The following is a 244,519-nucleotide window of genomic DNA, read 5'->3' on the forward strand; positions in this document are numbered from 1 at the left end:
TTATAGTTAAGTGCCATAGGGGAAGCTAAGAGGAGACTTGAGCCAACCTGGGCCAGCTCAAAAGTTCTACGGTTTCTGCCTGTTCCAATGTTCACCCATCTACCTTGTCTGTGGGGAAATATCCGTTACAGGTAAGAAAAATTATCTAAGGGCCAGCTCCTCTGTTGCTGTAAATCACTGAAGACAATGGAGCTATGCTGAATTACACCATCTGAGGAACTGGCCCGTAAATCTTCAGGAAAGCAGGGAGCACCAGAAGGATTTTAGAAAAGGGAAAAGGAGTGTCTTAAAAGATTATTTAAAACTGATATGTGTGCTGAATGCCTCCTGCAGCCTGGTTTGGGGGGGGGCTTATCGCATATGAATCTGGGATTAACTCAATATTCATGAGAGCTTTGCTATTCTCCTTTAACACTTTCCAGCTCAGTATTAAATCCAGCAAGGATATCACACCAACTTTCAAGGTTTCTCCCCAAGCTTTGTATGTTTTCCAGCATGAGAACTTATGGGGCACATACCATGAGTAGGACATAAATCTGTTCCATCACTGTGGATGCACTGCAGTGTGTGAGGAAGGAATCTTCAGATGGCCTATCTACCTACCTCAGATGGTCCCCGTCTGATTTCATGGCTGTTTGACGAAGAGCACAGCACTGTGCTTGGAGAATGCCCATCTACAGTCATTCCAGTTGAGGCAAAAGCTCTAGACCATTAGAAACTTTCTGGTGGCTTCTTCTGATACCAAGTTTTGGGGCCATTTCTTACAGTGGGAAAAGCATATCACTGAAGCTCAAAATCAACTCAATCAGAAAGGGCAGTGTTGAAAATCTCTGCCACCCACTTCTCTCAGTAATTAGGAAGCCAGAAACTCTTCTCCCAAAAGAACAACAAAGAATTATCCCCATCATTCGAGCTCCTATACTCACCTCTTAATTCATTTTTAATGCCTGCAAGGATTTTGCCTCTCAGCCATCCTGGTTTTTGGCTTCGCAGACCCGATGAGAATGAACCATTAACTGAGTCTGATCAACTGTTAAGGGGGAAGGAAACAGAAAGTTACCCTGGAAAAGGTACAGATCAAATCTCTGAACATAAAAGGAAATTTCAAGCTAAAGAATGAAAAGTGGAATGACATGTTTCATGCCAGGTGTTGATAAAATATTTTGCAACACTGGCAAACTTAACAGCTATTATTTTTAAGTATAATCTTTATGACCTCAAAGGGGTGATAAGGTAGTTAGAGAAAATGTTTGTGAAAGGTTGTGCATTTTCCTAGTGAACTAAGATTTTCCCTCTCCCCTCCCATCCAAGGCTAACATTCAAAATGGAAGCTTGGCACTTGCACCCTGTGTCGGAACTTGGAAGCTGTTTGTTTAGCTTTCCCCGAGATATTAGCTAGGCAGCCTTGCAAAGCAGGGCAAGAAAGGAAGCCCTGTGGAGTGGCACAGACGTCTGAGAAGCCGAGGGTGCATAACTCAAACTGCTCAAGTTTATTAAAACAAAATAGGTCAGTGGAGTTGCCCAGAGGGTTACGTAAGGCGGAAAGCAGCACGCCACAGGAGAGAAGGGAGCCTGTTTAAAAGGCAAAGCCACTCCAGTTTGTTTATGGCCGGAGATAACTGACTTGTGGTGTGTCTCTCTTCTCCAACGCTGACAGAGTAAATCACGCTATTTATCTACAGAGCTGATGAGGATTTGGACTGGGCTATTGTTTTGTGAGCTGTGAATTAAAGCAAATGAGGTTTTAATAATTATTGTTATTAACATTATTCTATTGTGTTATTATAATTGCATTTGGTCCCTGTGAAGGAAGTGTCATGGCTTGCAAATCGTTTACTTGCAGGGAATCTTAAGGATTATAAAAAAAATATCCCTGATTCCTCTGAAAAGGGTGTGTTGTGAAGGGTGGGTTTAAAAGGGTTTGTAAGCACTGGACACGGCAGTGTGTGCTTGGGAGCAAGGGTTCAGAATGTCGCGGTGTAACAAAAAGTCTGTTTCAGGCAGCTGGCATTCTCCCTCAGACCTGGAGATTAGAGGAGAGGAGAATAAGGTATTTGGGGAAGCAGGAAATGCCCATTTGGCCTTCGAACAGGCCTGTGCTGTAGTAATTTAGCCTTCTGGCTGCCTGCATCTCCTCCTCGCTTTCTGCAGCTCCAAAGACACAGCCTCCAATTTTGAACAGCGTCGACTCATTCTGGGTGCCCAAACTTTTGGGTGCCAGCCTCAGGCGGCCTGATTTTCAGAAGTGCCGAGCACCTGTGCCAACTCTTGACTTCCAGTGCAGCTGTAAGTGCCTCTTCCCCTCTGAAAATCGGACCTTTGGCATCCAAATGGGGGTACCCAAAAAAAAAAGAGGCACCCAAAATTAGAGGCCATGCTTGAAAATGTGGATCCCTCCCAGGGTCCCTTTTCATGTGGCCTCCCTGGTAGCCCTCTCCTGGCTCCTGAGATAAACTGGATCCCATATTCCTGCAATCTCAGCCCACAACACTGAGAGATCCCCAGGAATAAGACATAACCCCCATGTCGCAAAGGAGACCATGCGATCGGAGGGGATCTGATACTGTGGAAGGACACCTGACATTCTTTATACATTTAAGACCTGTGTGATACATCAACCCTCTTTGTTCCTATTCAAAAAGTGAACGGCTGGTCCAAAGAACACTAGTTAAATCCAGCCTGGATGAATGGCTCCCCATCTATAGCAGATGAGCCAAACAGCCCATTTAGCATCTCACAGCACAGGTCCCTTTGCAGGAAATGCTTGGTGCGGTGATCGGGCCATTTACCCACTCGCCAGTTTGATGGAACTGTTTGCATTTTATACTGATGCGAACTTGCCTTTGAAAGCTGCCAAGGGAGGCTTAATCCTCCCCGCTGGTTCTTCACCAGCCCCAAACCCCGCGCCCCAGCAGGCCTGCACAGCTAAACAGGCACAGGGACTGCTTGCTTCAACTTTCCCGCTCTAAAGGGGTGTGTCCCTGCAAAGGTGAAATTGGGCAGGGGAGGGAGGTGAGCTCTCTGCCCAATTGCCATGGTGAGGACCCTGCTTTCACTCTCCCTTTCATGGGCACTTTCCCTTTCAGGCATTTCATGAGACAAGAAGGTGGAGCCAACAACCAGCAATGGCTATACTGACTTCAGTGGTCCTACACTGAATTACTCCAACTGAGGATCTGGCCTTACAGAACACATCCAATAGTGTCCTAGTCAAGCACTCAGCTCTTTCTGAAAGAAACCCACAGAAATGCAGCAACCCATCGGAGGATGGTCAACTGTCCAACAAACCCCCTCTTTGCACCCAAACTCTCTTCTTTAGGGCCATTCCCCTCCCCTGACAGGCCTGCCCCTGTCTTGCAGGGCCTTGCTGCTGTATGAAATGTATTTCGCTTTGGCACACAGACGCCTTTGCTCAGCTGGATCTGTTCTCTTATGGGGTCTCTCTTACTCTCGGGTGCCCCTGGAAATATGCCCTTTTTGCTGCTTTCTGCCAGGACTCATTAAAAGGGGCCAGTTGCATTTTGCTGTGCATGGAGGTAGCCATGTAAGGGGCTACAATGGAAAGGATTTTGCTGTTGCATGTGACCAGGAGCCTAAGCCCTGGGAGGGGAGAGGGCAGTTTGAGTGATATCCCCCACTGTGTTGAGCCTTTGAAACGCGGCATTTTCTAGCCCTTAAAGATTGCCAGATTCTCACAGGCTCCGAGAGGCAAAAAATTAAAGCAGGTCTGTGCTCTAGAGAGTAACTGATGTAATTACGCCTACTTGTTACAAGGCACAGCTTTTCCCACTGGGGGGAGGGGGTGGATTCTATCCAGGAGGTGTGTCCCTGATGACAAGCCATTTGGCCAATCACGGAGCGGAAAGATCATCACATTCATACCAAAAAGAAAAGAAACCGCCCTGGGGTATTTATACTGGGGATGGGGGTCAGAGAGGGAGAGTTGGCAAAGAGAGAGACTAGCAGCTTGCAACTTTGCTAACAAACTGCAGCTGAATCTAACAGGCCAGGTCCTTCCTGCTGCAAATCTTGCTTGCCTCTCCCACTTTCCTCATGCCATCGGAAACCTTTGTGAGCTGGAGTGAAAAGTTCAGCTGCTTTGACTGGCCCTTTCTGTCTCCCGCCTCCTAAGCGATCCCTACACCCCATACCCTGGGATCCTACCAAGGGCTGATCCAATCCACCCTTCGCCATCAGGGGCCTCCAGGAACCCAGAAGGGGAAACAGAGAGCGGGAGAGGCAGGCAGTCCCCCCCCACACAGGGCAGTCACCTGTTCTGAATAAGCATTGTTTGACATTTCTGTGTTCCGGTGACAGGGGCTGCCTCAGTGCTGACTGGGAGCCCCGCTGATTAATAATTACCCATGCAGTGCGCTCCAGCTGTGCCTACCACGGTGGGATCCGGGTTTGCTCTATCTATGTTAAACAGCCAGAGAAAGAGAAGGCAGGTTTACTTTTAACCAGGGGGCAAATGGTCAGAATTTAGAAATGCTGAAGAACCAAAAAGATGCAGGTTGAACTTTTTGTTCTTTCCCTTGGAGGAGAGAAGCAGTGGGGTCCAAGAGAGAGGGCACCGAGCCGGCACTCAGGAGACCTGGGCTCTGTCACTGGTCTGCTGGGTGAGCTTGGGAAAGGTTCAGCCTCTCTCTGAGCATCTGTATCTTCTCCTACCTTTAGTCTTGGCTCGTAAGCTCTTCAGCAGGACTGTCTCTTACCGTGTGTTTATATGGCGCAATGGAGCCCTGATTCCAGCAGGCGCTACTGTCACACAAAGAGTGCCTAATAATAAAAGTGCCCCTCACTGCACAAGGGGGACAAATAATAAGCCGGATTCTTCTCTCAGTTAGGAGAAAACCCCTGGCGTCAGTGGACTTACACCAGTGTAAAGCCACAGGAACCGAGAGGGGAAACAGGACCACGATGCCTAGCTCTATGGACCAATGTCAACTCCGGAAGATTCCCACTCCTCACCAAACTATAAGCCACCCCCCACACTAGAGCTCTGTCTGGGCAATTTTAGAAAAAACACCAGACGCCATCTGAGCCTTGTCAACACTAGGGCAGCTGCTAGTGCAGTGGAACTGGTGGGAGGGTGGGGAGGGGGGATAGTTTCCTAATGCACAAGCCAGCCTCAGAATGATAGGGGTTAGGAAGAAAAAAAACCCTGCATTCACTACTCCATACCTACCTACTGTGGTGTTCGTTACGCCTTCCTCTGAAGCACTTGGTGCTAGCCACCATCAGAGACAGGCTACAGAGCTAGATGGACCTCCGGGGTGATCCTATATGGTAGGAGTAGTCAATTATTTTTTGTCAAGGTCCAAATTTCTTGGTCAAAGTCCAGACTCCAGAGAAGAAAATAATAATAGAAAATAACAATAATGATAATAAGAAAAAAAAAGATCTCCAGGTCTGTTCAAAAGCGTCTGGCACTCCAGATTTGGCCCACGGTCTGCCTATTGACTACCCCTGCCATATGGCCATTCCTATGTTCCTAAAATTCCCTAGCATCGATATGGCCTGATGGAAAGGCCTGAGGTGTACATAGAGCCCTGGAGCCCAGCAGACTCAAGCTATCGTAGGTTAAATTATTTCTTTTCATTTTATGCAGAACCAGAAGGGTCACAGCTGTAAGAAGAAAGAATCCCTCAGCAGCAGAGAGCTGATGACAGGTACCAGTAGGATTCCAAAGCTTCAGATGCACATGACTGAGAAGATATTTAGATCAGAAAGGGGCTGATTTGACATGCAGGTACCCAAGACCCGCATTTGCTCAGAGGCCTTGGTCAGCTCAGCTAGGAGCAGGGAGGAGCAAACGGCACTGTTGGCTTTTTGCTTTGTTCCTGGGTGAAAGAGATGGATCCCACCCCCAGGGAAACCATCTGGCAAAGGATTCAAGGTGACATGATGAAAAATGATTTGCTTTCTGCCGTGAAGGTGGGAACTACTGGGGGTAAGAATCTTTCCCCTCTGTTGTGGTAGTGGGTGAACAGCAAGGACACACACACACACACACACACACACACACACACACACACGTCCTCATGCTGCTGCTGTCACTGAATCCAGGCTGGGACGGCTCAGAGAGGGGTCAGGGGCTCATCAGGAAGCAGTCAGTTCAGCCTCTTGCTCTTCTAATGTGACATTCACCCCTGTGCAGAGGGCCCACTCCAGGCCAATGCACCACTTAAGTTGGGATCTAAGTAGTGCATGGGCCTTACACTGGTCCTTTGTATGGAGGTGAATTTCACCCCAGTGGGTTTATCCCACTCACTCATTTCTGTTCTCTGTAAGGACGGGAACGCCCCAGCCCAAAGGCATGAGCAGCCCCACCAGGGTGTAATGGGAGTTCCCACCCAGCAGTGTATTGCCAAGGCAGAGAGTGTGAGTCTGACCTAATGCTGGGCTAACTCCACTGCCTTCAACACAGTTTTACTACCTGGAGCGGGAGCAGGCTAGATGACTCATGCAATGACTGACAGAAAACGGACTGGCCCAGATCCTCCGCTGGTGTAAATCAGCAGAGCTTCACTGATGTCAACTGAGGATGTGGCCCACCAACTTCAATGGAGCTGCGCCAACCTACATCAGCAGAGGCTCTGGCCCATAAGCTTTGCCCCGGATGTGACCGATACATTCTGCCCCTGGTGCTGAGCCAGGCAGGAGTCACAGGGTAAGGCCAACGGGGTTTTCTCCCTTCCAGGCTCAGCTACTTTTTCATGGCCCTTCTGCACAAAACTGTGCCTGGCTTTAACTTCCAGAGAGCAAAGGAAGTGGGTCCAAACCAAACCCCACCAAAAGGCCAGGCATGTGCTTTGATTTATTGTTTGTGGGGAGAGGGGCGTTTTATGTGCTTGTCTGTTTGGTTTGAATGAATCGCAAAGCAGGTGAAGGCTGTTGCATTTTTCCTGCTGGATGGCAGCTTTTCCTTGGTCATGGCCGGGTTACGTCTGGCCATGCAGCTCTGGGCCTCTGTGGAAGTGAGGGGGTGGGGGCCCTCACTCAAAGAGCTGCCCTGCCACCTGCTGGCAAGAGGGAGACAGCAGGCGACCTCAGTCAGGCTTAATTAAGAACTTCCTCTCTAGACACTCAAGAGATTTAACCCTTCTGAGGCTCTTTAGCCTTCTGGGACGTGCGTGTAGCAAGCACCTTCTTGTTTAAGGTGATGGGCGAGAACATTGGTGCTCTGCTCAGAAGACATCCAGAAGATACAGAAGGATGTGGCAGGCTTCTGCGATACCCCGCCCTGCAAAGCTTCCTATCCCACAGTACAACTTTGGGCCATGCAATGTCATCATTCACACACAAACCCTGAGCAAACAACACTTAAGGGAGAGATGTTTCCAGCTGAGCTGGGGCACGGGAGATTCAAGGAGGGTGTTCCAGGAGGCAGGCACTGCCGAGGGAACAGGGAACGGCTCTCGCTCTGACAGTGGTGAGATTGTGTGAAAGGAAACCAAAGAGAAAAGCGAGGAGGGAGCAGGGAGAGGAGGAGAGAGAGAGAAGGTCTGGGAAGTCAGCTGGAGCGCAGCCATGGAGGGGTTGAAGACCAAGAAGGGTGACTTTTAAATGGACAGTGGGGTGGAGACATCTGAGGATGGGGTGATGGGCAGGGCCGGCTCCGGGCACCAGCTTACCAAGCAGGTGCTTGGGGCGGCCACTTCAGAGAGGGGCGGCACGTCCAGCTGTTTGGCGGCAATTCGGCGGACGGTCCCTCACTACTGCTCAGAGTGAAGGACCTCACGTCGAATTGTCGCCGCAGATCGCGATCGCGGCTTTTTTTTGTTTGTTTGTTTGGCTGCTTGGGACGGCCAAAACCCCTGGAGCCGGCCCTGGTGATGGGGTGAGTTGCAGCATTCAGCATGTGTTGCAGGCTGGAGAATGGAGACTTTGACTATTTCAACTCCTTATTCAATGGAGTCCCAATGCCCTAGATCAGTGTTTCCCAAACTTGGGACGCCGCTTGTTTAGGGAAAGCCCCTGGCAGGCCGGGCCGGTTTGTTTACCTGCTGTGTCTGCAGGTTCAATGCTCCAGGCCAATGGGAGCTGCTGGAAGCGGTGGTCAGCATGTCCCTCGGCCCGCGCCGCTTCCAGCAGCTCCCATTGGCCTGGAGCGGCAAACCACAGCCAATGGGATCCGCGATCGGCCGGACCTGCGGAGGCGGCAGGTAAACAAACCAGCCCGGCCCGCCAGGGGCTTTCCCTAAACAAGCGGAGTCCCAAGTTTGGGAAACACTGCCCTAGATGAGTATTCCAGCCATGGTGGAGCTCAGGCAGGCGCATATGCAGGCACTGACACACACCCCTACCCCCCATCATGGCCTCTGAGTGCCTGGTCAAAGTGGCAAGGGTGAGGTTTGCAATTAAGGAGATGTGTGGAGGAAGTTGAGGGTCAAAGATCACACCAGGTGTACAAACAATGGGCCTGATCCTGGTCTCACACCAGTGTAACTCCCTCAACTTCAGTGGAACCAGGAGGAGGGAGAGGGAAATTGGGCCCAGTGGCTGCAGACAGCAGATCTAAGTAGTGGGAAACAGAGAGGGAGATCTGTTGGGGATACACTACTTGCTCAAGAGAAGTGAGACATTTAACTGCAGGAAGCTGGGAGAAAATCGTACGTTAGAGGAAGGCAAGAGCGTAATGGAGAAGCCAGCAGGTGAAAGAGATGAAAAGCAGAGTATCATCCGCATAAAAGCAATAGCTAAGGTTACAGCAGAGATCAGTGACAATGAAAGGGAAAGTAGAGAAGAGAACTGAGGGATGAGAACTGAATTTTGTGGGGTTCCACTGAAGCGTGGAGGGGTCTTGGTCCAGAGAAGGCCTCACTCTCCACGAGAAGGAGAGGGCGTTGTTACTGACGGGTAGATGAAACTCTCCCCTGTGCACGGTGCCAGCATGAGGCCTATATGTACCATTTTAAGCCCTCAGAGTTAAGAAGGGGATGGGCCTTGTGCTGTCCCATCTGCACGGGGCTGATGTTCACCCTGTAAGAAGAGAACCCTGGAAACTCCCATCTGTTTTGCATGAAGCGAAGCATGGCGTCCTTTACTCCCACCCCTATCGGTCCATTTCATCACCCAGTGTTGGCTGCCCTTGCCAGCTCTGATGGCATTCTAATTCTATGCATGGAAGGAGGCTGACTCAGAAGTACAACTGGCCCTGGCCCTGCCCCATATTCCCTGAGACAGAATGTACCAGTTGCCCTGCACGCCTTAGCCTAGGGAGCAAGCGTCCAGAATTTCTTCCTAAACCCGAGGCTTACTCATATGCTGTCAAGACAGTAAGCTGTCCCTCCCCTTTTCAGATGGAGAGTTTGTCATTAACTGCCCAACTTGTTGGTCTGCACAGCCGCCTCCTTGGTCCCCAACTAAAGGATACCACCATAAGAAGAAGGGGCACATAGGGCTTCACAAATGACAGGAACAGAGTATAAGCTAGATCTACAGGTGGTATAAATCTACACGGTTCCCATGATATCAATGGGCCAGACCCTCTGAGCAGCACCATTGACCAAAGTGGGCCATGTCCTCGGGATGGGGAGGGGGCAGTTTGCTGCCCTACATTTCCCTGTGAGCACATATATGGCCAGCTCTTCAGCTGGTATAAATTGGTACAGCTCCATTGAAATTAATAGGCCAGATCCTCAGCTGGTGTAAATCAGCACAACTCCATTGATAACAATGGAGCCATAAGAACATAACAACATAAGAATGACCACACTGGATCAGACCAAAGGTCCATCTAGCCCAGTATCCTGTCTTCAGACAGTGGCCAATGCCAGGTACTTCAGAGGGAATGAACAGAACAGGTAATCATCAAGTGATTCATCTCCTGTCACCCATTCCCAATTTCTGGCAAACTGAGGCTAGGGACACCATCCCAGCCCATTCTGACTAATAGCCATGGATGGACCTATCCTCCATGAATTTATCTAGTTGTTTTTTGACCCTGTTATAGTCTTGGCCTTCACAACATCCTCTGGCAAGGAGTTCCACAGCTTGAATGTGCTTTGTGTGAAGAAATACTTCCTTTTGTTTGTTTTAAACCTGCTGCCTATTAATTTCATTTGGTGGCCCCTAGTTCTTGTGTTATGAGAAGGAGTAAATAACACTTCCTTATTTACTTTCTCCACACCAGTCATGATTTTATAGACCTCTCTCATATCCCCCTTTAATCATCTCTTTTCCAAGATGAAAAGTCCCAGTCTTATTAATCTCTCCTCATATGGAAGCTGTTATATCTTTTTTGAGATGAGGCGACCAGATCTGCATGAAGTATTCAAGATATGGCTGTACCATGGATTTATATAGCGGCAATATGATATCTTCTGTCTTATTATCTATCCCTTTCCTAATGATTCCCAACATTCTGTTCGCATTTTTGACTGCTGCTGCACATTGAGTGGATGTTTTCAGAGAACTATCCACAATGACTCCAAGATCTCTTCCTTGAGTGGTAACAGCAAATTTAGACTCCATCATTTTATATGTATAGTTAGGATTATGTTTGCCAACGTGCCTTACTTTCTGTTTATCAACATTGAATTTCATCTGCCATTTTGTTGCCCAGTCACCCAGTTTTGTGAGATCCCTTTGTAACTCTTCGCAGTCTGCTTTGGACTTAACTAGCTTGAGCAGTTTTGTATCATCTGCAAATTTTGCCACCTCACTGTTTAACCCTTTTTCCAGATCATTTATGAATATGTTGAACAGTACTGGTCCCAGTACAGACCCATGGGGGCACCACTATTTACCTCGCTCCATTCTGAAAACTGACCATTTATTCCTACCCTTTGTTTTCTATCTTTTAACCAGTCACTGATCCATGAGAGGACCTTCCCTCTTATCCCATGACAGCTTACTTTGCTTAAGAGCCTTCGGTGAGGGACCTTGTGAAAGGCTTTTTGAAAATCTAAGTACACTATACCCACTGGATCACCCTTGTCCACTCCCTCAAATAATTCTAGTAGATTGGTGAGGCATGATTTCCCTTTATAAAAACCATGTTGACTCTTCCCCAACAAATCATGTTCATCTATGTGTCTGACAATTCTGTTCTTTACTATAGTTTCAACCAGTATACCTGTGCCAATTTATACCAGCTGAGGAGCTTGCCATATATGTGCTCATGGGGAAATGTAGGACAGCAAACTGCCCCCCTTTCCACAGCCAAACATAAGAAAGGTCATACTTGGTCAGACCAACGGTCCAGCTAGCCCAGTATAGAATCATAGAATATCTGGGTTGGAAGGGACCTCAGGAGATCATCTATAGTCTAACCCCTGCTCAAAGCAAGGCCAATCCCCAGACAGATTTTTGCTCTAGATCCCTAAGTGGCCCCCTCAAGGATTGAGCTCTCAACCCTGGGTTTAGCAGGTTAATGCTCAAACCACTGAGCTAGCCCTTCCCCCTGACATGCCTGCCAGGCCTCACTGTGGGGGTGAGGTACACTTAGGGTGGCCAAGTGCCTGGTTTTTGACCGGAAAATCCAGTTGAAAAGGGGACCTCACAGTGTCCAGTCAGATCTACTGACCAGACAGCAAAATTCCGGTTACCGTGGGCAGGGGAGGCAGGGAGGCATCAGGTCATCACCCATGCCAGCCCCTACTTAGTCAGGGCCGCCTCCTACCTGCGTCAGAGATCAAAGCAATCTAAAGGAAATGAACAGACAGGCCTCTCTCTCTCATACATACACAAACACACATACGTAGGCACCCGTTGGATACGTATGCACACGTGTGCACACAGGAAAGCCTATGTAGTTAGAGCAAAATATAAATAAATCCCTTGATGTGACTGCAATCTCCATGTGAACATTGACCTTTCAGAAAATCCCCAGCCAAGCCCCTCTGAGTCAGAGAAAATTTTGCGCCCCGCTGAGAACTGAGAAATTCAGGAAGAAGAGGATGGCAAACAAGTTGGAGGTGCACCCAGTAGGGACAAGATTACCCAGACCCTGAGAACAGGCAGAAGAGGGGAAAGTCTGCCAGGGCCTCTGATGGAAGCTGACTCTGCCCGCCCCTGCTCATCCCTTTCCCATGATTTTCTCTGGGAGGTGAGAAAAGTTGAAAATGCAGCGACTCCCGTGACAACCAGCAGAGTCAACTCCAAATCCAAACATAAGCCCTGCTTGCAAGTCAGAGCTCAGCCCTAAGTACTTCTCAGGTCTACCCAGCCTCCAGCCATTGTTCTTCCCCAGCCTGAGAAATCCAAACATTTACCATTTCTTCAGGCAGATGGGGTTGCTCTGCTGTAATCTCTGCTTAGTCTATTGGCATTTCTCTTGCACGCTTTTCCTTTAATGCCATGCTTCCTAGAGATCTCACCAACATACACACACATGCACTTTATCAGCCCAGGTGCCAACATGTTGATAACTCGCTCCTTGCCAACCTGCCCACCTGTGGATCACAGTCTTGTCTCCTCTCCTCTGGCCACAAAAGCAGGCACCTTGGTCTTCCTCTCTCAGATCAAGCACCACCACCGCCCTAGCCCTTGTCTGGCACATTAGAGAATGCTCTGGTAACATAGCCTATTTTTGTTCCATTCTTTCCCTTCTTCCTTCCTAATGACAGATGTGCCACAACCACATGATTCTCTTACAAATCCTCTGCCATTGTCTACCAGTCTGGGTTCCATTGTTTGACTCGCTGGACAGCATCAGAGCTGGCAGCTATTGCCCCAGGGCTGTGAGCTTTGCGTTGCTCAACTGTAGCTACCCACTTCTAGCCAGGGCACAGAGGGGCATCCAGAAATCTGGTTACTTTCTGCTCCTCCTCTTCCCCTGTATTTAACCATATTATCCCCAAGTCACGAGAGACACAAATTTCCCATCCTCTCTGCATGCCTCTGGGCCTCAGGCTGTATACCCTGGGCCGGATCATCAGCTGGTGTAAATCAACACAGCTCCATTGACTTCAAAGGCGCTATCCCATTTTACACCAGCGAAGGATCTAGCCCCATCTGCCTTCTAGAGACTGGCAGTGCTTCACTGAATAAGGCAGGTCTCCTGGGCCGCTAGACTCTGCGCCCTCCTTCGCCTTTTGATTAAATAAACTTGTGATGCTGGTAGGGGTGGGGGAAAGATGCCACTATAAACAAGTACGTACAGTTCACACGCTGCCCTCTATGCTAAGCCAGCTTCAGCCCACAAAGGTGCCCTGCCAAACTTGAGTGCGCTGGCAAGACAGGTTGGCAGAGCTGTTAGACTTCACACAGCCCTCCTGGGAATCAGCAAAGCCACCATGTTATGTAATCACAGGCAGGAAAGACGGCTTTTTGCCAGCCAAAAATGAGAGCAACGTGAAAAGAATGTGTTCTGGAACAGTGCTATTGTGGAGAGTGTACATGATGATGATGTTCGTCCCTCGTTATTGATGAAGCCCTCAACAACTCATTCTTTCGATGACCAGGCTCTGTGCGTCCGAAGATGACTGATCAGTCCGATTCGGGCGTGGAACGTCCTGTCACACGTCGGGCAGACATGTAATGGCACTGTCGATGATGTACAAGCAGCTCTGGACTTGCGCAGCTCACACTTTTTTTCAGCCTCAGCAATACGCCTCGCCTCAGAGGTATTACTGCCTCTGTGAACAAGGCTGTGCCATGCTGAACGGTTCAGTGCGAAGGTTTCCCATGTGGCGGTGTTGATCTCAAGGGACTTCAAAGAGGTCTTCAGCGTGTCCTTGAACTGCTTCTTTTGTCCTCCAAGGGAGCGCTTTCCCTGAGTGAGTTCTCCGTAGAAGAGCTGTTTAGGAATGCATTCATCTGACATTCTCACGACATGTCGAGCCCACCTGGTCTGGGCTCTCATCAGCAATGTGTGAACTGACGGCAGACTGGCTCTAGTAAGGACATCAGTATTGGGCACTTTGACCTGCCATCTGATTTTTAGAAGCTTTTGCAGACAGGAAATGTGGAAGTGATTGAGGCTTTGTGCATGACTCCGATAGACAGTCCACGTCTCACAGGCGTACAGCAGAGTTGGAAACACCACTGCTCGGTAGACCTTTAGTTTCGTTGGTAGGCTGATCCCTCGACGTTCCCAAACGTTGGAGCGCAATTGGCCAAATGCAGAGCTGGCTTTAGCAATTCTGCAGTTTACTTCATCATCAATTGACACTGCTCGGGAAAGGGTACTGCCCAGGTATGTGAAGTGGTCCACTGTCTGAAGTCTCTGTCCATTTACAGTGATGGACGGTTCTGAGTACGGAGCGTGGGGAGCTGGCTGGTGCATGACCTCAGTCTTCTTGATGTTAATTGTGAGACCGAAGTTGTTGCATGCAGTTGAAAACTTGTCCATACTGGCTTGCATTTCTGGCTCTGTACTAGCATTCAGAGCACAATCATCGGCAAAGAGAAAGTCTCGAAGTACAGTTTCCTTCACCTTGGTGATGGCACACAGTCGCCTCAGATTGAATAGTTTCCCGTCAGTTCTATATTTCAGGCCTACTCCTTCAGTGCAGTGTTGAAAGGCATCAGTCACAGTGGCAGAGAATATCATGCTGAACAAAGTGGGTGCTACAACACACCCTTGCTTGACGCCGTTGGTGACTGGGAAGGGGTCAGATGTTTCACCGTCATCCAGGAGACGAGCCATCATACTGTGATGAAATTGATGTACTATTCATATAAATCTGTCTGGACAGCCAAATTTCGACATGATCCTCCACAGGCCCTGGCGACTGACAGAGTCAAATGCTTTCGTGAGGTCCACAAAAGTTGTGTAGAGTTCACGATTCTGCTCTTGACATTTCTCCTGTAGCTGACGCACAGCGAAGATCATGTCAATAGTCCCACATCCCTTGCAGAAGCCACACTGTGATTCTGGCAGTAAGCCCTTCTCCAGGTGAGTGATCAATCGGTTCAACAGAACCCGTGCAAGAACTTTTCCCGCTGTAGAAAGCAGCAAGATTCCATGGTGATTGTCGCATACCTGGAGATTGCCCTTCCTCTTATAGAGGTGCAAGACGGAGGCATCTCTAAATTCTTGTGGAATGGTTCCCTGCTTCCAGAAGGACTGAAACAGCTCAGTGAGTTTCCATAGCAGCACGGGTCCACCAACTTTGTACACCTCTACTGGTATGGCATCTGACCCTGGGGCTTTGCCACTTGACAGCTGATCGATAGCTTTCTTCACTTCGTCCTCTTCTGGAGAAGCATCCATGGAGTCATTGATTGCAACCTGGGGCATCTTGTCAATGGCCTCATCATTGATGACTGAGGGGCCATTGAGAATTGCTTCAAAGTGTTCAGCCCATCTCTGGAGAATCTGCGTCTTCTCTGTAAGGAGCACAGTACCATCAGAGTTCAGGAGGGGAAAGTTCCCAGAGGACTGTGGACCATAGAGTGTGTTGAGGGCTTCATAAAACTGCTTATAGTCGTTCCTGTCCGCATATGCCTGTATTTCATCTGCTTTGGCGCTCAGCCACAAGTCCCGCATTTTGCGCAGTCGGTTCTGTACTGTTCTGCGAGCGTTGATAAAGACAGTCTTCTTTGCCGCTGAGGATGGATCGTTTTGATATGCACGATGCAGGCAGTGCTTCTCAGCAAGTAAGGCCTGGATTTCTGCATCATTTTCATCACACCAGTCTTGCCGCCTGCATGTGGAGGGCCCCAATACCTTCGATGCAGCTGTATGGACAGTGTTGCGGAATCGCTCCCAGTCTTTCTCAGCGTCATCCTCAATACGAAGATCAGCAAGCTCATTCTCTAGGTCTTCCGCTAGATTTTCAGTGATGCGGCTGTTCTTCAGGTTCAACACGTTGATCCTTTTGAGAGCCTTACAGCCTTGTGGTCGTCTCTTCGGCATGATACGGAGCTTCATTTTGGATACTATGAGCCTATGATCCGTCCAACAGTCAGCGCCACACATAGCTTTTGTAACCCTGACATCTTGTCTGTCCCTTCTCCTGATGATGACATAATCGATCAAATGCCAGTGCTTAGAACGGGAATGCATCCATGAAGTCCTGTTACGGGTAGGAAGGCGAAAGACCGTATTGCTGATCAGAAGGTCATGTGCTGCACAAGTTTTCAGCAGTAACAGGCCATTGCTGTTACACTTTCCCACTCCATTTTTCCCGATGACTCCTTCCCAGGCTGCGGCATCGCATCCGACTCTTGCGTTAAAATCGCCAAACAGAATCAGCTTGTCTGTGCGGTGCACTGGCGATAGCAGAGTATCTAGTTCTTCGTAGAATTTATCCTTCACATCCTCTGGGTTGGTCATTGTAGGAGCATATGCGCTGATCAAAGTAGCTTGTTTTCCTTTTTGAAGCAAAAGCTGCATTGCCATGAGCCGGTCATTCATACCCTTGGGGGAACTGGCAAGTTTCCGAACAAGATGATTCTTGATGGTGAAGCCAACTCCAGATTCGCGACACTCATCACTGCTGCGGCCACTCCAGAAGAATGTATAGCCACCGCCTGACTCGGACAGCTGTCCTTCATTAGCCAGGCGAGTTTCGCTAAGGGCTGCAATGTCAATGTTGTAGCGTGCGAGCTCTCTAGCGACAAGTGCTGTTCTTCTCTCCGGTCTGTCTGTCGTGATGTTGTCCAGTAACGTGCGCACATTCCATGTGCCAATAGTGATCGGTGTCACTCTAAGTTTTGTTTGTACATACAAGGACTCTGTATATATGGCTCAGGTGGTAGCTAGGGGATTTCTTATGATGGCTGCCCTTCTTTTCTGTTCCACCCACTTATATATCTTTTGCATAAGGTGGGAATCCTTTGTCCCTCTGGGTTCCCACCCCTCCTCCTCAATGGAAAAACACCAGGTTAAAGATGGATTCCAGTTCAGGTGACATGATTACATGTCAGTGTAAGACTTCATTACCCACTTGCCAGCACACACCTATACAGGAAGACTTACAGATAAAACAGAGCCATCTATACTCAATAGTCCTGGTTAATGGAAGCCATCAAGATTCCAAACCACCATTAATGGCCCACACTGCATAATTACAATAGGCCCTCAGAGTTATATTTCATATTTCTAGTTTCAGATACAAGAGTGATACATTTATACAAATAGGATGATCACACTCAGTAGATTATAAGCTTTGTAATGATACCTTACAAGAGACCTTTTGCATGAAGCATATTTTGGTTACATTATGATCACACTCATCAGCATACTTTCATAAAATCATATAGAGTGCAACGTCACACCCTTCTCCTGAACTTACTGCCAGAGACTTGGACACTGCCCATAGCGAAGGCAGTATACCTAAAATTCGGTTTTGGGCTCCCCTTTGGGACATTCCTGTGTCCCCCAGTAGGGAAAGAGACCCTGATCCAGCTGTGGGCTCACAGCTACCAGCTATGACAGATCTTTCACTGGCCAGCAAAATCCCCACCCCCACCCCTTTCACTCAGGTTGGGCTTGCTTCCAGCTACATTGCTCTGCCACTCACCCAGCGCAGAACAGCCTGTGCAGAACAGCAGTATCTTAAGGTCAATAACTCAAAGCCTCCTCATCTAACAGTGCCCGGTGTGAAGGGTCACTACCTACCCAGGAGCCACAGTCCCTTCTCCAGCTTTGCCTCCCATCTCCTGTGCATTCCCGGGACAGCCGGCAGCGTCCCCTCAAGGGGAAGGTTCAGATGGATCGCCACTTCCACACAGGTCATATACATGACCTTGTGCCAAAAATGACATTTATTGTCCTGTAAAATGTTAATTGGGCTCGCGATGGTCCTGGAGGCTGAAGGCTTGTCATTTCATGGCAGCGCTGAGATTTTAATGCCGGGGTGTGACACAGACGTAAGTGACAGGGCACGCATTCTCTCTCCTTCACACTGATCAAATGGAAGGCTTTGTTCTAGAATAATAGCGAAAGAAGTGCAGGCTTCCAAAAACTGACCCTGCTGTCTCTTCCCATGCAGATGTATAACCTTAGAAGTCTGTGGGATGTACCCACACTAGCTAGACATGCCTGCATGTGCACCCGTACATAGATACCTGCACCCGCAGTCATCAGGGCTGTTCCTGGGGTCACACGTACAATCACACACATTTAATTTGCACATGTACTTGCACTTCTGCACGCCTGATGCCAGTGCCTCAGCTCACCCACATTGATGGCAGCTGAGGATCTGGCCAGCCTAGTCCCACTCCTCTGCTCCCACAGTGATGCCCCTCCCCCCACATGCTGACACACACGCTCCCCTAGACAACACTCTTCTGCACATTCACAGGGATGCTGGTTCCCTGTGCGACATCTGGAGGAACTGGCCTAGCGGGCTGAAGGTTGGCTGGTCCGATTAGGGGGATTTAGACTAGGAAATGAAGTGGGAGTGGAGAGTTTGCTTCATGGGGAAGATAATCCTAAAGGTCAAATTGTAACAGAGGAAAAGGAGATGGAGCGATTTGCCAGGAAGTAGCAAATAACCTCTTAGATGCTAGGAGATGGACTGAACTAGCCCTGCAGAGCCGTGGTGGGGTCAATCGCACAGCTGGAACATTAGGATGTAATCTATTTAAAAGTGACAGAGAAGGGGGAAAGCAAGGGGTAGCACTCTGCAGTGAAGCCTTTGCACACTGTGACCCATGGAGTGAAATAACCAGCAGACCCCGAAGGACAGGACAAAAAGCAAAGTTTAATGGCTAAAGTTAGACACACATCATAAGGGGGGCGGGGGGAGCAGAATCAGAGTTAGCATCAGCTACAAAACGTGCAGAGCAGAAAAAAAGCAATCAATAAATTCCTGCCTAATCACATGCCATCAATGGCAAAGTCCCAGTACTTGGTAGTCATGGAGGATTTTAATTACAGTTCTCACGTGTCTGCTGGGAAACACACAAAACTGACCAGCCAGCAGGGGACTTTCTCCAATGGGTTCAATACCATTTTCTGATTCAAAGAGACCAAGTGGGTTGCTGGCTCAGGGAACCAGTAATGAGATATGAGCCTTTCACCTCAAGGTCACTTTCTAGTGACCCACAGTTCTTACCACCAGATCGTTGTTCACGGCCTGTGTGAAATGACAGGGGAAACGTGGACCGGTTCCTAGTGGACCAGCGCCTGTCGCACAGAACATACGTCCACAACCGGCACTAATTGGCCCCCTGCTTGACAGCCTCAGCAGAACCGCCAAGGAGTGAACGGGCCACCGAGGCTGAACTCCCCTTGAGGTGGTCTCTGTAAGTCAAAATTGTGATACACCTGCCCTGCCCCTGCCTGTGCTGAAGCTGTTTGGGGATCAACCATAGGGAGACATCAGCCCAGCAACTTGCACCACGACTAAAATCATTTACAAACCCAGGCACTCTTGGGAAGGCTTTCGAAGGAGAGCAGTTCCTTCCATCCACAGCGAGAAAGAGGATTAGGAAGGACTGTCCCCTTTAAGAAAAGAAGAAAAACCCCATTCAGAAGGCTCTCCCAGCTGACACACAATGGAATTCCACCTCCTTGCCTTGCACAGAAATGATAATTAGAGGTTCAGCAAACAGGAGAGAAAGAAAACTGCTCCTTGCCCTCCCCCGGTCGCATGACTTGTGTCACACGAGGGGAGGTGGCGGATGTGCTGTGCAGGGCCCAATTAGCTCTTTTAACCCTTTCCTTTCCCTCCCGGGGCTGCTCTTGGGGAGGCCCTTCCCCCACGCTGTGAGCAAGTTCAAGCTGTTTGCATTATTGGCTGGGCTGTCTCGCGCTGATGTTTCAATGTTGCACCTGTTTGTTCAAAGATCATATCTAGCCAGAGCTATTTGGATCCATCCCATCTACATTTCCCAGCAGTCGGCATCTCTTATAACCTTCCCGGCCGCAGCCTGGAGGTTTATCAAAGGTGGTGGCCATGTGCACATGGCATGCAGGTGAGGAAATACTGGGTGAAAACTGCTTCCTATGTAGCTGCTCTGTCCATTCTGCTTTACTGGATTTTTTCTCCTTCGGGGGCAATTCTTCTCTTCCCCATCTGCTTTTGCACACGCTGCCAAGTTCTCTCTGTAGACTGCAGAACAGACTTTACCAGGGACAGTTCATTTGCAAAGTCCAGCAGCATGGGGCTTTTCCAGCCCCAGAGCCCCACTGGCTATAGAAGGGATTGTGCAGCTCCATGTACCCACAATGCCTTGAGATCTTCACTTTGGTTTTCTTTTCCAGTGGAAGTAGGACCATTCAAAGCAAGAGCCACATGCTGTGGTCAGAGCTCTGCCTGAGCGTCTCAGCTGCTCTTCGCTACCAATTATTACACCTCTCTTGAATCCAGTGTTCCCTCTGACCCACAGGGAACCTGGCATGATGCCATTGCTTATAACCAAACACTATTGACATCAGAAATGCTGAATCCTGACACCAAGATTAGGGGAGATTTGGGGCATCTTAAATGAATTCCACAGCACTTCGCGCATTCTTTGGGACTGGGGAGTTGTGTGCATGTGGGGTTCGTTGTTGGCGTGTATTTTTCATGCATTTTTTAAAAGCCAGGACTGTGCACTGGGTCCTCAGTAAGTAGGGAGCTGGGTGAGCTGTGCTAATGCACCTCGATGCTTTGTTTGTTGGTGACTTCCACACATCATTTCATGCACCATTCTGCACTGCAAATGCCATCTAGATTGGTACAGCTCAGCCAATGTCCCTCATCCCTGACCTGCAGCCCCCCTGCTATCCCAGCCCTGGGCTCCCCACACACAGCTCTGCCAATGCCCCTCATCCCTGACCTGCAGTCCCCCTGCTATCCCAGCCCTGAGATCCCCACACACAGCTCTGCCCGTGCCCCTCATCCCTGACCTGCAGTCCCTCTGCTATCCCAGCCCTGCGCTCTCCAAACACAGCTCTACCCATGCCCGTCACCCCGACCTCTGTTACTTCAGTCAAATGCAAATTCAAACACTTTCCAAGCATGTCAAGTTTGCACAGTACACTGTACATATCTTCTGTGTCTTCTTCAGCAACAGGTCCGCTGTTGGCTCTCAACAAATACTAAGTAGTGATGACATCAATCTCTGCCTAGGCGAGGTGTCACAGCAGTAGCAGCGCCCATTAGTGTAGGGCATTTTCACACACCTGGCCATTTAGCATTATTATCCATTCGGGATTCCGAGGCAGGCTACCACGGTTGGAGATGCTATTTCTGCCTGACAGCAGCTCCTGAACCAGGATTCACCAGCGAGCCAAATTTCCTGGTGGCTTTTTGATTTGGTCACTAGAGGCAAAGACGAGCTAGCCCTGAAGCCAGGTGTCCATGTTTGCAAATCAAATAGTCCTTCTGCTTCCCCTCGCTCAGGCTCCCAATCTCAGCCACGCAGAGTTTGAGAAGGCAGAGCCCTTTGGTTCAGCTAGGAGAGTTCACAGATCAATGCCAGTGCAATTGTGATGTGAGCAACACTGTAGGGGTTGGTTTTGTGCAGCCTTCCTCTTTCCCCCTCCCCCCCCCCGCTGCTCCGTGCTGTCCTTTTAACAGGGCTGATGATATTCCTGCTCTCAGAAAGGTGGTACCAGAACTGCTCCATATCCAAAAAAGACCTGTGGCTTTAAGAGTCTGATCCAAAACCCACTAAACTCAATGGGGAATCTTCCCATTGACTTCAATGGACATTGGTTCACGTAAGGCATGAGCCAGAGTCCAGTGTGTAAGGGAAACATGGAGTAGGATGTGCGTCTCCCTTCCCATCAACTGTCAATCAAGCACAGGGAGCGAAAGGCTGGCCATGCTGAGCAATGCTGCAGGGAGCGGCTCCAGCCACAGTTGAGTTTTAATCCATTTACACTCATGTCGGTGTCTTCAGGAGAACTCCAGGGTCCCCAGTCCAGGCTGTGCCGTGTTTCCAAGCTGGAGTCAGGATTGGCAGGTGTCACACTGGGAGAACGGGTCTAACAGTGGAATCCAACAGCACAGGGCTGCTGCTGACTATGGTCAGAATGGGAGCCAGGTCCTTAGCCTGGGAAACTGTGTTTGTCAGACCCACCCAACACGGACACTGGGTCTGTGAGAAAGTACAGGTGCAAATCCTTCCAAGGCACACAGCTTGTACATGCTGAGCAGCTGTGTGGCCTTGTTGTTGGCCTCTGGTGACAAGAGGATCCCAAGAGGTGGTTGTGTCAAAGGGCCAGCAGATTCTATGGGATTCATGTCACTCAGTAAACCTTGGATTGACCAAATACACCCGACTTTAATGGTTTCTGACTCCAACTTGTACACGTTTCACAGGACGGTTACATTTGTACTTTATCAAATACACCGGGTATAGGAAAGGAAGGGACCATTCTCCCCACCCCCGCTCCCCCAGGCTGCCATTAAGTCTGTTTGCCTGTGATTCCTTCCAGCTGACAGAGCCAGTCTGTTAGCAGTTAAGTTAAACAGAGCTTGTCCTGTAATAACCCCGTTGAGGCTGCTAATTGGTACCAGCACCTAGTCGATGCCTTGTCCTAGCCTCTGGCTGGCAGTTAGCTGTGCAGAGCTCTAGCACTGAGAGTTCAGCTGTAGCCCCCGCTCCAGTCACCTAGCAAAGGGGCCCTTACCTCACTGTTGCCACTTCTGAGCCTCCTCTCACGTTTTACTCTGGAATAGGGACTTTTACATCAGAGCAGGCATGGGGGGATAAAAAACATTATTATAGAAAGCAACTGACCTCGTCCGTGTTCCCCCACTGCTCGAGTTAAAGACAGAAGTGTTTCTTTCTGCCTGAACTGGCCACAAAGTCATCATGAACCTCTCCTTATGACATCACAGTGCGTTGCCAAGTAAATGATGGTGACATCACAGCCTCACAGCAGCATATGGCTTCACTGCAGGGAGACACTACATTGCAGTTATACAGCGTTGTACATACATTAGCCCAATAAGAAAGGCTGTGAAGAGGGCTGCCTCTGCTGAAACACTGAGAGGACTGGAACTTTGAAATACACAGCACTCGTTCAGCATTGGGCATTATGACTTGTTAGGGACAGGCAAATAACCAAAAATAGGTCCCGGGGATATTCATCCAGTCCATTTGGGACGTGTTCATGTATCACACTGGCAAAGTAGATGTTGCAGCCCATTCTACACCACAGGATAAAAACCTAGTACTCCTACTAGAGTTATTCCTGTAGCTCAAGTAGCAGCACTGTCTCTTTTGATCCTGGGGTTCTGAGTTCAAACCTTGCTGATGACCCATCCAGGTGTGATTATATTTACCCTCTTTGCATTCATTCTCCAAAACCATTTGAGAAATTGAATTTACTGGCATAAATGTTGGCAGGACTCAAATTTCAGAATTGCATGTGCCAGCATTCACAGAAACTAATTTTTAAAAGTGCTCACACAACTATTCACTGCACAAGGGCTTGTTTGCTCACCCACTCAGGGAACAGAAACAAATACCACGGGACTTATATGACGAGTCACTGCACTAGCACGTGTGGAATTTCAAATATTTGCCATCGGTCAAGTGAAAAAATTTCAAAAAAGGTATTTATCACATAAACGAAATCAACAAACAAATTCAGGGAGATCACACCTACCTGTGAATATTCTGCAGACTGACAAAAGGGTCAGAATCTGTCTGACAAATTATCCATTGTTAAATATTTGCTCAACTCCAGTTATTATTGGTCTTTTGTTGCACATTTCCTAAGCGATTAACTAATTAATCAGTGTCATTATCCGTTTTACAGGTGGGAGAATGGGCTGGTGTTCAGAGGTGCTGAATATTGCTGCTCCCAGGGATATTACTGGAGTTGTGAGTGCTTAGAACCTCCAAGAATCAGGTCCCTTTAGGGTCTCAAGTTGGGCACTGAAAGCACCTAAAATTAGAGACCACTTATGAAAGTTTGGCTCTAAGGCCCAGATCCACAAAGGTACTTCAGCTCCTAACTTCCATTGAAATCAGTAGAAGTTAGGAGCCTAAATACCTTTGTGGATCTGGGCCTAAATGATTCGGTCAAAGTCACCCATAGACTCCAGAGCAAAACTTAGATTAGATCGCAGAAGTTCTTGGTGCCTGAGTTTGATCCTCTAGGCAACGCTGCTTCTCTCTGACGAGCCTGCTATTTGGTAAAGCTCCCCTGCAGCATGAAAGTCCTTCGGGAGGGCTCCCAAACAATAAAGAAATAACCTCTTTGGCATCCTTCACTGTACGCCTTCTGTGTACACGTAGGTCAGCGTTCTCCTGGTGAAGCCCTCAGACCCCCAAACATACACAGGAGCCTCAACCAGACCAGACGCAGGTGCCATTAACCCCTGGGTACTGAGTCCTAACATTCACTAACCACTCCTCACATAGGATCCACTTCAGAGGGATTGGGATAGGAGATCCACAAATCAACAGCAGACCATTCTCCCGGAGTCCACTGAGGCAGCGTGGCCCCGGAGGCCAAAGGGCAAGTGCATTCCACTGCCTGAGAAATGCACTATCCAATAGTCCCTCCACAGGGAAGTGGGCCACACCAACACACACAGCGTGGGAGAACAGGTATGGAATATAATTGCCCTGCTCCCAGGAAATATGTTTATGCAGCCACACTCTGGAGTCCTGGGCAGTAACAGAGAAGGGGTGCTGGGATCCCCGCTGGGACCCCATTACAAGAGGGGATTCTCTTTCTTTTGCTCTTTACAGAGTTACAACCTTGAAAGCCTTTTGCGGAGACAGTAAGGTCCTTTGAGCTTATTTACCAGATTCTCCTCCTCCTAGTTAGGAGCTGACCCAGCCTCCCAGGGCTTCTTTGCTTGTTTGTTATGGAGCTACCCATGGTTTGTACCACACAGCTAATTCCGCTTACAAACACACAGCTCCCTGTCCTGCACTGTAGCCTCTAAAACAGCCCATACAGTTCAAGCAATCATTCAGCCCAGACCTGAAAATCTCTGCACTTGCTTCCTCTGCGGGGATATTAATGAGCCCGGGGAACAGGGGAGACTGTTCAGAAGAGCAGAATTCACCCTGGTGGTGTTCTTAACCAAAATATCCTCCATCCTCAGCACTGCTATGTTTCAAGGTGGGGGCCTGGCTGCTCCCCTCCATCCCAGTGGTACCTGCATTTCCATGGCACTGCCCATAGAGAATCTGCAATGTGCTGTGGGATGAAAGAGGCTCTAGCAATGGAGATGGATTAGTGATTGTGATTATCTACCGTGATTTGTTAATTTGGGAGAGTACCATGAGGAGGGAACCTTCTTTAATCAGGGAAAAGGGTTTGTAACTGGCTGATCTTAGTTGAGATGCATCAGCCCCAGGAGGGAGATGGACTAAACCTGATGTCTATGACCTTAAGTGATTTGAGAACCTTACTAAGTGGTTGGAGAGGTGGGGGTGTGGATTTGCTCGCCCCACCCAGAAGGACCAGCTCCATTTAAAAGTGAGCAGATGCACTGGTAGCTGGAGAGAAAGAAATTGTGTGGGTTCTTCAGGCTGTGGAAAGTCTGGGTACTTAATAGTTGGGGGGTTGAAATGTGCCTGGGCTGGCAGTAGAGGTTAGGCAAGCTGAGCAGTGGCAGAAAGGATCTGAAAGCCAGATGGTTCTTGTTAGAGGTTAATTTCCTTGGTGTGAGGGATAAAAGAACAGGAGGGGCTGAAGTGGTTCCAAGTGTCTGAGGAGGGAAAAGCCCAGTGAAAAGTGCTTGGGGAGGGGAGAGAGCCACCAGCACTCCGCCTTTCAGTGTGGTCCTACAACTCAGCACGTCCTCCAGCCATCCCAACTCTTTCTGCATGACCCTGCAGCAGGGGAATAAGAGTAAATTCCAAGGTCTCTGCTGAGCTGAAGGCTGGGCTAGGTCTCTGCTCCAAGCACTGTGGCTAGGCCAGAGCAGGGCTGTTGTGGAGTTGGGAGAGGAAGGAGAGCCCTGGTTGGGTGAAAGGATGGGCCAGGAAATGGGTAAGGAGGGGTGCTGTCTGCAACACAGGATGGCAAACTGTACCCAGGTGTGGGCTGCTGGGTGATGTTGGCCCTGGATCCCCCAGACCACAGTGAGTCCCAGCATGGTGGTTATTTATCTGCCAGCAATGTGCCACGTCCCCCCATGGAGATGAGAAAGGGAGGGAGGCTGGGTTTGTCAGGAGTGGGGAGGGTGCGCTCTGGAGCCCCAGATGAGCAGATCACTGTAAGTCTAGTACATCCTCCTGTGCATGGGGAATCCTTAAGAGACAATGGCCTTGGCTACACTGGCGCTGTACAGCGCTGCAACTTGCTGCGCTCAGGGGTGTGAAAACGCCCCCCCCCCCCCCAGCGCAGCGAGTACAGCGCTGTAAAGCGCCAGTGTAATCAGCGCCTGCAGCGCTGCACGCTCGCCCGCAGCACTGCAAGCTACTCCCCTCAGAGAGGTGGAGTACATACAGAGCTCTCTCGCAGCGCTGGCGGCGCGACTACACTCGCGCTTCACTTGAAGTCCCAAGTGTAGCCAAGGCCAATGCTTCCTGGGCCAGGAGCTGAAAGAGCAGCTGGTATCCCTGGGCCACCTCTAGACAGTTTCTTTTATGTTAGTATTGGTGTAACAGCCCTGTTCCTCTTATGCACACTAGGGGCACATGAAGGGGGAAGGGGACACATGCTAACCACACCACTCCAGTCAGCTTTTCCATCTGCCACAGTAAGGGCCCCATGGTTGCCTCAGTCCTGCATTCAGCTGGGGTGTTGTCAGGAAGCCAGGAGTTTAGTCATGGTACTTTCCTAGGTTCCACCCACTAAATACCAAAAGGGGATTTTGCAGTTCATCCTATCACCTCTCTTCTGTCTGGTGCACTTTGATGAACAGTGAAACCGCTAACAATGGTGACCTTCCAGTGCCATCATTAGAGTCCAGAGTTAACATCTCATTGCAGTAAATAGAGGATAGTTCATGCTTCTTGGTGCTTTTGTTTCAAGCTGTTTGCAGACTCACTCCTTTTAGTGCCATCAGTTCGCATTTTTCAAGTTATAGCAACCATAAAGGGGGGGAGAGACTGAGGTTGCTTCTTTTATGGAAGCCTAGATTTTGGAGCACAAAATGACAGTCTCGAGGTGAAAATAACAGCTCACCAAGCCATAGCAAGCTGGCCAGGTTCCACCCCTACAGGAAGCAGTGGGAAGGGGGCTGTGAGCAGTGACAGGCCCTAAATCTGAGGTGTGTAGTGGCAGAAGAGCTGGGTGGCCATCAGAGAGGCCTGCGAGGGGAACAATGGGGTAGGGAGAAGCAATGAGTTTGGAACTGCCTCGGGCACCGCGTCTTAAGACCGGTCCTGTGAACTGGCAAACTTCCCCAGAGAGACCTGAACCAGACGCTGATCTGACCACTTGGCATCCAGAGGAACTTGAAGAGCGAGAGTCAGAAGGTGGTTCCAGGCCATTAACTTCTGCCAGAGGAAAGAATGGAACTCAATCCCCAAAATGCTGAGGCTGATGGACAAACCTCATTCATTCCTCTCTGAATTATTTAGAAGTATAAAAAGGGATGGGAAGGCATGGAAGAAGCAGGAAATAGCAATAAATACACACTCATGACATCCTGCATTCACAATAAAGCTGCTTGAATTATTCTTTGTGAACAGTTTAGCAAACTTAACTCCTTTTTCAAACCAGTTCTACCCATTTGCTATTTGTAATTACCTGGTGGGAAGTTTGTGAGGGGATTGTAGCCCACAGATTCCCACAGGTACTGTTCGTAGACAGATTATTGGAGGAATACCGCCTACCTAGGCATTTGTGGCTCTCATTGCTATAATATCAGCCTGCCTCCTTAGTATCCATGCACTTATCTTCACATACCCCTTAGCAGGACAGGAGAGGGTTATTATTCCCATTGTACTGATGGGGAACCTGAGGCATAGAGATTGTGACTGATCCAAGATCATGCAGTGAGTTTGTGCTAGAGCTGGGAATTGAACCCAGAGCTGTTGAATCCCAGGCCAGTGTCTGTAATCACAAAACCATCTTTCTGAATTTATTATTTGAGCTGTCACATGGTATTGTTTCTGTTCTCTGATTGGAGGCCCTAAACTACTTCCTCTAGTGAATGTTTCAATTAATGCATCTCAGCTACAGGACCCGTCTTCACTTTTGATGAACAAAACTTCTCCTGCACTAATGCTGATGGACAGAGAATGAGAGAGCTATGAAGGAGGCTCAACCAAAATTCAATTCCAAATTTGAGAAAATTACTATCCGTAGGGATGATTTGTATTACAGCAGTACCTGGAGGCCTCCACTGAGATTGGGGCCCCAGACTGTTATGTTCAGAACATAGATGTGGCAAGAGACAGTCCCTGCCAAGAGCTTACAACCTAGGCAAGATAGATACAAGTTGGGAGAAAGGTACTATTTTCCCTGTGTTACAGAGGGGGAGCTGAAGCACAGAGAGATTAATCAACTTGCCCAAGATCCCACAGTGAGTCTGACAGAACCAGGATTGGAACCAAAATCTCCTGGGTCCCAGTCCAGTGCCTGACCTACAAGCCCATCCTTCCTCATGTGAAAACATTTCCCCTCTGTTCATCAAGCTCTTAATTCACAGCAAACATACAGAGCAAAATAGAAGGCATTAGGGGAAGTGTTATATTCCCAGATACGCCCTTAACGGAGGTCCTGACAACATCCTACAAACCAGACCCAGCATTGCAAGTATATATGACAGAGTCACTTCAAATAGAGATTGCTCACGTTCACAATAGCAAAGATAAATGGTGCATCCTAAACCTGGAACCTAAACACATAAACTGACCTTTAATTAGTCATGTTTCCAACAAGGCGGAAAGACGGCTCTGAACTTACCTCTATCTTAATTGCATTGATAAGCTTTCCCTTTATAGAGCTATCAAGCTCAGCTCTGTGCTGCTGTATGTGCCCAGTTGCAAAGGAGCGATGCAGCAGGCTGGAACCCTTCACAGGCACTTGCTGGGTTGTTACTCACCACCTTCTGAATAGCATGCGCTGCGCTGCGCTGGGCAGGGTCTGGGGTAGCACAAAAACAATGAAACTCCATTCATATATATCGGCGAGAGAGCTGGTCTTTGCCTCTGACCAAACTCGGAGGTTGGGAGCAGAGGGGTTACAAAGAGAGTTTAGGGTGCAGCGGGAGGGGCATTAGAAAAGAAGCTGTGGTGAGTAAAGATCAGTTTCCCCCGGTCCAATGGGTGAAATTTCACCCCATTACTTAAAATAAACTCCTCCTGGTGCTTGTCGCACACCCATCGAAATCCAAGCCAAGCCTGAAGGCTCCATACCAGATATGAAGAGCTCCCCGCCCCTGCTTATGCTCCTGGCTCTGCCCTATGGGAGAGTGATTGCAGGCGATCCGATCCCATTGATATCAGCACTGATTGTCTGCCATCGCCTGCTCTAAAACGTGGAGCTGCAGGAAACCCCATGGCAGGGATGGTGGGTCTGAGAAACCCCTGAGAAGGATGAGCTGTGTAAAGGGTTACGCTGGCATTGGCATAGCTTCCATGGTATTCCTCCCAGTTCTCAGCCCCTCTGGCATTTCCACGGACTGAGCATCACCCTATGGAGCCCTAGCAAGGGATATAACACGGGGTGGGTCACTCTTGCGTAAGAAGCAAGACCCAGGATTTAGGCTTGCAATCATTTCCCCGCGTGCCGTGGCATAATGCCAGGGTGCAGCATTGCTCATGGCTGTGTTGGCCTGGATGTTGCAAGGCAATGGCTCTGCACAGTGACATCAGTTCTGCGGGTGAGATGCTAAAGAGAGAGTTTCACTACTGGCTTGTGTGGTCAGCGCATGCTGTGAGCAGGGCCGGCCCTGGCTTTCTGGCCGCCCCAAGCAAAAAAAAAAAAAAAAAAACCCTGCAGCACGTCCGGAGCCAGGGTGCAGGGGGACTCCCTGCCCTGCAGATGTGCCCCGGCTAGCAGGGGGAGGGGGAGGGAGTGGGGGGAGAGGGAGAAGCGGGGCGGCCAGGGCTTCAGCAGGGCGCTGCCACGCGGCCCCTCCCGCCATACCCCCAGCTGGGAGGGAAGGATGCGGGCTGCCCTGCCAGACTTGCTGCAGGGCGCTCCCGTCCTCCACACCGCTGCCCCCTACAGGGCGGCCGGAGCAGAACAACAACAACAACAACAACAAAAAAGCGGCCGTGCCACCCTAGGATTGGGCGGAATGCCACCTCCTACAAGCTGCTGCCCCAAGCACCAGCTTGCTCAGCTGGTGCCTGGAGCCGGCCCTGGCTGTGAGCTCCCCAAATCCAGTGCCAAAGCAGGATTGTCCCCAGGTTTAGTTCAGGAGGAATATGATGGGTCTCTGCGTCCTGTGTACGTATCTGGGCTTTGCGAGGTAATGTCCTATTATGCTCAGGTTCTTATATCACATGCATCACCATGATCGCTGAGTGCCCTTGAACCCAGGGCGGCCCTCTCCCAGCTCCCCTTTACTTCTCTGTTTGCGGCACACGTTGTGTCACATGACCGTCAATCATCTTCGCTACAATCAAGCTTTAAAGTCAATGGCATTGGAGCTGCAGTCACATGGCACATTCCTGTGCAGCACCTTGAGGCACAGCCAGACGGCAAGGGGCCCCCAGCTCCCAGCCAAGCCAAGGCGATCTGGAGCAAACAGGTCTCCAGCTTGTCCTTGGGACATCGAAGAGCCCTCAGGCCGCTCCTTCCTCCCTTTCTCTTCCAGCTCCTCAGCCACATACGGGAAGCAGCAGAAGAGCAGTTAAAAGCAGAAGTTCTACTCCCCCCTGTATGCTCAGGACCCCTGCTAGCCCAGGCTCAGTACATAATGGCAAGGGAGACCCTGTGGGCTGTAACTGAGTTATTCTATACTGATGAGAGTCAAAAGATTTGCAGTGAGAAACTACGGAGTCTGGTGCATTGGAAACGTGACCAGCACTGTGACCTACTTTAATGGTGAACGGAGGAAATTATTAAAGTCACAGATTTTGATTTATCTCGAAAATGTCACTTTCTTTGACAAAACCCTGCTAATGTTATGCTCACGGTTTTGGGGTTTTTTTTAACTTCTGCTTTGGAAAGATCTTTAGACCTTGAACTCGCCTCTTCTCATTCTGGGAGCCATCGACTGGAGCCTAAATATACAGGTGCTAATTGGTTGGAAAAAGAATCTGACTTCTGTCAATGAGATTTGCTGTAAGTACTTTCCAACTTGAGAAAAGTCTGCAGACTCAGGCCCCAAATGTGCAATTTCACTCATAATTCTGTTTCTAGGCTCTTATTCGGGACAACACTTAAGCTTAACTTTAATCATGTGCTTAAATCCTATTGATTTCAATGTGCGTAAGTGTTGTCCTGAATAAGAGTGCTTGAACTGAGTGCTTGAGTCCTGGACTGGGGCCTTCACCTGGCCAAAATCCATGCTTATTTTCACAAAATCTAATGAATTTCCTACAATTTTTCTGCACATTTTTTTGGATTTTCTTTTAGCTAGAGATTATTAGGTGCTTGGGGATAACATAGTCTCTCCTAGGCTCCACCAGCCCACCTTCATGGTGCAAGGTAGGAAAAACAGTCAGGTGATTAAATCCAGCTGCAGAAGGAAGATCTGATGTAGGTTCCAAAGCATGCAAGAGCCTTATTCTTGAGCTCAGGCTAGTCTAGGAGAGGAGAGTCAGGGTATGTCTACACTGCAGCTGGACACAAGCCTCTCAGCCCAGGTAGACAGTAAGGCTCACACTAGCTGGGTTCTAGCTAGGACCCTAAAAATAGTAGCTTTCAAGTCCACCTGCCTGCCTGGGTCTGAGCTCAGATGGTGAGACAAGTCTCCGCTGGAGCTGCAGAGTCCACACTGACATAACCTCAGTATTTGTAGGCAGTTCAGCGGGGAGAAATAATGTACTTATACTGCTTCAGAGGCCAATCCCACACTCCCTGAAGTCAATAGGAATATTTACTTTGACTTTAGTGGATTTGATCACTCCTTAAATGTCAAACACTATGTACTGATGCACAAACGCTATGTATTGATGCACAGTCGTGCACTGGCTTTTCATGAAATGTCTGTGCATGCTTCTCCCCCCAGCAAAAAGGACATAAATCCCTGCTCTCCCCTGTGTATTCTACTGTGGCACATGGGGGCCTGTTGGGCAGCTGGCATTTTCAGGTCTTCAGAGATCACCTGACCACAAACACAATCATAGCAGGTGACTATACAGTGGGGCTGAGCGCAGGTGGAGGTGACAGTAGCCTCTTTCTGGCTGTTACCTGAACAGACATCAGCATCTGTATTGCCATGATTTCTATCATATCTTTATTACAAGCCCTGTCTGAGCCCAGTTCTGCATCTCCACCATTGCATACAGTGGCCTGTTTTGCACTTTTAGGTTCTGCCATTCCAGATGTCCCACAATGAGTGCAACACCCCCTGATTGCTCCAGGCTGGAGTTTGGGGCTAATCCACTTTTGCCCTTTGTCCATCTGCATCTTCAAATCAGCCTTGTCAGAAGCAGTAACTCTTCTTTGCAGCTGGCGGCTATAAAAGGTGAACAGTGGGGCCCTCAAGGTTCTGTACTAGGTCCCGTGTTGTTTAATACATTCATTAGTGATCTGGAAAGGGGAGAGAGCAGTGAGATAGCAACATTTGTAGATGACACAAAATTATTTAGGACATTCGAGACCAGAGGAAGGTCAGAGGGATCTAACCACACTAGGTGAATGGGCAACATGACAACAGGTGAAATTCAATGGTGACAAGTGCAAAGTAACACGCATTGAAGGGAAAAACTTAAACTACGCAGACACCTTACAGCATTCTAAAGTCACAAAACTCCAACAAAAAAACTTCAAAACCAGACTCCAACGAGAAACTGCAGACCTGGAATTAATTTGCAAACTGGACACCATTAAATTAGGCTTGAATAAAGACTGGGAGTGGATGGGTCATTACACAAAGTAAAAACTATTTTCCCATGCTAATTTTTCCCCCTACTGTTACTCACACCTTCTTGTCAACTGTTGGAAATGGGCCATCCTGATTATCACCACAAAAGTTTTTTTTTCTCCTGCTAATAATAGCCCACCTTAATTGATTACTCTTGTTACAGTTGGTATGGCAACACCCATTTTTTCATGTTCTCTGTGTATATATATCTTCCTACTGTATTTTCCACTGCATACATCAGATGAAGTGGGTTTTAGCCCACAAAAGCTTATGCTCAAATAAATTTGTTAGTCTCTAAGGCCTGGTCTACACTACGAGTTTAGGTCGAATTTAGCAGCGTTAAATTGAATTAAGCCTGGACACGTCCACATGACGAAGCCCTTTTTTTCGACTTAAAAGGCCCTTTAAACCAGTTTCTTTACTCCACCTCCGACGAGGGGATTAGCGCTGAAATCGGCCTTTCCGGGTCGGATTTGGGGTAGTGTGGATGGAATTCGACGTTATTGGCCTCCGGGAGTTATCCCACAGTGCTTCATTGTGACCGCTCTGGACAGCACTCTCAACTCAGAGGTACTGACCAGGTAGACAGGAAAAGCCCCGCGAACTTTTGAATTTCATTTCCTGTTTGCCCAGCGTGGAGAGCACAGGTGACCACGCAGAGCTCATCAGCACAGGTAACCATGATGGAGTCCCAGGATCGCAAACGAGCTCCAGCATGGACCGAACGGGAGGTACGGGATCTGCTCGCTGTATGGGGAGATGAATCAGTGCTAGCTGAACTCCGTAGCAATAAACGAAATGGCAAAATATTAGAAAAAGTCTCAAAGGCCATGAAGAACAGAGGCCATAACAGGGACGCACAGCAGTGCCGCGTGAAAATTAAGGAGCTAAGGCAAGCCTACCACAAAGCCAGAGAGGCAAACGGAAGGTCCGGGGCAGAGCCGCAGACATGCTGCTTCTACGCAGAGCTGCATGCCATGCTAGGGGGTGCAGCCACCACTACCCCAACCCTGTGCTTTGACTCCATCAATGGAGAATCACGCAACAGGGAAGCGGGTTCAGGGTACAAGGAAGATGATGATGAAGACAGCTCACAGCAAGGAAGCAGAGAAACCGGTTTCCCCAACAGCCAGGATATGTTTATCACCCTGGACCTGGAACCAGTAACCCCCGAACTCACCCAAGGCATGCTCCCAGACCCTGAGGGTGCACAAGGGACCTCTGGTGAGTGTACCTTTGTAAATATTACACATGGTTTAAAAGCAAGCATGATTAATGATTAATTTGCCCTGGCAATCGCAGCCAGTACAGCTACTGGAAAAGTCTGTTAATGTGTATGGGGCTGGAGCGGAAATCCTCCAGGGACATGTCCAGAAAGCTCTCCTTCATGTACTCCCAAAGCCTTTGCAAAAGGTTTCTGGGGAAGGCTGCCTTATCCCGTCCGCCATGGTAGGACACTTTACCACGCCAGGCCAGTAGCACGTAGTCTGGAATCATTGCATAACAAAGCATGGCAGCGTATGGTCCCAGTGTTTGCTGGCATGCAGACAACATCCTTTCCTTATCTCTCTTTGTTATCCTCAGGAGAGTGATATCATTCACGGTCACCTGGTTGAAATGGGGTGATTTTATTAAGAGGACATTCACAGGTGCCTGTTCCTGCTCGGCTGAACAGAAATGTTCCTCGCTGTTAGCCACGCGGTGAGGGGGGGAGGGTAAAGTGATCATCCCAGAGAATTGGGTATGTGGGGGAGGGAGTAGTTGGGTTTGTGTTGCATGTTAACCCGGAAACCACAGCCCCTCCTTTTACATTGCAAACCCATTTTAAATGGCCAACCCAACAGGTGCTTGGTATGGGAAATGAGGGCGTTGCTGTTTGAAACCATTCCCACATGTTATGAAGGTTAAAAAAGCCAAAAGACTGTGGCTTACCATGGCTGCCTGCAAGCCAAATTCTGTTGCCTGGCACTATGTGAGTGATCTCTCACACCAAACCAGCAGGCCCTCAATATAAGAGGAAAACTGCGACCTTGTAACGAAAGCACATGTGCTGTGTAATGTGAACAGCAAAATTTAACGTGAAAGAGAGTGCCCATTGTTCTCTAAAATGTGTCTTTTTTACCACCTCTCCCTTCTCCTCCACCAGCTGCAAATGTTTCCCCCTCACAGAGGCTAGTGAAAGTTAGAAGGAGAAAACGGCGGACTCGGGATGATATGTTCTCGGAGCTCCTGATGTCCTCCCACGCTGACAGAGCACAGCAGAATGCGTAGAGGCAGTCAAGGTCAGAGTGCAGAAAAGCACAATATGAACGAGAGGAGAGATGGCAGGCTGAATCGCGGGCTGAAGAGAGCAAGTGGCGGGCTGAAGAGGATAGGTGGCATCAGCTTGCAGACAGAAGGCAAGAGTCGATGCTCCAGCTGCTGGAGCATCAAACTGATATGCTCCAGTGTATGGTTGAGCTGCAGGAAAGGCAGCAGGAGCAGAGACCGCCGCTACAGCCCCCGTATAACCAACAGCCCTCTTCCCCAACTTCCATAGCCTCCTCACCCAGACGCCCAAGAACGTGGGGGGGGGCCTCCAGCCACCCAGCCACTCCACCCCAGATGATTGCCCAAGCATCAGAAGGCTGGCCTTCAAAAAGAGTTAAAATTTTAAACTGCAGTGTGTCCTTGTCCTTTCCTCCTCCCCCACCCCTGCTGGGCTACCTTGGCAGTTATCCCCCTAGTTGTGTGATGAATTAATAAAGAATGCATGAATGTGAAGTAACAATGACTTTATTGCCTATGCAAGCGGTGCTCGAAGGGGGGAGGGGAGGGTGGTTAGGTTACAGGGAAGTAGAGTGAACTGGGGGGAGGAGGGGAGGGTTCATCAAGGAGAAACAAACTGAAGTTTCACACCGTATCCTGGCCAGTCACAAAACTGGTTTTCAAAGCTTCTCTGATGCGCACCGCGCCCTGCTGTACTCTTCTAACCGCCCTGGTGTCTGGCTGCACGTAATCAGCGGCCAGGCAATTTGTCTCAACCTCCCACCCCACCATAAATGTCTCCCCCTTACTCTCACAGATATTGTGGAGCGCACAGCAAGCAGCAATAACAATTGGAATATTGGTTTTGCTGAGGTCTATCCAAGTCAGTAAAGTGCGCCAGCGAGCTTTTAAACGTCCAAATGCACATTCTACCACCATTCTGCACTTGCTCAGCCTATAGTTAAACAGGTCCTGACTACTGTCCAGGCTGCCTGTGTATGGCTTCATGAGCGATGGCATTAAGGGGTAGGCTGGGTCCCCAAGGATAACTATAGGCATTTCAACATCCCCAACGGAAGAAAGTCCCTTCCTCCAGCTTTTGAAACAGACCAGAGTTCCTGAAGACGCAAGCATCATGTACCTTTCCCAGCCATCCCACGATGATGTTAGTGAAACGTCCCTTGTGATCCACCAGGGCTTGCAGCAGCACTGAAAAGTACCCCTTGCGGTTTATGTACTCGGTGGCTTGGTGCTCCGGTGACAAGATAGGGATATGGGTTCCGTCTATCGCCCCACCACAGTTTGGGAATCCCATTGCAGCAAAGCCATCCACTATGACCTGCACGTTTCCCAGAGTCACTACCCTTGATATCAGCAGGTCTTTGATTGCGTTGGCTACTTGGATCACAGCAGCCCCCACAGTAGATTTGCCCACTCCAAACTGATTCCCGACTGACTGGTAGCTGTCTGGCATTGCAAGCTTCCACAGGGCTATCACCACTCGCTTCTCAACTGTGAGGGCTGCTCTCATCCTGGTATTCTGGCGTTTCAGGGCAGGGGAAAGCAAGTCACAAAGTTCCATGAAAGTGCCCTTACGCATGTGAAAGTTTCACAGCCACTGGGAATCATCCCCCACCTGCAACACAATGCGGTCCCACCAATCTGTGCTTGTTTCCCGGGCCCAGAATCGGCGTTCCACGGCATGAATCTGCCCCAGTAACACCATGATTTGCACATTGCTGGGGCCCGTACTTAGTGAGAGGTCTATGTCCATGTCAATTTCTTCATCACTCTCGCCGCTGCGCTGCAATCGCCTCCTCGCCTGGTTTTGCTTTGGCATGTTCTGGCTCTGCATATACTCCAGGACAATGTGCGTGGTGTTCATAGCGCTCATAATTGCTGCGGTGATCTGAGCGGGCTCCATGATCCCAGTGCTATGGCGTCTGGGCTGAAAAAAGGCGCGAAACTATTGTCTGACGGAGGGAGGGAGGGGCGAATGACGACAAGGCTTACAGGGAATTAAAATCAACAAAGGTGGCTGTGCATCAGGGAGAAACACAAACAACTGTCACACAGAATGCCCCCCCCCCCAAAAGATTGAACTCAAAACCCTGGGTTTAGCAGGCCGTTGATTTCATGGAGGGAGGGGGAAGCAAATGAATACAGAACAAATCTGGTCCATCTATCTTTTACATCTTTAGGCTGGCAGCAGACGGTGCAGCATGACTGATAGCCATCGGCATCTTCTGGGTGCTTGGTAGAAGATGCTGCATTACAATTGCTAGCCATCATCATCAAGACGGTTCAATAGGACTGCCGGCAGGACTGAGTCTCCAGGAGACAAAACATGTCTGCCCAGGTGCCTCTGACCGAACTCACTGAAGAATACGACCACGATGGATACCAGTCGTAATACACCATCTACTGCCAAAAGGCAAGGAGCTGCTGCTGTATAGCAATGCAGCTCCATGTCTGCCAGATAGCCGATGACGGCTACCAGTCATACTGCACCATCTACTGCCAAAAGGCAATTGCTGATGCTGTGTAGCAATGCAGTACCACGTCTGCTGGCATTCAGATGACATATGGTGACGGTGAGCCGAGCTGAGCTGAGCGGGCTCCATGCTTGCCGTGGTACGCCATCTGCACAGGTAACCCCGGTAAAAAGGCGCGAATCGATTGTCTGCTGTTGCTTTGACAGAGGGGGAGGGGCCTGACGACATGTACCCAGAACCCCCCGTCACACTGTTTTTGCATCATCAGGCATTGGGATCTCAACCCAGAATTACAATGGGCGGCGGAGACTGCAGGAACTGTGGGATAGCTCCCCACAGTGCAACACTCCGGAAGTCGACACTAGCCTCGGTACTGTGGACGCGGTCCGCCAACTTAATGCACTTAGAGCATTTTATGTGGGGACACACACAATCGACTGTATAAAAACAATTTCTATAAAACCGGCTTCTATAAATTCGACCTAATTTCGTAGTGTAGACATACCTTAAGGTGCCACAAGTACTCCTCATTCTTTGAAATTAGCTGTATCAGCTCAGGAAACCAACCTGGGTCTCACTCCTGACAGCTCAAGGGAAACCTCTGTTCAATGTGCAACTGCGGTCAAAATAGCTAAATAGATGTTCACATGCATATGGAATGGGATGGGGTATAATACAATGAATATTATAATGCCATTCTATAAATCAGTGGTCCAGCCTCAACTAGAATACCGTGTGCAACATTGGTCACCCATTTCAGAAAGGTTAATGAATAACTAGAGTGGGGTTCAGAGATAGGCAAGAATGGCCAATGGTTTGGAAAAACTCACATGGGATGAGAGATTGAAAGGACAGGGCTTGTTTATCTTAGAAAGGAGACAAATAAAAGAGGACATTAAACCAACGTATGAATGGTCTAGAGACAGGTGATCCGGCACATCTGTTCTCTTTCTCTCACAACATAAGAACAAGGAGAAATTAAATTCAAAGGTGGAAAATTCAAAAGTGATACAAGGAAATGTGTTTTCACCTATTACACGATGGAACACGTTACCACAAGATGTTGAGGCCAAGAACTTGGCAAGATTCAAAAGGGGACTAGACCTTTATATAGGCATCGAGGATATCCAGGGTTATAAATAACGACAACAAAGTTTGGAAGAGCTATTACACCTCATGCTTCAGGGCTTAAATCCATCTCTGTGTTACAGATCAGGTGAGATCTAATGTGGAGGCAGATTATCCCACAGGTACCTACTGTGGAGTTTTGACACCTTCCTCTGAAGCATCTTGTATTGGCCACTGTTAGGGACAGGATACGGGACTGGAGGCCTTGGGTCTGATCCAATCTGGGCATTGCGATGTTCCTGTGTTATCATAAAGTGCCACCTCCTGAAGGGCTGATTCAAAGTGTCAGGAGCAGGATTGTCATCCTGCTTTCCTGCTCCTTGGTCAGTGGCAGAGTTGGGGAAGGATTGGGCCAGTGTTCTGGCCTTCTCTGAGATCATTTATTCCCTTTGTGCATTGCGCTGTGAACACAGTTCGGTGATGTGGCTGATAAGTAGACTTAGCACTTCCAAGTTGTTTTGCCTGGGGTGGCTCGGCATTAATCAGACCCAGAGCTTCTGAAGTTTACTGCCTGGCGCACTGTAACTACAGGTCATGGGGTGACTTGGCCTGTCCTGGCTAAGGATTGCAGAGCAGCCTGGCATGTCAGAGGATTACTTCCTAGTTCAGGACATTTGACGGCTGTAGGGTGACCTGGAACAATTGAGGATTATTGCCTGGCCCAGCATGTCTAAGGGCTGCAGGGTAATGTGACCTGATGTGGTTGATGATTGTAAAGAACTCTCTGTCTGGTTGAGGATTATTGACTAGTCCGCCAGTCTGAGGACTGCTGCACCAGAGCCAGCCAGCATTCTGTTTGTTAAACAAGCCCTGTTTTCCTGGCACAGTCTTTTCGTTACAGTTACATCCCAGCTACTGAGCGGTGGCTCAGAACTGTCACACCAGCAGAGAGGAAAATGTTGTTCATCACTCACCAAATGCCCAATTGACTATGTGTTTAACTTTTTAGGCAGGGCCAGCTCCAGGCACCAGCTTAACAAGCAGCTGCTTGGGGCGGCCAAGGGAGAGCGGCACCTGCGGCAATTCGGGGGCGGCAGGTCCCTCACTCCCTCTAGGAGCAAAGGACCTACCGCTGAACTGCCGCCGCCGATCGCGGCTTTTTTTTTTTTTTGCTTGGGGTGGCAGAAATGCTGGAGCCGGCCCTGTTTTTAGGCAATCGTTTTAAGTGCAAACAGATGTAACAATGGATTTTTATCTTCAGTGTCTCAGTATGGGGTGTTCCCCCGCCCCCCTTTAAACTTGCTAAAGCAACCTCTCTGCATGGTACAAAGTTTCTAGTCTAACCAACAGCAGCCCCATGAGACAGCGCAGCCTGGAGCCAGGTAATTTGGATGCACAAAAACCAACAGGACGTCAAGATCAAAATCTTAGACAAGTCAGGGAAATTAACTATTCAAACTCAGCGTGTCAGAGCACATAGCAAAGCCACAGGCTGTTATGCATTCAGGGAGATGGCCCCAAAACACAAGAGCATCTTCTCATGAAATTTCTTCACCTGGCTACTCTCAGCCTTCCTATCTGTGGACCTAAGATAGCCCCCATTACCATACCTAGCCTCACAGCACCCCTGGGAAGTAGGGCAGTGCTGTCACCCCCATTTTCAGATGGAGAGCTGAGATACAGAGAGACTAAGTGATTTACCTGAGGTCACAAATGACATCTGTGGCACAGCAGAGAATTGAACATTTCCGAGTCCCAGGCTAGCTTCCCTAATCACTGGACCATCTTTCTATGCCTTGTACTCCCCCATCTGTGGGGCATGATATGAAATCTGGGCAGTTTTCTGCAGTGTCTCCCTTATTCCTCAAGCAGTCCTAGTGATTTCATTGGCACTTTGAGAGGGTATACAAAGCCCACGCCAGCATGGAAGAGGTTAAGGAGTTGCTTTGGGCTAGAGTGGGACCTACACGCCTGCAAATCATGCCAGGACTGAAGGAGTCGAAGAAACTCAGATGGGGGCAAACCCAGGGAGGGAACAGGCTGTTGAGCTCACCGGTGGGATCCCAGGGAGAGGTCTGACAGCCAGCAAAGCCTGGGCCCCTGCAGAAAGGAGAACGCAGGCCCCCTGGGCTAAGAAGGGGAAAGAGACTGAGACGTGTACTGGAGACCCAGTGGGCTCTGGGGTGGCCTGATACTTGCAAGGCCCTGTGAAGTGAGAGATGGTGGTCTCTCCTCCCCAGAGAGTTCTTTGAATTTGCTTTAAAGGTAGAATTGGACAAATCCTCCTTTGAGATGTTTGGTATTGTTATACACAGGACAGAAAATCAGCCCGACTTTGCTCAGTGTGTTACTGCAGCATCTATCAGGGACTGCAGCAGCGTCCCAAAATGAGGCATGACCCTCCTCCTGTGCTTCTCTTAAAGTGACCTTGCGTGACATCAGATAAAACGCTACTGTGTATTATAACACACAAGTAAACAAAACAGACAGGGATCCTTTGCTATGTACAAGCTACAGGCCTATAGTATTGTTAAAATCACACTATCATTTAGAGGCCTCAGCTGAGCTTGGGGCCCAATTGTGCTAGACACTGTACAAACACGGGACTAGACAGTCCCCGCCATGAGGAGTTTAATCGAAATAGACAAGACAGCCGGAGGGCAGGAGAGGAAACAGAGGTGAAATGATTATTCGAGGTCACTCAATAGGTCAGCAATAGTAGACTATATGTTGCCTCCATGTTGACCTCAACAGCCAAATGACAGTGTTGTCTTAGAAACGCCAAACCTTCCTTCTATCCATAACCCATTCTTTTCAAGCAGATTTTATTAGGGGAATATATAGGCAGAAAATCTGAGATGCTTTGAATGTGATATGAGCTTAGAAAGACATTTCCTATGTTGTCTGTTTCATGCCCTCAGATGAGAAGAAGGCATTTAACAGGGTAGAATGCAATTATCTGTTTCAAACACCTTAAACCCTTTAATTTTGGCCCAAATTTAGGAATAAAACTATATCTTTATATAACAACACCACAGCTAAAAAATTCTAGCGCTGTTATTCTGTCAGTTGCCTTGCTTGCGACACCAGACAGGGCTGGCCACTTTCCTCTCTACCTTTTGGTCAGGCCTTTAGAGCCTTTCACCTTTGTTGGCAGAAATGGACTTGGCATAAAAAGTGTTCTAATGGATATGTGGACAGACACCTGTCAGGGATGGTCTGGATAATACTTAGTCCTGCCAGGAGTGTAGAGGACTGGACTAGAGACTTCTCCAGGTCCCGTCCAGCCCTATGATTCTATGAGGTGGTAGTGTTTTATGAAGAAGATCTGCTGCTATTCCTTGGGAATTCTCTAGATGCATCATAGAAACCTAAAAGCAACTATACAGGAGATCATGCTATATCAGGTTACAGAACAAACTGCAATAAAAGTAAAACATTGTCCCTTTCTAGACTTTGTCCTCATATTGAGCTAGTGGAAATTTACACTTGCTCTTTAAAATTGTGACGTACATTTGTTGTTACAAAGTCTTGGGATGAAATTCACCCCTGTTCGTGCAGAGGACCAGCAGGACGGCTGTGCATCACTGAAGTCCCACTTATTTCCTACATTTTTCCAAACTATAATTACCATAATCAAACAGGAAGGAACACAAAGTTGGTCTGTATCCACCCCAAAGCGTCTTTGCATGTGGGAGGAATATAACTTCAAAATATTGAATATTCTGATCTGGCACAGGGTATGACAGACACATGAGCTGTGGTAAAAGTGAAATGCCTCAATGAATCATTGAACAGTGCCTGGGGCTACCAATGGCTCAGCTACATCCACATCATTACCAGTCTGGAAAAAACAACCTGAAAATTATCCAGTCTATAAACATCATAATAAACCAGTTTGGCTCAGCTCTCCTACGATTAACAAAACACACCCTAAACTCCCTCTTCATTCTGAACCGTGTCAGCCTTATATACAGGTGGAAAGTAGAAGCATTCATTGGCCTCCTTAGTTATTAAGTATACACCAAATGGAGAATCTCGTTCAAAACAATAACTTGTTGGTCTTTCATCAATTACAAATCATATATCCTTTACCTAATCCTTGTAAGCTGAAACGTGATCTATGTACTTATATGGTCCCCATCAGCATAGTACACAAACCCTCACAAAAATTTGTTTTTATCCTCACAACACCCCAATCAGGCAGGGAAGTGTCATTATCCCCATTTTAGAGATGGGGAACTGAGGCACCGAGAGATGCAATGACTTGCTTACAGTCATGTAGGGAGCCAGAATCCGAACCCAGATCTCCTGAGTCCTTGGCTAGCGCCTTTATCATAGCGGTATGCTTCGTCCAATGAGACATCTGCTGAGTAGTGTGACTGCAGTACGGTCGATGAGGTGCTCAGCTGCGATCCGAAAAATTACTTGTCGTTCACATTTAATATGGGGATTTAGAATGGGCCTGTTCATTCCCAGTATGGACGATTTCAGGCTGTAATGGGACGGGGCCTTCAATCTGGCATTTTCAGGAAAGCATGGGGCTCTTTTTCATAGGTTCCTAGCTGTTAAGGCCAGAAGGGACCATTGTGGTCACCTAGCCTGGCTCCTGGCAGAACACAGGCCAGAGGGTTTTTTTAAAGTTACCCACTACATTAAATCTCATTAAATCCCACTGTTTCCGAGTGACATACACATGGCTGTAGAACCTCTTCCTCGTCTGCCTTCACCTGTAGAACCCCAAGCACACTCAGATCCCAGCCCAGGATGCGTTTGACTCAGCTGCAGCAAATGTGTCATATGCAAACCACTGCCACTCACTCCAGCAAACTTGACAGCTTCTCTTTTTTTTTTTAATGACACTGCGTGACTTTAGTGATCAATGGCTCCATGTCTAGTTGGCAGCCGGTTTCAAGCGGAGTGCCCCAAGGGTCGATCCTGGGGCCGGTTTTGTTTAATATCTTTATTAATGATCTGGAGGATGGTGTGGACTGCACTCTCAGCAAGTTTGCAGATGACACTAAACTAGGAGGCGTGGTAGATACACTAGAGGGTAAGGATCGGATACAGAGGGACCTAGACAAATTAGAGGATTGGGCCAAAAAATACCTGATGAGGTTCAACAAGGACAAGTGCAGAGTCCTGCACTTAGGAAGGAAGAATCCCATGCACTGCTACAGACTAGGGACCGAATGGCTAGGTAGCAGTTCTGCAGAAAAGGGGGCTACAGTGGACGAGAAGCTGGATATGAGTCAACAGTGTGCTCTCGTTGCCAAGAAGGCTAACGGCATTTTGGGCTGTATAAGTAGGGGCATTGCTAGCAGATCGAGGAACGTGATCGTTCCCCTTCGACATTGGTGAGGTCTCATCTGGAATACTGTGTCCAGTTTTGGTCCCCACACTACAAGAAGGATGTGGAAAAATTGGAAAGAGTCCAGCGGAGGGCAACAAAAATGATTAGGGGTCTGGAGCACATGACTTATGAGGAGAGGCTGAGGGAACTGGGATTGTTTAGTCTGCAGAAGAGAAGAATGAGGGGGGATTTGATACCAGCCTTCAATTACCTGAAGGGGGGTTCCAAAGAGGATGGAGCTCGGCTGTTCTCAGTGGTGGCAGATGACAGAACAAGGAGCAATGGTCTCAAGTTGCAGTGGGGGAGGTCCAGGTTGGATATTAGGAAAAACTATTTCACTAGGAGGGTGGTGAAACACTGGAATGCGTTACCTAGGGAGGTGGTGGAGTCTCCTTCCTTGGAGGTTTTTAAGGCCTGGCTTGACAAAGCCCTGGCTGGGATGATTTAGTTGGGAATTGGTCCTGCTTTGAGCAGGGGGTTGGACTGGATGACCTCCTGAGGTCCCTTCCAGCCCTGATATTCTATGATTCTATGATTCTCCAGCATCCGTGTGGCTCACCCCTGACTTGGGCCACCACCCCGGGTGGGTAGGGGGAAGTTCAGATGGAACTACCAGTCTTAGTCTTTTAAACATGGGCCAAGATCCTCAGCTGGAAAGTGACAGTTTCATTGAAGTCAATGGAGTTACTCTGATTTACACCACTGAGGACCTAAACCACTGTTCCTTAACTTGTTCCCAGCCTAGCGCGGCTGAAACCTTAAAAAAAGAATTCATGGAAACAAAGGAGGAGTTTTCCCTTGTCTCATCTGCAGTCTGTCTGCTTTCCCATTTTACCTTCTCATCTTCTTCTGCCATGTAGACAAGACTGTGACATCCCAGCCCCATGGCCTGTAGAACACTGATGTCAGCGACAGATGGGATCACAGAGTATCTAATATTTTCGATTAATATTTCTATTACAATTTTGACCATAAATACATGAATTACAAAGGAACAGAAGTTAGGGGGGCAATTTTGATACTCAACCATCTGACAGACTATAAATAGCACATAGAATAAATAGACAACTGTCAATTATGGGTTGCAGTTCCAGGCTTACCATGTAGACAACACCTGTTAATAGGCGACTCTTCCCAGTTTATTTATTTGTTTTAAAATAAAAACTGTTTACAGTGATAAACCCCAGGATGACAGATTTACTATTTTCTGTGAAAACGCTACCACGTAATGATCACTTGCAGGTGTTTTTTTAACCTACTGTACTGTACTTATGTTATTTCTTTCATGCCAGTGGTGAAGCAGCACTTTAGGGTATAGATACATGCCAAATGCATGCAGAGAAGTTACTTTTTCTTATAAAAGAGGCATAACTAAAGAAGGGATTTGATTGGCTGACAAAGCTCTGGACTATGTGGTTGCCTACTGGTCACTGGGATGGATCACAGCTCATTAGTCTAGTGTTGCTAAGAAATGTAACTAAAAATGTCATAAAAATCAGGGAAACAATCTGAGAAGAGGAGCTGAGGTTCCCATGTGGCCTCTTAGGAACATTCTCCTGGCAGGAGACGACCACTGGAAGAAATGCTCTTCGGGCGTTTCTGACTAAATGTGCTAGCTTTCAGATTTGCAAAACATACCCAAAACTTTACTACAAAAGAAAGAGGTTTGGGACATTTTGATCAGGAGGAAAAGTGAGATGCTTTTAAGCACGATGATGAAAATTTGAGGAAGACGAGCTGTGGTTTTTACCCTCAACAATGGAGGTGAACCCTTTGATCGTCAAGGGGACCTGGTAATGTGGCTTGTTGGACTCTCCTCTGCACTGGACAGCCTCAGTGGTCAGAAATGTGTGTTTCCTCTTCAGCGGGCTAAATGATTGTCCTTTTCTGTCAGATGTCAGCCTAGCCATGGCCATGCAGGCCTTTATCTCACACCTGCAAGCTAGGCTATTGCACCATGCTCTATGTGGGGCTACTTGAGAGCCACCTGGAAGTTGCTGATCGTGCTGAATATCTTCTCAGTAGGGTAGTTTGACATGGGCCCGTCACACCAAAGCTCCATGCATTGGCTGCCAATTCATTTCTAGGTGCAATTCAAAGTCTTGGTCAGTATCTTTAAATCACTGACTGGTCTAGGACTGTGAGAACCCCTCTCTCACTGCGGCCTGCCACAGCCTTTGTAGTCCACAGGGATGCTTTGGCTTTTGGTCCCCAGGTATGAATGTATATGGGTGAGCATTGGGGCATACTCCTTACCATGCTCTCAGCTCTGGAATTCTCAAGTCTGGCTACACATCTAGGACAAAATGCCTTGTTGGGTTCCTTCAAGTCCAGCATCCTGTCTCTAACAGTAGCCAAAGGCAGATGCTTCTGAGAAAGGGATAACCCTCCCTATAATGCTCCTAAGTGTGCAATACAATGTCAGTAGGGGACAATGCTTCCCACAGCTGGTGATCAGTTTATGCCCTGAAGTTGGAGGATTGTTAGACCTCCTCATTTTCATCCTTGCTAATGGAACCATGCATGCTGTTCTCATTCATATAACCATCAAATCCTGGTTTGGACCTGGCTATTATCCTGTGGCAGAGAGTTACACAGGTTAATTACATGCTACATTTTTTAGATTGTTTTTTCTCCATTTATTCTGATATTCATAGATTTTAAGGCCAAAAGGGACCATTAGATCATGTAATCTGACCTCCTGTATAGCACAGGTCATAGAATTTCCTCCAGTTACTCCTGTATTGATCCAACAACTTGCATTTGACTAAAGCATGTCTTCCAAAAAGACACCTAGTCTTGATATGAAGACTCCAAGAGATGGAGAATCCACTATATCCCTTGATCATTTCTGTCCTTAATGTTAACAATTTGTGCCTAGGGTGACCAGACAGCAAATATGAAAAATCGGGACGGGGCTGGGGGGTAATAGGAGCCTATATAAGAAAAAGACCCAAAAATCGGGACTGTCCCTGTAAAATCGGGACATCTGGTCACCCTAATTTGTGCCTTCATTTCTAATTTGTATTTGCCTGGCTTTAGCTTCCCACTATTGGGTCTTGTTATGACTTTGTCTATAGGTTAAAGAACCCAAACATACTGCCCTTTTATGTTCACTGAGTGTCCTTTTATCTTATTGCGATAGGGTAAATCAAGGGCCTGACTTGCCTTTTTACCATTCATTATTTTATACCCCACTGTCATGTCTCTTTTCCGCAGCAACTAGTCCTCATTTCTCTCAACTGTATTGAACGCTCAGATCCCTTTCCGTGTTTCCATTGCCTTTCTCAGACCTTTACTATTTCTGTTCTGTCCCTTAGGAGAGGAGGGGGCCAGACCCAAAAGCAGGATTACAAGAGAGGACGTGACTATCTGCTCATAGAATGGCCAATATAATATTGAGTACAGCCTAACATTTCATTTGTCTTTGTTTTTTTCACCACCCCCCTTCACTGAGCTGCCTTAGAGGACAACTTGGTTGTTTACCTTTATGGCTACAACTCGTTCTGAATGAGCAGTTTGTACATGAATTTTATTCTGTTCCTTTCAAGAGGCATTACTTCGCATCTATATATATTGAATTTCATCTTTTATCTGGTTACCCAATTTCCCTTCATTAGTGTATTTGAACCGAAATAATTTGGTATTGTATGTTCCCTCCTTCTTCCCCAGACAAAGGAATAGAACTGGCTGATTTCATTCCTACATTGACATTTTCTTAAAAACACAGTTTTAACAAAACGTAGCCTCCGTGGGAAAGCTTCCAGGATCCCCACATTCCTCCTCTGAGTTATTACATTTTTCATTCAGATATTAGCCCATCCTTCTCCCCAACCATTGCTGCAGTTTGATAATACATGTAAGCCCAGGAAGGAAAATTGATGGATGTCTACAGAGAGCAGTTATTCTGGAATAAGGTAGGGAAGTAGATTAAGCTAACCTGGAGAAAAGAACTCTTGCTCTGGAATAAGAGAGTGTCCACACAGGGAACTACTCCAGAATAGCTTTGCCGTCAATTTCTCAATGTAATCAAGCTCTTACTAGTAACTGATTCTACACAAACTTAAATCGATTAGCCTATTTTCATTGCCAAAGCTGAGAGAGACACAAAATCTAAGCAATCAGCATAAATAGCACATTCAAAACCAATAGAGGCCAGTTGAATGATCCTAAAGGAGTCCGCTGGAGTCACTGTGAGGCACAGATAAGACAATGTATTTTGTTTAATATAAAACCTTTAACTTGCCAGTGTCCCTTAAATAAATATATTGAACTCGACTGATTCCTTGGACATCCTACTGTTACCGTCTTGTCACACTGAGAACTGTCCATTTATTACTTCTCTTTGCTGCCTCTCTCCCAACTAACTTTTAATTCATAACCCAGAGTGAGATGTAACATTCTGGAATCCCTTTCACCCTGTGTGAGGGGCTTTATCAAAAGCCTTTTGAAAATCAAAATCCATTACAGCCATTGCTTCTCTTTTATTTGCTGCTTTGCGACCTCTTTCAAAGTATTCCACTGCTGTCCTCCCACCCACCCCCCATTCTGCTGATGCACCCCAATCCTGACCTGCAGCCCCCCCACTATCCAAGCCCTGAGCTCCCCACACACAGCTCTGCCCATGCCCCTCACTCCTGACCTGCAGCCCCCCCCCCCCCGCTATCCCAGCCCTGGACTCCCAACACACAGCTCTGCCAGTGCCCCTCACCAGCAACCCCCCTGCTATCCCAGCCCTGGGCTCCCCACACACAGCTCTGCCAGTGCCCCTCACCCCTGACCTGCAGCCCCCCTGCTATCCCAGCCCTGAGCTCCCCACACACAGCTCTGCCAGTGCCCCTCACCCCTGACCTGCAGCCCCCCTGCTATCCCAGCCCTCGGCTCCCCACACTCAGCTCTGCTGATGCCTTTCAGTCCCATGCTGCAGCCCTCCGGCTATCCCAGAGCTCTCCTCCTTTCTCTCTGTCCTTCATTCTCTCCCTTTCTCTCACCCTTCCCCGGCTCTAACAGTCCCTTTACATTCATCACATTAAAGAAAACATTTCATGGCCATCTCTTTTATCTCCTTCACTGAACAGTTAATCAGAAAAAATGCTTTCATGTTGCTAAATCAGGGCCAGTGGGCAAAGCCGGGCTGACAAAAGACATTTCCCTCTGTCATTAACCTGGCCTAAATAGTATTAATTACACAGGCTGCCCTTTGATTGTTGGAGTGTGGAAAGAATTGGGGCTAGTGGCAAGGCAGTAAAAATGCCAGGCTTCTCCCCCTCCATCTTCCACCCCAACCCCGAGATGATGCCTGTGTGCCTCACCTGTCTGGCCTTTAAGAGTCACTCACTTGTCCTCTTCCTCTTTTCCTGAACAGAAGTGTGAAGAGGGGAAGCAGGACCTGTGTTGTCGATTGTCAGCAGGGAGAGCACCCTGTGGATTCACCAGGACCTGCAGGGATAGGGACATCTTGGAGGAATGGTTGAGGGTAGGAGGTAAGCTCTCCCGAGCATAGGTGCTGGAACGAGGGGTGCTGCCTCACCCCCGGCTTGAAGTGGTTTCCATCCTATACAGGGTTTACGGTTTGGTTCAATGGTTCTCAGCACCCCCCACTATACAAATTGTTCCAGAGTCCCTGCTCTCGGGTGAGCTGCTGCTTCTAGCATCGAACCAGCCCAGCATGGGCCAGCTGAAGAAGTGAGTCCCTCGCCATGTCCCTTTGGTCCCGCCGTGTTTGGGAGACGACAGGCATGAGGGAAAGAACCCTTGCAAACCTGGACCCAGCAAAAGAAACATCAAGAGAGTAAGTATGAGTAAGCTGTTGGCTTCCCCTGATTGGCTGCGTGGATGAAGGGCATCCGCCCTTTCTAAAACCAAGGCATTGACAGTGGGTTTTTGAGTCTGAATACATTGTTACCCCCTTGCTACAGGTGTGGAGGGCCCTGAGGACAGTGGAGCCCTTCAGAGGTTTGACAGGGGAGGTGGGCTGGGGAGCCATGTGCAGTGAAATCCGGGAGGAGGGCAGGGCTCAGTGCGATCTGGCAAATTCACCACTCCATGATCCAGCATGAGAGACAGCGCGGTCCAGCCCGGGGCTGAGAATCAGGAGACCTGGGTTTTATTCACTGACCCCTCCCTCTGTTTCCCATCCCAGCCTTTGTCTGTCTCTTTAGACTGTAAGTCCTTCAGGGCAAGGACTGGCTTACTCTGTGTTCGCACCGTGCCTGGCACAGTGAGGCCCAGTTCTAAGCAATACTGTAATGCAAATAATACTCCTTCCCTCACTGAGCAGCCTCAGGGCCACTCCTCAGCCTGGGGGTGCAGCTTCCTCCATTGCAAACGTGATGCTCTCCCCTGTCCAGCTCTGAGGCAACATCTCCTGGTCTGGGGCAGGGGGTTAGGTTCATGTTGCACTGGCGACATTAGCAATTAACTGGTTAGTAATTTTGCAGAAATGTCTTTAACAAAACAACACAAACCCTCAGACACATGACTCATCCCCAGAGCTCTGAGCTGTGTGGATACAGACCCGGACACTGCTCGGCCGCCGAGTACCACTTCCAGCCGTCCCTGCTGAGCCACGGGTTGGTTGGGGCAACCACAGGAGGAATGTGCACAGAAGTCACTCTGCATTGCGGAGATGCTCCCCTGGGCTCGCAGCTGGGGGGGTCTGAGTCAGCGATGCTGCTGTTCTGGTTTAAGCTGGCTGAGGCTCCTGTCCGTGGTGACCCTGCGCCATGGGGATAAGCTCCATGCCCAAGCGGCTAGAGGGAAATGTGGTGTGAGGCCTGGAAGTGGTGGATACCTCAGAAATCATCCTGGGGCGGCCAGCTGGAACAGCTCTTTAATATTCACTTCCCATGCCAGCCATGTGCGCTCCCGGTATAGATCATGATCTGCTTCTCCTTTGGGGACTCGCATCTGGATAGAGCTGTTTTTCTGCAACACAAACCCAATCACTCCCAACTCTGCCTGGTGTCCACTCCCCGCAAGCCCTTTCTCTCCTACTGTGGCTTTGCCCATGTTGCCCCCCACCCCAGGCCTCACTCACTTTCCACTGAACGATCTTGCTTCATTTGACATTGCTTTGCACTACCACCTTGCTCTCTGGGGCACTGTGGTGCTGTCTCCAATATGGCCTCCGTTTGGAGACAGGTAGAGGCAGTTATTCTGACCCATAATGAACTTATCATACACTCACACGTTTATCCTGTATGTGCCAGGACGGGCCTGCTCTTCCCATGTCAGGACAATGAATTGGCTTTTCAGCTGGCGTAAATTGGCATAGCTCCATTGAAGTCAATTTATGTCTTCTAAGGACCTGTCCCAGTGTTCTAAAGACGATGGGCCAAATGAATCCCTGGTGTCACTCCATTCACCTCAGTGAAGGTGATACACCAAGGGTGAATGTGGCCCAGTATCTCTGTTAACCAAGGGCTTCTAAATTAATAGTCATTGAGTTCAGGGCCAGACCGGACCACCAGATCATCACTTCGATATTCAGAAAGACAGTAAGGCCACATGTGCTCCAAGCTGAGTTAGACCTAAGATTCTGCAGCAGCTTCATTTACATCTTTAGACAAAAATATTTATTGAATCCCATATGCAAGTAACTAATCCATTCAGGACAGTTGCCCCAGACTATGCTTTTTGATATTAAATTCAGTGTATTTTAAGTTATTCACACATTTGCAGTTTTCCATATGCCAGTGATTTTTGTATTGATAATCTGGAAGTTTGGGCAGCTGTCAGAGAGTTGGAGCATGTGGGGTTGCTTTGGGAGGCAGTTAGGGATTGTGGGATAAAAACACATTAGCTGAAAGATTCTGCTAAAATTACCAGCAAAGAAATAGTAAACAACTCTGACATTTGCATTGTCAACACTAGGTTTCAGGGTTAACATCTTATTGGGGTGAATGAGGACAGTACACACCTCTTGCCACTCTTGTTTCTGGCATTCTGCTGATTCAGAAAGATATGGCTGCATTTGTTAGTATCAGTTTCACACTTTTAAGGTTTTCTTCATAACCATGAGGGCTAGACACTTTTTTACAATGAAAACTTGGAACATAGGGAGATAGAGATGGCCAGACTGAATCAGCCATGGGGCCCATCTAGTCCAGTATCCTGTCTCCCACCGTGTCCAACAACAACTGCTTCAGAGAAAGATGCATGTAACCCCACAGCAGAATAATCTGCTCGCCAAGAAAGTCTCTCTCCAATCCTCATTAGTTAGAAGTTGTCTTATGCCTTGAAGCCAGGGGGTTTCTAGCCCTTCCAGAACTCCTGTTATTTTTTTAATGTGCTTGTTTTTAATCCCTCATATTGTAATTCTGAGTAATAAGATACTGGATTCTGGAGCATATTTCTGTGGCAAATCGTGGTTTCTGTGGCAAATTCCACGGGCAGCAAACTCGTAGGATAAATATTGCCTAGGCAGAGCAGATGATTGATTGAGAGTTGTGTGTGGTGATAGGCACGAGGTGCTAGTATTACAGATCATCATCAAGTTAACATCAGGGCATAGTTCCTAGTGGAGTTTCTGCATGTTCAGTGAGTGACACATTAGAATGGACTTTAGTCTCTCCTCTGCCCTGGGCACTACGCCAGGTGTCCTTGAAGTTCTCCATCAGTGCTCATGAGTGCCACATTTGGGATTTTGCTGCCACATGGTGGCATCCATTCTCTCCTGCTGGCCCCGGGGTTCCACCATTTGCTGTGGAGAGATTAATGAAGCTGGAAAGAGCCTTTCTCAGCTCAGGGTTTGGTTTATTGTTTGAGCTCTTGGTGACCCATTTCTGAGCTTTTAGGAGCTTTTCCAAGAACATTTTCCTGCACAAAAACATCAGTGATGCTGGCAAAAGCTTTGCGTTGTCAGATCCTTTACGGGCAACATTAAGGTTTTGTAAATAAAAGGGTTTTACAGAACCTAGTAGTAACAGAAACATTCTCACAAAATATTCTAGCCTTTGATTGCATTTAAGCCCTGCAGGGTTTGTAACCTGAATTCAGTGGCATCTCAGGATAGGCGAAGCAGGACGTGAAACTAACGCGTCTGTTTCAGTTGTCGAAGATGAGTGAAATGCAAAGAGCCAGCATTCACCGGAACTAGTGACCAGATTGTCAGATCCTTCCAGTGGGGATATGTATGGCTGAATATCGTTATTTAGCTAGTCCTGTCCCTCTGGGCCACAGGTGCTGTGATGTTTCCGCACCATGCTGAGGTGACAGACAGACTTGCATGGGTTCAGGCTGGGGTCAATGCAGCCCAAAGAAGCTGAATGAAGGGACACCAGATGTGAACTCAGAGTCAAACCAGCTGCTTCCCTTTGTCCTGTGCATGAGGCGCTCTCCAATGGCAAACTCATGGAGAGATGCTCCTTTGCCTAGTACACTTCCCTCTGAGCCCCCGGGGCCCGTCGCAGTACTGCGTGGGACACTGCAGGTGGCAGCATTGGTGAGCAGACATAGGTATCTGGGAAACAGCGTGAGCAGCAGAGGGATAAGTTGAGAGTAAGTTGGGGTAGCAGGTCCATCTGACTGCCCAGAGGGAAGTCTGAAAAGAGCCACTTGCTTTGCAAAGGATCCTGGGGGTTACTGACCAGAGGGAAACTCCCAAACTCTGAGGTCACTGACGTCTGAATTGATCAATGTCACACATCCAGGCTGCTCCTGCCCGTCCCATGCCAACAAATAGCCTGAGGGCTTCTCAATAGCAGCTCTCTGGACCCACTTGCTCCCCAAACCCTTCAAAGACAGTGAGTTCCATCAGCCCCTCTTCATGCTCCAGGGGTCTGGGCACACGGTACAATCTCCACCTCCCTCTTCTCCCACTGCCTCCCTGGCTGAAGGCAGTAAATCTAGTCCTGTCAGGACACCTGATGGCAGGGTCACTCTCCAAGCTCTGGCCTGGGGAGGCAGTCAGAACAAGGTGGGCATGGAGAGATCGAAAGGAGAGGGGAGAAGGTCGTAGCAAAGGGAGAAGACTGAGAGGTGTTACCTCCATGGAGGGAGAGGACAGGCCAAGGGGTACAAATAGGAGTCAGGGATGAAACTACTATGGGAAATGCGAGCTGAATATCAGGAAAGGCTCTGTGAGATGAGAGCCAGGAGATGGTGGGAACCCATCGCTTAGGGGTTTAAACCTGGTTGGTGCAAAGAACAGACTATAGAGAGCAATCCTCCACTGGCCCCCAGGAAGGGGAGTAGGCGGAACCGAATGGGGCTGCTCTGTCTTCAGTGTCTGTAGTTCTGTGACTCCCAGTGGTGCCTGGGGGCAGAGGGTAGCAGAGGAGGGAGCTGTGTGAAATAGGGGCCCAGGGCAGCAAAGAATCTAGTCTTTGGATGAAGTGCTTTGTCAAGCCAACCAACAACCTTGTAGGCACTAGATGGAGGCAGAAGGAAAGTATCAGAATCATCCGTGTCTAGTTGTTAAGTGTGTGGGCCTTGGAGGAGGAGTTGTGGGTTCTACACAGCCTGATGTGCCCGTGAGCTAGCTCCTTAGTCTGCCTCAGTTTCCCCATCTCTAACAGGACAATAATAATGATCTACCTGAGAGGCTCTGTCCTCTCTATTTCAGCCTCTTGTGTTAAAAAAGAGTGTTCTTTGATGCAGGAGCCAGGTCTCTGCAGCTCCCCAGCCCAATGGAGCCTGAGTCCAAATGGGGTAGCTCAGTGCTACGGTGACACAAGTAAAGCGTATTAGTAATAATAGCATTGGGAGGCGCTGGAGGGGTGCTAAGTATTATTATATCCTCAGCAGCAGAGAGGCTGTCACTGAACACATCAAAGAAGGTCTCTCTTTCATCTCTGTGCTCTGAGCAGACAACTCTGAGGAGTCTCTTCCAACAACAATAGAAAGAACTCTAATAGCCTTGCAGCATGGAGCCCTGCCAGCTCCTCCGAGCGGCTGGTTTGGTGACCATTAAAGAGGGCACCTTCTTCGCTTCCCCCCTAATTACCTTAGTTGGCTCCTGCACCTGGCAGCAGAACAGCAAATGCTCTCCAAGGATCGCTGCGTCAGAGCGACTGCACTTGCAGAAGGACCTCCTCCATCTCACCCCATCCCCTTGCTGCCCAGTCTTGCAGAGCATGAGTTGTTTTCCAGCCCTCAGAAGTGGCTTGGCATGGTGGGCCTGGATGGTGAGCACCCCAGCACATCTGTCCTGAACAAGAAGGGGCATGCATGTGCCAGGGCAGTGGTTCTCAACCAGGGGTACACAGAGATCTTCCTGGGGGTTACGTCATCTCATCTAGATATTTGCCTAGTTCTACAGCAGGCTACAGAAGAAGCACCAGCGAAGTCAGTACAAACTAAAATTTCATACAGGCAATGACTTGTTTATACTGCTCTATAGATTATACACTGAAATGTAAGTGCAATGTTTATATTCCAATTGATTTATTTTATAACGATGTGGGTAACAATGAGAAAGTAAGCCATTTTTCAGTCATAGTGTGCTGGGACACTTTTCTATTTTTATGTCTGATTCTGTAAACAAGTAGTTTTTAAATGAGGTGAAACTTGGGGGAACGCAAGACAAATCAGCCTCCTGCAAGGGGTCCAGTAGTCTGGAAAGGTTGAGAGCCACTGGGCCACTGAGGAGATAAGCATAGTTGCTATATATAGCACGGTGGGTGCGGTGGGTGTGAGTATACATGTGAAACCTGCACAGAAAATCCCATGGTACATTGCTCGATCTGTGCCCCTTGAGCAGGGACCCCAACACACACACGCACTTTCACTTAGAGATTTACTAGTAATCTAGCGCTAAGGGGCAGCCTCCTGCTGGGAAAGAGGTCTCAGTTCTTGTCTTTAGATCCCAAAGCACTTTACAAAGGGGGGAAGAAGGGGTGTCGGTCTCATCCCCATTTTACAGATGGGGATGCTGACACATGGCACGTCAGTAGCAGAGCCAGGACCAGAATCTAGTTCTCTTGGCTCACAGCCCAGTGCCCGGGCCACTGGCACATGCTGCCTCCCAGAACTAGCTAGCCTCCCGAGCTGGCTGCCCCTGGCAGAGGGAACATTGTGGCTCTCTGGGACATGCCAGTTTTCTATGGGTCTGACTTCTGTTTCCCGCAGGAAACCAGCTAGTGCTGTCCTCTTACACAATCAGTGCCCTTGTGCCACCCAGAGGGTGTGAAGCCACAAAGCTAGATGACGTCTTGTGCCCCACCTGGCTTCCTCCCCAGCTGTGCTTCTGCCCATTCCAAACCCTTGCCTCATAGAGCAGCAAAAGTTAGCGAGCATCTTTCTCCCTCCCTTGGGACCGGCCTGTGTGTCGGCAGCGAGAGTCACAGGAGCGATAGGGCCAGTCGGAAAGCTGGCAGAGTCACTGGAAGGCAAACACCGACTCCAACACAAACAAGAGTCCCATGGAGGGAGATGGGACATCTTTCCACCAGGGGTTATTTATAAACTGTTTATCAAAGGTTTGCTGCTCTTGGCATCAGGGGCAGCAGGCTATTTTTGGGCAGACGTTGCAGCTCTCTGCAGAGATGAGCTAGCACAGGCCTATCTCCTCTTCTCCCTTACACTATCCACCCTCCCTAGGTCTCTGATGCAGACCTTCCATGGGATTATTTTTGTCCATTTACACACATGCAAACACATGCTTTTGAAATAAAATCTCTGCAACCAGGCACATTCTTATAATTAATCCCAATCAGCAAACCTCCTTGTCCTTTTCCATCACCACTGATGACCCAGCTATTTCTGTGTTTACAGAGTCTTCCTCCCTCTTCCCCCCACACCCACCACCACTTTCTCCTGCTGGTGATGGAGACGCCCATCCTGAAGAGGGGAGGAAGTATCTTGTGGTTAAGGCACAGGACTGGGACTCTGGAGCTCTGTCTTCAATTCCTGTCTCTGCCACAGGCTTCCGTGGGATCTTGGGTAAATCCCATAGTCGCTCTGTGTCTCTCGGGGATATTGGCAGTTCCCCACTGCACCAGAGTATTGTGAAATTTCATTAAGGTATGTTTCTGAGGAGCCATACAAGGAGAGAGTTGGCGGAAGTGGGAGTTAATAAATGGCAAACTCTCTGAAAGCGGGAGATGGGCAATGGAGGAGAGACCTCCATGCTTACCAGGTTCCAATGAGCAGCAATGCGCGTTGACATTAGAAGCAACAGCCCCCTTTAAACACAGCTACTGAACAACCCCAGGCATCTCTACATGGGGCGTGTTTAATGTTCCCGTTTATGAAAGAAGACCATGCTGGGTACATAGGGCTGAAATCCAAGCTGAAGGAAAAGGTGGAAAGGTTTGCTTGGCCACTGGAGACTCTGAGACTCGAAGGAAGTCAGACCCGATAGAGACAAAAGGGACAGGGGTGGGACGTAGAGGCAGATGGAGGGATGTGGAATCAATGAAGATTGGAAACTATAAGAGGAGTAAAGGGGAAATGCATATGAAGCCATTTAGTTGCAGTATCAGTAACAGGAAGTCTGCCATTGGCAAGACAGAAGAGGATCAAACTCTGAAGGGAGGTCAATGGCCCAGCCAAAGACCAAGAGGCAGCCACCTAAAAAAGCCAAAGAGAAAGAAGGGGCAAGTGGTCCTCCACGACGACTCCATAGCTAGGTGCCTGGCTTACGAGGCCCATGACACAGATAAGGAAAATAGGATTATACATGCTGCCTTGCTGGGTGCCTGGACAAAGGGTGTCACCATAAGGTGGCCAGGTGTCCTGAGGAATGCTGGGGATTTCCTTCTGATTATCGACCACATGGGAACAAATGATACCTCTATATGAAGATTTGCTATATCTAAGCATGACCTCAGGGACCTGAGAAGAGAAATGAAGACTTGGCCACCACAGGAGAATCTCTTTCAATGTCCTACATGAGAGACCATAGGAGAAGGTTGATACTGGAGAGCAACTGATGGATTCACTGAAGGGTGCAGAGACTTTGAGTTCAGAGAGCATAAATATGCCTCTTACTCTCAGAAGTGATTGCTTTGAACTTGACAGTCTCCACTCATGCAAGAAGAGGTGCCAACCTCCTAGCTTCAAAACTGGCAGCGCTCACAAGGTGGGTATTATGGGGTATATCGACCCCTTAAGAATCAAGGGAGGCAGAAGACCCTGTTACAGGTATCGAATTGCATAAACGCCCAGAAAATGGCCTGGAAGCAGAAGTGAGGAGCGGTCCCAAGGATTTAGGAATTAGACTTGGGGGAAGCCCAGGACATTGTTCCTTTAAGGGCCTGGGATCAGGAGCCCTACAGCGTAGGCTGGCGCAGGGCTTCCCTCTCTTCCAGCCCATTGGGAGGAGCTCTCTGGAGGAGGGCAGTATATAGACTGTCTTCCTCCCTCGGAACAGGGGAGACACTGCAGTTGAAGGAAGCCAGGGCCAGAGGGCTGAGTTCCTCCAGAAAGGGCTGGGACTGGTGGCTTGAAGTGGAGCAGACTGACTGAGGAAGAGCTCTGGGTGTGGCAGAAGAACCAGAGGTAAGTATGAACTGTTGAATTATGATTATTGGCTTTATGTTGGGGACTCATTGAGCTTAATTTGGATTATTTTGTTAGGAAAGGCTCTGAGGACTGGGTGAACTGGGTAGGGGTGCTGTGAGCCACAACAGAGACTGTGTAGAGTGCTTAAGGGGCTGCAAAAGGGAGCTAACAGGGGCAGGGTGCCTGCAGAGCTACCCCTGGCCATGAAGGAGCACTCAGTGAGCAGTCACCCCAATACAACGGACTTCAAGCTATGCAGGAGGCTGGAATGTACTTCCAGCCAGCAAAATATAATGGAGGACAGAGCTTTCTGAAACAAAAGAATTATAGTCCCTACGTGCATGCAAAGATTATGGAGACAAGCAAGATGCACTCTGAACTATGGGTTGCAACTGTAATCTAGTGGAGTGACTCTTCTAATCATAATTGCAGTACCAATGGGTCCAGTCTACATGGGAAAGATAGTTGGAGAGGGGATAATGTGAGCCTGTGAGCTACAGTTCAACAATGAAGAATGTGCTGGTAATGTTCCTGGGTTAGGGATACAACGCATAAAACCAGAGGAGAAACAGGAGGGTGTGCCCACATTTGGGGTACAAACAGCCATGATCCAGTGCAGGCATTGTTTAAGCACACGCATGCACACACTTATTCTCCATTTATGCCCCTCTTGAGTCCTGACGCATCGGCCTTATGGTAGCTTTTTGCACTTTTACTCCTAGTGCAGAAAAAGCGACAGGAGAAAGCACTAAAATCCATCCCTGTGCCCTAAAAAACACTATCACGAAGACACAGCAGAGGAGAAGAATGCAAGGAACGAGCCACTTCCAGTGCAGACTTCCAGGGAGCTAGTACACGGACCTCAGGTTAGAAAACCGCTGCACTAGAAATGGAAAGAGAGGAGGCAGAACTAGAGACTCTGCGCTAGATGCGGCCATGGAAATGGGCCACATATCTGAAGTGAAACTGAAACATACAACAGCTTGGAAGGAGAGGCAAATACAAACACACGTAGATACGTATGATACAAATAATAACACTCACGGCACATCACTGGGGTCTGTGTAGGCCAGACTCCAGAACTGCGAAAGGGGCAGTCCCATTTATTAAAACTCACTATATTATTGGTGCCCCTAAGCATCCACCAAACCCCACAACCCCTAGCCCGTCTGCAATAGCCCAAGAAAAAAACTGCCTGGCCAGAAGGTTCACAAATCTGAGCCGTGGCAAACCAAGGGGGAAAATGGGCTCCAGAGCCTTCTGGGAGAACATCTTGGCAGCAGGCCCCTCAGGCTTTACAAGAGGACTCCAGCTAGAGCGCATCTGCTGATCTCAGGGTGGTACATCATGGGGAGAGAGGTGATCTCTCGGATAAGCGGGACCCAAACCATTTAGGATTTGATAGGTTACAAACCACACCTTAAATTCCACCCAGAAGTTTTTAGGGAGTTAGTCTGGATCCCAGAGCGCTGGCTGAAATATATGGAGATATACCTATCTCATAGAACTGGAAGGGACCCTGAAAGGTCATCAAGTCCAGCCCCCTGCCTTCACTAGCAGGACCAAGTACGGATTTTGCCCCAGATCCCTAAGTGGCCCTCTCAAGGATTGAGCTCCCAACCCTGGGTTTAAGTAGGCCAATGCTCAAACCACTGAGCTATCCCTCCCCCCAGTGCTTGGAAAGTGCTTCCAATGTGCAGATCTGCTTAATAAGCAGGCTGCAGAATTCTGCACTGGCTTCAGCTGCTGCAGGGTCCCAAGGTGCAGTGCATTCCAGTAAGGAAGCTGGGGGAATGGGATGGGGTATTTTGCATGTCTTGGGATAATTCCTGTGGGAATCATCCTAGGAGTTGACCTGTGGGGCAAAGTATTCTACCAGGCTGCAGTGGGGTTGGACCCCAGGCTGGCGATGAAAACCCCAGCTGCCTCTAAGGGAAAGCGTTTTCTATTAGTCAGTTAATGCTGCTTCGGCACTAGGATCTTGCACGTGGTTGAAATGTAGATTCCATCCTCTTCCCCTCTATAAACTAAAACAAAGATCCAGGCAGTGAGGAAGTGACCCCTTGGAGGCAATTCCAGAGTCGTGATGGCCAGGGCATCTCTCTCCAGACAGACAGACGGGTGACTCTTTCCCCCTTGCATCCTCTCTTTCTCTTGCCTTGAGCCGCGCATGAAATTGGAAAAAACCCCAAACTGCATGTGGACTGGCAGCCAGACAACAAGAGCGGGAGAAATGCCGGGACACTAACGGCTGCCAGGCCCTTCTGGGCTGTAGGGCATGTACGTGCGGCTAGCAGCGTACGAGCCAGCATGTGCCGGTGCTGAGTGACACACACGGCTCTGCTGGCAGGCTGAGCAAACGTCAGCTGAGGGTTCTGAATACAGTCCAGATCAGCTGGGAAGGAATAAAACAGAGGATGGTAACTGCTTAGCCCCTGCCCTCCCTTCACGGGGGCTGCACCTGGTTCCTATGGCTTGGTGCTTAAAAAACACAAGAGTAGCATGTGCCTTCCGGCACGTTAGCCTTCTCAGACAGCCCATCGACCAGCGCCTCTGGGTTAGCACCACAGACCCTGTGGTAGTTCACTGTGGGATCCAGGTGCCCACTCTTTTCCAAGCACTCTGGTCAAATTTTAATCTTGGGTTGGCCCAAGTTCTATTGAGCCGTGGCTCCAGCCACCAGCTAACCTGCGTCCCTGTGGCTTAAGGAAAAGAAATCATGACCTTTCAATCAAGGACACACGCCTACCACACTGACCTAATGGAGCCTCTCCTGTACAAATCATGCTATTGCCACTTGCGTTCTATTCATCCCAGCCCTTCTCAGCAGTTTGCAGGTCTAAGTGCCCTTGCAGAGTTAACAAAGTACTGAGACACCCCTCAGTTCTACCCTGCAGTCCAGGTCTGGCTGCCACCCTGCAAGGATCTTTGCTCTCACATTATCATTGCTAATTAAGGATGGGCAAAAGGGTTAGGATAAAAAGAACCAAACCCAGGCCAACAGCCCAAATCTCAAATTCAGTCCTCCCAAAACAACTTCACCTCAAATTTTAAACCCAATCTCCAAATCTGCTCCCCCCCCAGCCCATCTCACACCCAACCTCCAGCCTTGACCCCAAATCCTAGGCCAAAGATTTGTGCTTTTAAAAAAAATCATGGAGACTTGTTAAGAATTATCATACAATATTATGCACCTCTGCACTGTATTTCCTGTGCCGGCTGGAACCAGACCCCGCCCCCAGAATCTCATGAGAGATGCTCTTCTCATGAGGCTTCCAGCCCAATTTCTCCGAATGAAGGGGTTTGGAGAAACACCCTGACTTGCAGCTTCTTAAACGAGATGAACCGAAGCCGTGAGTCACCTCTCCGTAGTGTAACTGCTAAGGGCGTTCAGGTGACACTGCTGTGATAGGAAAGTTCCACCAGTTTCATACACTGGACCATGAACACGTAGTCACTTGGCTAACCAAACCCATGCTCCAAATGACTAAGGCACTGAAATGCTTGAGGGCGAGATTCAGAGAGCCTGCACAAACCCAAGGGGCTTAAGGGGGATTAAAGGGGCCAAAAGACTTGTTGTGGGCACTCGTCCGGGGCTGAACTTCACTCTGAATGAATAATAGCAGGTCAGGGGGTTAATTCCTTAGCTAGGTGTTGTATCTGTATGATAGCCTGGTACGGAACTGTCACATGGCTCCAAGATTCTGTGATGGCACCGTGAAAAATGGCACAGGCAGAGAGAGGCAGGTGTCACTTAGGGGCAGAGACAGCAGGTTTGGCACTTATAAAATGTATGCTTGTAAACGTCTCATTCGTTTCTCAGTTATTCACTGTAACAGAGCTTCTACTTCCAGGCCTCCAGCCACTAGGCAGCAAAACCATTAACAGCTATTAACTACGTGACACATTCCATCCACTAGCTATTGCATTTGGACAGCTTTTTCCATCTCCATGATGTTGCAGGACCTAGTAGGTCAGTTTTCTAGCTCTAGTTGCTGCGATCCAATGGTTCCAACGCTCTCAACAAACTTTACACTACAAATTATATACTGTACTGAGAGCTCTTCCGGCCACATTGAAATGCAGCCAAATCTGGAGTGGAACATGGGAGCTGTGTAACAGCACACAGCAGCACCACGGGGCCAAAAGTGAAGAATCTCTTACACAGGAGAAACGGAGGTGGCTAGAATTTAGTCAGGATGCCAGAATTAACCCCACATATATTGCACAAATGCTACAGGATCTTTAATGCAGCAAAGAAAGCAGGTTTGGCATCTCAGCTGAAATAAGGCCTCTCTAACTAGGATGAGTTCCCTAACACCATGGGGCGCTGGCTCAAGGTGACGAGCGTCCCCAATGAATCATGCATGCCATTTCTTCCTGCAGCACCTGCATCTTGACTGGAAGCCTCTCCTCCAAGCAATGACCAGGCCCAACCCCCTTTAGGTTTAAATCTTGCCTCAGAACGGAGGGAACATGAGTTTGGTGTCATCTGAGTCCTTATTTGGGCCCACCAGATACTGGCGTGATTGCCAGTGTGTCTGGTATCAGGGGTGCTGCAGGCCAGGCCTGAGTGACAGAGCTACAGCCTGGATGTGTGAATTCCTAGCAGGGTTTCATAGGGTCCAGACTGACCTTCTGCTTTATCTGACTGTACAGCCTGAGGATTAGCAGGATTGTTTTAACGTTAGTTTTAAGGGAGCCCATCCCTTTAAATAAGAAGAGAGAGCAGGGCCATGCACGTTCCTCTGCGCTCACTCCATCAGGTCCCAAGGACAGCAGCCCAGCCTGGGGCAGGGTCTAAGAGGCTATTGCCATCTCATCTATGAGTCATAGGGCCCCACGTGCAAATGGGGCTGTTCAGAGAGACTGAGTTCCATTGTGCACATCTTGGGAGAGGGGCCGGGTGAAGGTAAGGCATAAGGAAGCAGGCTGGGACACAGACAAGTTATGCTGGCTGCAGTTAATGGGCAACGCTTGCTGACAAATCTGGAGTCTGGGATTCCCCACGCTATCAGGCTGACAGCCATCTAAAAGCAGCCTGGATTCTCCCAAGCCTTGCGCCACTAGGGGAGGAGCAGAGAGTCAAATCCAACCAGGGCTTGCTTTTTGTATGCACTTGAAAATGAGGGAAGGGGGCTGCAAGCAGTACCTGGCTCTAGGCAGGGAGGTGCTGTGCAACATCCCCCGATGCAGTCCTGTCAATGCCTCCCAGCCCTGATCTGCAGCTCTCCCCCCCTCACCTCCCGCTATCCCAGCCCTGGGCTCCCCACACACAGCTCTACCAGGGCCCCTCACTCCTGACCTGCAGCCCCTGAATTGTGTAACGTGAATTAATTATACAGTGGTTTTATTATGTGCACTCACAGTGAGACCGAAGCTCTCGTCTTCCTTGGTGACGATGCCACATTAGAACCCAGCTTTTCAGAAGCAGTTGAATAACTCGTAAAAATCCTGAGCTCTAGAATGGCAGCAGTTTCCCCTCATGGCTTCATTACCAAAGGGGATGAGTGACACGGAGCCCAAGCACGTTCTTAAGCAACTTTTCCCATAAACATTGTTCTGAAGTATTAGACTGAGAAAAGCAAACCTGGCACCGAACTGAACCGTGACTCAGGCGGGTCGGGTCATGTCGGATGGGGTGGGTGGATCTCTCAGGAAACCAGAAATGGCAAACGGAGCCTCAGTCACTGGGTCTAATCTGACCCCAAGTTGGTGGCAACCAAAAGTTGTTCCCATCTGATGGCCATTGAATAACCTGTGTTGTGCTCCTAGTGGACAGGCATCCATGTCACAAAAACCCACTATGACCTTTGGCGCTAGCTGGCATCTTTGCAAGCAGTCTGCAGAGAAGCCAAGGGCTGAATAGGCTACAGAGCTTCCTCTTGGCCTCCAGGGGCGGTCCCTATAGGTTATGAGTCAGACCCTCAGATGGGGACAGCTCCATTGACTGTAAGGCTATGCCCATTTACACCAGTCAAGGATCTCAGATTGATGGAGCTCAGCAGAAGACAGCACGTGGGGGAAATTAGCCCCTTCCTTGCCATTCTGGGATAAACTGAGACCTTCCCTCCTCAGTGCTATGAGTCCAGCAGTTCACCGGGGACGTGGGGCCCTATTAAATAATGTCAGATCCTTTGAATCCCTGTAAATGTGTTAAGTGGTGGTACCATAAGGCACTGCCCGCAGCAACTCTGCTTACCATGGGTCTTCCCGGCCACATCTGCTCACTTTACAAACACAGTCACGTATTGCCAGCCAGCCAGCAGAGCTAATGTAGCTAGGGAAAAGCAACCTATTCCATTCTGCCTTTCCCATTGTCAACTGGCTACGCTCACAGTCTTTGTTAGGGAGCAAGAACACAGCTAGATTTCCAGAGACGAAGCTAAGTGGGCAAGGCTGTATGTGAGCAAACTCAGTAGGTACGTAAGTACAGACATCATCAAGAAGCTGAAGAACCCAGAGATAGAATCATAGAAATGTAGGGCTGGAAGGATCTTGAGACGTCATCATGTCCAGCCCCCTGCACTGAAGTAGGATCAAGTATACCTAGACCATCCCTGACAGGTATGTGTCTAACCTGTTCTTAAAAACCTCTGTGACAGACCCAGACCAGTGGGGTACAGGAGTCTGGTAGAGGGCAAATATACTGGTCACTGGATGAATAGTTTTCTGTTCCCTGAGTGACCAGAGCAGGGGCTGCACTAGAATAATCAGGAACCTGCTAGAACCAGTTAAGGCAGGCAGGCTAATTAGGACACCTGGAGCCAATTAAGAAGAAGCTTCTAGAATCAATTAAGGCAGGCTAATCAGGGCACCTGGGTTTTAAAAAGGAGCTCACTTCAGTTTGTAGTTGGTGTGTGAGGAGCTGGGAGCAAGAGGTGCAAGGAGCTCAGAGTGAGAGGGTGTGCTGCTGGAGGACTGAGGAGCACAAGCGTTATCAGAGACCAGGAGGAAGGTGTTTGGAGGAGGCCATGGGGAAGTAGCCCAGGGAGTTGTAGCTGTCATGCAGCAGTTACAGGAGGCACTATAGACAGCTGCAGTCCACAGGGCCCTGGGCTGGAACCCGGAGTAGAGGGCGGGCCTGGGTTCCCCCCAAACCTCCCAATTGACCTGGACTGTGGGTTCTTCCAGAGGGGAAGGTCTCTGGGCTGTTCCCCAACCCACATGGTGAATCTCTGAGGCAGGAAAATCTGCCAATAAGCGCAGGACCCACTAAGATAGAGGAGTCAAGTATTAGGGGGTAGCCGTGTTAGTCTGTATCTACAAAAACAACAAGGAGTCTGGTGGCACCTTAAAGACTAACAGATTTATTTGGGCATAAGCTTTCGTGAGTAAAAACCTCACTTCTTCGGATGCATAGAGTGAAAGTTACAGATGCAGGCATTATATACTGACACATGGAGAGCAGGGAGTTACTTCACAGGTGGAGAACCAGTGTTGACAGGGCCAATTCAATCAGGGTGGATGTAGTCCACTCCCAATAATAGATGAGGAGGTGTCAATTCCAGGAGAGGAAAAGCTGCTTCTGTAATGAGCCAGCCACTCCCAGTCCCTATTCAAGCCCAGATTAATGGTGTTGAATTTGCAAATGAATTTTAGTTCTGCTGTTTCTCTTTGAAGTCTGTTTCTGAAGTTTTTTTGTTCAATGATAGTGACTTTTAAATCTGTAATAGAATGACCAGGGAGATTGAAGTGTTCACTTACTGACTTATGTATGTTACCATTCCTGATGTCCGATTTGTGTCCATTTATTCTTTTGCGGAGGGACTGTCCGGTTTGGCCAATGTACATAGCAGAGGGGCATTGCTGGCACATGATGGCATATATAACATTAGTGGATGTGCAGGTGAATGAGCCCTTGATGGTGTGGCTGATGTGGTTGGGTCCTCTGATGCTGTTGCCAGAGTAGATATGGGGACAGAGTAGGCAACGAGGTTTGCTACAGGGATAGGTTCCTGGGTTGGTGTTTATGTGGTGTGGTCTGTAGTTGCTGGTGAGTATTAGCTTCAGGTTGGGGGGTTGTCTGTAAGCGAGGACTGGCCTGCCTCCCAAGGTCTGTGAGAGTGAGGGATCATTTTCCAGGATAGGTTGTAGATCATGGATAATGCGCTGGAGAGGTTTTAGCTGGGGGCTGTATGTGATGGCCAGTGATGTTCTGTTATTGTCCTTGTTGGGCCTGTCCTGTAGTAGGTGATTTCTGGGTACCCGTCTTGCTCTGTCAATCTGTTTCCTCACTTCCCCAGGTGGGTATTGTAGTTTTACGAATGCTTGATAAAGATCTTGTAGGTGTTTGTCTCTGTCTGAGGGGTTGGAGCAAATTCGGTTGTATCTTAGGGCTTGGCTGTAGACAATGGATCGTGTGATGTGTCTTGGATGGAAGCTGGAGGCACGTAGGTATGTATAGCGGTCAGTAGGTTTCCGGTATAGGGTGGTGTTTATGTGACCATCACTTATTTGTACTGTAGTGTCCAGGAAGTGGATCTCTTGTGTGGACTGGTCCAGGCTGAGGTTGATGGTGGGGTGGAAATTGTTGAAGTCCAGGTGGAATTCTTCAAGGGCCTCCTTTCCGTGGGTCCATATGATGAAGATGTCATCAATATAACGCAAGTAGAGGAGGGGCACTAGGGGACGAGAGCTGAGGAAGCGTTGTTCTAAGTCAGCCATAAAAATGTTGGCATACTGTGGGGCCATGCGGGTACCCATAGCAGTGCCACTGACTTGAAGGTATAAGTTGTCCCCAAATCTGAAGTGGTTGTGGGTAAGGACAAAGTCACAAAGCTCAGCCACCAGGCTTGCTGTGGCCTAATCAGGGATACTGTTCCTGACAGCTTGTAGTCCATCCTCATGTGGAATATTGGTATAAAGTGCTTCTACATCCATGGTGGCCAGGATGGTGTTTTCAGGAAGAACATCAATGCATTGTAGTTTCCTCAGGAAGTCGGTGGTGTCTCGAAGATAGCTGGGAGTGCTGGTAGCATAGGGTCTGAGGAGAGAGTCCAAATAGCCAGATAATCCTGCTGTCAGAGTGCCAATGCCTGAGATGATGGGGCGTCCAGGGTTTCCGGGTTTATGGCTCTTGGGTAGCAGATAGAATACCCCTGGTCGGGGTTCTGGGGGTGTGTCCATGTAGATTTGTTCCCGTACTGTAGCTGGGAATTTCTTGAGCAGATGGTGTAGTTTCTTTTGGTATTCCTCAGTGGGATCAGAGGATAGTGGTCTGTAGAATGTGGTCTTGGAGAGTTGCCTGGCAGCCTCCTGTTCATAATCTGACCTGTTCGTTATGACTACAGCACCTCCTTTGTCAGCCCCTTTGATGATAATGTCAGAAGATAGAGGAGGAACTTTGTCATACCTCCAATGATGGGGATTCCACAACCTCCACTAGAAGCCAATTTTAGAGTTTAGCTATCTTTATAGCTAGAAAGTTTCTCCTAATATCTAACCTACAGCTCCCTTGCTGCAGATTAAACCCATTAGTTCTTGTCCAGCCTTCAGTGGACATGGAGAATAATTGATCACTGTCCTCTTTATAACCGCTTTTAACTTATTCTCAGGTCCCCACTCGGTCATCTTTTCTCAAGACTAAACATGCCCAGTTTCTTTAACCTTTCCTCATAGGTCACGTTTTCTAAACCTTTTATCGTTTTTGTTGCTTTCCCTGGACTCTCTCCTTTATCCACCTCTCTCCTAAAGTGCAGCACCCAGAACTGGACACAGCATTCCAGCTGAGGCCTCACCAGTACCAAGTAGAGCGGGACAATTACCTTCTGTGTTTTACATACAATGCTCCTGTTAATACACCCCAGAATGTTATTAGCCTTTTTCGCAACGGCATCACATTGTAGACTCATTCAATGTGTAATCCACTGTAACCCTCAGATCCTTTCCAGCACTACTAGCACGTAGCCAGGTATTCCTCATTCTGTAGTTGTGCATTTGATTTTTTTCCTTCCTATCTTGATTGAGTTTCATCTTGTTGATTTTAGACCAATTCTCCAATTTGTCAAGGTCATTTTGAATTCTAAACCTGTCCTCCAAAGTGCTTGCAACCCCTCCCAGCTTGGTGCCATCCGCAGATTTTATAAGCCTACTCTCCACTCCATTATCCATGTCATTAATGAAAATATTGACTATTGCCAGAACCTGCTCTTCATCTCTGAGGTAGCTGCAGTCGTTCAGTTCTGCTTTGCAGCCATTTTAGCCAGTGGAAGGCAATTTTCATAGGAGCAAACACACAAAGTGGGGACCTTGCCAGGACACCAGAGGCCTGCTTCTCTCCTCACTTACACCAGTGTCAATCAAACGTAACTCAAATGAGATCAATGGTGTGACACCAGTTTTACACAAGTGGATGTGAGAGGAGAGTCAGGCCAAAGGGGTTTGCCAGCATCGCAGGAAACAAGAAGGGTTTGGTGCAAAAGCAATTGGGGTTGTCTGGTCCAACAAAAACGTGAGGGAAGATCCTCATCTGGTGTCAATTGTCATAGCCTCATTTGAGTCTGTGGTGCTACAACACTTGACATCAACTGGGAAGATGCCCCAGGATGACGTGGCTGGCCAGTGGGAGGCAGTGCTTTGCCGTGTTCAGTCTTGCTGTAGCGGGCTGCGGCATGGAAGCATTATAAGGACTGGTTTCCCTGTTGTGCTGTTGACTGCCTGTGTGGGATCCTCCCCAGGGGAATGAATAAGGGCCTGGTCTTTTATCTCCCCTCTTCCCTTCCCCTCCATTCACTCGCACAGGGAGGCCAAGCTCAGTGCATTGAACTTTGTCCTTATCTCCTCAGTTGTTTTGCTAGTAACTCCGGGGTGCTCCTGGAAGCTGCTCAGATGACATGGACACTCCTGATGCAGGAGTGCCCTGTGCAAAGGTGGGGATGACTGAGTCACACAGAGGGAACCTTTGTGCAGCTGGCATCTCTCTGCATGTTCTCTTTACCTTTCTAAATAAAACCGTGCTGACAGAACTGCCAACAGGAAAGGCAGCTTTTATTGGGTTGATGCAATGCATAGTGCTATCTGTCTGGATTGATTGTCAGCTGGGGTTTCCCCCATGCATGCTGGGCGTCATCTCATTCCCAGCAGCCGAGAGAGGGAGGTGAGACTGCTTTCTCCCCTCCAAACCTAGTTCCGGTTTATTTTTGTTTGTGTTACAGAGCACGTAGACGCCCCAGCTGAAACCAAGGCCCCATTGTGCCAGGTTCTGTACATACACATAGTGATAGCCCCTAGCCCAAAGAGCTTGCTGTCTGAACAGACAAAGGCCATAAATCAGGGATAAGGAGGAGTGTCTCCCCCCATGCCTATGATCCTTGTTAAATCAGCTAGGTCTGAGCAAATACCGTCCCATTGGTCCCACGCAAACATCACTTTGCCACTTGCCCACCGGCTGAAACATTGCCCAGCTGCACTGGGAAGGTGGGAAGCTCCTCCCGCCTGCTTTAGAAAATGAGTGGGGGTTGGTAGTGAGGAAGGGAGGGGCCAGAGGACTAAGAGAATGGGAGAGGCGCACAGGTGAGTAGAAAGAGAGGGAAAGACTGGGACAGAGAGGGGAAAGGATGAGCAAGTGAAACAGGGAAAGCAAAAATAGAGAGGTGAGAAAGGCTAAATGACAGAACAGAATGGACTGGAAGAGAGAGAGAGGTTTGGGGGAAGGGGGTGGGGGCGTTATAGTGTCAGCTTTCTGAAGCAGGGCTTCTCTCTTCCTGTGTCTATCCAGCCCCCAGCATATAGCCCTGAGGTGGCTGGGGCCTCGGAGCATGGCTGTAATATAAGATTAAATACAAAAAGACTGGGGGAGACAAGTGAAAACATTTTAAAATGGTGAAATTTTAGGGAGGGTTCCATGGGTGGAAAACATGGACAATGAAAAAAGAAGAAATCCAGGCACAGAAGGGAAAGCCAAGACACAATCAGATGCAACTCAAATGGGAAAAAGACAATGGACCAAACTATGGAGGGCAGCAGGCATGGTGGGAAACACCTTGGCACTGTTATACACCTCCAGTGGTACTACTGGAGTGCCTAGCACCACCGTAATTCATTCCGGAAACTCCACTCCGAAAACAGCACATTCCACAGTGAGTTCATTCATTCTTCACAGCTGGAAAGTCTGGCCCTGTCCACAAACTTATTTTCCATACGGCTAGCTGCTGACCATGGAAAATGTTGACCCCAAGGACCAAGTATTTTGGGTCCTGAGATCCTTGGTTTTAAGGTTGAGCGCCTCCCGGGTTTGTGCAACTATCCTGAGAGCTCTTTAGATCTTCTTTTTCATCATTGTAAAAATTACAGTCTTCCAATCAGGGAACAGACAAAATACCACAGGACTTGGGTGGCTAATTACCCATATACACTCCATATACACCTCTACCCCGATATAATGCGACCCAATATAACACGAATTCAGATATAACGCGGTTTCACCTATAACGCAGTAAGATTTTTTTGGCTCCCGAGGACAGCGTTATATGGGGGTAGAGGTGTATATAGCAAATAGCTGAAGCAACTAGTTCCTAAACAGCTGATTGGCTAAAACAAGTTTGCATGAAGTGCTCATTGGACAATTTTGAATCATGAGCAACTTCATAAAGGTCAAAGCCTGTTTCTGGATAACAGCCAAAGACACAAAAGGATTAAATAAATGCTTAATTTTCATATGTTTTCCCACCTGTGGCTAAAGGCAGTCACTCTTTTTATTTATTTATTTAGTCTTGCCCCGGTCCCCAAGAAATGGAATGGATGAGTCTCGGAGATGTTTTCTGTCTCTAAGAAGCTCTTATATGAACGTGGATTGAAACACACACTCAAAGTCATGGCTTTTGTCCCGAAACCATGGCCGTGCCAAACCACTGTCCTACTTCTGCGGTTTGTGAGTAAGAGATGATTCCCACTGACCCATGCTTAAGAGATGAGCTGTTCTGTATGCTTGGCGTCCTGCATTCCACTCTGGAGTATGGCCTGGCTTATGTTGGGTTTCACTTTTCCATAAGCATTCATCAGAAATCAGCTGAACGTGGGTGGTGATGATTGTCACTCCAAGCAGGTGTGGTGGCTGAACATTGGGATACTAGGCATGCTGCAGGTAAGTGTCCCTCATTATGGGGCTGTGTACGCCTGCTAGCTTTAATATAGTTAGCATGGGTAACTAGTAGTGCAGATGTGGCGTCATGGTTTAGCAGCCCAAGTATGTACCCTGGGTTCCTGGCAGGCTTGTACTCTGGCTGCTACCCCATGCTGCTGCGTCTCCACTACTGTTGTCACCTGAGCTAGCTAGCTAGATGAAAGGTAGCCTGGGCATGCCTGACCATGCTACACCCACACCTTCCCTTGCAGGGTAGACTTACCCCTAGAGTGGAGCACCAGCTGGGCAGAGTCTAGGTCACGTCCATGGCGTTTGGCGTCGCACACAATGTTTCTATGGGAGCAGTGCCGTGGCTGTGAGTCCCACAATAGCTGAGAGTTGCTCTAAGGAGGACGCACCTTGTTTGCCCGAGGCAGTGTTTACATGCATGGTGAAGATCACCATATACCCTCTCCTTGGCACGCCGGGGTGCTTAAACAAACAACCAGGCCTGCAGGCATCTCCCCTGTATTTCAGTGTGTAGTATGGACAGCAAGAAACCCGCACTCCTATCGCTCAGCGTAGCGGAGGGCTTCTGGAGCCACCCTGCCAGCTGTGGGACTCCCGCCCACCCCAGGCTTCAGAGCACAAGCTCCAGCCCGAGCCCCAGCGTCTACACAGCTATGTTTAGCAGGTGTGTAGACCTGGGCTCGGAGACTCGCTGCTGCCAGTTTCGGCTTGCCATGTGGACATACCCGAGTGACTGTGGCTGTGCAAAGAGATGACAGGAGGACAGGATTACCTAACTGGGAAGGGAAGCCCAGGAAAAACAGGAGGAAACCTGCAGGAAACCCAAATGTGCCCTCACCCACAGGGCCAGCTTTAGGCCAATTCAACCAATTCCCCTGAATCGGGCCCCGCCCTTAAGAGGACCCCGCACCCAAGCTCCGGTATGGCGTACCAGCAAGAGCTGGTGTGCTGTACCCAGGCGGCCCGGCTTCCCCAGGGGGCAATTTAAAGGGCCTGGGGCTCCCAGCAGGGGCTGAAGCCCCAGGCCCTTTAAATCGTCACCATAGCCCCACTGCTGGAGCCCTGGGGTAGGGCTGCGAGGCTCTGGGGGCTATTTAAAAAGTCCGGGGCTCCCGTTGCTTCTACCGCCCCGGCCCTTTAAATAGCTGCTGGAGCCCCGCCACTTCCCCAGGGCTCCTGCGGCTATTTAAAGGGCCGGGGCCCTTTAAATAGCTCCCGAGCCCTGGGCTGCTGCTGCTACCCCGGTGGGGGAGGGTACCCGCACCCTCTACCTGCACCAGCCCCGCACCCCCCGCCCTGCCCGCACCAGCCCCTGTCTCCAGCCACCCCCGCACCCTTTGCCCTGCCTGCAGCCAGACCCTACCTCCAGTCAGCCCCTGCCCTGCCTCCAGCCAGCTCCATGTTCACTGGTGCCCTGCAGTACCCAGGGGAGTAACCCTGCACACTTGCTTCAATGAGTGGGGCAAGGAGCAGCTGGGACCCACCCATGTGCACACCCTAGGGTGACCAGACAGCAAGTGTGAAAAATCGGGACGGGGTGGGGGTAATAGGATCCTATATAAGAAAAAGACCCCAAAATCGGGACTGTTCCTATAAAATCAGGACATCTGGTCACCCTAATACACCCCAGGGAGTGGTGGGGACCCACACATGTGAAATGGAGCTCATTTCTAGTTCAGGCCCATCTTTTTAGAAAAGAACTTTAGGTAGGGTTAACATACATCCTTATTTTCCCGGACATGTCAGGCTTTTTGGTTCTTAAATCGCCGCCCAGGAGGAATTTTTAAAATTTAAAAAATACGGACATATGGTAACCCCATTGGTACAAAAAATACATACTGTGGCACATCTCTTAAATCAGAACTTTTTATAGGGAATCGGTTGCTAAGAAATGAAAGGCTTTTTTTTACTTTTTTTTTTTTTTTTAAGTCATCCCTGCCGGGGCCCTGCTAAAAATGTTCGAATTGGGCCCCGCACTTCCTAAAGCCGGCCCTGCTCACCCACAAATATATATGGGGAACCCCCTCTCCATTAGTTCTTCCCTACCCCTTCTCTCTGGGATGCTGCTGCTTCCCTCCCCCTCTCTTTCAGTGCTGTGTTTTCCAGGGCAGATTTGTTTTCCCCGTGAGGTGATTAGGATTCGTTGTCGTTTGTGCTGTGCCCTGAGTGCACACAGGTGAACTGTACCTGTCCTGAAGCCCTGCCAGTGGGGAAGCCCAGGCAGGGCAAGCTGTGGGTGCCCAGACAGGCGTGGCTTACCCGCAGGCACCCGATGGAGAGGGAGGAGGCAGGGAGGCTGCTCCCAGCGGGTGGGGTGACGTGGAAGAAGTCACGGAGCCAGGAGTGGGAGAATGAGATTAAGGGTGAGGCAACCAGGACAGAAGCTTGGGAGGAACAAAGTTTCAGGAGGGCGTGTGGGAGAAGGTGAAGGTGGAGAATTTGGCCTGGAGGGTTGTTTCACGGTGCTCAGGAGGAGAGCAGCGCAAGGGAATGGGCAGCCAGCACGGAGGCTTTGGGGGAGGGGGAGATCTTCTCCAAGTGGCTGGAGAGCAAGGGTTGAAGGGTGCTTCCCCAGTACAGGGTAATAGGCATGCTAGGTTCCCACTCTGTGTGGAAGACCAGATCCAGCCTGGCCACTTGGGGGCCAGCACGTGCTCCCTCCCCCACCCCCACTCCCCTCCAGCTCTGCTGGGTTATCAGCAAATGGGCAGCTGAAATGGCTCCGCTGGTCTTTCAGTCTCCACAGTGATGGCACATAACCCATTCCCAGTGCCAGCTGTTTGAGCCCCAAGGTGGCTAGTTCTGTCACGGACACACAAAGGGCCCCACTCCAGACTGCTACTCCCTATTTGGTGGTCAGGGTCACTAATGCGCTGCCTGCCCCCTGTGAACCACAGGTAGGCGCTTACACTTAAAATAGGGTCTGTCATTATCAGGGCAAAGACGGCGAGAGAGGCCAGTTTCCACACCTGGCTGCACCATTAGGACGTGTGCCAGCCATCAATGAGTAACCATTATCCATGCCTTATATAAACATTGCTGCATGCGGGCAGACGTGATGGGAGGCACAGCCACAGCTCCTGCTCTTGTGGGAGCCCAGCGGAACCGCTCCTGGTTTCCTCTGGCCTCCTCTCAGCTGCATGTGGAGATTTGCATTGGCAGAGCTCAGCCAGGGAAGCTTGCCCACCCTCTCCCCTCACTCTGCCAGGGTCCGCCAGCACGCTCAGTCTTGCATATGTGAACGTTTGTCTCCCTTGAAAGGAGAATATTTTCAAAGGCATCGTTAAACAGCAGCATCTTAATTAGTGGTGGGCAAACGGCAACCGAGTTGGACTTTCAGCTAGGAAATGCATCCTGTACAGCTCTGCCAATCCACTTCACTCCTGCCCTACAGCACCCCAGCTAACTTCCCCAATAGCTCTGCAGCTGCAACCTAATCCTGATCTGTGGCAACCATTGCTATTCCTACCCTGGATTCATCACACACACACAGGGGCGGCTCTAGCTTTTTTGCCGCCCCAAGCACTGCCGAATCCACGGGACCGGCGGACCTCACGCAGGCATGCCGCCGAAGGCAGCCTGACTGCCGCCCTCGCAGGGACCGGCAGGGCGCCCCCCACGGCTTGCTGCCCCAGGCACGCACTTGGAGCGCTGGTGCCTGGAGCCGCCGCTGCACACACAGCTCTGCCTATGTCCCTCAATCTCGTCTTCTATCCCACCCGGTAGTTCCAGTTTAAGGCCGCCCCAATAGCTCTGCTGATGCCCCTTAATCCTGATATTACTGTTGCTACCGCTGTACACCCTGTATCGATTACTAAATAAAAAATTCCCTATAAAACCACAGAAAAGCAGAATATTTATGCTACATTCAGAAAGGGAATCGCCCAGTTAATGTAGCTTAGAAAGTGGGCTGAATTTGACAACAAATGCAGCCAAGTATCAAGCTTCTTATCAGCTAGAGTCCATTAGGTCTATTAATATTGATAGTCTCTCACCATCCAGTACAATCTCACTACAGTGCTTCAGCACTATTGCTTCCGGACTCTACTGTCCTAGCCCCATGATGCAGTACTATATGGACATCACACCAATAGTTAACTAGTTGCCTCTATCTGGCTGTGAATGGGAGCCTTGAGCAATTTCTCTCTGCAAGCTTCCAGGTTCTCTCTTATAGACAATTTGCTATAAAAATGAACCACATAAAGTCCCATGTGCAGCTGGGAAGTCTGTATCCTTCAGTTTGGCTGGTATAATGGAAAAGGAGGTTCTGGGACACCACGGGAGGCGCAGGTGCTTTAAGATGGCCATCCTCAGAGCAGTCTGGGATTCCTTGTCTGTCTCCTCCATTCACCAGACCTCTGCTCTGTGTTGGCCCTGGAGTATTGCTGGAGCATCCCCCCTTCATGCTCACTGAGGTGACTACCCAGGAGGTATCGGGGCAACGCCCATTGGGAAAACTCTGCAGCCACTGAGTCTCCTTGAAATTCAAGAAGTTCAGTTCATATGTAATAAAGAGGTTCCCTACAAATTGGAGCGAGTTAACCATCTCCATTCTCCCCACGCATCTGGGTAGGTAGCTGCTCTTCTTCCCCTGACCTTGTGTACCTTCTCCTCCTTTGAATAACCTCTTAAGCATTTTAATGGGTGTAGCTTCCACAGCGACACATTCTGGTGGCAGTGGGTACATGGTGGCTTGAAATGGGATATACGTGCCTAGCTGGACAGTGAAAGGGTTAAACTTCTTCACCAGGGCATGGGGGAGGAACCTGCCACGTCCCATGAAGACTGCCTGAGCTTCCAGGCACTGAAGGGAGGGGCCTTCATCTTGGGCTCATTAAGAGGCAGCCATAAAGAGGGTGGAGGCACTTTCTCCTGCATGATCAGGGGATTTACAACGGCCTGTCCTGAAGCCAAGGGAAGAAGTCTAGTGTTTGTTTACTCTTGTCGGTGAGGTGAGAAAGGGGAGCTTAAACGGCCCTGCCAAGGGGAAGCCATCCTGGAAATCTGACCCTGGCAAGAAGAAGCTTGTTTATTTGCTCCCCTGAGGCAAGGGAACCATCTGATTACCACCCTGAAGACTTTGGTTTGCCTTTCCCTCAGAGGACACAGGAGACTCCTTAGTGCATGGCCCTCCTTGGAGACCAGGGACAACTGTTTATTTGCCAGTTGTTCTCCACAGGCGACACTGTATTTCTTAACCTCTTCCTGAGGATCCCTTAATAATAACACTTGTTTACCAGCTGCTATGGATCTGTGCTCCTCGCTGGCTGGAAACAGGGCCCACTGTGCACATGAGGCAGAACTGACCGTGCCCTCTCATGGCTAAATAAAACCCAGTAGGCCAACCGAGGCCCTGATTCACTGCTGTCCGGCACCTCGTGGCATCATGTGAGCCAGTACAAAGCAGGTGTGCTACGCTCCCTTTCTTGTTTTCCACCCACTCTGCGCTGCTCTACGTTGCAACACAAGCTGCAGAGCAGTGGTGACTCAAGCCTAGGGTCTTGAGGACTCAGAGGGAGTTTTTGTATTTCCATTTGGGAAGGCCACTGAATTCCGTCTTTCAGGCTTTCCTTCCACGTTCTCCAGGCTGGTTCCTAACACCCCAGAAACCCCAAACACCTCCAAAGCCTGATTTGCACGCTGGCCTCCACTTGCACAGACACAAACAACTGACCATGTCCTGTTCGAGCACTGGCACTGGTGTGCAGGATTAATGGATTCCAGCATCTGCACACAGAAGGGAGAGAATATGCAGAACCACCCCCAAAGCCCACTGTTTGACATTAGAATGGGTGCACAACTTTATATGTGAAAACACCTATGCACACACTTTTCAAGTACTGACCCCGGCAATCATCGATGATTAGCAGGTGCACGGTCAGTGCTTCTGCACAAACAAGGTGTGTACAATTCTTTGAACAGCCAAAACTGTGCATGTGCAACAGGGGAATGCTTTTATAAGTCATCCTCTCTTCGTCCCTGGTGAGAGGTCACTGGTCTTCTGGGACTGCTAGCCCTGGCTCTGATATCAGTTACTGTTTTTACAGCAAGAGATTTCCCCCTGCTTGTGCCTCCAGAATAAAGCAGGTCACATTACTCCATCCTGTCCTCAATCACCTTATGGGCTGAGCTAATCCCAAAGGGTTGGGTGGTTCTTTGCGGTTGTTTAGTAGAAGTGTATTGAATGCACTGATAGCAGAGGAGTTAGTGAGAAGCCATTTTGTCCTTACCAGCTGGGAAATGCATTCCCTAGTCATCCTCCACTGACCAATGGAATTCCACGTGCCAAGGGACTCGCCAATTCCACGAAGCTCAGCTATGTCCCTCAGAACTCTATCGTGTTCCAAATGAGAACCGCTGAGTCACTCGATCTCTCAAACACAGGGGTCAGGTTGGAGCAAGGAGGGGGAGAAAAAAAGCAGAGGTCCTCCTCCAAGCTCCACCCACAAAATGGGCTCTGCCCAGGGAACTCATCGGAAAGGAGGTGCTATTTCCAATAGACGGGAGATGTTCAAAATACATTGGCATGTGCCCCTTAAATCCATTAGGCTCCTTGGCCTTCGCCCTGAGGAGGTCTTGAATATGCCCATGGGCTCTGCTAGACTCCTTGATTCCTTCTTGATTTAGGACAGAAACCAATAACAGTATCTCAAAAAATGCCACACATTTGTGACGCCAAAATGAGAGGTCACTCACAGTCAATTCTGTGGATCTACTCCCTCTCTTCTCTTATACACGAGGAAAGAAATCGTTAACAATGTTGACATTTAAATGATCGTGACTGAGCATTTCAGTTTAACCTCATGGTGAGATGAATGGGGCAGTTCACACCTCACAGAGTTATTATTCCAGGCTCTCTGCAGATTCATTCAGCTCTGCATCACTTAACTTGGTTCATATTTTTTCAGATTTCCTTCACAGACATATTGGTCTCCAGTTTTTCCCCTCGGATCTGCTCTGCACAGGGCTGGCTCTAGGTTTTTTGCCGCCCCAAGCAAAAAAAATGTTGGCTGCCCCCCACCCCAGCCCTGGGCTCTCCCCCCGACCCGCACCCCCTGCCGCCCCAGAGCTGGGCTCTCCCCCCCACCCTCTGCCGCCCCAACCCTGGGCTCTCCCCCCCACTGCACCCGCACTCCCTGCTGCCCCAGCCCTGGGCTTCCCCCCACCAGTGCTGACTCCGCCCGCTCCCCCCTCGCCTCCAGCCGGTCCAGCGCTGGCAGGGTCGGAGTAAGCAGCGGGGCTCCCTGGCCGTGCCTCAGCTCAGGGTCCCTCCAGCCAGGGCTCCCGCCTCCAGAACCAGCCGGGACCCAGGAGGGCAGAGCCGGAGGACCGCCTGGCAGAGGAGCCGGGGCAGGGCAGCCCCAGAGGGAGTGGAGCCCCGGAGAGCGGGACACGGGCCCTGCACAGCAGCACCCATGGCACCGGTCCCCACTATGGCCCTGCAGCTGCTGCTGGCCACCCTGCCGCAGTCCCTGGACAGCTCGGGCCACTTCGCCCAGCCCCCGCTGCGGTGCTGGGGGGCGGCCGCCCTGCGGCACCCACAGGCAGCTCCGTGCGCCCCGCGGGGCAGCCCCCAGCCCGAGTGTCCCGCGTTCGGAGCCCGCCCGGCCATAAGGTGTGGGCGCTGCTCCCTGACGCGAACCACAGCGGCCCCAGGGCGCCCCCCATGCAGGACGCGCTGCTGCTGCTGCCAGGGCTGGCTCTAGGCTTTTGCCGCCCCAAGCAAAAAAAAAGTCTGGCTGGAATGCTGCCCCTGAAAATGTGCCGCCCCAAGCACGTGCTTGGTTTGCTGGTGCCTGGAGCTGGCCCTGGCTCTGCACCATCACAATTGGAGCGCTTCTGATAAGGATTTTGGTAGAACCCCTCCCCCACCTTCCCAATTTAAAAAAAATGTCCCTGTGACTATAGGGTTCACTGATCCTGGAAAATCATTAAGGAACAGAAAAGGTCATTGGCCATCAGGCCCTTGAAAGCTTTATAAACATGTGCGGTCAGTCTCCATTCCACTCCACACCAGTTCTCTGTGTGCAACTCAGTGGCCAATTGTTGTGGTCTGAGCAATGATGGCTCACCCTCCAGAGAGGGCAGTTAAGTAAAAATTGCCAACACCTTACTTAGCAGTTCCTATAGTTTGTTGAGAAAAAAAACAAGGTATTTGCGGGGCTGATTTTCAATGGGGTCTCAGCCCAGCCTCTGCTGGCACACTTGCAATTTTCCATGGGCATATATTTGCTGGGCACTACAGCCCCAATCCAGCAAAGCATTGAAGCATTCAGCCCTGAGTTCAGTGGGACTCTTCATGCGCCTAAATGCTTTGCTGCCTCAGTGCACATGTGACAGCATTTTCACATGCAAATGTCATCACCTGCAGGCATAAATACTAGAGCGAGGCACCAAAGATTGCATGAGCATCAATAAAAGTCAGGATGTGAAACTCAGGCTGTCTCTGAAGAACTTTCTATAGAACTGTGGGACATATTTTAGGATCTCTTCTGGATTGGTTGGTTTGTTGAGTCCTGAGGAGACATGACACGCTTAGCTCTCAGTTTTTTCCTGAAGAACTCATATAAGATCTGATGAAGATGGGACCCTGGAGATTTCTGCAGCTGTTTTCCATGCTGTGTTTTCCTTGCCTTCAGGAAGGTTCCTGTTGCTAGTTACAGGGAGAAATATTTGCACCCTACCTACTATCCATCTTGTATTGGTGGTTTAATTTCAGCCATAAACACTGGCTTGATTTATCTTTATTCCGCACTTCTTATCTAAGACATAGTTTGTTTGGCATCTACCCATCATTAGGCTGGGACATTCAGGAAGCACTCTCTTCTGGCTCTCCTAGAGACATGTGATGTAATGACCATTCTCATGGTCATTAATAGGGAGTGAACCTGGGACCTCCAAAGCTAAGAGCCTCCACAACTCAAGCTAAAGCACTTCTTGTGTGGCATCTCTAGCAGACTCTCTCCCTTTGGATCAGGCACAGAGGGTAACACTCACTGAATAGCACTGATGACTGGAGGATAGCTAATATGACACCACTTTTTTAAAAAGGCTCCAGAGACTATCCTGGCAATTGCAGGCCAGTTAGCCTAACTTCAGTAGCAGGCAAATTGGTTGAAACTACAGTAAAAAACAGAATTATCAGGCACACAGATGAACACGATTTCTTGGGGAAGAATCAACATGGCTTTTGTAAGGGAAATCATGCCTCACCAAGCTATTAGAATTCTTAGAGGGGATCAACAAACATGAGGACAAAGGTGATCCGATGGATATAGTGTACCTGGACTTTCAGAAAGCCTTTGACAAGGTCCCTCACCAAAGGCTCTTAAGCAAAGTAAGCTGTCATAGGATAAGAGGGAAGGTCCTCTCAAGGATCAGTAACTGGTTAAAGGATAGGAAATAAAGGCTAAGAATAAATGGTCAGTTTTCTGAATGGAGAGAGGTAAATAGAGGGGTCCCTCAGGGATCTGTACTGGGACTAGTGCTGTTCAACATTGTGACGGGTTGGATCACAGAAACCCCCTTGGGAGCTGCCACCTAATGTACCAAGACTACCTCTATTCCTGTTTTCCCTGCCAGCTCAGGACTCCAGGACCCTGTCTTGCTGAGCCAGACAATCCCGTCTGCTCCAACACAGACCCAGGGTCTGAATAACTTGCCCCAAAGCTGCAAGTTTACCTGAAAACAGCTTACAGAAGTGTGCTTGTCTTTAGCACTCAGATGCCCAACTCCCAATGGGGTCTAAACCCAGATAAATCCGTTTTACCCTGCATAAAGCTTATGCAGGGCAAACTCATAAATTGTTCGCATTCTATAACACTAATAGAGAGATATGCACAGTTGTTTGCTCCCCCAGGTATTAATACATACTCTGTGTAAATTACTAAATAAAAAGTGATTTTATTAAATACAGACAGTAGGATTTACGTGGTTCCAAGTAGTAACAGACAGAACAAAGTAAGTCACCAAGTAAAATAAAATAAAATGCTCAAATCTATGTCTAATCAAACTAAATACAGATAAGTTCCTCACCAGTTCCAGAATGCTCCCTTTTACAGGCTAATCTCCTTTTAGCCTGGGTCCAGCAATCACTCACACCCCCTGTAATTACTGTCTTTTGTTCCAGTTCCCTTCAAGTATCCTGAGGGGGTGGAGAGGCTCCCTCCTTAGCCAGCTGAAGACAAAATGGAGGGGTATCCCACGGGTTTAAATAGACTCTCTCTTGTGGGTGGAGACCCCCCTCTTCCCTCCTATGCAAAGTCCAGCTCCAAGATGGAGTTCTGGAGTCACCTGGGCAAGTCACATGCCCCTGCATGACTCAGTCTTTACAGGCCGAAGCCATTGTCCACATGGTATCTTGCATGTCTCCAGGAAGACTTCTTATGTGGATTGGAGCATTCCAAGATGCATTGTTCCCCAAGTGTTTCCTGATCAGGTACTTAACCTGGTGAATTCCTTCCTAAAGAAGCTGACCAAATGCTTCACAAAGCTTACTTAGAAACCAAGCAAGCGTACAGCCCATATTCTTACCCTCAAGTAGAAAATGATATATATGTACAACTAGGATGAATAGATATAGTAGACCATAACCTTTACGGAGATAGGTTACATGGCACAGGCAGCACAAAACATATTCCAGTTATATCATACATACATTTATAAACACACCCCCATAAAGCCTTATGGGGTACACTGTCACAAACATATTCATAAATGACCTGGAAAAGGGGGTAAAGAGTGAGGTGGCGAAGTTTGCAGATGATACAAAATTATTCAAGATAGTTAAGTCCAAAGCAGACTGGAAAGAATTACAAAGGGATCTCACAAAACTGGGTGACTGGGTAACAAAACAGTGGATAAAATTCAATGTTGATAAAGGCAAAGTAGTGCACATTGGAAAACATAATCCCAACTGTACATACAAAATGATGGGGTCTAAAGTAACTGTTACCACTCATGCAAGAGATCTTGGAGGAGTCCTTGTGTATAGTTCTCTGAAAACATCCACTCAGTGTTAGGAACAATTATGAATGCAACAGATAATAAGACAGTAAATATAATGGCACTATATAAATCCATGGTATGCCCACACGTTGAATACTGCATGCAGTTCTGGTTTCCCCATCTCAAAAAAGATATATTAGAATTGGAAAAGGTATAAAGAAGGGCAACAAAAATAATTAATGGTATGCAACAGTGGAACTCATTGCCAGGGGATGTTGTGAAGGCCAAAACGATAAGAAGATTCTAAAAAGAATTAGATAAGTTCATGGAAGATATGTCCAACAATAGCTATTAGTCAAGATGGTCAGGGATGCAACCCATGCTCTGAATGTCCCTAAGCCTTTGACTGCCAGATGCTGGGACTGGACGACAGAGGATGGATCACTTGATAATTGCCCTGTTCTATTAATTGCCTTTGAAGCATCTGGCATTGGCCACTGTTGGATGACAGGGCTAGATGGATCATTGGTCTGATCCAGTATGGCAATTCTTATGTTCATATGTGAGTTATTTTGCCCAGTGACAGCTGGATGTTCATGTGCCACATTTTTTGCCAGTGTAGGCTGATGCACCCATATGAAGCACAGAGTAGAGTACACAGAATAGAAAATGCAGCAGGTAGGGTGGAACTAGTGTTGATTCTGCTTTCAAAGACATCCTTCTTACAGGCCTGCAAAGATCAGTTTGCTTACTGAAATCAGTTGTTCAAATCTGCAGACCTAAGGATGTGTGACTAAGAACTTCTTCCCAGATTATCCTTCATACAGTAAAAGTCCCCTCCGAAAATGAGGACTTTGAGGGAAAACCCTCTTCATGGCTAATCTGCCCTTGGAAGCTGTTCCAACATACAAAACAGACCTTTAATTAAATGGCAAGGGGAGATACATTTTCTAGCAACTGGCATTCCACACCATATAGCTTGCTCATACAGCAGAGATTTTTGTTGTCATCAGCAGTTGATAAATTAGGGAAATTTTACAATTGCACCACATAGCTTGACTCAAAAGGAACAGTGTTTCAAAGGAAAACCTACTATGTGCCATCAGTCACATACTCTTCCCAGCTGCACAATGATGTATTTCAGTTGCAAGATCATAGTGGATGACTTGGAAAATTCCGGAAATCTGACTGGATGGATAGGGACCATCTACACAGGCCAGATGCCAAGTATCAATGTGCAGATGGCCAATAGGCAGTTACTGGGGGGGGTGGGGGGCAAGCATTTACACTGGGAGAGGGACTGGGACAGAGAGAAACAATGCTGATGTGAGAAAAAGTTCCCTGATGGAGATTCTGCTAGCCAGACATCAAGCAGGATAGTTTGGGTGTCATCCCTTTACCAAGGTAGGAACAGGGCAGTTGTGTGCGGGCAGAGGGAAAGACAAGGAGGAAGAATGACCAGCAAGAGAGCTAAGACCTCTTTGGGGAGTTCACAACACTGGAGCCCCTTGGTGGAGCAGGGAAATTGTACTGGCACTGCCAAAGCTGTCGGTTGCCAGGGCTGTCAAGCCAGCACGTTTCACCAGCACTAATCTCTCTGACTCTTATTTATCTTTCCCACGTGGCCCGTGCAGACTTTTATGAGATTGCTCTCAGTCATGTGAGGGTTGGTTCTCCGAGGACACACATTATATTGTCTCTCTGTGGCACGTAGTTTCCTTCTTCAGTTTATTTGTTTGTTTCCCGTTCTGTTTCTCTGGTTGCTTAAGGAATTATTATGTGAATGCTTGGGCCTTATTCTCCCCATTCCCTGCACCTTGGGGAGACATGGTCGCCCATGCAAAGAGGGTGTGTCGGGCATGTTCAAGTCTGAGCATTTTATACTCACTAACTTTGCACAAGTGCCGATGACTCTATGAAGGGGAGGGCAGCCCTGACTCTTTAGTTGAGTGGCTTAAATGTTACTTACATGAGACAGAAATGACCTGGGAATGACCAGTGTCTGTGTCTAGTGACCAGGGCCAGCTCCAGGGTGCAATCTCAGCACAACTCCGGAGAGTTCAGAATAGAATTATTGCCTCCTGCAACAGCAAGAGATCCGTCAGTCCAGATATGCACTTGGCAGGGGAGGTGCAGAAATTTATACTGAGCAAAGGATTTGATGCCTGGCCTCCTCCAGAGGAGAAGCAAAGACAGGGCCGGTGGGTTAGTGAGCAATGTTCCAGAGAGGCTGTTATCTTCTCAAAGGTATTTGGAAACACTGTAGCTCAGCACTCACCACAGACAACCAGACCTTCGTCACCTCCAGTCGAGCAGTTCACTCCTTCTAAGGCTTCCCTTGATATCAGTGTGGAAGCATCATCATCTGCTCAACTGCCTTTTATTGTGCCAGCATATGTAGCTCCCTCCTGGGGCACCCCAATCCCCAAGAGTGGTGGAGCCCCTTATTCCCCCTCCTCAGTGTCGCAGCAACCTACCTTGGGACCCATGAGCCCTGGGTTCTTTGTGCTCAATACCTCCTCCTAGAGGCCAGGAGCATACACTACCAGATAACCCCTACAACCTCTAGAACATTACAATGTGTAAGTTCAGGAAATCAAGGACAAAGAGATAAGGTTAAGTAAATGTTTTATTCCAGGAAACGATAGGGATAAAATAAGGCAGGCGAAAAGGCAGAAGCCAGGAGCAAAAGTACAACTAAATAAGCATCTGGGATCACACATTAATGAGTGACTAGCCAATACCATAGCCACAACTGAACACTCCCTCCTGTAAGTACTCCAAAGCTCACAACAAGGAAATAATAACAGGAATTGTTGTTAGTATTAGTATAGGCGCTCTAGTCATGGACCAGGACCCCGTTGTGCTAGGCACTGTGACTTAGCTGATTGGTGAGGTCAAGGAGAAAGATGGTGCCCTTCACCAAGAAGCCAATCTCACTCCCTTCTGGATGGAGTGGGCCATCACTTGGCTTCCAGAGCAGTGGGCCCTCCCAGGCTCAGTCCTCACCGCTGCAGCTGAGCCTGGGGGCTCAGTCTCGTCTTTGTGGAGCTCGGGGCTCCAGGTTAGTCTCAAGCCCAGTGACCTGAGAGAAAAACAAGGTCTTCCCTTCTACTGCAGGGAGCGACTCCAGGGTGGCTTCTTCACCAGCAGCTGTAACCTGACACCCTGCAGCCAGCGCTCTCCCACAATCCCTGTCCCTGCTCAGGCTCAGCCCCAACCCACGTGTTGGATGGTCCCAGCCACATGCAGGCTTTCTGGAGGCTTCAGCTTGGTTGCCTGCCCATGTCAGACTCCTTCCCGGTATCTCCTCCTCCTTCCAGACATAGCACCTGTTCGGGCTCAGCTCATATCAGGGTGGTCCCATCCATGTGCAGGGTCTCTGAGCCTGCAGTCGGTTGCCCTGCCTGTCAGTGAGGGTCCTGATCTGACTCTGGCTTCCACAGGCAGTTTGTGCCTCTCCAGCACAGACAAGGTGGGCCGTCTCCGTGTCCCCTCCTCCCCCCAACCATTTTAATTGTTCTCTTTGGGCTGCCACCACTGAACCACTCTGAGAGCTTAAGAGGGAGGCTTAGAAAGATGTATTCTTGAGGTTACCTGGAGAGAGAGGATTATGGGTGTGAAGAGGGAAGCAAGCCTGGGGGTGATATGCCTTGAGTGCCATGAAGACGTGCTAAGTAACCATGTCAGAGCAAGAAGAGCTGTGATGTGAAATAGAGATTAAGAGCTGTCTGCAGGGTATATGCAGAGACAAGATGGGAGCCTTTGGAGAACCAGCCTCCCCGAGCAAGGAATCCAGCTCATACAGCGGAGGTACTAAGTGGCCTGGTCTGCATTTAAAAATTAAATCAACCTAGTCACATCACTCAGAGCTGTGAACAATTTCACCCTCTGAGCATCACAGCTAGGTTGGCATAACCCCTGGTTTGGATGCAGCTAGGTTAACGGAAGACACTTCCAACTCAAATACTTTATGAATAATCTCTGTTTGCTATGAAAGCTGTCCTGAGCTCAGACCTTCCGATACGTTCAATTAACTGATCTGGTTAAATAACTAAGATAAAAGCATATGTTTGGTAGAGGCAATGTTCGGCCATATACAAGGAACTCCATAAATCAGAATCCGAGTTGTTTCATACTGGCACACACTTTGAAGAGCAAACATACAATCAGGAGTGGGAACTAATTACCTTGGGTCATTTATCACCGCTCTCCCATGCAAACGAACACATGCTCACACCCTGTCTCAGTGCCATGCTGCACGTACAGTAGGAGCTCCCAAGCTAGGATCTGACTAAGAGTTGCTCAGGGTTTCTTCAGCCTTCTTGGTGCTGCTGCAGCACGCCCAATGCCTGCTGAGCCAGATCCTCTCCCCACCCCTGACCCCAAGCTGGCTGTGTGCCTGAGAGTGCGGCATGTGTGAGGTGCTGGGAGGTGAATCCCAGGAGTTTGCATCTCTGTGGCCAGGTGGCACATCACATTGTCGGTGCCAGCCTCTTCCAACTAGTCACGAATAGCAGGGGCTGAATGTTCCCTATGTCCACGGCTGACTGGGGCATTATTGCATCCCAACACACCAACTGAGACAGCACTGGGGAGAGCTGAGCAAGCTTCCAGGAGCAATGGGCCAGTAATGGAGAGCCAAGGCAGCCCTGGGAGAGTGTTGTAGACGTGCACTGGAGAAGCATGGCAGGGTCCATCACTGGGTATATCTACACTGCAGCTGGGACTGAGCCTCCCAGCCCAGGTAGACAGACACGCACTAGCTCTGCTTCAGCTAGCATGCTAAAAATAGCAACACAGACATTGCAGCACAGGCGGTGGCATGGGTTAGCCACGCAAGCACAAGCCTGCAGGACCCCCTGAGTCTGAACTTGGGTGGCTAGCTCATGCCGCTGCCTGTGCCCACCACCTGTGACACAACATTCTCACGGCTATTTCTGGAGCACTACCTCAAGCAGAGCTAGCTCATGTCCGTCTGCCCAGGATCCCAGGCAATTGTGCGGTATAGAGATAGCCTCAGACTATCTGGGGCAATCGCCAGGCACACACGAGAGCAGTGTATATAGGAGCTGAAAGTTTAACTGACTTATAATCTGTGACAGACATTGCATCCCCATGCAGTATCCTCAGGGATCCATTGTTTTAAATGACTGGCTTGTGTATGATTTGTGTTCTCCTCCATGGGGGAAGGCTGCCACCGCTCCTCCAGGAACTAACAGTGGGTGGGGATTAAGGCAAATCAGCCAGGTTGTAACCCCGCCCCAGAGGTAGGACTAGGTAAATACTAATTCAAACTGGATTCTCAACAGGCAAAGAAAGGGCTTTTGGATAAATGGCCTGAGTTTTAAATGATTCAGGATTGTCTTCCTGATTCAGCAAAGGGACAGGCCTTTCGGTCCAAGAGGGACCCCCAATCCTTGTGGAAGGGTTGGAAGGGCTTGACCTACAGAGCCCCGTAAGACTGATGGATGACCTGGGTAAGCTTTTAGCATGCCTGTTGGTTCTTTTGTTGTTGTAATGTATTTCTCGGTCATGATTTCACCTTAAGAATAAATGTGCTTGCTTAGCAGGAGCAGCGTGGTACCTTGTAACTGCAGGCAGTACACTGGTCACAGCCTTCGGAGAGAAAGCAAAGCACCAGCAACGGCCTGTTTAGGCAGTCAGGCTTGCTGGGGATAGTACAGCTTAAATTCAGACAGCTGTGAAGACTTACAACTCCCGGTCAGGTCACCACCCAAGAGGGGAGATGGCTCCATTGTAGACCACGGAGGGGGAACACAGGTACAGTTACTCTGAAATTGTGACATCTCCTATCAAAATCCATCCTGCGGTTTCAATTGATTGGGCACAGAGACTGGAATATCGATTGGGATGCTAAGCAAAACAACTCATTTAGTTAAATTAGCCACATGTGGGGTAAAGTGTAGCCTAGGTCTTTCTGCACACACAGCATCTCCTGCTACCTAGCTGAATTCACGGGGCAGCCACCCTAAGTTCAGGGTGGGCCCCTCATAAGCCCTCCCTCTGCTTCTGATGGGCTCAGTCTATGATCACCCCACATTAGCCTATGACACCATTGGTCACTGAGAGCTGATTCCATCAGGGTCATTCAGCTCAGTCCATTCCAGGCTGCTCGAGTAATGTATAATTCTGTGGCTGAATGCCTGAGCCTTTCAAGTTCTCAATGCTATAACATGCATGTTCTTTGTTCCTTTCTTTTGTGCCCATGCCAATGGGAGGCCTTGGCTGGAGCACAGAGTACCTTGATTCAGGGACGACGCTGAAAAAGCAGAAACAGAGGAAAATAGTGTTCTGTGATGCCTGTTGTCCCAAAGGATCCCCAAATACTTTGTGAACTATATAAACACAAGACTCACCTTGCCCACAACTGAAATGCAGCCACCACTAGGGCAGAACACAGCAGCTATTTAATAGCATGTGCCTAACCTACTACAGCTGTGTGGGACAGGAAATGAATAATGTATCCAATTGAAAATGCAGTGGGAATTTAGAGAGGCAGGATGAAAATAGCCATGTTGGAATTTGGCCAGGACTAGCACCTCTAAATCTTGCAAAAATGCCCTAAGATCTATGGTGACCTGACATGGTCAAGATGTCCCTTTTAGATCTAATTTAAAAGATAGCACTACCTGCAGCGTAGCACCACACTGGGGCATCAGTTCAGTATTGAGCCAAAGGGACGAATGCCCCTGAGGAATGCATACTTAATAACCAACACCACTACGACAGCAGACTGGGTTTTCCTCTGAGCTCTCCTGTCTATGGATTGGTCCCTGCGCTGACTATCTGTTTGCACTGTTTGCACTGTGAGATGTTTTGCGATCACATCATGAGCTGGGTCTGGGATAAGGATGCAAAAGGCTCAGAGGCTCCATCTCTGAGAGGTTGAAAGAATGAAGTTTCTGATCCTTAGGAAAGAGGTGGTGTGACTTCGGTACATAACATTCTGAAGTCCCAAAGAAGAGGGAAGACATGTAACTATTGCTGGGGAAAGCGGCTCAGGAATGAGAGAACACAGAGCTGGCAGAGGAGTGGGCACTGAGCGATGACACAACGCAAGGTCTACACACACACAGTAATTCATGTGCGGAATGAACTCCCAGTGACCAGGAAAGGATTCAACCGTGAGTCAGACAGGCACTTACACAGAGGAAGGAAACCACCCAGAAGACAAATGCCAGGCAGACAGTTGGAGAGAGCAAGCCAAACTGCACCACCTCCTCCTCTTCCAAAATGTTGCTTTGGCACTCAGGTAAGGTAGATTTCTAATAAAGCAACAGACCAAAGTGTCATGCTGGGTCACTTCACCTGTCCAACTGGGATCAATGGAAATAGGTGAGATCCAAAGCTCACGTACTATTTAAAATACAGTAGCAACAGACCTGTCCAGGGCCTCATGCGTGCCAAGTTTGTGTGTGTGCATGCACGCCCATGGATGCCTTATAAATGGAGGGGATGACATTCTGCAATGGCTCTGCAATCAGTAAACTGTATCCCATGAAAGCTTATGCTCAAATAAATTTGTTAGTCTCTAAGGTGCCACAAGTACTCCTGTTCTTTAAACTGACACTGTTATCCCAGCACTACCATGCACACAGATGGTTTTTGTCTGTGTAAACCACTGCTTGCCTCAAAACATCTGGCCACGTCTCCCCCTCCCAGTGCACTTACAATGTATGTGCATTAGCACTGTACGTTATAAATTAGTGACAGCCCAAGAGATGCAATTTAGTTCGGTACAGATAGTCAGCGCAGGGACCAGTCATGTGCTGGAGAAGTCTCACGTGTTAAAATTCTATCTAAAGGGGAGGTTGGGGTGATTCCCTTGACTTTGATGGAGTCTCTCTTTCTCACACACACACCCCTGGGTATTGCTAATGAGGACTTATTCTTGGGGTTTATTCATAACATTTTTCCAAACAGCAAATATATTGCCTTTGGAATGGATCAGCTCACACTCAATGTCAAAGAACTTCCCAAGGGGCAAGCCCCTCCAAGAGAGATCCATTTCAGATTACACAAGCTGGACACCTGGGCACACCAGTAATAAACTCTGTATTTCAGGAACAAACTCCATTGCTTTTCCTATCAGATTGTTCCCTGGGGCTGCTTCCTTGGTTCTGTGGAAGCATATCAATATTAAGGGAGAGCCTGAGGAATCAATTATTTTCTTTTCCCTTTATCACCCCTTTCTCTCTGCAGCACCCAGACCCCTGGGACGTGGGCTTTATCACATGCTAAAGGTGGAAATTACTGTTAGAGCTCCAGCCCCTTGTAAAGCTTTTCAGAGCACATGGTTTCTTCCTTTCAGTTGGATCACTGGGGGACTCTTTCAGGGATGGATCTGTTAATACTCTGCATTGATTCTGATGCTAAGCAGGTTACTAGAAACAAATCTATACCTGCAGGACCTGATGCTCAATGGGTCCTTAATATTTTTCTCCTTTTGAATATACTAAATTGCACCAAGAAAAAGAAATCCTCCCACACACCCCGGGAGATCTCTGAGGGGGCTACAAAGTCTTCAAATAACACAAGCTGATCCAGTACCAAGACAATCAATCTGCTCAGTGTATTCGTATGGCCCCAAAGTAGCCCGCTTCAGGGATTTGCCATGGGGTTCCCCCCTTCCTCGTTGCTGGGAAAACTTTATTTAAATGGACAAGGGAATGAACAGATTTCCCCATCTCCCCTTTGCCCTCCCCCCACCGTGAGCAAGCAAACGCCAGGGACCCAGCCTGCACGAGGAAGGGGCGCCTCTAGTGCCCATACAGAGCTGGATAGTGGCAGGTCTGCCCTGCCAGCTATGGGTCTGCCCCAAGCCTGGCCGCCCCATGCATTACCGCCCTTCAGCCCACCCCTCTGTGCCTGGCAGGCTCAGAGCTGCTGCCCCGGGCAGGTGGGGGGAGCGGCGGGGCGCTTCCCCCACATTGCAGACACGCAGCCCTGGGGGTCGGGGAAGATGAGCAGCCCCGGCTGCTGCACAGGCGGCGGCTCCCCCCTGCCCCTCTCGCGGCTCCCTCTGGCTCCGCTCCCCGCGGTGACGTCACCCCCGCCGGGCCCAGCTGGGCGCAATGGCCAGGAGGAAGCAGCTGCGCGCGCCAGGCAGGCCGGATGCGCACGGGGCCAGCGGCGCGGCGGCGGGCAAGAGAGGGGGGGCAAAGCCGCGCGCGCGCGCCGCTCCATGCTTCCCACGTGCTGCCGCCGCGCCGCGGAGGTGGGGACCTGCCGCCATGCGCTACGTGCAGAGCCGTCCGTCCGCACCGCCGCCCGCAGGGGAGAGAGGCGGTCTGTGCCCGCGGGCGGGGCTGCCGCAGGAGCATCTGCAGCCGCGGGGGCTCGCTGGGGGCCGGGCGAACGTAAGCGACACTTGCAGGGATCACTCGGCTCTGCTTTGCCCGCGCCCGCCCAGAAGGAAGGTTTCCAAGCGCTGTCTGTGGTCGGCTGCCTGCTGCTCCCGTCTCTGTGCTCCCCAGCAGGAGGCGGAAGGACGGGCTGCGGAGAAGCTCCTCCAGGCCTGCCTGCCCCAGCAAGAAGCGCTGGAGAGAAGAGCTCATTGTATCCCCCCTCTGTGTTTCCATCTCCCACACCCCGGCAGGCCGAGTGCTGGGGGACCCTGAATCCCCGGGGACTCTAGTTGGGAGCGGGTGGCAGGTCGTCAGTACAGGCTGGCTGCTATAGCGATGCAGAGGGAAAGGAGAGAGACTTTCCTCCCTAGCCCCTTCCTCAGTTTCCTGCCTGTCCTGGGGGCAGCATCCTGGGTCAGTAATTGCTGGCACCCGCTCCACCCCCCCAGGTGGCGGCTTCTCCGCCTCTTGCTCCTGACGCAGCTGCTGATGGTAGAGAAACTGGGGCTGCACCTGTAGTGACCAGCCAGTGCCACCCACCTACCCATCTCTGCTTGCTCATGACTGAGAGTCCCTCTCACTCTGCAGTAACCCATGAGTTTCAGGACCGTCTGTGCTGTAGTCTTAGATGGGAAAGGAGAGGAATGGAATATTCCCTTCTGCACTGCCAGAGGCTGAGAGATGCAGCCTGTCAGTTCAAGGAGCACCCCTGGGATCTCCTGTGTCATCAAAGCAGCCCCCAAGCTCCTGCCTCCTCTGAAAGTAAAGCAGGGGCTACAGTACCCAGCATGAGCTCAGTTTAAACCCAGCTGGGACTGCATAGCCTTATCCCATGAGATGCTGAGTGTTCTCCACACCCAGGTCCTCAGCACCTCATAGGAGGCTCTTTGCACCCTACAAGATCAGGCCTGCCATCTGTAGGCTCTTTCTAACTCTTCATTGTGCTCAAAATGTAGTGCAACCCCCACCCCACGCTGTGGCCATCACCTTGTGCTCTAAGAGATGCATCTCCACATGTGTGCACACTCACTCCCACACCAAGAGTGAGAAAGGAGGCAAAGGTCCCTGATTAGAAGATCTGACATAACAACCATCTCCCCCCACCAGCTGGGGAAAGTCCGTTAACGCCCTGTGGGGCAACCGGGGACAAGCTCATGAGAGAACTTTCCCCTTACTGCGTGCTACATGTCTCTTGCTATTAAAAGGTATTGCGTGGGGTCTCTATGGATGCATCTCTCACACACATCCCCCTCCCCAGAATCCCTGTCTGTAGGATGCATGGGAAGCACATGAGCTGAAATTCCACCATGATGAGACACTGGGATGCTAAGCATTTCTGCATCTGTAAGTCAGGACTGCCAGGGAGACTGGGAAAATAATTGTTCATAGCATATGTCTAGGCTGTAAAATGTAAGTCAGTCTGATTATGCTCCAGTGTGGTTAAATGCAGGCCTGGGACCCTATAAAGCTCATTTCTCATCCTATCTCCAGGCTCCCAGCTACTAAGGAAGTTATGTGTCTGTCAGCCACTGATTGGGAATCCATTGCACTGTCCCAATATGACCCAGGCCCTTGGGGCTTCACTCTACTCTTGCTTCCACTACTGTACAACAAGTGTGACTCCCTGGAAGTCAGTGGAGCGATACTAGTTCTAGCAAGAGCAGAACCAAGCCTGTGATTCTTCATGTTTGCTTGGAAGAGACAATGTTAGCAAGGGCCTTACAATTAATATTCAAAATGGCTCCTTTAAGAGGCAGGGGCTGCAATAGGGAATGGGCAGTGGGCAACTATTTTGCAGTGTTTGGGATCTCCATCATGTCCAGTGGCCATCCGCCCCAGGGAAACAAACCAGGGTGCAGTAAGCCCCATATCATTTCTGAGGGCTCATAATTCAGTAGAACCCCTTTTTCATTAGCCTGCCTCTTCCTCTGGCATCCTTTGCCATGGACAATGCATGCCAGGTCATTTAGCAGAGTCTTCTATGGAAAGGTAGCATTAGAGTCAGCAAAATTAATCTTTACTGCCCCGCCCTCTTCCCAGTTGGAGATGAGATGCCATCAAGCCCATAAGGATGGCTTTTAACTCAATGCATATACATACAAAAGTTCCATTGGGGAGCTCTCCACTGGACATCAGGTGATGCAAGGCTATGAAACAGTCTGCTACCAGGTTCTCCCCCTGCCTTTTACAATTACCAAATGAGAACAGAACTTACCTCCACTCCAGTCATCTCCAGCCACCCTCTTGCTGCACCAACTGCATAGCTTGCTGGCAACAAGCTTTGGCACAAAACTTCCCCTGGACACAGTTTCTGGAGTCAGACCTACTGCAGTGAAGGAGTCAGATGGGGACAGAAGAGTCAGATAGTGTGGCGTTATGATCACCACATTTAGATATTGTCAATTGGCTCCTAACAGGGAGTGTTGCTATCAAAGTCATCTCCAATCAGCCTCCCATTGTGAAGACTTATCTCTATCTAGGTATTTATAATGCACCACAAAACTGGTATCTACCTCACTTCTTTCCATATATCCTACCCCAGTTCAGCTCTAAGGACTGCACATTGTATTCAAGGGTTGACGCTGCCCTCTGAGAAGGGTCCATTCCGTGTATCTGCTGGCAAGCTTGCTCTCCCCACACTTTGTATCCCCAACCATGTAAGGGGACCAGAAGCAGCCCGGGATGTAGATGAAATAACCACAGTGCCATGAGATGGTGGCTGGTTCTCCTGGGTATCGGTCTGGAGCCTGGATAAGCAAAGCAAAGGATTTCCGACAAGGTCCTTCGTTCATCTTCCAGAGGGAAGGATGTCCTCGGCTAGTGGGTGGTGAAGAGAAGGTGAGGAGGATGGTGCAATCATTTGCTACAAAAGAGTAACACTCAACACAGACATCTCCTTCCACTAGGCATCTCTCTCTCTCTTTCTGCTGTTTTCTGACCTTCCCTTCCTCCTCCTCCCCTTGTCCAAGAACAAGAGTCTAAGAGCAAGAAGAGAAAAGCACAGCTGCAAATTGAATCAATCCTCTCCTGGCAGGAATGCCTGCACAGCTGAGAGCTGAGAGCGCTCTTTCCTAGACACAAATCGGTACCAAATGGAACAGATGGAAGAAGGCCAGTGTGGGCCGGAGAGTCACATACCCAGATCTTGATGAAGAGTTTAAGAACTAGAAGCATCAGCAGATGGTTAAGACTGGTGTGAGGCACTGCCTGCAGCTCCCCGGGCTGAACAGCCACCCAGCTTTATAAAGGAGAATGGGCAAACAGGCTAGGGTGAGGGTTAACTTTTGTCAGTGTGAAAGGGTAAGAGACTCCAATGTTCCCTGTCAGATCTCATGGGGGGCAGGACGGATGGTCTTTTTTTGTATTTACGGCATCAAGACACCTGAGTTTTTTTCCCCTGGCTCTGCCACAGATTCACTGTGAAACTTTATGCAAGTCATTGCCATCTCTTCGTGCCTCAGTTTGACCCTCCATAACATGGGAATAACGATACTGACCGAGATGATGAATTCATTCCTGTTTGTACAACAGTTTGAGACCCTCCAGTGAAAGGTGGTGTAAATGTGCAAAGCTGAGCTGGGCTTTGACAAGGCTGGTCAATTAAGACAATTGCTTTAGGCGAAAGAATGGTCCTGTGGCTTAAATCAATGGCTAAGGGCCCTGGAAATGTAGGTTCAGTTCCTAGACTTGCTTTGTGGTCCTGTGTAAATCACTTAGTTGTGCTTTGCTTCCCCAGCTGTAAAATGGAGAATGTGATGCTTCCTCAGTCTGCCTTGACAATATAAGATTTTCAGGGCAGGGACCATCTCTTGCTTTATGTTTGTACAGCACCTAGCACAAAGCGGGCCTTGATCCCAGCGCAGGCCACCGATGCTATTGTAATATTAATAGTGATTATCATTAGCATCAATTGTGTGAATGGCTGAGAGTTAGAGTGGTGCTGCAAAATCAAAAGAGGTACATGAAAAAAGAACAAGTAGTGCTATTTGTTGAACACCGACAATGTGCCCAGTGCTATTCAGACCATAGAGGCACACTCCCTGCCAATAGCTTACAATTTAAAGAGAAGTTGGTATTATTAAAATCACAGCTTGCCTAGCAAGAACTATGGCTCATTGGTCACTCTCTATTAGCCCCAAAATAGCAAGCAGCAGGGGCCTGTGATGACTAATTGAGCCTGCGAATGTATCTCCAGCACTCAATGGCTATTTATTTGTTTGTTTAACATTGCCAGTATTTCTGAGAAGTTCCGCACGATAGCACGGTTCTGAACATGCATTACGTCAATTAACAATACGTCAACATCTTATCAGCCTGGACACAGTGGGTAGGTTAGAGGGCGGTAACTGAGGTCTAGCCCATTCGTGATGAAATTCAAGACCTGGATTGGGCCAGATGCAGGATCAGCAGCCAGTGCAAGGAGCAGAGCATTGGCATGTTATGCTGTTGCCATTCTGCCCTATTTAAATGACAGCTCAGTGGCTTGTCACTAGTTGGAGTTTCCAGGTGGCCTTCGAAGTCAGCCCTAGTCCCAGCAAGCTGCAGTGATTCACCCAGGCGGTGGCCGAAGCCTGGATCTCCATAGTTAGGTCCCCACCCAAGAGGAAAGGGCAGTTGAAGATGAGGAAAAGGTATTAACAGACACAGACCCAGGTTAACCAATGTGCACTCGATACACTTGCACCAGGCCCACATCTCAGGGGAACCCCGACCTGGGTAAGTGGTGTTACAACCTGGTGCACAGTGTTGCAATGTCACTCAGGTTTGGCCCACTCATAAGGGGGAGTGGCCAGGCCGAATTTGAGTGAAGGTAGGGGGGCCCAATTTTCCATAGTGCAGGGGACCCCAAAATGATTTGGTCTGACACTGCTGCCTCCTGTGATTTCAGCAACCCTGGGGCTGTGCACCATCTGGACAAGAGGGGGACAGATGCATTCCAGTTGGGTTGAGTTCACCACTCCTTCCAAAATTTGCCAACCAGGCCTTCCAATCAACATCTCCTCTGTCTGAGTGAAATTGAGCCTGAGCGAGAGCCTTTGATCTGATCTACCATTGTGAGACATTGGGGAGCCACACTGTCCATGCTTGGCAAGGAGGGAATATGTAGCTGACTGATCTCTCTGTATTTATGGCATTGCCTTAAAGCAGGCAAAATTGCTCTTTGCCTGGAAATCCCACCCTGTCTCTCTGCATTTTCCAGATCCGCTTGAGTGGTTCCCCTCCTACTCTGGGCAATTTCATATTCTCTTGGTGCCATGCATCCCTTAGCATGATGGAACCCAGACACAATAGGAATTAGAGAGAAAAAGGCAGTGGAATTACTGTTTCATTAAGTTGTGAAAAATGGTTAGAAGCTATTGTAAGGATCTGAGCACTGGCACTGAACCACATGGGATAGGCTACCCTTGTTCCCCTGATCTCCATTGCAGCTGGTAAGCTGGGTGGGTGAGTGTGTTTCCAATTAATTACTTGAGATTCAGGGAAGGAGGGAAGCGAAGAAAGAAAGTGATGTGAAGACTTTTCTCCTTCTTATCTTCGGCAAAACATGACCACCACTTTACCAGCGGACACCATTAATAGCTTTTATAGGTTGGGCTGGCCCATCACTTCCCAATATCAGACATGGTCTCAGTTGCTTATAATTTTCCAGACTTTAACTGTTTGAGCAGAAATTTTCCAGGCGGGGTATCTGCCCGAGGCAGAATTTTTTTTGGAAAATTTCAGCCAAAACAGTTTAGCCATTTCTGAAAATAAGAAGGGCAGTTCTAGGGCGGGCAAGCAGACCTGAGCTGCCAACTTCAGGGTTTTTTTGCTCAGCCATTCAGGGAGGGCACCAAAAATATTTTCCATCCCAGCCAGCAAAATAGCTAGGGTCTCTCCTGAGACTGAGGGTAGGGAAAAATACATTTGTTTTACCCAGGTTAAAAAATTCTGGTGACCTTTTCTTTGAACAGCTCTGGTGCGCCCCCCCTCCCCCCCCCCTGTGCTTTGGAGCAGAGACTTGACATTTGGCAGGCGGGTCTTTGTGTCAGGGATGTGTAGAGAATTTGTCCGAATTTGGCCAAATTATAAATCCTTGAAAAATCACAGTTTGCACATGCTCAGTAAAGGCTTTTTTTAGCACCTAAATTCCCTGAAGATTCCCTCCACATTGGGCATGCTCCAGCCTGGGGTTGAGCAGGATTTCCCTGCAATTGCAGCTCTGGGCTGTGTTGGATCTGAGTCCGGGCACCTGGCCTGAGAGCAGGGAGATTGTGTCTCCTGTGCTTTCAGTGACCTCCTTGCTGGTCCCAGGAAGTGTGGAGAAGGAAGCTGGCTGATTCAAATGCCAATGGGACCAGAGCTGGAGCTGCAAGGGGAGGGAATAGACTGGGACGAGGAATCTGTGAGGGAGACTGGGACTGGAGGTTAGCAGGGAAGAGATAAGGAAAGGCACTAGGATTTGGGTTCAGGGGAGACTGGGACTGACTGGGCAAGGAGACTGGGAGCTGGGGTGAAACAGGGCAAGGGGACTGGGAGCCAGTAGATGGGGGAAGACGGAGATAAGATGAGGGTTTGGATTAGGGGAGACTGGGACTGGCCAGGCAAGGAGACAGTGACTAAGAACCAGTAGGGCAAGGGGAAGAGAGACAAATCTGATGAGGAGCCCAGGTACAGGGGGAGAACTGGGACTGGCTGGGCAAAGCTATTGGGTCAATGAGCCAGAGATGAACTGGGAGCCAGTGGGCATGGGAATGTGGGGGGGAGGAGAGGTAATGGAGGCCATGATAGGAAAGATACAAATCAGATGAGGAGCTGGGGGAGCAGGGAAATGGCAATTCCGTGCCTTATTCACTTCACACCCTCCAACTTCTGCATCCAACTAAGAAAGAGGGTCCTAAGCAACAGCTTCCTGCACTACCCAGTCCTGATCCATCCCCAGAGCAGGTCCAGCCAGTGCACTCAATGAGACAGGAGGGGTCCTGTGGAAAAAGTAGGTGATCATGTAATTAAAGGCTGTATCATAATGCATATACAGGGGGGTGATTTAAGATTGCCCAGACAACCTTCACTCTGGCATTCCTATTTTTGAGTACTTGACTTTGCAACTTTAATAATGTTTTCTGAATGTAGTTTTGTGTGTATGCATGTGTTTGTAATATAGATTAAGGGTCAGATCCCCAGCTGGTGTCTATCAGGGCAGCTCCATGGACTCCAGCTTAGCATAAGGCATATATGTATGTCCAAAGTTGTGTACAGACATGAACATATTCATCAGAAAGTAATCAAACAGTAAATCAAAGTATCACTGCCAAGCGAGGGGGGAGAAACCTTGCCAGATACAGTAAGACCAAACCCTTGAAATGTTTTTGAGCTTCAAAAGAGCTTGGTAGTTTTGTTTATTGGTGGGGAGATGGGAGGGAGGTCCTTATTTTCAGTGTGATGTCCTGGTTTTGCTTGGAAGCAGAAGCACTGAAATATCACCAGCTGTGAGGACTCCAGCCCCATTTCCAGGCTATTGAAGTGCAGAGGGTTTGGAGAAAGTTCAGACAAATATTTGAACCTTGTGAGTCTTTCTTTGCAGTAGCACCAAGAGTCTCCCTCATGATCCTGCCACTTTAGCTCTAGGCATCAATGAAAACAGTCTTTCAAGGAAGTTAGTTAGCCCTTTGTGGGGCTCATACTCTCTGCTGATGAGCAGCCAGCACCGCTAGGCTGGGCTCTACCTCCTACTTCCATTTTTTCCCCTGAGGCAACTTTTTTCCCCTTGTTTTCTGGAAATGACTCAAAGTCATTAAGTGGCAATACATCTCCACTTTTCAACACGAGCCACAAATGAAGCATGGCGCAAAGCTTTGCAGCATTTTTTTGGCAAAAATAACAAACCGTGAGAGCAGAAAGTTCACGGTCTAGTGCTGTCTGCCACACCAAGGCTAGTGACCCGTCTTTCAGCCAGTGCGCCAGAGTGTGACTCCTCTCCAAAGGAAATAAAAGACTCAGAACTGCAAAAAGAATGGGAACTGTGGATATGCTTATTTGTAGTACCTCAGTCAGCCACTAGATGTCTCTGTGCACAGCATTCCAGAGAGGGTATAGAGTAGACCCTGGCAAACAAAGCAGACAAAGCTGGAACTTGAATTGTGGGGAAGCTTTTCTTTTCTTTTCACCAGCTGTATTTATAACTATTTTCTTTATTAAATGCCACCTCTCTAGGTCAGGTCAAAAAATTTCCATTAAAACTGTTTTGCACCAGAAAATTAGATTTTTTTTATTAAATTACATTTTTCACGAACAGTATCTTTCTGTGGAAAATGTTGATATTTTGCTGAAAAACTGAATGCCTGAAAACAAAAATCACATTTCATCTGACAACCAAAATACCTTGAGTCCAAAATGCCACTGCGATACCACATAGGAGTTATGGTTCAGGGGCTTTGTGCTCCCATTCTCCTCTATGGTCTGGGCTCCCCAACTGGACTTTTTCATTTTCTATCATGTGCTGCAGTCAGGCAACAGCTGTCATCAGCAAGAGCAAGACCAAGGTGCATCATGGGAGACAGGGAGCCTGGCCTACACAGGAGAATCAGAGCCCAAAAAACCTGAACTACAACTCCCATGAGGCATCACAGAATCAAAATATTTAGGCTTCAATTTTTTGCCTAAAACCTGACATTTTCTGCAGGTGTAAAAAACCTGTTTTCTGATCAGCTCTACTCTTCTTTAGGAAGGACTGTGTGGAGAGCCATATATCATGGCAGAAACAAAAGGGGTGAGACAGGCAAGGTGCACATTCTCCCTCCATCTCCAAGTCACAGAGTAGAGTGTTCTAATGGTCACCTTAATGGGAGGGCAGCTGGATTCTGGCAATCCAAGAAAACAACAAAGCAGGAGTATTGGAGATGAGGAAGAGGTTCAACTCCCAGGGACAGGGCTTGGGTGCTGAGGGCGTTTTGACATGAGATACTACCAGATCACCACCAGCTTTGGCAGCACTGCACCAGGAAATAACCACTGGGCAAACCCAGGGATAGTCCCAAATACACAGGCAAAATGGCTTCTCACTGCCATGAATCAGTGGGCATGTTTCTGCTGGCAGTTCTCTCACCATTCTCCTCATCTCGGCATTTACAGAGTTGGCCGTGCCGAGTGGTGAGCTGGTTTCTGTTGTGGTACCTGCCAGAGACCATGCCGGGATAAGGTCATTAGTCTTGGTCTGTGCATAGAATAGCTAGGCCTCTCCTTATGACATCTGAGAGAAGTGTTAGGAGGAAAACTCTTCCCTTTCTAAACAGTATTGGCTGGACTGGCATTGCCCAACTCTGTGGATAGGAGAAGGATGCAGAACTGGTCTGGCTGGGGTAGTCCAGCTCTTTCCTTTCTGGCTATTACTGAATAAGAGAGGCTAGTCTAGGACCCCTGATGGGAAGTGACATGGGAGGGAGCAGGGAGCCTGGCTGTTATAATTCACTCTCCCTCATGCCCGCTGATTCATGGCAGTGAGAAGCCATTTTGGCTGTGTATTTGGACTATCCCTGGGTTTGCCCAGTGGTTATTTCCTGGTGCAGTGCTGCCAGGGCCGGCTCCAGCATTTCTGCCACCCCAAGCAGGGGATCTGTGCTGATTAAGGACAGTGCAACATGCAGCAGGCACACTGAGACGCACTGAATGGTTAGTTATTTGTTCTTCACCTGCAGGGTCTCTCCGGGGCCAAAGTAGACCAAGCGCCAAGGCTCCTTCCATCTTATTCTCTCCCCTCCTGGCTAGGGTGACCAGACAGCAAATGTGAAAAATCGGGAGAGGGGGTGGGGGGTAATAGGAGGCTATATAAGAAAAAGACCCAAAAATCGGGACTGTCCCAATAAAATCGGGACATCTGGTCACCCTACTCCTGGCAGAGCCTCACATCTTGGCTACATCATCCACCCAGAACCCACCACAGGATCCATCAGCATTTCTACTTCAGCTGCATGGATGGGTCAGTGCTGAGTTATGTGAGGCTCACCCTCTCCCTGGGGATGGACCACAGCACCTCTCCAGCCCCAGGCCCCACTCCCTGAGTGCCTGAGGAGTGAGAATCCTGTTGTCAGCGGCACAACAACTCACTATAAGGCGGGTTTTCCAGACCTTGAATCATTCTTGAATCACTCTTTTTTGAACTCTCTCCAATCTATCAACATCCCTATGGACACAGTATTCCAATAATGATCTCACTTGTACTGTATACGGTGGTAATACCACCTCCATACTCCTGCTTGATATTCCCCTGCTCCTCAACTTGCTTATTGTGTGAACTTGTTTGTGTCAAGAGGGTCTTGTGATTGAGGCACTGCACTGGCATTCAGAACACCTTCCCAGCTCTGCCGCTCACCTTGCTGTGTGACCTTAGGAAAGTCACTTAATCTCTCTGCATCCGAGTTCCCCAGCTGTAAAACAGAATAATAACCCTTCCTTTCACCTGCCCTGGAAGCTACTCCGGACAAGGATTGTCTCTTACAACATCGACCATAATGGGATCCTGGGTTTATCTAATATACAGTCATAGTGTAAGTAAAGTCACAGATATGACTCTAAAGCCCAGAAGGCGCAGACCTGGTGAGTGAAGGGGGCTGTTTTACCTAGTCACATTTCTGACCATGACTTCACTTAAGGCAAAAGGACACGCCTTAGTTTATGGTACCATCACTGTACAATTATCGTGGGTCATCGCTATAGCTTGGGTGAATTGTTCCATTTTTTTGCAGCTGTTAAAGCAGAGGAAGGCAGCTTAAGCCCACGGAAGGGAGTAAGCATGTGAAAAATGTTCCCTTTTTCAAAACTACCATTAGCCATTTGAAGTATTTGCTCTGAAACTCTATGCCAAGTCTCCGTCTGAGGCTCATTGCAAACACTTCAGCTACATAATCCCCTCCAGTCTGGGTTCCTAATGGAAATGCCAACAGACCCTTAAGCACAGTAGCATTGCTAGATTCTCCTATAATTAAATGGACACACAGAGAAAAAGGTATAAACAAGCACAATAAGTTAACACTGGGGGCTGTGATTGAAGGCATCTCCAGTGAAATCTGCTGCTTGATTGTGTGTCACTGTTCCATGAGTTGGAGAACAGGGTCTGACTGTAGGCATCTGTACCAGATGAGCTGCCATACTAGGCATGGTGTAATGAGAACTTCACAGTGCCATGAAGCAACTAGCCCAACCAAGGTCACACGGCAAAACAACAGCATCCCCTGACTCCCAAGCCTGTGCTCCTTCCATAGAAGGGAGGTCTGCATCCTGTCTAAGGACATTAGAAGGAAAAAAGCAAAGAATTGCTCCTTCAGAGTCTCACCCACCCTTGCTCTCCATCTGAGGGTGACCTTGTCCTCATTTCCAAGACAACCAGCTGAGATGTCACAAACAGAAGATTCTGACACAAGAGCGAGTAAGGGACAAGACACTGGTTTCTCTTGTCCCTCTTGTTCTTTATTGCGTTTAAAAAGATTCCTGTCCCAAGAGAATGCTCCCCAAGGCCTATGGAGTTCTTCAAGGGCAACAAAGCATCCCAAGATACCTCTCCAATATGGAGGTGTTGCTAAGCACCGCAGGAGATGCTGCAGGGCCCTGTTTTACCACCCATGTGGGTGAAGAGCTCTCCATATGAATTATCGTCACTCACAAATCCCTTGCTGCTTAATGTGTGTCTGCCAATCAACACTGGGCAGGGGTGAAGTAGGGCAGTTTTGACTGTTACGGTTGATTGATTGTTTCAGGAGGCAGTAGAGCTGGTGGCGAAGACACATACAAGGGAAATCCATCCACCAAGTGTTTCCATCACAGCCACCCCGGGCCCCAAGGGAAATGGTGTCATGTATAGTATCTCTAGGGAGCTCCAGGGCTATTACACGTAATCATTTCCTAGTGCATGCCAACTGTCATGGTAGCAACGCCCATCTAGACTTGGAACTTGGGCCAAGAAGTTCCCATGTTTGCTCAGGATGGCTGATGTTGCCTCATGATTTCTGAGGAAGTTACTTTATCCGGATTTCTTTCCCTTTTTGTCCAGTATTGTCTGTCTGTTTTTTCTAGGCTAGTTTTGATTTAGTTAGTTTTCTAACTTTGCACAAATGCCTAGGGTGCTTTAGAAAATAATACAGTAAATATTTGTTTCCACTAAGCCCATGACAAAAAGACAGCGAGGATACACGCAAGAGACGTGCTGTGTCTCACACAGACATGTGCAGGGCCAGCTCTGGCTTTTTGGCCGCCCCAAGCAAACAAACAAACAAAAAAACGGGGCAGCCAGAACAGCAAAGCAAAAAAAAAAAAACCTGCGGCGCAGCCGGAGCACGGGTGCAGGGGGACCAGCTGGAGGGGGAGAGAGTGGGTGGGAGAGAAAGAGAAGGGGGCGGACAGGGCTACAGCGGGGGCGCTGCCACACGGCCCCTCCTGCTGCGCTGCCGCCTGCCGCGAGGGCTCCGCTTCGGTCGGCAGGGAGGGAAGGAAGACGACTGCCCTGCAGGTCACTCCGGTCCTCCGCGCCACCGCCCCCTACAGGGCGGCCGGAGCGGAACAAAAAAAAAAAAAGCGTCCATGCCGCCCTAGGATTGGGCCGAATGCTGCCTCAAACAATCTGCCACCCCAAGCACCAGCTTGCTCAGCTGGTGCCTGGAGCCGGCCCTGGATATGTGTACACATAGAGACACACAAATACACACACAAACTAGTCACAGGTTAAGGCTAAAGCCCTGTTACTTTTCCATTAAAAAAAATCCTTTTTTTCACTAGGCTTACCAAAAATTAACCCCACCTGAAACAATTTTATATCTATATCGATCGATAGAGAGATAATTTCTTCGGACAATAATCAGCAGAATCAAATTTTGCACTCACAAAGAATTAATAAAAAGACCATTTCCAGCCTGCAACACAAAACCTGACCCCAGCCTGTGCTTTCATAGCTGAGTTAATAAGTCCCACGCTAAACAAATATGGAGGGAATTCAGAATGGAAATGTTAAGAGACGTAATTCCAGGGGATGTGAATGGCTAATTCTGTACATCCAAATAAAACAGAGGGGAAATATACTGAATGGAGCCATGTATAAGATCATATGAAATGTAAAAAGCCTTGTTGTTCAGCACGCACCCTGCCTCGTCAATCTCGAGTTCTGTTTAAACACCCATTCTTTTGGCTTGGCATCACCTCGCCTCTGTGGCTGACTCAAAAGAGGGATGAAATAATGACACAAAGATTTTTAAAAACTCAGCTCCAGCTGCAGCAGGGAGAAGCCTGAAGCGAAACGTGAGAGCGTGTGGCTCTTTGTTAAGGTTTTCTTGGCTATAGAATATGGTATATGAACCGCCTCATGTATCCTATTTGTCATAGGGAGTGATAGCTCTTAAGGTGGCTCCCTGGGTTCTCTCTTTTATTTTTTGGCTGTTGCATCGGGCAAACTTCCCTCCTGAAGGGACCCCGAGTTCCTGGTTATTCCCTGCTGGAGCACCCCAGCCTCTGAGGATTGGATCAGTCTCTCTGTAGATGGTGGGTGGTCCAGTCCTTTTTTCTTGTAACTGCCACTTTGCATCAGGAAGCTGAACTCAGCACTTCTTGTCGGAAGATGGTTCCAATTTATATAGGCCTCATGGAAATAAATACATACATTTTCTCATATGTCAGCTGTAATTTATACATGGCCTTCCTGACAAGGCAAAGCTGTGTGCCGAAGCTGGTCAGGAAGCATATTTGCCAGTTGCACACAGCAAGGATTGGTCAGTAATGGTTTTTTTTAAATATATATATAGGCACCACTACATGATTTGCTTCCCAGTTGATCCTGCCAACGGAGGAGGCAATCGTACAGAGCCAGTTGTAACAATTCCTTGGCTAAATCCACAAATTTTAGCTCCAAAGCACCAGTTGAGCTAGAGGGCGGCACCCATTAGCTAGGAACAGTGGCAGGCAGCTATACTCTGTGGATCAGCCGCAGACCCATTTGGCCGGTGGTGGTGATGGCAGATTTGGGGATGCAGACACATGGGACTGAGACCTGGCCAACTCTTTTCAGACCAAGGCCATGGAAGAGCCCTCAGCTGGGAACTGAGTCACTACGAACCTCAGCCAAATCTGAACCAGCAAATAGAAAGGGAAAAGCTCTTTATCCCATTCCTGAGCCACCTAGCCCCACGCCTCCCACACCAGCTCTCCTAATAATGTCCGAATGGGAAACATCCTAGTATCTCATTGCAACTGGCCATCCTAAATGTACATAGAGGGCTGGGAGCTCTGCCCTAGTTTGTGTGAGCATAATTAGCAATGGGCAAAGCCGGAGAGGAGGAGGAACTATTAGGAATGTTTCTGATGTACAGAAGGCCTTTCCACAAGCACCTCTGCTCCGTCCAGCTGCACCCTCCTCCCTTCTGGTGCCAGGTCTTCCCACACCAACCCAGCAGCTGCACTGGTTCCGTGAGCAGTACCCTAGAAAGGCAGTTAATACCATGGTGACCAGCGCCACGCAGCTGAGGAGCTATTAGCCATATTGTTTAATCTAAACGAATGCTCTGTAAACATGAGCACTAATTCCTTTCCCGTGGGCTGCACAGTTTCTCTTAGACGCTTTCACAGCCGCTGTGGCCTGTTGCCCTCATCTCTGTGCTCAGATCTTCTCCTACCCTTCTGGTCACCACGGCCATGACAGGGTCATCGCAACCTCCTGCAGAGGGTTTTCTCCCTGAGTGTAACCTCCCCCAGGATCCTCCGCCACCGAGGGCACACTGGGAATACACTACAGCCACATCCCCGTCCTCACAGACAGCCCTGAGTCACCATCTCCTCCACTCTTGTTACCAAATCCATGGCGTGGTTCTTAGCAGCCCACTTAGCATTAAACTCTGTGCCCAGTGAATGGGATGGGATGAAGCTGCCTTGTGCTGTGGGAACATTTTTACACGATGCTGCCACAACAACTTTTCCCCATAGCCTGTGATGAAGCCTCCGCCCCAGGATGCAGGTGCTGCAGCGAGGAGAGATGGGGGCCTCCATTCATTTGGTTTTCCTATTGGAATAAAAGTGCTTCCTCAGAACAATTAACCAAGGAGGGAGGCAGCACCAGAGAGCAAACCAACTGATCCTAGGGACACTGGAGTTTGTTCCTGTACTGGTGGCACAACCAGGCACGGTGGCATGCATCGGTAACCCAGCTACTTGGGAGGCGGAGGCTGGCGGATCGCTTGAGCTCTGGGGTTCTGGGCTGCTGTGCACTATGCCAATCGAGTGTCCGGTGCCACTGACAGCCTGGCCAGCGGGTGGCTGATGGAATGGCTAGAACAACATGAACAATGTGTTGTGATGGGCGCTCTCTCTGTGAGGGCTGATGGACTGATGGATCAAGGTGACCGGGGGCACAGCCCAGTGGCCAGCTTGTGCCATCTGAAATGGGGGTGGGTTAGGAGTGAAGACCATTCGGTGGGACTGTCCTCCAGAAAAATCTTAGAAAACACTTGGTCTATTCCAAAGACAAGACACTGGGGCTTTGGAAGTATTTGCCCAGAGATTAGTCCTCTCTGACAGGGAGGCTTTAGCAAAATCTGAGGGGTGAGTGAGGGGGACTCTATTAGAGGCGAGGGAATCACCCCAACCTCCCCATTCAGTGTGGTGACAGAGCAGATCACTGGGTGGAAGCCAAACTCCCTGATATTTTAGTTCAGCTCCTATTTCCCTGGAGGGGGTCATATCATCCTTAGAGGGGCCTGAAGTCACTGCCACAGTTCTTATCCAAGCACATCTCTGCTGCTGCGACATCATGAGACTGAATCACCTGTCTGTCCATAGAGATCCACTCCCTCAGCTGCCTCCCAGAATGCTGAATCCGTTTCATGACGCAGTGTGTCTGTGTCTGCCAAGGGACTTACAGTGCAATGAGAGGGCACACAAGGCAGCCATGTGATCCCGCACTGCTATTCCTAGGCTCTGGGGAAGCTGAAGGTTTTTGTCACATGAAACAAGAAGCACCCGATGGCAAAATTTAAGCCAGGTGAATCCAGCCGCAGTGACAGCCAACTCCTAATTAGTTCATTGCATTAGAAAGGCTGGGCGCTCATAATTATTACACTGGGTTGTCCTACGTGCAGGTCTGGGCATTCCATCCCTGTCATCTGCTACCCAAAATGGGGGCGGGTGGAGGAGATGCTAGGCGATGCCTGAAGGCCAACAAACTCAGGCTCTATGGGACCCTTTGGAAAACAAAGTCCAGTGTAGAGGGTCCTCTACTCAGAATGTCCTGCTTCCATGCTCTCCCACTGGTTTCGTTGGTCCTGGGCCTCTGAGTTTTTGAGGGGACGTAAAGTGGACAATTTGCACTCACCAAATTCATGACCTTTAGCAGATGATCAAGATTCCAATAACACGGCTAAGAAGCCCCGACTGATTTCCTTACCCCATGGCTTGGAAATGCTGCTGGCCATTCATCTGTCTCTTTTTCCTGTCACTTATGGCATAGCGTAGCATAGCACAGTATACATGAGCCATACAGGCCTCCTCAGTAGGCTCTGTTACCTACGGACACCCAGTTTGAGGTACAAGAGAACTGGGATGTTTGCAGCCTGAAGTATTTTTATGGCTTGACAAATGGGCAGAAATATTTTGGGCCCTCTCCCGCCAGTTTCTGCTCCCCTGGGTTTTATTATTATTCATTCATTTCTCAGAATTTTCTGAAGAGAGGCCAAAAGCTGTGGGCATATTTGAACAAAGCTACTGATCATTAGCATGGCCCTGCCAAATTCCCTGAGTGTCAGCACTACGCAGTGACCCTTTTCCCATAAACCCCGCCAGGCAGGGCCAGAGCCGCAGCATGCGTGCCATTCGACAGCTCAGAGTCACATCATGAGCATATTCCCTTCAGCACCGGCTGGCCCAGGTGGAACGGCATTGCAGGGAGCAGCGACATGTCTGGCAACGAGCTGTGTATTTTGGAGTCACTTTCCCAGTATTGGTGCCCGGAGCTGATCCATGGAGACCAAATAGCTTCAGCTCCTCCTCAGAATAGGGGCCAGCCACGTGTTTGGAAAGCACATAGCATATAAGGAGGCACTATCACAAATCAATCATAATAATCCTCCCAAATAACTGGTGCTTCCATTCTGAGAAGAGAGTAACACAAACTAGAGGTGGCAACGGCCCACTAGACCAGCCAGGATTGTTCCATGCGCTCTCCAGAACTTTGTATTATTTATGCACAGTAGCAGTGAAAAGCTCATTTTAACTTGCCAGTCAGGATTTCATTGCTGATAGGCCAGGCGAAGGTGTTAGCCAGACATGTGCCCCACCAGGCTGGTAGTGCAGTGCAATGAGGGCATTATCGAGGCAACTCCGGCACTATTGGGTCTTGTTCTGCTTTTCCTCTCTCATCCTTCAGGTATATGGCACATCACTGTTAAAAATAATGCCACTTTGCTTTGCTCAAGCACTGCTCTGACTGAAGGATCCCAAAGCATTTTAGAAACCAGACATAAAAATCACTAAAGTCACCCCTGAAGTGCAGCCACCTCTAGGGTGAGATGCAGCAGCTGCTTAACGCCCCAGGGTAACGCTCCACACCTGCTTCCGTTGAAACTTCAGTGGAATTTAGAGAGACAAGGTGGGTGAAGTGGTATCTTTTATTAGACTTATTTCGGTTGGTGAGAGACACAAGCTTTCAAGCTTACACAGAGCTCTTCTTCAGGTCTTCTTCAGGTGGAATTTAGGTCAGGCAGCTAGAATTACCCAGATTGGACTAAAACCAGAAGCCCAGAATAGTGTCCAAATTGTACTAAAGGTACAATGGGACCTTTAATTACCACAAATGGTCAGGGGCTGAGTTTTATGTTTCATCTGAGACAATTCCTTCCCCACCAACACCCATACTGGGCCATTGTGATGGGTCCTCACTCAGAGGCAATGGGCAGAATACCAGCTGAGGCACAAACACCACTTTCTGCGGCACACCACCACCCCTACTGCTACCATGCTGGGAAAGCGGTTCAGTGCTCAGAACAGGTGCTTTGGCTCCACTACAAAAATCACCTGCTGCTGACAGTTGGTGCAACCTAGCCACCACTTTTCATAGCACCCTGGGTTACTCCAAGGCAGTCTCCCATCTGTGCCCTTGACTCCGCCTCCTCGGCCTTGTCTCATGCTATCTGACATGATCCCAGCACAAGGTGATCTGGCTGCAGTCCAAGAATTAGAACAAAGGGTCTTATGGAAAATAAAAGGCTCTTCCTCCTGCAAAGAGTCTTGGTCTTGGGGGTCTTCTTGAAAGTCCCTCTCAGAGCCTCTTTGCCCCAGGACCTCCCAGACACAGCAAACGAAGCCTCATAAACTCAAACTGCCAACTCAGCCAACTGCCTCCTGAGAAACGTTATTAAAATCCCCCCCACACACACACATGACACCGTGAATCAAGTGGGGGAAAACCGGTGACTGTAGGTTTTCTTCCTGCCGGGAAAAGAGAGACTGATTCTGCCAGGACTGTGGGCCTGATCCAAACCACAGTGAAATCAATCCAAAGCTTCCCACTGACTTCAATGAGCTTTGAATCAGGCATAAAACCCCTTCCATAACTCACACAACCTTTTCTCTTGTGGGACTGCTAATGTTGAATTTAACACCCCCGTCCCACCCAAAATCCCATCAGTAACTGGAAGCCACTGTCACATATCTGCCCCATGTGATGACAGAATCTGGAATCTCCAAAGTTATTCCAAAGTGCTGAACTATTTATTCTGTGTCCCCAACTCCACCCACAGCAAAATGCTGGGAGTTTGTTCTCCTTTTTCTCTCCATTTTCAACCCAAAGGGTGATTTGTAAGTCCTGGGAGCTCCCCAACGGCAGCCAGGAGTAGGTTTCTGGGGGTTCTGATACAATCCGGGGGAAGCATAGAAGTGGGGGAGCAAACTAGGTGTTTTTACCTTCTTACATCAGAGGAAAATGGCAGCCATGCACACTGTGTCCCAAATCTCTTAAAATCTCACAAAAAAACACACACAATCAGACCTGACAGTCAAAGTAGCCCAGGCCCAAAACTCAGCTGGAAGGTCCACAGGGCAGAGACTGTCTTCTCCTCTAGGTTAGTATAGCACATTCAAAGCACTTGACAAAAGTGGTTCAACAGCCTGATCTCCAATTTTTGGAGGGGGAAACTGTGACTCCAACAGGCTAAGGGACTTGGGCCCAAAGTCAGGACTAGAACCCAGACGTTTTAGCTCCCTGCCCCCCTATTCTAACCACTGGGACATATGCACCTGGCAGAGCCTGGAATAGAACCCAGGAGTCCTAGCGTCAACCCCCCCTTGCTCTAACCACTAGGACACACGCCCCTGGACTAGACCCCAGGAGTCCTGGCTCCCAATCTGGCTCTCCCTGCAGCTCTACTCCCCTGCAGGGCAATTTGAGCCCTTTCTGCCCTTACCTGGGCAGCAGGGGGCAAAATCTGTGCCCAGCACCCGAGGCTGGGAACTGCGCTAGGGCACCTTAAAGCGGCGCTTGCCCCGTGCCCTGTCTCCCGCGCCGCTCGGAAGCAGCTGACTCGCTGGGCGGCCGCCAGGGCTGGTGACTGTTGGATCATTGAGCTGCAACGTGCAGCCTGACATGTAAACTGCGGGCCGGCCTATGCTAATGCGCGGGGGAGGGAAGAGCCGCGGGCTCCGCCAGCTCCCTCCCGCCTCCAGCGGCGTCTCCATTCATAAAATCGGGCGGCCACTGCCCCCTAGTTTGCAAACGCGAACTCGCCTCCCGGCCGGCCTCCTTCCGCGGGGAGGTTGCTTCCTCCACGCACAGGGACACCCCCTCCCCCCCACCTCCAGGGACCTGCCTGCTGCGGGGGTGCTATGCCACCCCACCAGACAATCAAACACCCTGCCCCCCCCAGCGCCCCTTCCCCCTGCCCTTCACCCCTCCACACACACACCCTTAGCGCTCCCCCTCTCCCTCCACCACACACACGCCCCCCCGGGCCCCAGCCTCCTCCTCTGGTTCCAGGTCTCCCAGGGCTGAGCTAGGCAGAGTCTTTGTCCCCTGCTTTGTGTTTGAGCTGCATAGTCTGGGGCTGCTTTCCAGTTCCTAGGAGCAGGGACCCAGACTCCCAATGACATCAGGGAGCCCCACTCCACGGCCAGGCACCAACCCTAGCCTGGGGTTTCATAGCCTTTCTCCCGGAATTGCCCTCCAAAAGTGACTCACTTCAGGCCAGCAGAAGCACTTGTTGGATGGGCCAGGTGACCTAGTACTGCCTTCCTTGGGGTGTTCACAAATCATGAGACTGGCTTAAAAATCATGAGAGTTTAAAAAACAAAAATTGGGATCTTCTTTCTTTGGCTTCTGGGCCTCCAGGGCACCCCAGCTTACGGTTTCAAGTGTTTCTCTGCAACCAGGTGGGCTAGACACTTTTTATTTTTAAGTGACAGCTGAGATTCTCCCCTATCACATGACTCCAGGAACTGGGCCTTTACAAAGAACACCAACCAGCAGGTGACTCGCAATAAAATTGTGAGAGCTGGCAACACTTCAGTTCTTTGCCTCCCAAGCCCCATGCAGCAGCCTGGCATGTTCCCCGTGCTCCATCGAATGCTACACACAGCCAAGGAGCATTTTTGCAGGGAAGGGTGGAGGGGGCAGATACAAACTCAGCACTTTTTCCACTGACAAGTGGACAATGGTGACAGTTCCAGGGCCCTTTCCCATCTCATCAGGCTCTCACTTTCTCTCTGGCATGGGGAAAACACACAGTTCTGTGCTCCCACGTTGGTATGCACCAGGGCAGATGCTCCTTTCCATGAGGCGCAGGAGACAGTGGCTTGTGGGCCATTTGGTTTGGAGCCCTTGCAGTCTTTTTGCAGTAAACTTGGTTCAGTTACAAGCCCCATCTCCCTGAGCTGACCAGGATGGGTAAAGTTAAAGACCTATCAGCATTGCAAAGCCAACAGCCCATCTCAATGGGTAGGAAGAAACAAACCAAAACCCCTTGATTCCTATCATCCAGCTGCTTCTCCATGGCAGCAGAGCAGTCCTCCCTCTTCTGTTTATTACCCCTTGGATTTCCAAGTTCTTCATTATAATACCCTCTCTCCGGATCATTGCCCCATGGAACGGAGCATGAAATTGAGGCACAGTGGAGGGGAGTTACTTGCCCAAGGTCATACAGCGATTCAATACCAGAATCAGGAATAGAGCCCAAGAGTTCCCAGGCCTGTGTTCAGAGCAGCAAGGTCTAGTGGTCTGAGCCAAGACGACAGAAGCTTATCAGCTCAGGCCTCTCCCTTCTTGCAAGTTGTCTGTTCCCTGGACCTCTTCCATGCCGGCTAGGTCCACTCAGCCAGCAGACCCACTATCATAGCAAAGCAGGAATTGGGGGTGGGTGGTAAATCTTAGCCAGCCTATGTGCTTGTGGAGCAGAACTCCTTGTGCATGCACACGCATGTCAGTGTGTGCATATGAGTGTCTGAAGCATGTGCAGGTCTGCGGTCTGCTGGTTAATAAAGCTGAATGGAACACACTGCCTGACTTTCTCCAGGGAACAGAAACCACCCACTTGCGAGTGCAGTGTGTGCAGAATGAGCTAACAGTAAATAGCTGGAGGATAGACAGCGTCTCTGTACGTGAGGCAGAGCACGGAGAGCTGCACCTGAGGTAGGCACGGGCGCTGCTCACTTCAGCATCATAATGGAGACATCATTTACTGATGCATCCGCGCCAGCCAGCCAGCTGTCCCTGTGCATCCGTGCCCCCCTCCACTTCCTCCAAGAGAATGCAATGCTAAAAGGGTCCCTAACACCCAGTGCTGGACACAAAGGAGATGGCAGGCAGAGAGCACAATGGGGCTTGTTTTAGAGGCTGTCTGATGCCAGGCTCTGTGGGCAAGGATATTCAATCTATTACACTTGCCTGCTAACCCGTTTTCCTGCTCTGTACTCACAGTTGCTTCCGCCCCCTTCACTGGCTTTCCCCTGAGGAAGAGCAGACTTGGCGCCAACACACCCGGCTGATTTTTTTCCGTCTGCATCACTGTGCTGAAACCTCTTTGTTCTCATGCCAGCCTGTTACTCAGAGAGGCTGAGGCCAAGCAGAACTCATTCCACATGTGTGACCCAGGCAGGACCCTAGCCTCGCAGCTGAGAAAGACCTAATAGGACTCATGTCACTTACCCACGGGATATCTGGTGCACTACGCATCCCTCCATCCGATCGAAAGGGGCACAGAAGCGCCCCACCCCATTCCCGCAGGAAGAGTTGTGTAGGCCCTACAGCAATACATACCCAAATAGTAGCCAATGAGGTGTCATTTCAAATGGCCCCACCTCAGGTCCACTTCCTTTCATTACACTAAAAAGAAGAACAGGAGTACTTGTGGCACCTTAGAGACTAACAAATTTATTAGAGCATAAGCTTTCGTGGACTACAGCCCACTTCTTCGGTTGCATCCGAAGAAGTGGGCTGTAGTCCACGAAAGCTTATGCTCTAATAAATTTGTTAGTCTCTAAGGTGCCACAAGTACTCCTGTTCTTCTTTTTGCGGATACAGACTAACACGGCTGCTACTCTGAAACCTTTCATTACACTGTGGTTCCTAAACACCTTCACTCCCCACCAGCCCTGCCGAGTGACACCAGATGTCGAGGCCCACGTGCACGCTGGGAATCCCGCACATGGAGAGCGCTGTCAAAGTGCTGCTTTTACTAGACACCTGTGGCTGCCCCATAGCTCTTGCCTTATAATAAAGGTCAGCAGCTGTCAGTGTGGAGCCGCGGTCCCAGGAAGATCACAGTGTCATGCAGCACTAGCACAGTAAAAGGAGGCTGCTGGCCATTCGCTTAGGCCAAGCACATTAAACATTAGAGGGAGGCTGGCCAGAATCAGGGCCCCGGGAGGGTAACTGGAGGCAGCAGAATTTTCCAATCCAAGACTGATCCTGGGGGACAGATCAATAGCTTCTGCTCCTCAAACCCGTCCCAGCCTCTCCCTTCCCTTCCCATTTCTGTCTCACCCACCCTCATCACTTCATCTCTGCCTCTTGCCTGTTTCAGTGCTGCCTCCACAAGGATCCCAGCCCCTGAGTGACACCGTGTGGCCATTGTCTGTTTTGCAGGCTTCTCTGCAGACACACACACTTCCCCTCCTTGCTGATGTTTCGAGGATTCCGCCCCCCTCCCCTGCTTTAATCTTTTTCCTGAAATATACCATTGATCCTGCATTGCTCCTCTGCTTCACTATCATCACAATAACTGGCTGCTGGGTCAGAACCCGAGTGGGACGGACAGTAAATAGTGAAGAATTCAGTTGATGGGAGAGGTCCATGCGTCCTCTGCCTGGTGCTTCTGCAAATCCTGTGAGCTGAGCTATGTCTGTTCTGTGATCCCACCCTGAGGCAGAGCCATCGCTTTCCAAGAGGTGCAGAACACAACCCACCATTCCCACACATGGTGCCCAGATGATCTCTCCAGCCTGGCCCCCAGGAAGTGACCCGTATCCCCCACAGAGCAGCGAATTTGGGCTCAAGTGTGGACAAAGTGAGCTGCAGGATATTACGTGGAGCTGACTGCCTTGAGGAAAGGAGGGAGGGACTTAGCCCACTGACTGCTTGGGGCAATGATCTCTGGAAGTTGCTCAGATGCCATGGTGATGGGCGTGGTATAAAAACCCAGATGGAGATAAGTCAGACAACAGGAAGAGTTGTCTGATCTCCAAGTGCTAGCACTGCCACTGTAAGAAGGGAGAATTGGGTATCAGCAGGGATACAATGGGGAAGGCCAGGAGGCCCAGCCCCCCCGCCCCCTTCAGCCCTGACCAGAGCCGGGGAGGTAATGGTAGAGCCCCTTCACTGCTGCTATGATGGATGGACACCTGAGTCAAATCCCAATGAGTGGTGTTGCAACCTGGCGCATGGGGTCACAATGCTACTCAAATTTGAAGCAGCTGGGCCCCCTCCTTAGTTAAATTCAGTTTGTGCTCCTGGGTATCAATTGGGGGCTAAACCTGCAGCCCAGAAGGAATCTGTCTTTGTGTGAGAAAGTTGGTGTTGGTCTCCAAGCCCAGACTGCACAGTGCCGACATATGAGCCAAGTCCCCGAATCGCACACCAGCACTGGAGACCTGAATCATCACAGAAGATGCCCAGAGCCTTCTGCACAGGGATTGAGTCAGAGTGGAGCCATCTGGGAGGCTGGGATGGGAAGGAGCAGGCCAGCCCTTCATGCAAACCGACTATTTGCACATTAGCAGAGCAAAACTAACACTCATGGGATGGAGCCACAAACTGGGCCTGAGCACAGAGCACGTGGCTGGCAGTCCTGCTGCCCATCAGCCAGGGAAAAAATAACACATGCAGCGTGTGTGTGTCCAGGCACTTCCTGCAGGTGCCAATGCATGACTGGAAGCAAAAGAATTTCAGTTAACGTTAACTGATGTCATGTTCTCTTACACACGCACAGTAAGCATGGGGCTGCATGCAGAGACTGCTGTGAGCACACAAGTAACGTGTGAGGCAAGTGTGAGCAAAAGTGCAGCGTTCACACACAGCCAATCGTGCTGCAAGCACTCTCCCTTGGAGATTTCTGCCAGTTATATAAGTTGGCCTTCTCCCTGGCACAAAGCTGAATTTCTACATCCTGAATCACTCATGCTGGGGCCTCGTCAGGTCCCTGCTCCCTGGTGAACTTTACCAGCCAGAGAGAACTCAGGCTGCATATGTCATATGTGTGGGACAGGAGGTGAGAGACAGAAAGCATGAAAAATGGGTCAGATTCTTATACTAAAGGGGGAGGCTGCAAGTCAGGGGTGAGGAGGGGGCACCAACAGAGCTGTGTGTGGGGAGCCCAGGGCTGGGATAGCAGGGGTGAGAGGGCACTGGCAGAGCTGGGGCAGGGGGCAAGGCTGGAATAGCAGGAGGCTGCAGGTCAGGAGTGAGCTACTTCTCTTGAAAGCATGGGACAGGAAGTTCTGAGAGGCTCTGTGCAACCTCCCCTTCCACAGCTCCGCACGCCCCTCACTCCTGATCTGCGCCCCCTTCTGTTCTGCTCCTGAGAAGAATCATCATTCCGCGGTGTGTGGTGGTCTTGTGCCATGAGCCAAAGTTCACTGGGGAGCAGAGAGAAACCCATCAGAGCCAGGACCATGTCACTTGTGATCTCTGAAACTTTCACCCCTGCTTTTCTGAGGCACCCGGCCAGAGATTGAATGGGGAAGACACTGACTTGCAATTCAAAGTGCTGAGTTGGGTGGCTGAGGATGTGCTAGGTGGAGCTTTTCAGCCATTCACAACAATGCAGGTATGGAACCCAAGTCTTCCCTCTGCTCAGCTCTGCAAGGTGCAATGGAGCCCAGAGGAGTCTCCAGTTGCTACTTCTGCTTATGATGGGGGTAAAGCGCCCTCTGCCAGCCAATCCCTAGCAATGCAAACACCAGCTCCAGGTTGGGACTGGGAGGCTGTTTCCAGTGAGACTTAAAGCAGCCAGAAAAACCCATCGCTTGGTGTCGAAACCCCTGTGGCAGGTTTACTGTGCCAAGTATGGCTGAGCACGGGTTGTTTAACTCAGAAACACTAGAGCAGGGGTGGCCAACCTGAGCCTGAGAAGGAGCTAGAATTGACCAATATACATTGCCAAAGAGCCACAGTAATACGTCAGCAGCCCCCCATCAACTCCACACACACACACCCCCGCTCCCAGTGCCTACCGCCCACCGGCAGCCCCGCCGATCAGCGCCTCCCCACACCTCCTGATCAGCTGTTCCGTGGCATGCAGGAGGCTCTGGGTGGGAGGGGGGAGGAGCAAGGACATGGCAGGCTCAGGGGAGGGGGCGGGAAGGGGTGGAGTGGGGGCAGGGCCTATGGCAAAGCCAGGGGTTTAGCAGTGAGCCCACCCCCGACACATTGGCCTGTAGCTCCAACCCCGGAGTCGGTGCCTATACAAGGAGCTGCATATTAACTTCTGAAGAGCCGCATGTGGCTCCAGAGCCACAGGTTGGCCACCCCTGCACTAGAGCAAGAAGGAAATTCAGCAGCAGCTGAGAGCACAGCTCCTTACCCTCCCGCAAGCATATGGACTATCCTCCCCTGTGATGCTCCTAAGGGGTACCCAGGATTGTGCGGCATCTCATCAGCACCTGCCCTTAGCCTGGGCTCTGCCTGCTGTGACAGCGCCCTGAAACCACCAGCTTCAGGCAGCACAAGCACCTTCCAGGCCTCCCCCGGCCTCGCTACCACTGCGCAGGTTAGCGAATGGCACACACCAACCCCTGAGCCTTCTCCGAGTGTTCCCCACAGCAGCCAGCCCCTTAGCCACTGAGCGCTCCCAGACTTACCAGGCCTGCTGTCCCAAAAGGAACAGTCCATGCCAGCTTGAAAGATTCAGCTCAGGTCCAAACACCACAGCACTGAGATATATTTATAGTGACAACATGAATGAGTTTATTATCAAAGAACAGAGATTCAAGTGATGGGGAAATGATGCTAGAAACAAATGGTTACATAGGAAACAAAATCATAACACACTTTCTAGAGACTAAACGTAACTAACAGGTTATCCTCCTGTCGAAAGGCATTTCTCTCGCCCAACATCCTCTGCAGTGTTTTCAACCACGGCTGGCTGAGACCCCACTTTCATGAATGCACGTGTACTGGCTGTTTATTTCCTAGGTGCAGGAACTGGAGCGTTTTCTTTGCCTTCTAGAAATACCCCCCAGAGTTGATTGCCATTGCTCCTAGCCAGGATAACCATCCCCCCCACCCACCCCTGCCTTTTTGTGGCTTGTTTTGTCCTGTGTGCTCCATTTCTGTTGGCTTCACATCTCTTTGTTACCATTTGCCCTATGCAAATGGGCATCTCTTGTGTTAGCTTACAATGCTTACATCTGACAGAGAGCGAGAGAGAGAGAGAATTTCTTATCTCCTGTCTGGACAAAAACCTGTTTTTCACCTTTGCTTGTGACTGATACCATGATACAGACTTTAAAACCATATTTTCAGTGTACATACTTATCTCCTTATGTAGTATCTGTACACACATCTCACAATGCTACTGATGACTAGGGTGACCCTGGCTTTCATTTGAGACCTCACATAACATTCTTTGGTATACCAGAATGTACACATCAGACCCATGAGATTTCTGTTAACTCTCCACACCCCTTTGTCACTTGCCATTATGAGGTTCCACCCTCAGAAACACTAGAGCTAGAAGGAAATTCAGCAGCAGCTGAGCATACAGCCCCCTGCCCTCCCCCAAACACATGGACAATCCTCCTGCAGTACCATCCATCTGCTTAGGAATCATCCAGGGTTTCTCCAAACACTCCCCTGGAGAGGAACTCCATAACTGCTCCCCTTGCCAGGGAGAACAACACTGAGTCAGGAATCACTGACCTATAAAGGAGTGCTCCTCTTCACAGAACTGCTTCCCACTGAGAGGAACGCTTCCCTTCCCCAGAAAAACTCACGGAAAGTTGCCCTTTTCCGCCCTTCAGAACACCATTGGGACCTTTTCATCCCCACTTGGGGGTGCTGTAACACGCACTTTGTGCCATCTAGGTCAATAGCTCTCATGCATGGAGCCCAGAGCCCCATTCCTGCAGGATGGCACCATTCTGCAACCAGAGCACCGGAGGGTTCTGGGACTGGGTGGCCCATGAAGGGAGCTGTTTCTTGCAAAGCAGTTCATGCTTCGTGAGCCATTCACCCCAGGAACATCAGAAGGCATTGACATCTGGGGATGGGATGAGACAGGAGAGGTCTTTGTCCTGGAATCCCCTCCTGAGACACGCCGGGGGACTCCAGACGCCTCTGAGCGCAGGGAGGTTTGTCTCCATTTACAAAGGTGCCCCCCCGGGGGGCTGACGATCCCCTCGGACACCCTTGCTCCTTTCACATGACTTCCCCCTTCTCTCTAAGGACGTCTACAAACTCTCTCCCACGAGGTTCCAAACATTCAGCTGCCACTGCGGTTACCTTCCAGGGCTGGGCCTGTTCTTGCCGCCCAGCACACCAGGTGTCCCTGGAGGGGTTGTAACTCTGCCATCCTGCTCAGGACTTTCTCAGATGCTCCCCGGAGCTCAGGCCTGTGCAGGGGCAATAACAATCACTACCACCAAGAATCCAGTGGGCCCTGGCTTCCCAGAGCCTTGGGCAGGGTTTGCCCCCATCTCTAGAAGTAATTAGTAAAGGTACTGGACAGTTTAAACAGCTTTCCCTGCTTGGAACTGGCTGGAGTTCAGAGAGATCTCAGATTGTTCAGCCCCAGTCTCTCTGTCCCAAGCCCGACAAGGGAGATCATGAGCCGTCCGAGCAGCACACGGTGGTGGGACCATTCAAATTAACTTATGTTGCAACCGGCTAGGGTGACCAGACAGCAAATGTGAAAAATCGGGACAGGGGTGGGGGGGTAATAGGAGCCTATATAAGAAAAAGACCCAAAAATCAGGACTGTCCCTATAAAATCGGGACATCTGGTCACCCTACAACCGGCAGTGTGGGGGCTTGTTTAGGGATGCTGGGGGAGAAGAAGGTGTTATATTTGTAACAATGTCTGAGGGAAAAAATGAACTCCCAGAGGGGTTGGACAACTGGATGGCACAGAGCCAGATTGCTAGGAAGCGTGTCCAAAAGTCTAAAGTCCAAGCTGGGAAAGCTACCAAATTGCGATTAGGGAACCATCTAATATTCTGATGTAGTTCCCCCAAAATCACGGCTATGGGACTCTTGTATAGAAAACCAGCAGGAACAAACCTCAAGAGCAGGAGAAACTTCTGTTTGTGTGGTGAAATTCACCCCTATGGCGAAGGGGCAACAGCAAGCCTATGCGCCATCTAAATGGAATGAACGATGAACGAGAGGAAAGTCAGACCAAAAGCTAAGGAGGTCCTACACCTGTGGGACATTCCTGCAAACCTGTGCTTTCGGCTCCAAATTTGTATAGGTTGTTCTTGTCTTCAGTTATTGATGGGGGTGGGCGAGGAGGAACAGAGTGAAAATGAACAAAGGAGAAGATAGGCTGAAGAGAAATGTCCTCACCGGAAGATGGAATTAGGCTGTAGAATTTTCTCCACAGAGATGAGGTGGGGAGCCCCAGGACATGGGAAACTTAAAACTGAACAGGACCAAACACTAGTGAATGTATGATAAGAACCAATTCTGCATTGGTCCCTAGGGTATAGGCTGGATGGGTCGCCGAATCCAATCTCAAATCACTGTGATTCTCCTATATCAACCTTGATTCCCTATGACAATTCGCGGGAAATCCCCCCTGAACACAGACACTGTCTGGCTTTGAATTGCCAGAAATGCCTTCACCTGTTCCCGGTGTCTCTGCTTCCACACCCGGAATCCCTATTTTCCACTCTCTGCGTTATCCATGAAGATCAGCAAGTTGGGTCAGTTTCACCCTCTCTGCATTGTGCAATTCCCACGGGTGCAAAGTGGGGAGAAAAGGCCATTACTGGTTTGAGTGAGTGGACAATTCTGATTTGGGAGCTCTTGCCCCACCCTTTTCATAGGCGTAAGTCCCCGTGGGCAGGGGAGAATTGGGTCCCATGGAGTCTTTGCACTATTGCCAGTCACCACTATTTCCGACACAGAAATAATTGGATAGATGAGAACCAGAAATCCACAGCCCTGGACGGAGACCAACATCTCATGCTACACAGGGCCACTGAAAAGCCAGCAGATGAGGACAGCTGCCTGGGCAAGCTCAGGAAAACCAGCAGTCTTAGGAGTGAAGCCTTTGGTGTCTCATTCCTAGTTTGATGAACAGCCCCCTAGTTGGGCTGGATTCAGACAGGTGCTGGTGGAGATTCCATTCCCCGTCCCTGTTCAAGGGAGCCAGCCATGTTAAACCATGGTGACTTTTCAGACAAGGTGGAGAGACGCCTGTGGAATGTTGGCAGCCAGAGGTTACTGGGCTGCACGGCCAATCACAATGAGCTGTATTTGCTGACCAGCGCCAGCAAGACTCGCTCCGCCTTGCGGGAACCAGAAGAACCCGAGACCAGGATTCAGCTGCTGGGACCGCATGCTAGGCAAGGAGGAAGTCTCCTGGCCACACGGGGATTCGCTGCAAATAGGCCAAGTCTGAAAGATCCCCGAGAGGAGCGCGGCCAGGAGATGGCATGGGGACGGCAGGAACAGAACAGCTAGGAAAGGGTAGGGAGAGGCTACGTGATCCTTCTCAGGCAGACCTGATCTTATTAATAAAAGCTGCTTCTTCCCAAGGCCTTGATAATCTCTCCCGCGGCAGATTATTTACAGCTGTGGAATTTAATACTCCAATGAACAAAGCTTCCCCAAGCACGCTGGAGAGAGTGGAGGCCAGACTGTTAACCCTTCTCAGCAGCACCTAAGGCTTTCAGCTCTGCTATGGTGCCTGTCGGTGCAGCTGTACCCCATTGCACCCTGGTCTCATCAGTGCTTGCTAACTAAGAGAAACACTCATTCGAACACCCACCTGGAGAGAAAATGTTTTACTTAAGCAGGCATTCCAATTAACAGGGCACAAGGGAAGAGCTTGTTCCCGGCTGGGGGCGGGGGTGGGGGGGTGTCATGTTCTTTACGCTCCAGGGAGCAGGATGGGTGAGTCTGTAGGGGGCACTCTCCCATCATGGCCCATGCTGCCCTCACTGCTCCAGCACCGTGCTAGGGGGCACCGCACTGCGAGGGGGCCTGTGAATCTGACAGCCCCCGTCAGGGCTGAGGGTGCTGGAACAGTTTGTATAGTGGGGGGTGCTGAGAGCCATGGAACCAAATTGCAAACCCTGAATAGGATGGAAACCGCTTCAAGCCAGGGGGTGCAGCAGCACTCCCAATATCCCTACTTCCAGCACCCATGCTCGGGGCTGAGGCACGCTGGCAGGGAATGGAGAAGGTGTTAACCAGGGGCCTGCACTGACCCCAGCCATTCTGGGGCAATGCTAGGGTTTATGTTGTGGGCGGCTTGCGGATGGCGTGTCCCAGGGCAGGTCGGCGGTGGTAGTGGGTGAGCGTGCATTGCTGCAGACTCAGGTGACTGAGGGAGAGGCGTGTTCGTGCAGAGCGGAGGTGCCTCAGGGACTGCTGGGGTCCCAGCCCCTCCCCTATCAACCTCCTCCTCAAGGGGCTGCAGTACCCAGTCCCTCTCTGCAGTATCCATGAGCTCCCATCTTCCTCCCCCTCTTCCCCAGGCCACTGGGTCCCAGCCCTCTCCCGCCCCCCACCCCCGCGCCCCCCACCAGGTGCGGCACTGAGCTCTAGCCTGGGTGGTATCACGACACAATATATGTATTGCTCATGGTATGAAGCATAAGGGGGGCAACTGCCCCTCCCCACCGCCCTACCTAAATGGCACTCCTGCTCATTCCACCCCAGAGGTGGCTGCATTTCAAGGGGGGGGGGGGAAGCAATTCCTGTCAATGCAGTCTGTGCTGTGCTTTGAGACAAAGGCACCATGAAAACGTGAGTTGCAATGATTAGTTCTGTATAAAGGCTCAGGGCAGGCTGTTCGGCTCTGGGCCAGGGCTGAGTTTCTCACGCAAGCCCCTGCTGACCTCAGAGAATCTAGCTCTGATAACACAGCAGGGCAGGCACCTGACATCACAGACACTTGGCCAACAGACTCAGCCTTCAGAAAGGGAACATTACTGGCCACAGCTAAATTGTCCAGCACAGGGCTCGCCCCCACACATTGGATATCAGGCTTCTCCAGTACAGGGAGTCATCACGCCCTGAGAACCCCCGCAGAGGACCTCTGAAGAGAACCTGAATCCAAGTTTGGGTAACAGGACAGGAGCAGGTGAGGTTATTAGCAACCAGCCTGCTAGGTGGATGGGGCACGCTGTTAGAATTCTCTAAAGACAATCACAGGCAGCAGGGCCCATAATAACCTGACACCAGAGTCCAATTAAAGCATAGATACAACCATTTGGGGCTCATTAGACAGCCAGTCTCACCCTCACACACACCCAGAAGAGAAGTGGCTCCTTTCCTGTCTGGCCCCCACCAAATGAAAGCAAGGCCTGGTCTACACTTAAAACATGGGGCGACATAGCAACGACACTCCGAAGTGTAAAAAATCCACCCGCCTGAGTGCCGTAACAATGCTGACCTACCCTGGCTACTGCCACTCTGGGAGGTGGAGGTCCTACAGCAACGGAAAAGCCCCTTCTGTTTCTGTAGTCTGCAGCTACACTACAAACTACACTATGCCAGCACAGCTACTGTGCCGGAGCTGTGTTGCTGAAATCCCTGTAGCATAGACCTAGCCTAAACCAAACAACTCTACATTTAAATTGCACAGGAGGGTCGGGGCTTGGATCGCCCAAGAACCAATACATTGACAGCAAACCCCCAAAGGAAAGAGTCCTTAACTCACCCCACTGTAGTTGGGGATTGCAGGGGATATGACCCTCTCTTCCATGCAGCAATACTATGGCACAGACAGGCAGTTCACGGCGACCTGCCAGAGGAGGACCCTATGTAAGCCACACACTTAACACTGTTAACGTCCCCACACCTTCATTAAACAGAGTGAAGGTGGCCTAGTGCTGCCTCATGCCCTCCCTGAACCTGGAGGGTCACTAAACTTAAACCTCTGAATACCAGGAAATAAAGAGTTAGCATCCCCTATACCACACCCAGTACAACCTTAACTCTGCCCCCTTTGAGCAATGGCCCTGTCAGATCATTGGATGGTATCCTTCCCCACTAAAGTGCCAGAGAGTAATGAGAGGCAGGGGGGAATTATCTCTTGTCTTGGATAGGATTAAGGTTAGTCTTAGCCAGCATGAGCTCGCTGAACTCAAACTACACTCCAGCACTCCACCTGCTCCCGACAAACCCCGGAAGACTTGACCAATGGTAACACTTGTTCGTCCTTCTCCCAAAGACTCCATCTAGAGAACTGGCTTCAGTCAGCCCTGACTCAGCCTTGTGGAGCACTGCGATACGTGCCCCCAGCCATCGTGAGGGATGGGTCAGGTTTGGTTTGTGCATAGCCAGCTCTGTGACCGGGGTGGTGGTGGGAAGAGACAGACAAAGGTAGGCTGGGTGTGGGATGTTACCTTAACTCAGTCTTGCCTGGTGTCACCACCCTCCCCGTTCTGGGAGAGCACCTGGCAATGCCAGGCAACCTTCCCTCTGTGTTGGGGACGTTTTGGGTCAGTGAATTTCCCTTTTTTTTTGAAGAGGTAGTGAGGGGGCCATGATTGAATGGCCTTGGGTGGGAGGGGATTCAGGGACTTCCTGGTCACACCCCATTGCCACTCCACTACCAGCTTTTCCCTCCTCCTGGCCCTACCATGTCCCTGCTAGGGATGGGGGGACAGAAGGCATAGGGGGAGAGAGAAGGTGGTAGCTGATGAGCTGTCAAGTAGCCATCTGGAGGCAGGAAGGAGGAGTGTTTCAAAGATCCCTTTCCCGTTAGTTGGTAGGGATGCATTATCCACTGCCTGCCCAATAGAGTCACATTTATGGCAGCTCCATTAGTCCTCCGTCTGCCACATGGACTCCCCGCCCCAGCAGTGGATTCAGCTAGGTGGAATTGCCTCCTCTTGCTGCAAAGTGAAGTGATTGGGTGTAAAGATGCTACTCAGACTGCAAATCGTCCTTTCATCAGACCTGCCAAGCCTCACTCAATGGGATTAAGCATCAGCCCATTTTTCAAGGCTCTTGCCAGTAAGGATTTTTCAATGAGACATTTCACATAGGGAGATTTGCTCCAGCTTGGGGCTTCCCGAGACACAACTGGCCTCAGCCTCTCCCACTGGGCCCAGGGAAACCATTTGTGACTGCCCCCCAAACCTAATCCCTGTGCCCTGCGATCACCACTATGGACAGCCACAGGCTTGGGATCCTGCAGAGGGGGAGCTAGCAGACACTTTGGGCCCCAGCCACTGCAGGGTGTGGGGAGCATTCTGGGCAAGAGGAGGTTCTTACCTCAGGTCTGGAACTCTGGGATCCAGGGTAGCCAGTACCATTCGTATAAGAGAAGTGCTCCTGTGGCCCTCCCCTCACCCTCCTGCTCCAGGCAGAAATCTAAGAGCACAAAGAAATTCAGTGCCCTACCATCAAAACCGTGTGTGTGTGGGGAGGGAGGGGGATCTTTTTGCAGGTTTCCCTCCAATCCACCCACTACTTTTCTCTCTTCGTCACCAGCTCATTTTCTCCCTCTCATTTCTATTTCCTCTCTTCCATACACCCACCTGTTCACCCCACCCTCACCTCTCCATCCTCCACAGCATTAAGCTGCTGCTTCTTCCCTGTCATTCCCGATTTCCCCCACCTTGCTCCTCCCCTGTCATTCTCGATTTCCCCCACCACATCTTTCTCCTGTGCCACCCCTCGTCTCTGTACTACAGACTATCCACAGCCACCTTGCTGCATGGTAGGTCCATATTGTTGTCCCGGTTCTGTCCATCCCACTGGCTCCGTTATTTTAGAGTGACCCTCGTTGTCGTATCTGACAGGGAAACAGCAGCACTGAGAGGCCCAAAACCACAGGGTTGCAATCTAGAAGCACTGAGAAATTCTGTGTCCTCCCAAAGCTGCGGAGGCGAGGGCAGAGGCAGGAGATCCTTGCCATCAGTCCTGTGCTCTCTCCACTCCAGCAGGCAGCCTGTCCTGCTCAGTAAAGCTGCTGGCTCAGTTAACAGCAGGGAAGCAGCTTGTGGCAACCCGAGTGCTCTCAGCAGTAGTCCCCGCTAGCCACCATTTGTGCAGGGGCTCCCCCATCGACTCCCCATCATCACGGTGGTGTCCGTGTTGTGTATTTATGCCCAGCTGTAGGGTGGGTGTGGGGGGAAACCAGGGAATCACCAGGAAAAGCTTTCAGCCTAGGGCTCGGTTACCATTTCACAGGCCCTCTGCAGTGAAAAAGGCCAGACTGTGCCTTATTTTCAATGGAAGCAGAGATTAGCTTTGACACTTAAGCCTCAAAATACTAGGAGAAGCCAGTGGCTACAGACTTCACAGGCCCAGAGCATGGCCCTGGCTTTGCCTGTGCCAGCACCTCTCAGCTACAGGGACATGGCACAGCCCAGCATGGGGAGGGGGTTAGAACAGGGGCACACAGATGCCCACACCATAGGAGGGATCCCTGAGCCACCGTGATTACAGCTACCCCGCCCTGTTCCTTAGGTGGGCCCAGGCTGAAGTGGGCTCTTGCCCAGCACATACTTCGCAGGTGGAACCTTTCCCCCTGGCTGGGACCAGGCCGGTTGGCCAGTGCAACCTAGCCCACAGCCCTCAAACTCACCAGAGCAAATTCCCCCAAGGCAGGGGAGGCCTCCCCGAATGAGGCCAAGCTGCCTCCCCACAGGCTGCCACTCCTTTGTCCTGCTGCGGTTGCCTGTGGCTTGGGAACGCGCTGACAGAGAGAGATTTCAGCTATTTCATGTCAATCAGGCTTAGAGATTGCACAGTCCCTGGAAGCTCATCTTCAGACTCCTGGGCTGCATTTTCATACCCCTGCCGCCCTCTAGTGGCCAAAAGAGGGTCTTTGTGCAGAGATCTGCTCTAACGTCACTAACCTGTACGTTCTGGTAAGGCTCTCCCTAATAGACAACGGGAGATGCACTATCTGGACACAGCTGGTAGAGATAAGGACAGCAACAGTCTCGCCTTTCAGTCTCTTGCTTTTGTGGTGCTGATGGTAGGGACTCAGGCTGGGCTTTGCTACATGATATCATAACAGGGTCTTACCTCATTCAGCATCAGACCCCCATCGCTGCCTCAGTTTCCCTGCTCTGGTCAATGCTCATGCTTCCCCCAGTGGTCCTCTGTCTCCTGGGCCTTCACTCTCCCACTCTTTGATGCACCAGTTCTCATGCTTCTTAGTGACTTAGCCCTCCAGCCACATCATAGAGTCCCTGCCCCCCCTCTGGGTGGGGGAGGAATTTAAATCCAACAAAACAGATGTCCAGCAACCTCACGCTGGGTCTTCCCATTTGATCCAGGTGCACCCTCAGACACATTAGGCTGTAGTTCCCTTCCTGGGCTCAGCCGGGTCACAGAATGGGGACTGCCTCCCACTCTTACTGGAAGTACCAGCCTTGACTCCTAAGCAAGGGTGAGTGTCACCTCCCTTCAGCATCCCTCAGCACTATCCTGTCCAGGCTACTTCCTTCTTCAGATACTCCTAGTCCCCTTGTAGCAGAACTCCAGGTCCTGGCTCTCTCTCTGCTCCCAGTCTCCTTGGGGTAAGGGAGCATAACCTGGGCCTTGGGAGAGACCTCCCCCACATCTTTCCTAGCCAAGCATCTCCTAGAAGTCTCTCCCCCTCTAGCCAAGCACGCTGTCTCTTCTAGGAACGTTTCACCCCACTGTGTCATCACATTATATCTGGGTACCTGAACCCCAAACCCACCACCAGAGCAGAGCCCCAACTCCCTTTAAAGGACCAGCCCACCCTATGACAGTAGTTCAATGTTTGGGCCTTTTAATCCTATGCAAGCTCCATATCCCAGCACATCATCTGATAACAAACCTTACATGGGCCACCCCGGTGCTCTGGCCTTTCACTATGAGAAAACAGGTTTATTTGGCAATCCACAGGCAAGCGGGACTTCAGACCGCCTCAGAGGCAGTACGCCCCACAACCATGGCTTGGGGTGCAAAGAGAACATCTATTACTAGTCACTAGGACTGGGGCACTGTTTGGTCTTCTTGTAACTCCGCCCCCCCCTCCCTTTGCACAGGCGCTCAGTGGCAGGGCTCCAGGAGTGACTGCTTGGGAGAGACAATGCGGAGAATGCCTTTGGGAAAATCAGGCTCCAAGCCAGCTTCACAGGACTGGGCAGGACTCCACCCACACTGGGCAGATTTTCTGTTTAGTATGTACATCACTTAGCTACTTAGGTACGAACATGAACAGGAGATGGAGGAAAGAGACAGAGCTGTATTTTTCTGATCCATCGTTCCATCAGATGACAGACATCTTAGCAGGGAAAGGATTTGAGAGACTGGTTGTAGGGGAGGAGGCAGGACTAAGCCATGAGCAGTGCAGATGCATAGTAGGAGAACTCTAGTTTGGACAGTTCTGTCTCTGGGGCCCCTGGTTGCATTTCCTACTGGGCGGCTGCTTGAGACAGGACACTAAAAAAGGCATGTCCCCAACAGGTGACTTTCCCCCCGAAGTATAACTAGTGGAGGATGCTTGTTGCAAAGTTAACAGGCAGCCCTGAACTAGACACAAGGCCTTGAATTCCCCACTGTGGTTATCTACTAAATTGTTGGTAGTCTCTGTCTCCATCTGAAGGACTCCCACTAGGCTCCCCTGCACATTGCAGAGGCAAACACGCGTAGAGAGAGCATAGGTGGCAAGAGAAGAACGTTGGAAGAAAAAGTGAAGATGGAGGAAGAAAATGTAAAACAAGAAGCCCATATTGCCGTGAATAAAAACCAGCAACAAAGGAGATAGAAATTTTGGACTGATCAAGGGAGGAGCCAGCAGAAAACAGGGGGAAGCAGCCTATCTCAATATATTAATTCTATAGCTATCCCAACCCACAGTCATTGGGGATCCTATAATTCACACTAGCATTGGACTTGTTGTGACATGTGCCTCTCCCAGCCATGAGCAGAAGAGAATTTTGTAGGACACAAAGAAATTACTTGATAACTTCTCTGCAAGCCACACAGTTCTTTTTCCCCCTGTACCAGTCCAGATGCAAGAACTGTTACCTGGCAAGAAATCACTACAAGTAAAGGGACTGGAGCCAAAGCACATAACACTAGGGCCACATTTATTTCTGGTGGGCCACTCTCCGGCAACTCATTCCTTGCTGGGACAAGACTGGTAAAAAACGGCAGTAGGTTCTATACAGGATATTAGCTTAGTTTCTGGCATGTCTGCTTACTAATCTCATCAGTAAAGGATTTAGTTCCACGTATTTATTTGCTTGCAAATAAAAATGTCTCTTCACTGTTTAATCCTAAATACATTCCATTGTCTTGTCCACTTCCCCCTCCCCACGGTAAAACGCTGGAGAGTTTTGAGACTCCCCTGTGAAATATTTAATATCCTAACAGCAGGGTCCACTTATCCCAAAAGAAATGCATAAGCCTGATGTTCAAAGGTTAAAAACTGGAGGATGTTTGCAAACTGTTAGAGACTCCAACCTTTTCTAAGATGATTGCAAGACCTGAGTGGTTGCTTATGCAAGAAACATATAATAAAATGGATGTTTAAATGATTTACAAAGTAATAACTTGTCTGTCCCAAGTTCCTGTCCATAGTGGATCTTATTCTCATAATCATGATGGTAAGGATGGACTCCTTGCAGAAGCCTAAAGCAGTGGCAAGGGACACACTTTGGAAACGTATTTTCCCCTTGCAAGTTCTGGACCCACTGAAAGCAATTTTCCAATGCACATGCCTCATTTCCCCCTACTTCAGTCTCCCTTTCAAACAGTATTTACATTAGCAGGAAGTCTGACTTCTCCATGTCTTCAGGAAGGATGGATAGGACAACTGAGCTGATGGGACTTGATAGGAAATACAGCTTCCTGGAGGTGAGGGTGGCTGTTGAGGTCAGAGAAAGGTTTCCTAAAGGTAGCATGGCAGAATATTTAGCAATACATATACTCATTCGGTGAGCTTTTACTTGAAAGGCTTTAGTCAGTAGCACACGGTTATGAGGAGCACTCAGACAGGTGTACTCGAAAGCACTTTAACTTTAATGATCTAGTGGCAAACTATACCATGGTGTGCTGATTTTTCTAAACCTTGGTTGGTTTAACTCAGGTCATTTTAACTGTAACTGCAGTGGCAGAAGCTGTACAGGAGCAGAGATTCAGCCCTGCAAGCCTGATGCTCCCTGAACCAGGTGGATTAGCAAGGTTCCTCTGATAAACATTCAACCCCTCAGTGCTGAAATCCTTCACAAACCAAGCAACAGAGGGTCCTGTGGCACCTTTGAGACTAACAGAAGTATTGGGAGCATAAGCTTTCGTGGGTAAGAACCTCACTTCTTCAGATGCAAGTAATGGAAATCTCTAGAGGCAGGTATATATCAGTGTGGAGATAACGAGGTTAGTTCATTTGCAAATTTGACACCATCAGATCAGGATTAAACAAAGACTGTGAATGGCTATCCAACTACAGAAACAGTTTCTCCTCCCTTGGTGTTCACACCTCAACTGCTAGCAGAGCACCTCGCCCTCCCTGATTGAACTAACCTCGTTATCTCCACACTGATATATACCTGCCTCTAGAGATTTCCATTACTTGCATCTGAAGAAGTGAGGTTCTTACCCACAAAAGCTTATGCTCCCAATACTTCTGTTAGTCTCAAAGGTGCCACAGGACCCTCTGTTGCTTTTTACAGATTCAGACTAACACGGCTACCCCTCTGATACTTCACAAACCAAGAATTCTATTTTTCCAGGTAGATCTTTGCTCAAAGTTCCTAAACGTAAGTATGCAGATTCTAACATATTTATGATCTGTGTAAGGATCTCCTGGGATTCTAAACAACTTTAAAACAGGAAAAAGTTTGTCTTAGAACCATTTGGCAGTAATCCTTTAAAGTTACTTCTGTAAATCAGTGACGACCACCACACAAGTTACACGCTGAACAATGCATTTTAGTTCATGGCTCGCTTTGAGTTGAGTAACATTTAATTTCAGGGAATGGAATCTGGGTTAAACAGGCAGCAGATCATTGTTCAAGTTTATTTTTCAAGAATGGCCTTCATACAAAGCATCAAATGCTTAGTAGTAAAACAAGACTTTGCAATGCACGGATGCAGTAAAATAGGATTGGGATAGAGACACATATGCAAGTTTCAGCTCATAATCACCTATGATGAAAAGCTAGTATTTTAAACAAATGCACCTTCTAGGTGCCTTTGGTTTTTACTACTACTGGGCAGCTGGACCTGCCTTTTGGTTTGGGTCAGTGGAATTCAGTAATTTTAGGTTACTTTTCCCTCTCCAACTTTAGCATATTTAACTTCAGTTGAGAGCATGAACAAACCTGCAACAAGCACAGCAAGTAACTGCTAAAGATGGCAAAGCTTGCCCCACCCCAACAAGAGAAGCAATGCTGAATGTCTGGACTGCCTCCACATATGGTTTATAAATAGGTAATTCAGATGAAAGAAGATGGCTTTCAGCGTTACAAAACCCCAGCTGCAAGACTCATTCAGGCGGTAGGGAGCCACTAGAGGGCACCAGGAGAGCAGAAATAGTGAATGCTTCAGTCTTCACTCCCTTTAAGTAGAATCTTGTGATTCTTTTTAGGAACCAATTGGGTCATTTCCTCTGCTCATGGCTAAAACAGATCAGTAGTATTGTTATAACAAATAAACACCCACTGCTACTCCTCTAGGTGGAGCATTTTAAAAGCGTTACAGATGTGACTTAACTCATGAGATTTTCATGTAGCCACCTCTTTTTCAAACCAGAGCCCTAACTGTATTGCATCAGTTTTATGCAATCTCCCCCAGTCCTTAGCCCGCACTTCCTAAGCCTTGATGCAACATCATAGGACAGGTGTTTGCTTCCCATGGTAGCAGATGCCTATGCCTCTCTGTGGAACATTTCAATGCTGCTTTTAGAATAACATTCACAGCAGCCGAGACTCCCTAAAACTATCCCATGTAGTTCTGGGCCCACACTCAACCAAAAAGGACTTTATTCAATGCCTACATGTTTGCAACTCCCTACATTATGGTGGAACGATAGCAAAAGCAGGTTCAGGCATCTAATCTAGCTGCATTTATCACAGTAAACAATCAGAAGTGGAGTTCCCATTGACCATAGAATCACAAAAATGTAGAACTGGAAGGGACCTTGAGAGGTCATCTAGTCCAGCCCTCTGCACTGAGGGGAACCAAGTATAACTAGACCATCACTGACAGGTGGTTGTCCAACCTGGTCTTAAAAACCTCCAACAACATGGATTCCACAACCTCCTGTGGAAGCCTACTCCAGAGCTTAACTGTCCTTAGAGTTAGAAAAGAGGCCTTTCCCTCTATCAAAGACACAACAGGACTTGCATAGAAAAATGACATTAATGTCCCCTCAAAGCAGGGAGGGGTTTGTTTGGAAGGAGATTGCTATCAAATGAGCTGGAGAAACTGCCCTCAGTTTAAGCTAGAGCCTTCTCTTCTGTTCGCCACAAGGCTGAGGACCTGGAAAGCAGAAAGTGTGGAGGTGCAAAAAGAAACTTGAAAGGATTTAAAGGGAAGTTTTCTGATAGTGAAGAGAACCAGAAAATGAAACTGACCAGTTATTTCCAAAGCCTTCCTCTGGCTCACACATACATTTCTTGTTCTTCCCTACAAGATCCTACTCACCTGAGTCCTGGCTTGCATCTCAGATCTTATCACTTTGCCTCATGCCCCCATTTGTTTCCTCTCCAGTTCTCACCTCTTCACCTTATTCTGGGGTGCCCACAAACATGGAGCAACTCTTCACTACCAATGTGAGCAGTCCCCTAACGTTGTCCTCACTACAACCCCTCCTGAAGATCTACTTTTTTCTGCAAGGTCCACAGAGACTAGCCCATCACTCAACTGCCCGTGGTACTCTAACATTTCATTTCAATCAGATACTTTTCTCTGGGTCTCCCCCCGTGTCTTATCTGGGTCATTTAGCCTTGCAAGATCTTGGGGGTAGGAACTGCACTTATGTGTGGTTACACATCAGAAAACACATTCTCAACACGTAAGTTGCCAGAACTGAAAAATGAAAAAGAGTAAAAAAAAAAAAAACAGCATAAATGGGCAAAGCAAGTTAGAGTTTTAACATATTACGTGTTAATGATCTTGGATCAGGTTACCACCACAGGCAGGGAAGGGTTCATCTAAAATAGTTTGCTTTGGCAAAACTATCTAAAAGGATGTGATGCAGTTAGAATATCAATCTAAAAAAAAAATACTCAAGTGTCTTAAAAATCTTTTATTCAGCTGTAGATTTTAATTCACAAGAAGACGACCAGTCTCCCGATGAACCTCAGTTCTCCTTGGAGCCTCTTCTAGGTTAAGTGGAACCATATGGAACACTTACTCTTTCAAAGATCATGCAGCAGGACAGCCTGAGACCTTTCATAGTCTTCACACTAAGTGCTGGGCAATGGCCAACACTTTAGAGAACCGTCCTTCGTGCTTCCGCAGGATCAAGGGTATTGGGGTTTTTATTCTAGTCCCGGTTGGGTTTCCATTGTCTTCGATGAGCACCACATTGTTGGAATCAAATCTAGGTGTCATGCAAGGGCCAGGCATCCTGTGACCTACAATTAAAGCCTTTTTCTTTTCTCCTTTGATAGCCAGGAGAATTTTATCCCCCACTTTACCAACTCCCGTCTTGTTATACACATGGATGCATTTGGGCGGCCGATGGTATGGTGTGTTCCCCAAGGCACTGTTGTCCACCACTCGCACGCGGGTCAGTTTCTGTATCGCACTGCATGCTCCAGTGATGCTGGCAAAAGAGAAGTAAGAATGCTAGATAGAGCTTCTCAAACAATCCTTGGGGATCAAGGGCAAAGCCCAGCACAGAATCAATCTGTTACACGAGCCAGCGATAAGGAATCAGTGAGAAATACATACCATACTTATGACACATCTACTGCGTGCAAAGTGTTCTTTGAAAGTCAGGTGCTACTTTGGGCTTCACATACAATTTGCTAAATGTAAACAAATTATTCATGCTAACAGGGAGTCAAAAGGGCCACTCTACTCTGAAATGTGCCTTTAAAACATGACCTTGTAGAGCATCCTGTTTATTGCACCCTTTAGAACCTCCAGATGCAACGCGTTCAGTTTACAAGTGAAAGGATTTGGGGGTTTTTATCAGTGCCACAAACAGCACCAGGGATCTGAGAATCAAGCTGGGCTCTTTGTTTCTTGCATGTTCTCATTAGTAATAAAGGTTCTGCAGAATAAATTCTCCCTTCAGTGACACCTGTGAAGTCCCACTGCCTTCCGCGAATGTGCACAGGTGTCACTTAGTAGAAAATTCTCTTCATGATTCAAAAGAAGGAACAGAGCGTGAGCTGGAGTCTCTTAGCTATATTGGCTCCACGGGACTAACAAGAATAAAAAGAAGTACAAATGTGTTTGTTAAATCAGCAGATCTGATTCTGAATACACTCAGGGCAGGCAGGGCAGATCTGTACAGTAAGGGGTCATTTTAAATGTTCACTTTTCAGAGTAGAACCTCACCTTAAAATACATTTGTTTTTTTTTTAATTAGTTTTTAAAATATCAAATTCGAAGTGGTTTATTGGCCCCATTCAAAGAAGACACCTGGCCAAAGTCTAGGAAAGCCTCTCACTGCTACAAACAAAGGCCCTGTTCAAATCCACTTGACCAGGCCCCTTAAGCCCTTACTGATCTGATTGCTGGTAGACATCAACCCAGAAGTTTGTTTCTGAATTACACAATGACCACTCAAATTACACAATGACCACTTCAGGATGAAAGGCCAGCATATCCACTCAGGTTCTTTCTAGTTTTATAGAGCATACACTATACAGTAACTAAATCACAACATCTAGATCCCTCGTTCCCTCTTGAAGATGGGGAGTACATGCACACAACTTTGCCCCCCTCCAGGCTCCCACAAACAGTGGCACACAAACTTCCTGGTTCATCAAGTGCAGCACACATTTGCGAAATGAGCATTTTAAAGAGTGCCAGGAGGCAGGGGTTTATGCCCCGGTGCTGCACAAACACCGAACAAGAAGCTAGTCCCCATATAATGGGTACAGCCTCATTGTTAGCACCACATGGCTCCAGAGCCTCTCAGTTTCCCAGTTATCTACCATCTACACCTTCTTTGCCACTATCTTTTTAAAAGTCTCGGGGACAAATTCTGACCACATTTACCCCAGTGTAAGTGGTAGTCAGTGGTCCTCATTCCGGATGTCCATATAAAAGTAGCCCATGGTACTAAAGAGGTGAGGTACTAAGCTCCTTTTATATGGAAATTGTCCTTATTTGCCTCAGATATTGAGCCCAGATACTACAGTGATGGGTGTGACCTAAATGACTAATAAGTGAGTCAATTTAAAACACTAATCCCCCCTGCAAACTAAGACTCTAATCAATCCTGCAATGAGACCTGTGTTGGTGGCTCCACATACCCACACAGAGCATATTGCAGGATCAAGGTCTTAAAGGCTAGTCAATGCATTGCAGTATGTGAAGTTAATGAATAAATACCTAGAGGCAGGGATAGGCACTTTAAATGAAAAGAAAACAACGTAAGGGACACTGTCAAGATACAACAAAAGAATTTTTTAAATTATTTTTGGTCTAAATACCAGACAATTAACACTAGAAGAATTCTAAGCATGTAACTGACTTTTCACCACATGGGGCATTTTGTTACCTTTTCTGCATTTCACTCAGCTGGCAACAGTAACAAAGCAGCTTTACCTTCTGCTCCCAAGCCCTGATCTTGCAATCAGACGGGCACAGGAAGATTCTGAGCCCTACTCAGCACACAGGCACAAGATCTGCTCACCGGATCAGGGCCATAGCCAATATCACATCTTGATTGTCAGGCAGCAGCATACGCTGTTGTGTTTGGATTGCTTAGGCAATTTTTTGAATGGCTTTTCATGGACTGTAATGACATTTTTTCTCTTACACTGGTTTTATGAAATTAGAATCATGACATTTTGTATTTGAGCTACTTAATGTCCCTTTAAATAGGAAAAACACTCAGTTTAAATAAAACAACAACAGGCTCGCGGTATTTGAAAAGTACCTGAAGTGCCGCTGCTCGACTGCTCTGTTTACTTGGGTTAACAGCAAGCCCAGTCGCCTATTCAAGAAAGCCATTGAGATTCTGGTAACAAGCCCTGCACGAGAAACAAGAGAATTATGGATTCTGGAAATTGGATAGTGCTGATTTCAGTTTTTTTAAAAAAGGTAAATCATAGGCTGGAATCTAAAAGACACATTTGGGATGTATAGTACATTGCACTGCTGGGCATACATTACTTGAGTGCTGACAGCATCCTCAGCATTGTACAAACCAGCGCAACCGTCCTTATTTGAATCTGACAGTCCAGTACAACTCACATATAATGCATAGGCAGTATGTTCAATATCACTGCAGTGCAGTTTTCTACTTAAGGGGAAATATATCATTTTAGTGCCTTTTCCCTCTTAATGCAAGCCATGTAATCGTTATTTTGGGAATTGAGGGCATGCCTGGAGAGAACATAGTCACTATGTAAGAGACTTTCTTCAACCATTAACAGCTACTAAAATTCTCTCTAAAAAAAGGCCCAAAAAAATTCTGATTCCTTTAACATGGGTTTCGATATAAAATCTGTGGGTCTGTGGATTGCAGGAGGCAAGTCACTACAGAACATGAAAGAAATGAAGTTCCAACGGGCAATGATGGTGTTCCAAATCTTAGCAAGCAGCGGGCATTCCTGAGCTTGTTTCTAGACTCCAATACTATTTCAGACAATATTTCCCACCTGCAGTGCCCACAGGAAATAATCGCCTGTAACGTAAGAAGTTCTTTCAGGAGCCACAGCTTTGAGTAGTATTGCTATTCTTAAGTTCTTGCAGCATTCCAACCTCATTATAGCCTTTTGTAAAGACTTGGGCAGGAATTTATCAGATACCAAAAATGTTATCAAAACTAGATTCCCTGACTTTCTCCCAGCCTATATTTTAGGTGCTTCTATTTCTTTGTATCTATGACCATACAGAATAACTGGACCCTTTCAAACAAGGCTCCCTTCTGCCTCTCTCCTTCCTGAAGTAATCCTTAAAATACAGTTGCCACTTGTCTTTTAGCCAGTTCTGATAACCTTGGGGCCACGTTCTGTATACTGGCACATTTTAAGGGCCGTCTGAAAAATTCTGCCGCAGCACTTCTGCACCAACACACGCAATATAGCATGTATTTTTAACTGTGCTGCAAGTGGCCTCACACATCACATGGGCAGGTTTTGAATAAGAGGCTTACCACATTGGAAGTGTGGTATTTTTTGTGGCAAAGAAAAAAACAAAACAAAACCTCAGGGGCGGAGGTAACCGAACCTGGCATAAAATAGCAATATTTCTTGAAAATCTGCCTGAGTTCCCCTCCACTATTCCTAAGGCAATCATCTTTACTACCCAAAAAGCTGTGTTTTCAAAGCAAGAGAGCTAACACATATTAGCTATCTCACTGTGAAATACTAGCAGAAACAAGACTCTGTAGGTTTTACTTTGATGTAGTCAGGCAAGCTCAACTATGGCAGGGAGATATAGTAACTTTGCCTAGCTACATGAAGGGGAAGACTACCTATGCCTTGACTCCATTAGGATTTTACAGCAAGATACCTCACCCTAAACACACACAACTTTCCTGGCAGTGGAGAGAGAGACTTTGTCCCTAGTTTTGCTAACACTCCTATATATGCTTAATTTTACAAATGGAAGCAAAACTAAGCACATACCTGAGTGTTTGCATGTTACTCTCACTACTTCCAGAGCCTGTGTCTAAGGCAAGCCATGGATCTTTCCAACAGAAGGCATCAATGAGAAATACTAGTACCTGTCTGCCCCTTTCCTGTACCATACTGTCTACTTAAACTCTAAATTTGCTATCCGTCAGCAACAACTATCCTTCCATACAAGAATGATGTCTGCCAAGGGGAAAAAAGTCATTGAGGAGACTTCAGATGACTGAAGAGTCCAATTAGTGCTCTACCGGTTTTTCCATATATATGGCAGGTGGTTGCTTGGAGACAGCACAACTGCTGGCCAGCATGCTGTACCCTTTCCTTCCTCCTCCGCCGTTTCTCGGCCTCTTAAGCAAGGCGATTCTCTTCAAAACAGGCTGAGGCTTGATGTATGATGCGATGCCATAGCAGTCTATTGGCAGCCAGCTCTTCCCAATTCGTGGGGTCAATGCCTCCCTTCTTAAGATATACTTTCAGGGTGTCCTTGTAGCGTTTCCTCTGTCCTCTGCAGGTCCTCTTACCATGACTGGTGTTAAGCAGGGCTGTGTTATTGCCCCAAAGCTTTTTTCCATCTATCTTGCCGTGATCTCGATTCTTATTCATGACCTTTCTTCTGGAATTGGGATTGAGTATTGCATGGACAGCCAGCTCTTCAGCCTGCGGAGTCTTCATCCTAAAACTAAGGTCACCAGGACTCTTATTACCAACCCACAGTATGCTGACGACCGTGCTAGCCTCGTGCACACTGAGGCTGATTTGCAATCCACCCTAGATCTTTTCTCAGGTGCCTATCATAGCCTGGGACTTTCCCTCAACATTGGGAAGACTAAGGTGCTCCACCAGCCTGCCCCAGCATAAATTGGCCCCCTTCTCCGACAAATTGTCATCGGTGGTGAGCTCCTGGAAAACACTGAGCATTTCACTGGTTATCCACTAGCTCATAAAAAGTCCTTGGATGTTTCTAACCCCGAATCCTCTGTGTGGCATGAGATTACACAGCCACTGACCCAAGACAGCCTCTGCCTGTTAAAGTGGATAGTGTTCAAGAACTATGTGTGATCAGTATTCCATCTTTATAGCAATGATGAGAAACTCTTCCATCCCCTCTTCCCCAACACATTCCGCTAGTCTTAACTTTCCCTTTGAGCTCAAATGCCCCCCCGTAATTCAGCTCATGCAGTGAAACACACTTTACACTTAAAACTGTATGAACTGTAAAGCAGATCTTCAATTTGTTTAACTAACATCAGCATTTCCAAACTTCCCAAGGAAATGAAAATGTAGACCACTGGCAGCAAGAGCCCAAAAGGTAAGCCGTTGTTTGGTCTACGGTACTGGGTGCCAGACACTCCCGAGTTTAGACCCAGCTCCAATATATTCTGGGTAGCCTTTAAGAAGTCATTTATCCTCTCTGCCTTAGTGTCTCCATCTTAACTCCAAGGGGCAGATTAATTTTTTACTGTCTGTATGGCGGTATGTGAATGCTAAGTATTAAAAGCCTGGTTTAATGCTGGTTTAGCAGTCATTATAAAGCACTAAAATCCATCCCACCAGTTGCAGCACAGAACACTTCAACATTCCAGAGAGCTGTTACCACATGCTGGCAAATCTTCAAAGTGGACCAGAGAGGAGGAGACAGTATTTGGCGCATTCTATTTGAGAAGTAACCGCAAACGTTACTTGTGAATAACAAATTAACTTAGTTTTCTTCTTAAGTTTGCTTTCCAGTGTCATTTCTGTCCATGTTTCGGTGCTTTGTGGTGTGTTTGTAAGAGGCTCTTCCCAGCCTCTCTCAAGCCTTATACAATGCAATCATTGTTCCTTTGGGCACTTCCAACGGCCACTCACCTGTAGTTGCTATTGCCCAATCAGCACATGAGGGTGCTTTATAATATCTGAGAAAGACAAGAGATTATTACTGTTTAATATTTAAATATTAACAGTCTTCTGATTGTTGACGCATTCATGCTAGTACAGAAGAGGCCAGTTTTCATGTAGGCTAACATTTGTACCATCTTCATCATGGCCACTGCCCAAAACTAAGACTCTAGATAGCCACCAAACCAAAAGCCAATTTCATACAGTATAGAGTTTATAGGACAAGAGGTGCTTCTAGTCACAGAAATGATCACGGCACTGCAACACAGCAACATGTCTAGCACACTTAAACGACAACTACATGTTAAAGCCGTCCTTTCTAATTTAGGTCACGCAGCTGCAGCTAAACTCTAGCAATTACTTTTATTTCATATTGAGAGGGTCCAACTCTGTAAATCCAAGACCTTGAAGCTCTTTTACCCATTTGCCCCCAACCTGACCAGGTATGCTGTAGACCCAAATGCAATTTTTGTTCAGAATAAGTTTTAGAAAGAAAAAGAAAAAAGTTAATCAAATATTCGCTCACCCGAGTGACCAAATCCTAGTCTACTGATTAAGTCTGAATGTGCAATAACCCACTGCAGTAAACATTCCATTCTCAAGTGTATTGCAGCATTCTCCCCACTTCAACAGGCCTTCAGCAGACATACACAAAGCTCAAATACAGCACAGGAAGAGGAACCGTTCATTGGTCACAAACCACTGAAGGCTATTTATGCACTGTACCATTTCCAAGTGCTGTATTAAAACTCCCAGCTTACCTTACCCCCTCTCCACTAGGGAATAAAGATGTGTTTTATTAATCTTGCAAATGTGTTTTCCAACAGAAGCAAATACACTGCAGTTCTGGAATATTCTACTCCACTGAACAGAAAGTGGCCAACCCAGAATATTTTATCTAACTCACATGGGCTGCCTCATTTAACTAATATGATCTGAGGATGTCTTACCACTAAAATAGCAGTGACCATGTGTGCTTACTCCCATAGGGAGCCAAACAATCCACAAGTTGCTGAGTACCTTCTTCAGGACTCAAACCACATGGGAAACAAGACTTGAGTCTTCAAATTCTCTTAATTTCATTTGTGAGTCTGCCAATAGGAAAGGTGGCTTTTTTTCCCCACTTTAGCGACAAGTTGCAAGACCACCTCCCCCCAACTCCATTTTGTGTGATAAAACCTTAATGCCCATTGCAGGGGTACTCTGTCTAGACAGTAACCATTATTATTACATACATTTCTATAGCTCAATTCAAGTGATAGAAGCACTCAGATACAGATTGGAAAGCACTCTGCAAAAGTGTTTCCTAATGGCACATTAGGTCACTATGGGATTCAAAGAAATTTTAAAACACAAGGACAGAACATCCACTTTTAAGGGACACAATGAGTTAACCACCTGCTTCCAAGACCCCTGGGAATGTCTGTAGTTTCACAGTCACATTTTCTTATTTATAACTTTTTTTCCCTGTCCCCTGTTGCTAGGTGAAAGGGCAAACACTGAAACCAACGCAGCACAAAATTGCTATTAAATGCACAAAACAGAAAAAACAGGGAAAAACATCTTTACTCACTCTCAAATGTAGTAATCTTATGTTAATAGTCAGTTTAGCAGGGTCTAGCCTGACTCTTCTTTCAAACTGAGACAGAAAAAAAAAGTCAAAGTCTGGGCACTAGGATGTACAGATTTGAAATGAGTTCTTCGTTCATCATTAAAATGAAGGCAATGAACTCAAGATGATATGCACAATGCAAATATCTGAACCTGCAGCAGCAGTGTATGGGTTTATTTATAGAATGTCTGCCAACGTGCTCTACAGGAGCTCAACCGATTCAGAGTTTTCTTCAGAAAGAAAGAGATGTGATTAAGAGCTTGTATGTGTTAAAAAACACAGGAGATATTCATTACAAAGGCATAATTGGTTTTACATTAATGACAGACTATAGAGGCCAAAACTCACACAGAGGGACTTAATTCTTCTAGAATTCAAGTTTTATGAATAGGACTGGTTATTAACCAGGGTATTTATTGGTTCAAGGCAATAATAGAAACTCATTATACCTTTTTGAGAAGGAACAATTCTACTTTTGCATAGTTTCCAAGTGAATCACAAGAATTCGGAATTGGTTGTCAGGATCATAATTAACCAGGAAAAAAAAAATATAAAGAAATAGTGTTCCAAATTGAGATTCAGGACTTTCTTTTTAGTGCTATAGATGCCTGAAAACCTGTTCATAGTAAATTTCCCCACTCAAATCTTTCGAGGTTGCAAACTAATCCAAACATTAACTTGCATAACTGGATTTTGCTTTCTAGTCCCCACAGTGTGCGCACATGCACATATATACACCTCAAATCTCAAAACAAACTTCTCTCTTTTAAAGATTAGTTTGGTCTAGTGGACAGGACAATAAACAGGAAGTCAGAAGACTGGGTCTATTCCCAGTTCTACCACTAACCTGTTATCCAACCATGGCTGTCTTCACAGCAACAACAACAACAAAAAGGGTGGAGGTGTTTACTCTGAGATAGCTAACTGAGTCAGCTGTCTCAATATAAAATCTTGGTGCAGACCAGGCTAGTTTTTACCCTAAAGTAACTAGTTGAGGTCAATCCCAGGTCAGGGCATAGGGCAGACCTCTACTGGCTACATCAAGGTAAAAGTTATCTGTGCATTGTCTCCACTGGGATTTTACTGAGAAATAGCTATCTTGATGTAAAACTGTCTTTGTCCAGTATCAGGGGGTAGCCGTGTTAGTCTGTATACACAGAAACAACAAGGAGACCAGTGGCACCTTAAAGACTAACAAATTTATTTGGGCATAAGATTTTGTAGGTAAAAAAACCACTTAAGATGGCCACATTGGGATGGCAAAACTGGATGGAGGGCCAGGTAGGGAAGGCTGTGTCTTCCCAAACAGCCTAGTCCCCGCCCCCTATCCGCCCCCCTCAGAACCCCCGACCCATCCAACAACCCCCCTGCTCCTTGTCCCCTAACTGCCCCTTCCAGGACCCCCGCTCCTAACTACCCCCTGGGACCGAACCCCCTATCCAACCCCCCTGCTCCCAGTCCCCTGACTGCCCTGACTCCATCCACACCTCTGCCCCCTGACAGGCACCCTGGGACCCCATGCCTATCCAACCCCCCATTCCCTGCCCCCTCCCACACCTCCACCCCATTCAACCACCCCTTGCTCCCTGTCCCCTGCCCCCCCACCCCCTTATACAACACTCCAGCCCCAGCCCACTTACCATGCCGAGCAGAGCAGCATGTCTAGCTGCTGCGCTGGCCGGAGCCACACACGCTGCCACTCTGCTTGACAGAAGCTACCCGTGAGGCAGCATGGCTCTGCGGGGGAGGGACAGCAGGGGAGGGGCCGGGGGCTAGTCTCCCCGGCCGGGCGCTCAGGAGCCAGGCAGGACAGTCCCGCGGGCTGTAGTTAGCCCACCTCTGCCTTAGACTCTTTGTGCTTGTCTTCACCAGACATTTACCACCTTGCATTAACTGCCTGTGGGTATGTCTTCACTGCAGTTGGCCCACGCATTTACATGGGTGCTGCCCAATCCCCTCCTAACAACATACAGAATCCTGCCTCCCAGAGTGTGGTGGTGCTTTCAATCCAGGCTAGCTGGCACAGCTGGAAGTATGAATAAGAATCTGGGTTCTGTTTTCATTCAGGCTAGTAGCTCAGCCACTTTGCAGGGAGGACTAACTCATTTGAGCGCTGACAGTCCTCTGATGCCTTCCCACAATTCCCTCCAAAGGGCAGACAAATTCTCCCACAACCCACTGGGACAGAATCAGACAGGCTCAGCATACTACAGCATAAAGAACCATGTGGCATGGGCCCAGAAGTCCTAGTGATACACCCAGGTGAGTGCAGCAGTAGGGAGGGCACAGTAACTTGGGTATGGCTTTGCACTGTGGTTGCTCACACCCAGGTTAAGCTAACCAGGGTGCTAATCAACTTAATTAACTCTGCATATCCCAAAGGTTGCAAGGAGGAGGAAGAAAAATTGTTCTTCTTAACTTGTGAGGCTAGGACAAGAAGCAATGGACTTAAATTGCAGCAAGAGTGGTTTAGGTTGGACGAGAAGCTGGATATGAGTCAGCAGTGTTCCCTCGTTGCCAAGAAGGCCAATGGCATATTGGGCTGTATTAGTAGGAGCATTGCCAGCAGATTGAGGGAAGTGATTATTCCCCTCTCTTCAGCACTGGTGAGGCCACACCTGGAGTATTGCATCCAGTTCTGGTCCCCCCCACTACAGAAGGGATGTGGACAAATTAGAGAGAGTCCAGTGGAGGGCAACGAAAATGATTAGGGGACTGGGGCACATGACTTATGAGGAGAGGCTGAAGGAACTGGGATTAATTAGTCTGCAGAAGAGAAGAGTGAGGGGGGATTTGATAGCACCCTTCAACTACCTGAAGGGGGGTCCTAAAGAGGATGGAGCTCAGCTGTTCTCAGTGGTGGCAGATGACAGAACAAGGAGCAATGGTCTCAAGTTGCAGTGTGGGAGGTCTAGGTTGGAAGTTAGGAAACACTATTTCACTAGGAGGGTGGTGAAGCACTGGAATAGGTTACCTAGGGAGTAGTGGAATCTCCATCCTTAGAAGTTTTTAAGGCCCGGCTTGACAAAGCCTTGGCTGGGATGATTTAGTTGGTGTTGGTCCTGCTTTGAGCGGGGGATTGCACTAGATGAGCTCCTGAGGTCTCCTCCAACCCTAATCTTCTATGATTAGGAAAAACTTCCTGTCAGGGTGGTTAAGCACAGGAATAAATTGCCTAGGGAGGTTGTGGAACCTCCATCATTGGCAATTTTTAAGAGTAGGTTAAACAAACACCTGTCAGGGATGGTCTAGACCCAGTCCTATGATTCTATGAATTACCTGAGGCCAGTGTTTCTCACCCTTTCAGGCTAGTTGCCCCTTATTGGGGGGGGGGGCGGGGTGTTTACAACCCTTATTATTAATTTACTATAAGAGTAAAAATGCATTGATGCTAAGAAGACTAAACATAAATAATGTTTGGGGAGGGAGGTATACTGGACCCTGAAAGATGTGCCAGGAGTGGGGGAACAAGATTTTCTTTGCATTAGACTGCAATCATATTTTCAATAATTTTCCCCATGGTCACACCAGTTGAGAAATGTTGCCCTTTGTTGATCCTTAAGAGTAGAGTTCCTAGCTTCTGTTTGCCAGAAGCTGGGAATGGGTGACCAGGGATGGATCACTTGATGATTCCCTCTTCTGTTCATTCCCTCTAAAACATCTGGCATTGGCCACTGTCAGAAGACAGGATACTCGGCTAGATGGACCCCTGGTCTGACCCAGTATGGCCGTTCTCAAGAACAAATTTTGTAAGTTATAATACTCATGTGGCGTATCGGAGCCAGCCTTCTGAAAGAGTCTGGCATAGACATACCCATTGTCTGACTCTTCTAGTTATACTGTAAGCTTACAGAGGCAGGGATTGTCTATTACTATGTCTGTACAATACTAAAATAATGGCCCCCGGTTTTGGTTGGGGACTGCAGGCACTAGTATAATACAAAAGAATTACCAGGATGGCCTCACCAAGCCCTATATAAACTTGAGTTAAGTGTCCCTTGAGCGCCAGAAAGGTTACAAGGACCGGCCATGCCAGGTGTAACAGAGAGGTTGCAGAGTTTAGTAGTTTACTTTTGTGAATGTACTCTTGAGACAGGAAAGAAAAACAGAGACGCTGTGCTTACAGGGACAGGCTACAAAACCATGCAGGGACAGTCAATAGGTGGACCGTAGGCCAAATCCCGACCACCAGACACTTTTGAACAGACCCTGAACTCTTTTCTTTTACTTATTTTTTTCCCTGGAGTATGGAAATTTGGACCCTGACAAAAAATAGTTGACTCCCCCGCTCTACAGCGACCCTGCAACTACAGTAAACAAGGATATAGGGCGGTGTGCAGAGGAAGATGCAGCAAGACTCTGGGGTGGCCTAGGCTGGGAAACTAGTAAGGTTTTAGGACATCTGGTGAGGACCATCTGCCCCTCGAAGCCCCCTGTTGTGCACCAAGCCGGCAGCACCCGGGTGTAGCAGCAGCCGCAGGCCATGGCCCACCTCAGGGCTGCCTACAGCTAGGCACGCCGGGCTGCCCCGGGCCACACGCGGCCGGGCAGCGCCCCCGACACCGCAGCGCCCCGCACTCGCTGGGTTCCTCGGCCCTGCCCGGCAGAGCGCCCCGCGGCGGGGTCCCGGCCGGGGCGCGCGGCTCTGGCTGCCCCGCATGGCGCAGGGAACGGGCCCCTCCCGGGGCCAGGCAGCGCCAAGCCCGCGGGGGAGACCCGGGCGGATCCGCCACCGCCGGGGCGGACAGAGGGCGCGGGCCCAAGGCCACTCGAGGAACCCAGGAGTCCGGGTCTCCACCCATCCACCCTCCCTCCGCGCATGGTGGGGGGCCAGCTCGCGCCCCGCTCCCCCAGTCACTCACAGGCCGCAAGCTCCCCACGCCCCGGCTCGATCCCCAGCACGCATGCGCAAAAGGGGAGCGAGGTGAACGATCCGATCGCCCGAGGGGGAGGGGGCGCATGCGCATCAGCCTCTGGAGAGCAGCACTGGAATAGCCCCTCCCACTACCACCTGTGCAGGGAGAGGCCACGCCCCCCTCGCTCCTTGTCTCCTCCTCCTCCTGTTCCTTGTTCTTCCAGCTGAGCCAGGCAGTGGCTGGAGACTTAGTTGGTGTGGGGCAGGGGTGCCTTCCGTGTGGGAGTGCGGTGCTGTCCTCCCTGCTTCGGAGGGGCCAGCTGGAGCCCTTGGGGAGTCCAGCAGAAGGAGTGGGGAGCCGGTCCGTGTCTGACACTGGGGTAAGTGAGCAGACTGGCATACATTGCATTGCAATGGCTCGTTCCCTCCGCCCCCCGCCTTTCTCCCCTTTGCAGCAGCAGCTACAAGGATCTGTCTCCAAGGCAGCCTGGAAATGTGAATGTCTCCCTCTGTGTGTGTGTGTATCTCTCCTGCCCGTGGGAACGGCTCTCTCCTTCCCCGCTCCAGTATCGGTTTCCAATAGATGTGTGGGTGTGTGTGTCGCTTAGCCTGCCTGCCTCTGGAACAATGGAAGCGGGATTGCTAGGGAGGTGGCTCCTGCAAATGCCCCATTTACCTCTTGTGTGATTTTCCCCCGCACACACATAGACACACACACACTCGCCTTTACGGAGCCCAGCAGGGGATACAGGGGTATCCAGGGCTGCCCGCTGACACATACTAGCCTCATCGCAATAAACACAATGACTCATTCACCATTTTTGTAGCGATTTTTTTTTCTTGTTTTACCTGGCCCAGCTCTGTCTCTCTGCAGTTCCCTGACTCTCCCCCAATGTCAGAAGCAAATCGCCAAGGAGGAAACGTTGTATTTTCATGCTATTGACGCTGGATGTTAGGATTGATCCAGGTTTCACTGTCAGGTTGTGTGTGTGTGTGTGTGAGAATCAAGATGGCAAGAGAAGGCTGAGTGCTTCTTTGTTGTTCTCCCCTTTTGGTGGGGTGGGGTGGGGTAGCGTGATGTGATGTTGGTTCATGGTGCTGCAGTCTCCTTCTCCCTGACAAAAGGTGTAGTTGAGGGGAGTTACTTCATGCTACAATCCCACTCCAGAGCGGCTCTTCTTTGTAGGTGGCTCTGCAGCAGCCCTTCAAACTGCAACACTATTCCTGGGAGAGAGGCCTGGAAGATCCAGGGCTTTGGAGGCAAAATCCACCATCATCCTCCTCAGTCAAAGTTGAATCCACCCTGCATCTTCAGGGAGCTAAAGAGCTTCCTTGCTTCTGTCCAGTAGCTCATTGTCTGTCAATCAGCCTGATCCTTTTAATGGTGCCGGACTGAAAAGGCTCTGAGGCAATATGAGTGCAGCTAACAAACAGCTGAGATCTCTGTCAGAGACCTGACTCAGAGGCACCAGAGATGCTTTCCTCTGTCTGGTTTGGACTCTATGGGGCAACTATTCTTCTCAGCCCAAGCAAGGGTGCAAGGAAATTATTGTACAGTTAAGCTAGATTACACCTGCTAAACCCTTTATCTGCTGCATACTGATCTCAGCTATTTACTTGCTTACTTCTTCTCCCCACCCCTTTTCTCTTCTCTCCTTTCACTAGTGCTTCACCACCACCACCTCCTCCTCACTTTCTTCCAGGGTGTGTTTCTCCTGCTGCTCTGCTATAAATAAAAAGTTGGCTTAAAAGCAAAGGAGGCAACCAGGAGAGCTGGGGTGTGAATCCTGAGCTGCTGCCATTCCTGTTTGTTGTGACTTGAGAATTGTGCATTTTAACCTCCCTCCTTCCATTAATGACAGCAACATTATCTAATTTTATTCCAAGTCATGGTGTGCTAATGCGGGTCATCATCTCATGGTGTTGACCTGCTCTCCCTGCCCCCCCTTCCCCCCCCAAGGAATGAATGAGCTAATGTTAAGCCATGTACACTACCAGATATGTGCACAGTATTATGTATTATTAAATGGCGTGGAGTTGAAACCCAGCTTTGTTCAGATTTGTCATTCTGGATGCAATTTATTCTTTTGACGTTGTAAACAAAATACTAACAAACTTGAATTTGTAGTGAGCAATTAAAAAAAGTGTTTAGGGGTCATCTCATGGTCCTTCTGGCCACATAGTATTGGAAAATGGCTTAATATTTTTAAAATGAAATTTTTGACGCTGGAGTATAACATAACCTACATGTGTATGGCCTTTTGAAAGATAAGGGGGAGGTGGGGAAGGGGGAGCTGTTGAAGACTGGGAGGGGCATGAATGGAGCATCCAAGAGCCTTGTGGGGCTCTTGGAACTTTGATGTGATTGACTGTCAGTTTTGGTACTGATGGCATTGGTTCTGAAGTTAGTGCCTTCTTAACAACAGTGTGTCTCTGTCCTACTAACAGGCTGAACTGTACAAGAAGTGTTGGGGCTTTGGCTTAAATTGCCTCTTTGATTTTATTGCCATCAACATTTAAAAATGTAAATCACATGGTATCCCCATTTATCTATGTACCGGTCCTTTCTGTGTGGAGATTCTAACGGTCAAGTATGTATTATTAACTAGTTCTCCAGCTCCATTAAAACAGAAAAATAATAAACATAACCTTGGCCTCAAAGAGCTTATAATTTAAGGCCCTCGTTCTAGTCAGATCCAAATGGGGATACCCTTGCACCTGCATGACTTGGGTTACAGTTTCAGGACTATATGTAGTGGGGTTAGACTGCATAAATATTTATGTATGTAATCAGTGGAACCTTACTTTTTTTAGTTGCAGAAATATTGTAACATAAGAAACCATATTCCTGATGAAAAGCTGATGCCTATAGCTATACCATAGGACCCCCCTCGATGATAAATTGCAAAAGTGACGGTCATAGCATCTCCATATCACTTGGAGGGACCAAACCCGGTTGTGACTAGAGGGAGTCTAATGATGTGATGATGTACCTATGCCCCTGACAGCTAGTAAAATGAAAAAGAGGCGTGTTGGACCATTTGTTGGTTGTGATAGTTGACATTTCCCTGCAGGAGGGCAAGGTGTCTGCTTCCCTTGAAGGAACAGCTGTTAGGCTTGGTCTCATTGGCTGGTGACCTCCTCCTAGTGACAGGCAAAAGGCCTGTACAATGCACTGTCCTTCCTGTCTCAGCACCCTGGACTTGGATGAAAGTGAGTGGGCTGAAGTTCAGCCCAGGTAGGACAGATCATGGTAGTGTGTCAGTAGTGTGGAGGTAGCTCTTGCCCCTTCACTGAGGGAGGTTTTCAATCTGTGGGTGCTTTTGGATCCCTGACTGACCACCCTGGCTGCAGAATGAAAGAACCTTTTTTCATTTATCTCTGGTAAGGCATCTGTCTCTCTGTTGAGTACTCACCACAGTTATAGCATCGTAGGACTGAAAGGGACCTTGAGAGGTCATCTAGTCTAGTCCCCTGTACTCATGGCAGGACTAAATATTATCTAGACCATCCATGACAGGTGATTGTCTAACCTGCTCTTAAAAAAATTCCAATGATAGAGATTCCACAACCTCCCTCAGCAATTTGTTTCAGTGCTTAATCACCCTGACAACTAGGAAGTTTTTCCTAATGTCCAACCTAAACCGCACTTGCTGCAACTTAAGCCCATTTCTTCTTGTCCTGTCCTTAGACGTTAAGGAGAACAATTTTTCTCCCTCCTCCTTGTAACAACCTTTTATGTACTTGAAAATTGTTATCATGTCCCCCCTCAATCTTCTCTTCTCCAGACTAAACAAACCCAATTTTTCAAGCTTCCCTCATAGGTCATGTTGTAGACCTTTAATCATTTTTGTTGCTCTTCCCTGGACTTTCTGCAGTTTGTCCACATCTTTCCTGAAATGTGGCGCCCAGACTGGACACAATACTCCAGTTGAGGCTGTGTCAGTGCAGAGTAGAGTGGAAGAATTACTTCTTGTGTCTTGCTTGCAACACTCCTGCTAATACATCCCAGAATGATACTTGCTTTTTTTGCAACAGTGTTACACTGTTGACTCCTATTTAGCTTGTGATCCACTATGACCCCCAGATCCCTTTCCGCAGTACTCCTCCTTAGGCAGTCATTCCCCATTTTGTATGTGTGCAACTGATTGTTCTTTCCTAAGTGGCGTACTTTGCATTTGTCCTTATTGAATTTCATTCTGTTTACTTCAAACCATTTCTTCAGTTTGTCCAGATCATTTTGAATTTTAATCCTATCCTCCAGAGCACTCCCAGCTTGGTATCATCCTCAGACTTTATAGGTGTACTCTCTATGCCATTATCTAAATCATTGATGAAGATGTTTAACAGAAACGGATCCAGAACTGATCCCTGTGGGACCCCCACTTGATATGCCCTTCCAGCTTGACTGTGAACCACTGGTTACTACTCTCTGGGAACGTTTTTCCAACCAGTCATGGAAGCTATAGTAGCTCCATCTGGGCTGTATTTCCCTAGTTTATTTATCCTTGCCTCTGACTTTCTGGATGGGACTGTTGTACTGTGCTGTGCATGGGGCTGGCCTTGAAAGGACCGGCTGGCACAGAATGTAGCTGTATTAGCCAGAGGGGACATTACACCAGTGGCTTCCTCTTCCATTCCAAGTGCAATTTGAGATGTTGATATTACTCTATAAAGCTTGTGTGTGGAATGGATCATGGCCCCCTAGGAGACCTGCCTCTCTTCCCCCAGTGCACCATTGTGAAGACTGACAGCCAACTTGGGAGTGAGCCAAGATTGGGGGCATGCAGGCAGATAGGAATGTCAGGCAGATATGTAGAGGTTAGGGGGAGGATAATAACACTTCTAGAGCCTCCAAGAGTCTTGAAGCACTTTGCAAGGTAGTTAAATATTATCCCTGTCTTGCAAGTGGGGAGACTGAGGCACAGGGGGTAAAGAACTTGCCCACAGTTGTACATCAAGACAGAGCCAGGGCTAGGACTCGCTCTGCTGTCCTTCAGTCCCCTTCTCCAACCACTAGGCCAGTGATACTCAGACTGAGGCTCGCGAGCGGCAAGTGGCTCTTTAATGTGTCTCCTGCGGCTCTTTGCAGCATGATATTAAAACATGGTGTGATTTAATTATTAACCAAACAGGATACTTTTACTATGTTATTAACCAACGGTAGTTGTTAAAATATTAATATGTGCTCAGTCATTTTGCTGTGAGAATAATATATATAACAAAAATATTTCCCGTCATACTATTTAAATACGAATATACAGTATTCTAGTAAATGAAACAATAAATTCACACCACCGTGACTCTTATGGGTAATATTGATTGCTAATTTGGCTCCTGACCCACTAAGGCCTGAGTAAAAACAACAAGGAGTCCGGTGGCACCTTAAAGACTAACAGATTTATTTGGGCATAAGCTTTCGTGGGTAAAAAAACCCACTTCTTCAGATGCACGGAGTGAGAATTACAAGATGCAGGCATTGGTATACTGACACATGAAGAGAAGGGAGTACCTCACAATTGGAGAACCAGTGTTCACAGGGCAATACAATCAGGGTGGATGTAGTTCACTCCCAACAATTGATGAGGAGGTGTCAACTCCAGGAGAGGACAAGCTGCTGTGTCACTGCACTAGACCCTGTTGCTTCTTCCTACCCAAAAGCGTGTCCACTGAGGGATGTAAATGCCACACAGAGAATCTGGGACAGGACTGTGGGCAGCCCAAGGTCCATTGCTGGTTACAGAGCTCCCAACTGAATGGAGGACAAGTTGTGAGGAATGCACTGGGGTCGCGTATGGGGAGGGGGGGGGGAAGAGGAGCTTAGGGTGCCCATTACACAGACCTGAAGCCCAACGCTGATATGTATGTCTGTGCCCGGGAAACACTGATCTAGATGTACAGTACATGCTGTACCAGGAACCCTTCCCCCCCACCTCTGCCTGTTCTGGTTCAGGGAGCAGTCTGTTCCACACCTTAATCTGGGGGGATGGTCATTGGCTGTTTGGAGGAATGTCCATTTCCAGTAGTAACTCATAGTGACCAAGTGGTTTGTGTTAGTTCTGGTCCCCTTTAGGACAATGTATCCTGACTTCTTCTGCAGATGCCTCACCCCATGACTGGAGAAAACCTTTGAGAATACATTGCAGGGATAAACCCCAACTTGTGACCTGTGGCTAGACTAGATGGGCTTTAATAGCTTTTTATCCTTCTCTAACGTTTCAGAATCCGTGCAGAGAGCAAGCCACTCAGCTAGTAAGTAACTCCAGGAGGACTCCATGCAAACCAGAAATAGCAAAGCATTAAGGCTATTACCTCTAATGACTGCAATTAGCTCGCGTCTTACCTAGAAAATGCCTTTTCCTCTGGAACCTTTTAACCTGAAGAATATTCTCTTGTCACTGAGGGAGGGAGTCTATTCTTCCTTAGCCATCCAGTTAGCACTGGTGGAAGTTATGTGGAAATGAGGCATTGAAGAGGGTAGGGGAGAGACTCCAGTGGGGGCTGGTGAGTAGACTGTGTAACACAATGTTCTGTGTTTTGTTGTTGTAATAAGTAACCTTGGAAAGAACTGAGACTACAGGATTTTCTGAGTATTTTGGCTGTTAGCTCTGTAGTCAGGAGATCTCTCCTGGGGCTTTGCATGCTGGTACCTCTTCCCTTTTGACACAATATTGCCAACCTCAATCATTTAAAAATCATGAATCGGGTACAAAAATCATGGAATTTTTTAAAAAGTTGGGTTCTGAGCCCTCATGGTGCCCTCAGTTTACGTTTTCCCAGCTTTTCTCTGCAGCCATGAGGCTAGACGACTTTTACAAAAAGAGAGAGCTGAGATTCCCCCCTTAACACTTGCCTCCAGGAGCTGGGGCTTTAAGAAAAACACCAAATATCGTGAAATTTGTGATTAAGCCCTAACATTGGCAGCACTGAGTTTTGTCCAGTGCTAATTATGCTTTCATGGAGCCAGGTTGAAGTGCCTCAGGCTGCGGGTAGCCTCATGGAATTCTCCCACAGACCATATTGCTACCTTCACCTTTAATATAGCCTGGGAAGAGTGCACATCCCAGCATGCAGTGCTCTGTCTTCATCCAAACAGTCCAGATGGCACATTGCATGCTGGGGCCCATACGGTATGTCTACATTGCAATGAAATTCACACCCACAGTTGGCCCTTTGACAGCTGACTTGGGCTCATGGGGCTCTGGGGCTGTAAAATGGCAGTGTGGACATTGAGGCTTGGGGCTGGAGGCTGGTCTCTGGAACCCTGCGAGGGGGAAGGATCCCAGAACCCAGCCTGAGCCCAAACATCTACACTGCAGTTTTATAGCCCCACAGCCTGAGCCCCGTGAGCTAGGGTTACCATATTTTGTGCCTCCAAATGGAGGACACTCCACGGGGCCCCGGCCCCGCCCCCCGCCCCAACTCCGCCCCTTCCCCAAAAGTCTCCGCCCCCTCCCCTGCTTCCCGCGAACATTTGATTCGCGGGAAGCCTGAAGCAGGTAAGGGGTGTGTGGGGGGAGGAGGCGCGGCCCAGGCTGGGTCGGCTCGGGCCCTGGGGTGCCGGCCCCGGCCGACCACCCCCGGCCCGCCCAGCACTGCCGGCCCCCAGGCCCCTGGCCGAGCACCCCCGGTCCGCCCAGCACCAACGGCCTCCGGCGTTCCAGCGCACCGCCCGGCACTGCCGGTCCCCAGCGGCACGGCGCACCCCCCGGCGGCCCAGCACCAACGGCCCCCGGCGCACCGCCCGGCACTGCCGGTCCCCGGCGGCCCGGCGCACCCCCCGGCCGCCCAGCACCGCCGGCCCCGGGCCAGCCCCCGGCCCAGCGGTGCCGGATTTTCCCGGACATGTTCGGCTTTTGGGGATTTCCCCCCCCGGATGGGGATTTGAGTCCCAAAAAGCCGGACATGTCCGGGAAAATCCGGACGTATGGTAACCCTACCGTGAGCCTTTAGCGTCTGTGGCACCTCCACGTTACGGCTAAAGACAACTGGGATCTGCTCTGTTGGATGTAACTATGTCCAGCCCTGGGGCTTCTGTTTATTTTCCAATCCCTGTTTAGTTACCAGCCTCCGTTTGAGAGCCCCTTCCCCCCACTGAATTAATTGCAAGCAAGCAGTGATTGCGGCTCCAAAAGCCAGTTTGCATATCAAAGGATCAGTGAGCTCTGGAATCTGATGCCTCCCCTCCCACAACATGGCTTGCTGGAGTTTGGGGTAAATCTGCCCCCAGCCTTTTCTGGTTAGCAGTCCTGGGAGAGCACAACCCCCTGAACTGCATCTGTGGCCTTTAATAAATGTATTGTCAAAGCCTATCCACTGTAGAGCTGCCTTCCAAAGCATGGGAACAAAACAGATGAGAGCAAATCTAAACACAAGCCCTTGGTGCGACCGACCCCTTTAAGCAGGAAGAGTCGCTCCCTGGGATCCTGCTGCAGCCCTTTCCCCTAACTCATCTGGAAGCTGTGTCATTTGAATGCTAGCCCTTCAAGGCCTTGCATATTCCTGCCTGTGAAGTGCCTTGGGCAACTTGGCATTAGACAAATAATCAATAAACTGGCTGGACAGAGGTCAGAATCTGCCCTACTTTTCCCTCTGGGCCTGTGTAACCTTGTTCTAGTTTCAGCCCAAGAGTTTGGATGTTTTGTTTTAAAATGTGTGCTAACCATGCAAGCCGGCATCTCTGTCCCTATGGTTACAAGCCAGCAAACACAGCCCTGGACCCCTGTGCTGTCCTGACAGCAATGAGGACACCCCTCACCTCCCCCAGCGCCAAGTTGTCCCAAACGATCCTGCTTGGCCCCATGCTCACAAGTAGACCCTATAACAAACTGGTCTGCAGCCAAGCCCATTTTGTGAAGGATGGTTTGTTATTTCCTTGTTTGCTCAGTACTGCATGGTGCATACAAATCCAGGCAGCGTCTGTCCTAAAAAGCTTTGCTAAGGAAGCAAACTCCAGTGTTGAGCTTCTAAAGGGAACTGGAAACTCTGATCAGGAGTGGGGAACTAAATGATGGGGAAATCCTTGGCCAGTTTCTGATCTAAAATTCGGTCAGGCTGTTCCCAGGAAGCTGTTAGAGCAGATGGCAGCTGGAATTTCTGGGGATGCCTAGGAGGAGGCAGGAGGCTGGTGCTCACAAAGTGTGCCATGCAGGAGGTCTCCTTGCCCTCGGCCCAGTCCTGTGATCTGCTGGCTGGCATAGCCAGGGCAAGGAGAGACAAGCACAAATAGGATCCGATTCTTGATGCATATTTTCTGCTCTGCATTTTACATAGGATCTGCTGACCACAGGAAGGAAACTGAAGGCCTGTGGAAAGCTGGAATTGAAAGGACAGGATTTCTACCCCTGAACTAGCTCTGCAGAGTCCCAGATGGACTCGGAGGCTGGGGGGCAGGGGCGGGATGGTGGCAGTTCTTAATGGTGCAACTGCACTTTCTCTGAAACTGAGCAGGTCTGGTCAGTACAGAGCTGAATCTCCTGCCTTCTGCTGTACCTGAAAGGCTTGTGGATGGGCTGGGCGGCAGGAGGAATGCATTTCAGTGCCGGGGCTGAATGGGCCCACCCGTCCCCACCTCAGTGGGTGGGGACCGTACATTCAGAGCTCTGATCTGAGACAATGGAGATACTGCAGCTCAGGGAATTGGACTGGTTGATGGTGTGGCTTCAAGAAAAGCTTCCCCTTTCAGGCTTGTGTACACTTGCAGAAAGGGGACCTGAAACTTCCCAGCAGTGCAGCGCTGAGCATGAGTAGAAGTGCAAATGCGGTATAGAGGGCTTTACTGGGGACAAGGTGCTAAAGTTACCCCATGGAAGCATCCTTTCCCCCCTCCCCCAAAAGAACAGGAGTTACTGAGTCAATTAAGCTTAGGATTGCCAGGTATTCATTCCGGTTGACAAGGGACCCTGGCGGCGCCGGTCGGGGCTGTTAAAAGTCTGGTCAGCACCACGGTGGGGGCCTGAGGCTAAGGCAGGCTCCCTGCCTGCCCTGGCTCCGCACTGCTCCCAGAATTGGCCATCAGGTCCCTTAGGTGCATGGGCTGCCAGGGAGGCTCCACACGCTGCCCCAGCTCCGCAGCTCCCATTGGTCATGGTTCGCGACCAATGGGAGCTGCAGGGGTGGTGCCTGCGGGCAGGAGGGCAGTGCACGGAGCCTCCCTGGCTGCCCATATAGCTAGGTGCTGCAGGGACCTGGGAGCCGCTTCCTGGGAGCTGCGGTAAGCACTGCCGGGACCCCGCACCCCACCCAACACCCTGCCTCAGCCCTGAGCCCTCTCCTGCACCCTGAGTCCCTCATCCCCGGCCCCACCCCAGAGCCCATACCCCCAGCCAGAGTCCTCACCCCCTGGGACCCCAACCCCCTGCCCCAGCCTGGAGCCCCCCTCTCAACTTGTTCTTGTCCCAGAGTTAGTCTGGGCATCAGCTACCTGTTTCAATGCAAATTAGCAGCAGGGAACCCATGACCCACAGTGTAAAGTGCAGAATTTTGTTCTCCATCCTGTAACATACCATGTTAATTCCTCTCTGCTCCATAATTCCTCTTTACATGCACCCCATCATACCGCCTCCCACAAACCTAGCAGGCGGTGCTTGAAGAGTTATTCCTGCTCTTCCCCAGATCCGCAGAGATACCCCTGCCTTCCTCCTCCCCCATTTCCCCCCACCAGCCTCTTACTCAGGTATGAATGAATTTAGAGGAGCCCCACTTGTGAGGTCTGTTCTGGGAAGTGCTAGTGTCACTACCTTAGGGGAAGGGGATGCTCTTCCTTGGGCATTGTGCATGGCCATGATCCCAAAGGCTTGTTGCATCAGCACCAGAGGACAGAGCTGCAGCCAGTGTTTATTTCTGAAAGCTCCAGGTACCAGAGCAGCTGCTCTATGATCATTCAGTACAATGATCTCAATCAAGTCTCTTCTTCCTACTCCCCTCCCCTCTAGTCCCCCCCTAGAGAAGTGACCTGTGTGGACCTCTCTGCTCCTGCATTGAACCCTTGGATAGCGAGATTCCTGTTCTCTGACTGTTCAACCTCAGTGCTACTGATCTGATCTCTCCCTGAAACAACCACCCTACCGAGGCTAGCCCCACATGCTCTCGTATTGGATGTGCTCTGTTGGTTGCGTTTCAGCCTCTTCTTTTCCCCCTGATTCTCTGTGATGTGTTCGCCAGTTGTGAGCCCCTCCTCTTCCCTGAAAGGAGTCTGCAGATGTGAGGATCTCCAGGGATCCTTTCTTGGAGGAGGAGGAACTGGGAACCTACAGACTCTTTATCAGCCACGGTTCTGGCTCCTGCTGAACAAAGCAGCCCTGCCATGATTGCAAGGGATCCGTGAATAGCTGCGTTCACCTGCCGTCCCAGTTGCAGGTTTGCTGGCTGTGCCAGCAGAGGGTGGAGTGTGACTCACAAGCACTGTGGCGGCACATGGTTGCCCGTCTGAGATGTGATTTCTGAAGACCATGTGTCCCAACATGCAAATCGGCCAGGCTGCTTGGATCAAGAGAGAGCACTGCATGCTGCACTCTGTAGTCTCTGATGACCAACTATGTGTTGAGAAGGAAGGCAGCTCCAATTTGCTCATCTCCTGCTGCAGCTCTAGGTTGGGTGAAGTTTGAAAACTCCAGTGCCAACAGAGGAGAGGATCATGTGCTGGTCCACCCTGAATTTACTAATTAAATAGAGATCTTTAGCAGTCACTGTCCCTGAATCACCCCAGCAGCCTCTCAAAGTCAGTGAGCAAAATCAGAACTCTGGGCTCACCACTGGACTCCCTTGCAGAGGGGAAACTCAGATGGCAACAGGCCGATGTTTATTGCACTGTGAAATAGTCACCAAGGTATTGTATTCACAGGCTGGGGCTAGAACCTGATGGAAACTCCCATGGAAATGTTACTATATCTGGCTTTGGCAATCCTCCTGCTACCATCTCAGGCTATTTCACCAAAGGTGCAGGTATTTTCAGATCCCAAAGGGCTCTGCTGCCTCTGCCCACAATATCTAGGCATCCCTTTATCTGAGACTGTCTCCTTCCATGCAAAACTGGTGGGCTATGGAGATACAAAGGTGAGCTGAAATTAGTGTAACTAATATCCCTTCCCCCCACACACACACACACGTGTGTAACTTATGCTTGTTGAGGAGCTTTTGGACTCCCTAAGACTATGGCCTCGGTGACACACAGACTTGCATTGGTTTAGTTAAACTGGTGCAATCCCCTGTGTGGACATTCTTATTTCAGATTAAGACTGGTTTATTTAGAGTTTGCTTAGTCCCAAAAAAGCCATTCTAAAACCAAAATGAGTGTGTCCACACAGGGGATTGCACTGCTTTAACTATATTGGTGTAAATTCACACCTTTAGGTGAAACAAGTGACTGGCTCGTGTAGACGAGCTCTAAGACCCACTTACTGACATGGAATTAACACACTGTCTGTGAGTCAAAGGGAAGTAAGCTGGTGAGACTCACATGCCAAGGGGCCAGGACTGAGTTACTTTCCTTTCTATACCCCTAACAGCTTTGTGTGTGTATGTATAAGACAATGAAGTCTGTGGGAACAAAGGCTGGGGGGAGGATTTGCTTCCCCATGCTGAGCCCTTCTGCATCAGGGCTGGTTGGTCCTGCACAGGAAGTGTCACCTCACCATCCAGAATGTAGCCTGGTTTCTGTAATCTGCTGGAAACCTCCCTGCTGGGTCCAATGTACTGGGGCACATGACTTAGCTCCTAGGCTAGAAGGCGGAGGGAGAATGTCCTGTAATGCCCCTCTCTGCTAGCCATTGAACTTCCTTGTTCTCACAGCAACACACAGCAGGAAGAGGGGGAAGTACTATTGGTCAGGAAGTCCCTCCAGCTCCAGCCAAGAGTCCCTCCTCTCTTCCTGAGGCAACTGCCTCACTGTCTGCTTCCCTCTCAGCCAAATTCCCTTGCCCATTGTTACTGTTGAGTCATCAGATGGGAGGTACAGGCATGGTGGCTCCTTCAATCCAGGCAGCTCTGCTCTCTGTCCATCCAGGATTGTTCTGCAATGTTCACTCCTTTTACACACACACACCTTCTCCATACCTCGCGGTGTATGCAGTCCTACCCACCTACATTCCAGCTCTCTAGGTTTCTGTAGTGTGCCCATCTCCATGGCATCTGTGAGAGCAGCCAACACAGGTCCCAGTACTGCACGTACCACCTTCCCAACACACACCAAGCTAGTCTTCTAGATCGCTAGTGAAGTCAGATGAAACCAAACTTAACGTGGATCCCTGCAACCCCCGCTAGACCACAATCCTCAATTCAGTATCTCGTCATTTATAGCTCCCCTTTGTTTAGGGTCCGGTTTGCAGTGTACGCAACAGAGTTCCTACTCAAGCCTGTTTGAATTAATATTGAGAGTGAAATCTGTTGAAATGCTGCCGCAAATGCTCTATTAAACTCCAGCTATATTACAGGTGCAACTTTCCCTTTGTCCACTAACACTTTAATACTATTCAAAATAAAATGTGATCCCGTTTGTCTGGCAAGATTTATCATCGATAAATCCATGCTGCCTATTGCTCATGGTGCGCTTTAGTATCAAGGCATGTTTCATTATCCTCTGTGGGAAGGGAGGGGATTTACAAAGTCCAATTAGACTCTTGACTCCTGTTTTGAAAGTCAGTAGGAGTTGGGTGCTTATTTATATTTCTGAAACTCCAGCCCTCCCTTCCCCCAGTGGTTAATTATTTCTTTTTTTCCTTTGAATCTTTGTTCCATTATTTTAGTGGAAATAAAATTTTGACTTATGGGCAGTAACTGCAAAAAACAGTCTCGTGTCCTTTTTGGAAGATCAGTATTCCAGGAGGTATCAGATGTAATTGTCAGGGGTAGAGTGAGTGTGTCCAAAGGGAGTGTCTTGTGAAATAGCAATGTGGGTCTCTCCGAGCACAGTGATAACAAATTAATCCTATGATCATGTCAGGATAAAGCAGGAGTGTCCTTGAAGCAGCTTTGCAACTCAGAAGATATAAGAATAGAATCCTAGAAAGGAAGGGACCTTGAGAGGTCATTTAGTCCACACAGACACCCCCTTATCCCCATCACATGCTGAGGCAGGATCAACTATACCTAAATCCTAGACCGTTCCTGATAGGTGTTTGCTAACCTGTTCTTTAAAACTTCCAAAGATGGGGATTCTGCAACCTCCCTTACAGGGCGGGCTCCAGGCACCAGCCAACCAAGCTCGTGCTTGGGGCGGCACCTGGTAAGGGGCGGCCAATCTTGGGGTCGCGGGGGGGAGGGCGGCGCGGTGCTCGGCGGTGGTTCAGCAGCTCGGCGGGGGTGTTCAGCGGCATGGCACTCCATGGGGAGGGGTTCGGCAGCGCTCCGTGCGGGGGGTGTTCAGCAGCCTGGCGCTCCGCTCGGGTTTTGGCGGCGCTCCGTGCGGGGGGCTTCAGCAGTGCGGCGCTCCACGGGGGAGGGGGGTGTTCGGTGGGGGTTCAGCAGCTCGGCGGGGGTGTTCAGCAGCACGGCGCTCCATGGGGAGGAGTTTGGCAGCGCTCCGCGCGGGGGCTGTTCAGCAGAGTGGCTCTCCTCAGGGGTTTTGGCAGTGCTCCGCGCGGGGGGCTTCAGCAGTGCTGCGCTCCGCAGGGGCGGGGTGTTCGGCGGCAGTTCAGCAGCTCGGTGGGGGGTGTTCGGCAGCGCGACAGGGGGCAGGGGCTGTTTGGCGGCGCGGTGCTCAGTGGGGGGGGGGTTCGGCAGCGCAGCACTCGGTGGGGGGGGTTCGGCAGGGCGGGGTGGCACTTGGGGGGGGGGATGGGTTACAGCGGGGCGGCACTTTTTTTTGCTGCTTGGGGCAGCAAAAAAGTTAGAGCCAGCCCTGCTCCCTTAGTAATCTAGTCCAGTGCCTAACTAACCTTTTAGTTAGAAGGTTTCTCCTAATATCTAACCTACATCTCCCTTGCTGCAGATTAAGCCCATTACTTCTTGTTCTACCTTCAGTGGGCATGGAGGACAATTGATTCCTGTCCTCTTTAGAATAGCCCTTAACTTATTTGAAGGTTGTTCTTAGGTCCCCCCTCAGATGTCTCGTCTCAAGACTAAACATGCCGAGTTTCTTTAGCTTTTCCTTATAGATCAAGTTTTCTAAACCTTTTATCATTTTTGCTGCTCTCCCCTGGACTCTCTCCAATTTGTCCACATCTTTCTTGAAGTGTGGTGCCCAGAACTGGGCACAATATTCCAGCTGAAGCCTCACCAGTGCTGAGTAGAGCAGAACAGTTATCTCCCATGTCTTACAAGTGACCTTCCCGTTAATCCATCCCAGAATATTAGCTTTTTTTGCAACTGCATCACACTGACTCATATATTCAATTTGTGATCCACTATAACCCCCAGATCTCTTTAGCAGCACTACCTCCTAACCAATTTTTCTCCATTTTGTATTTTTTGCATTTGATTTTTTTCCTTCCTAATTACTTTGCACTTGTCTTTATTGAATTTCATCTTGTTGATTTCAGATCAGTTCTCAAATTTGTTCAGGTCATTTTGAATTCTAATCCTGTCCTCCAAAGTACTTGCAACCTCTCCTAGCTTGGAGTGCCATACAAATTTTATAAGCATACTCCCCACTCCATTACCTTACTCATTAATGAAAATATCGTATAGTACAGTCGCAGAATAGACCTGCAGGACCCCACTAGATACATCCCTCCAGTTTGACAGCAAACCACTGATAACTACTCTTTGAGTATGGCCTTTCAACCAGTTGTGGACCAACCTTATAGTACTTTCATCTAGACAAGATTTCCCTAGTTTGCTTATGGGAATGTGTCAAAAAACCTTACTAACATCAAGTTCATTCACATGTACTGCTTCTCCTCTCTGTCCACTAGGTCAGTAATGCTGAGAAATAGATTAGGTTGGTTTGGCACAATTTGTTTTTGACAAATCCATGTTGGCCAATACTTATTACCCTATTATCCTTTAGATGCTTACAAATTGATTGTTTAATAATTTATTCCAGCATCTTTCCAGGTATTAAAGTTAGGCTGACTGGTTTATAATTCCCCAGATCCTCTGTGTTCCCATAATCGATAATGGTTCAGAGATTGCTTCAGCTAGTTCCCCTTAAGTACCTTAGGGTAACCTTCATTAGGCCCTGCTGACAAATACATTTAACTTATCCAAATATTCTTTAACCTGTTCTTCCCCTATTCTGGCTTGTGTTGCTTCCCCCGCTTGTTAATGTTAATTGTGACCAGATGCTTAAACACAATTAACTTTTTTAGCGAAGAGTTAACTGAAGCAAAATGTGCATTGAACACTTCAGCCTTCTTCATGTCATCTGTTGTTAGCTCCCCTTCCCCACTAAGTAGCGGACCTACACTTTCCTTCGTCTTTCTCTTGCTCCTATTGTATGTATAGAACCTCTTCTTACTGCCATATATGTACTTTGCTCAGTGTAACGCGTTATGTGTTCTCTGACATTTAAATTAGGCTGTGTCTAGAGGCTGTGACGGGTTGGATTACAGAAACCCCCTTGGGAGCTGCTACCTAGTGTACCAAGACTACCTCTGCTCCTGTTTTCCCTGCCAGCTCAGGACTCCAGCACTCTGTCTTGCTGAGCCAGACACTCCCGTCTGCTCCATCAAAGACCCAGGGTCTGAATTACTTGCCCCAAAGCTGCAGGTTTACCTGAAAACAGCTCACAGAAGTGTGCTTGTCTTTAGCACTCAGATGCCCAACTCCCAATGGAGTCTAAACCCAAATAAATCCGTTTTACCCTGTATAAAGCTTATGCAGGGTAAACTCATAAATTGTTCACCCTCTATTACACTGATAGAGAGATATGCACAGTTGTTTGCTCCCCCAGGTATTAATACATACTCTGTTAATTAATAATTAAAAAGTGATTTTATTAAATACAGAAAGTAGGATTTAAGTGGTTCCAAGTAGTAACAGACAGAACAAAGTAAGTCACCAAGCAAAATAAAATAAAACGCGCAAATCTATGTCTAATTGAACTAAATACAGATAATCTCACCCTCAGAGATGCTTCAGTAAGTTTTTTCTCAGACTGGACACCTTCCAGGCCTGGGCACAATTCTTTCCCCGGTACAGCTCTTGTTCCAGCTTAGGTGGTAGCTAGGGGATTCTTCATGATGGCTCCTCTCTCTCTTTGTTTTCTTCCACCCCTTTATATATATTTTTGCATAAGGCGGGAACCCTTTGTCCCTCTGGGTTCTCCCCCCACCCCCACCCCCAACTGGAAAAGCACCAGGTTAAAGATGGATTCCAGTTTAGGTGACATGATCACATGTCACTGCAAGACTTCATTAGCCACTTGCTAGCACACACATATCCAGGAAGACTCACAGGTAAAACAGAGCCCTCTGCAGGCAATGGTCCTGGTTAATGGGAGTCATCAAGATTCCAAACCACCATTAATGGCCCACACTTTGCATAGTTACAATAGGCCCTCAGAGTTATATTTCATATTTCTAGTTTCAGATACAAGAGTAATACATTTATACAAATAGGATGATCACATTCAGTAGATTGTTTAGCAATGCATAAGCCAGACGGGGGTTGGTAAAGATGGGTTAACAAAAATGTAGGATATGTGCAGTTCTATGGAGCCCATTTTAAAGATCTATGGGAAATAGGGTGAGCAGATGTCCCATTTTATAGGGACAGTCCTAATTTTTGGGTCTTTTTCTTATATAGGCTCCTATTACGAACTCCCCCCCCCGCCAACACCCCTGTCCTGATTTTTCACACTTGCTGTCTGGTCACCCTAATAGGAAAGGCTGCTCCATAGATATAAAAGGACTGTTATTGATGGAGAAGTAATACGATTATAGGCAGCTCAGTATCTTTTCTGTGTTCTATAAAATGCTGTGCATGTTTCATATGCAGTGTTGCAGTTGGGGAAAGGGATAGGGGAATTAACTGGGTTGGTTTTATACCCATCTATAAAACCAGGGACGATGATCTAATAACAAAGAAAAGGAATGTTGGCCTGGATGAATGTAAATGTGCTGGAAACACCCAGACTTGGGCCAGGTCTAAACTATAACAGTTAAAAGAACAGGAGTACTTGTGGCACCTTAGAGACTAACAAATTTATTAGAGCATAAGCTTTCGTGGACTACAGCCCACTTCTTCGGAAGCTTATGCTCTAATAAATTTGTTAGTCTCTAAGGTGCCACAAGTACTCCTGTTCTTTTTGCGGATACAGACTAACACGGCTGCTACTCTGAAACCTATAACAGTTAAGTTGATCCAGCTCAAAAATCCACACTGCTCATAGTTCCCGCACCTTAACTTTTGGTGTAGCTAGCGCTAGGTTGACAGAAGGATTCTTCTCTCTACCACCACTCGGGGAGGGGATTAACCCCCTCCTGTCCGCATCAATAGTCCCCAAACAGCCTCTAATTACCTCCCACACAGCCCTAGTGTTTCAGAGCAACCTGACCTTGTACCTCCCTAGCTGTTATTCATGGATTATTTACAGAGTGCAGATTGCTCCTGATGACTTCTCCCTGCCTACCTGTTCTATAAAAGCTCCATTTTTTTTTCTTTTTTTTTCCTGGGGAGCTGTACCAGCTTAAATCCAGAAGTAATCTCTTATTAACCCTTTATAGTGGGACAAGTAAGGATTTGATTTAGTTTTGGGCTAGATTCACTGCAGTTCACCACCCACTCCAACACATGTGCACTTGCCCTGTACCTGATGTTCACCTCCCCTAGAGGCACGTACACACGTGTACAGCTTGCATACACCTGCATTGTTATCCCCCACCTTTGTATGATCACAAAACTGCTGCCCCCATGGGCTTGGAACAAGGCCCTGCGAGTTCCCATGGCAAGAAGCAATTCTGAGTACATGAGATGTACCCCGGGCAGAGGGCCACCACAAAATCTATGCTTCACTTGGTTGTACGGTGCTGAGCCTCTACATGGGGTGAATCTTATCCACTCTGAATAAACTGCTGGTTGGGTTTGAAGTGAGTTTGGGAGGTTTTGCTTGGTATGTCCCCCTCCCTTACAAATGGCATTTCAGAGCTATCTGCTGTCAGCATTTGTTCTGCAAAATTCCTCCCACCCCGAGTAATCCCAGCAGGAGAGAAGCCCAGGCCTGAGACCCCTCCACTAAGAATTGCTGTTGGCATTTGTGGCAAGAGAAGCAGTTAGCCCCTTCTTACTTAACATCTCTGCACCTCACGTGCCTTTGAATCACAGCCGCTTGCTTTGCTGACGCAAACAGGTTTTACTCCTGGGGAGCCAATACAGCTATGGGAGAGCAGGCCCGACTCTTTTGCCTGGTAAAACAGCAGCAAGATGTGTCAGCAAGGTGGAGGAGATGTTGCTGAGAAATAACAAAGGTAGCACTTCCATGAGGTGTATCAGTTGCTTTCCTGATTCTAAGCGTACTTTGCACCTTACTTATTTGAATTAACTGTTAAACATCAGATATAGTCCCAGAGAAGAATGAAATATGAAGCGTAGGGCATGGACATATAGCTCCCATTGACTTTAGTGGCTTTTGGTTTGGGCTCATAATGTGTCTGAGTTCTTCTCACCATGAGTTCTTCCCTCTACATGAGGGGAGAAATATGCCCATGCGGCCTACGTTACGGAAGAAGTATCCCTATCATTCATGTATCCTCAGCCAGCTGCCAGTTCTTTGCCCTGATCGCACTGTGAAGGTACTTCCCACATCCTCCCTTTCCACAAAGCCAATCAAATCGTTTATGAAGTTGGTGCGTTGTCATTCTGGGTGGATCTGCTTGGGTCTCATAAGTGAATAATGCAGCCAGTGGAACTCTTAGAGCTGAATGGGGAGCCCCTCTGTGACCTCCTGTCTGTCTCCTCTTAACTAGGTGTGTGGGGGAGAGAGAAAGAGGGGGCAGGCAGCAGCAGGAGAGAAGAGGAGGTGGTGTCGGGGTGCAGACTGATAGTGATTCTTAATTGGCCATCTGAAGCAAATTCCTATTAGGCAAAGTCACTTCCTGCAGCACTGTAGCTGTCTTGCTACAAGTGGGTGACACCTGCCATTCTAGTAGAAGCTGACCTATTAGGAAGGCTATAGGAATATCTGGGGGGTATATACTGTAGCTCAGCGTGTTACAATAAAGGTTCATTTTCCCCAAGCTATCACATGTGTAGGGCAGGACTTGGTTGCTTTTGAGTGAGAGCTGCTTCTTGGCCACATTAGTGCTGCAAGGAATATTTACAGTCCCCAAAACAGTCAAGCCAGCTTCCCACATACGTGTGTGTGGTGCATACGTGTGCGCCAGCTCATTCAAACTACCACTTAAATTCACTTAGGCTATGGCTACACAGCAGCACCGATGCAGCTGTGCCACTGTAGTGCTTCTAGTGCAGATGCTCTCCCTCCAACACAGCGGTGTCCACACTGGCGCTTAGGTCAGTGTAACCTACGTCACTCAGGGGGATGGCTTATTTGCACCCCTGAGTGACATAAGTTATATCGACCTAAGATGTAGTATAGCCGTAGCATCAGTGGGGAGTACTGCTTACCTCAGGGCTTGAAAACGCCACTTGCCAACTTCCCCTAACTAGTGGAAGTCTGGGTGGCGAGTACCTAAGCTATCAATTTCTGAAGACGCTAAGCTTTTGTCTTTTCAAAAAATTAACCTTTCAATCCTCAAGTTTACAAAGAAAACGTTCCAAAGGTGCCACGTTGCCTGCAGACAGGTCATTCCAGAGTCTCCCTGCTGTCAGAGCTAAACCAAGAGCAGGAAGTGCACTCTGGTCAGTTTCACGGCAGCCATTCAGAATCTTGCAGGCCGCTGTGAAACTGATCAGAACCAAGTTCCTTGTAATCCTGCAGCTTGACAAGCTCAGAGCAGCAGCAGAGGCAGGTGCTATTCATAACAGAGGAGGATCCAAAAGTGTGGAGGCTGGGAGAGGGTAGGGCCTGGTCTACACCTGCAAATTAGATCGACCTAGTTACATTGCTCAGGGTTGTGAACATTTGCACAGCCTGTGCAATGTAGTTCAGGCGATCTAACCCCCTCACTGTAGATGCAGCTAGATCCAGAGAAGAATTCTTCCATCAGCCTCGCTACCGTCTCTCAGCGAGGTGGGTTAGCTACAGCAATGGAAAAACCCCTTCCTTCGATGCTGTAGCATAGACGCTTTCTGCAGCAAGAGCTGCCACACTGTAGCTGTGCTGCCGTAGCCACTGTAGTGTAGACGCACCCTTCGACTCTCCGAGAATCCCCACTCACGGCATCTGGGAGCCTGGGCAGGAGGAAGGTCAGCAGAGCCGCAGGCACAAGCCTCACCCCCACCACTTGCAGAGCTGTCAGGACACCGTAGGGCAGGTTCCTAGTGATTTGTCACGCCCTGGTTTACCACAGTCTGAAATAATAACCCTTTGTCTGCCTTTAGCAAAAGGATGGCTCGGGGGCTAGGGCCCTAGCGTAGGTCTTGGAGACCAGGGATCAACTCCCTGCTCCGCCGCAGACTTCCTGTGTGACCTTGGGGATGTCACTTCACTGTGTCTCTGTGCCTCAGCTCCCCATCTGTATAATGGGGATAATAGCATTGCTCTATCTCACGGGGATGGTATGAGGATAAATACATTAAAAGATTGGCAAGCACTTTGAGATCTGCTGATGAAACCTGCTATTATCCTTATTTAGCACCTTCCATCTGAGAATCACAGGGTGTTCTACTAACATGTTAACCTCCTAACACCCTGGGGAGGAGGGCTATTTGACAGAGGGGAAACTGAGGAACAGAGAGGGGGCAGTGACTTGCCCAAGCTCACACAATGAGTCAGTGGCAGGATTGGAAATAGAACCACTGACTCTCCTGAGTTCATTTGCCACAAACCCATGCTGTTTACCCACTGAACTCTAAACCCATGTGATCTAAGCCCTAGAGATACCTCTGTCACTTCCACTGTGAGCCTGAGCTGTTGCAGGAACAGAGACTTTTGTAGCTTGTGAATAAATAGCCATGAGTTTCTATGATGAATGGGGAATTTCTGCAAAGCGATACCCAGAATTGTGTGGGGCTTTTGGGTTACTTGACTGTCACATTCGGTAGCTCTGCAAACATCCATGACTTAGCATTTTAGGATTTCTGAGGGTGGGAGGAGGTGAGTGGATGAGCACGTGAATGAGGGGGTGGGGGAATGACTCGGCTGCAGGGGGTGGGTGGGGCAGAGGGGAAGGACATGTATGAAAACAGTCAGGACGTCTTTCATCCAGAAGAGCTGCAAAGTGAAACCCCGGGGAAGCTTACTGGGAGCAAGGACTAAATGGAGGGCCGCTCTGCGAGGGCTTGAACTCCTCCAGGGGCAGTGAGGTTCTTCCCGCTCCCCAAGGTAAGAGAGAACATTGGGCTCAATGTGGAGAGCTGGGGATCAATTTCTAGAGGCAGCCTCTCGGCTTGGAGCTTGCTCCTGTTCTCCCAAGATGTGTGCTCTGCTCTGCTTGTTGTTCGCACAGCATGGAGGGAGGTGAAGGTTATTTGGGGGCAGAAAATCCAGCCAGGTCCTTTGTATATACTGTGTTCTCCCTTCACTGTGTCCTCCCCGGTGCCATCCTCTAACCCTTGTCGTGAGCAGACTGGAGTCGTTTGGTACAAGAATGTATATCTTTAGTGTGGGCTCCCCAGCCAGGGCCCTGTGCTGCAAGCTCAGCCCTGAGCAAGCTTCCAACCCACGTACAAGGCCTTCTAATGGAGTTGCTCGCCCCACTGTTGTGGTGCCTGCAGGCAGAGGTCTGAGGCCCAGAAATTGATTTGACCTCCCCCTTAGGAGAACATCCTTTTTCTTGCAAGGGTTCTGAGCCAGCAGCCAAACAACATGGGGGGGGGGGGGTGACTCCAGGAAGCACAGAGGGTGAACGGCGCCAGGGGATCCATTACAGGATAATAACTGAGTGGAACATTTCTGGCTGTTGTCAAGCAGGAAGGCATTAACTTTCGCTAAGAGGGACAGCTAAGTGCAGGGTCCTAAAGATGGGCCCAGCATGATCGTACGATGGGACTCGGATATCCAAGGGAGAGTGAGCAGATGGGCTTCTGGGAAGAGCCAGGCGTAGGCATTGATGAGTTCACCTGGATGGCCTTTGAGGCTGTGATCTAGGCATCCAGTTCAAAAGCATTGTGTGCTCTGAAACACGAGGGACCACTTCCAAGCATCCAGCATGGCGCCAAGCTCAGGACCCTGAGGGTATGTCTACACTGCAATAAAACACCTGCAGCTGACCCACATCGGCTGGCTTGGGCTTGCCGAGCTCAGGCTGCGGGGCTGTATATTTGCAGTGTAGACATTCAGGCTTGGGCGGGAGCCTGGGCTCTGAGACCCTCCCCCATTGAGAAGACTGCATGGGCTCGCTGGCGTGGGCCAGCCACTGCTGTTTAATTGAGTGTAGATGTACCCCTAGAAGCCAAAGTCAGTCCCCAAACTGAGCTGTGGGGAGGTGTCTCGTGGGGGCTGCAGAGTTCAATGTTGAGTCTGTTCTTATTTAGCTTTTCATGTAACACTTTTCATCTCCTAAGCACTGTATGCACCAATCTGAATGCTAGCCGCCTCCTGAGAGGCAGGAATAAGTGTTATTCTCTCGCTCTTAGAGGTAGGGAAACTGATCAACAAAGAGGTTAAGGGTCTGGCTTTCAGAAGTGCTGAACACCCACAGCTCCAGATGAGCTCAATGGGAGCTGCAGGTGATGAGCACCTCTGAAAAATCAGGTGACTTGCCCAAGGTGCCACAGTGCTTCAGTAGCAGAAGAATTCAGCAGTTCCTGGCTCCCAGTGCTGTGCCTTGATCTGGAGGCCACTGTGCTTTTCTTTCAAGCTAGAGATCTGGGAGGCAGTAAATGTCTATTAAAGGGGCAGCTGATGCTAAATTAGGAGGCGCTTGGAACACTGCGGATGACGGACACAATTGTGTAATGGGGTGGAGAGCTGCGTGCCCCAATGCACAGAGCTGCAGCTTGGCTAGTAATGCCTGGAGGTGATGCCCCATCTCTTTGTGGTTCTGGTGCAGGCACCCGTAGGATACTGCGCTTAGTGTTATCCCAGGCTGGAGAGGCGCTAGCTTCTCTCTGTACAGCCCTAGTGAGATCAGGCGTGGAATCATTTCTGGGCCCCTAGAGCTAGAAAACTGCCAGGTATAGAACATGAGAGGGAGTTAGAAGATGGGTGATAAAGGTTCTGCTCCTCGGGAGGAAAGAACTGAGGGCAAACAGCTTGGCTCAATGCCAGCTGTGCCCAAGGGGCAGCAGGTTTGTTTAGAGGCCCAGGAAGGTAGAACTAAGGGTAATGGAATAAAACCTAGCAGAAGGAAGTGTAGGCTGGATGTCTGTAGTATTCCTAATGCTGACATCTCTGCAGCTGTGTAGCAATCTGAGCAGGGAAAGGGTGGAAACCCTTCAGTTTTAACAAACAAACTGAATGGGGGAATAGACTGTAGGTAGCCCTCCTGCCCTGGGCCTAGGGGTATTTGCTAGACGGACCGAACAGGTGTTTTATCTGGATCTGTGATTCTACCCCTCACATCCACATACCGTACTTCTCATGATGCAGATACCAGGGCTGGATCTGGCTTACTGTAGTTTGTCCCACTTGACTTCAGTGAAGCCGTGCTCCAGTGGATTTACTCACACCAGGCCTGCGCCTGGCTCAAGGCGTTCACCAGCTGGGCTGGAATGCTCTGCCCCCTGCCATCCAGGGGTGGCAGCCAGCTACTCGCTGCTGTGCCCACTGGTCTTTGGAGGGCTGGTGGAGCACAGCTTTGTTTCTGTGCTCTGGGATTCCTCGGGATGCCAGTGTGATGACGTAAGAAAGGGCAGGGTGCTGGGATGAAATTCCATCCCGCCTCTTGTTCACAGGTCTGTGGCAAGATTAAAGTGACAGGAATAGAGGGTAAACAAGCCACCAGGCTGGAGGTGGTTTTGCCCTCCCCCCTGGATCCTTGTACTTCTCCATTTCAGACTGTGGCAGACTATATATAACCCAGGAGCTGGTTGGAGGGGGATGGTCTCGCCTTGTGGGCTCTGGCCCTGCTGATATCTGGGCTTGTCTCTCTCGCAAGCTGGCCTGTTTGGGGCGTACAGCTCCCTACTCCCTTGGCTTAATGTGGCCAGGGAACAGCAGCAGTGATCTCATTGCAATCGAAGGCATGTTCCCTCCAACGTTTCAGCGATGTCCATCCAAACCCCATGTTATGCGGCCTGGACCAGTGCAGCATTTCCTGCCCCGTTACTGCTGGGAACCCTGGTGTGCAAGTGCTCAGGCACTCCCCTGTGTCATCAGTTCCTTTTGCTCCTTGAGCCATCCAGAGAGATCACCGTCCCTCACGGGCGAGGTGAAGGAGCTGAGTGATGCCGCGGAATGAATCAGACAGGAGCAGAAAGGAGAGAGCTTGGGGCATGGCCTAGCACATGGGTTCTCAGCCTGGGGGCTGCAAGCCTCCCCCGCTTCCCTTTCCTTATTACCACATGGGAAGGAGATCTCTGCTAGATCTTACTTAGCCTGGGTGCCATCTTGGTATGGAATAGCAGCTCATGGTATGGAAAATAACCCCTTGGAATAGCACTTAGAACAGGAGGCTGACACAAGATATCTGAGATGCCTTTGCTGTGCCTGAGACTCTTCATCTGTAAAGGGGGGGGGAGGAGAGAGGTACTGCCACATGGTGAGGGGGGTGATGCTTCACTAAGGGTCGGAGGGCCCCGCGAGGCACTCGGAGAGAGGACGTGCTAGAGAGAAACAGCATTTGTTCTGTTGGCACACGCAGGCTCAGGTGTGGGCCATGCTAGGAAAGGCAGGTAGCCAGCTAGAAACTCCTGGGGGGTGCGGGCCCGGCTCGGTAGTAGTTTTAACAGCTTTTTGGAGTCCGGCAGTGGCTTTCTAACAGGATTCATTGTCCGAAAGCTCCTGAAGCCAAGGAGCTCTGGCACTGAATCATCCCGCTCAGACAGCAGGGAGTGTTCGGTGTGTGAGAAATTTGATTGGTTCCTACAAGCTGAGGGCAAGACGCAGAGGAAAAGCTGAGCAGCAGAAACTCTGTTTGGAGAAGACTGGACTGACGTGAGTGAGTGCAGGGGACACTGCCCTGCCAGCTCTTCCCCATTCCTTCACCCTCCCCCACCAGCAGTAAAAGACCAAGCACCTTCAGAAAAGATTCTCGGCTTATCTCTTGCTTGCAGGGTATATTTTTCTGCTCTGTTATTGGAAACCCAGATAAAGATGTCAGGAAGCAGCTTTTCTGTTGCATAGTAATGAAGTTCTCATTGACGCTCAGTATCTGCAGGTATCCTCTTCTAGAGAGAATGCAGACAGCTTTTCTGATTGTTGCAGCTGTTGGGTGAAATGATCAGACACAGATCAAAGCGCCATGGGACCCTTTGACCCTTGCTCTCAAAGCTTCAGGGCAGGGAGATTTATTTAGACTTTGGAGTTACTTCCTTTCAGAATACCCAGTAACAATTGCATAGAAAGCAAAGCACCTGTTTGATGTGGGATATCATCTCTGGGGATCTGATGTATTACGCAGATAATGTTTGAGAGCTGAAACAGAGTACTCAGTGGGGGCTTGTCCATACTAGGGGCAAATGGTTGTTTTGTTTAAAATTGTGGTAGCTAACGCTCCTAGTGCAGGGAGACAAGGTGGCTAAGGTAATATCTTTTATTGACCCAGTTTCTGCTAGTGAATGAGACAAGCTTTCAAGCACCAGAGAGCTCTTCTTCAGGCTTTGTGGCACTCTAAAGCTTGTCTCTTTCACGAATTGATGTTGGGCCAATAAAAGATATTACTCCACACACCTCGTCTCTCATGTTCTGGGACCAACATGGCTACAACATTGCAAACAATCCTAGTGTAGCCAGGACAAGGCGTAGTTCATCGTGTAACAACTAACGTGTTAAGCTATTATGTTTTAAAGAAACACCTTTTTTCTAGGGCTGTCGATTAATCGCAGTTAACTCGCAATTAACTCACAAAAATTAATCGCAATTTAAAATATTAATTGTGGTTTAAAAAATCATGATTAATTGCACTGTTTAATAAATTTCAATTGGTATTCCATTGTTTAATATTTTGGATGTGTTTCTACCTTTTCAAATATATTGATTTCTATTACAACACAGAATACAAAGTGTATAGTGCTCACTTTATATTATTTTCATTACAAATATTTGCACTGCAAAAATGATAAAAGAAATAGTATTTTTCAATTCACCTCATACAAGTTACACTTTCACGATTGAGATTGCACTACAGTAACTTACAAATGCAGGGTTTTTTGTTACATAATTGCACTCAAAACCAAACAATGTAAATCTTTAGAGCCTACAAGTCCACTCAGTCCTACTTCTTGTTCAGCCAATCCCTAAGACAAACAAGTTTATTCACATTTACAGGAGATAATGCTGCCTGCTTGTTATCTACAATGTCACCTGAAAGTGAGAACAGGCGTTCGCATGGCACTTTGTAGCAGCATTGCAAGGTATTTACGTGCCAGATATGCTAAACATTTGTATGCCCCTTCATGCTTCAGCCACCATTCCAGAGGACATGCTTCCATGCTGATGATGCTCGTTTAAAAAAATAATGCCTTAATTAAATTTGTGACTGAACTCCTTGGGGGAGAATTGTATGTCTCCTGTTCTGTTTTACCCACATTCTGCCATATATTTCATGTTATAGCAGTCTCAAATGAAGACCCAGCACATGTTGTTTGTTTTAAGAACATTTTCACAGCGGATTTGACAAAACTCAAAGAAGGTACCAATGTGAGATTTCTAAAAATAGCTACAGCACTCGATCCAAAGTTTAAGAATCTGAAGTGCCATCCAAAATCTGAGAGGGACGGGATGTGGAGCATGATTTCAGAAGTCTTAAAAAGAGCAATTCTCAGATGCGGAAACTACAGAACCTGAACCACCAAAAAAGAAAATCAACCTTCTGCTGGTGGCATCTGACTCAGATGATGAAAATAAACATGCGTTGGTCAGCTCTGCTTTGGATCATTATCGAGCAGAACCCGTCATCAGCATGGACGTATGTCCTGTGGAATGGTGGTTGAAGCATGAAGGGCATATGAATCTTTAGTGCATCTGGCACTTAAATATCTTGCAACGCCGACTACAACAGTGCCATGCGAACGCCTGTTCTCATTTTCAGGTGACATTGTAAACAAGAAGCGGGCAGCATTATCGCCTGCAAATTGTAACCAAACTTGTTTGTCTGATTGGCTGAAGTAAAACTAAGTGGACTTGTAGGCTCTAAAGTTTTAAATTGTTATTTTTGAAGGCAGTTATTTTTTGTACATAATTCTACATTTGTAAGTTCAACTTTCATGATAAAGAGGTTGCACTACAGTACTTGTATTAGGTGAATTAAAAAGTACTGGTGTTTTTTGTTTTGTTTTTTTACAGTGCAAGTATTTGTAATCAAAAATATAAAGTGAGCATTGTACACTTTGTATTCTGTGTTATAATTAAAATCAATATATTTGAAAATCAATTGCGCAATTAATTTTTGTAATCGCTTGATAACCCTACTTTTTTCCTAGGTTGGACAAGCCAGAGAGATCAGGGAGGCTCCAGTGCTTAAAGAGACCTAGATGTGATAGTGGACGGGAAATTAGACTGATATTTGCAATGTGATCTGAATGAAAAAAAACCTAAGACATTTTGAGCCCTGAGTGTAAAGCTGCCATGTCCCATATCAGGGAGGTGACAGTCCATCTCTGTATGGCTCTAGGATATTGTATTTATTCTAGGCACCTCCTTACCATAAAGATATTGACGTACTGGAAGGAGTTCAGAGAAGGGCAGTGAAAATGATCAGGGGGCTGGAGGGACTTGCTTACCAGAAAAGTTAGAAAAGCTAAATGTGTGCAGCTTGGCTTGGGGACAGCAAAGGGGGATGGAATAAATCTACAGCTGTTGGAAGGGTGTAAAATGCAAAGGAGGGGAAAGCATTATTTAAGCATGGGACATGGGGCTAGAACTAGCAGTAATGGGATGAAATTAAGAAAAGAAAATGTAGGTTGTTGGGAGACATTTCCTGTTCTAAGAGGCTGTAGAACCATTGCCCTGGAGAAGGGATGACAGCGTCATGGAGTGGGATTTTGTTTAAACTAGCCACTACAGAAAATCCCATAGGGACCAATCCTGCATTGGCAGGAAGACCTGGGTGATCTAGCCAATCCTTGCCTGAGTAGGACTTGTTTTGTTCCCAGCATCCCAGGTGTGTATAGTGCTGTTTAGTTAATGACCTCACAAAAGATAGGGCCCCAATTCAGGAAAGCACTTGAGCACATGCTCGAGTCCATCTTGAATCAGGTGAGCATTTAACTTTAAGCATGTGCTTAAGTCCCAATCACTTGAATGGGCCATGCTTAAGGTTAAGCATGTACTTAAGAGCATTCCTGGATGGGGATGCTTTCCTTGATTTGGGACCTTGGGGTGGGAGGTGCTGCCCAGATGACAAGGCTTTCCACAGGGAGCAGGTGGCCTAGGGGGCCGCGGGGCTGTACGGTGCCTCTCCCTGTGCTCTCCAGGCTGTGTCCTGCCCTAGCATCATGGCCGGGGCTTTCCATGGGGAGCAAGGGTACTGGGATGTGCCAGGGCAGGACACAGCCCAGAGAACACTGGGAGAGGTACCGTGCTGCCCCAGCTCTCCCTAACAGGGCTGCAGCCTCGTGAACCCACCTATGGATGGGTCTCAGCATGTCCCAGCACTTCCTTCCCTGGCTGCAGTCCTGCAAAACTGCCTTTTGCTCATTGGCAACTGTTGGATAATGGCAACATTTTGCCGCTCACCGAGAGAGCTAATAGGTGGAATCTCCTGTAATAAGCTGTAATCGCGTATGCTTTATTTCTCAGCAGTAATTAATCTCTCGGCATGCTACAAGCCAGCGATGGCTTCCTTGGGTGCAGCTTCCGTTAACGTATGTCTTGGTGAACGTCATTTCAGTAGTGATACCACAGGAGGCATTGTACTAGGCAGTGATGTCTTAGGCTAGAAAGGCCGGTCTCTCACTTTCTCACACAGTTATTTCCTATAATATGCGTGGCGCATCTCCTGATCCAGCTTCACGTTTGGCCGTGGATGAAATCTCAGAGGAGGGTGTGGCATCTGAAACTCCCGTGTGCATGCACAAGGAGTAGATTTGTCTCCATTCCCAGGAGATTCGCTGCCTGTCACTAGGCCTGGCTGCTGTCTTTTGGGGGGCTGTTGGCTCTTGTTTTGACCAGTTGTACTGATCCTTCTGCCAGTTCCTGAGTGACATTTGGCATCTCTTGCCTCCCTGCTCTAGAGGCCAAGCTGCATTGCTCCATTCAGCGCTTTAGGGAGGAATGGATAGGATATGCAGCCCTTGGTGTTTTATGGTGCCATAAAATGCCCAGGTTGCCAGGAGATCCCTTTTCCCCACCACGGGTAACGTAAGACCCAGTAGAGCTGTGTCAGGAAGCCTGGCAGAGGTGGGTAGGATTACGAGGAGGGAGTGACTTTCTCACCAGACTGTCAAACTGTTCTGCTTTCTCTAATGTGGTGAGCAAGCCCAGCGCTGGGCACTAGGGAAGAGAGGCAAAGTGGGGTCTGAGCTCCGCCCTGAGGCAGAGTGTTTGCATGCAGGCCATCACTGCACTTGTGGAAAGTGTAGTGGGTGCAGGGAAGACTTGTAGGGAGCTCTGAGGGAAAGGAACCCTTTGAGTGACACATGGCGCTGGCTACAAGGTAGAGGTCACCCTGTGCTCATTACCTGCTCTCCCTGAGGGCTGGGCACCCATGGGCCCATAGAGCAGGTACTTCATATTCCATGCTTAAGGAACAAGCCTGGCAGAGCAAGAGGAGGGAACTCTGAGCTTCCTTTGTACATGATCCCCAGCTCAGGCTTGAGGTATATACTGCTGGGAGCAGAGCCATCCATGGGCAGCAGCCTCTTGGTGCCCAGCCTGCCTTGTAGTGGGTTGGTGATCTCCGAGGGCGAGACCCCTCCCTGCAGGCCAATGGAAAGGGCCTGTGTTTGGAGGCAGGAGTTCTGTCCGCCTGTCTGGTATCCTGGCTCTGACGGACCAGTGCTGGGTGCATCAGAGAAAGGCGCCAAAGTTTCATGATGCACTGCACTGTTATGCCCCCTTTGGGGTTGAGGAGCAAGTGGCCTCCTAACCTCACCTGTCGAGGCCTTGGAGCCTGGTCCCTGGTGTTCTCTCCACGTTAGTGTCACTCGTTGGCAGGGGGGCAAAGCTTCTCCTTCCAATGAGCATAGTTCGAAGTTTGGGTCAAGTCCAACTGCATCTTTGACAGGTTTCAGAGTAGCAGCCGTGTTAGTCTGTATCCGCAAAAAGAAGAACAGGAGGACTTGTGGCACCTTAGAGACTAACAAATTTATTAGAGCATAAGCTTTCGTGGACTATAGCCCACTTCTTCGGATGCATATAGAATGGAACATATATTGAGGAGATAGAATGGAACATATATTGAGGAGATATATATACACACATACAGAGAGCATAAACAGGTGGGAGTTGTCTTACCACCTCTGAGAGGCCAATTAAGTAAGAGAAAAAAACTTTTGAAGTGATAATCAAGCTAGCCCAGCACAGACAGACAGTTAGATAACAAGTGTGAGAATACTTACAAGGGGAGATAGATTTCAATGTTTGTAATGGCCCAACCATTCCCAGTCCTTATTCAAACCGGAGTTGATTGTGTCTAGTTTGCATATCAATTCTAGCTCAGCAGTTTCTCGTTGGAGTCTGTTTTTGAAGTTTTTCTGTTGTAATATAGCCACCCGCAGGTCTGTCACTGAATGACCAGACAGGTTAAAGTGTTCTCCCACTGGTTTTTGAGTATTTTGATTCCTGATGTCAGATTTGTGTCCATTAATTCTTTTGCGTAGAGACTGTCCGGTTTGGCCAATGTACATGGCAGAGGGGCATTGCTGGCACATGATGGCATATATCACATTGGTAGATGTGCAGGTGAACGAGCCCCTGATGGTATGGCTGATGTGATTAGGTCCTATGATGATGTCACTGGAATAGATATGTGGACAGAGTTGACATCGGGGTTTGTTACAAGGATAGGTTCCTGGGTTAGTGGTTTTGTTCAGTGATGTGTGGTTGCTGGTGAGTATTTGCTTTAGGTTGGGGGGTTGTCTGTAAGCGAGGACAGGTCTGTCTCCCAAGATCTGTGAGAGTAAAGGATCATCTTTCAGGATAGGTTGTAGATCTCTGATGATGCGCTGGAGAGGTTTTAGTTGGGGGCTGAAGGTGACAGCTAGTGGTGTTCTGTTATTTTCTTTGTTGGGCCTCTCTTGTAGGAGGTGACTTCTGGGTACTCGTCTGGCTCTGTCAATCTGTTTTTTCACTTCAGCAGGTGGGTATTGTAGTTTTAAGAATGCTTGATAGAGATCTTGTAGGTGCTTGTCTCTATCCGAGGGATTGGAGCAAATGCGGTTATAAACCAGTGGGAGAACACTTTAACCTGTCTGGTCATTCAGTGACAGACCTGCGGGTGGCTATATTACAACAGAAAAACTTCAAAAACAGACTCCAACGAGAAACTGCTGAGCTAGAATTGATATGCAAACTAGACACAATCAACTCCGGTTTGAATAAGGACTGGGAATGGTTGGGCCATTACAAACATTGAAATCTATCTCCCCTTGTAAGTATTCTCACACTTGTTATCTAACTGTCTGTCTGTGCTGGGCTAGCTTGATTATCACTTCAAAAGTTTTTTTCTCTTAATTAATTGGCCTCTCAGAGGTGGTAAGACAACTCCCACCTGTTTATGCTCTCTGTATGTGTGTATATATATCTCCTCAATATATGTTCCATTCTATATGCATCCGAAGAAGTGGGCTATAGTCCACGAAAGCTTATGCTCTAATAAATTTGTTAGTCTCTAAGGTGCCACAAGTCCTCCTGTTCTTCTTTTTGCATCTTTGACCTCTTTCTGTCTTTCCATGGGCACCCTTTCGAGTGACAGGCCCGGGGCCTGCACGTCTCTCAGGGTGGAATCCTGCCATTCACCCCACTTTTCGATTGGATCTCCAGGCTACAGTACCTCTGTGTACCAACCCGGAGTCCTCAGCAGCACCAGCTGGGTGTGGCACCTGCAAGAGACTTCCCTTTGGGAGCTGTAACCTGTCATTCAATGCAGAGACATGGAACAGCCTCTTCAAAACAAAGTGTCATTCATTGATCCATATGACCATAGCACTCAGGGAGCAAAGGGTTAACACAACCATCCGCCAGCACCCCTGGGTCTTGCCTAAAGCTTAGCATTCCCTCAAAGCTTAGGCCTGCTGGGGACCGGGGTTCAGGCTGCTTCCCTGAACACGCCGCCTCTGAGTCCCGACTCCCCGGTCTCCCACTGAGCTTCAGGGGGTGTCTTTTTACAACCAGGCAGGCCCCTTTGTTCTCTGTTGTCCCCAAGCTGGGGCCCCTTCCCCTTGCCAAACGGCTCTGGTGAGCACACCGGTGTGGAGGGAGACCAGCAAGGACCAGTCATTGTCTTCTAAGTGTTGGTGGCTTTCTGAAGCCATTGAACTGCTTTCCTGGGACATGCGACTGACTCCTTCACACCACATGGCAGAGTCCCACCATAACACCAGCTGGCAGGTACAGCTCTCTCCCACTTTCCTCACAGCCAGCAAAAGGGGTTGGGCTGCAATTCTCTGGCTACCCCTGGAGCAGGTACAGCATCAGGGCAAGCTTCCTCCTACCACCCTCACCCCTGCCCTGGCAGCATCCTCCCTCAGGGCATTCATGCTGTGTGTTCCTGTCACTGCTGACACTGGCAGCCCAGGGGGCCCTGGGGTTAGTGCTGATTGGGGTGAGTATTATCTGGCCTGAGACCCCCTAACTCACTCCCGATGGCAGGTGAGCCTCTCCAGCCACTGGATAACGTCATGGTGGATAGATCTGTGGCAGCAGCTGGGCTGGCTGTACCTGAACTGAAGGGGTAGGGACGGAGCCTGCATGCTGTGCTGATACATCCCTTCACTGTCATCTTCGTTACCTCAGAGATCCTTGTCCAGTGGCAGGGTTTAGATTCCACTCCTGGTCCCGGACGTACCTGGGGACCTATGCCTTGCCTGCATGCTTTTCTTTACACTCTGCCCCAGGCTGGTTCGGGCTGTCATTGCTGTCAGTCTCTCTTGGACTGTGTGTCTGTCTGTCTGAGTCGTGGAGGTAGCTGAGGGGCATATTGGATACTCTGGCTCCTGTTAATCTTCCTCAGCCGACGTGGCACGATTGTCCCGAGCTGCTCTCCTGTTGCCCTGTAATCATCCTGGCCTGCTGGGTGGTCTCTGGCACCAAGGGCCCTTTGCTGATGTCGGCTGTCAGTCAGGAGCTCTTGATCTCGTTCCTTCCTGTGCTTTAGCTGCCAGATCTCTTTTCATGGAGGGGTTGCTGGGGGAGCCGGATTCTACCCGCTGTTGGGCAGCGGCTGTGTTCGCCTTTCCTCTGCACCGTCCCGTGCAATGGCTCCATCTACTAACTGGTTCCCGTTGTTTGGCTTCACAAGCTGGTATCTGACACTGGCTACATAGTTAGTCCTGACTCTGCGACCTTGCCTGACCTCACTCCTCTGCATTCCTCTCTTGAGCCACTGCGACCTACCAGACAGTTCCCTGCAGGTGAGAGTCCCTGAGGAAGCGCCTCCCAGGAGTAGCAGGAATGAGGAAAAGGGGCATGGCCATCTCCCGCCTGCAAACACTTTGAACTACAGCGTGCTGTGTCTGGTATTTCTTTTGGTTTCTAATGAAGTGGATAAAAAGGTCTGCAGTCTGCAAACGGCCTCTTTAACCGCAGAAACTAAAAAGCATCCGTAGGGAATTGGGTACCAGGTCCCTGCCAGCAGACCTGAGAAATAGCTAGAGCTGGAGGCAATGCAGTATCCTGGACTCTGCTCCAAACTGCGGCCTGCATTAGCTGCTAGAAACCATCTGCCTCCAGCCTGTTCAGGAAACTTTTTATTTCCCCTTCCTTGTTCTTTACCTCTTCAATTTTCCAGCTGGAGGACTGAACAGTTCAGGGGCATGAGGGGATAACTGGGAACAGTAAAGCACCGCACACCGATCTGTGGACGATGTTAAATATTTTCTGGCTACAATCCTGGAAACCAAGCCCCAGCTTCTTGTGTTCGGAATTGCCAAGTGCAGCTTTTCAGTTAAATGAAGAAAGACTGTAATCCCCTGGCGAAGGGATTGCCTTTTTGTTCTGTGTTTGCACAGCACCTAACGGGGTCCTGGCCAAGACTGGAGCCCATAGGCGCTCTGGAAATACAAATCATAATATTAATGGAGTGCTTTGTTAAGAGAGCTACTCCTCAAACCACAAGACACCGGGCTCATGTGGGGTTTCCTGCTCCCTGGATAAGTGTGGGGTGACAGCGACAGCCAAAAGGGCATCATCAAAGAAATTCTACTGTGTTGGGCAGAAGATGCCCGTATGATTCTGAGAGTGGAAACTCCAGCTGAGATCCCGCACCAATGAGTATGATGTGAAAAGGCAGAGAGAAGCCATCTGGGATCTTTCTTCCTGCTGAAGATGTGATGATCATAGGGAAACTCAGTACTAGTGAACTCCAGTCTACTTGAACCCAGCCCAGTGAGGAACTGGGGACCCTCATAATTCACCAGCACCCAGGGAGGTGAGATTTCAGAAAAGCAAACTCTGAGAAACGAAGGCATCTGGTGAATAAGGCCCGATGAGATGAAGTTTTAAGGCCCATGCATATCGCAGAGGGCTCTGTGATCCTAAAAAGCACCCGAATGAAGACGTTGCCCACACTGGGATTTCATCAGCCAGTGCCTCAGGATTTGCATTCATACAGCTTACCTTGGTGTGCAATGCAAATCGCACTGCAGCAGCACGAATTGGGTCTACTGGAGGAGTTAGCAGTGATGCAACTATGCTGGCAGCTGAAATCCCAGTATGGACAAGGCCTAAGGTGCAACAGGCCAGGGTTCTTCCGAAGATGCAAGGAAGAACAAGCAGCCAACGTGACCTTGATGGACGAGATAAAAAAATCTGATTTAGAGATGGAGCGGGGGGTGGGGGGGGGAAGAGGAGAAGCTCACAGATCTGGACTGTAAATGGATTCCTGGAAAGCTGAAGTAAAATGTGCCTACTAGCAATCTTTGTAAAGCAGGAAAAAAGTTACACAAACAACTACTTATTTATTTATTTTATTGATTGCATTTCCATAGCACCTGGGAGCCCCAGTCATGGACTACGACTCCTTTGTGCTAGGTGCTGTATAAACACAGGGGCGGGAAAGACAAACCCTGCCCCAAAGAGTTTACAATTGAAGTACAATTACTGCCCCTTAAGTCTGACTTCTTTGTTCTAGAACCCTACTGGCTTTAGAAGAAAAAATCATTGAGCACCTTACAGGGTAATGGGAACCTGGGCAATTCACAGTATTTGCAAGGGGGGATATGATAAAGCGCAGCTAGTCAGATGAACTTGGTGGCTTTCTGGTAGAATGACAGACGGCATGGCTGATGGGAAAGCGACAGGTGGATGTATTTGGAATTGAGTAAAGTGTTTGATTCAGTGACTCATGAAACCAAACGCTCCAGATTTAATGCAAATCAGCTCAGCTATGACGCTGTGGTGTGGACTGAAAAGTAGCTGAAGATCACAAACCAAAGGAAGCAGTTGGATGGCAAGGCCTTGCCTTCACTGCTTAAAAAAAAGAGGTATTTTTACTGAGGGATAACTAATCCACATTAGCTATCCTGCAGTAAAATCCTAGTAGAGACAAGGCACCTGTAGCTTTTACTGTACGGTAAACTAGATGAGGTCAGCCATGGCCCAGAGAATAGTGTTGATCTTGCCAAGCTACAACGTGGTAAAAGCTACAAGTGCCTTTGTGTCCACTAAGATTTAACAGCAAGAGAATCTCACATTAGTTATCTCGCTGTAAAGAACCCCATCTTTCTGGCTGTGAAGACATAGCTGAAGCGGGAGATATCGCTGAAGACTGAAGGGAGCAGTGTTATTTCTGGTCATGGTTAATATCTTCACTCATGATCTAGAGGGAGGAGTAAACAACACATGAATGACATTTGTAAGGGCTATTAAACTGGGAGGAGCTGAGAATGCCAGCGAGGACAGGAAATCCAAAGGACTTGGAGAAAACTGAAAAATAGGCAGGAAATAACTGAGATTGATCATGGAGAGGAAATGGCCCTAATACATCTGAGAACGATCCAGAACAGTAATGGCTGAAAGACTTCAGGCTGACAGCAGATCGATAGGCGTCTACAATGAGAGATGGCCGAGAAGAAGACCTCTGCATGCAGAGCCTTTAAGCCACAGTATGGCTTGGATTCACCCACACCTGGAATCCTGCATTGCATTCTGGGAACCTTTAGTAGAAAGCTATTGAGAGATTGGCAGGAGTTCTGCAAAGAGGAATTAGAATGACTAGTGTTCTGGAGGACCTGAAAAGAGCTAAAAATATGTAGCTCAGCTAGGCAACAATTATGAGAGAGAGACGAAGGAATGAAATGTTGTACTAATTATATGAAGCTCACGATTTTCACAAGCGACTTGTGATTTTGGGTGCCCAACTTGATTTCACAATGAGTTGAACACCTGCCTCTAGCAACCTGGCCCCTTTAGGGGTCTCAAGCTGAGCCCCCCAAATCACTAGTTGCTTGTGAAAATCTTGGCTGAACTGTGCAGACACGAAGGAGGGAGAGGAATTAGTCTGGCACAAGGGGATTTAACTTGGAGGAACTGGGATGAAATTAAGAAAAGGAAATTGTTATTTTAGGCTGAATCTCAAAAAAACCTTTCCTGACCGTGAAATCTCTCAGGCTGGGAAATAATCTCCCAAAGGCAGGGGAGAGAAGCCCGTTGCTTGGCATCCTTCAGACTGCTCTGGCCGGAGCTCTAGACCTTGTACTGTAGGGCACAGTCCTGTACTGGGCACCAGTGATAGGTTAGATTTCTAAAAGCTCTTCTCCGTGTCTGTGACTATGTCTACAGACTGCAATCAGAGGTGTGACTGCAGCCTGTGTAAACATTCCTGAGCTAGCTTGGATCTAGCTGTCCGCTGCTATTTTTTTTGTTTGTTAAATAGGCAAAGCCGCAGCATCACTGGGCTGTACAAGCCCGCCCAGGACTTGTAGCTGTGCTGGGAGTGAGACATCTGGGGCCTGATCCGGAGCCCACTAAGTCCATGGAGATATTCCAATGGAAGTAATGCTTAGCTCTTAGATGGTGCTTTACTAGGTTCTGCCTAGCCCTACCCCCTTTCCAGCCACCATAGGGTTGTTCCCTCTGTATACTGTCCAGTGCTTTGTCCAATCTAGTTTTAAATATCCCAAGTGATGGGGTTTCTGCTGCTCCCCTTAGCAGATGACTCCTCAGCCTAGCAGACTGCATTTCTCCCTGCTCCTGCCAGCTTGTCGATACTTCTCTAGCACTGAATTGCCCAGCAGTGAATGCTAGGCTTGGGGTCTGGTCACAACTAAGTCATATTGTATGGGCAGCTCCAGCCTCCTTGCGTGCAGCCAAAATGATACTTGCTCTTTCTTCTTGCTGCTGTCTTGCATTAGAGGCTCCTGGCTAATTAGCAAGCTCAGCCATTTGCAAGCCTCCGAACCAGCTGCTCACAGAGCCATACTGTTCTCCCCAAGGATTGTTCTTAATGGCAGTATCTTTCTGCTCTGTGTGACTTGCAGATTATACGTTCTGTACAAAGTTCCATTGAGCGAGTTCCCAGGCTCCCTGCTAACAGAGTGAAAAGGCTCCCAAAATGTACCGATCATCATCAGCTCCATTGCCGCAGCTGTGCAGCAGTTCAGTGCTCTCTAGGTACATCTGCACTGCAATTAGACCCCTGAAGCTGGCCCACGGGGCTTGGGCTGCAGGGCCGTTTAATTGGGGTGCAGATGTTTGGGCTCAGGTTGCAGCCCGAGCTCTGGGACCCTCCCAGCATCCTAGACCCCAGGCTTCAGCCCAAGCCCAAATGTCTACACTGCAGTTAAACAACCCCCTAGCCTGAGCCCTGCAGGCCTGAGTCAGCTGGCACGGGCCAGCCACGGGTTGTTAATTGCAGTGTCGACGTGGCCTGAGCATTAGTGTACCTAGTGTGCCACGGGAAGTTGCGTACTCTAGTGGCTACCACCAGCAGGATGGGCTGGGTTGTCGTTGCTTGCTGAGCGCCTGGTCTCGGACTGGGAACAGTACGGTGAAGCTCCTGGCGGGTGTTGCAGAACGGTGCAGGAGTAGCTAGGATGGGAGGCTGCTGCTGATCATGCGTGCAAGACCTTCCATGCTTAATTGTTCTGTGCCGACAGAACAGCAGTGTTATTGAGAGGGAGCCTGGGCTGTGGGGCCCCCCAGGAAGCCCACAGAGAGGCAGAGGGGACCTTGGTGCTATAGGCCTTGCCCTGTCGGCAGCAGCATCTTCTCACACACAGAATAAGCCTCTCTTTGCTGCTCTCACCTGGGGCCGGGTCCTGTGATCCCAGTGTGGGTGTCCCTCAGTCATTGGCTCCCTAGCGAAGTCAGGCCCAGGCCCGTGCGGAAGAACAGGGTTGGGGTTTCATTTCCTTTTTGCCTCCAGTGCCTTGGCTGAGGCTGTGGCCTCTCCAAACTCACAGATGGTTTCAGTGTCGAGAAGCGCTGTGGTCAGGACATGCGCTGCTCAGCTCAGTAGATGAGCCAGTGCGACCGTAGGGCTGCTGGGTAGCGGGAGAGAGAGTTCCCCACCTGCTTCTGCAGCTCCCCAGCTGGCTGGCTGACCATGCCGTGGCTTCTGGACTTGCTAGTGCAGCGCTTGGGCACCTCAGCAAGGCTCGCCTCGCAGAGATGTTAGGATGAAGGCTGTCATGGCTGCTGTTCCAAAGTGCCTGAGCCCCACGCTTTCCAGAGTGCCTGTCTGTCTGTCTCGCTCACAGAATCCCAGCAGGAGCAAGGGCCAGGATTCTAAGGTCAGCTGAGGAGCAAAGCAGATCCGCAAGGCGCTCGAGTCTGGAGGGCCGGGGCTGCTCTCCGCCCCAGTGGAGTTCAGTCCCAGGGTAGACTGTCTCCTCAACAAGTAGCTCATTGTCAGCTGCCCTGCCAGGGCCTGTCTGGTGTCAGCCCGTGCTGCCCGGAATGCCAATGACTTGATGACTGAATGGGATTCAGCCTCTTTTGCCACTGTGTCTCAGTCCGGGAGGTGCTGGGCTGAGGAATTTCACCCAATCCTCTCCAACCTCTCCTTCTCCCTCCCCACCCCCATTCATCTTGGCTTTGTAGAGCTGCTCAGTGCTCAGATGGAGTCTATAGAGCATAGCCAGTGATGCTAGAAACTATTTGATGCTCTGGGTGGAGGAGACCTGTGGTGGTTAATTTCTGCAGTTTAGGGTTGGCATTAGAGCTGCACTGTTAGATCTGGGTATGTCCCGGAGCACTGTAGCTTAGTGGCCTGGCCTGAGATCTGGGAATGGATCTGGCTCTGGGATTCACTCTCTGTTCTTGATGCCTGCAGATGGATGCCTGGGGAGGCGTGAAAGTGTTAAAGCAGGGATAGGCAACCTATGGCACGGGTGCCGAAGGCGGCATGCGAGCTGATTTTCAGTGGCACTCACACTGCCTGGGTCCTGGCCACCGGTCCTGGGGGCTCTGAATTTAATTTAATTTTAAATGAAGCTTCTTAAACATTTTAAAAACTTTATTTACTTTACATACAACAATAGTTTCATTAGATGTTATAGACTTTTATAGAAAGAGACCTTCTAAAAATGTTAAAATGTATTACTGGCATGCGAAACCTTAAATTAGAGTGAATAAATGAAGACTCGGCACGCCACTTCTGAAAGGTTGCCGACCCCTGTGTTAAAGTCTCCAGTGAGGATGCATTCCCAATACAGAGAGACTACTAACCGAGGGTGCTGGTCTGGGGGAACTCAAGCCATGAACTACTGTGGAATATGAGACAGTTAGATGCCCTCTCTGCAATGCTACCTCAGGGCCTTGGCCCTTTTGTGCCTGGCGTGGGGGCAGTGTTATTCATTATGAAAGGATGTGTTTTGATGAATGGATTATATGTATTTGACAATCCACTTGGCGTGTAAGGGGCTATTAAAGCAGTAAACAAGTCTATATGAGAGAGTCATATAGTGAGTGCAGAAGGAGCAGGATGGTCCTGAGGCCGGAGCGCAGGATGGAGATTTGGGAGAACTTGGTTCGATTCCTGGCTCAGTCACAAATTCCTCAGTTTTCTGTTCTGTGAAATGGGGGGAATGATGCTGCCCTACACGCCCTGCTGGAAAGCTAAATTCATTGTCTAGGCAGTGCTTTGGTGTCTGGGGCTGGAAGGGCTGGAGGAGGAGTGATTGTAAGGTGCTGGCACCAGCAGCCCCTCCCTCTGCCCTTCAGCTGGCTCCTGAGTGTTCTGTGACTACAGAAATGTAACCGGTTGCAGTGACCCAGGGTGGGTGGAGTTGGGCCCCCACTCCAACAACGAGGGTATGCTAACGTGCACATTACCTTCTCCTCCCACCTTCCCTCTCCTTTCCTGGCGGAGCCTGATGCCCATAGTAACACCTTCCTCCCCCCCCCTTGTCTGAGCTCCATGCTTACCTACAAGCAATAAGAACCCAGGAGGTTTTCCCTGGAAGTGGCTGAACTGTGGCTAGAAGAGCCCCTGGCCAGGCAGCTATTCCAGGTTATAAAATATAGATAGGGGAGTGAGTCTCTCCCCGCCCCTGGAGTTTCCAGTGAGGTTTCTACAGGGAATTTCTACAGGCTGGATCATCATCCCCCACTAGGTGGGAGGGTGAAATATACTCTGGGTAACGGCCACAAACCGCGAATTGTGACACAGATGGCTGAATTGTACCATTAATGCCTGTGCAGCACTGAGCTGTCCTGGCCCTTTTCCCTCCACGTGCTGGGCCCTGCCCCTCCAGACATGCACAGGCCTCAGTGGGCTCGATGCCAGGCTGCAACGTGTGATGCTGGCGCTTTTCCCTGTGCTGTGTTGCTATGGCCATATGTACTTCCTCGGCTGTGGCTGGCAGCCTGGGGCGGGAGGTGGGGCTGAGAGGGGAGTTCCTTGTCCAATGGTTCTGTGTTCCAGGGCAGAGCTGCACCTTGGGGAAGAGTCAGACATTGGGGGTGGGGAGTTTGGGAGCAGGGATGGGCCTCTCTTGTTGCAACATGGGGTGTTTTATTTTTCATAGTAGGAGCCATGCCCCCAAGCCCCAGGGTGGCACCCCCGACAAGCCCCCCATGTTTACTCACACTGGCACCTTTGCCTAGCCTGAAACAGTCCATCTGATCTATGGGTCCCCCTCTAGAGGCATGTGGTGTGCATTAAGCCCTAACCAATGCCCTTGTGACTGACACTGTCCTCATCATGTTGATGAGTAGGGAGGGCACCCAGAAGCAGCTGTGAAGCATCACAGGCCACATTGTTGTTCCTGGTGTCCCTGGAGCTGCTGTGTGTGATGATCTGTCAGCTGCACAGTCCCAGGCCAGTAGCATGTGCTCTACAATAGCCAAGCACAGTAGGGAGGAGAGAGGTAGCAGCAGTGTTAGGGGAGCTGCCCAAAACTGGTAGAACCGGTCTGTTTGGGGTAGGGTCTGTATCCCGGTTAGTGGGGCAGCTCATCATGTCTGTGGAACGTCTCTCTGTCACGGCAGCTGATTGCCAGGAATGTCATGCAAGGTTTGACCCTGATTCCCATCCAGAAAGCCTGCACTCCCTCCCTTTCTCTTTGCCTTTCTTCCTCATTCCTTTATCCTTTTACACGCTGAATCATGAAACTCTGGGCAAGCCTGGGAGAGGTGAGGAGACCCTTCCTCTGGCGGGATGGGCATTTAAAACTCCCAAGCACCTGCTCAACAGACGCATGAGGCACAATCCCAGCCACGTAGTCCAGTTCCGACCCAGGCGGTGCAAGTCCGGTGGTGGGTGTGTTTGTGAGGGAGCAGTGTTATACCCAGTGTACCTTGGGAGAAGCTGAATAATCTACAGTCACGGAGCTGGGTAGAGAAGTAGAATCTAATTTGCCCATTAGCCTCCTGACCTGAGACTCCCAAGTCTCCCTTATATGGAGGAGAACCCCGCAGGGAGGCCGATCTGTAGCTGCCGGCATGTGGTTGGCAGGGCCGGCTCCAGGGTTTTGGCCACCCCAAAATTGCGGCGGCAATTCGGTGGGAGGTCCTTCACTCCCAGGCGGAGTGAGGGACGTCTGCCGAATTGCCGCCGAATACCTGGACATGCCGCCCCTCTCTGGAGCGGCCGCCCCAAGCACCTGCTTGAGAAGCTGGTGCCTGGAGCTGGCCCTGGTGGTTGGTGCTGGTGGATTAATTATGGTTCTCAGGTCCTGCTGACTGGACATTTATGGGTTTGGGCACTTTCTGGGAAATGACACTGGTTACTGAGCACCCCCACTAGAGCTGTGAGGAAGACAGATGTCTTTGCCCGCACACCCTACTGGAGCAGAGGTGTGTTTTCCTGTGGTCCCGTCTCCAGCAGGAACAGCGTGAGATGTCTGGTGCCCAGAGGGAGCGTAGCCAGCTGGTGCAATTCCTGTTGGTTCAGCTGTCTGGGAGAGCCATGCCCACGGCTAATGCTCTGGCTAGCCAGCAGTTGAGGCTGTATCCAGGAGCAGACGTAGACAGTGAGTGTATGTTAAGCTGTCTGCTCGGGCAGGTTGCGTGAAACTGTCGATCCAGCCTAAGACCTGGCTTTCACCTTCCAAGCAAAAGGTTGATGTGGGTGGCGCTGGGAGAGAAATGGTGAGTGGCATTTCTCCAGCCGATCCCCAGGCCTGTACCCAGAGTCTATTCCAGGAGGCACAGGGAATCCTCCCCCATGAGCAATGCCCAGAATGGGCACAGTGCTTTCCCTCCTGGTTCCACAGGCATTCACAGACTGAGGGACCTCGCTCCCGCCCAGCCATAAAGGCCATTCTTGGGATTCTTCTCTCATCCCTGTTCATTGGCCGGGAGTAAATGTCACTGCCCATTGCTGTGCCAGGGCTGGGCCCTCCTGCTGCGTCAGCACTGACTATGCTGCGCCTGGCACTCCAGTGCCACAGCTGGGCTGGGGCTGGGGACAGCTTTTAACTGAACAGTTGCCCTGTCTATCTTCCATCCTTCCCAGTGGCTTAGGCTTGAGGGCAGCTCCCCTTCTGTCCTCCTTGACCACACACCACACTTTTCAGGAGTTGCGTCAGAGAGAGGGGGCGAGGAAATCCCCCACCTCTGCCAGCCTGGGAGAACGCTGACAATGGACATGGTAGCATCCGCTGGTGTCAGTGAAGGAGACGGGAATTGTCACTAGAGACAGGTGTACCAGTACAACGAAATAGTAGTGAATAATTCTACGCTGCAGCCCAGGGATGGATGAGAAAGGACCAGCGATAAACCTCTCCCATCTCTCCGAGAACCCAGCCAGAGCTTCCTCCCTTGAACCTAGCTATTTAACACCCAGGCCATACGTGCCTGATGTGTCCCACTGCTGACAAGGCACTGGGAGTTTGCGGCTTCTTGGGCTCTCCTCTCCTCTACCCCTCAGGAAACTCAGAGCAGACTCAGCATTACTTAGTCACTGAGCTCCCTGACGTTACCTGATTTCCCAGTTGTTAATGCCCCGTGAGTCACGAGGCTACAACCTGGCCCCTCTTGGTTCCCAGACCTCGTTTCAAGCCACAAGACCAGGTGGTGACCGGCTGAGCTAATCGGGTAGTGGTGAAAGGTTCTGAAGCTGCAAAGCACTAGGTGGGTACTGAGTGTTGCCACTGTGTTGGGTTCCATCATTTCTGGTCTGTGTACCACTTGAGAAGTCCCCATTAGCAGGCAGAGAGCTTGGAGATGGAAAGGAGGGGAGAAGTCCTTTTTGGAGTCATTGCAGACTCTCCAGACCACTTAGGCAGCTGAAAGCCCTCTGGTGTCTGAACCAGCGCTTCCCTTCTGCACGCTTGTCTGTCTTTGTAGCTGACATGAACCACAACAGGGCATACCTGACGTGGCAGTTTTACTTCTTTCCTTGGCCAGTACCTTTCCACGCTGGTATCTAGCGATTATGCAAGAAAAACTCAGCGCGTCCAAGCAAAGCCTGTCCGAACTTGCAGTGCTGGCACCAAAGAACACCTAAATTTATCCCTTGTGAGAGCTGGAGGCTTCTGCTTCCAGCCACGCACCAGAACTAGGGCTGTGTCTTTAAGCAATAAATGCTTTCAAAATGTGCTGCCAATTAATACTAATGCTCTGCACTAATTCAATCAGCTTCTATATCAGAGGAGTCCAAGCAAGCAAGAGCTGTGCATGGTAGGTTGTTGGTTTGTTTTTTTTTAAAGGCGCTGGGGTGACCCTGGGAACCACAGACCAGTGAGCCTACCTGGTTGGAATAATTTAAAAATGGTATTCTAAAACACTTAGCTATGGACTAACCAGTGTAGCTTCCACAAAGGAAAATCATGTCTTATTAATCAATTGGGATTCTTTGAACATGTCAGTAAAATAGTGGGAATGGAGATCTGGTCATCCTAATTTACTGAAACGGTCAAAAAGCCTCTAATAAAGTCTCTCACAAAAGGCTATTAAGGAAACTAGTGATGGGAGGAGATGTACTGTCATGGATCAGAAACTGGCTAAGTGACCAGTAACAAAAAATTGGAATAAATGGTCAAATTTTCAACATGGCAAAAGGTTGAAAGCAGGGTACATGACATACAGCTAAGTGAATGGGCAAAATAATGGTAGATGAAACTCAATATTGAGAAATGCAAGGGAATGCACATTGAAAGGAATAATTTGTATATTGTTCAGTCATCTCAGGTTCTAAATTAACTGTAATACTCAGGGGAAAGACTGGGATGGTTTATTAACAACTTCTGCTCATGATCCTCAGATGCATGAGGAATAGGATAGAGAAAAGTACTGAAAATATTATGGTTCCATTATGTAAATCCAATGGCACAGCCTCATCTGGTAGGTCAAAAAAGTCCTTGCAGGCAGAGGAAGTATTCAGAGATGGGCAAGAAGAATGAGAAGAGGCTGGGAAAAACTTTGCATGAAGGGAGATCAAAATAACTGGGACTGTTTTTAGTTCAGAGAGGAGGCACATATATGTGGACATAATGGTGTATATAACAAAGAATGGTCTAGGGAAGGGAGAATGGATGCTCTTAGGCTATGTCTACACTAGCACTTTTGTCGGTCGGGGTGTGGGGGGGAAAAAAAACACCCCCCCCAATTGACATAAGTTACAGTGACGGAAGCACCGGTGTGGACAGCCCTATGTCATCAGCAGATGCTCTCCCACCTACATAGCTACCGCTGCTCATTGGGGTGGTTTAATTATGACGATGGGAGAGCTCTCTCCCGTAAGCATACGTCTGCATCAGTAAAGCGGTGCTGCTGTAAGGTCTCTAGTGTAGACATAGCCTCATTTACTCTTTCTTATAACACAAGTGAAAGGAAAATTGAAAGGGAATAGATTTTAATATGGATAAAATAATATGGTCTGATTTGGCATAATTAATCTGCGGAACTCACTGTCACAAGAAGTCATTGAGGCCAAGAACGTAGCAGGATTCAAACAAAGTTTGGGCCTTTCTGTTGTTAATGAGGCTATCCAGAGTTACACTGGAGAGGACCGAAACCCTCCTGTTTCAGGGCATGTTCCAGCCTTCACCCGACAAGGCTAGGAAGACACTTCTCTATAGATGGGTTTTTCCACAATTGCCCACTACAGGGATCATTACACTTTCCTCTGAAGCATCTGGTCCGGTCACAGAGAGGATACAGGGCTAGATGGACCTCTGGGCTGATCCAGAATGGCAATCGCTGTGGTCCAGATCCACAAAGGTATTTTGGCTCCTAACTTCCATTGAATTCAATGAGAGACACATGGTGGGGGAGGTAATATCTTTTATTGGACCAACCTCTGTTGGTGGAAGAGACAAGCTTAAGAGAGCTCTTCTTCACTGCAAATGACAATTGAATTCCATGGAAGTTAGGAGCCTAAATACCTTTTGTGGGTCTGTTCCAATGTTCCCAACTAGTCTCACACAGGGGCCGTTGAACAGCCATCCTGCTGTTGTCGATCATTTGCAACCTGTCAAGTATCAGAGGGGTAGCCGTGTTAGTCTGAATCTGTAAAAAGCAACAGAGGGTCCTGTGGCACCTTAGAGACTAACAGAAGTATTGGGAGCATAAGCTTTCGTGGGTAAGAACCTCACTTCTTCAGATGCAAGTAATGGAAATCTCTAGAGGCAGGTATAAATCAGTGTGGAGATAACCTTATATAGATAACCTTATATATTTGCAACCTGGGGCAAGGAGGAAACTGGAGTCTCAGAGGTTAAGGCTCCCACTCTCACTGCAAGATCCCCAGAGCCAGCTTCTGACCTCTCCTCCACCTACTAAGCCTGTGTTTGGCTCCTGGGTTGAGGCAGCTTTGCCTGAAGTCCCCTCCCCACCTCGGTACGTTTCTCCTTGGAAATCCTGTGAATGGTTTCCTGGGGATTCAGATGGTCTGCACGCTCCAGTTCCTGAGAGCAGCATGGTGCAGCTGAGCGAGTCTGCTGGCCCGTGGCTTTGCCAGTGCCACTCTAATTGGTCTCTATCATGAGCACCCAGGTGCCTTTGTGATTGCCCCTGTCTGTCCTTGGGAGCTGCAGGCAGAACCAAACTGAGTGAAGGGCTGCTGGGCCACGTGGAGCTGACCCTTGGGAGGCAAGGATGCACAGGTGGCACGTCCAGGGCTCCCCTGGCCCAGGCATTCACATACACCTGGCTGCCAGGTGCCCCAAGCTCCTCTTCCTTCTTGCTGTCATGGTCCTTTCTTGTCTGAGCTGTATCTAATGGGCTGTAATGACAGCCGTTCAGCCCTGTTACTGTGGCTGAGCTAAGCAAGGCTAATTACTGTGCAGCTGCGGATATTGCATGAGAGGTGGGGAGTGAGTCTCGGGGGAAACCATGCTCTGAGCTTAGCCCTGTCTCTGCAGGATACATGGCTGATCCCTGAGCGGTCTGGTTTACCCACCTAGATCCTCAGAGCAAGGCTCTTTCAAGCTAGCCAGCTCTGGAGCCTGACCTGGGTTTGCTTTTTAAGGATTTAGCCCTTACAGCTCCTCAGGGTCCCTCCCTCTACCCCTCCCTGCCCCCTTCTGACCAAGCACTGCTCCCATCCTTACCTCTGCCCATGCATGGATCCGATGGACACAGCTGGAGAATCTGATACACAGAGCCTGGGCAGGCGTTGGACAAAGCAAGCTTCCCCCAGGCCCTTCCCTGGAGGGACCTACCTCTAGAGAGGAGATGGATCTCCATTGCCCATGCAGTCCTTAGACCACGGGCGGGCAAACTTTTTGGCCCGAGGGCCACATCAGGTTTCAGAAATTATATGGAGGGCCAGTTAGGGGAGCCTGTGCCTCCCCAAACAGTCAGGCATGGCCCAGACCTGCCCCCGTCTGACCCCCCCCCCCCCCTGCTTTTTGCCCCCTGACAACCCTCCCCGGACTCCTTCCCCATCCAACCCCTCTTGTTCCCTGACGGCCCCCCCCCTGGGACCCCTGCCTCATCCACCCCACCCCCCTCCTCCCCCATCCAACTCCCCCCTCTCCTTCCTGACTGCCCCACTGTGACTCCTACCCCCATTCAACCCGTTCCCAACCGCCCCCCACCCCCTTACCGCGCTCCCTGGAGCACCGGTGACTGGAGCCAGCCACGCCACCGCGCAGCACAGAGCACTGGTGGTCAGGCTGTGCTGCCCCAGGAGTTCGCAGCCCCGCTGCCCAGAGCATTGCACCAGCGACGCAGTGAGCTGAGGCTGCAGGCGAGGGGGAACAGTGGGGGAGGGGCCAGGGGCTAGCCTCCCGGGCCAGGAGCTCAGGGGCCGGGCAGGAGGGTCCCGCAGTCCATAGTTTGCCCACCTCTGCGTTAGACTGAAGCTACCTACAAGAGGGCTAATCGATGCTAATTGCGCTAGTTCCTGCTGCCAGTGGTGGTGTTTTGTGTGAGGGTGATGGGGCTATTCTTTCTCTCTTTTGACTTGGGTCTATAAATTACTAATCTCTGCCCATTCCCGATCCCCTGGAGTGGCTGACACTCACTTGTGCACTGCTCCCTCCAGTCCTTTATACAGTCTAGTTGTGAACATCCCAACCGATGGAGTTTTAGCCCTTCCCTTGGGACACTGCCCCACAGCCTCCTCAGCCAAGAAGGTTTTTGATACTCCTCTTCTGCCATTTCACTTTATCGCTTCTCCTTGACTCCCCCTCCGGTCACTTTCCCCCTCCTGATGTTCATAGCTCTGATTTCTAGCAGGTTGTTACCATTTTCCCCTTTAATTGTCATTTTCATATTTCCCTCCAGTCTCTTACCATTTTTAGATGATCTGTAAGGGTCCACTTTAGAGCCCATTGAAGTTGGTGGAAAGATTCCCATTGACTCCAATAGCTGTTGATCGGGTCCTCTAGGCCTTCCAGGTTTGTTGATACCCTGTTGTGAAGGTCTTACTCAGAGCCGGCTGCAGTATTTGAAGTGGGGTTTCTCCAGTGCTATATCAGACAGGGCCTCCGCTCTCTGATCTGCACACAGCCCAGAATTGCAGGGGTCCTTATTTAATTTTGCTGCTCGGCTCCATTGCAGGCTCCTGTGTCATTTGCTGCCTGCTTTACTCCCTCCCACAGAGTATTTGTTTCTCATTCATTTTGCCAGGATGAATAAAGCTGGCTGGCTCTCATGTTATTAGTCCCTGATCACTTCGTCGCAGCTTGCCCCTGCTGTCCTCCTTCTCCCTCTCCTCTCTGATGATGTCAGCACCCCTCTCTCTTATTCTCACCTGTAAATTTAATTTAAGGTGATGTTTGGCTTCTTTTTCAGATCATTAGTGATACTCTTAAATAAAATCCCAGCCTCCTCCCAATTCCCACTGGACACCACTAGCCAATCAATACGCTGCTGTTTGTCATGGCCTTTTGTTTACAGTTCCGCCAGCTCCAATCCATGTGACTATTCCTCAGCTGAGCCAATGGGGGATTAATTTTTCAAGAAAGATCTCCTGGGACACAGCAGCAAATCTCCCTTCCCGTGGACCAGCATCCAGACAGCCTTGTGCTGTGTGATGATGTTTGAGCTCTCAAGCTAAACAGGATGGGGCTGGCTCAGGACTTGGATGGGAGATGTTCACGAAAAAAACCCGAGTGTTTGAGGAAGTAGTGTTGGCCATTCAGCAAGGGGTACTCTTTTTCCTCTTGGTCAGTAATGAGCCAACATCCCAGGGTGGTGCTAGGTCCTTTATAAACCACCCTAATGCTGCTTCTGTTCTCATCTGTTCTTCTGAAACTGTGATCCACTCCACATTTCCACATGGTCCACAGAGCTGCTTCCATGCCAGTGGAGAAGTGTCTGTCTGTCTCCTGCTGACTGTCGCACAGTCCAGGACACTCTTGGGGGTTTCCGTTTCTGACCAACTGAACTAAAAATCCCAAGCTCCTTTCTGCTCCTTGGTCTCCTGTATGGGTGTGTCAGGTGTTCCTTGGTTGGCTGTTTCTTTGGTATAAATATGACTGTGATCAGTGTTACAGATAACCACAGAATTGGAGGCAGGAAGAAAACTCCCAGGAAAATGGAGCCAAGCCAGAAAAGGGCCTGGCGAGATCGAAGCTGAGGAGAGGAAAGGCATGTAACAGGAGGGAAGGGGATTCAGTCTAATAAACGTGAACGCCTGCCACCAGGGAGAGGAAATAGAGCCCAGATACAGAATAGGGAACCATAACGCAGCAGCTGCCCCTGTGGCATTAAAGTGAGTTCATTTTCATCTTCTAACCATGCTTAGTAGGAGTTTATCCCCTAACTGGGTGCTCTAGCTGCCATAGGGAAGGGCACTGAAGTTACCAGATTGCTGGTGATTACACTGGGAGAGGGAGGAGTCCAAGTGCGAGGGAGAGGCTCTGAAGTGCTGCATTGTTGCATTCAAGGGCCCCTGCTGCAGTTCTGTTGTTTCTGTAGGGTTACAAGCTTGGGCTCACAGGGCAGCAATTGCCAGGATTGCTCTGCTCCCAGTGTCACATCATAGAATCACAGGGTTAGAAGGGACCACAAAGGTCATCTAGGCTACCCCCTGCCAAGATGCAGGATTTGCTGTGTCCAGGGCCGGCGCAACCCATTAGGCAACCTAGGTGGTCGCCTAGGGCGCTAACATTTGGGGGGCGGGGACTGCGGCGGCCAGATCTTCAGCCGCCCCAGTCATAGTCGGCATTTTGGGGGCTGGACCTTCCGCCGCCTAGGGCGGCAAAAAAGCTGACAGCGCTCCTGGCTGTATCTAAACCATTCTAGACAGATGGCTATCCAGCCTCCTTTTGAAAACCTCCAGTGAGCGTCCACAGCCTCCCTAGGCAGTTTCTTCCATTCTCCTACTGTTCTCACAGCTAGGAAGTTTTTTCTGAGATTTAATCTAAATCTGCTACGCTGTAGTTTGATCCCATTGCCTCTTGTTCCGCCCCGTGTGGCAAGAGAGAACAACTTTTCTCCATCTTTTTTATGGCAGCCTTTCAAGTATCATGTCCCCCCTCAATCTCTTCTCCAAACTAAACATACCCAGTTCCTTCAGCCTTTGCACATATGGCTTGTGTTCAATCCCTTTGATCATCTTTGTTGCTCACCTCTGGATCCTTTCCAGTCTCTCTACATCCTTTTAATACATTGGTGACTAAAACTGGACACAGTTCTCCAGCTGAGGCATAACCAGCGCTGAGTAGAGCAGTGCTATCCCCTCCCGTGACTGGCATGCTGTGCCTCTGTTAATGCAGCCCACATTGCGTTTGCTTTTTTTGCAGCAGCATTGCATTGCTGACTCCTGTTGAGGTTGTGATCCACCACAACTCCCAGATCCTTCTCTGCAGTGCTGCTGCCAAGCCAGTTCTCCCCCATTTTGTATTCATGCATTTGGTTTTTCTTCCCTATGTATAGCACCTTACATGTGTCTTTGTTGAATTTCATTTTGTTGTCTATAGTCCAGTTCTCCAATTTATCAAGATTCATCTACATTTTAGCTCTGTCCTCCAAAATATTGGCAACCCCCCATCAGTTTTGTGTCACCTGCAAATTTGATCAGTATGCTCTCTATTCCTACATCCAGGTCATTAATAAAGATGTTAAACAACACGGGACCCAGAGCAGATCCCTGTGGAACCCCACTTGAGACCTCTCTCCAATCTGCCATCATTCCATTTATAGCTATTCTTTGTTGCGGTTGTTTAACCAATTGTGTATCCACTTACTGGTAGATCTGCCAAGCCCGCATTTCTCCAGCACACTTATCAAAATGTCATGTGGGACCGTGTCAAAAGCCTTGCTGAAGCCCAGGTATGAATATGTCCACTGCATTCCCGCTGTCCACCAAACCAGTTACCCTGTCAAAGAAGGAAATCAAGCAGGTTTGACATGATTTGTTCTTGGTGAATCCATGCTGGTTGCTTGTGATTACCCCTTCATCCTTCAGGTATTCACAAATTGAATGTTTTTTACATTGCTCTAGTAGCTTCCCAGGTATCAATGTCTGGCTGACTGGTCTATAGCTCCCCAGCTCCTCTTTTCCCCCCTTTTAAAGATGGGCACTACATTAGCCCTTCTTCAGTCTTCCAGGACCTCTCCTCTCATCCATGAGTTTGCAAATATTGTTGCCAATGGCTCCGAGTTTCTTCAGCTAATTCCTTCAGCACCCTGGGGTGAATAGCATCAGGCCCTGCTGATTTATGTAGTAGTGATCAATGGCTCCATGTCTAGTTGGCAGCCGGTTTCAAGCGGAGTGCCCCAAGGGTCGGTCCTGGGGCCGGTTTTGTTTAATATCTTTATTAATGATCTGGAGGATGGTGTGGACTGCACTCTCAGCAAGTTTGCAGATGACACTAAACTAGGAGGCGTGGTAGATACACTAGAGGGTAGGGATCGGATACAGAGGGACCTAGACAAATTAGAAGATTGGGCCGAAAAAAACCTGATGAGGTTCAACAAGGACAAGTGCAGAGTCCTGCACTTAGGACGGAAGAATCCCATGCACTGCTACAGACTAGGGACCGAATGGCTAGGTAGCAGTTCTGCAGAAAAGGACCTAGGGGTCACAGTGGACGAGAAGCTGGATATGAGTCAACAGTGTGCTCTTGTTGCCAAGAAGGCTAACGGCATTTTGGGCTGTATAAGTAGGGGCATTGCCAGCAGATCGAGGGACGTGATCGTTCCCCTTTATTCGACATTGGTGAGGCCTCATCTGGAATACTGTGTCCAGTTTTGGGCCCCACACTACAAGAAGGATGTGGAAAAATTGGAAAGAGTCCAGCGGAGGGCAACAAAAATGATTAGGGGTCTGGAGCACATGACTTATGAGGAGAGGCTGAGGGAACTGGGATTGTTTAGTCTCCAGAAGAGAAGAATGAGGGGGGATTTGATAGTAGCCTTCAACTACCTGAAGGGGGGTTCCAAAGAGGATGGAGCTCGGCTGTTCTCAGTGGTGGCAGACGACAGAACAAGGAGCAATGGTCTCAAGTTGCAGTGGGGGAGGTCCAGGTTGGATATCAGGAAAAACTATTTCACTAGGAGGGTGGTGAAACACTGGAATGCGTTACCTAGGGAGGTGGTGGAGTCTCCTTCCTTGGAGGTTTTTAAGGCCTGGCTTGACAAAGCCCTGGCTGGGATGATTTAGCTGGGAATTGGTCCTGCTTTGAGCAGGGGGTTGGACTAGATGACCTCTTGAGGTCCCTTCCAACTCTGATATTCCATGATTCTATGGTTCTATGATTTGAATTCGTTCAAATTGGTCAGATGATCTCTGATGTGTTCTTTACTTATCCCGAGCTGAATCCCTTCCCCTCTATTATCTGTGGTAACTTCGCTAGTCATCTGGTCACATATTATGTTATTTTTTGAGAGAAGACTGAAGCAAAGTAGGTCTCCTCTTCCCCAGTCCTTTGGTACCTCCCTGGTTCTCCAGGACTTCCCACACGTGATCGCTGGCCAGTTAGTAACTTCATTAGCCAGCTCCCTTTGAGACTGTAATGCAAGAGGCTGCTGCGCAGAGGAGGCTGGAAGGAGGTTGTGGAAGATGGCAATGGGTGAGCTGGCCCTGGGATCTCCTCACCTGCTGCTACCTCCTGTTAAACGGGCTGCTGACTAGTTGGTTGGGTGTGTTTCTAACTGTACCTTTTCCCCCCTCCTCCAGGTAAGACGATGAGGCAGTAGAGATGCTTCCCTTCCTGTTTGCCACCCTGGGCTCGGCAGGAGCCAACTGCAAGCTCCCCGGCTGTAACAGCAGCACCAAGGATTACTGCTACAGTGCCCGCATCCGCAGCACTGTGCTGCAGGGCTTGCCCTTTGGGGGAGTGCCCACCGTCCTAGCCCTCGACTTCATGTGCTTTCTGGTAAGTCTCCCGCACCATTGTGCTGCTGCCGTTTGCCTGGGGTGGTGCATGGCTGTGAGGATGAAGGATGGACGTAACTAGTCAGGACTCCTGGGTTCTATCCCCAGATGTGGGAGGAGGAGTGTAATCTACTGATTGGCGCTGGGATGCATGGGAGTCAAGACTCCTAGCCCTGGTTGCCAGCTCAGGATAGAGAGTGGTTAGAGCTAGGACTCCTGAATTCTCCTCTCAGCTTTTGCTATTGGCTCCTCTGTGATCTTGGGCAGGTCACTTGACCGCTCTGTGCCTTGGTTTCCCCTCAGTGAGATAGGGATTCTGACACTGACCTCCCAGAGCCAGTGTGGTTCTGAAGCTCAAGGAATTAGCCCCTGCCAAGCGCTTTGACAACCCAGTCTCTAGAAAAGCACAATATTGTTCTTCCTGCATCTCCTTACCCACCCGTGTGCTGCTCTAACACAGCCCACTCCCCTGGCAGCGGTAGGCTGGCCGGCTGGGGAACCCCGGCTCTCAGTCATCAAAGCACAATGGTTTTTTTTCAATGGCTTTAAGAAAAAAATGCCGTGACTGTGTTCCCGCTGAAATGGCGCGGAACGGCGCAGTGCGGGCAGGGCGAGCTTGTCCTGCAGCCCTGCTGGAAGGAACAGTGCCAGGGAACTCGCTCTCTGTGGTCTATTCAGTCCTTTGGCTTCTCTGGCTGGGCTGCTGATGAGGGGGCCAGTTAGGGCCAGCTGGGACGTGCCCAGCTTCGTGCCGTGTTCCCTCCAGCCCTAGCTCACGTCGCTAAGGAGCAGCCTGAACTTGACAGGCAGGAAGACAGGGATGGGGAGAGGGTTGGGGCTGGGAACGTGGAGGTTTGGGGTGGCCACTAGGGCTATGTATGTGACTCAGGCCAACCTAATGCCAAGGCACTGGGCTTTCCTGCCTTGCCAGCCCCAAGCCCCCCTCTGATTCTTCTGCTGCTTCCTGCATAGTCTGAGAACAGATGGCTCAATCTCCGCTAGTGATATGAGGGCTTGGGAGGCGGCAAGGTGTCATCTGTTTGTGCTCTGGAGAACAGGCCAGGTTGCCACCTATTATTATTATTATTTATTATTATTGGTTTGTATTACCATAGTGCCTAGGAGCCCGAGTCATGTGCTAGGTGTTGGACAAATGCAGCCTTGATCTGTGTGCATGGCTGGCAGGATGGATGACCCAGCATGCTTCCGCTCTGCCTGTGCATTAGCCAGCAGCCACTCCTGTGGGGCCTCCAGCCAGGGCTAGGCCTCGAAGCTAACAATGCCCCTTCCCCCCGCCCCCCCCCCCCCCCAAATTCACAGAGCTCCTTCACCTGGGGTCTCTGCGTTGGATCCACCTCTCTGGTGTGGCCGGCGTCCGTTGTAAGCTGTGGGCACACGCTGCTCATGGCTCGCTTGTCTCCTCACAGCCCCTGTCCTGTTCGGATGTGTTTCTGGGCTGGGACAGGATCAGCTGCGGGCGAATGCTGCCAAGCCCTATTGTGGGGTGCTTTCAGAGGAAGGAGCTGTAATATGCAAGCAGTGAAATTCCCAGCCACTCTTGCAGTAGGATGGCAGCTGGGGCAGGTACTGGAGCTCTGGGCTCTGGTGGGAGAATGCTACAGACTCACTCCAGGGAACAGATGTGAGCAATTCTGCATCCCAGAGTCCCGTTTTCTGGGCCTGGGTGCCCAAACAAGGGCCATGTTGGTGCCTTGCCAGGAACTGCAGGGCTGCACCCAGCACAGACAGAACAGAGCAGGTTGCAGCCCCCTTGGAGTCCAGGAGTTCTGCAGTGCACCCCTCTCCTCTCTGATTCAGGGATGGTGCCACACACAGACTCCAGGCCCAGTACCCAGTGCGACCCACTCACTCAGGTCATAGCACATTGCATGCGGGGACTGTACTTCCTGTGGGCCACCCCTCTGCCCACCAGATGGGAGATCCGCTCTGCAGGTCGAGCTGTGGCCACCCCCACGTCATGCTGTATCTTTTCCCCACCCCCACCAAGAGCAGGCCTCAGGGAAGCTTTTGCTCTCCTATCGTATGCTGCCAGTCATTCATTCAGCTGCAGTAGCTGAGCCACCCAAGCAGAGCCTGACGCCCGCTCTGTAGTGCTGCCACCTCTGACAGCAGGTCAAGCTGTGATAGCGCGAACGTGGTCACGGGGGAGATCTTGTGCTTGTGATGTTGGATCCCACTTCCCCGTCAGCTCCTCTCTTCCCAGGCCATGCTGCCGCACCTGAGTGACAAGGGTCCAATTCCTTATGCCACACGAGCAAGCCAAGCAGAGAGCCAGCTGCTTCCTCTGTCTCCTGTCATTGTTCTCTCCATGCCAGACAGACGACCGGGCGGGGGGAGGGGGTGTCAGGGCGGGCTGCTTCCCCAGCCGGGGGGGCCTTGTCTCATAGCTTCTCTTGGCACTTTTGCAGGCACTGTTGTTTGTCTTTTCGATCTTGCGTAAAGTAGCCTGGGACTATGGACGTCTGGCCCTGGTGACTGATGCTGACAGGTAAGGTCAGGATGGGAGTGGGCTCGAAGAAAACTGGGTACAGGGTTAAACGCTCTGCTGTGTGCCCAGATGGCAGGGGGGTGAGGAAGGAGTAGTGCTCAGGTTGGTCTAACCCCATAAATCCCAGGAATGGGGAAAGTCCCTGCAGCCCAACATGCCAGCCCTTTGTCATTCCGACTTCATCCCTGTGCAGGAGCAAACCTCGGATGGCTCTGGAGATGGGATTGTAATGTATGATTTATGATTCCTACAGCAACAGTGTGCACGATTTGCTCTACAGCACAGACAGCTCCCTGCCTTGTGGGAACAGCAATGGCCCGGCAAGGAAGAGGGTGGGATGGGGAAGAGGTTATGGGAGGGCAAGGTCTGACGCAATAACTGCTTTGTTAGCAACACAGCTGGAGGGGATTGTACTTTTTCTTTTCTGTACTGATTTCTTTTTAAGTAGATTGGGAGTCACGGGCTGGGTTTTCAGGTACTGTAGCTCTTAACTGTACAGGTCATGGCACTAAATCTGAGGAAGCAAAAGTAGCCGAGCATGGGTGGCTCAGAAGCAGGGCTCTGAGCTTGAAGCGGGAGCGAAGTGAGTCTGGAGAAGGGATCCAAGTGAAGTTCTTGATGGCTGTGTTAGTGGCCGAAGGGAAAGCTTTTCCCCTAACTGCTAATGGAATCTTAGTCTTAAAATATAATTGGACGTGGCTAGGCTAAGACACTGCCACGTGGACTGAAAACTGGCTGAAGGACTGAGCCAAGGGTTCTGATGAAGAAATGCAGTGTACCAGCTGGAAGAAGTGTCTAAAGATCCCTGCTGGGTATGACTTCTTTACTGAAATGGAAGAAGAGTATGTGAATATTAATGAGTCTGTCGCAGGACGCCAGCTCGACAGTGAAGCAACAAGAGGCAGAGTAGGTTCAGGGGCTGCACTGTTCTCCTTATTCCATGACGTTCCTTGTTTCAAATCCCAACTGCTAGATGATCTCATGTTCAGACGCTGCTCAGCTCCGGCTGAAAGGGCCTTTAGAAAGGGTTCCATGCTCTCTGGGTCATTGCACCCAGATACGTTAATTCCATTGTGGAACGAAGCACTCAGAGAATCTCGGAAGAACCGAATCCCAGGTATTCGCACCACCTGCCATAGTGGAGGCAAAGGAGTTCTACATATTTTCAGTTTCACTTTCCATTGCAAAAGCTACCAGGCTGACCTTTGCGTCATTGTTCTGTGTGTTAAGCATTCAAATTAGTCTGGTTTGCACCTCTTGTTACGTGACAAGGGAAAGAATGGCAGAGTCGCTTTCTTCTAACACTGAACAAGGACCTTTATTTGAATAAATTAATCCGCTATATCTCCAGAGCTACTCTGTCTCCTCCTTACTTAGGCGGAGCTGTGAATGCTGCTGAGGCTAGAGAAAACAGCACCAGGGGACCCAGAGAGATGGGGAAAAGCAGGCAGGAGGTAGCCATTTGAGGAAACGTAGCTGATCCCTTGTGGGGAAAGTAATCCACGACTAGATCTCAATGGGACGGAGGAACCTGGTCAGCAGCAATGGTGTGTGAGTCCCAGGGTGAGAATACGCAACTAATTACCGAGCCTGCCATGTGATGTGGCTGCAGTGAGGCCAGGGCAGCATGGGTGGCAGGGTAAGAGGCATTGTTTTGGAGCAGGGAGGGGATACCGTCCCCGGGGAGAACGTGACGGGCGCTGCGCTTTTGGCAAGTAGCTTCACTTCAAGCTGCCTCCATGCCTCAGGGCTTCTGGCTCCCAGTGCCAAGCTCAGGCCTCTAGACCAGCGTTTCTCAACCAGTGGCTCACAACCTCTGGGGGGGCACCAAAGGCAGTCTGGGTCATGGCAAGGAGTTGGAAGAGTTATTACACTGTAAAGCAAATGACATCTCACATGCCCTTACACTTCAAGGTCCAGTGTTCTCTACCACCCTGGCCGGCTACTCCCACAAATGAACTATCCAGGCTTTGCGCTGTTTGCATTGATACATCTCCTACTCTTCCTTTTTATACAGGGGAGGTCATGACATTTTTTGACAAGGAATAAGGGGTCACCAGCCTGAAAAGGGTGAGAGAGACTAGCCTGGGCCATGCTGCCTGTTTCGTACACCCAGTGCCAACTGCCTGCCCTTGTAACTGGCCCGGACTGCTCTTCCCCTTTGAGGGGTGGCTCTGCCTGGGTTCCGCATTTGTTCTTCAGCTTTAGGCCACGTCCCCTTCCCCAGGGGGACATTTTTTCTCTGTTGACTTGCTCAGTCCCTTTGAGAACTGTGCAAACCTCAAATCTCCCTGCCTGGTCCTCTCCTCCCACCAACACACTTTTCCTCCAAACGTGGCTCCCTCAGACCTGGGGATATCGGTGCCCTCCGGAACCCTCAGAGCTGCCTCCTATGTGGGATGGGCCCCGCCTCGCATGCTAGGTGAGGTTCTATTAAATCCTGGTGCAACCCATGCCTGCTGGGCGTGGTGCTCTGTCCCCCTCTAGTGACACCTAGAACTCTTAGAAATTAATGAGTCTGCTGCAGCCTCAGCTAAGAGGCATGTGGCTTTTAGTTCCTGCATTAAGCTTCAGAGGTCCCAGGTTCGATCCCGCTCGCCGATGACCGGGATCTGTTGGCGTTACACTGGCACAGCTTGGCTAGCAGGTGGATCCTCGTCCTGTGCTTAGACGGCCTGCTGCCCTTGCTAGCACCTATCTGTGAGTAATCGCATTATGTCTGGGTGCTGCCAACTGGAAGGAGAGCTGCAGCTAACATGGAACAAATAATGCCCAGCTGGCAAGCTGGGGCACTAGGAGGCCCAGAGGAGAGTTGCTGAGACAGGAGCAGGTATTGGCAGCAGAGCATCCCCATCTGTGTGCTTTTAGCCTCAATAGCATGGCCACTTGTGGGGGCTGGTGTGACCTGGCAGGGAAGGGCTACGTGGGAGAGTTTGCAGGAAGCCATGATCCCCGTGGGGTAGTTGAGAGAGGCACTAGTTTGAGAACTGTGCCAGGTTCCAGCTGCTTCACACTAGGCTTCTAGCAGACAAGCAGGTTCTCCTATCCATCCCCGGGCGGGCAGCAGGGCAAAGGCGACTGGAATGCTGCTTCCCTAGGGAACACTTTGGATTTTCCCATGAAATGTGGTGCCCAAGTGCTGCTAGTTTTGGGTTGGAACAAGAAACACAGCCCCCATGGGATCCTAAAGGTGACAGCTGGCCAGAGCCCAAACGCATTCTGTGTCTGTGCACTGATGTACAACCCATGTACGGAGACACAGCACTTGCCCCAGGGGGGCCTGCAGTCTCAATTAGACAGACAAACCTTTTGCCCCTCAGGTAACCTGCGGCCTGTTCCATGCAGAACAGATAGGAGCTGGAACAACAAAAATATCTGTATCAGAGGGGTTGCCGTGTTAGTGTGAATCTGTAAAAAGCAACAGAGGGTCCTGTGGCACCTTTAAGACTAACAGAAGTATTGGAGCAGACGCTTGAGTCTGATGAAGTGGGCATTCACCCACGAAAGCTTATGCGCCAATACTTCTGTTAGTCTTAAAGGTGCCACAGGACCCTCTGTTGCTTTTTAAAAATATCTGTGTGAAGGTTTTTCTAGCCACCTCCCGTTCCTGACTGGGGCAGGGAGATGGTGAGAATGCCTCTTCCAGTCCTCTGCAGATAATAGTGGGGAGCTGTTTCAGAGGCCGGGGCCATTCTTTTAGGTCCTGTGTTTGCTGCTGACGCGGATGGGACGAGATTACATCCCCCAGGTCAAAGAAGGAATCTGGGGCTGAGAGGAGGCAGCCAGAGTCTTGTCGCACCACAACAAATTGCTCTGCCCCATCAGTAAATGGACCCATAGGGCCGATCTGTCTAGCGGCAGGAGTGGGGATGGGAGATCTCTGCAACTGGATCCTTGGGAGCCGTAGGTTGAAATGTTTCCAGTTAACATGGAGCTGTTAAAGATAAGGGTGCAACAAAGCCCAACATAGTCTTCAAATGTGAGCCTCTAGGTGGAATACAGAAAATGCATTTAGTAGAGGACCACTAGGCATCACTTAGAATGATAAAACCAAACTTTATTCAGAAGCAAAATGCATCGCTAAGCAAACAGGGATGCAATTACTACTTAATCAATGAGCGATCAGTCCACTGACAACAGTCTGATGATCCTGGAACCTAACGGGACCCTTTGGACGTTTATTGGAGCTCCTTCCAAATTTACAAATCGACTCCTTTTATAATCTATTATCGTACTACTTAACATTACACTGCCCCTTACCGTAATTATATTTCCTCCTCTTCCTTATTGGCTCTTTACATAGCTCAGTGGTTTGAGCATTGGTCTGCTAAACCCAGGATTGTGAGTTCAATCCTTGAGGGGGCCATTTAGGGATCTGGGGCAAAAATCTGTCTGGGGATTGGTCCTGCTTTGAGCAGGTTGGACTAGATGATCTCCTGAGGTCCCTTCCAACCCTGATATTCTATGATTATGTAAATGAACATCTGACCCAATGTCCTTCCCATACTATCAATACAGACAGAATAATAAAAAACATTCACAATTCTCAAAAACACTCATTAGAAACCCTGCTTGAAGCAGTTATAACCAAAATATAACGGCACCATAACCCTGGCTCACATCCTTGCTAAATGCAGTTTTCCCATCTTACGGTCTCCAGCTTCTCTCTAACTCACAACCTCCATTCCCCGGACTCCTCTACACTTAGGCCCTAAATGTAACTACCACTAATTTCTTAATCTAAACCGGGGGTCAGCAACCTTTCAGAAGTGGTGTGCCGAGTCTTCATTTATTCGCTCTAATTTAAGGTTTCGCGTGCCAGTCATACATTTTAACGTTTTTAGAAGGTCTCATTCTATAAGTCTATAATATATAACTAAACTATTGTTCTATGTAAAGTAAATAAGGTTTTTAAAATGTTTAAGAAGCTTCATTTAAAATTAAATTAAAATGCAGAGCCCCCTGGCCCAATGTCCATGACCCGAGCAGTGTGAGTGCCACTGAAAATCAGCTCGCATGCCGACTTTGGCACGCGTGCCATAGGTTGCCTACCCCTGATCTAAACCATCCTATAGGCTGCACCTTGCACACTGTACGTGGGTGGCCCTGATTTGTCTCCACTACTGCTGGGTCAGCTGCATAAGTGTGTGGGAGGGAAGGCTGCATTGAGGACCAGGGCCAGAGGGCAGCACCCTCGATCTGAGGCTCTCCCAGATAGGTGCTTCCCTGGCGCTAGCGCTCCTAGTCTTCTCTCATGTCACTGCTGACTCTTTGGTCCCTGCCAGGGGGGAGGGAGTTCTGTGGTGTGACACTTTCATGCAGCCCATTCGGGATGCACCAGACAGTGGAACACGGGTCAAATCCTGCTTCCCTGGGAGTCAGTGGGGCTTTGCCTCTAGGAAAGGCAGAGCTGCTTGTCCTAAACTGTCCCCTCTCCTCACACAGGGCCTCCTTCCCTCTCTGTCAGTCTGGGCTGGCTGGACAGCGCTGTAGGGAGAGGCCTCCATGCGCAAGAACCGCTCAAGAGAAGGAACAAAAGAGAGACGGGAAGGGAAGCTGAACCAGCGGGTTCCTCTGACTTAGCCCTGCAGGGATCTTGGCCTAGCCTGGAACAGCTGCACCAGATCAGTGGCCCCAGTCAGTGCAGTTCTCTCAGCTCACCAGGTTCAATTCTTCAGCAGCTGGCCCTGTCTGGTCTGGAGTTGGGCTGACATTCCCAGGGAGGGCAGTTCCTTTAGATCAGCTGGTGTTTTCGCTTTCTTTTGTAGCTGTCATAGGAGGGTCCCACCTGGTTGGAGTGGCCCCCTCTGCTGGCAGAACAGATTACTCCGCATGTTTGTAAAGAGCTGTGCATCATTGGTACGCATGAGTTCCCTGGGCCTTACACTTGTTTTGCACTAAAACTAGAGAGTGGAGAGCTCATTTCACCAGATTTAGGAGCCACTTGTATATTGTTGGTTCTAGATTTGGGACAGAACCTGGAGTTTTGGGGGTTCCCTGAGTTCTGGGCTGCTGTGTATTTCCTTATTTAATTCCCGGAGGCCGGGCAAGCTAATCTATCCTTGAAGACACTGTTTGCACTGGCTCAGGATGGAAAAACAACGTTTGTTTCATTCCGTTTGGGGAAGCAATAGTTTAAGTGATGGTGCAAATGTTCTGCAAAATCCCAGATTTAGATGCAAACCCAAGTAGAATCTGAGAGGTTCCCAGAGCCCAGCGCATCCTAGGGTCTCCCACTCCAAACTAAAGACCCTTCTTGTGACTGTCGCTACTGGTGGTAGTGCCGTGCAGATCTCGTCGATGTGTGTTACAGACGGAGCCAGCACCAGAGGTGTCAGGATTCCCCCCCACTCTGAACTCTGGGGTACAGATGTGGGGACCCGCATGAAAGACCCCCTAAGCTTATAGTCTACTAGCTTAGGTTAAAACTTCCCCAAGGCACAAATTCCTTTCCTCGTCCTTGGATGGTATTGCTGCCACCACCAAGTGATTTACACAAAAATTCAGGGAAGGGTCACTTGGAATTCCTATTTCCCCCAAAATATCCCCCCAAGCCCCTTCACCCCCTTTCCTGGGGAGGCTTGAGAATAATATACCAACTAATTGGTTAGCAATGTGAGCACAGACCAGACCCTTTGTCTTCAGGACACAGAAATCAATCAGGTTTTTAAAAGAAGAACTTTATTATAAAGAAAAAAGAATCACACCTGCAAAATCAGGATGGAAGGTAACTTTACAGGGTAGTAAAAAGATTTAAAACACAAAGGACTCCCCTCTGGGCTCAGCTTTACAGTTACAAAAACAGGAATAAAACTACCTCTGTATCATAGGAGAAATTCACAAGCTAAAACAAAAGATAACCTAACGCATTTCCTTACCCTACTTACAATTTCTGTGGTTTTAGATGGATTATTCCAGGTTTATTTTCAGGAGATGTTGTACCTGCTTGGCTTCTCTCTCCGTCCAGAGAGGGAACAAACAAAGAGAACAACAAACAAATCCTTCCTCCCTCAGATTTGAAAGCATCTTCTTTCCTCCTTGGTCCTTCTGGTCAGGTGCCAACTAGGTTATTTGAACTGCTTAACCCTTTACAGGTAAGGCGATTCAGTACAACTGCCAAGGAGGGATTTTATGCTACTGCATACATAAAGATTGTTACCCTTCCCTCTATATTTATGATAAGAGGTGTGCATGAGATTTCCAGACAAACATGATAGGGCCCTGCCCTGAGGAGCCTGCAGTGTGCTGGGAAAATGAGTGCTGCAAGGAAGTTTTTCCTTTATTTTCTCTCTCTGAGCTAAATGTTGACAGGTTTCTCCCCAGGATGGTGAGAGGCAGCCCGAGGCTGTGTCTACTGGGGCCGAGGAGGCTCCCTGTGGGTGCTGCAAAGTTCCCATTGTTGTAACCCTCCCTTTTTGTTTCTCTGCCCCCAGGCGGCGGCACTGGCAGACAGAGCGAACGGAGCGGGAATAGTATGTTGTTGTTTTTTCAGGGTATTTTTCCTTCCCTCTCTCTCCTGTTTTTTTCCTTTGGAAATGGCTAGGGGTTCAGGGCTGGGATTAATGTCTCCTGATCAATGCAGATTTTTCAGCCATACATCACAGCTGGGAAGGGACGGGGCTCTTTCTGGTCCCTGTCAAACAACAGCAATGCCACTGTGATCCTGGGAGGGTACCACAGCACTCACCCTGCTTCACCACAAATTCATGTGTGTGCTGGAACTGGGACAGGGACCAAATCATGCCCGTTTCCAAAGGCTGGCTGGGTCCCCACACTACTTACCCCTAGATCTTTTCCTCCACCCTTCCCCTGTGTGTCTACGGATAGTGAGGCAACAGGGATACTTGGGAACCCTGGATACAGACTACCTGTCATTACTGCTGTTTTATTGGGGTGAATAGGGAAAGGGGTTTCTCTCACCCCCTGTTCAGAGCTAGGCTTTGATCATATAAGCCCTAGGGGAGCCAGAATTCAGCTACCACCCCCGAAGAATAAGCAGCTGTGAATAATGCACTGGTCCACTGTCCCAATCCCTCCCTCCAGCTCAGCCAGTAATCCAGACATGAGCTTCCTATTACAGAACCATTGCCAGCACCATCTGGTACCTTGGCTTGGCACTGCCCATTGTAAACCCCAGCAGTCAGTATGTGGGCTGGTCAGACAGACTCTGAATAGCCCCTTGTACAGCCACACATTCTTCTTGTTTCCCCACTGGGGATGTCCCTTTGCATTTTGACTTCTTCTTAAAAATGCTCCATCTCCCACAGTCTAGAACATAAGAACGGCTACAATGGGTCAGACCCAAGGTCCAGCTAGCCCAGTATCCTGTCTTCTGACAGTAGCTGGTAGCAGTTGCTTCAGAGGGAATGAATAGAACAGACAATCATCAAGTGATCCATCCCCTGTCGTCCAGTCCCAGCACCTGGCAGTCAGAGGCTTAGGTCTGATCCCTGAGTCTTTCTTGTGCTGCTTTAACTGGCTACACTGTCTAGCCTGGATGGGGGGTGATTGGCTCTCACCCTCACGCAGGACCAGGGTGGGAGGCAGTACACAGCAAACTGGTGCCTGTCTTCTAAGTTCTGCTCAGCGCCAGGGGTGAGCAGGGCAGCAACAGAAACTGACAACATCTCAGGAGTGCTCTGTGCTTGTCAAGTTCCCATTGCTGCCCTGCTTGGCACTGGAGCCAGGTGGTAGGGGCTGTGGGCAGGGCACGGGAGGTAGCAGAGGGCCATCCTGCCATTTTCCCCCAATCTGGCACTCTTGGTACTTTGTGCAGAGCCACGGTCTGCAGCCTTTGGTTTGAGAAAGCGTCTGGCCCTCATTCTGTGTGTCTGGCTCACTTGGGATGATGCAGGAAGCACCAGTGCCCAGTCACTCATCCTCCTCCACGTGTGCCCGGGCTGGCTGGTGGGACTCAGGCTAATGCTGTGCTGCCAGTGTGGGGACCACAGGAGGAGGGCTGCTGCCTGTAGCCGTGTGCGCCTATGCAGGGAGAGGGCAACTTGTGCTTGTCCCAAATCCTGCAGATTTTCTTGTGTTTGAATCTTGCCCTTGGTGAGGCTGTGGGGTGAACTGTTCCCAGACTAACTTATCTGCCTTTTTGCTAACAATGTGGGTGCTGGGCCCCACCTAGAGAGAGGCCCCATCTCTCCTGGCCACGGTGCTGCTGGGGGAGGCACAAATCCAGCTGTGGGTGTTGCCCCGGGAGATGCAAGCAGGTCCACTCAGTGTGAGCGAGGCAGCAGAGATGGGACAGACCTTTCACCAGGGCCGGCTCCAGGCACCAGCTTCTCAAGCAGGTGCTTGGGGCGGCCGCTCTGGAGAGGGGCGGCACGTCCAGGTATTCGTCATCAATTCGGCGGACGGTCCCTCACTCCGCCTGGGAGTGAAGGACCTCCCGCCAAATTGCCTCTGCAGATCGCGATCGCGGCTTTTGTTTTGTTTTGTTTTGGCTGCTTGGGGTGGCCAAAACCCTGGAGCCGGCCCTGCCTTTCACACCACCCGCTACCACCGGGGCCTAGAGCAAACGTGTCCAGAGAGACTCCGTGGCTTCTTCCTCCCTCTTTCTCAGCCAGCAGCAGGCACAGGCCTTGCGGGTGATCTACGGGGGGGGGGGGGTGTCTCCCCAACCTGCCGTTTGAACCTTGATGTGAGGCTCACCTCCAAGTCATGGAGCTGAGGGAGGAAACCCCGGCCAGACTCCTCCTCCTCCATGGCTGACAGCAGCTCCCCTCCCCCAGTTATAATCTGGATCTCCGTGATGGGCTGGGACACCGCACCCACGGAGAAGCAACGCCAGCCACAGTGAGCCTGGTAGGTTCCCGCTGTAACGTTGCTCCTTGCTAGCAAATATCTGGCAGCTTCATGTGGTGTGTTTTTGTGTCAGTCTGTCCCTGCGCACACCTGTCTGTCTGCTTTGGCCCTGGGCCTCAGTTATCTGGCCCCCGGGGAGTCCCCCCGCAATCAGTGAGTCAGCCAGCCGGTGTCAGCTGAAGCGAAGGAGAAGGCCGGCTTCATGCCCTAAGGAGGAGACCAGCCCGCATCTCTCAGGTAGGAGTGGGGAGCGCTCAGCCCTGCAGGGCTCCCCACCCACGCGGCTGCCTGCATCACATCGGCATCACACCGCTGCAAACCTTCCCCGTCATCTGCCTGGCAACACGTTGCTCACTGGCTCCCCCTGGTGGGTGCTGTATGTGTTCGTTTCCCTGTGCGCAGGATTATTAAGTCCTCCAGTGAGTCATAGCTGCGTAGAAATCGAATCCTAGACGATGCAGATGGGGGGAAGGCCTGCCCGGTCCCATCTCAACCGGCTCTTGGGGACCAGGCAGGATCAGGCCCTACAGCAAGTTTTGCTAGAGCTTTGCCCAGCCTGGCGTTAAACGTCCTAGTTGCCGGGGCTGCCAGCGCCCCGTGGGAGCCCAGGGTATCTCACTGTCAGGAAGTGTCTCCCGAGTGTCATTCAGAATAATCCTTTTGTTAATGTTGCGGCATTACTCCTAGTTATGCCCCCCTGCATCTCCCCAAACAGACCCTCTCCTCCTCCTCCCATTCAATTCACACTCTCATTGCCGAGCCAAGCTCGTCAGATTTAACCCTCCTCATTCTTTTCTCTAAATTAGTCCCTCGCTGCCCTTCTCTGCACACCCTCGGTTTGTTGTCTTTCTGGTACCGAGGAGCCCAGAACAGAACACAGTCACCCAGCTATGGAGCCAGAGAGAGGAGCTAGCCCCTCCCTGCTCTGAGCCATAAGGCATGTGGAACTGTGGGGCCCAGAGCTGAGTAGGGGATCCCAATTTAAGTCTCCCAGGGCAGTGCAGAGAATGGCTCTCCCCTGTGGAGGGCTGTGTCTGCATATGCAGCCTCAGACCTGCAAGCATCTGTCTCATCAGCTCTTCACTCTCATTTCTTCCCACACCCCTTGAAGCCTTTCTAATCAACCTTCGCTCATGGCATTAATTCCTATGTAGGTGGCAGCTGGGATGGAGGGAGAGCCAAGTTCTTCCAGAGCTGCTCTGCTCTTCTCCAGTCTCCTCTCAGGACACTTGGCAGGCAACACGTATCCTCCTGATTCCTTTAGCTGGGTTACAGGTGTCTCTGGCCATAGGCCTTACCAGGAAATCACTAATGAGGACCATTTGCCTCTTGCTCGCTTGCTGGGCCCCTGACCTCCCTTGGGCTCTTCTCCATCTGATCCTCTGACTGGTAGTGCCTGTTCGGCGGGTCCAGTTTGAATGGCTCCATGTTTCCCTCTGTTCCTATTGCTGCCAGGTTTTCCCACTTCCTTCAATTCATCCCTCCTTTCCCCTTCCAGGGTTTTAGCCTGCTGGGACTCTCCCAGTGTTTCTCTTCTCGGTGACTTCAGCTGCTCCTTTGCCCCACAGCTCCAACCTTGTCCAGAACAGCAACCAGCTTGTGGCCTATCTGTGGACAGCCATCTTGGTCTTTGCTCATAAAGAGAGGCCTTCTGCATGTCCCACATCAGCCAGCCTTGAACGCTTCAGCAGCAAGCTGCCCCAGAATCTGCCATAGCCAACTGCTATGTGGTTCAGGGCCCGTGCTGGAGGCTTTCAGGGCTTAGCCATCTCCAGGCCTCCCCTCTTCACTGCTAGAACTCTCTGAGTGTCCTGCTGTTTATAACTCCCACCTCAGGTAATCACACGCTCCACCTTTGCTTCCTCAGCAGCCTAACTCTCACTTTCTCAAGCTCCAAGTGCATGTTCAGGTCCCCCACTATGTTCTCTGGCCTCGTTTCCTTCTCAGCTGTGATGCTACTAATGCAAAGCGTTCCAGGATCCTGACCTTCTTCATCACCACCTCCTCTGGGCAGAAATTACCTCCTCCCCTTCTATTGCTCCCTGAACAATTTGCTTAATCCAGATAATTGGTGTGGAAAAGGGGTGAACAGAGAGGTGGCAACATTTGCCGACTATACAAAATTACTCAAGGTAGTTTAGTCCAAAGCTGACTGCAAAGTGCCAAAGCAATCTCACTAAACTGGGAGGTAAAGGGGGGGTGGGAAATAGCAAATGAAATTCAGTGTTGCTAAATGCAAAGTGATGCACATTGGAAAACATAATCCCAACTATACATATAAAATGATGGGGTCTAAATTAGCTGTTACCACTCAAGAAAGAGACCTTGGAGTCCTTGTGGATAGTTCTCTGAAAACATCTATTCAATGTGCATCTGAGTCAAAAAAAGTTAACAATGTTAGGAACCATTAGGAAAGCGATGGATAATAAGACAGAAAATATCATAATGCCACTATATAAATCCATGGTACACCCACATCTTGAATACTGCATGCAGGTCTGGTCGCCCCATCTCAAAAAAGATACATTAGAATTCAAAATGGTACTGAGAAGGGCAACAAAAACAATTAGGGGTATAGAACAGCTTCCACATGAGGAGAGATTAAAAAGACTTGCATGCTTCAGCTTAGAAAAGAGACGACTATGGGGGGATATGATAGAGGTCTATAAAATCATGACTGGTGTGGGGAAAGTGGCTAAAGAAGTGTTCTTTTTACCCCTTCACATAACATGAGAACAAGGAATCACCCAATGAAATTAATAGACAGCAGGTTTAAAACAAACAAAAGGAAGTATTTCTTCACACAGCACGCAGTCAACCTGTGGAACTCCTTGCCAGGGGATGTTGTGAAGGCCAAACCTATAACTGGTTCAAAAAAGAATTAGATAAGTTCATGGAGTGTAGGTCCATCAATGGCTATTAGCCAAAGATGGTTAGAGACACTCCTCCACGCCCTGGGTGTCCCTAAACCTCCAACTGCAAGAAGTATCTGGCAAGGACCATTGTCAGAGATAGGATACTGGACTAGATGGACCATTGGTCTGACCTGGTATTGCCACTCTTATGTTCTTATTAACCTATCCCTTTGAGAAGGGATTTCCAGCCAGACTCTGCAGTACGGACCCAGCTGAGGCTAAAGCAAGCCCTGCCGGGCCTGGCTTTGAGGAGCAGGGAAGGAACCGCAGCCAGACCTCTCCTTTCGCCTGCCCCTGTGTTTCCCAACTCTAGGGTTTCCAGTTTGAATGGGGGGCAAGCTGCTCCTCCCACTGTGCACAAGCCCCCCTGATCTTGAACCAGCTTGCAGAGCATAAGAGGGAGTTATGATGGAGGTGTGCAGGCAGGATCCGAGAACAAGGGAAGAGACGCTCAGGCTGAGGAGTTGGGGAAATCATGGAATGATGCATGCAGTCTTCCATTCTCAGCTTCTCGTAGAGGTGTAGGGTAGCCCCGAGAGTGGCCAGTTAGGGACCTCAGTGCCTTTCTCCGAACCTTTTCCAGTTCCGCTATGAGCTTTTTGAGATGGGGCAACCAGAACTGAACACAGTATTCAAGGTGTGGGCGTCCCGTGGCACTATGGTATTTTCTGTCTTCTCATCTGTCCCTTTCCTAATAGTTCCTAACATACCCTGTTTCCCCGAAAATAAGACATCCTCCGAAAATAAGGCCTACTTACAGTTTTGCCTCTCGTTGTAATATAAGGCATCCCCCCGATAATAAGACCTCCCCGATAATAAGGCATCCACCGATAATAAGGCATTTTTCATTTCTGAAAAATAAGACATCCCCTGAAAATAAGACCTAGCGCATCTTTGGGAGCAAAAATTAATATAAGACACTGTCTTATTTTCGGGGAAACAGGGTACTGTTAGCCTTCTTGAGTGCTGCTGCGCACTGAGCTGTGGTTTTCAGAGAACTCTCCACGGTTACTCCAAGATCTTTCTAGGAGAGTAACAGGTAACTTAGATCCCATCACGGTATATGCATAGTTGGGATTTTTTTCCTAATGAATGTTACTTTGCCCTTATCAACATTGAATTTCATCTGCCATTTGGAATGGAAAGTGAAATATTTTATAATATTTTGCATTAATATATTTGCTACACTGTGTGTGTGTTTAAAAAAAAAAAAAAGTATGTATGTTAATTCACTCTCCCACCAACCCACTTATTCATCCAGAAGGACATAGGAATTGAACCATCCCAGTGGTCCATCTTTTCCAGGATCCTATCTCTGACATTGTTCACTAACGCCAAGGGCTTCAGAAGAAGGTCCAAGAACCCCTCTAGGGGATAATTTTAGAATAACCTCCCTGTATAGGAAGCCCTGGCAATTGACGATCAGCTGAAGTGTTTCTAGCCCTCAAACATTTCTATCCTAGCTAGTAACTGTGATTTATATTTATTCCTATAAATGTCTCTCTTACTGTCTTTTAACCTTGCTTGGCTCTTGTTCTCAATAATATCCTGTGGCAGAGAGTTCCACAGGGTACTGTTCACATTGTGTGGGGTATCTCTTCCTCTCATAAGTTTTAAAGTTTGCCTCTTAATTTCATGGGGCAGCTCCTTGCTGTTGGGTTATAAAGGGGAAAACGGGAGCTCCCAACTGACCTATGTGCTACTGACCTACCATTGGTTATTGTGTGACCCTTTATTGGGTCGCCTCTTCTTCATCACCTCTCTAAACTAAACAGTCCTAACCTCTCCTCCTGTGGCAGCCTCTGCAGGCCCCTCTTCACTTGTGGGTATGGCTGTAATCTACTGTGTTCTCACTCTCTCCTGAGCATGCGCACAGACTCGTCATGTTCTCTGAGAAAGTGTCTGAGCTGCTGTGGGTGTCTCTAGCCAGGCCTGGGAGCGAGGGGTTAGCAGAGAGAGTGGAAGGACGGGGAAGCTGCTCACACTTACTCCCCTTCTGTCTGTCCCTGCGAAGGCCGGCAGAGCTGGGTGTCCGGGAGGCTGGCCCTGTGCACTGCAGCACACCCCCTGTACTCCAGTCTGAACGGTGCTGTCTGAGGAGGGGCTTTCTACTAACTGCTGTCCTCTCTGCTCTCTGAGGCTCTTCTCTCTCCATCTCGCCTGGGGCAAACTGACCTGAATTAACCTCTGACCTCCTGGGTGCTGCTTCCTGGCTGAGCTTCTCTCGTCTCCTTTGTTAACCCTTTGATTGTCCCCTCTCTGTAATTTCAGCGTGGCATCCGCTCTGCACTCCGACAGCCACGACCGCTATGAGCGCCTCACCTCCGTCTCCAGCTCCGTGGACTTCGACCAGAGGGACAACGTGAGTAGCAGCAAAAACTAATCCAGTGCCTGCCAGCTGAGCAGCTCATAGCCCATCACACGTTAGCCAAGTCTTCCAGCCCCTGGAGAAATGGGGCGGTGTCATCATCCCTGTTTTGCAGAAGGGAAACTGAGGCACGGAGAAGGGAAGCCATTTGCCCAAAGCCACATGTAAATGAGTGAGGGAATAGAACCCAGGAGTCCTGGCTTCTAGTCCCATTCTCTAACCCCTAGACAATACTCCCTTCTTAGAGCTGGGAAGGGAACCCAGGAGTCCAGGCTCCCAGCCACATCCCTCCAACCAGTGATTAGATGTCTAGCTAGCAAACTGTAGTTCCACGGAGAAGTGGCTGGTCACATGGTGCTGGCTCCTCTTCACATTCAGCTGCTAAGCCCCATTACAAGCTAGACATCTACTGAATGTTTCCCTACTGCCCCCTTTTCCTGTCAGAAGCAGCTCTGGTGAAATGGGATGGGTCTGGGTAGGCCAAGAAATAGGAGGGTGGTTCCCAGGAGACATGCTCTCTGTCCAGGTGTGCGCCATACCATGAGGAGCCCTGGCCTAGTTCCTGCTGCCTCTTTAGTCCATTGTGTGTTCCTCCTCTCCTGTTTGATGGCTGAGGTGGCCCCTGGGGATGTGACCCTGCACTGGGACAGCTGACTTCCTGACAGAGACCCTGTGCTAATTGGCAGCCCTTGGGGTCCGCACGGTCCCCACCGCCCACTGTAATTTAGCAAAATTGCTGCTTTGACCTCATGACTCAACTGGGAGGGTGACCAGCCAGTTGGTGCTGGTGTTGAGCCTGGCCCATGTCATACACAGGCGAGCGACTGATATGTCGGGAGAACCTGTGACGGGGTCCTACATACCTAGGCATTTGTGGTCTGTGTGCCCTTTTAGCTTCCCTTTCGTGGCAGGGGGAACCACTGGGCCTGGGGAAAACAGGGAAGAGGAGCCTTATATTGCCTGGGGAGAAGAGAGCAGTAGGGCTGGTCTCCTTGGGGCCTACCAAGGGGGAGTAGGGCTGAGAGAACCCTCAGTAACCTGGGGCTCCCATTGTCTCTCCGCACAGGGCTTCTGCTCCTGGCTGACAGCCATCTTCAGGATAAAGTAAGTGGCCCTTGAATCCAAGTGTTGGTTCTAGAGCTTAGCCACTGCCAGGGCCCAGAGACCAGTGGGGGCAGTGGAGACCTGGCGCTGTGGGGCTCTAGGGTGGTTGTTTGTTCCTTGTCATAGCATCTGGAAGCCTCACCCAGGCTCAAAGCCCCCTTGCGCTAGGTGCTGTACAAGCGTGCAGTAGGAGACAGCCCCCACGCCACAGAGCTTACAGGCCAGCTAGAAAAGGCAGACAAAGGAAGGACTGTTCTGTTTTACAGCTGAGGAATTGGGACACAAAGAGACTAAGAGTACGTCTATGCAGGCATGGTTCCCAGTGCGTCTAGATGGATGCACGAGATCTGCTTGAGCTAGTGCCTAAAAATAGCAGTGTGGCTGCAACAGCACAGGCAGCAGCTTGGGCCAGCCGCCCAAGTGCAAGCCCACCTGGCCCCTGGGACATGCCGCTAGCCCACTGCGGCCACACAGCTGTTTTTTAACACTCTTGCTGGAGCCGAGCTAGCGCTGGGGGGTTACGCCACCCAACGGCTGTCTCAATGGGCCTAAGTGACTTGCCCAGTGAGCCTGTGGCACAGCAGGGAATTCAGCCCAAATCTCCCAGTCCCATTCCGGTGCCTAATCACAAACCCTTCCCCTCCGTCCCCCAAGCTCCTGCTCGGAGGCGATATTCCTTTCTTGCTTCGTTCTGGTCACTGCGGTGCCCGTTGCTCTCAAAGCAGGGTCCAGTGCCAGTGAAGGTCAGGAGACCCTACCAGGGCCTCAAGAAGAGGGTGCCCCTGAGCTCTTCTCTAGTGTTTTCCACCCTTAGCTCTTAAAGTCCGGGGAGTCGGCACCATTACCACCTCTGGCAGATAGGGAACCCGCGGGGGTTAAGGTGACAGTGGATTGCATGGGCACAGCTGCCTGGCAGGTTGCCACAAGTGAGCCTCGCACCCCCATCCCCATCCTGCAGGGGTTGGGAGCACCGGGGTGCAGTTGCAGCAGGTGGATGTTGGCTAGTGGATTCGTGTGCAAGGCCAGACTGCAATGTGCTGAGGTCCCTAACTGGCCACTCCCTGGGCTAGGACCAGGGCCGGTGCAAGGAAGTTTTGCGCCGTAGGCGAAACTTCCACCTTGCGCCCCCCCCCCCCCCCCGCCCTGAGGTGCCCCCCCTCCGCTGCAGCTCCCCCCCCTCGGGAAGCCTTGCGGCAGCTCCCCACCCCAGCTCACCTCTGCTTCGCCTCCTCCCCGAGCACGCCGCCCCCACTCTAATTCTCCTCCCCTCCCAGGCTTGCGGCGCCAAACAGCTGATTGGTGCCGCAAGCCTGGGAGGCGGGAGAAGTGGAGCTGCGACCGCGCGCTCGGGGAGGGGGGCGTAGGAACGCTGTAAAAAAAATTGGGGGCACCGCTTTTTGGTGCCCCCAAATCATGGCGCCCTAGGGCAACCGCCTAGTTCGCCTTAATGGTAGCACCGGCCCTGGCTAGGACTGAGGGCTCTGCAGCTCCTCTAAACAATGGTGTCATTAGAACTCCTTTAGCTCTGGTGTTAGGGGCTAGTGCTCCAGGTGCTTAAGGTGCCGAGCGCAACCCATGCGGATGCCCCTGGTGCTGGGCACTGGAGGGCTATTGGGATTTGGCCCGTGCCCTTATTAGGTGATGCCTCACTGCCTTTGTGTCCTTGCCAGAGACGATGAGATCCGGGATAAGTGCGGGGCCGACGCAGTCCATTATCTCTCCTTCCAGCGGCACATCATCGGGCTGCTGGTGGCCGTGGGCGTGCTCTCCGTGGGCATTGTGCTGCCCGTGAACTTCTCAGGGGACCTGCTAGGTGAGTGAGGGGAGGGGCGGCTCTTGCTGACCCTGTTGTGTTCCCACCTTTGGAAGGGAATTAGCCAGCCCTGCTCACAGCAGCCTAGCAAGAGTCCTCACAGGGGCGGTCAGGACATGGGCTCTCAAGGTGAGGGAGCATCGCTTCCTGCCCTGGCCCTGCAGTGGCAGCTGGGAGCGCCTCCTGTCAGGGAGGCTGTTGTGGGGGGAGGGGCATGGCTTCACTCTTGGTGGGGACGGGGGTTCTGCTGAGCCCTCACCCCCTTGCAACTCAGCCAGGAAAACTGGAGCTCAGAAACTTAACCTTTGACCCTTCAGCGTTTCCCAGGGATTGCAGGGTGACTCTATTTTCAGAGGCATTGCAGGGATGATTCCCAGAGCAGCCCTGCCCTGTCACATGTCTCCCCAGCCCAGGCACCCAACCACAGCCCTCTGGATTGCATTAAAGGTGTCTGTCTGTCGCTCTCTCCGCAGAGAACAACCCCTACAGCTTTGGGAGAACAACGATCGCTAATCTGAGTTCTGGGTATGTCGAGGAGGGGGCGGAGCGGGGCCCTTGGAGTGTGTCAGGTGGAGCCATGGGGGGCTGCCCCAGGAAGGCCCGGGAGGCTGTCCCAGCTCATTCACTCTGCAGAGCCAGCTCCCAGCCGCTGTCTCCAGAACAAAAACCCGGGAGCAGCCTCTGGGATGCCACCACTGAGCCCTGCGCTGGGTAGCAGCCTTTCAGCATGCATGCCCCATGCCAGCCAGTTGGACTGTCCCCAGGTGCAGTGCCCTTGGCTGGCAGCCTGGCCCAGAGGGAGCAGGGTAGCCCACGTTGGCTGACTGGCCAGGCACAAGATGGAGGTGGGTTCACTGCACCGACTGGGTGGCCTCAGCTGAGTGGTGTCTCTCTGGTGACAGAAATAACCTGCTGTGGTTGCACACGTCCTTTGCCTTCCTGTACCTGTTGCTGACGGTGTACAGCATGCGTCGGCACACCTCCAAGATGCGCTACAAAGAGGATGACCTGGTAAGGCTGGTGTGGCCTCCCCTTAGGGTTCTCTGCACTTCCAGCCTCCCTCTCTCTGCCGCCCCAGCCATGCCTCCCATTCATGCTGGGAGTGACTCCCCGTGCAGGGTTCTTGCCTGCACCTCACCCCTGATACAACTGTAACAGTCCCAGGGTCTCCAGAGCCCCCACTGGGTGAGTTGAGCTGCAGCAGCGAGTATGCAATCTCCTGTCCCTTCCCACTAGGCACTGCCTCTGCTGGGTACGTTCTAGGTTCCCCCACTGAAAGCCACCTCGCCGCCCATGGTTAATGCCCCCACCCCATCTCTGCTCAAGCAGCTGTTGTATAACCATCTCGCCAGGACAGAACCTGGACTGGAGCAAATGTTGGCTACGTGTCGGGTTGCCCCCATGCCAGCCAGTGGGGGATGGGAGACAACCTGGTAAATGTGGAATCCTGGGCACTGCCCTGACATTAACCCTGACGTGGCTTCACCCCTTGGCCACAGCCTGGTGTCCTGTGCTGCCCTAGTTTGGGTTCCCATACTGCCCTCCCCTCCCCTGGCCCCTTTGTCTCTTCCAGGTGAAGCGAACTCTGTTCATTAACGGGATCTCAAAATATGCTGAGTCGGAGAAGATCAAGAAGCATTTTGAGTGAGTCTGGGCGTGGATGCTGGGTCCCAGCTTGAGCTACTATTTTTCCTCTGCAGAAAATTTCAACTTTTGGGCAAAAAATGAAAAAATTTAATAAATTTTTATAGAAGTATTGTCACCACTCTGTTTCATGGGAGTTGTAATTCAAGTGCCTCATGCCTACAGTCTATTAGGTGGGCTGGACTACATCTTCCATGATGCACCAAGTGCCACAGTGCATCATGAGTGATGTAGTCCCAACAGGGGAGCCTGGTTCATAGAGGAGAATGTGGGCATAAGGCACCAAAACTACAACTCCCATGAGGCACTATGGCGGCATTTCTGAATTGAGTGGTTTTGGTTTTCAGATGTTTGGGTTTTTGTCAAAAAATCAATATAGAAAGCAGCCCTAGTCCCAGCCCTCAGGGGAGAGGGAATGCTGAACCCTTCAGTGCCAACTCTGTCCCTGCAGAGATCCCTCTGGGCACAACCAAGCCAAGGGATGTCAGGGGAGACGATGGAGAAGGGGGGCAGTGGCCGTGGTACACCCAGACCCTCTCCAACAGTAGAGGACTCACCTGTTTTTAGAAGCCCCACGATGAGACCCTGGTTCTTCTAGGGCAAAGGACTGAAGAGGAGCCCAAGAGCACTGCTTTACAAGCAGGCACTCTCCTCCCCACCTTGTTCCCCTATAAGAGCAGAGTGCATGGGCGGTTTCCTCCCCCGCTCCCGGCACAGCTTTAGCAGAATTCCCTGATGGTTGGGACTAGGCCTGAGAGTGGAGTCTGGGTTCCCACCCACCCCCAGCAATCCCACTGGCGGCTGGAGGATTTGTTCGAGGTGCTGCTTTCCACCTCATCGCTAATGAGCCTGGGGTTGTTTCCCGTCCACAGAGAGGCGTATTCCAATTGCACTGTGCTGGAGGCGCGGCCCTGCTACAATGTGGCCAGGCTGATGTTCCTTGATACAGAGAGGTAAAGTCTGGGGCGGGTATGGATGGGGGCCCCCCAACAGGCCTAGACCAGGAGTGTTGCAGAGAGCACACGGGATGCATCTGGGGTGAGAGGCTGAGACTCAGCAACAGGAGGGTTACAGAGAACAGGTCACCAAAAAAATGCATGGGGTGGTCTTGGGCTAGTCCTTACCTAGGCCCTGTCTGCACCACTAAACAGCAAAGGAATTGGGGACTATTTGACTCAAGTGATAGGCTCTGCTTGAGGGGCCCAGGGTTGGGATAGCTGGGGGGCTGCAGGTCAGGGGTGAGGGGCACTGGCAGAGCTGTGTGTGGGTAGCCCAGGGCTGGGATAGCAGGGGGGCTGCAGGTCAGGGGCGAGGGGCATGGGCAGAGCTGTGTGTGGGTAGCCCAGGGCTGGGATAGCAGGGGGGCTGCAGGTCAGGGGCGAGGGGCACAGGCAGAGCTGTGTGTGGGTAGCCCAGGGCTGGGATAGCAGGGGGGCTGCAGGTCAGGGGCGAGGGGCATTGGCAGAGTTGTGTGTGGGGAGCCCAGGGCTGGGATAGTGGGGGGTGCGGGGGCGCTGCAGGTCAGGGTGAGGGGCAGTGGCAGAGCTGTGTGTGGGGAGCTCAGGCTGGGATAGCAGGGGGGCTGCAGGTCAGGGGCGAGGGGCACGGGCAGAGCTGTGTGTGGGGAGCCCAGGGCTGGGATAGCAGGGGGGCTGCAGGTGAGGGGCGAGGGGCACTGGCAGAGTTGTGTGTGGGGAGCCCAGGGCTGGGATAGTGGGGGGTGGGGGAGCGCTGCAGGTCAGGGTGAGGGGCAGTGGCAGAGCTGTGTGTGGGGAGCTCAGGCTGGGATAGCAGGGGCTGCAGGTCAGGGCGAGGGGGGTATGGGCAGAGCTGTGTGTGGGGAGCCCAGGACTTTGAGGAGACATTAAGTATTGGTACTGGGTGCATGGCAGAGTGGGGTAGGGCAGAGCTGAATTACTGGGCTGCTCTGGGGTTATCAATCTGCTTTTATGGCCCCCACCACAACCACAGTGTCTGAACCCCACTGCTCATAACGGATTTGACTCTCAGTCCCCCTGTGAGGCCGGGAAGGATCAGAACTGAGGCCCAGGGGCACTGACTTGCTGCAGTCACACAGTGAGCCTGGGATTGTCCCATGCCCCAGTTTGGTGCCTTAAGTGTCCATAACGTCATTAGTGATGTAACCCCACCTTTGGACTGTGCAGCTGTGCTTCCACCCGGCGAGGGGGGAAGAGTTAGTTACACACTCCTAGGGGCCCTGGTTACTCACCCTGGTGTAATGAAATCCCAGCAGACCCTGTTTCAGCTGAGTGGGAACCTTCTTTAAAAATACACATATGAGATTCACATACGCAGAGAGAACCCCTGCCCCCCACGCTCATGTCTGATCCCTCCCCCACAGCCCCTGTGCTCTCTGCCACCACCCTCCCTGCATTCTCACACGCTGTCCCTGCTGGCTGCCCCTCTGGTGGTCACAGCAGGGGGAAGGGCCTGTCTGAGCCTCTGCTTCCCCTCCCGCCGCCTCCTCATGCAGGAAAAAAGCAGAACGTGGGAAAATCTATTTCACCAACCTGAAGACCAAGGAGAACGCCTCGTCGATGATCAACCCCAAGCCCTGTGGCCACCTGTGCTGCTGTATCATCAAGGGCTGTGAGGAGGTGCGGGGGCAGGGGTTGGAAGGGCACTAGGCAGTAGCATGAGTGGCTTGGGGGTGCTGGGAGACTGCCCCCATGCTGCTCCCAGCCCCCAGGTAGAGGAGGGCTCGGCCCCCAAATCCTGGCTTACCAGCGTGTTGCTGTCCCCTTGTCTGCCCTTAGCATCTCCGAGGCCCTCCAAGGAGAGGAAGCTCATTTTCCTCCATTGTTACTGTCCCTGCTGCCCTTTGCTGAACAGCCCCCTGTCCCAGCTCCCATCCGTTTGCCTCATTAACTCTGATTCTTGCAATCCTAATACCAAGTGGAGTTGATGCACCCAGCGGTTGGTCCGGATTAGCCCGGTTGTGCCCCCCCCCCGCCGCTGGCTGTAGCGCACGGGGAGGAGCAGTGTCACCGTGCCCTCTGGGGGGTGTGCCCGGCTTGGGGCCCGAGAGGGTAGCAGCCTGGTGGGGTTGCGTGGCTCTCGGCTCTGATCCATGTCCATGTGTCCAGGTGGAGGCCATCGAGTATTACACCAAGCTGGAGGAGAAGCTGAAAGATGACTACAAGCGGGAGAAGGAGAAGGTGAACGAGAAGCCTCTGGGGATGGCCTTCGTCACCTTCCACAACGAGACCATTACGGCCATGTGAGCACAAGGGGCCCGCCATGGGAGGGGATGGGAGGGAGAGTCACTGCCCTTACCAGGCAGGCGTGTGAGCGGTTAGCAACAATGCCCAGTGCCCCTCCCGATAGCCTGGGGCTCAGCCTCCCTCATCTCCCCCTCTGGGGATGCCTCACTCTCTCTCCCTCTTCCTCTTGCCTCTAGAATCCTCAAAGACTTCAACGTGTGCAAGTGCCAGGGCTGTGCGTGCCGCGGGGAGCCCCGGGCCTCCTCCTGCAGCGAGTCCCTCCATATCTCCAACTGGACCGTCACCTACGCCCCCGACCCACAGAACATTTACTGGTGAGCAGGCCACACCTCCTGCCAGGCAGGTCTGGGGAGCAGCAGGGCTAGGGAGGCACCGACAGCCTGGTAAAGGGAAGGTACCGTCTGGGCCATGGGCCTAGCCCAGGAGTGCCCTTGGCAGCTGGGGGGCTCAGAAGAGGGAGCATCCCCATTGACAGGCCCACACAGCTGGCTGGAGGGGTCAGCTTCCTCTGAAACACCTGGGTGTAGAGTCACAGCTTGGCTGGGCCATGGGTCTGACTCAGAATGGGGAGCAGTGGGATCTGGGTGCCTCTAAAGGGGGTTCAGGCCCTTGAAGAGTTAACGTCCTGGGCTCTGCCCAGCACAGACCAATGTCTCTGGCTCCCCTCTACCTCCCCCGTGAGCCTCTCCTGACTGGCTTCTTCACCCTGTCTCCCCCCAGGGAACACCTCTCCATCCGGGGTTTCATCTGGTGGATCCGCTGCCTGGTTATCAACGTCATCCTCTTCCTCCTCCTCTTCTTCCTCACCACTCCCGCCATCATCATCACCACCATGGATAAGTTCAACGTCACCAAGCCCGTGGAATATCTGAACGTAAGGCCTGCCAGGGGGACGGGCGCAGGAATGAGGAGCCGTCCCATCCTGTGGCACAGAATGGAACAGCCTTGGGGAGGTGGGAGTGGGTCATGAATGTGCACTGGTCCCTCCACCTCAGATATCCAGACGGGCTAGGCCTGGCCCCATCAGGCTAAGCAAGGTCCCTACGGGTCTCAAGTGCTCCTGTGTGGGGAGGGGAGGGCCTTGTATACATCACTGCAGTGTGGGCACTGCTCTGTTACGTGAGGGCAGAAAGCAGCCAAACTCCCTGTCCCACCTCCTGAGCTGCGGCACCGCAGAGCCTGTTGGAGTAGAACGGGGAGCACGTGTTGTTGGAGCCAGAGCGTTGGAGGTGGCTGCATTTGCAGGGGAGACGTGAGCGGCCAAGGATTCTGCCTGGGACACTATGAGAGGCCTCAGAATCCCTCTCTTGTCAGAACCTGGGCAAACAGGCAATCCCCACTCTGCCCAGGGACTGCCAGGCTCTTTGGCCGGCAGCCAGCGCTCAGTTTTGCATGCATGGCAAGTGGGAGGAAATCCTGGCTCTCCCTACCATAACGGAGAGCAAGAAAACACTCGGCTGACATGCCGAGGGACCAAAGCGTTACGAGAGCAAAGGAAAACTACAGGGGATACAGTGACTGCATTAGGCTGCCTCTACACTGGGGAAAACTCCCAGCCCGACAATCGGAGTAGCTGCACCCTGGCTGATCCCTACAGGGAGACAAATGAGTCCCAGGGCAGGGCCTGGGCTGGTGCATCATTTCCCCGCCCTATACAACTCCCAGACTCTCGCTTCTCACCAGGGGATAAGGCAGAGGTGCTGCAGGTTCCCATCCAGGATTCCCAAGTTGAGGAAAGTGCCCCTATTGATACAGCCCCCAAAGGAGCAGAGTCACACTCAGCTCTGCTGGCCGCTCTTGTCCTCTGCCACTGGCGATGCAGCAGGTTAGCCCGCTGCCCAGCCTCCAGATTTGCATTGACTGCAGTGAACGGTGTGTTCTTTGCCTTCCTAGAACCCCATCATCACCCAGTTCTTCCCCACCCTGCTGCTGTGGTGCTTCTCTGCTCTGCTGCCAACCATCGTGTATTACTCCGCCTTCTTCGAAGCTCACTGGACCAGGTAAGGACAGCCAGCGCCTGCTCTCAGCCTGAGCACTACTGCCAGCTGTGTGCACTCAACACCTTGCACAAGAGCAGGCATCTTTGGCCTGCTTGTCCCATTCCTTCCACCTAAGATCCACCTGTAATTTCCTTTCCTGGCGTAAACTGTGGGGGTGCTGTGCTTTGCAGCTGTTAATCAGATGCTGGACCCCACCTCAGAGGTGGCTGCACTTCAGTGAGCGGATGAACTGATTGCAATATGCACAGTCTGTTAAGCTCTATGGGCTCCAGATGGCTGGCAGGCGTTGCGTGCGTATGCGTATGATTGTTATCATTGTGTATTCGTGAGCCAAGATATTTGCTGTGTCGGACCCTGCTGCCCTGATCACATGTTGTTAGGTCACATGGCTCAGCCTGTTTGAGCTGAGGTTGCTGCAGTCCTGCAATCAGTGTCTAGTGGTCTGACCATAGGGCTGGCAGCCTGGAAATCCAGAGTTCTAATCCCAGCCCGGTGTGACCTTCCCTGGGCCTCACTTTCCTCAGTGATCCAAATCGGAGAATGATCCCAGTCCCCTGCTGGAGATCTGTGATGGTGAGTTAGGCCCGGGTCTACACTAAAAGTGTGTGCCAGTAGTGCAGCGTTGGCTAGGGGTGATGGTTCTATACCGACAAAAGTGTGAAATAAGGTGAACGGGTATAAGCTATACAAACAAAAGCACTTTTTAGCCAGTATAAGATGTGTCTACCACAGGGGAGAGCTTTACCATTACAACTACACCAGCAAATCTTTTCTGGTGTAGACTAGGCCTCAGTGATTGTAAAGCACCAGGCATGATGCTGTCTGCATTCACTCCTGTGGCTGAGTCAGGAGAAGCCCCTGGAGGGTTGGGGGTGCTGGGGCTGAAGGGGGTATACTAGGGGAGGGGAAGGATGATTCAGTGGTTAGAGTGCCTGCCTGGGGTTTAGGGGACCGTGGTCAATTGCCTGCACTGTTACAGATTTCCTGTGTGACCTTGGGCAAGTCTGTCCCCCTCTGTAGCATGGGGATAACAGCACTGCCGAGGATAAAGATATTACAGGGGGAGTGATAGCTCAGTGGTTTGAGCATTGGCCTGCTAAACCCAGAGTTGTGAGCTCAGTCCTTGAGGGGGCCACTTAGGGATCTGGGGCAAAATCAGTACTTGGTCCTGCTAGTGAAGGCAGGGGGCTAGACTTGATGACCTTTCAGGGTCCCTTCCAGTTCTGTGAGATAGGTATAGGTATATCTCCATATATTATGAGGCCTCAGATATTCCAGCAATCCCCCATTTATCTGTCTGTTGTACTCATTTGCCCTTCATGTGTCCTGGGACCGTCTTTTTCTTTTGTGTTTGTACAATGCCTAGCACAGCGAGGGGCTGGTCCTTGATGGGCTCCTAGGTGCTACCAGAATACAGATAATTAACAACAATAATAGTCTAGTACAGTGGACAGATCAGTACCAAAGGGGCCTAGAGGGTGCGTTGTAAGTACTTAAGATGAATCGCTAGACGGGTGTAATCACCCCCCGGGGGGCTCCCAGTCCACTTGCTAATAGCCTCCCCTGTGCCCACAGGTCTGGAGAGAACAGGACTACCATGCACAAGTGCTACACCTTCCTCATCTTCATGGTCTTGCTGCTGCCTTCGCTGGGCCTGAGCAGGTGGGTGAGGAGGAAACGAAGGCAGGTCTGGAGACCCAGCGCCACATGAAGCACTGGGCTGAGGATGCCCTTGGCCAAGTGCATTGTCCTGTATCACTGGGGAGACAGCCCTCACACCCATCTGGCTCTTCTCTAACTATTTCCTTCCCTCTGCACGTTGGGAATTGTTCCCCTGGAGCTTGGGATGGTGGCAGTTGCCTGAGAGCTATGGCTCCGTCCAAGATGGGTAATTTCTCTCCGGTTGCCCAGGGCTTAGATCCTGCTCAGTTGGCCCCTTACAACAACCCTATTAAATAAGCACATTTGTACAAAACCATCCAATTCCCCATTTTAGCCAGGTGGGGGCAGGATGCAGCCAGCCTCCCCACATGTTGCAATGAAGGTCAGCCTTTCTCCTGAACCCACTTCCCAAATCCTCATGCCAATGTTCCAGGGCAACACTCACAAAGCCACCCCTAATGGTGTCCTACCAGCTGTCTGCTGCTAGGACAGGTCCTCCGCGCTGGAGGCCTCAGAGCCCAGGCTGCACTGACGTGAAGAGGGAATGAGGGAGAGTGTCAAGTGCTGCAAGAGTAAAGGAAATTCTCTGGGAGTATCTGATGCTGTATCTGAGCCTCCAGATACAGCTGAGTAGCTGTGTGACCCCAGGGGGCTCCCACTTGAAAAGGAGCCCATCGGTTAAAATAATCACGCTTCTGACTGAGAATCTTTTACTGGCTCCGCAAATAAGTGCATACAAGGCTGTAGGCTGCAAAATTTGGGCCTAAACCTAATAGAATTAGAAGAGAGAACAAGGATTTTTTTCTGCTTGTTTATTGTGTGTGTGTTTGAGGGCACGTTGGTTCAGATCCTCAGAGGGATTAAGGCACCTAACTTCCACTGATTTTAGGATCTGGGCCTTTGGAGCTAGTCAATTTCACTGTTTCCCTTGCATCGGGGGGTTCACCTGTTGGTTGGTTGTGTGGCTCTTTCATCCAGCAGAGATAAAAATGTTTTAAAAAAGAAGGTAAATTGTAATGCAGGGAGTGGGGCGGGGGGCCTGAAACTACTTTAAATCCATTTTTTTTTTAATTAATTAGATTTCAAGGTCATAGGACACACAAGCCACTGACGTGTCAGGAGGCAGGAAGATCAGAGCTGCAGCCAGAGACAGCAAAACATTCCCACAGCTCTTGTTAGGGCAAGTTCTATATGTTTTCTTTTCTGGGTGTGCGTGTGTATATATTTGCACTAAAAAGAGCTGTAGAAATTGTCTGCCGTTCCCTACCGTTCTGCTCTTCCAGTCTTGATATGAATCCTCAGACTGACAATATCACTGCGTCCTTATTTCATCTTTCATTTTTATATACATAATATTAATGTCAAATGTTTTAGTCATTTTTTTACATTGGTTCAAGGGAGTGGAAACTACTTCCTCTTTTAGTGCAATTTTCCTTTAAAGCAACCATTTAAGGCCCCAGCATAATTCCCCCCCAGGGTCAGCAGAGAATTGCAGCAGATGTTGCAGCTAACTCCCCTACAGAATTGAGTGAGGAAGTACAGGTACAGTGATGTGCATGGGATGGATGGCAGAGACAGACAGCCCAGCACAGCCTGAGCCCTCTTTCCCAGTATTCTCACCATATACTACAGATTTCCTCCTCTATACATACTGTCCTGAAGACTAGAAAGGGGAGGACGGCAGCACTCTCTCACATATATCCGTGTTCCAAGATTACTGTGTATTCGCAGCAGCTGTTGCCCCAGCTCCTGAGATGGGGCGTGACCACGTGTGCGTACAGCTTGTGCTCCTTGATCTCCAAACGTTTATATACTCACACTAGACTCTTTGTTTTTAATTGTTCTCCCTAGTCTGGATGTGTTTTTCCGCTGGCTGTTTGACAAAAAATTCCTGGCTGAGGCCGCAGTGCGATTTGAGTAAGTGGTATCTGAAACCAGGGGACGGGGAAAACCTGTCTTTGTAATTGTGACTCCTGCTGGGACTGGAGTTTGGGGGGAACTCACCCCACAGCCTGTGCTCCTGCCCCGTTCCATCCAGTGCCTCCTGCTGGGAAAGCCTGGGACTGGCGTAGCTGGGGAGTTCCCCGCACAGCCAGTACTCCTGCCCTGTTCCGTCCAGTGCCTCCTGCTGGAAGAGGGGGCCTAAGCACCTGTGGGGTCTTCCGAAGCCAAAGCTGCTTCTAGAGATGTTGAGCTGGTTCTTCCTAGCCAGATTTATTCCTGGTGGGAAATGTGGTGAGACTGGCCTGTTTGTGGTAAAACACACCAGCTTCCTAGAAAGCAGAATGTTAGGAGGAAGAGGCGGAACAGTGACCGTTGCATGGCAGTGCCAACCCTGGCCAGCTTCCTCTCTGCCCATATGCCCTTCCATGTCTGTGGTCAGGTTAAGAAGCATTACTTGCCTGTCTCGCTCCCCTCCCCCCTTCCCAGGTGCGTCTTCCTGCCTGATAACGGGGCCTTCTTCGTGAACTACGTCATCGCCTCCGCCTTCATCGGGAATGCCATGGACCTACTGCGCATCCCCGGCCTGCTCATGTACATGATCCGCCTCTGCCTGGCCCGCTCAGCCGCTGAGCGGAGGAACGTCAAGCGGGTACGTGGTGGAGCCGACCCCATCTCCCCTAGCAGATCCTGGGCACGTTCGCTGCCGCACTCGGAGACCTGCCCCGAGCACCCGATGCACCTCAGGCCCCTGGTGAACAAACTGGGCGTGTTCCTGCAGTTATAGATTTGTGCACCTGTGCAAGCTGCATATCCAGACGCATGCTCACGCGTAGGTGTACGTTGACTAGTGTTTAAGGAAACAGCCTGCTAACAGGTATCGCGTCAGGAAGATCAGAGCTGCAGCCAGAGAGCCTGGGGAGAGCGGGGCATTCCCACAGCTCTCCCTAAGGCAAGTCCATCCGGTGCTGCTGTGTGTGCACACACAGACAGGCCGATCCACAGAGAGCCTGAACAGACTGTTGCGCACGGAGAGAGCAGTACACGCGCTCCTGTGCATACACACATGCTTCCCACTACCCGGGGTGCTGGGCAGCTCTGTGTGCCATACCGATGCGCTCTCTGCTTCCTCCCGCAGCACCAAGCGTACGAGTTCCAGTTCGGAGCCGCCTATGCCTGGATGATGTGCGTCTTCACCGTGGTCATGACCTACAGCATCACCTGCCCCATCATCGTCCCCTTTGGTAGGTGGCCCGGCGCCTCTCTGCCTCGCTGTGCATGGAAGGGCTTGCAGCCAAAGGCAGGAGGGAGGTGAAGTCTTTCATTGCCTCCAGTGGGGGAGCCCCATCTGCAGGGTGAGATTGGAGGCATTACCCTGGTGGGGGTAAAAAGTTGGGAAACTGAGTCACGAGTCCACCCAATTTAGGTTTAATCAATTTTCACCTTTTTTGTACAATTTCAGACAGTTATTGTCACTTATAGTGTCAACATACATTTATGCCAGACAACTAATAACAGACAAGACAGAATTGGTAAATGGGCCCAAGTTACTACATTGTGGGGCACTGGGAAATCCTGCCACCTTCCATGGTAGTCATTGCCTTCTCTGATCCCTTGGTGGGGTCCTTCAGTTCCCCCCTTTAGTTTCTGCCGCAGTGTTTCTCCAGTGTGGGCCCATGTTCTCTTAGGACTTTCGTACGTTTCTATGTTACAGATCACTTCAATCTTTATTCAGTCGGCTTTTAACACATTAGCCCTTTGGGTTTGGGATAACCCGTACGTTACTTCTGCACAAGCTTTAATTACCCAGCTTCAGCATTTTTCCTGTTCGGTTTTGCAGTTTCTGGGTCATGTCATTTTATGTCATCCTGTCCTGAGTCTTCCCATGAAGACATTTTTTTGTTGTCACGGGTTTGTCTCTTTTTATCTCAAAACTTCCAGCACAATACGTACCTTTGTTCTGTCAGCAGTAACATCGTTTTAAGCAGCTCAGCAATTCTATGTAAAAGAAGAATTGGCAAAACCACACTTATGCCACTAAGGTCTTGGCCTAAGTGTTACCTCATCTGTGCTCATTGGCTGTCCAGGGTTACAAATCCTTAACCTAGAACTAGCAATGCTTTTAATTTGACCAGTTAGCCATCCTCATACTTATATTTCAGTGCTCTGAGTCAGTAGATCTTATCCCTTAATCTGTTTGGGGAGGGGAGTTTGGAAAGCAGGGCTATGATTCTTTCATGGCACAATTTCTTATCTTCTTTAACCGGGGTTTACATTCCAAGCCCAGTTTTGTTTGTGAACCATTACAAAGAAACGTCATTAGAAATGTCCCTCTGAATACATTTTGAGGGGTGTCTTAGATTTAGGGCCTCGATATTTAGTTGTTGATGGGACCCCCACAGCCCTAGTGTGGCATGGTGTCTGTCACCTGGGTCCAGTATTTGAGTGTATGTGTGAATGAGATCCTTCAGAGAGCCAGTTTGTACATTGACACACAATGGCTCTTGCACCGCCTTGGTGCCCAGCATTCCCAGTGAAGGGACAAGCGAGTTACCAGCTGGAAGCTCCACCCACATGCCAGCTGCTGTTTCTCACCTGGCCACGTATTGCACAGACCAGGTAAGAGAGATGATCCCCCTGCTCCCTACCAGGAGGCTCTCTGCTCCCCCCTATTTCAGGGGATGGCTGCCCCTGGTAACTGCAGTGAGAACATCTGCCAGGCTGGGCAGTGAGCTGTAGATTTCCCAGCTGGAAGAGAAAGGGCCTCAGTCGTCTTTGCATAACAGCTGTTTCTGCTCTGCCTCTTGCTCAAAGATCCCTTTTGCCCCAAAAGAACGCTTTCCCGACTGGCAGTGTGTCCCCAGTCCCTGCGGGGTGACAAGTGCATGGGCGGGGGGCGGGGGGGGGGGAAATGGCAGCGAACAGACCTATTGCCCAGTCCAGCTGATGCTGGAGTCCCTGAACCACTCTGTTTGCTGGCGGATCATAGTCTCCGGAGGAGGGTGGAGAGCGGTGATCTAGCTACATATTGCTCCATGCTTGGCTGGTTGAGAAGCTTCTCTGCCCAATATTATCGTGGGCCTTGTCTTCTGGTCCCTGAAACCTCTTCTTGGAGAGGCCATGTTTGCAGAGCTCATGCCTAGAAGGGTGTGCCAGGTCAGAGATTCTCAGCCAAGCAAGTGCGTCCCTCTCGACACTTGCTGCAGTGGTCAGTGCTAATGCCATGCCTGATGCCGGTGTTCCAGGAGGTTGAATTTTTGGTGTGGCACTCAATGCTTTGCCATACATAGATGGCACCAGCTTCTGCTGGCACTAAGGGGCACAAATAATTATATGGAAATGAGCCCCCTGAGTATCGCACCTGGCCTGAGGATCCCCCTCTCCAGCAGGTGCAGAGCTATCTGCTTGCGTCCCAGAGCAGGGGTTCCCCAGGGTGGGGGGTGTTACAGCAAGTACATGTGTCACTGCGGGTGCTCAGCTGCCTGGCACAGCTGCTCAGCCTGGCAGAGAGGGGACTGGGGGTTTGGAATAGGCTGGAAATGGAGGACTTCCCAGCGTGATCTCTTAGCCCCGTTGAATGAATCCTTTCCTTTATGGAAAGTGTGGCTCTGCATGGAGTGAAGCTCCCCCCATCACTCTGACTCCTCTGTTCAGCGGTGAGGTGGACACTGGAGAAGGGCCTTCCCAGTAGGCGTGGTAGGGAGCCTGGGTGGCTCCAGGCACCTGCGCAGCAAGCATATGCCGGGTGTGGCAAGCCACGGGGGGCCGCCTACCGGTCGCTGTGAGGGCGGCAGTCAGGCGGCGTGCCTGCGGGAGGTCCGCCGGTCCCGCGGTTTCGGCGGCAATTCGGCGGCAGGTACGCCGAAGGCGCGGGGCCGGCAGATCACCCGCAGAAATGCCGCCAAATCCGCATCACTGCGGACCGCCCGCAGGCATGCCGCCGAAGGCTGCCTGACTGCCGTGCTTGGGGCGGCAAAAAACAGAGAGCTGCCTCTGGTAGGGAGAATTATGAGGCTTCACCTGAGTATTGGCTAACTTACTCCAGCGTCCCAGCACCTTGAGTTCGGAGTCGTCTCCCTAAGGTCCAGCCCTGAGCAGCCTTGCGGAGAGAGCATGCTGGCACCTGTGAGCCGTTCCCAGATCTCCCACTATCCCCTGCTGCTGACCCTGGAGCCCAGCGGCCACCTCACTGCTCTCGCTCACTGTCTCTCTCAGGACTGATGTACATGCTACTCAAGCACCTGGTTGACAGGTACAACCTGTACTACGCTTACCTGCCAGCCAAGCTGGACAAGAAGATCCATTCGGGGGCCGTGAACCAGGTGGTGGCAGCCCCCATTCTCTGCCTCTTCTGGCTCCTCTTCTTTTCCACCATGCGCACAGGTAAGCATGGGGCAAGGGGAGGGAGCTAACGGGGCGAGTGGCGGGCGCCGAACTATAAACACGTACTCAGTCTGGCTGAGGAGTGCTGAGCTCCACGTCCCCCCAGCACCATGTGCTGGTTGTCCCCCTCAGTACGGGGCAAAGGGCCAGTGCAGAGGCCCCTGGGGGTGGTGAAGCCAGCGGAGCTGCATGCTGGGTGTGTGACTGCCCTGACTGTGACCCTTTGCCTTGCCCAGGGTTCCTGGCCCCCACCTCCATGTTCACCTTCGTGGTTCTCGTGATCACCATTGTGATCTGCCTGTGTCACGTCTGCTTTGGACATTTCAAATACCTCAGTGCTCACAACTACAAGGTGAGGCCCCAGGAGGCACTGGGGGTGGGGAGTGTCCGGTTGGAGGGAACCGTGGCTGAGGTGATGAGGGGTTACCTCAAGTTGGGCTGGTAGGGAAGCTCCTCACAGGGCCTTTCCCCTTCATTATGGGCTCCCTGGTCTAATACCTCTCCTGCCTCCCCACTCACATGCAGGTGGGTGTCGTTGGGACAGGGCTCTTTCCCCATCTCAGGGCCACCACCACTGGTCTCATGGGCGGCAGGAAAGCTTAGAGGGAGGCACACCCCCTTGCCAGGCCCCATCATTGGCACATGAGCCTGTTCCCTCTCCAGCCTCCTGGAACAGGAGCCTTGTGGGGCTGCCCCTGAGCTGGGCGCTCAGCCCCCCGCAGCCCAGCCATTGCTTGTGCACCCAGGTTCCCTGGTCAGATAAGGCTCCCAGGGAAGGCTCGATGGGGTCAGTGGACCAGCTGCCCTGCCATCTCCGCGCCGTGTCTCCATTTCACTCTGTTGACCTCTAGATTGACCACACGGAGGTGGATGCCGTGGACGGGAGAGTGAATGGGCAACCTGCCGCCGTGCCGCCAGCTCCCAAATCCGCTGTGAGTCGCCAGCTCTCCCGCTGCCCTGCGTCTCTCGGTTTGGGACAGGGGAAGGGGGCTGCACATGTCTCTTCCTGTCTGAGGGCCTCACTCCGGGCCTGGCCCAGCCGGCATCCGTGGGGTGCAGGCAGGGCTCAGAAGAGAATGCCCTTCCGCATGTCCCTCGCCCAGCTGAGATGAGGAATTGTACTGTCCGTCTCCTCCCTCCCCCCTCGCGCCCCTGATGCTGTTTGTTCACTTTTTGCCTCTCTCTCAGCTGGGACAATGAAACCAGACTGGTCAGTTCCCCATTTTGTTTCACTTTCTGGCACTCGCCCATCAGTGCACGCTGCAAACGTTGCAGGGCTGGAACGCCACATCCCAGCGCCAGCTGTTTTCATTGCAATCTGACATGATGGAATGAAAACACTTTGGGGTAACCCCTCCCCCTCCTGCCCAGCTCTCTGGGGTCTGGAGTCCCTGAAGCTGCCCCTTCAAATCTCTCCTGAGCAAACCGGCTCTGGTATAATCAAGTTATTTCCAAGCCCAGATACTCTGCTGCAGCTAAGATCTGCCAGGGGTGGGGGGAGGAGCCTCAAGGAGCTGGTTACATCTGCCTGACTCTGCCCTCATCTCCACTGTAAGTTAGCGCCACCTGGGGGCTGCTCTGACCTGTGACAGCTGGCAGTGATCTCCAAGAGGGCATTTGCCAGCTGGGGATAGCTGGACTGCAACACATCCCAGCCATGTCCTTCATTCCCTCATCTCCTATACCAGGGCTCTCTGGGCCTCCTACAGGAGCTGGCTACACCAGTCCTGTACCCATTGGGGACTTCCCCATGCCAGGGTGCTCTGAGTGGCACAAAGGGGACAAGGAAGTGGGGCTGTGAATCCTTTGCAACGTTGAGATTTGTCCTGAGAGCAAACAGTGTGTGACTAGTAAAGGAAGGGCTGGATTCCCCTCCAGCACTGTGACTCCACTGACTCTTGATTCATCCCAGCGTATGGGGGAGGCCGCCGGGGGAGGCCTGATGAGGCCTCATCGGAATGACTGCATGCATGTGTAGAGGCCGCTGCAGCTAACATGGCCTTGTCACCATTGCCCAAGCCCACGCAGTCCTGCTGCCACGCACTCTCCAGTTACCAAGGGCCCTGTTTGGTAAAGTTCTGCGGTGACATGGCTGATCTGCAGATTGGGGAAGGGGGGGGGGGAAGGGCAGAATTCCCCAAACTGTTCTGACTGCTCCCATTGGCCCTGCAGCCAGATAGGTGTCCGTACAGATAAACAAGGCCCTGTGCTGAACTCCAGCTACCTGATGGGGTGGTTTTGTCCCTCCGGGTTAGATCCCCTGCTGCTCCCCATCCCCACAGCGGGGAAGCTTCTTTCCAAAGGGCCTCAATATGTGAGTGCCCACCTTGAGCCATCTTAGAGGGATTGATTGCCAGGAAGTGCTGGGCACCTGTCTTCCGGGGCGGCGGGGGGGAGAAATCAGACCACTTTAATATCAGGCCATCCGGTCTTGTAGAAGCCCTGACCCCCACTACTCCCAATTCTCCCACCCCTGGCTCTCTGGAGGGTTCAGAGGTTTCCCGAGGTCTTTAGAAAATGGGGGGTTACCTGTAACGGGACGTCAAGAGCTGCACCCCAGGCCGTGTTGCTAGCATTTCCCATCCAAGCGGCGTCCCTGAAATCATCCAGCTCCTCTCCCTGCCCCCGTCTCGTGCTGAAACCTGTGCATTCCATTCAGTAGGAGTTCCTTTCAGCCCCAGCATGCCCTGCACTCAGCCTCCTGTCTGCATGGCGCTTACCCGCCCTATTGCACTGCTGTGGCTTTCCAGCAGCCTGCACAGCGCTAACAGGTCTCTTGTCTCCCCTCCGCAGCAAAAGTACATCGCCCAAGTGCTGCAGGATTCCTCTCCGGAGGGTGACGCGGCTGAGTCCGAGGAGCAGGGGTCCCAGGACGAAGAGCTCATCAACCCGGACGGCATGAACGACACGGATTTCCAGTCGTGTGAGGACAGCCTGATAGAGAACGAGATCCACCAGTAGCGACCCCAGAGGGCAGGAGGGACAGGGCAGTCCCGGGAACCGGGGCGGCTGCTGTGAATAGAGAGAGAACCGAATGGAACCGGGAGCGTGGCAAGGAGGACACCAGCCCCTGCCCCCTCCCACCTGCCTGGGCCGCTGCCCTAATGCTCATTCCAAGGGTGGGAAGGGGCCGTGCATCAAATTCTCCATTCCCTGCTTCTGCCCCCGCCCCGCTCCCTCTCACTCCCGTCTGGGTGGGTGAGAAGGGACCTGCTCTTACTAGTTACCTTCTCTAACACCTACCGAGACGACGAGACCCCAGGAAGGGGAAAGGAAGAGGAGGATGAAGATGACTTTGACCCTTGCTGCTCCCATTCTGGGGGGAAGAGGACCCAGGGACAGCAGAAGCCTGGATGCTTTGAGGTGGCAAATGTTGGGGGGAATCTCCGGTCTCCAGTGGCCTCCTCTCTGCCCCCCACATCTGGAATCTTGAACACTAATAATTTATTAGATTTAAAAGAAAAAAAAAAAGCTTTACTCAAGGTATTGCAACCCCAGCTAGTAACGGGCGGCTGGGAGACCGGCAGCTAGCACTGGTCCTAGCCATAGGAGGAGCAGTGCCCTTGTGCTGCGCTGCCCTTTGCCCCAGGGCTATGGCTCGCACACGCATGTGCATCGGAGTGTGGGTGCCCCTCCCCAGCCCTTGGCTCTCTGGGCACGTGAGGGCCACGGTCCGCTTTGGGGGAAGTGTAACAACCTGGACCTCCTCCTGCTCTTCCCCCCACGCAGCCCAGTGCCAGGGGCAGCACCCAGCCGAGTGCGGGGAGCGGGTGTCGCCCAGTGAAAACCGCGCTGGCTCAGCGATGGCTGGAGAGCACATCCGGGTGGCGAGGATAGTGGGAGGACCCCTCGCAGGGCGAGGGGAGCGTAGGGGCTAGCACGGGCGCGTATCCTATCCATCTCGTACAAGAAGAGGGAGCCCCTCCCCTGGCATGGCCTTTTCACGTCTGTGGTAGCTGGAACCCAGTCGGGCCATGGTGGGAGCTCACCCTGGGGCATGTGGCATTGTTTTAACTGGCGTTATTTTGTACATTTTACCCCCCCCCCCTTAAAATAAAATACTGACACCCAGCTGCCGCTGCCCCCCATGCTGTCCTGTGTCTGCGCAGCGGGGCCAGCAAGGGGGAGGACTGGGGTCAGCTTTCCCTGACTGCTGTGGAGTGGAGCTGGGCACCGAACCCAGCTACCAACAGGCGCTGGGGCTGACCCTGATTCCCTGGCCCGGGTACAGAGCCCTGGCTGACCCCTCCTGTGTGTGTGGTTCCTGCCAGCGTAGGGCTGCGGCTCCCTGTCCCCATTGCTCAGGCAGTGTGAGAAGCAGCCTCTGCCATCCCGCCTCCCCCAGCCCCTGGGAGAGTTGGCTCCCCCTTGTGAACTTGGTCCCATGGGTGAGTGTAACATGCTGCTGTGGGACTTTCACGGGACATCACTGCCTGCTGGGCGTATTTCTAAAACCTCCCTCCGACCCTTAGCACCACACCCACGCTAGGCTGGATTTGCACAGGGGGCTGCGTGCCAGGCAGAGTGAGCAGCAGGAACACAAAATAAACCTCCCTGCTGGTGAGTTGTATTTATTTTCCCTTGCCTCCCTCACCCTGCTGCTCTGTTCATTGGCCACTGCCGGCCACAGCCCTGACTGCACACCCTACATGGACACTGCTCCAATTAACTGCAGCCGGAGCAGCGCTTGGAGCCCAGTGGGTGTATCAGAGCCAGTTGGAGCTGGCTCTGGGGAGGGCAGTAATAATCTGCCTTGGCCCTTTGCTAGCAACTTCCAGCCAGGAGCTCAAAGCACTTTATAGACACTAAAGAGTTAAGCCTCAGCCTTCCCCATCTCTGCTCCCAGGAGGGCAGTCAACATTGTCATCCCCATGGTACTGATGGGGAAACTGAGGCACAGCAGGGAAGAGACTTGCCCAAGGTCACACAGCAAGTCCAAGGCAGTTTGGAACAGAGACCGGATGTCCTTCCTTTACCCTGCCCCTCTAATAGGAATGCCAGAGCCAGAGGCAATAGCAGGACTTGCTCCTTGATGTGGGAAGACAAAGGGATGAAGGGCTCAGACGCTGGCTCATTCTTAGCAGCTAGCTGATGGCTGGAGCATGTTCTTCTGTAGTAGTGGCTGGGAGAGGGTGGGCCCGGTGGGTTCCTCAGGCAGACTTCCCCTCCCCTCCCCTCTAGAGCTCCCTGTTGAAATGCACATTGTTTAATTTTGATTGATTTCCCCCAGGACAGGCTAGAAATGAAGCACAGGGCTCTAAGTGCTTGTGTCCAGCCTAGGGAGCAGGGGGGATGCTGGTCCCTTGGCTGCCTATTCCCATCTGCAGCACCCCCTTCACCCCGGTGTGGCGGACAGGCTGCGGTTGCTCTATATGTGCGGCTGTTGGGCGCAGTCCCTGGGCACTGCCTGGGGGGGAGCTGTGTTCTAACTGGCACCGTGTCTGTGTCGAGCTGTGTATAATACCCTGTATATATTTGTGTAAAAAAGAAAAAATGGAACTTATCAGATTGCCAGCCTCTGTGTGTTGAATGGGTTCGAGCTGGTGGATGCAGAGCCATGGGGGGTGGCGGGTTCTGCCTGGATCCTAACCCCAGAACTTCAGGTACCACATGTGGGGGGCACTGCCCAGATCTTTGGGCACTGTGTGTGAGGTGGGCCCTGCCTGGAGCCTAACCACAGAGCCTCAGGTACTGTGGGGAGGGGACTTCTGCCTGGAGTCAGAACCCGGTACCTCAGGCAGGGGAAGGGGGGCAGGCTCTGCCTGGGGCTGGCACCCAAAGCCATGGGTACCATGTGCGGGGAGCTCTGCCTAGAGCTGGGAGCCGGACCTCGGGCACCATTACGGGGTGGGGGGCTCTGCCCAGCCTTGAACACGACCCTTTCCCCCTGGTTAGTGTGCTGAGAGGCCTGGCCCCCTAACAATCATGTTCCAGGCCCCCTAACAATCTTCCTCTCTACGTCCAGGATAGACTCGGACTCACCTGCCCAGAACCCAGCCTGGGCTCCTAGTTGCCAGACACTGAGTCCTGCCCCGCCTCGCCTCGCCCGAGGTGCTGCCTGCTGCTTCACTTAAGCCCGCTCTGCCTGTTAGCTCCCATAGGGCTTTTTGCCCGAGAGAGCACAGGTGTGGGGTGGCATTTGCCCCTCCCCCCTCCCACACACACACACTGGTGGCAGAGGCTGGAAGCAGCCCCTGTAAGGTTCAGCAGCCCCAAGGTGGGGCCTGTACTGAGGGCCCCTTGGTGGCAGCGTGTGACGAGGGGTCCTCTCTTTCTGCCTGAGTTAGGAGGGCTTTCTGGTGGGGTAACAGTCCAATAACCAGTGGTGCGGGGGCACCTCCCAGCTTCAGCTCCTAGGCCTCCCCTGCTACCTACGGCCTGGCTCCAATATCTTGGCCTTTCCTGTAGGGAGACAGAAGGGAACAGAGGTCTCTGGGGAATGCGGTGTGCATGGCTGGTGTCTGTGTTACCCACTCTTTGTGTGTGCTCTCATCAGCCCAATGTGTCCTCTCTGGCTATAGAGGGAGGGTGGCTATTGTTGCTTTTCTGTGCTCCCTCAGCCCCCTGCCCAGTGCCTGTGCTGCCCCTTAGGCTTGGCAGCACCCGGCCCAGCTTCTGCACGCACATGCCAGGTGTATGGCAAGGGGGTGTGGGTCTTCTTCCAACCCACCACACACAGTCTCACCTGGCAGGCAGGGCCCAGCTGAAGCTTCCTTACCTCTAAGAATATTTGAATCAGACACCACCCCCGACCCATCCCCTCTGCTCTTCAGTTTCACCTTCTCGCTGCATCCTCTGACACGTCCCCTCCCTGCTCTGCCCAAAGGACCCCCAGGCCCACCGCTGCATGCTCCCAGCAGCAACGCTTGGCACTTCCAGACCACGTCACTAGTTCAAAGCACTGCCAGTGCCCAGGGGAGCAGCCTCTCATGGCTAAAGCAGTTGGGAGCCTGACGTGCTGCAGCAAAGCAATAGCGTGTTCAGTGGAGAAATCAGCTGGTGTGGGGATCCCACTGTCTGGGTGAGCTGCAGTTCCCTCTCTGTGCCCGGGACAGACTATTGCTCTTTTATAGCGGCGGGTCCCAGCCTCTGCTCTGCAGAGCGCTGTCAGGTCGCTTGGGGCTAGCGCCTCCTTGCCTCCAGCTGGTTCTACCGATCTCCAGACTCTTCATTGCAAAGGAAACCCTGTCAAAGCAGATGGAAAGAACAAGGAGCCAGTCTGGCTGCCTCTTCGGGGCCTGCTGCTACGCAGGAAAGAGGTGCCACTCCCAGGGACCAGAGCCACCAGGAGGAGAGCACTGTGCAGGGGAGAAGAGAGTTATGCAGCTGGGCAGCACAGCCTGGAGCAGAGGAGTCCGGCTGGTCAGCCCTTTCAGGTGAGTAGCAGAGAAGGGAGTCAAGTCCTAGGCAGGCACGTGCCAGGGAGAGGGGGGCCACCACAGGTGTGTGTGTGTGGGGGGGGGGGGAATGAAGAGCAAAGAGAAGCAGGGTAAGGTTTGTTTTCGGAACCCCAACTGTATGATAAACTATTAAAGAGCAGCAGCCCCTTCCTGATGGCACGTATCCCAGGGAGCTTAGTGACTCCAGGGATGCAATGCAGAGGTTGGAGGGGAGCTGCCTCCTGGGTGATGGTGACTGGCAGGACATGAGCGCAAATGGGGTGGAGGGGCCCACAAAACATTTTTCTATCGATATATGGCCCATGCTGTGAATACGCTTGGGCGGCTCTGGGCTCCTGGGGCAGGAGTAGTCACACATGGGGCAGGAGCCAAGGCTCCCGAGCAGGCCCCAAGGAGGGCTGGGTTCAGCAATGCCAGCTCCTGGCAGCAGAGGGCGCTCACGGAGCAATCATTGAGTGGCTTGCTCTAGCTATGTCGATGGCAGGGGCCTGGCCCCCCTTTGCTGGGGGCTGCTTTGCTCTAGCCAGGCAGCGTGGGCAGGACTCAGACACTCCTGGCGAATGTCCCTCCTGGGCACGAGCGGATCCAGGCCCTGCTCTGGGTGTGGCGCCAGGCATAGCTGAGGCCTGACTCACGCAGAGAGCTGTGGCTCCAGAGAAAAACGCAGCTGACTGTCACTAGAATAAGAGGAGGAGAGGGCTGGGCTCTTAAAGGCTCTTAAAGGCACAGGGGCCTTTCTGTCCCTGCCTCTCTCCTCCAAGGGCTCAGTAATCCATCTTGCGCCCACCTGTGCTATGCCCGCTGTCTCTACAGCTGAGCTACCCCATGTCTGTCCCCTGGCTGGTAAATAGGGCTGAAAGGATATGCCGTTAGCTCTT

General features: G+C 50.1%; 2 protein-coding genes and 1 pseudogene across 9 annotated transcripts; 1 reads left to right on the top strand and 2 right to left on the bottom strand.

Moving 5' to 3' along the window:
* Positions 1 to 13,242: 13,242 nt before the first annotated feature.
* LOC135982599 (uncharacterized) lies at positions 13,243 to 20,009 on the bottom strand (annotated as a pseudogene).
* Positions 20,010 to 133,603: 113,594 nt separating this feature from the next.
* MRPL14 (mitochondrial ribosomal protein L14) lies at positions 133,604 to 146,618 on the bottom strand. 3 transcript variants are annotated; one of them, XM_065589246.1, is made up of 5 exons: positions 146,490 to 146,532; positions 139,986 to 140,032; positions 138,659 to 138,816; positions 136,436 to 136,529; positions 133,604 to 134,140 (listed from the first exon to the last, which is right to left on the bottom strand). In XM_065589246.1, exons 3-5 carry the CDS (start codon positions 138,807 to 138,809, stop codon positions 133,774 to 133,776), a joined length of 612 nt encoding a protein of 203 aa, XP_065445318.1. In that variant the 5' UTR covers positions 138,810 to 138,816; positions 139,986 to 140,032; positions 146,490 to 146,532; the 3' UTR covers positions 133,604 to 133,773. The 3 variants fall into 3 exon arrangements, with proteins under 3 accessions (XP_065445318.1, XP_005296371.1, XP_023966909.1); XM_005296314.5 differs by lacking the exon at positions 138,659 to 138,816 and having other exon boundaries at positions 146,490 to 146,590; XM_024111141.3 differs by lacking the exons at positions 138,659 to 138,816; positions 139,986 to 140,032 and having other exon boundaries at positions 146,490 to 146,618.
* A 22-nt stretch (positions 146,619 to 146,640) lies between these two features.
* On the top strand, positions 146,641 to 241,744 carry TMEM63B (transmembrane protein 63B). 6 transcript variants are annotated; one of them, XM_005296310.5, is made up of 24 exons: positions 146,697 to 146,862; positions 200,647 to 200,845; positions 203,274 to 203,353; positions 210,787 to 210,825; positions 218,353 to 218,443; positions 219,516 to 219,553; positions 221,224 to 221,366; positions 221,840 to 221,891; positions 222,269 to 222,377; positions 222,940 to 223,010; positions 223,883 to 223,963; positions 225,505 to 225,628; positions 226,118 to 226,251; positions 226,432 to 226,569; positions 226,976 to 227,129; positions 228,149 to 228,255; positions 229,831 to 229,917; positions 231,769 to 231,834; positions 232,348 to 232,510; positions 232,997 to 233,102; positions 236,074 to 236,241; positions 236,478 to 236,593; positions 237,093 to 237,173; positions 239,035 to 241,744. In XM_005296310.5, the coding sequence occupies exons 2-24, from the start codon at positions 200,669 to 200,671 to the stop codon at positions 239,200 to 239,202; spliced, it is 2,493 nt and encodes an 830-aa protein (XP_005296367.1). In that variant the 5' UTR covers positions 146,697 to 146,862; positions 200,647 to 200,668; the 3' UTR covers positions 239,203 to 241,744. The 6 variants fall into 6 exon arrangements, 5 of the variants coding, with proteins under 5 accessions (XP_005296370.1, XP_005296367.1, XP_065445314.1 ...); XM_005296311.5 differs by lacking the exon at positions 146,697 to 146,862 and adding an exon at positions 168,659 to 168,806; XM_005296313.5 differs by lacking the exon at positions 210,787 to 210,825 and having other exon boundaries at positions 146,641 to 146,862.
* Positions 241,745 to 244,519: the final 2,775 nt, after the last annotated feature.

This window comes from Chrysemys picta, chromosome 3, assembly GCF_011386835.1.
Source record: "Chrysemys picta bellii isolate R12L10 chromosome 3, ASM1138683v2, whole genome shotgun sequence".
NCBI classification, from domain to species: Eukaryota; Metazoa; Chordata; order Testudines; family Emydidae; genus Chrysemys; species Chrysemys picta.

Excerpts from the sequence above, each read along its gene's own strand:
- MRPL14 (XM_065589246.1), bottom strand. The coding sequence starts at position 138,809 with ATGAAGACTCCGCAGGCTGAAGAGCTGGCTGTCCATGCAATACTCAAT. Across the intron at positions 136,530-138,658 it reads CCTGCTTAACACCAGTCATG|GGCTTGTTACCAGAATCTCA; the intron begins GTAAGAGGACCT and ends TTTCTCGTGCAG. Across the intron at positions 134,141-136,435 it reads GTCGAGCAGCGGCACTTCAG|CATCACTGGAGCATGCAGTG; the intron begins GTACTTTTCAAA and ends CTCTTTTGCCAG.
- TMEM63B (XM_005296310.5), top strand. The coding sequence starts at position 200,669 with ATGCTTCCCTTCCTGTTTGCCACCCTGGGCTCGGCAGGAGCCAACTGC. Across the intron at positions 221,892-222,268 it reads ATCGCTAATCTGAGTTCTGG|AAATAACCTGCTGTGGTTGC; the intron begins GTATGTCGAGGA and ends CTCTGGTGACAG. Across the intron at positions 236,594-237,092 it reads TCAGTGCTCACAACTACAAG|ATTGACCACACGGAGGTGGA; the intron begins GTGAGGCCCCAG and ends GTTGACCTCTAG.